Source organism: Xenopus laevis, chromosome 1L (assembly GCF_017654675.1).
Source record: "Xenopus laevis strain J_2021 chromosome 1L, Xenopus_laevis_v10.1, whole genome shotgun sequence".
Taxonomy (NCBI): Eukaryota; Metazoa; Chordata; class Amphibia; order Anura; family Pipidae; genus Xenopus; species Xenopus laevis.
The window spans coordinates 72,554,654-72,757,725 of record NC_054371.1 but is presented as its reverse complement, the minus strand read 5'-3'; the positions used below and the strand labels follow the sequence as shown (position 1 = coordinate 72,757,725).

General features: G+C 38.4%; 6 protein-coding genes across 10 annotated transcripts; 2 read left to right on the top strand and 4 right to left on the bottom strand.

Moving 5' to 3' along the window:
- Positions 1 to 9,547: 9,547 nt before the first annotated feature.
- Positions 9,548 to 12,540, top strand: LOC121403011. The gene is made up of 2 exons (XM_041590159.1): positions 9,548 to 10,165; positions 11,222 to 12,540. Exons 1-2 carry the CDS (start codon positions 9,599 to 9,601, stop codon positions 11,621 to 11,623), a joined length of 969 nt encoding a protein of 322 aa, XP_041446093.1. The 5' UTR covers positions 9,548 to 9,598; the 3' UTR covers positions 11,624 to 12,540.
- Positions 12,541 to 18,435: 5,895 nt separating this feature from the next.
- alpk1.L (alpha kinase 1 L homeolog) lies at positions 18,436 to 99,918 on the bottom strand. 3 transcript variants are annotated; one of them, XM_018251366.2, is made up of 15 exons: positions 99,816 to 99,918; positions 89,519 to 89,581; positions 71,722 to 71,899; positions 59,010 to 59,164; positions 40,785 to 40,983; positions 37,429 to 37,488; positions 34,495 to 34,581; positions 32,525 to 32,601; positions 30,441 to 30,536; positions 29,162 to 29,266; positions 26,351 to 28,205; positions 24,618 to 24,771; positions 23,480 to 23,642; positions 21,924 to 22,110; positions 18,436 to 19,086 (listed from the first exon to the last, which is right to left on the bottom strand). In XM_018251366.2, the coding sequence occupies exons 3-15, from the start codon at positions 71,837 to 71,839 to the stop codon at positions 18,824 to 18,826; spliced, it is 3,519 nt and encodes a 1,172-aa protein (XP_018106855.1). In that variant the 5' UTR covers positions 71,840 to 71,899; positions 89,519 to 89,581; positions 99,816 to 99,918; the 3' UTR covers positions 18,436 to 18,823. The 3 variants fall into 3 exon arrangements, with proteins under 3 accessions (XP_018106855.1, XP_041446088.1, XP_018106861.1); XM_041590154.1 differs by lacking the exon at positions 99,816 to 99,918 and adding an exon at positions 92,058 to 92,111; XM_018251372.2 differs by lacking the exon at positions 89,519 to 89,581 and having other exon boundaries at positions 99,816 to 99,909.
- Positions 99,919 to 99,922: 4 nt separating this feature from the next.
- Positions 99,923 to 112,948, top strand: tifa.L (TRAF-interacting protein with forkhead-associated domain L homeolog). Its single transcript, XM_018251388.2, has 2 exons — positions 99,923 to 100,059; positions 110,800 to 112,948. The coding sequence occupies exon 2, from the start codon at positions 110,802 to 110,804 to the stop codon at positions 111,336 to 111,338; it is 537 nt and encodes a 178-aa protein (XP_018106877.1). The 5' UTR covers positions 99,923 to 100,059; positions 110,800 to 110,801; the 3' UTR covers positions 111,339 to 112,948.
- A 3,623-nt stretch (positions 112,949 to 116,571) lies between these two features.
- Positions 116,572 to 142,927, bottom strand: ap1ar.L (adaptor related protein complex 1 associated regulatory protein L homeolog). 2 transcript variants are annotated; one of them, XM_018251351.2, is made up of 10 exons: positions 142,667 to 142,927; positions 131,252 to 131,300; positions 130,267 to 130,293; positions 127,304 to 127,329; positions 124,963 to 125,059; positions 122,810 to 122,908; positions 120,116 to 120,177; positions 119,618 to 119,688; positions 117,502 to 117,630; positions 116,572 to 117,209 (listed from the first exon to the last, which is right to left on the bottom strand). In XM_018251351.2, exons 1-10 carry the CDS (start codon positions 142,738 to 142,740, stop codon positions 116,968 to 116,970), a joined length of 876 nt encoding a protein of 291 aa, XP_018106840.1. In that variant the 5' UTR covers positions 142,741 to 142,927; the 3' UTR covers positions 116,572 to 116,967. The 2 variants fall into 2 exon arrangements, with proteins under 2 accessions (XP_018106840.1, XP_018106844.1); XM_018251355.2 differs by lacking the exon at positions 122,810 to 122,908.
- Positions 142,928 to 147,752: 4,825 nt separating this feature from the next.
- Positions 147,753 to 161,368, bottom strand: casp6.L (caspase 6 L homeolog). Of its 2 annotated transcripts, XM_018231973.2 has the most exons (8): positions 161,167 to 161,366; positions 156,978 to 157,019; positions 154,724 to 154,766; positions 153,643 to 153,792; positions 152,426 to 152,502; positions 151,472 to 151,647; positions 150,462 to 150,612; positions 147,753 to 149,162 (listed from the first exon to the last, which is right to left on the bottom strand). In XM_018231973.2, exons 1-8 carry the CDS (start codon positions 161,198 to 161,200, stop codon positions 148,924 to 148,926), a joined length of 912 nt encoding a protein of 303 aa, XP_018087462.1. In that variant the 5' UTR covers positions 161,201 to 161,366; the 3' UTR covers positions 147,753 to 148,923. The 2 variants fall into 2 exon arrangements, with proteins under 2 accessions (XP_018087462.1, XP_018087496.1); XM_018232007.2 differs by lacking the exon at positions 156,978 to 157,019 and having other exon boundaries at positions 161,167 to 161,368.
- Positions 161,369 to 176,237: 14,869 nt separating this feature from the next.
- cfi.L (complement factor I L homeolog) lies at positions 176,238 to 196,174 on the bottom strand. Its single transcript, NM_001101789.1, is given in 15 exon segments — positions 176,238 to 176,554; positions 177,785 to 177,886; positions 178,136 to 178,419; positions 179,489 to 179,592; positions 180,802 to 180,917; positions 183,720 to 183,755; positions 184,255 to 184,290; positions 184,658 to 184,693; positions 184,869 to 184,904; positions 187,578 to 187,685; positions 188,313 to 188,423; positions 188,953 to 189,131; positions 191,072 to 191,219; positions 193,591 to 193,858; positions 196,101 to 196,174. Coding segments are annotated over 15 exon segments (1,842 nt in total). The 5' UTR covers positions 196,161 to 196,174; the 3' UTR covers positions 176,238 to 176,336.
- Positions 196,175 to 203,072: the final 6,898 nt, after the last annotated feature.

Sequence of the window (203,072 nt, the reverse complement as noted above, 5' to 3'; positions counted from 1 at the left end):
AACTACAGTCTGCAGCATTTAGATTGTTGAGTGAGGGTAAATGGTGTTACAAACCCTGATGATGTCCTGGCAAATGGTCCAGGAAGAACTACTGCAATGTGCTCTAAGCCCATTTATCCCCCATTTAGTGCATTCAGCTATAGAATACCAATGGGCATAACCACAATACTGTTCCCTTCAGTGTCATGGAACCACTGCAAATATTGTTCACTAATTAGTGTCATTCATGAGCTACCAACCTATCATTTTCAGTGACTTCCTTACATATAAAGCGATTAGAAAGTCACTATATGACCCCAGGCTAAATGAATATGTGTGTAAATGTCTGTCAATCTGCTGCTTGTTCCTTGGGAAACAACAAGAATGCCCATACTGACCTGTTACTGATTTTGATGGCATATACCCTGCACATGGCAGAGACCTCTGCAATATTAGTGTTAGAATCTGCCATAGACAGATCATTACCTTTCAACTGGAAGCAATGCCAGAAAAGGAACATTTTCATTGTTCCAAATTACGGAAAGGATGTCTCCCATAGACTCCATTATAATCAAATAATCCAAATCTTTAAAAATGATTTCCTTTGTAATAATAAAACAGCACCTTGATACAAACTAAGATATAATTAATCCTTACTGAAAGCAAAACCAGCCTATTGGGTTTATTTCGAGGCCGATTCACTAACTTCGAGTGAAGGATTCAAAGTATAAAAACTCTGAATTTCGAAGTGTTTTTTGGGCTACTTCGACCATCGAATGGGCTACTACGACCTTCGACTACGACTACGAATCGAACGATTCGAACTAAAAATCGTTCGACCATTCGACCATTCGATAGTCGAAGTACTGTCTCTTTAACAAAAAACTTCGACCCCCTAGTTCGTCATCTAAAAGCTACCGAACTCAATGTTAGCCTATGGGGAAGGTCCCCATAGGCTTGGCTAACTTTTTTTGATTGAAGGATATTCCTTCGATCGTTGGATTAAAATCCTTCGAATCGTTCGATTCGAAGGATTTTATCATCGATCGAAGGAATAATCCTTTGATCGTTCGATCAAACTATTTGCGCTAAAATCCTTCGACTTCGATATTCGAAGTCGAAGGATTTTAATTCCCAGTCGAATATCGAGGGTTAATTAACCCTCGATATTCGACCCTTTGTGAATCGGCCCCTTCATGTTTACATGATTTTCTAGTAGACTTAAGGTATGAAAATCCAAATTATAGAAAAATCCAATGTGCAAATAGCAAAAGTTAGTATATAATATCTTGTATAGCAAGTCACCTGCAAGACTTTATAATGTGGTAAAAAAAAAAAAAAAAAATTATTACTTCAACATTTCTTTGAGGAGACCAAAACATTAATGTATTAAATAAACTTTAATCCTTTTTTAAACCACATTATGAAGTCCTGCAAGTGCCTTGCTTCATGTGATATCATATACAGGTATGACATCCCTTATTAGGAAACCTGAAACCAGAAAGCTCCAAATTACGGGAAAGCCATCTCCCATAGACTCCATTTTAATTATTTCATTCAGATTTTTAAAAATGATTTCCCTTTTCTCTGTAATAATAAAACAGTACCTTGTACTTGATCCCAACGAAGATGTAATTAATCCTTATTGGAAGCAAAACCAGCCTATTGGGTTTATTTAATGTTTAAATTATAATTTGGTAGACTTTTTACTAATTTAGTAAATAGGGGCCTATTTACTAACATTTGGATTTGGGTTTTTTCACGATTTTTTTAGAAATTTGTGTTTTTTTTCTATATTTTTTCTAAAAGTTTTCTCTAATTGTAAATACCACAAAAGAGCACTAATAGAAAAAACTTTGCTAGGTAAAAGTTGTGGAAGTGCTATAGAAGTCAATGGGAACTGCTTTGATCCTATTGGACTATTTTTAATCAATTGAGACTTTGAGGTTTTCAGATTTTTTTTTCAGTAGTAATTGTCCCAATTTTTTTTTCGATTTTAGAGGTATTCATATAACTTACATCATTCAGAGTTTTTTTCAATTCGTAATTGGACAGTGAAAGTGAGTTTATTTGTGGTTTCAAAAACCACTAACATGAGACTGTTGATAAATAGGCATCTTAGGGGCAGATTTACTAAGGTTCCAATGGTAAATTTGAATTCTAATTAGAATCTGAGATTTATCATCCCCTTACCTTGGAACAAACTTGAATTTGACAGATCGCCACCTAAAACCTGCTAAGTTCATGTAGAAGTCAATGGCAGAAGTTAATTGCTTTCCTGACAGTTTTTTTCAGAAGAAAACTCAGTTCAAATTGAGTTTTCGGGTTGGTAACATTAATTTGAGTTTAAGAAGTTCAAGGTTTTTTACTAAATCATAAATGAGATTCCATTGGAGTTATGAGTATATTTGAGTTTATTAGAGTAAAAAAAACCTCTAAAATTCAACCTTTGATAAGTAACTGCCTGAAAGTATGGAGATTTCAAATTGCAGAAAGACCCCTTATCCAGAAAACCTCAGGTCCCTACCATTCTGGATAACCCTACCTGTATATATTATAATATATAATATATATCTATATATATATATATCTATATCTATATATATATCTATATATATATCTATATCTATATCTATATATCTATATATATATATATATATATATATATATATATATCTATATATATATATATATATCTATATATATATATATACACATAAATATATATACATAATTCCCCAGTATTATTATTTTATATATATATATATATATTTTTTTTTTTTTTTTTTTTATTTATATTTTTTTTCATGAAGGAATTATCTTTATCAAAATGAAGAAGAGCAAGGTGACTGGGGATCTGAGAATGGAATAATGTAGAGTCAGTAAAAATAAATTACAATATTGAAATGCAAAAGTAAATACAGTACTGATTCAAGAAAGAACTTTGGACATTCCATTTAGTCAGGTTATTCCTTACTACGTGGATTTACAACCTTCTTCAGCATTACCATTAGAATGTGTGTTTCTATTAAAGAGGATGTAAAGTAATGTAATGTATTGGGGGCCCTACAGGGGTTTATCAATAGGATCCTTGGGCCATTGTACCTTTAAACAGGATGAATGGTCACATTTCATCTCAGCGAGTGTTTACAGAATCTGCACAAGTCACTTTATTATTAGTAAAAAGCAATGTTAATTGTTTTATCACTCAGCTAATGTTCTGGCACTTTTTGAATTTAGTACATGATTTTTTTAAATCAATGAATTAAGCACACATAGTGCAAGGAGTAATTGATTTTGCAGCAATTTATTTCAATTTTTTTTAAAGTTAGAATAGGCCTTCTTTTCCCCAAATCAAGTATGCTAGAACCTTGGCTTCTTTAAATTCTAGATCCCATAATGGTTGCTCCTCCTTCCCCAGTGCCCTTTATGAGTATTTGAATAATATTTAACAGAGGCAGCTATGGGAATGAAACAGATGAGCAGAACTTAAGAACAGGGCAGCTGATCACAAGATACATAACATAGTTACCTGTGCTTTTATAAACCTATGCATATACTGTATGGGCACATAGCAGAAACATTATACATTAGAGGTTTTCAACAGGCAGATGCCTTTCCCTGACAAACATGGTCACAACTGGGCAGAAAAAAAAACAAATGTGACATTAACCTAACTGTGTAGTGAAGTAATGGGCTTTGAATGCTTCTGCAAGGAACTGCAATTTAAATGCCTAATGTCACATACACCATAATGAGAGGAACTTGGAAAATATTTTATTTAACACGTTAAATAACCATAATTCAATAAAAAAATCAATTTATTAAAATTGACATAAATATTCCATTAGGAACAAATGATTGATTCCAATTAAAATGAAATAAAAAGTTCTCAATCAACATTATGTGATTTTATCAGATCTCCTCCCCAGTTCCTGTAAGGTTGCATACAATGCTAAATGCCATTAATACCATAGGAATAGCTTTTTTGGTCAGGGAAACTAAAGTGAAAACTATTTAACGGCCAATGGAAAAAAAGAGAATCAAAGGTTTGAATTTGCAAAGCCATTGCCATAAAAGCTTAATCCCTTGTCACACAAAGGTCATCTTTCCTTTAAAATGTGTTTATGATCTTTTTGTGTATTGTATGTCCCCACAAAAGCTGCTCTGCAGTCTCAAGGATGAAGGGGCAGTTCTATGGCTCTCATGGGGGTTTATTGCCCTCGCTGGCATAAGAATAGCAAGAAGAAACCAAACTAGTGCCAATGTGACAAAGGCTGAACCCCAAGGGCTTGCATTAGCTGGCTTTCATGTAGGACATAAATCTTGCAGGGAGTAGAAATAATTAAAAAGCCCTCTCCTGGGGGCTCATGATTTGTTTTTACAATTCCTAAATTCTTTTTTTCTACAATATATAGTCCAAGTGTGATGATAATGGTGGGGAGGAGAATACTTAGTAGGGCTACTCTTTCATTTGCATGCCTTTACTACTGCTACTTTACCTTTACACACCTCATGCAGCACTACTTTGTGTAACACACAGGTCCTTAACGTCTTTACCTGCTATTCTGGACATTTTATCTACCCCACAGCCTTTTTTTCATCCTATAAAATTACTGCATTTTTCAGTGCCAAGTTATTATGCTGCTGTGGTCTCTTCCAACTGTCATTTAACTTGAATGTCATTCAAGTTAGGGAGCGTTGGCCTTCAGGGTTCCTGAACCAAGTGCCTGCCTTAGGGTAAAGTCAGATGTGTCTTGCACCCGTCTCCATCGCTCTCTGCAATTAAAAGTCAAGGTTAGGAGGTTCCATAGTAATATTGCATAGCAAAGGTAGGCTCGAATATTAGTCCCTAAAAGGCAAGCACAAAGGCTCAGCTTGAGTATACTGTTAGATTAGCATTTTGCCCTTGGGCTGCAGTTATTTAAGAATGACCAGCCTTGGTGCATCTAGGATACAGGAAACAGTTGCACTGTGTTAACAAATTTGTCTTGATGCAGAGGGGCTGGGCCATGCCATCGAGGGGCGGGGCTATGATGCGGCAATCGCCGTGTAAATCAATGAATCCTGTCCAGTTTTCCTAATTTGGAAAACTGGGCAGGAAGTTTTGACCCAGGCAGCCCTTCAAAATACCGGCCTGTCCGGGTCAAAATCGGACAGGTGGCAACCCTAGGTGCAACGGGACGCTTCTTTCTTGCACGCCAATGCGCATTCTGCACTGAAAGGCTGATGCGTTTGCCGCTTCCATGTTTATGTGCGGCAGCACATGATGTCATCATGTTGCGGCGCGAAATTCAAATATTTAAAGGGGACTTGGGCAAATGTTCATGTTCACTGTTACGATTCTGGGTTAGAGATACCAATCGTAACAGTGTGTTTAGTCTAGTGTGCAACAAGCACATACATTTGCATTGTCACTCTATCCTAGTTAAGATATGCTGTACTAAAAATGTTTGGCACATCTAGTTTCCTTACCAAAGTCCTTTTTGTCCCATGTGTTTATTGTCTTAAGTGCCCCATTTGCAATGGCATAACCAGACACAGAAGACCTTGTGGCTGCTTACGGGGCCAGGATTGTTGTTGGAGATTACATATCCCCAAATTTGCTAGGTGATATTCTGTGGCACCCAGTTTCTAGTTATTCTTTTGTGTCAAAAAATGTTTTACTTAAATCTTGTGCTCATTTTTCAGAGGGACCCAGGGGTGTGTTAGTGTAATAAATGATCCATGGAATGTTCCATAACCCTCAAACATATGCCACAGAATTATAGCTTGGAGTAGTTAATGGTAAATTTGATCTTAATAAATAAGTTTCTTATTGAGCCACCAAAATGTCTAGTGGCTTACCTGTTTTACCAATATTTATGGAAATTGTATATAAATTGGGGCCATGTGGCCTCCTATTTCTCCAGGGCAAATCTGCAGCTGCAGGGTTTGCTTCCCCTGTATTTACGCCCCTGCGTAGGGCTTTCTTGAGCTTTTGTGTTCATGGTTTCCAACTTGCACACTTGAAGATCACCTGATGGACACCCCTAATGTCTCCATAGAACCCCCAAACCTGTAGTGTTGCTCTATTAAAATGTTGGTGTGTAGGCAAAAAGTGCATATTGTACAAAACAGCAGAATTTGACAGATGAAAATATAGTAAATAGATGCATGGAGGTATGCTACAGCAGTCAGGGTGTAATGGAGGAGGCAAGGAAGGTGTTTAGAAAAAGCATGTTTGATTAATGGGGTACAGGTAGGTACATATTTGATTTAAGCATTATGTCCGGATGTAATGGTCCAAGCCATAACTACTGTCATAAAACCAAACATGGCAGTTAACCCCTTTTTACATCAGGGCAATAGTCACTTGGGGGGGAGGGGTAGAAATTAAATACTATAGAAACTAATTTTGGGTTTTTTCAGGGGACCAGAAAATTATGTAAAATCCAGGAAAATGTAAAACCAAGGAAATTGTGTTTTTAATTAGTAGTACAAGAAATGGTGTAAACTGCAGGAAAACAAAATCAGGGGATGTAAAATTGAGGTTTCATTGTATTCTTAATTATCAGTTTCTTAATCATAGGAGTGTTTTCCCACCTAACTTGGGGCACTGCCTCTTTATCTAAACCTCCTAAGGTCCTAATTACCAGTTATAAACTAATACATTATGGTTTTCATTTTATTTATACACAAATAAATTATAATGTTTTCGTTTGTTTATTTAAATGTTTTTGTGGCTCACTATAGAAATACGGATCTCCTTCCACAGAGAGGGCCTGGATGGATCTTGAATGTGTTTGGGAAGACATGTGACAGTAAAAATCAATTTCTAAGTGAATGTGTGAGACACTGACAGAATGTATTTGTGATTCCCTATGGATATGTCAGAATGTGTGTGGAAAGTAACAACATGTTGAAGACAAGGTTCAGTTAAATCTTTCTGCAGCACAGGGTTTCATTGTTTGCGTTGCAGGCTTTCAATTATTCTTTTCCTCTTTAGCGCATCACGTATTGTTGGGGAAGTCTGAATGTAAGTCAGAAAACAAGCGTGCAGCCGTTTATGGCGCTGACTGGACAATTGCCTAATCAACTCCAACGTCCTAGGCAGCAATCAGTTGGTTATTCTGTTCCTGTTTGATTACAATGGCAAGGGGTTGGCCTGATGCCTTCAGCTTATTTGCCTTGGTGAGTTAAAAAATTAATTACTGCTTGGAGCAACCTATAGCTGTCCCAAGTTGGCTTTTATTAGAGAACTCCTTCATTATTTTCCATCAGTGGATTTGCAGTTAATGGTTGCCTGGTCCCAGTCAGCTGAAATGCAGCATCTGTGCCATTGAGTAGGGAAGCCGAGGCCAAGGGAGGGGTGACAATGAGCAGGGGGAGGAGGTTGATGCTGTTTACAAATCAACCCTTATTAACGTGATGGCTTAGTCTCTAGAGGGAATGCATCCTGGAGCCTCTATCAACAGTCGCACTGTTTGGACTTAATCCCGCCATAATAACTGCTCCTCTCAACTCATCAAGCACAGCTTATTATTTAGAAAAATATAAACATACATGCATATATTATTTCCAGGCGTGTTGCAAATTTCAAGTGACGAACTAAGACACTTGTGGATATAAAGTTGTTTCTAAAAATGTCGGATGCAAAATCAGCTTTTTACATTTGCCAATAGCTAGCCTATTACAAAGAGGGACACAAACTAAAACTTCCCAGAATAGTAAGGTCTTCTCAACGGTTAGCCTTCAGAAGGTTATATTCAGAGATCATCTTAACCCTATGAAATTATTTGTATGTCTGATATTTAGCATTTTATATTGCGTATTAGGTGTGGATAATAACTACAAAGTCGCTGATTGTTTTGGTCATATATGAAATTACCTCTATTCTATTGACTAAGCTTATATATCTGTTTCAAGCAATATTAACATAAAAATGTAATGTCAACTCATTAGACTCGCATTATACAGAAAATAACATTTATAACAAAGGGAACTAGATATCATTACACACACACACACACACATATATATATATATATATATATATATATATATATATATATATATATACAGTACAGCTTTATGTGCCCCTGTGATTATTAGTCACTGTTAAACAAAACAAATTTTAGTTTTTTTACCTTCAATGTATGGCAGGTACATGTCATTTTAAATATCAGCAGTTGAATTAGTCTGTCTTTGCAAATTTTTAATAAATTGAACAAATAAGTAATTGTTGCCCTTTCATCAGGCTGGTTATTATATATATATATAAGCTTTTTTAGCCTAATCACTATTTGAGCACGCAGCACTTTAATGCACTAGTGCTTTAGGCACAATGTATTTTATTAAACTGGAAGTTGTTTTAATCATTGTTTTAAGATGATTCACTGCTGCTATTTATAAGGCCATAAAGAGTTAACTTTGCACAAGCCAATGCAGGCACAGTCACGTGATGTGGGTGGAGGGTATTTAAATGGTTTTCTATGTATGTAATATCACCTTGATAAAGGTCCCAAGAGGGACCGAAACGTCGGTTGTACATACTAATGTGACAATACAAGTTTTTTTTCACTGCAAAGACCCCTGGTGCTGGTTTTTTGTTCGTTTTGTATCAATATTCTACTCCGGGCACAGGGGCAGCTACGAGGTAGCTTTAACTGAAGGTGGGAGCTGTCCTGTTCTACATGTATCTTTGGCACACGAATGCTAATTTGACGTGCACCCCCTCACATTTGACCCAATTGAAAAGCAAGTATTTTTGAACCAAATATCTACATCAAGCATGGAGCCTGTGATGACTACTGCAGGTGAATACAGACCACATACCTCTGAGGAAGTGAATCGCATATTGTTTCCTGAGACGTTTCAAGAAACGTTTGGTAACCTGGGCCCACGTGAAACATTTCATGAACTGTTACGTTTAAAGAGGAGAGAGGTAGAGTTGCACTTACACGGAGTTTCACTCTCTGAGTACTATCGGGAGAATAAGATCCCGAGGGGATTCCGTATCAATAATGTCCCCACCTTGGGCCGCTCAAACACAGACTTTTGCAACAAATGGTGTGCAGCCCTAGATCGCTGCTCACTGGAATTAATGCTATTAGTTATAGAAGAGACGGGACGTGAGCTAAAAATCACGAGAGGAGACATACACAAGTTTGAAGCATTGAATTATGCCACCATAGCGAACGATAAAGACACTGACTGGATCAAGCGCCTTCAGGAACAGGTTACACAGTATAAAGCAGATATACTCGCCTTTAAAAGATCCAAGTTGCTGCGCGTTACACAGGATTACAGGGAGAACAACGTGTACCGCTGGAGACACGGAGGAACCTTTGGAGCGCAAAGACGGAAGCCAGCATACAGGAAACTACGGAAGCCTGCGGGGTATCAATCCAGCAGTGGTGACTCGGAGGGAGACGCGGAAGCAACGCCAGCTCCAACACAGCGCACGGATAATTTTTTAGAGCAAGGCCAAGCCGCAGCCATAGAACCTGGAGGGCACAACGACGCGGGGGTAGGAAACATAAGCACAAAAGTGCCGCTGGGCAAGCCACCTCGCCGGGGGGGGGAGAGCAACCCGGAACAAATAATCATTAACATCTCAGGACACCAACTGTCTGACATGGAGGTAAGAGTTTTATCTAAGGGGCTCACATTTGTTCCGACCAACAGGGGACGTATATTTGAGACCATGGTCGACAACTTTAAATTCACACGTAGGCTCAGACTGAAAGAGCATTTTGCAGCATCAGACAATAAGCAGTCACAGATGGAAGGGAATACTGGGCGTAACAAGTTCAAATTGAAAGGCAATTTTGATCCCATCACTAATAATGTTTCTCTCAAAGCCTTTACCAGGGTTATCAATGACCAGACACAAAAAGCAACGCAACAGGTCAAGTTTAGAGATAACTTATCCAAGGATGAGAGAAAAGCACTGAAGGATCTGTGCGATAATAAGGACATTATTATTAAGTCTGCTGATAAAGGCGGAGCAGTAGTTGTGTTGGACTATGCTTATTATCGCCAGGAGATTTTACAGCAATTGTCTGATGCCTCATGTTATCAACCAGTAATGTTTGACCCCACCTCCAAATTTCAATTACAGTTAAAAAAACTTCTGGACATGGCAGTGACGCACGGATGGATCCTGGAGGAAACGAGAGACTATCTTTATGTGGAACACCCGGTAAGGCCAGCATTTTATACCCTACCCAAGGTACATAAGAACCTCACCCATCCACCAGGGAGGCCCATTATTTCGGCTAGAGGTTCCCTAGGAGAGTGCATTGCTAAGTTTGTGGATAGGTGGCTACAACCCGTGGTGCGAGGGTTAAGCACCTTTCTGAGTGACACTAACGACTTCTTACAGCTAATCAATAGCATTCAAAGTGAAAAATTTGACTTTTATTTCGTAACTATGGACGTTAAAAGTTTATATACATGCATTCCCCATGCCCAAGGTCTGGCAGCAGTAAGAGATCTGCTAAGTAATTGTGATGGGTATGAAGGCCCTCCCATTGAATTCTTAATATCATTATTGGAATATATTCTTTTTAACAATTACTTTAAATTTGAAGACCAATTCTATATACAACTATCGGGGACAGCAATGGGATCAAATGTAGCGCCTACGTATGCCAATATATACATGTATCAATACGAAAGTGAGCACTTGTTGTGTCACCCGTTATTTCGTCGTTTTGGGGCATACTATAGGCGCTACATCGACGATTTGTTTTTTATCTGGTACGGCACCCCTGAGGATTTGATTTCCTTCACTAATGATCTCAATTCTTTACCATCTGCAGTCAAATTAACCCTGAGTTATGATAACATATCAATGCACTATTTGGATGTTACGGTTTATAAAGATGTGCCTAATAAGAAACTTCAGACAAAAATTTACCAAAAATTAACAGACAGGAACACGTTGCTTCACTACAGGAGCAGTCATCCAAAGCATTTGGTGAATTCTCTTCCAAGATCACAGATGTTGCGAGTGGTTAAAATCACGAGTGATCCTGGGGAACGAAAGGAAGCCTTGCAGGCTATGTCGGCACGCTTTTTGGAAAGGGGATACCCCTATGAAATTATTGCACAAGCCAGTGAGTGGGCATTGAGTTTGGACAGATCGACCTTATTGCGAGCCAAAAGTTCGACTCAAGATAGGAATCAGGATGACCTGTTCTATATGAACACCTATGGGCCATGTTCTTCCCTAATCAAAAAATCTCTTTTACAGCACTGGCCTTTGGTCAGCACCGACCCTGACATGTCGAAACTCGTGAACAAGAAGCTCCGTTTTGGCTTTAAACGCAATAGAAACTTGAGGGAACTACTGACACCTGCAGACCCGGCTAAGAAGTATGTACAATCAACAGGAGGCATTACGTTAAAACCTGGAGTTTTTAAATGTAATAACTGTGTGATGTGCAACACATTAATACTTGGGGATCAATTTTTTAATCCACACAGTGGGAAAGCGTACCACATAAAACATAGATTAACCTGTCGATCACAAAATGTGATATATATCATAAAATGCCCGTGTGGCCTGCTTTACTGCGGCAAGACCATGAGACAACTAAGGGACAGAATTAGTATGCATAGGTCAACGATACGGGCGGCATTAGATACTAACTAGGTGAAAGGTGAAACAGGACATATCCAAACAACCCATTGCCCAACATTGGTTTAAAGCGAATCACCCCATATCTACATTTAAATGCATGCCCATTGATATGGTAAAAAGCCCACGGAGGGGTGGTGATATTGACCGGATCTTACTACAAAAGGAAGCATTCTGGACATTTGAACTAGGGTGTGTTGCTCCAAAAGGGCTAAATTCTACCCTCCAATTAAATAGTTTTTTGGATAAGAGATAGTCTTGATGTGTATTTGAAAAAAGAAAATAGGAAACAATATAGCAATCACTTTGCTCGTTCTAACCTCTGCTAGGACTTGAAACATTGTCTAGATACGTATTATATGTTGCAAGCTAATAGTTAATATGAATATTGGTTACAGATGTAACATAGCAACAGTTTTTGATTTTTTTACTAACTAGACATGGGTTAGAAGTACACATGGTTTGTAATAACCTGCAAGTGCCGTTACAATATGTTTTTAGAGATTTTAAGCTTTTTTAGCCTAATCACTATTTGAGCACGCAGCACTTTAATGCACTAGTGCTTTAGGCACAATGTATTTTATTAAACTGGAAGTTGTTTTAATCATTGTTTTAAGATGATTCACTGCTGCTATTTATAAGGCCATAAAGAGTTAACTTTGCACAAGCCAATGCAGGCACAGTCACGTGATGTGGGTGGAGGGTATTTAAATGGTTTTCTATGTATGTAATATCACCTTGATAAAGGTCCCAAGAGGGACCGAAACGTCGGTTGTACATACTAATGTGACAATACAAGTTTTTTTTCACTGCAAAGACCCCTGGTGCTGGTTTTTTGTTCGTTTTGTATCAATATTCTACTCCGGGCACAGGGGCAGCTACGAGGTAGCTTTAACTGAAGGTGGGAGCTGTCCTGTTCTACATGTATATATATATATATATATATATATATATATATATATATATATATATATATATCTATATCTATATCTATATCTATATCTATATCTATATCTATATATATATATATATATATATATATATATATTGAATAAAGTACACCCTTTTGTAAATTATAAGGATATTATAAGTTACCAAGGAGTTTCATGACCATGTTTTTATACAGGTCATAGAACACCAAGGTAACCTCTAATATCCTCATATTTTGCAACATGGGGTACTTTATTTATTATAATACACAAGTTTCAGGGAGTCATGTGACAGAAATGACATCACTACTCACTGTTCATAACTGATGACATCACTACTCACCGTTTATAAGGATATAGATATAATATACAAGATATTCATGGCTTTTGTGTATTATATATATATATATATATATATATATATATATATATATATATATATATATATATATATATATATTATATATATATATATATATATATATATATATAAAATCTTCCCTGGCTGAAGTGGTCAGGTGAACGAGTTAACCAGAAGTATCTGACCATTATAAATATGAAAGAGTATGTGGCTTATATCTTCTCCTGGATAAGTTGGTAATCACCAAAGTTCAAATCTATCTCAGATTTTGTTTGCAGCAGTGCAAAACAAAAGGTAAACACTTTTATGCATGGAATTCTAAGTGACTTCTAATATACTTATATCATACAGCAGGGGCACAGACATTATTATTGTTGCAGTCTTGCTGTGCTGTATAAAACTTCTGCTACCTACAACTGACGGTCTCTGGGACCCCACAATGTGCAGGACCCAGGGACCACTATCCCACTTCTGATCCTGGTGGCTCCACAGTTCTATGTCATATTTCCTGCTCTCTACTGTTCTATGGAAGCAGCTATGTTCATTAAACACTTTACAAAATGCAAGTCCTTCCTCTGCTTCATTAAGCATTAGCCACCATCCTCCTTTTTTTAGGCTGAATGCTTATACGGCCTCTGGTTTTCTGTGTCATTACCCATGAAGTGCTTTTATTTATCTCTTTTTGTTTCATTGTGTCCCAGTTTTCTCAATGTCTCCTATCTTGTTTGTATCTTCCTCGGCCCTAACAGGAGAAATATGTTGCCATTATAATGTGCCATCACTGCCTCAGCATAGGAATTTTATTTAACCAATAAAGCGGCTTTTTCAATATAATTAATGTCTGAAAATGCCAGACTGATATATGTTCCTCTTCTTCATAGTTGTAGTTCTGTTGACAATTCCGCTCATTTCAGCCCATCTCTACATTCCATGCTTGCTTTAGATTTAAGAGGGAGCTTAGATGACCATAATACTAATACCTTTATTTATTCTGGACAAGGCTGGTATTTCTATTCAGGGATGGCTTTAGTGCTTGACATCCAATCTCAAATGGACCCCTGCACTCTTGTCCAAAAAAATGTATTTGCTAAAAGTACAAATGGCTTGTTAGTTTGTGTAGAATTCCTTTGCAGTTTACATAAAATTGTACAGCACTTTATAAGTAAAGTTATACATACACACAAACGTTTGTGCAGTCCTACAGCTCTTAATAAACTGCAATGTCCAAAAATCCAAGGTCTGCTGGGGTCGCTGGCAGTTGCTTTATAAAAATAAATGGAGGGTCATACGGTTGGACATTTCTGATTGGCATAATTATGTTTTTCTCCATGACTCCCTACCTTTCTATATTACCTTGGGCAATTTATTGTCTGACTTCTGTTCTGTTTGCATTTCTTCTTCCCCTACCAACATTCAGCCTCCACTATTCATGTTTTGCTTATAACTAAGGTCAACCCTTGCAAAATATTTTGTGGTCCTCACACTCCAAATGACCTCTCCTGCTGGGAAGAAGCTTTTCATAGCCATCATTCTGAAACCAGTAAAGTATATATTGATTGCGTTCTGGATTTAGGCTTTAATACCCCATTGCTCTCTTCTTCTTTAGAATGATGACATTTATGACTTTGGCAATAACGTGAAGGCAAATTCATTTAGGTTGTCTTAAAAACCTGGGTACTGCAGTTCATAGTTAATTTGTCCCCTGCAGACAATAAACCAGACTGGACTTTTTTCATTAATCTAAATAATATTTTTGGTGAATAGTTTACTTTCATTAACCTCTCTCTATCTGCAGCATCACTTTGTAATAGATCTCTGAACTCATTGCTTTAGTATTGTTCATTGTATGTTGTTATTTTTTGGGACAGACTGAAGCATAAACAAATGGATTTGGATTTTTGGATTTTTTTTTTTTTTAGCTTGCCTTTATATATTAAAACACATTTCACAGTTTTTATGTGTTATTATTGTCCTTTTACTGATACATTCAGAAATATACTTCTTTTAGTGTTTATGTTAAAAGGACAAATCCAGTTTTGCACCTTTCATGAGGCAGAGGATTAGTGAAACAGCAAATACATGGGGGAATTTCTGTTAAAGAGGATATCTGTTAAAAGGGGATGTCTACCGAAAACTGATTTTTTTTTCTATCCTTGCATAGTAAAAGAAACCTCTTCTCCACAGCTCTGTTAATTAGAAAGCATTCAAAGCATTGTGGGAACAGGAGTCTTGGAGGGGAGCTGACATGGTTGCAATGGTATGAGTAGCCAAGAACTAACTAACTACTTCTTCAAGCTTATAGATCTACTTGTTGGAACATTAGATTAATAACCAAGTGCAATTTGACTACCCACGTGTGTTGTCAAATAATACCCAGTTCACTTGTACTCCTGCCTCAAACCAGAAGTGTGGCTTTGTTAGGGCAGTGGTCTATGGGGTGATTTGTCGACATCGATTATTTAATGCCGACCACAGGTGACAAATCTCTCATCACCATTGGAAATAACTGAAATCACTTGTGGTAAGCCCAAGATATCACGAAGTCGCCCGAAGTTTCCTCACAAGGCAACTTCGGAAGAATGAAATCATGCGTTGGTTTTACCGCCGGCAATTTTAATCACTTCCAATGCAGATGCTTTTTCTGGAGATTTGTCGTTGGCAGTCGTGCGTTGGCCCTTAAAGGAAAACTATACCCCCCAAACAATGTAGGTCTCTATTAAAAGATACTGAGTAAAACAGCTCATGTGTAAAACCCTGCTTCATGTAAATGAACCATTATCATAATAATATACTTTTTTAGTAGTATGCGCCATTGGGTAATCATAAATAGAAAATTGCCATTTTAAAAAATAAGGGCCGCCCCCTGAGATCGTAAGATTCACTGTGCACACATACAAACCACATGTAAGGTCACATGATCCAATTAACAGACAGAGTTCTGCCTTTTGCTTCCTCACTTCTTCCTGTTACAGTTAGAGTTGTAGTATTTCTGGTCAGGTGATCTCTGAGGCAGCACAGATAGAGTCACGAAATGGTGGTTCAAGGCAAGAGATGTAAAAGGGCAATATTTATGTAAATATATATTCCAGTTTGGTAAGATTCTTTAATATGTCATTCAATTTGATATAAACTATCTGTTGCTTAAGTATTCATTTTGGGGGTATAGTTTTCCTTTAAGGCCAAGGTGCATACAATGCATCACTGGTGTTTTGCGGAAACGCAAAAGTAAAAATTTTCTACAAATCCTGTGTAAGCCCCATCAAGCCAATGCCTTAGCAAACATAGGGCTGAATAAACCAGATTATAGAAAAGCACCATGTGCCCATTTACTAAAGCTGCTAGAAGAGTCCTGCCTTTCCTTATCACTGTGTTTATGTTATTACTTCTCAATGCATTCAAAAATTTGTAAAGCCACAATTGACAATAGATTTTTATTTTTCCCATATTACAAAATAAAAATGTATATCTATAGCTATATATATATCTATATCTATATATATATATATATATATATATATATATATAAATTCCGAAGGTGCTTATCACAACCAAATGAAGTTTTATCACTCAGCTTATAATTTATAACAAAAGTTTCAGTGCATAAAAATAATATTCCATCCTTAAAAAATTAATTAATTAAAATTATCATTATTAGAAGCCCCTATATAAACCCTGACCACAAATATAATTTCCTTCTATTTCTTATTATACTATTAAACCTATAAAAACACAGTTTATAAAAATATATAACATTATGCAACTACAAAAACATTGTTCTTAAAATAGGGACTAATTCCACCAGAAAGCAAACCCTTTAAACCTACTGTATATTATAGTCTTATGTTATGATGTGGCTTTAGGGATATTCATAATGGAACTACTTCATTTCAATATCCTATTAAGGGGCCTATTTATCATGCTGTGTTAATTGATTTACAACATGCAAGTTGTGTAAAAAAAAGGAGTTTCAAATAAACGGCAAATCTATAAATGTAATTTAAAGAATGTATGAATGAATTAATTTTAAAAATAATTTCCTTTTTCTCTGTAATAATAAAACAGTACCTTGTACTTGATGGTAACTAAGCTGAATAAATCCATATTAGTGACAAAACAATCCCATTGTGTTTATTTAATATTTAAATGATTTGTAGCAGACATCCATACAGAAATATACCTTATCCAGAAATCCAAGGTCCCAAGCATTTAGGAAAAAAGACCAATATAAATACAGTATGTTCACATAAAGTAAAATTTTGATGGTATGATATATATATATATATATATATATATATATAAATATAAATTCACACTTTATGGCCAAAGATACCCAAACACTCCTTTTATGGGTGTCTTCTGTTGGAACACTTAGGGGCCCATTTACTAAGGGTCGAAATGAATTTTCTAATTCAAAAACTTCAACCATCAAATAGGCCAAAATTAGATTTGAATTGAAAAAACGTAAAATTCGAATTCGACACTTCGCCACCTTAAACCTGCCGAATTGCTGTTAAGCCTATGGGGGACCTCCTATAACCTTCCTGAGTGTTTGGCTAAGTTTTGAGTAGTAGTGTTTTTTGTAGAATTGTTCGAATCGTTAGATCGAACGATTTTTACTTCAATTGAAAACGGGCGTTTTCCATCAAAAAAATACTTTGACTATCAAAGTATCAAATTCGATGGTCAAATTTCAAAGTTTTTTAACTTCGAAATTCGACCCTTAGTAAATGTGCCCCTTACTGGTAAGTTCCCAAGTGTCCCTGGAAAAAATGTCACAAGAAATATTGGTTGAAGAATGTTTTTTCATGGACCTATGGCCAGACACAAGTTCAGAATTACCATGTGCAATGCTGCCAAGGGCACGTCCCATAGTGTTAATTTAGGGATGTGTTCCGTTTTCTGACTGAGCCCTGCACCTTGTGACATCCTCAGCAACTACCTACATCTGAATGAGGCACAAGTTTGTTAATGAGTCCTGTATTCTCCTAGACACCATGCTATTTTTGGGCGGAACCACAATTGAGATTCATCCCTGGCTCTTATTTATATCTTGCTAAACTGGCAATTTATGCTCATAGCATGAGATTAAGCCACTGATATATTGGGGCAGATTCGGCTAGCGCCCACTTTGCTCACATCGCAACATTTCGCCAGCCGTAGATTCTCCAGGACAACACTAATTCACTAAAATCTGAAGTTGCGTCCAGGGCCCTGAACGCTGGCGAAGTAGCGCTAGCATTACTGCGGCAAGCGAAGTGAAGTTGCGCTAGCGTTGGCAAATTTGGATACGGCGGGAAGTTAAAGTTGAATGGACGTATATGTTGCAGCAAATACATTACATTACACAAGTCTAGGGAACCTTAATAAAATAAAATAGAGTTGTTATAATGCCCTACACATGAGCCCAGTGTATAGTTTATGTGACCTATGTTAAGAAATGTAGGGGGGAAGCCAGGTACCCCAGAAAAAATTTACAATCTTTTGCAGCCAATCACCCTAAAAAATGAAGCGTTTTTTGGGACTTAGAAAAATGTTCAACTATTTTTTGAGGAAATCCTATCTAATCTATTGCACTTTGCCTGGTCTGAGGTGGCGAAGGCAACTCTGGCGCAAGAGTAAAATCTGCATCTTAGTGAATTTGCATAGTTACGTCCCTTCACCAGATTGCAACTTCGCCAAGCGTAAGAGAACGAATTACTGCTAGAGTTTATCTCCTTTGCTAGCGAAGTTACGCCTGCGCACCTTATTAAATCGGCAAAGTAACGAAATGACGCCACACTGGCGAATTTTCGCTAACGTTAGTCACTACGCTCTTTAGTGAATCTGCCCCTTAGTCTGAAGGTATATGCTAGGAATAACACAAAGCAATATAAGTACAAACACCCATCACCTTCCTCATTACATAGTAATGCTTCAATACAAACATCAGTGTCTCTTCTTGAAATGAGATCCTTTCAGTGATTTCTTCAGCTCTGTCAGATCAGGCCTTGTTAGAGAAAGACTGTGGCATATTTCATTGCACTCTGTATGTTGACTACTGAAGAAGTAGGCTATCCCTTTTTTTCCAAAGTTTATGCAGGTGGATACTCCCTTAGAACTGTTATCCAAAGAATTATTTTGAACTGAATGGATCTGAGGATCTGTGAGATAAATCAGCGCTTCTCCTTTCTTACTCTCTGTCACCCAACCTGTAACAGGGAAATAATCATCAATAATCAAGGTTTATTATAGGGACTACACAATTCTGTTTCCCGCTAAACCATTATCAATAAAAATGCACTTTTTATGACTTTTTATGAAAAAATCATTTGTGGCATCAAAGGCATTAAAACTCTGTGGAAGGTACAATAGGAGTAGGGATGTCGCGGACTGTTCGCCCGCGAACTAATTCGCGCGAACATCGACTGTTCGCGTACGCCGAATGTTCGCGAACGTCGCGCGACGTTCGCCAATTTGGGTTCGCCTTAGCTGGCGCTATATATATATTTTTTTTTATTTTACTTATCTTACTGTTCTTTAACATGTCCAGTGCTGTTTGCTGTTCTTCATAGTAGTGCACCAATAGTAGTGCACTTGCAGGCATTGTTTGCCCAGTGTGTTCTTCAAACAACTGCCACCTAGCTGTGTGAGCTTTTTCACATTCTGTCTAAATATCAATAATAATACCGTCTCCAGAAACACCACCTGAGTGACGTTTTCCAAGCAGCAATAATATATTCCGTATCCACTGCTGTAGTGTATACGTTGACCTTGCAGGCATTGTTTGCCCAGTGTGTTCTTCAAACAACTGCCACCTAGCTGTGTGAGCTTTTTCACATTCTGTCTAAATAACAATAATAATTCCGTGTCCGTAAACATCAACTGAGTGATGTTTTTACAGCAGCAATAATATATTCCGTATCCACTACTGTATACGTTGCCCTTGCAGGCATTGTTTGCCCAGTCTTTAACCAAGTGCCACCTAGCTGTGTGAGCTTTTTCACATTCCGTGTCCAGAAACATCACCTGAGTGACGTAGTGTGATTTCTGCCCTTTACAGCACAAAACGCAGCGCTGTGTCAACAATGTATTTTTCAGATACATTTTTGCCCTTGATCCCCCTCTGGCATGCCACTGTCCGGGTCGTTGCACCCTTTAAACAACTTTAAAATCATTTTTCTGGCCAGAAATGTCTTTTCTAGTTTTTAAAATTCGCCTTCCCATTGAAGTCTATGGGGTTCGCGACGTTCGCGAACCGTTCGCATTTTTGGACGCAAGTTCGCGAATATGTTCGCGAACATGTTTTTCCGCCGTTTGCTACATCCCTAAATAGGAGTCAAGAGGGAGTTTATTGTCAGTTCATCCATATACGTTTGTACAGTACACAGTGAAACGAACCAACGTTCCTCTAGGACCATGTTGCTACACAACATAGATGTACCAGACAACAGACAAAAAGTGCAAAATATGCAACTCCTGTAAGACAGGACAGCACAGTGCAGGGACAGGACAAGACACACTCAGCAGATGTAATATGTTAAGTAAATAATGCTAAACGTAAGACATGATGGGTGTATCATTGTGATATGATAGTAGTAAGAACATGATAAAGTGCAGGTGTGCTCATAAAGAACAATTGTATCAAATGGATATTTATTTATACAATAAGGTCAGATGGAGTGTGAGAGAGATCTGTCCGGTCCCTGAGTATTCAGGAGCCTTATGGCTTGGGGGAAGAAACTGTTACACAGTCTGGTAGTGAGGGCCCTAATGCTTCGGTACCTTTTTCCAGATGGCAGGAGTGTGAACAGTGAGTGTGAGGGGTGTGTTGGATCAGCCACAATTCTGGTGGCTTTACAGATGCAGCGAGTGGTGTAAATGTCCATGATGTAAGGAAGAGAGTCACCTATGATCTTCTCTGCTGTCTTCACTATCCTCTGTAGGGTCTTGCGCTCCATGACAGTGCAGTTCCCAGCCCAGACAGTGATACAGCTGCTCAGGATGCTCTCGATAGTCCCTCTGTAGAAGGTTTTGAGTATGGAGTGTGGAAGTTGGGATTTCCTCAGCTTGCGCAGGAAGTAGAGGCACTGTTGGGCTTTCTTGGCTAAGTAGCTGGTGTTTTGGGACCAGGTGAAGTTCTCACCCAGGTGGACACCAAGGAATTTGGTACTTTTGACGATCTCCACATTAGAGAGGTCAATGTACAGTGGCAGGTGGTCACTCCTAGTCTTCCTAAAGTCAACACCCATCTCCTTTGTTTTGTCTACATTGAGAGACAGGTTGTTGGTTCTGCAGAAGTCTGTTAACCGTTGCACCTCCTCTCTGTATGGTGACTCGTCATTATTGCTGATGAGACCCACCACGATTGTGTCATCAGCGAAACAACAGCAGTTGCTCAGAAAGCAATGGAGCAAATACTGTTACTTAAAAAGGAGAACTAAAACCCCCAATAACAAAAGCCCCCACCTACTAACCTAGATATCCCCCTCCCTGCTTCCCCCCACATAGTTCATTACCCCTAAAAGTGTCCAGAATATATTGCTCGTAATTTTTACTTGATTCTGACTGCATTTTCCTAGTGTACAGAATATATCTGATCCCTCTGCTGAAGGTGTGAGACGGGAGCACCTGAGCCCAACATATACTTTCCAGAGACATATATTGTATGTAATGCATAGCCATGTGACCGCAGCATAATTAAACCAAGTCAGTATTGGAACTTTTCAGGGTATAATGTTAAAGTAAAAGCCCCAGCTTTGAATTGTTACTATTAAAAAATGTCACAGTGCAGTGTCAGCATTCTAAAATGTCAGGTTAAAACTGAGCAGGGACACACAATATGGAAGAAATTCTACATAAGCCAGAAATCTCACCAGCATTCCTTTAATCCATTTTCAAAAGAGCAAACCTTTTTTCATATATTTAATTTTGAAACTGGCATAGGGCTAGACATGTTGATAGTTTCCCAGGTGCTATTTTCTTAACAATAGATATTACTGTATTTTTTTACTTTTGGTAAACGACAGCATATTACATTACAATTTACCTTGCAAATCCACGACGATGTCCGAATGATTTGAAAATTCGTATGTGAAATGTCCGAACGCTAAGCCATACTTTGTTGCTTCATACTGCGTTTTAACAGCTTGTGCATTATTAGATAATTTTACAAACTGCCCTAGAATGTACGGCTCCACGCTCACACATCCTTTAATGCACTTGTCTTCTAGTATCTGGAAGACAGCACAATAAGAAAAACAATGTTAACAATAAAAAATGGTTTGATATAGTATATAGATTATAGTATTCCTGGCATATGGATGCCAGCTTGAACAAATACTACCCTATGATACACATTTGGCTGTTTGACCACAGCATATGGAGGATTCACAGGGCCATATTTGCGCTCTAATGATACATTTTGAACAATTCAGACTTTCAGGGGCAGATTTATTAAGGGTCGAATAGTACATTCGAATTCGAATTTTTTTTTTAACTTCTTTATTGATGTCAGTCAAATATGTATACAGCAACACAGAATGTAATATTGTACAGACATTGTACCTTTCACACCATAATCAAGGTCACTATAGTAGCTAAATAAAGCATTCTGTTAAACAGCAGTATCAGGAATAAACACGTGCAATAACACATATCCGAAATACAGCCAAACTGTAAATACAAGAAATAAAAAAAAACAAACAAACATACGGAAGGTTTCCCAAAAAAAAAAAAAGGGGGGGGGGAAGGGAAAAGGATCAACCACACCATGTAGTGGAATCTGCCTCAGCTTGAAGTGAGAGTCTTGTTTTGATGCAAGTCGAGAGATGAAAGAGAGGGCCATAAAAAAGCAAATAGAAAAGCGTCCTGACTGTAGGTCCTCCAAGCCTATGGAGTACTTTGAATTCGAATTTTTGAATGTTTTTTGGTGTCAAAATTCACACATTTGAATTTTAATCCCCCAATTCGAATGTGAGATTTATCACAACTTGACCACAAAACCACGGAAACAGTTCTAATTCGAATATTTACCATCTAAAACCTGCCGAGTTCATTTATAAGTCAATGGCAGAGGTCTGTTGAACCATTTGAATATGTTAATTGCCTTTCTGACATTCAAGTTTTTTTCGGAGGGAAAACTTGATTCAAATTCGATTCGAATATAAGACGTTTCTAATTTTTTTCTTAAATAACCTTCCATTTGAGTATATTCTAATTTATTAGAGTACAAAATTCATATAAATTCTAAATTTAACCTTTGATAAATCTGCCCATCAGCTACATAGAAAAAAATAGAGAAAGTAACATAACAAAGGCAGCAGGTCTCACTAAGCACAGGGCAGGGTAAACAGCAAAAACAACAGACCCAAAGTGTCATGGTCTGCGCCCTAGCCCTTGGTGTGCACCTAAAGGCACATCTTCTTGTGCTTTCAGAAGGTAACCCATGGAACTGCACCTTTCTATAAATTAATTTATCAATTAATTTAACACACCCACCAGGGGGCAAATATGTGGCAAGCTCATGAATGTACAATGACCTTCTGTTGTTCTTGCAAATTATATTCAAATAGTCATAGTAGGTTGGTGTATGGGGGATCTTACCAGGAGTATAAAGGAAGGTATATAAAATATTTGGGTTAGAATGTTTAACTCATACAGCCTTTTGTTAAATTCTGTCACATAGTACTGAGCAGTCATTTGGCGCTCGACATCACTGAAGTGGTAAAGAAGTTCTTTTGGTTCTTTGTACTCTTTGCCAACATATCTACAAGAAAGATGCATGAGATAATCAGAAAGTATCCCTTCATGGTACATCCTTTATCATTATTGTGTCCCAGGAACGGTACTTAATGCATTCTTTAAGCAAAACATATTCAAAGTTAAATTATAAATATATTGCAAAATAAAAAAATATGATTTACATAGTAACATAGTAACATAGTAAGTAAGGTTGAAAAAAGACACATGTCCATCGAGTTCAAACTTTTATTTCTTATTATTATATCTTAATACTGTCAACACATTGACCCTATAAAATGAAATACTCTTTATAATGTCAAGTAATTCTCCAGGAATGCATAGATAAGGAAAAACATTGTTTGTAGAATATTGTCTGTAAGCAAATGGCCACAAGACACTTTCCCAACAGTAACAGGTAGAATTCACCCGAAAGTGACCTCAATAATGCAAGATATATGAAGGGGGGTGGTGTGTGGATGAATATTACCCAAGTGGCTTATTTAGCTTGCAGGCGGAAACCTTAGATCACAAGGGCATAGGCCTTTGCTGTTAGGGTTATGGCACTTATGGAGTTTTGACCATCTCTGTTCTGCAGTGTGTCAAGTATGATCTAGTCCTGTTTTTTTGAGCTCTAAAGCCCTCTTCACACTAAGGGGCATCTTTATCAAAGGTTGCGGTTTCCGGAAAAATTTAAGTTTGTGAGGGTAGTTTTCATGTAGAAGTAAATGGCAGAGGTCCCTTGAACAACTTAAAGATGTTAATAGCCTTCATAAATTTTAAGTATTTTCAGTGGGTTTTACCCAAAAACTCGATGAATTCACGTTTTCAGGGTTCAAATGCACTGATTCGAGTTTTTTCCATTAAAGTTTTTCCTTAAATCGGAAAATATTTAAGTTGTGAATTCATTCAAGGTATAAAAAACCTATATATATATATATATATATATATATATAGTTATATATATATAGTTACTGAGAGTAATAGAGAGTAAAACTATTACCTTGCTAATGTCTCATCTTGGTGCAGAAAGTGTATCCAAAAAGCATTTCTCTGTTTGCCCTGCTTTGTCACTGCCACATTGTCCCCACAGTGCACCACTGTCTCCTGAGCTGTCCACATCCCAGATTTCTTTGAAAATTTAAGAAGCAAGGCATCTATAGTAATAAGAAATTATTCAGCCATTAGCGTTGTGTTTTAAACTGTGAGAAATCTATTCAAACACCATCATATCATATTGAATAATATAGCATAATAATGTAAAGAGATATGCTGGGGAATGCCCATATAACACACATGTACCTGTGTCATGCCGCATTTCATACACAGACTCTGCTCTATTTATGATGTATTTATGATATTTATGATTTAAACTCTGTAGAGAGTGTAAAAAAAATGCTTTTGCCTCTGGTTTTCACACTTTCCCCCTTGCAACCTCAAAGTAAGCAATCCCTTAAAACTGCAAGCTTCACCAGTAAGACCTTCATAGAAACTAAGAAAAAAAGGGGCAAAATTATTATTTATTATTAATAACTAAAATAAATAATTATGAAATTGCTAAATTTTGCAATTAGGATGCAATAAGGCAAGGCCACAATGAAAAATGCAAATATTTTAATTATCTGTTTCTTGGGGTAAAGGAAGACGCGCTAAAATAGTTATTTCAGTATAATGGATTTAGTTAAACCCGGAGAGTGCTTATAATGGTTTTCTACCCAGGGGTTCTAAGAAGTGTGAAATTTGTCTTTTCAGTTTTCCTGAAGAATGAGCCATCAGCAGCTGTTGCCTATTAAAAATTCAGACATAGGAAGTCTTTGGCAAAGCACAGCCGAATTAGAACCTATTTGATGCTACAGCTAACTACTAAAGCAAACATTATGTACCATAAAAAGAACTGGACAATAGACTGATCAATAATAGCAACAGGATTTGGCATACTATATTCTAATTATGGAAATGGGAAAGGCTCTATGATAAACATATCTGCAACATATAATCAAAGTTTTAACTAAAATTTAAACTCTACAGCATGAAAGTAATTTATGTATGTTCCTTTTAAAATGCCTTCCCACCTTTGAATTTACAAGTTTAATTAAGTCTACAACTTAGTTCAAATTGTATTAAAATGGCATACAATTAGCCAATGGAGGTTACCTACTACATAAATGCAGGGCAGGGTTTAAAGAGCTAAAAAAGACACAATCTGCCATATTGTTTACACTTTGTGCTCTGCTCTGCTATGATTTAAACAAATTAAATGATACACATGATGATAAAGATAAGGGTAATTTATTTACTGAAGCATTGCCATTTTGGATGCAAATTGCCTGGTTGTTTTACCAGAATACAGCATTTAACCCATAATTCCCATGTAATGGCAGCCACCAGGTAGGTGTTGTGCTTGGCGCAAAAGCTTGACGCCAACAAGCTGCAGTTTGAGATGGTAGATGGTGTCTGGTGCTCTGCATCTAGATAATGCCTGCACCTAATTCATTAGGGTGCTAACCACAGCTGAAACCTTGAAGATACTGTCACCATAAAAGTAGCAATTATAGATATCTGTCCATCTGAAATGTTGTGTTTGTAGTGACAAAACACACTAGATGAAATTGAATATAATTTAAAAATCTGCTTGAATAAATGTCAAAATGCCAATTAATCTTCTGTTGTATAGATTTTGTCCTGTTGTCTTAAACTAAAGAAAACTGTTCACCTAAATAACCTCTTACTACTCACCATATGCTTGGTTCAAATGAGTAAAGCTGAATACCCCAGTGTCCTCCAGTCTTTCCATGAGCCAGTCATGTTCTACACCTCCAAGGAATTTCTCATACTCTGCATCATCTAATAGGCGAGCTTGTTCTGTAACCTTTGCATGCAGAAATACATAAGAACTTGCACTCGAATTAAGCAAAGACATTGACTCAGACAAACTTCTTGAAACTTGTGATTTTTTCCAAGAGTTGGATCCATGGCTGCTGTTCAGACTGTTATTATCCCCTTCTTCTGTGGACTCACATGCATAGTCAAGGCTTACGGGAGATTCGGTTGACTTTGCACTGCTTCTACTCTTCTGTGGCAGGAGAGATCTATTTGAAGATGAGCTATCTGTAGAAAATTGTTGTTGAAGAACACCTGCTATCTTCCCATCGTTGGTGTCTGTTGCTTGGTCTATATCAAAAGATCTTTCTTCAGAGGATGATCTGGACTGCTTAGACCTGAAGACATTCCCAAGATTAGATGAACGTGGAGATGTCAACTCAGGAATAAAAATATCCCCATCCTCTGTGTAATCTTTGGTTTCACCCTCAGGATCTACTGTAGTATCTAACATTTTTCTAGCTTCTATGTTTTTAAACATCTCCTCTTCTTTAGCAGCAACACCTATATTGTTGACATCATGAGTTGCAGATTCAGTTTCAGCTAAGTAATCAATCATTTCAAAGGGTTCACTGTCTGCAGACTGATCATCTCCGTTAGCCACAGACAGACTAGAGTTTCCATGGCTGTGAGGTGGACATTCTTTGCTAATGGAATTTAAACTGGTTTCTGTAGCAGAACACATTTTATCCATTTGATTATTACTAGAGTTGGAAATCTGAATATTCTGGGGTAAGGCCTCCTGCTCCTCTTTAACAGAGAGATTGTGAAAACTTTTATTCACAAAGTCATTGTTTTCTTGGGATTCCCCTGTCATTGGTGGCTCAGCTGCGGCACAACTGTGGCCCATGTTCTCTTTGCTTGGATCACACTCATTAGGCAGCTTGCTTTCATTGTTAAAACTGACTGATTCCCAGCTGCAAGATGCATTTGACAGGTTGCACCAAGAGTTTGAAGAGCTAGAACTATGGCTCATATGAAATGATTTTCTTGTTCTTCTATTGCCTTCGTCAGAAGAAAAGCTGACTGCATTGGAACGAATAAGGTTCTTCCTCCTTTGTGATGAACTTGGCTGCAACGAGTCATTGTCTACAGAGATGTTTTCAGCTGTACTTATAGTGTCAAGTGTTTTTAAGGCTGTAATGCAAGCTCCTGGTTTTACTTCAGCTTCCATTACCTTGTGGTTTCTGCAGGTGCTCGCCAACACCTGACACACAGAATTATGATGCTGTGAATACATGTCCAGAACATTTTTAAAACCGACTTCTCCATTAACTATTGATTTTGTCACACATTCAAAGTATTTCTGGGGCACATAACAGTTTTCATCAAATTTTGGAAAGGACTGTACATTTAATAACTCCTTAACAGAAAAAACTAAAGACATTATATCACCAGCAAGATTCTCTTTATCTTGTTTCTCAGACAACTGACTGTAATTTGCCAGTTTTTCTACTGCCTCTCTACATAGCTGACTTGCATGTTCATGTTTGACATTCTCATTGTGAAGCCACTTGTGCACATTTGCAAGACAGAACACTGATTTCACAAAGCAATGCAGCTCCTGTTTGCTTGTAACTATGTCCCCTTCTTTCTTGGTGAGGAGACCAATCTCAAACGCCTCTTTTGCCTCCATAAGATATTGTGATTTAAGCTCCATTGGACATTCCTTTGAGAAACTGTAGGATATCAGACACGTGCCCCGAATGTTCTAAAAAGTGCATAAAATAGCAATACTTAGAATATAATGAAATAATAAGTTGCTTGTTTTGAAACTTGCATGACATTAGTTGCCTTATGTCATAACCTCACTGATACAAAAATGGGGAAAAAAATCACATTTAAGGGATGAGAGCAGCTGCCTTTGATAAGTCTCCACAAAGCAGTGAAAAGTGCATTGGCACCATTTTTTTAAACTTTCTACAATGGGGATGGAGGGGGGAAAACATTGCTCTTTTATTTCTTTCTCATTATTAACTACTATGAGAGTGGGCTGGTGTTACCATTTATCTAGCCTGTTTCTATTTATTTCATTCATTTTCATTACAGGGAATCCAGGATACCTTCCCATTGTTCTGTTGTTAGGCTGCTGGGGGGGGGGTGATATCACGCCAACTTGCAGTACTGCAGTAAAGATCAGAGCACATGTCACATGACTGGGGGCAGCTGGGAAACTGAAAATATGTCTAGCCCCATGTCAGAATTCAAAATTAAATATAAAAAAATCTGTTTGCTCTTTTGAGAAATGGATTTCAGTGCAGATTTCTGCTGGAGCAGCACTATTAACTGATTCATTTAAAAAACATTTCTCCCCATGACAGTATCCCTTTAATAATAGTAAACATTTGCAGAACTACAAGTGAGCTTTACATTATGTGGTATGTGTGCTCGGCTGTATATCTCATTTTGGCCAATTATGTTGTTTATACATGCTTTTGCTAGTTTCTTCATCCAGGTAGCAATCTCATTGACATGGATCACAATTATGTGCAATTCCATAATAAGCCAAACAGATGAATCTAAAACTGCAACCAATAGTTTTATTACATTAAGCAGAAGTCCACCAATTGGACTTCTTGATTCACACTAACAGAACTATACAAGGAGGGGCAGAGAATTAAGCTTTCACTTTAAAAACTGTTATTTCAATAGCACAGAAATATTTACCAGATTGACGAGCACAAAGAGAGGTGTGTACGGGCTAAAGACAGCAGCTAGTTTGCATGATTCTGCAGCCGACAGTAATTGGTGATCAAACTCTTCCAGCAAAGTCTGCATAAGAAAATGTTCAAACTATCAGTTCTCCATAAAAACACAATAAGCAGTCAGGAAGAACACAGAACTGTGTTACAATTACAATAAATTGATATTAACCAAAATATGACTTGCTAAGCACACAACCGAGGCTGAAAAGGGCAAAAATCATCAGAATATTTAAGTAAATTGTGAATTGGGATGGTGAAAAAAGATCTGGGGGCAACAAAAATGTCACAAATGACAATATTATATTATCTGTTTTACAGAGAACGTAGAGAACGTTTTTTATTGCATCCCAGTCACATAAAAAAAAATCATCTCCTTAGAGCCGTCATGCACAAGAAACAAAAATAAAAGATTCTACTTCTTATGGGAAAAATCTATTATACAATAGATAGAATCAGTGATCTCCAACCAGTGGCCTAAAAAAAGTTGATTTGACAAGCGTTTCTAAAATGCACATGGCGTATTGCTAATCAGTATGTGATGTACAGTCTTGTTGTACAGATTAATTACTAATTGGTCATGCAACATGAGTAGTTTATAGGTGTCCTGTTTGAAAGACATGATTTGTCAACACAACAACATTTACAGCCAAATGCTAATAAGATTCACATGCTGCAGGTCTCAATATTAAATGATTCAGAATCACAGTGCATGGCACAATAGCATACCTCCCAAATGTCCCGTTTTTCGTGGGACAGTCCCAATTTTGACAGCTCAACCCGCAGTCTCAGGTTTGTTACTGAAATGTCCCAACTTTCTCTTTGATCTCCTGCACTGAACAGCCAGTAAAAGATACAAAGTTTCTAACTTTATTGGCTTTTGGCAGAGAGCCCAGAATAGATACTTTTGTAACAATTGAAGATAAGCAGGTCTCTTTGGAGAACTCCCTTAAGTAAGTTGATTTACAGAGGCAGAGAACATAAGTAAGTACAAAAAATAAGAATAAATAGAGGAGACATTTGGAGCACTGGCAGAACAAGAACTTGGATGAACCGCAGTGCTCACACTCTACATGAACTGACCAGTTCTGACCATAAGTTTCTGTATTTATTTAGGTTATTGAAAGACTAACATTTGATGATATACATACAGGGTACCAAAAGAATAACAGCCTTCAGCAGCAATGTACAGAAAGAAAGAGAAAGGATAATGGGTATAACGGCCAATAAACAACAGTACCTACCAAGCAGACATGACTATTCATTTTGAACTTCTGGTAATCCTCCTTATTCATTGAGATAAAGATGTCTGCTAAAATACCCAACGATGTGGACATTCCCTGAATTAAAAGGAAATTAAAAAAAAGGTTAAAATGTACATTGAGAAACATATGGGGTTTACCTCATTATAAACTTGTTACTAAACACCTGTTTTTGAAAATGTATTTACTTGCACACAATTACTAATAAACCATGGAATGTGCACTGATCAAGCCCCTCTATATATTTAAAGCAAAAACGTAGGCAAATCAGTTGCATTTCCATCATACCTTACATTTACTTTAGTTACCCTTAAAGTTTTGCCACAACCTCCTTTGTATTTTTGTACTTTTTGGAAGGAAGTTTTGATTACTGAGGTTCTCGATGAGCTATCAAAACACACTGGGGACGCTAAGTCGTAACAAAGCAATTGCCAACAGTTTTTTGCTGCAATACAGTCCAGAATAGTACTTGTGTAAGAGCACCCATATACCGGAACCACTGCCCTAAGGCTAACAGATATTAAAGGGGTTATTCACCTTTAAATTAACTTTTAGTTATGTAGAGATGGATATTCTGAGACAAATGGGTTTCATTTTTTTATTTTTTGTGTTTTTTTGAGTTATTTAGCTTTTAATTCAGCAGCTCTCCAGTTTGCAGTTTCAACAATCTGGTTGCTAGGGTCCAAATTACCCTAGCAACCATGCATTCATTTGAATAAGAGACTGCAATATGAATAGGAGATGGCCTAAATAGAAAACGGTGTACTAACAAGTAGCAATAACATTTGTAGCCTTACAGAGCATTTGGTTTTTAGATGGGGTTAGAGCAGTGGCGGAACTACCGGGGGAGCAGGGGGTGCGAGCGGGCCAGTGCCCGCACCCCCTCAGGGACCCCCGGCAGTCCGCGCGCCGCTGTGCGGCGCATATTCCCGGCCAGTTCCGAGTGTACGGAGGGGGGCGGGGGCCCGGCTGCGCGTCCTGCGCCAGGGCCTGCCCCCAGTGTCGGACTGGCCCGGCGGGACACCGGGAAAATACCCGGTGGGCCCCGACCCTCTTGGCCCCCGCCGGGCCAGAACCCCTCTCTAAATATTTATACAGTCCCGGTGGGCCCCGGTCCCCCCAGTCCGACCCTGCCTGCCCCCCTCTAGTTACGCTTCTGGGTTAGAGACCCCCATCAGAAAGCTCGAAAGTGTCAGCAGAAGAAGGCAAATAATTAAAAAACTATAACAAAGAATAAAGACCAATTGAAAAGTTGCGTAGAATTAGGCATTATATAACATAATAAAAGTGGTGAACCACCCCTATAAAGAAAGAAGAATCTTACAAGACTATTAAAGAATACAAACCCAGTCCTCCAGTCAAAAGTCTGGGACACAAACGGAAGTGCAGAGTACAAAATTGCAAGAACTTAATACAATTCAAGTTGCTTCTCTACACATTCCCTGACTAGTGGCAATATGCTGTTTCAGCCTGTTCTGATGATATGTATGCAAGATGCAAAAAATGTATATGTTAGTATGTCCGGTGTTCTACAGAATTAGCATCATATTTATCAGATAATTTCGGGGTTCTTGTGACCCACTACTCCTGATTGCTCAAAGTCTTAAAACACATATACTGACACACATAACAGCTTACAGGGTGTTTAGTCCCTAGTGCAAAGGAAAGGTTTACAATAAAGACTTCCCTTGTGCATCCAAAGCATCCCTTCCAGACTATAATAATTGATCAATTACTTAAAACAGTAATCAGCGCACCTCGTTAAACTTCAAGCTAAAACTTCCTCTTTTTAAGGCTCACTGCATCTCATTATGAGCGGGGTGTTAAGATCCATAAGATTGCCCCAGTGACTGCTCTGTCATTAAATCATTTGCTTTTGTGCCCTACTGTAAAACTATCACAGATTATAGAGGTGGAGAAAACACAGCAAACTTCTCCCACCTTCTGATGTTTATCTCAAGAGCAAGTCTAAACACACTGCCTCTCCATTCATCAACATCAATCACAGCAGATCTCTTTTCAGGGAAAATTAAAAGGGGGAAAAAAAAAAGAAAGTTAAATTATACCTTTTTGTCTGGGATAGGCAGCTCAGAGAAGCCAACAATGGATGCCCAGATCAACTCAGCTGCTTCATACCACATGCCTGAAAATGCAGCAAGTACAAAGGTTTTGTTGAAATCCCAATGAGGCTGCAGCTTTGCACAAGTGTAAGTTTTAGCTTTTAGGGGATTTGGTTAAAGGGATTTCTCCTGGGTTGAAACAGGGCAAATATTGCTTTATTCAGAACAGTTGTTGAAAATTAAATTAGCCACGGCAAAGCCCAGACAGAGAAATTGGTGGAATCATAAAAACACACTTAATAGAGAATAATTAGAATTAAAAGATGCAAAGTAAAGTAAGGTAAAATCAAAAGCACAGACAAGACCCTTTTTGTTTATTATTTCTTTCTTTTCTGCCTCTGAGCTCATAGACTTCATCACAAAATTGCACCAATATCAGCCAAATTACGGGAATAAGGCCAAGTAGCTACTTCGTAATACTACTAAGCTCACCCTGCCTGTCTCCTCACTATCTACTCCGTCCCTGCCACTTGGCCCACAGCATTCCCCCTGACTCTCACACCCCTCTCTTCACAGCCCCTGTCTATTGTGTTGAGGGTAGGGTTGCCACCTTTTCTGGAAAAAAATACCGGCCTTCCTATATAGTTATCGTTTTTCTCTATTAATAACATTGGAATCAGCTATCATTTTTACCTGCTAGGCCGGTACGGCCAGGTGGTTTGCTACAGATTGCAGGTCCACACAGGGCTAACTAAGAGGCAGTCACCCATAGTAATTTTTTTCAAGCTTAGACCATTAAACAACTGTTTTGAAGTCAGATTATGAATGCAATGTACTTAGAATAAGGCCAAAGCCAGACCTGGCGTACAGTCCTCTTCTCTCAACCTGCGTTTTTGTAAGCAGGTGGAGAGAAGCTGATCCATTCTCATCCGCAGCTCCATGTAGCCACACTGACAGGCACAGCTTCAGCCTAGATGCCGCTGCACAGAGCAGAGTGGAGATAGATCCAAGAATTCCCACTTTCACATTTTTTGGGCCAATCTCCACTCTGTGTAGCTGCATCTAGGCCGAAGCTGTGCCTGTCAGTATGGCTACATAGAGCTACGGATGAGAGCAGATAACCTTTCTCTGCCTACCTACAAAAAGCAAGTGAAAAGAAGCAACCATATGCCAGGTCTGAGTTTGGCCTAAAAGCAATAGCCTAAAGGGCGTATTTCCACACCCATAAAACTGTCACACAAGGAAGCTCTGTACTTGACAACTGCCTTTAACTTTAAAGGAAAACTATACCCCCAAAATGAATACTTAAGCAACAGATAGTTTATATCATATTAAGTGGCATATTAAAGAATGTTACCAAACAGGTATATATATTTAAGTAAATATTGCCTTCGTGATGGTCTATGTGCTGCCTCAGAGATCACCTGACCAGAAATACTACAGCCCTAACTGTAACAGGACGAAGTGTGAAAGCAAAACACAATACTCTGTCTGTTAATTGGCTCATGTGACCTAACATGCATGGTTGTTTATGTTCACTGTGAATCATAGGATACCAGGGGGCGACCCTTAATTTTTAAAATGGCAATATTCTATTTATGATTACTCAATAGCACATACTACTAATAAAGTATATTATTATGAAAATGGTTTATTTAGATTAAGCAGGGTTTTACATATGAGCTGTTTTATGCAAAATATTTTTATAGCGACCTTCATTGTTCGGGGGTATAGTTTTTCCTTTAGCTATCAGTGCAGATCTTCTATTTCTTCTCCATATTGGTTGGACCTGACTGCTCCGTGGCAGCATGGTGCACAAAAACACTGCATGTTGCCCATTAAATAAACACAGTTTAAAAAAAATAATTGTTTAAAAAAAAATTATAAGGAGTAATATATTCACTACTCAGCAAATATAAAGCTGCCTATTTGTAAAGATTACAATTATATTGTAACGGAGTACAAAGATGACTTACCTAATTTCTGCAAGATCTGCCCTCGGATCTGAATGCACACAGACTGAACAAGAACTTTATCACTTTCATTTGTGTATTGCCAAGAACCTATAGATAGATAGAAAAAAAATATAGATACGTGTTTGTAAAAATATTTACTGTATGTTTTTTTTTTATTATTCAAGATTTTTATTTATTTTCTGTGAAACTTTTACATACATCTTGCTTATATACGAATGATCATGACAATTACAATTTCTATTACATTAACACAGTTACTGTATGTTTTTGTGTAAATATATGTGTGTTTAAATTAATTTTACTTTCCCCTTGTACAAGCAATTCTCCCTTTTCAAGACATTACAGGCCTTTTTTGTCCTTAAATTAACTTTTACTATGTTGTAGAGAGTGATATTCTAAGACAATTTGCAGTTGGTTTTCATTTTTTATTATTTGTGAATTTTGAATTATTTAGCTTTTTATTCAGCAGCACTCCAATTTGAAATTTCAGCAATCTGGTTATGCTAGGGTCCAAATTACTCTACCAACCATGTATTGGTTTGAATGAGAGACTGGAATATGAATATAAGAGGGTCTGACTAAAATATGAGTAATAAAATGGAACAATAACAATTAATTTATAGCCTTGCAGAACATTTGTGTTTAACGTGGGGTCAGTGACCCCCATTTGAAAACTAGAAAGAGTCAGAAGCAGCCAAATAATGCAAAAAATATAAAAAAAGAAAACAATGAAGACCAATTGAAAAGTTGCTTATAACTGACCATTCTAGTACATATTAAATGTTAACTTAACTGCAAACCACCCTTTTAAGAAAAGATATCAAATAAACACACAGCTTTTTAGATACAACACTATTTTATTTGGCCATTTTCTCAAGGAAGGAATGTGACAAATGTAAGGCCAAAGACATCTAATCAAACTGTAATACAATGGTTTCTCTGCTGAAAACACAAACACAATTCCAACCACAGACAACTAGATGGTAGGCAGACTTACAGAGTTTATACCTAAAATGCTACACTCAAGCCAGAATCACCCACTTCGCACACCCTTTTGTATTGGAGATTGTTCAGCACTCTTGGGGGGTCTGCCCTACGTTTAAGAGATTTAAGCATACCATACACATTATTTGTGGCATTAAAATCCAGGATTTAGGCTAACTTTACATTCTTATTCTGGGGTTGCCAATATGTGCAGTCAAATCCTTAACAACCAACAAACTAGTCACTCATATACTGACTGCTTCAAATTCCCCTAGAGCAGAGGACCTTATTACAGATCCAACTAATTTTAATCACTATAATCTGTGAAATCTATTAAATCGCATTTGCAAGACAATGGTTATGAGCACATACTATCCCTGAAATTGTTTCAGATAGGAATGAAGAGCCACACCAAAAAGTATCAGGGAGACCAGGGATAGTACACATGCCACCATTTCTTCTTCTTCTCACTGCATATATTCATTTCCATGACCCCTTAGCAAACACATATTTTTGCCAAAAAAAAATCTTAAATTTCTAAAAAAGTACTAAAAAGTACTAAAAAAACCTCAACCTGTGTCTGAATTCAAAAATAAGAACCTACGTTGAGGCCACTGGGAGCAACATCCAAGGGGTTGGTTGCTCATGAGCCACTGTTTGTGGATCACTGTGCTAATAGAAAACAACTCAGGGAGGGGCTAGTACTCATACACCCGTGAATGAATGATCTTATATTTACATTATATTTACATTCAGCTGGTCTACTCTATACTGACTTCAGTGCTCAAGTTGCACTGTTGTTGAAACGTGTAAAGAAGACAGTTATTACACTATATTTAAACTAGATGTTAAAATGTGAGCATAATGTAGTTTACTAACATTGGCGGTATATATCAACACAGCAAATTGAACAATCGCCTAAAAGTTATGAAACAAAGTAACAAATCTGATTGCTAGCTATGGGCAAAAGCACCAGTAATATGTATCTTCAATGTTAGTAGACCAACCTGTTAAAGGAGAAGGAAAGGTTAAATCTAAGTAAGCCTTATCAGAAAGGTCCATCTAAATATACCTGTAAACCCCCAAAGTAGTGCTGGTCTGAGTCCTCTGTCAAAAGAAACAGCACATTTCTTTCCTTCTATTGTGTACTCATGGGCTTCTGTATCAGACTTCCTGCCTTCATCTTAAACCTCATTGCCCTGGGCAAGAGCATGCTCAGTTTGCTTCTCTCTCTCCCTCCTCCCCTCTCTGCTGTAATCTGAGCCCAGAGCAGGGAGAGACTCAGGCAGGAAGTGATGTCACACCACATTAATACTGCAGCTCCTATCCTAAACAAACAGAGAGTTTCTAGAGCTTTTTACTCAGGTATGGTAAAACATTCTACAGAATAAATATAGCATTCTAGCTTGCACTATTGCAGCTAATCTATTGGCAATAAAATGCCTCTGTAGTTTTCCTTCTCCTTTAAATAAGCCAAGACTTTGCCCTGCAAAATAAAGCACATGGAACTTGTTATCCAGAAGGCTTGGGACATGGGGTTTTCTAGATAACGGATCTTTTCATAATTTGGCTCTTTATACCTTAAGTCTACTAGAAAATCTTGTAAACATTAAACAAACCCAATAGGCTGGTTTTGCTTTCAATAAGGATTAATTATATCTTAGTTTGGGTCAAGTACAAGGTTCTGTTTTATTATTACAGAGAAAAAGGGAATCGTTTTTTTAAACTTGGATTATTTGGATAAAATTGAGTCTTTGGGAGACCGTTTTTCTGTAATTCACAACTTTATGGATAACGGGGTTTCAATAATGGAACACACACTTGTAGTTATTTAACCGTAAAAGAAAGGCCTCATCCCAAGATCTACAGACATATTTTTAGAATCCCTTTACACCCGTTTATCTGTCACACTGAAAAAATATATTTAAAAAAAATTAAAAAGACAATTACCTGTAGCTCCATCGCTGTTTATGAGACTGCTTAATATATATTCTGCTTTAAGCAATTTCCCTGTTTGAAGACAGTGCACAATTGAATTCTCATTTTATGAAATACAGGATAAAGAAATAAAGCATAGAAATAAAACATTTTTTTTCTCAGACTTAGCAGGCATGTATCCGTTATTTTTAAATTAGTATTAGTATAAGCAGCATTTATAGGTAAGGCTTCTCAAAGCAGATACCATGATCCTGGAATAGGAATATTAAGTCCTGTATGCAAGGGAGAATATTTTTAGGAGCTGTACATGGATGTTCTTCTCTTGGTAACCCCTAAAATTTCTGAAGAACATATTTCTGTTTCTGCTAGTCATTAATTGATACTTAATTATAAACATACATAATACAATGTATGTGACATCTGTGTCCCTGAGTGATAACTTCTTAATGCAAATACAGTATGTCCCATATGGAAACTGTTTCATTTGTACTAGAATAGGAAGTGGTAACTGGTGGAGATGATTATAATACTGACTGTATCAATTTTGGTGTGGACACAGGACACCTTGCAGGAGAATCCACCTACATATACTAAAGGTGAGCTACAGCCTTTTTATAATTGAGGTAACTGGTGGAGATGGGAGTTTTGGCTGCCACATGACATGGAGAACCATTAAAGCAATGGCAGATAGTATATGCTAATTAATATATAGTAGCAAAGTCTGAGCTTTTTATTGCTTGTACTGTAGTAGAAAGATGTTGTGCAAATGTTTACTACAATGAACATTTTTAATTATTTTTATTACAATGCAATCAAATCAAATAAATCAATAAAAATATATATTGTAATAAAAATATATAGTAAATTATTCAACACTACTGTGTATCTTTAAAACATTTATTATTTAATGATGGATACAATCTAGAAATAATAATGAATACTGGAAAGCCTAGGAATTAAAGAAGCTTAACTAAATTAAAGAAGCTTAACTAAAGAAGTAGCTAGAAATGTTGTACATTATGTTTTGGGTTTCTGTACCAGACTAAGACAACCACCCTTTAGCAGGAAAGATATCTGCCTCCAAAGATGCCCCAGTAGCTCCCCATCTTCTTTTCTGCTGATTCACTGCACATGATCTGTGCTACGGTCACTTACTGATCTTAGGGATTGACTCACAATATACAGTACACATAGAATATACGTAAATGGCACAATATAACGCTGATTAGTACTTAATACAGATAATTAGTACATATCAGCACAGAAACCAGTACAACTAGCATCATAATGTAATAATCAACCCTGTAGCATCAGCTTATATTACAGACAAACTTGATTTCTGCTTGTAAATTTCTGAAGACTACCAATTTTAGCTTCTCAACAGCTGCTCAGAGCCCACTGAGCATGTGAGTGTCGCAGACACTTTCCAAGATGGTGACAAGTTTGAAGCCCTGGATCATTGCTGATATTGAGATGCTGAAACTTTAACCTGGTACAATGAGTTCAATATGTACAATATGGCATTTTTAGTGATTTTGTGTATTTACCAATACATAATGTGCCCCGGTGCAAACATTTTTTTCATTGTAGCCAAAAATACTGTAACACTTTGGGGACTTGCTTGAATATCTTCACAAAGGCCCCAGTGGGAGCAGAATTTTGCAAATAAAAGACTTGTTTGAAGCAAGTCCCCAGAGTATCTCTTCAGATATATATCTCTCAGGTCATATGACATGTCATGGAACGTCGAGGTGACTTCTAATAACCTCATATTTTGCAACAAGGGGTACTTTATTTATTATAATTATGGATGCACCGAATCCACTATTTTGGATTCCGTCGAACCCTTGAATCCTTCGCGTACGATTCGGCCAAATACCGAACCGAATCTGAATCCAAATTTGCATATGCAAATTAGGGCTGGGAAGGGGAAAATATTTTTTACTTCCTTGTTTTGTAACAAAAAGTCACGCAATTCCCCTCCCCTAATCTGCATATGCAAATTAGGATTCAGATTCAGTTCGCCCACGCAGAAGCATTCGGCCGAATCAGAATCCCGCTGAAGAAGGCAGAATTCCGAACCAAATCCTGGATTCGGTGCATCTGTTATTATAATACAGCATATTAATAGTTTCAGTGAGCCATGTGACAGAAATGACATCACTAAACTACTATTGCAAAATATGACATCACTAAGCACTGTTTATAAGGATATAAATTACAGGATATTCATAGCTCTTGTGTGTGTGTATGTGTATATATATATATATATATATATATATATATATATATATATATATATATATATATATATATAAATAATAAAGCCAACGTGACGTTTGGTCCACTCTGGAACCTTTTTCAAGGCACCGAAACGTCATGTTGGCTGAATATGCTCACATTAATGTAATCTTTTTGTTTTGCTCAAAAATCCCACAGTTGCTGGTCTTTTTGAATGCTGTATAAAGTTTTACTGTGCATCAGGGTATAGAATAGAATAGAAGCGGTGTGCCATCCTCCTGAGAGTATATATTAAAAAACAGTTGCCTGGGTGCAAGAAAAATGAAAAATAATTAAATAAGTGGGGGGAAAGTCCTGTAGTCCCTGGTCTTGGGCAAATAAAAAATATTTATTTAAATGTTTTGGCCACTACAGTGTGTGACATTTATATATATATATATATATATATATATATATATATATATATATATATATATATATATATATATATATATATATATATATATATATATATATATATATATATATATATATATATGTTTCTCAAGGATACACAAGTCCTTGAAAAAGGTCACATAGTTACAATAGATATTGTTCATATATATATATATATATATATATATATATATATATATATATATATATATATATATATATATATATATATATATGTTTTATATATATACTCAAATATATCAAGTGTCACTACGACTTGGTTAATGTCATTGTTTGCTTAGTCAAGTGGGCCTACTGAAAACAGAAGACAGGGACGGATCTGAGAAAATGCCTGCATTGTGTGCTGAATTTCAGAGGCTCTTGATCAGAAGCAAAGCAATTCAAATACCCCAGTCTGAGACCAGCAGGGAATATTTGTTAGGGAACAAAAGCTCCAATTAGTATTTTCCACGCCCTTTCACAAATCTTTCTACCTCTTTTGGCTCAGAAACCCTTTATCCCAGCTCCTTTGTGAGAGTGAAGTGAGGTTGGGTCTTGCTTTAAAAAGATGCCACTAGGTTCAGAGGAATGTCATCCATATAATAGCAGAAAGTGTTCTCTCTAGAGTCAAGTAGTTTCTAATTGGGACTAAGCTATTAAAACACAGCAAGATTATCTGAAAAAGTTGTCACCTGAATTTGCAGAGATGCGAGCTTGACGTATTACAACCTGCGGTGCTATTGGTGTGATGGGCCAGACCTTGTGCAAAGCCTTGGCAACCTGCAGAAGTCTGATGGAAGCATCTGCCCAATACAGAAATCGGTCGATCAGGAACACAATGGCCGCAGCTGTAGTGCTGTCAGCTACTGCAATGGAAGCCTTCAAAAAAATCTAGAACAACAAACCAATGAAAAGTTTAGACAAAAGCAAACTGGTTACAGATTTGAGTAACATTAATTTAAAAGGTATGGGTTGACTCAAACACATACAAGCACAAGTTTGTCACTGTGGTATCATTTTATTCTGCTTTATTGTTCCATATTATTCAGTTGTTTTGTTACTATAAAAATGTTACGGCAAGGGTTTAAAATACTCTATACCTCTTTTATGTTTCTTGCTATCCCACATTTTTAATCTCCAAGGGTGCGATAAAGAACCATTTGGATAATCCCAAAAGGCAAAGCATAATTGTAACCTTCTCAGGCAAAATAGTGCCAATTTAAATGGCTGAAACCACTGCCTGACACCCATTCCTAGGAAATTGCAAAGCTTAGAGAACAAGGGAAACAGTACAGTAAACGAAGGCTGATTCTTGCTTTCTATAGCAATAATGTTCCAACATATTTCACAATGCTGTACAGGTATAGTATCTGTTATCCAGAAGCCCATTATACAGAAAGCTCCGAATTATGGAACGGCCATCTCTTATAGACAACATTTTATCCAAATAATCCAAATTTTTAAAAATGATTTCCTTTTTCTCTGTAGAAATAAAACAGTAGCTTGTATATGATCCAAACTAAGATATAATGAATCCTTATTGGAAGCAAAACCAGCCTATTGGTTTTATTTACTGTTTACATGATTTTCCAGTAGACTTAATGTATGAAGATCCAAATTACGGAGAGATCCATTATCCAGAAAAAGCCCCAGGTCCCAAGCATTCTGGATCACAGGTCCCATACCTGTACAATAAATTTATTAATAAATTGAACATACAGAATCACATTTAAAGCAACCAATAACTGATAAAGAGGTGAAAAGAGCCTGCCCAAAAGATGTTACAATCTAAAGGTGGCCATACACGATAAGTGCAGATCTTTTCCCGATATGCCCACCAACGGCAAGGTGATATCCGATCGGTAGGCCCTAGGGCTGAACGTTCAGATTACAACGAATAGAATGGGTGCCGACAGGTCGTAGGATAACATCAACTAGCCAATGCAGTCCTCAATCGCAGGAAAAATCAAACCTGCTCGATCTATATCAGGCCGATATCAACAGCTTTAATCTGCCACCTTACGAATCCAGAGATTGCCAATTCAGGTCTACATAATTCAAATCAGTGTCCATCCCAGATGAATTTACAATCTAAGGTTCCTACCACAGGCAAACTATAGTATTTTACAGGAGCCAATGTGGGAAGAGACCAGAGCACCCAAGACCTTATTTAAATATAGGCACGTGGACAGTTGCGGCTAAATCTGGAAGTAGGGGTTACCCCATTTCTTTTGCAATTAGTGCATGCTTGGTATGAAAACTGCACTGTGCATTCACCAATCATCAAAGGGGTTGTGTGGGCAGTACGAGGTCTGGTGCCTAGGACAAAACTAGACAGAAATACAGCCATGGGAGTACCCATAAGACACTCATGCAGCTCCCTCTTTGTTTCCTCACAATTCATTTAGCTGGTCCATTGGCTGGATGATATTTGACCAATCTATGATAATGACAAAATTGATGTCATGTAAGGTAATCAACCTTGAGAAACATCAATAAACATCTATAGCTTCACAGTTACTTTGGAATCATTGAATCTTAGGGGGTATTTATTAAACTCAACTTGTTCTCATTTTTTTTATTGAAATAAAGTCGTCTTAATTCCCATCCACAAAATCAGGCCGGAAAAGTTGGTGCGACAACATTGTGCATCGATTCAAATCGTGCAACTTTTTAAAAGTAATTCTCTGAAAATTCAACTTTATTGAATTGTTGCCACGACAACTCTAATTTATCGAATTATCGGACAAAAACCAATGTGGATCACAATGTCAAGAAACAACTTCAGGGACATCTTCCCTTGACTTCTACATGACCTCACCAGCTTTGAGATGGAGTATTTTTGGATTCAGATTTTTAGCAGCTTTGGGGTATAATAAATCTCTAAAAAAGTTTTCCCCTTTAAAAACCTGACCAGAAAAAAAAAAATCGAGGTTTAATAAATAGGCCCCTTAGAGTGGCTTAGATATGAAATGGTTTATTTAGGAAAGCTTAATAAAAAATGTTATGTGTTTTGTATGAGTATTAGTGACGGTTCTAAAACTCAAAAGTCAAGATTATTCATCTGTTGCACGCTGGCAACTAAACCAAACGAACATCCAAAAATTTGCACTTGAAGCAAATCATGAAATTACATTTCTTATATAAATTATCTGGGAACTATCATCCAGAAAACTTTGGAGCTGGGGTTTTCCAGGTAATGGATCATTGCACATTGGTTTAGAACAAAACCTTAAAGGGGTTGTTCACCTTTGAGATAACTTTTAGTATGATGTAGAGAGTGATATTGTGAGATTATTTGCAATTGGTTTTTGAGTTATTTCAATTTTTATTCAGCAGCTCTAGTTTGGAATTTCCAGCTATTTGGTTGCTAGGGTCCAAATTACCCTAGGAACCATGCATTGAATATAATAAGACATTGGAATATGAATAGCAGATGGCAGGGGCATAACTACAGAGGTAGTAGACCCTGCGTCTGCAGGGGGGGCTAGGAAGTATAGGGGGCCCCATGAGGTCCTAATTCATATACAATTTCAATAAATATTGGTAAAACAGGTCAACCACTAGATATTTTGGGGGCTTGAAAAATAATTTGCTGTGGGGGCCAGTATCATCTGGGAGATGGCCTAAATAGACAGATTAATAGTAAAAAGTAGCAACAACAATTAGGGGTTATTTACTAAAATCCAAATGTATTTAATTTATTTATTCAATAAAGCTCGACCAAACACCCATCCACAATGCCTTATATTATGATTTGCCTTATTTATCATTAAAATAACTAAGATAAATCTGATTGGGGAGAAACTCGATAAATTTGAGTGAAAGCCTGAACCGTTTGATTTTTTCAGACTCGTCTCTCGAATTGCTCTATTTTTTCGGGTTATCGTCCGAATTGTTTATTGGGCTAAACCCAGCGTAAACCACTATATCTTCAAAATGGGATAGGGACATCTACCATTTACTTATACATGACCTTGACAGGTTGGAGATGCCAGATTTTCAGATTTGGGCTTTTTGCAGCATTGGGGTATAATAAATCTATAAAAATTAGAGGGGTTTTTTTTCCATGAAAAATTCGAGTGCCCCAAAAAGCCCAACCAGAAAAATTTGACATTTACTAAATAACCCCCTAAATTTGTAGCCTTACAGAGCATTGGTTTTTAGATGGGGTCACTGACCCCTATTTGAAAACTGGAGAGTAGACAAATAATAAAAAGAGCTATAAAAAAATAATGAAGCTTCTTAGAATTGGCCATTCTATAACAAACTAAAAGCTAACTTGAAGGTGAACCACCCCTTTAAGGCTATTAAACACATTTAAACATGAAAACCCCAATAGGATTGTTTTACCATTAATATGGTTTTATGCAACTTATATAACATCAAGTATAGCACACTGCCTTATAAATACTGATCAAATGCAAATCAGTAAAAAAATAAGAGTTGCTTAAACATGACTCTGTGACCCAAATTCACTAAGCGCCGAAGCGCCTAACGCTAGCGTCAATTCTATAGCGTTGGGCATTTTCGTTACTTCGCAAATTCACTAACGAACGCTGGTGTAAATTCGCTACTGTTACTTCACACCCTTACGCCTGGCGAATTTTCGCTACGGACATAACTACGCAAATTCACTAACGCGCGTGGTGTACTGAATGCTACCTTTTACGCCAGACTTCCTTCGCCACCTCAGACCAGGTGAAGCGCAATAGAGTAGATAGGGATTGCTTAAAAAAAAGGTCAAATTTTTTCTAAGTCCCAAAAAACGCTGGCGTTTTTTCTATATTATGGGTGATAGGCTGAAAAAGATCGAAAATTTATTTTGGGGCTCCCCTCCTTCCCCCCTACATTTCCTAACTCATGGCAACTTAACTATACAGTGGGCACATGTGTAGGGCAAAAAAAAATTTTTATATGATGTTTTGAAGGTTTCCCAGGCATTTGTAGTGATTCTACGTATTCCTCCATTGAAATTTGAATTTGGCGCCGTATGCAAATTAACCATCGCTGGCGTAACTTCGCTTCGCTTAGCGAATCAATGCTAGCGCAACTTCGCAACCTTACGCTACCCCTGAGCGCAACTTCGGATTTTAGTGAATTTTCGGAGCGCTGGCGAAACTACGCCTGGAGAAGTGTGGCGAAGTGCGGCGAAGTTGCGCCTGGCGCAACTACGATTCTTAGTGAAATTGCCCCTATATGATATGGCATTCCGGTAATTCAATGCTTATTCGATAATTCGTTTTTGGCATAACAGATCGCATAACTGTATATTCTTTTGCTACCTGCATATAAAACTTATAAAACAATGGAACCCTAGATTGTTTTTAAAAATGCAACCAATAGCAAAAGTACAAATTACTTGCTGTTGCTGTTTTGCAGACAACAGCCAGACAGTCCCGGCGCAGAAAGGGATTCTTTTACTGAATGGAATATGCATTTTGCAAATGAGCTGGGTTCAACTTGTGATTCAAAACTTCAATGTCAAAGCAAATGAATTCTTTAGGGCAGCAGGCATTTAAAATGCTTCATGCTGGCTGAAGAACAATGTGCATCTGCAGGCTATATTTTTATTCTCATTGCACATACTCTGACAAAAGGGCTTGCACCACTTTGTTCTTTTTTGTTCGCTGAGGAAAAAACACAACTTGGTTCTGTTTACAAAATAAACTTTAAATCTGGGAACTTTTAGTGACTTAGATTTCAGAAGATACCTTGAGAAAAGCTACCAATGTAAATAGCAGTTGAATTAGAACTAAAACATATGATAGAAACAACCAGTTTAACAGGTTACATCTATTTCTCCATAAATGTAACATTTGAACAAAAGGTAGTACATTTTATTCACTGAGGGACACTCAAGCGTTCATTTATAGTTGTTAAGTGCAGTGAGGAAAGTGCAACTTCAGAGGCAAACTTCCATAACTTTTACCCATAATGCGGAGCCTTTTACGATAATTCCAGGTTGGTAGAAAATCAGATGTAAGTTGCAGTCAATATTTGCAGACTCTGTATTGCATCACTTCTGGCACTCAGAATTAAAGTGATGTTTATGCGTGATATTTTGGCACAAGTCTGATGCGCCTATTCATACAACCCTCTGTGGGAACCTTGGAAATACTCAGGCTGGTTGAAGCTTTAGGATTCTACAGCATCATTAGTGTAGTGGCAGTTGGGAATATTTTTAATGTGCAACTGCAGGCAAAAATATTTCCCAAATGTGCCTCTCCGTTGCAAACAATTGAGATTGCGGGCCACAAATCAACCCATGTGCCACTACCCTTATAGGGCACTATTTAGCAGAAAAGGCAGGATGGTGCTTTGCGCAACTATATGGGAATGCAAGGAATAATCAAATTTTAGGGCACTTGTACTTGTCACTGCATTTGTAAAATGACCCCTCCAGTATTTTAGGCTTCCCTTCTCCTTTAATGATGTTTACACAGGCCTACTTGTGCCCAAGGTTTTGTGTCTTAAAAGTCACAATTACACATTAATTAAAAGCCTGATTTCTCGGACATATCTATAATGGACAGTTGAGAACCATATATTTTGATCCTTCCATCAAAGAGGATGTGTATTAAGTGAAAAAAAGACTTCAGCACGGATAACTTGTTATTCGATCTAACCTATTCGGTCTAAATTTAAATACAGGCCACTGCCTGATCTATTTTTACTCCTACTACTCTTCCTAGATTAGAATACAAAGCCTGAAAGAGAGTGACCTGCTGAACAAAAAGGTTTTGAGTTGCTTGGAAAAGCAAACCTACTGGAGGATGGATGGAATCCAAGTGGCCCTATTATTTCCACTTGCACTAATTAGACATTTTTCTGTCACCTATTGAGTGCTGCTGAGAGGCCAAACTCACTGAATTCATTCCTAAAGTGTTTACAGAAGTTTGCATCTGTTTGTGTCCCTTCAGGAGGAAAATAAGCACTTCAATGGCATTGTGAAAAATCTAAATAAAGCATCCTATTCTGTGGGCTGCAGCTGCATCATTCCCAAGAACCCATAGTGTCATCTCCAAAAGGAAAAGGAATGGCATGGTGACAAGCAGCCTACACTCATATCAAGACAAAACTACTAAGTGACACTTAGGTGGCATGCAATTGTATATATGTAATGGTTGCTCTTGTGTATATATAGTTAAATAATGTATTCAATTAATGCTAAAATGGCAAAAAAAAGGTCATTATAAATTGCTCTTTAAAAAAAGGGTTCCCCTAGTGAAGGTAACAGTTTTCAGCAGTAAGAGTGGTGCTAAAATCAGTGCATTCATTTATTTAAAGGGAAATGGGTAACACTATGTTATCACATAAGTTTTTTAATACAATGGCGGTCTGTAGAGTTTTCCCTAAGTTTAAATACTACACACCTGCCTGCTCCTGTCACACTGCTCTGCCATGGCATTGCTTGATACAGAAGTTTCTACACAAGTTATGTAAGCTTGCACTACCCCTGATAAAAGTCCCCCTATGATTGTGGCCCATGGATATCATCTCTGATACGGTGGATGCTTTTCTTTTGACAGCACAGAATAGTTAGGCCATGCCTAGATCACTCCTTTTTGTTAATTTTGTTTTTATACCTAGGGGTGGGATGTGTCACATTTTACTCTTCGACCAGTTTATCCCCATGATGTTGCTGCACTACCATTCATTGTGGTCAATTAAGACATGGAGACACAAGGATTTTCTGAACAAGATTATTGCAAAGTTATGGCCATACATTGCGATCTGAACAAACTACTTAAAAATTGGATTGAGCCCCTGGTAAGTGTCAAGCTGTCCATGCTTTCATTATTCCACAGATCATCCTGGACACTGAGATCTGTTGAAGATGGAGATGCCATAGTACAAATTACACTCTGCAAAGATATGATCATAGAGGGAAAATGCTTAATGGGGTGGTTCACCTTCAAATTAACTTTTAGTATGTTATAGAATGGACAATTCTAAGCAACTTTTCAATTGGTCTTCACTTTATTTATCAGTTTTGAATGATTTTCCTTCTTCTTCTGAATTTTTCCAGCTTTCAAATGGGGGTCACTGACCCCATCTAAAAACAAATGCTATGTAAGGCTACACATTTATTGCTACTTTTTATTACTCATCTTTCTTTTCAGACCCTCTCCTATTCATATTCCAGTCTCTTATGTAAATCAATGCATGGTTACTAGGGTAATTTTCCCCCTAGCAACCAGATGGCTGAAATTGCAAACTGGAGAGTCGCTGAATAAAAAAACTAAATAACTAAAAAAACACAAATAATAAAAAATTAAACCCAATTGCAAATTGTCTCAAAATATCACTCCCTACATCATACTTAAAGATAATTTCAAGGTGAACAACCCCTTTAAACTTCCAATACTGAATTCTGACATAAAGATCATGGACAGAATTGCAAAGCATAGCATTTTGCCAAATCACATGGCTGTCCCTCTAAAAGCAGTAGAAGATGTACACTATAAAGTGCACAAGGCTGTGATTAGGGTCTTCATATTAGAAGCTAACTGAATGCCTAATAGCCTAGGAAGTCAGATCCCTATGTTGTTGTACACTCTTGGATAGAGAAAACAAAATATAGAAACCTAAATCCATTCAGAGATCAATGTCTGTAACACTGTGTAAAAGACTAAGATATGCCCACATACCATAGAGCCTGTATTATAGGAAGCATTCACCTTCATGATCAACAATCCTCATAATGAAATACTACTGATTCAGGTAGAAGACAAACATGATGGGCTCTATAACTGCATCCCTATTTAGCCTGTCCAAGTGCAATCTCTAATTTTGAGTCTTCAAACTCTTCCAGTTCTGCTATAAAGCCAAAGGCAGGTCCCAAAGTACAAGAGAGATAGAATAGAATCTTTCCAGCAGAGAAAGCCTTCTGCAAACAGATTATCTGGACAATTAAGAGTGAAAAGTGAAAAGAGCAGGAGACAGCTAAAACAGAATACTGGCACACCCAGACTTATGACCAGATGTAGGGTCAATAGACTTTGATGTGTCCATTGTTTTATCACATCATAACCACCATAGACGTATTCTCATACTCAAGTCATTCTGTCTAGACTAGAAGAATAGAGGTTGATTGAGGAGATTAACAATATTAGTACTGAGAGTGGGCCCCTGGTCTAAGGTTTTATGGTGGACCCCTGGTCTAAGGTTTTTGGGTGGGCCCCTGGTGTCCCAGTCCAACACTGCTTCAGCTGTCCCCCCAAGGGTTTCTTTAAGCAGGGACAGTGTCGGACTGGCCCACCGGGATACCAGGAAAACTCCCGGTGGCCTCAGGTATCAGTGGCCCCTCATGCTGCTAAACGTTTGGCCTATTTCATGGTCATTCCCTATTTCTATGAGAACAAAGTTGCTTAATAGGTGGAATAATAGATTATAGTATGTACAGAAAAGAGAAAGAGACTAGGAGAATAGAGGAAGGGAATAGTACTGAGAGTGGGCTCCTGGTTTGGTTTTTTGGTGGGCCCCTGGTGTCCCAGTCTGACACTGAGAAGGGATGAGTGGTGGGGGGGGCAGCAAGAATGCCAGTAAGGATAACATTTAGGGAAAAAGCTCTTCTGGATACACATGAAATCCCAACATGAAGGGGTCTGTAATCATGTCCTGAGCTACCCTACTATCTGAAGAAAACCTTACTATGTAAGGTATTGGTGTTAACTATTCCAATGGAGCTGACAGTATAGTTTGAACGAGACTGCAGATACCAATTTAGTCTGTTCTATTGCAATAAAAGTTGACATTTGTTTTTTAACAAGGTGTGTATACTTTATTTATACACTAATGGAAATATTACATCACAATATGTCCCAGCCCAGTCCAAATTATTTCTTAGTAGATTGTCAATGAATTCCTGGCAGCCAGCCAGTGAATGCCATCTAGAGATGAAGGTAGCACTAGCAGTAAGGGTATCAGTAGTGCTACACAGTGTACACATAGGAAACAGTTGTCTCCATACAGTTGTCTCCATTAAAAAAAATCTCTATATTCATCTTTAGTGTGCATATATTAATGTGTAGATTCTACGCTTACTGTAAAGTGCTGCAAAATATGTTGGTACAATACGTCTTTGCCTTACAAAGACTTAATGATACATACATAAATTGAGCATCCTGTTATATAATAACTGGCAAACAAACCAGCATGATGGAAACACTGTTCCCTTAAACACGCATTCTGTGAATAAGCTTTGAAAAATAGCAAGGTCCTAAAATCCTTATCTTTTTCCCACAATCATGTTTCATTTAAACGGATTTCTGCCTTCTGTGTCAAAAGTACATTTATCATTAAGCTGTAGAAGGGTATGCTGGGTCACTCACTTATATCATTTGCAAATACAGCAACCCCCCCAACAAACCAGAATGGCTTCCTTTCAAAGATGTGTTAAAATGTATTGAGATATTCAGCCTTCATTTGCTTACAGCTGCGAGATGGCACTGGTAACATAGGAAAGGTAGTTTTTCAGAGTGTAGGCTATTTGCCAATTCCCGTAATTTAGGGAGGGACATAAACAGTTGGGAATATAATGAGCCATGTTATTGCAAAAAATATTAATGAAATTCCATATATGCACATATAACGCTAAATCATGTATAATAAGGTTGTATTCATGCAATGCATTAAGCTCAGGTACTGGTGATGTGAATCATGAACAATCTCTTTAAAGGGATCTGACCCTCTTTTTTAAAAAAAACAAAACTAACTAATAATGCTGCACCAGCAGAATTCTGCACTAAAACCCATTTTTCAAAAGAGAAAAAATAATATTTAATTATGGGGCTAGACATGTTGTTAGTTTCCCAGGTGCTCTCAGTCATGTGATTTGTGCTTTGATAAACTTCTGTCACTCTTTATTGCTGAAATATGAAAATTGCACCGACCCACCTCATTTGTCACATTATTCTACGTCATTCATTAAAATAATGTGACAAATGAGGTGGGTTGGTGCAATTTTGAATGGGTCGCTCATCTCTGCTCTTTATTCATATTTCATCTATCGGAGCCTGCACACCACCCTTTGCTTCTTTAGATGGTTGGTGCTCCCACATATAATTTTTTTCTACTCTTTGTTGCTGTACTGCAAGTAAGAATGATATCACCCCTCACTTTCCCCCAGCAGCCGATCAACATTAGAATGGGAATTAGTAATATGCGGGCCAGCCCGATACTTGTGGGTTGGCTGGTTTGGGCCAACCTCAGCAAATCCTTTGCAGGTTGAATTCTACTTTCTGCTCTCCCCAAACCTGACCTTACACTGCAGGCTTCATTTTTATACCCTCGCGCTTGCGCCAACCCTTTTGTGATGTCATTAGTGGGTGGGTCATAGCAGCTCTATATACAGTATATATAGAGGGGAGGAGATGGGTGCAGGCGGGTTGGGTTGAGTCGGTGTTACATTCCCACTAATGGGAATGTAACAAAATAAAAGCTCACTTACACCTGCATTGCTATAAAACGCTCCCTTGCCGCACTTAGTAGTAGTAGTGATCGTGGGGGGGGTTAGAGGACTGAACATTAATTTTAAAAGATGCCTCTTGTCAGGGAAACTGAATAGTTTAGTGCAGTTCATCAGGCCTTAATAGGCATATACAGTATTTCAATGTGGGATATGATATTAAAAGCATAATGGTGGGAAGAACCTTTTCTGCAATCAGAATCTACATTTCACCTATGTTTTGCTTTTGGAATGCCTTTCTTAGAACCCATGTGGGTCTAAAAATAATTCAAACTAGGGCTTGAGTATACCTTTTTAAATAGGGGAATGGTGCTGCTTTATATACTGTTAGATCAGTATTCCTGACTATGGGAGTAATCTATGTGAACTTTGATTACAGTGCTGGTAGTGGATAAAAGTTCATCAGCTGGAACGAAGGTCAAGGAATGCTAGAAATTTGATATTCAATGCAGCCAGTAGTGAATTGGAATTTAATCACAGTTGCCAGTGTGTTTGGCACCAGATGGCATACACTTATCTCTTAGCATGCCAAGTATATTTTCCAGCCCCTGTGTGACAAGCAACAAATTTTGTATGGTGCACTTGTTGGGTATGGAAAGAAAGGTGAAATGGACAATTGCCTTTCCAATTGAGAACTTATAATAATTACATATGTATATTAAGCAGTTTATCTATTTTGTAGAAGCTCGAAATTGTTCTCCCCAATGGGAATGGGTAATTTTGAACAAGACAATGTTATGAACTGAACAGCCGCCCCTATAGCCCTGTACATTATAGTCACAAGGCCAGTAAAGAGCTTTTGCAGGTAGCAGAAAGAAACCCATTACAAGTATGGCACCTGCTATCCAGAATGCTTGGGACTTGGGGTTTTCCGGATAAGAGTTCTTTTAATAATTTGGATCTCCATACCTTAATTCTGCTAAAAATAAAAAAAAAATAAACATTAATTAAAGCCAATAGGATTGTTTTGGCTTCAATATGGACTAAATGTCTCTTATTTGAGACCAAGTACAAGGTACTGTTTTATTATTACAGAGAAAAAGGAAATAATTGTAAAAATGTGAAATATTTCTTTAAAATGGAATCTACGGGAGATGGCTTTTCCGTAATTCAGAGCTTTCTGGATAACAGGTTTTCAGATAACAGAATCCATACCTGTAATTGCTTGCAGTAATAAATATTAGGTTCTGAGCCTTGGGAATAAGTTACCAAGCTGTAATGCTACATCTCTGTGCCAATCATCACAGCATATATAATGGAATTATATACATATCCCAAAGTTACATAGCAAGAAATCAGTGGAACACACACACACGCCAGGGCTGGGTTGTGCAAACCCTGAGGACCCCACATTATCAATGATATAAGCAAAATATATAGGGGCAGTTCAATATAATATTAGATTGATTAATATGATGTAGTCAGCAGTATTCTCAATTAACATATGTTTTGAGATTACTTTTTTTGTTGTTATTTAGATTTTTGGTCTACGATACCAAGCTTGGAATTTCAACTGCCATCTAGCTGGAACACACAAGCAACAAGGAAGATGTTAGCAGGGGTTTCAGAGGTCAGTGACCCCACAAGCAGAGAGGATGTTTAAGTTTTCCAGAATAGGAAAACAAAAACCTCAAAAACCCTATAAAAATGATGACCATTGGAAAAGGTATGTAGAATAGGTCCATCTATTAGACAGTAACATTAAAAGGTAAAGTATTTTTCAAAATAATCAGAAATACAAAATTAAACAAATCTGAAATTAATACATTTGGACATATCAGACATGACTCACTGAATATGCCAGAATATAAAAGCTTGAGCGTCCCACGAAAATGTCATTTAATTTAAAAAGAAATATGATAAATGAAGCTAGAGGCTAAACATGGTGTCATTTAATTGAAGGACACAAACATAGAAGGCAGGTGTTTTTTTTTCTCTCACTAGCATCTCCAGAATGAATAAGTACTCTGTGAATGATAAACCAAAGGCAAGCAGTGGAGCTGTCAATTCTTTTAGAACAAAGATGGTCTAAAAATTAAAACAAAAACAAACCCTTTAAGAGCCATATGCAGTAGAATTTGTTGTGCTGACACCAAAGTACTTGTACCAGCATTTCCTTCTTTATCCTCTATGTTTTTGGGTTCTATTCTCTGACCTTTTACATTATGTTCAGGTTAGTGATGTGCGGGTCAAGAAAAACTCAAAACCTTAACACATACCCGACAATAACCCTCAAAACCATAACCCATACCATTCCAATACAGGGAATCTTCATGAGCAGCAGAGGAGTGAACTACCCCAGTCTGACCCGCACCAAACCCCAACCCAAAATGGTTGGCCACATATCAACCCAAACCTACCTAACTGGTGTCAACCCGCGGGTCACTGCGGGTTTTTATCTCTGTGGAATGTAGCTACTGCAGAGCTGTGTAACTAAAGGAAAACTATACCCCCCAAACAATGTAGGTCTCTATAAAAAGATATTGCATAAAACAGCTCATGTGTAAACCCTGCTTCATGTAAATAAACCATTTTCATAATAATATACTTTTTTATTAGTATGTGCCATTGGATAATCCTAAATAGAAACTTGTCATTTTAAAAAATAAGGGCTGCCCCCTGGGATCGTAGTTTTCACGGTGCAAACAAACCATACATGTTAGGTCACATGAGCCAATTAACAGACAGAGTTCCGTCTTTTGCTTCCACACTTCTTCCTGTTACATTTAAAGCTGAGTATTTCTGGTGGTTCAAGGCAAGAGATGAAAAAGGGCAATATTTACTTAAATATATATACCAGTTTGGTAAGATTCTTTAATATACCACTTAATATGAAATATGATATCTGTTGCTTAAATATTCATTTTGGGGGTATAGTTTTCCTTTAAATCACACTTCAGTAGCCTTAACAGAAGCACTTTTGCAACCTTAACAAAGCAATCAACTAATCTTAATGGTGGTGGCAGACGGGGAGATTAGTCGACCAGCGACCAATCTTCTCTACTGTGGGCAACTAATCTCCCCGAAATGCCAGGATGGCATACGTACCGATTTGGAATTCCGAAGTCGCCCGAAGTTTCCTCGTAAGGCATTTGGGGAGATTAGTCACCCGCAGTAGAGATTATTAATCTCCCTGTCTGCCACCACCCTGATTCCTAAAACAAAATTTATGACTCACTGACCAAGTGCATTGAAGTAATTCCATGTTGCTTTGACCAGAATTCAAAGGGGCCTGGTGAAGCATGTTCTAGTTGGATGAGCATTTGTTTTTAAATTTGGGAGGGGGGAGCTGGGTAGGCATTTTTGATATTTTTTTAATCCTAAAAGTAATTTTTTCAGTACTAACATAAACAGCAAAATATAGGCATATTACTACCAGGCTATGTAGACTGCCTCGTGATTAATTGTTGTTAGCAATTTTTGGAACTGGAGCATGGAAGGCACAAGGGATATCATTATAATTTTTTTAATTAAAATTTTGTCAAAACTGCTCTGTCAATCATGTCATGCGATGGCACAGAGTCAGCAAGCAAGAGTATTCAGATCAGAAATGAGAGATGAACAGAAATGCAGAAGGACACCTCATGGTGTGTATGCTCAGAATCACACAACTGTATTTCCAAGCACAGCACATCTATGATGAAGATAGAGACAATGTGTAAAGTTGCCATTTGTAATTCTAAACTTTAGTGTATTGTCCAACTGCAGGAGAGCGACTAATGTTTAACGATGTAGTAAAACAATTAGAGTAATAATGATGAGGGTAAAAGAGTGTTTATTAGTGAGAAAACTAACTGAGAAGAATGAACGTAAAAGGAAAAAATGGTGCCTGAATGCCAGTGCAACTCAAGGCAAGTTTAAGCAACTAAAAATAGTGCTGAAAGTAAGGATGAGCAAACATTTTTACCCAATGCAGTTTTGTTACAGTTACAGTTTTACTGTGAGAGTCAGGGTCTTGTCACTGGCAAAAATTTTACTCCAATGCATTTTGGCAAAATATCGCAGTTCTTCAATATTCGTTTCATAAGATTTTATGCAAAACAAACACCACAACTTTGTGTAAACAAATAATAGTAATAATAACAGATGTAGAATTTCTAATGACACAAGAAGTATGCTCAATGCTAGACTACATAGATTAAATGCTATACTATAGAGATACTATAGAGATACAAAGATAAACATCACAGCCATAAAAGGAAATGGGCTTGTTATTCTGATGCTTGCTTGTATTTCCATTCATTTCATTCCAGAGTGTGATATCGTTTAAAAGATAATTCATAGTATGGAGGCAGCTTGGTGTTGATAAAGTATGGCCCATTCAGGCTTCCCAGGGTTTGGTTATTGAGGGGGAAGGGTGCCAAATGTAGGCAGAAAAAGAGTGAATAGTGCAAACTTAGCGTGAGGCAAAGATTTCAGGTCCCTCTAGTCTATGATGTGCTTTGTTGGACAGGGCAGCTGCAGTTATCAACAGATGTTTCAGCAATAAATAATTGGTATCATCTCAGAAAAGGCTCATCTACCTGTGGAGAGGGCATAATGCAAGAAACACGGCTCTGCTATTATACCCACATTAATCTCTCATCTAGCCAGGTTTCTCAGGATGCTTACTGCAGGTGTTCTTTCTCAAAGAATCGGGACTGTACCCTTTTAACTTAAGAAGCTTTGCAGGGGTCATAGAAGAGGTCCCAATAAGCCATAAATTTCAGTCGGAGGTCACAAAACAGCAGAAATAAAATGACAATACAGAATCAGCCTAATGTTGGGACACCATTGGCCAAATGTAAGGGACCGGCTGACTTCCAAAGGCATTTCCCACTAACACAGAATAAAAGAGTCGCTCTTTATTGAATAAGGGCTCTCAGCTTTAAATCCATAGAACATAGAGCAACAGAACTCCAACATCTTTGATTTCAGCAACGCACCCCGGTTTTATTCATGTAAATCTGATTTTTTTCCACTATATTAATAATAATAAAAAATTATTAAATTTAGCTTTTTATTCAGCAGCTATCCAGCTTGCAATTTCAGAAAGCTGGTTGCTAGGCTCCAACTGACTCCATAACTAATGCTGTATGCTCCACAATTAAAAATGCAACTTGTGCATAAATTACCAAGAAGACTAAAACATTTTTTTGCATAAAGAGCTGAAATGTTGGGTAAAAACATTGCCAATTTCACCAGATTGTTGCACTTTGCACAAACAGCTGGAATATTAAACCAGACCACTGACATCCATCCTTTTGTTCCTTAAGTTTACAGGCATATAATGAAGTGAATAATATATATTTTTTCATATTCAGGCAAAAACTTAGTAAGTGGTGATCAGGGACGGGACAAGCTGACCGGGTGCCCTAGGAAACCTGACCAGCCAAACCCGGGACTAGGGGTAGGCAGAAGTCCATTTAACAGGTACCTGCTCAGCACCCCCCCCATCGTTGTTAACTAGACAGGTGCCTGTTTTGCCTAGCCCTAGTTCCGGTCCTGGTGGTCATGTATAGCTACTAAATAAATTGAGTGAAAACTAGGGCTGCACCAAATCCAGAATTTGGTTCGGGATTGGGCCAAGATTCTGCCTATTTCAGCAGGACTCGGATTCGGACGAATTCTACTGCCTGGCCAAACCGGCGGGGAGGGAAATCATGTGATTTTTTGTCAAAAATCAAGAAACTAAAAAATGTTTTCCCCTTCACACCCCTAATTTGCATATGCAAATTGGGATTCGGATTCGGTTTGGTATTCGGCCGAATCTTTTGTGAAGGATTTGGGAGTTCGGCCAAATCCAAAATAGTGGATTTGGTGCATCCCTAGTGAAAATAAAGTATGTGTACATGCAACTGCACTTGGACACAGGCCTAGATTTTCATAGTAATTATGCCTTTAGGAAAATAACCTGTTTATTGATCAGAAGGACCCTTTCACTAAAAAGTTAAGATCTCTCTCTCCCATTCTCTCTCTCTGGAATTAAATTATAATAAGTTTGGAAACCTCTTTTATTGTAGATTGGCCAAATCACACAAATCCTCACCTTTGGCCAATAGACTGGTTATCTAAATAACCTTATGTCGACTTGATAATACTCTGAAGGCATACCTTAACTTAATCAATGGCAACGTTACCAGATCAACAAGCATTTACTGTCTTCCATTTATGCTATCTTAAATAGTAGTACAAGTATGGAACCTGTTATTCAGAATGCTCAGGACCTGGGGTTTTCCAGATAAGAGATATTTCTGTAATTTGGATCTCGATACCTTACGTCTGCTACAAAATCATTAAAACATGAAATAAATCCAGTGGGATTGTTCTGTCTACAATAAGGATAAATTATATCTTCGTTGGGATCAAGTACAAGTTTTATTATTAGAGAGAAATAGATAATCCAACATTTTTAAAAATGATTTCTTGATTAAGGTGGAGTCTATGGGAGACAGCCTTTGAGCTTTCTGCATAACAGGTTTCCAGATAACAGATCCCTTAAATGTAGTAGGGTCCATGACATTTCTTATTATATTTAAGTGAATACTGCCAGAATGGTTGCCTGTCAGAGTAAAATATCAATATCCTAAAATACATGATGATGCTTTCTATACAGTTAAGCAATAAGGTAGCTCCCTTTCACACACACACACACACACATATATATGTCTCAAATGGTTATAATATTAGTGGATCATCATTTTTTATTAATCCTACTTCTGCATCCAACGTTTCGGCCCTAATGGAACATTGGACGCTCAAGTATGATTAATAAAAAATAATAATTTACTAATATTTCCTAATATTGGAGTGCGGGTTTATTTGGGCTATACATCTCAAGATTTGACCCAGCACCCGCAAAAATAGGAGACTGGTTGCATACATATACATATATATATATATATATATATATATATATATATATATATATATATATATATAAAGTCCATATAGGTGAACGCACTCTTAACGGATTTGATGAAAATGGGTGCGTTGGTCAAAAGATTAATACATCAGGTCAAATGGACCGGCACTCCAAGATATTTTGTGAAAATAGTGTTTTGTTTTATTCACAGATGCATATCTGCAACTGTGAATAAAACAAAACACTATTTTCACAAAATATCTTGGAATGCGGGTCCATTTGTCCTGATATATATATATATATATATACTGTATATATCTTGCATATCTGTAGAAAACGTTCGAAAATCAAACTGTCTTTAAAACCAGGCAATTCTGCTTAAAAATAGGGTACATTTACAATTAAATTATTTGTTACAGCAAATACAATAAACACTCATACTGAAGTGGGTAAAGATGATGATGATTTCTTACATAATAAAGTGTAAGATAAAAGAAGAAAAGTTAAAGGAGGCACAAAAGAAAATGTCTGTGCCAAAGCTCATGTATACTGCTCATGTTAGAATTAACAGCCACAAGGGACAGGTGATTTGAGTCATACCAGTAAGTCATGTAGCCTTGCATTGATCATATCTTGCAGGTTTGTTTTGTCTTCTGGCCTTACAGCCTGTTTGTATTGCCATCTCTCTGGCACAAAGGGCCACTTCATTTCCTTTGCCTCCTGAATCAAGGTCTTAAGATCGTCCGGGAATGAAGCTGTAAAAAGGTCAGAGTGCATGTAAGGAAATCTGCAGTGCATAAAGGGGCAGTTCATCTGCTAATGTTGTGTTGTGCACCTCACTTGTGAAGAGCAATTTTCCCACACACCTTTCAGCAGTCGCTGCACATTTCTGGCTTTCACTAAAACATTCATAATAAGAAATGTCTGTCAGTTAAAGAACTATTCTGTTCTGCCCTCAAGCAAAGCTAGTTCAATCAGCCATTAAAAAGGGTCTTTTGGGAGGAAGCTAAACATTTTGCTAACTGTCAATGAGAGAACACACAATGAAAATGCATTTACTTTCATCAGGAAATGAGCACATCAGGTCTGTAATCAATAGCTACAAAACAATTTAGTTTCACCTGCTGCTAACAATGTTTCTGGCCTAGGTACTTAAGGACATAGCTGCAAACATAATATATTAATTTATCAACATTTATCTGTTTTGTTTGTCTTAGACATTTGCAGCAGAATAAAGTTTACATCAATGGTCAAAAGGCTTTAATGTATCCCTTCATATGAACATGTTACAAAGGTACTTTTACATAATACAGATGATTTTCATGGTTGATATCAGAGCTCCACCTCAGTAGACCCTGAAGAAGACCAAAGTATGTCAGTATGGGGATGTCCCTTGTTCTAGGAATTAGCTTCAGCATACTGAAATAAGAAACTTTCTTAATACAATCAAATACAAATTCTGTACAATTTCTGAAATAATCAAGTTTATCTTCACTATTCCTCACTCAGCATCTGTTTCTTTCATTCTCTCTTTATGCAGAAGTTGGGTGTCTGATAATCATTGCCAGTTAGATCAAATATATCTTATAGGGGTGCTCCTTTTGCCTAGAAGATGCATTAGAGCTCACTGTATTAAAATCAACAGAAATCCTGTCTCTCTAAATGCAGGATTTGTGCAAAATGCAGTTATTTAGTTAGATTGTGTGGAATCAGTTGAGTGAGCTCTAATACATCTGCTAGGAAAGGGAGCCCCCTATAAGATATATTGGATCATTCATCTGACACCCAACTGCTGCATGAAGACAGAATGAAGAGAAACAGATGCTGAGAGAGGGATAGTGAACATAAACTTGATTATTTCAGAAAAAATGCAGAATATTTAATTGACTGTATTTAGAAAGTTTATTATTTCACTACGATGAAGCTTATATTATTTTTTCATTTTCACAATAATCTGAAGTTGCACTTTACTCGATGCTGCAGATCGAAAATGATTGGAGAGCTATTGGGGTAGATTCATTAAGGACTAAGTGGCTAACGCTAGCGACAATTTGCCAGCGTTACCATCTGCAGGGACATCTCCTATTCACTAACAGGTGCAGGTATCAATTCGCTATTGAAAGAGATATTCGCTAGTGTTCATTCGAACTCTATCGCCAGGCGACTTTTAGCTCTGGCTAAAGGTTGTTACTCCGCAAATTCAGTAAAGTGTGGATTTTACTGAACGTTATCTCTTTTGCCAGATTTGACTTCACCACCTCAGACCAGGCGAAGTGCTTAAGAGAAGCTAGATCTTCCTCAATCTTATGTCACTTACATCATATCCTGTGTGCCAAAAATGCATCAAAGTTAAAAAAACGCTGGCGACTTTTCCTTTTTTTAAGCGAGATTACCTGCAAAAGTCCCAACAAACTTTTTTTGGGTCACCGGTTTTCTCCAGACATTTCATAAAATATAGAACATTAATTTTACAATGGGCTCATGTGTAGGGCATTACATAAATTCTCTTGTCTTTATTAAGGTTCCCTGGACATTTTTAATAAAAAGCAGTAACTTCAAACATTTGCACCAACATTTATAATAAAGACCTCCATACAACTTTAAATTACCCACCCTAGGCAAATTGACCTAAGCGCAAGATCACTAGCTAATTTTCGCTAGGCATCTTTGCTGTGAAATGCTCGCCCTGCCGAAGTAACGCTAGCAAAAAGTCGCCAGCGTTCGTCGCCCAGGATGAAACTTCGCAAATAAGTGAATTGGCATAGTCGTAGCGCATTTGCACCTGGCAAAGTGGTGCGAAGTGTTTGAAGCTGACGCTGTCTAAAATTCGCTCGATAGTGAATCTACCCCATTGTCTTTTGGTGTGTGTCTTTCAAAATAGTTGGACATTATCATCATCACCACTTATTTATATAGTGCCTGGAAGTTGCACAGTGCTTATAATCCTTTAGAACAAATGGCCATGCAATGATTTAAAAAAACAAGGGCTGCAGGATAAAAATAGGATCTGAGGACAAGGAACCAAAGGCTTCAGATTCAATGGCTTCACCATAAAAAAGTTAAAAGGACTAGTATGTCTATCAAGGCAGACCCTTTCATGCTATGTACTGTATAATGCCAGAAGACATCTTCAAAAGGTACAATTTGTACTCCCACTGCAAGATATAATACAGCTCTCAAAAGATATTTATGGCATAACCTGACCGGTCACAACTAAGTAATTAAATGGGAATAACTATGGCATTTTTATATAACCCAACAAACAGACCACCCAAAATGTACAGTGCTGGGAGGACTGAATGTGAGATCAAGGCTCTAAAGAAAGATTTTCACTCAGCAAAGGAATCCCAGTGAAATTGCCCACAGCTATAGAACAACTTTCAGTTTGGTAGAGGGCTTTCACATATATAAACATCTCGAAGGAAGTGACCACTGAAGCATGTTGTATGTATATATCGACCAATAAGAACTCATCATCGTAGCATAAACCTAGCAGGCTTAAACCCAATCGATTCAAATTAATCCCACAACTCAAATTTACTGTAAAATAATTAATTTATATCAACATATTAAAAGCACACATATCCCAAAAATGATTGCCTTTTAGGATTTAATAATGAAGCCTAGTACTTGCACCTAGGAAACCTAGATATTAGCAGCATCTATATATTATTTTTAGGCACCATAAGAGACTTTTAATGCCTGAGAACAACTGATACTACTATGTATCAAACAATGCGAGTGTAAAAATTCCCCAGTGCCATTCAACGGAGAACATGGTGTAGGTTTGTTATATGTAATATCACATAATTAAATATCTGGGGCAATGAAAATGTAAAGCTCCGAAACAACCTGTTTGCCTTAAAATACCTTCTAGTGTCACACATTGCTCCTCATTTGGATAGGTCTATTTACAAACTATATTACAGTATATGTGTATACACATGCAATACACAAGTGCCACATTAGCTGTAAAATACGTTTTTATAAACAGCTCTTAGTGATGTCATATGTTATTATTACCATTAGCGATGTCACACGTGTGTCATAAACATCTGCATATTAAAATTTACCATGAATGTTCATAAAATCACTCGGTTTGCAGCTTTGTGCCTTTACATGATTGTGGAAGACTTCAGTGACTTCCAGCTGTCACAGTTCTCATTTATCCGGCTCCTTTAATATCTATAGAATTAAGTCAAATCAACTGGACTTGTATTTTTTTTAAGTCCAGTTGATTTGACTTAGATATATTCAGTGACTTCTATGAAACTTATGAATATTTATTAGAGAAGTTGTACATTATTCCCTACATAATACACTTTTGTGTGAATTTTAAACAACAATACAATGGAAAAAATATGAAAGAAGGAAATACGGAAAGAATATGTAAGTGAGGCAAAGAAGGAATTAGAACAAATATTTGATGAACAAAAAAAAAGAAAAGACACTGCAATGAACAGTAGGTCCAAAAATATAATGGGAATGTAGAGATCTAAATTAGATCCTAGATGATTGTATTTGTATTTATATGTATGTTTATAATTTTAGGGTTATATTGCATATTGTATATACTATATACAAACATTAATTTATATTTAAGATAAAAATGCATGTAAAATGTATATATTTCTATTTTTGGTGTTAAATTTCCATATACAGGTATAAAATCTATAATCTAGAAGGTTCAGGTCTTGGGGTTTTCCGGTTTAGGGATCTTTCTGTAATCTGGCTCACCAGACCTTTAAATCTGATAACTAATTTAATAGGATTGTTTTGCCACTAGTATGGATTCATGCAGCTTAGTTACCATCAAGTACAAGGTCCTGTATTATTATTACAGATAAAAAGGAATCATTTTTAAAAATATGAATGATAAAAAAGGACTATGTGGGAGCTTTCTAGATAACGGGTTTCTGGATCCTATACCTATAATTTATTGGAATTAAATTATCAAATTAACAAATAATAGCACAGTTCTGATGTGGATATTTACTGCAGGTATAGGATTATCTGGAATTCTTATTAGTATTCTCTCCAGTATTCTTTCACATATAAAGCTTTCTTCTTATAGCATAAACTGCCTGGTGAGTTAAAGGGAGGGAAAGAAAACTCAGCAGGCAGGTGCTAATCTAATTCTTCCAAAAAACGAGCCTGTCCCTAATTATGCAGAGACTTTGGTGCGGTGTATTACATATTACTGTTGTTGGCTTAATGTTAAAACTATTCATGGCTATAGCAATGAAGTCACAACAGATTTCTTTCAGCGATTTGAAAGAGAAGTTGGTTTTGACAATGCTAGTCAGTGTTTAATTAGTGATAGAAAATTCAGTGGGGGTGATAGGATTGGAAAACAAAAGGCTTCCCGAAAGCCCCTCCATGGCACACTAAAGGAAACTGTGTTATGAGCAGTTCATCCGTTAGCATCATCTTTCCGTTATGACTGCTTAGGAAAAAAACACCTGCCAGTGAGAGCGGGATTGTCTGTACTGCCTTAAATCAGAGCCCTGAAGCGGAATGCCCAAGCCATTAGTATCCAAATCAGCTGGCCAAGAAAAAGCATTTAGGTTTTATATCTAAATCAGCTGGCAAAGTAAAGATTAACTTTTAAAGGAGGTAACTGGATTATAATCACCCCCATTCACTTTATTATAAAGAATAATATACCAAATGCAGATATGCTAATATATATAGATAGTAATATACCCCCTTTTGCAAAAAAATATTAGAAGCAGTTGCCAGTTGAGGAGTTCCTTTAACATATAAAGGCATGAGGCTGACTGCCAATTGCTTTGAAACATGTCATTCAACACTGAAGATTATTTTTTATATAATACACAAAAGCCATGAATATCTTGTAAATGATATCCTTATAAACGGTGAGTTCTGATGTCATTAGTTATAAACGATGAGTAGTGATGTCATTTCTGGCACATGACTCACTGAAACTTGTGTAGTATAATAAATAAAGTACCCTCAGTTGCAAAATATGAGGATTTCATGTCATGAAACTCCTCGGTAACTTATAATATCCTTATATTTTACAAGAGGGGGTACTTTATTCACTATATAAAACACATGATCTAGGAAGTCATGTCATGACATCACTAAACACTGGTGTTTTACCAAGAACATTTATGCGTTTTTATCAGCATATACATCTTTCTAATAAAGATGACAATTATTATTCATTTGACTTCACATACTAATTTATTTCACTTGTGTACATACAACAGGTATGGGACCTGTTATCCAGATTGGGACCTGGAGTTTTCCAAATAATGGATATTTCTGTAATTTGGATCTTGGATCTAGTCTACTTCATTAAATAAACCCAGTGGGCTTGTTTTACCTTCAAAAATGATTAATTATATCTTTGTAAGGGTAGGACTTCACGGACGTTTTCGGCGCATTCCGACACGCTGCAACAAAATGCAGAGGTCAAATCACATGCGACGGAAATAAGGTAAGTTAAAGAAATGTTGGATGAAGTCGCAGCGTTGATCCGACATGACTATCGGATGAAGATACAGTGTGCAACTGTTGTGTCGCGTCGGATGAACAATACTACACTATCCGACAATCAATTCACTTACCTTATTTCCGTTGCATGCGATTTGATGCCGGTGTTTTGTTGCATCACTTCCATACCATATAGTCCTACCCTTAGGATCAAGTACAAGGTACTGTTTTATTATACAGTAAAAAATTTAAAAAATTAAAAATCTGGATAATTTGGATAAAATGGAGTCTATGGTAGATGGACTTCCCTTAATTCCGAGCTTTCTGGATAATGGATTTACAGATAACAGATGCCATACCTGTACATACAGGTGCTTTATTTAAGGCACACGACTGTCTGACTCCTTGTTCCCCGATAAATTGTATTTTTTTTGAATGTGTGAAAGTATCATCTTTTCTGCTGTCAAAATTGTTGTTGGCACAGTACAACGGACTAAAAATGAAGCAGTAATGAGCATCTGCAGGGCCATAATTCCTAAACAGGCGCCTAAGGGCCCATGCATAGAACAGCAGCTTATGGTGGGGCTGCACTTAGGTACATATATAGGGGAAAAAAAAATTCTGAAAATTTTCTAAAGTCACTGGCAGATACTTTCTGTAAAATAAGGAGGCGGACAGGGGGTGCTGTCTCTGGTTGGATTGGCTAATTCTCAGTAGTCCACATGCTATTAGGGATGCACCAAATCCAGGATTCGGTTCCAGGAAACCTTTTGCCCAGCCAAACCGAATTCAAATCCTAATTTGCATATGCAAATTAAGGATGGAAACCGTGTAACTTTTTGTCACAAAACAAGGAAGTAAAAAAGTTTCCCCCTCCCATCTTTAATTTACATATGCAAATTAGGATTCAGATTCGGTTCGGTATTCGGCTGAATCCAAAATAGTGGATTCGGTGCATCCTTACATGCTATGCATTGCTAAATTAGGTGGGAGAGGGGAAGAGTGAGGGGAGGAGTGCCTTAGAGCATTGCCAGCTATAAATCTGGCAAGCATGTGCCAATAAGTATAAAGTAATGAAACATGCATTTATAGGGAACTGCTGCCAGCAAACACAGCGACAGCAGGAAAGACTGCATTGCTGTGCTTCTAAAGAAAACTACCAGGACCAGTAAGGTTTTAAAGGAGAATTCAACTGTAAAGTAAAAAAAACCCTACCCTACATAGACATGGGGGGTCTATATAGGGTAGAGGGGTAGGATTTTTATTTTATGGTTGAATTCTCCTTTAAAATCCATTAAAATCTCAATTTGTTTTTCATGCTCATGATACCCTTTGGTCATGCAGAGACATTGGATTCATTTTGCAATTGACCCTTGCTTAGAGCTTTACGTCGTTTGGAAACTAAGACAATACACTCATAGCATAAAAGAAACATTCAAGAATATTGGAAACATTCAAGAAAACTCAAATCAGGCAGTCTAAATAACTATTTACTTTATGACCTTACCGAGTGCTTGCTATATTAATGTTTGCTGTTTTTTACTTCAAAGACTGATCATAGAGGAAATATGAACTTACTGCTAAACTAAATGAGCTATAGACTACACATGAAATAACAATTGTATATGCACTTATACACAAATATACCATTGATGAATTTGTAACTGATGCAGGCCAGGGACAAGGATTTGCCTTGAATTCAATGTATATGTTACAGGCATGGGACCGGTTATCAAGAATGCTTGAGACCTGAGGTTTTCCGGATAATGGATCTTTCCATAATTTGGATCTTCACACCTTAAGTCTACTAGAAAATCAGGTAAACATTAAATAAACCCAATAGGCTGGTTTTGCTTCCAATAAGGATTAATTATATCTTTGTTTGGATCAAGTACAAGGTACTGTTTTATTATTACAGAGAAATCTTTTTTTAAAATAAGATTTATTTGGATAAAATGGAATTTATGGAAGGCAGCCTTTCTATAATTCAGAGCTTTCTGGATAACGGGATTCTGAATAACGGATCCCATACCTGTACTGACTCCAGGCATAGTTATGATATGGTATCATGTGCAAGTGTGGTTATAGCACAGTTTATCCTCACAGTCAGGTGTAATAATGTAAGATGATGGTGCCTCGTTGATTTGTGGATGATGTCTGAATAACCTGTCTGCCAATATTTGTGCACTCTGTAAGATCTTGTTGTTTGAGTTTCTTGTGGATTTGGCACATCTTACAATTGTGATGTCAGATGTATGTCACACAAGTACTTTTGTGGTGATTTGTTGTGACTATAATAATGGTTGTTGTTGAAATGTCAGTCTCCAAAATAAATGATGTTTTATGAAGTCCGTTTCCATTTGGCATGAACTTTATATACATGTGTGTGTGCATATAATGTTTAAAAGCATTTGCAGGTAGATTATGTACCAGATGAACAATAAATTTGCCTAATGCTATTACTGAAACAATTAATACAGTTATTTCTACTTGAAAGAACTGCGTTTCCTCTCAGCTAGCCTGAGGGCTGTAGTTCACAAAGAATGAACAAATCCTTTATGTGTCTTGACTGTCTATTGCTTCCTCAAGCACTCTACCTTATGTCCAGCTTCTAATCAAGTGATTGTGGAACTCAGCTGTTGTGTCCAATGATGTTCAGTAGCACTACAGAAAATACATAATAAGCAATAAGAATAAGCAATAGTGGAACCTACTGAAGTGCTTTGGAAGGATATTTATGTGAAAGATAAAATGGGCTTTTGTAACTGAAAAAGCAAATGGCTCTTTAGGGGTCAGTTATGAACACAAGTGCAAGAGCAAACCTGTAAATAGGGTAAGGTCACACTGGTAAATTCAGAAAGATTTAGTCGCCCGGCAACTAATCGCCTCTTCTTTGGGGCGACTAATTTCCCCGAACTGCTTCCCCCTGTCTTCCGCCTGCTAGAATGAAAAGTCGCCTACGGCATGGCACTCGCGGTGCTTCATTTTCCGAAGTCGATCAAAGTTGCCTCACGAGGAAACTTTGTTTTTTCGATTTTTCATTCTAGCAGGCGAAAGACAGAAGGAAGCAGTTTGGGGAGATTAGTCACCCCAAAGAAGAAGCGATTAGTCTCTTTAAAAGCTCTCACATGTGCCTTATACTTTGTTCTGTTTAACAATGCACTAGTTCATCACAAAGTGATAAATACGGGGCCCATGAAAATAATGTCCTATAATTAAAACATGCCCCACAGAGTGTTTCCCCCACAAATGCAACTGACTAGTGGATTATGCCATTATTGATTCTGAAATTGATGCCATTTATGCACAAACTGTGCTGGAAATTGCTCACAATGTACCAATGATGAGGCTAATTTGTGGCTGCATTGGTAAATCAAAGGCTGGTGGTGGCATAAACTATTTTGCTGGTGAATGCAAATTACAATGAAACCATGGAAAGAACAACAGGCCTCAGCTTGTTTATGTCTACTATTTGCCTAAAATAAAGTCTGCAGTTCTTTTACAAGACCTGTCTGTGGGGTCTGTGAGTGCTTGCTTTTCTATCCATGCTGTTTTATACCTCCACCTTGAACTGCATGTCTGGGGCATGTGCACCCAAACCCCACTTGTAAACTGGTGAGGTCCTCTACTTGTATGGCTATACACCAAGATTTTTTTCTAGTACATTTCTTAATCTTATTTACCATGATTCAAGTGCTGTAACAGCACTAAAACACAATACCATCAGTGGTAATTGCCCTTGCACTCACGGTCTTGCAACACGTGCAAATTCATGCAGAGCGCAGGCAGCAATGTACTCATAGGGCAAGAGTAGCCCCTTACATTATATTCTGCACCTGTCAGTGCTATTAGTGGGTCAGGGTACAAAGTGTGAAAACATGGCTGCTTTTTGCACTCTACTCCACCAATGTTAAATGTTAAATGGCTCCTATGGTGATCTACACTACTTTTGTGCATTGCATTTGCATTTGAAAATCAGCCTATGAAATACACTAAAGCTGGGCATATAAGAGGTTGCCAAATTAAATGATCTTAGCTTGATTTGACCATCCGCATAGAAGGCCAAAACAGGCTGATCCAATTGTTTGGCCCCAGACAATCAATTGGATCAAAATAGGGCTGACTGAGAGTCTTTGCCATCAGTATTTTTAAACATGCTTTGACAGATAACTGGCCAACTCCCCTGGATTTGCAGTGCTTTATGTTGGGAGTTAAAAGGATTCAAGTCTATCAATGCAACTGGAAACAAACTAAAGTCAGCTTGGGGATGATAATACATAATTCTAATCTACAATGTTCTTGCTGGTGGTCGAGGACTGAACTTCTGTTTTTGGCTACATAATTGTTAGACACATCACATAAGGCAGGCACCAATCCGGAACATCCAACGAAAGTAGATTCCAAGAGCCGAAAAATGATATATAAAATATAATACTTTATTTTACATCACATCTATAAAAGAAGAGTAACGCCTGACGCGTTTCGATTAAGTGTCTCTGTAACACGAAACGCGTCAGGCGTTACTCTTCTTTTATAGATGTGATGTAAAATAAAGTATTATATTTTATATATCATTTTTCGGCTCTTGGAATCTACTTTCGTTGGATGTTCCGGATTGGTGCCTGCCTAATGTGATGTGTCTGAGTACTCCCCTATGCTGAAAGTCTGGGGCATGTGCACCCGGACCCAACTGGGAAAGCGGTAAGCTTATCCTAATGATACATTAAGGCCTATGCCTCTCGTGAAAAAATTTTTTTGGGATTTTCTACATAATTGTTACATATTGTTCTCTGCCAGGCTCACCCCCTCATCCTTTTCTATGTGTAAATTGTTTTTAAAGCTGTACTTGAAACCCCTATTGCAGACTCCATTGTGGGAATTGGGCCCCTTTGGGTCAAACAGCACCATTGGACCTATTGCTGATTCTGCCTATACAGTAATCAGAATCAGTTTATCACCTATGGGGTGTATTGAGACTCCTAGCATTTAACAGCCTAATGTGTTGTCCTTTTTTCAGGTACAAAAAGATCATGTTCATGTATTAATATACATCTTTTAATCCCACAGACCGTAACCTACCCTTTGCACTGTAATCCTTAATTGTTGGGTTGTGCCATTGCAATGAATGGGTAAAACACTTAAAAATAAATACTGCTAACATACTGAGTGAATACAAAGGCAAGCTGAGAAATGAGAATAAATAATAACAAAGGGGTAAACCTTCTATGCAAAGAAACACTTGTATTTTAAGGGCATTGTTAAACATTTCTCTATGGTTTGTGAAGAAGTCATGATCTTTGTCAGTCTGAAAGAAAGTCCGGTGACATCTCTTTCACAGAGATGCGCCCTGCTATGGTAACAAACTACTGACTAACCACATGAACTCGCCCTGATTCTGTACAAGCATTTATCCAACATTCTACACACGTTCTAAAATGAAGGTCAGTATGTCTTAAAGTTCCAAAACATGTTAAAATTATTTTGTTGTGTGTATTTGCAAGGCTAACTGGCATCAAAGCAAGTGTCTGACAGTTAATCAGCAGATATATTTCCAGTTTGCAGTTAGAGCATTCGTGTGCAGTCCGCAGGCAACAAAATGAAATATAAATCCAAATATAAACCCAAACATAAAAATTTGCAATTTAAAGTGAAGTCAGCTCTCCACCAACCTAAGCTATAGTTCCTGCAATAACTTGCATACATCTGTGATTCTCTTTCTTCCTTTTTACCTATCTTTCTCTGCTAATCAAAGAAAAAAGTTATTGTGGCAAATGGGGACCTGTGCATTAGGCAATGCTGTATTCATGAGGGGCAAAGCCTGACGGGCGAAGCCTAAGTGCCTCCCACCCCTCATGAATACCGCACTGCTGAATGCATGACATGGAGCAAAGTGCCACTTTACTTCCTGCCCTGCAACTTATCTGACATTGCAACAAAAAGGGCACTGAAAAAAGATCTGAGCTCATTAGATTTCCATATCTAACAAAGTCAATTACAACATCCTACTTACCAATAACCAAAACCCCTGATCTGCAGAAATGTAATTTAATATACTCTCATTTTTGTTGTAGAGGTAACTTAAGATCTCGGCTTTACTTGAAAAGTTTAACAATCTTCTAATCACAAAAACAGTTTTGAAGACCTACTACTGATCCTCTTGAAACAGAACACCATGTAATCAGGTCTTATAAAGAAGGAGCTAACTTTCCTTTACACTGGCATAAAAAAAGAATTAAGGGACCCCTCAGCCTATTAAGATGATATTAAGTTAATTGAAAATGATACCAGTAGTTTAAGATCCTAATTGGGAATTTATAGAAAGCCATACGTTGTCGCAAATTTCATTGGAACCATTTTTCTATTCATCGCTTGGTTCAATGATCAGAATAAAACAAAAGCAAACTGTTTTATCTATCCTCTTAGGAACAAATTGTGTAGAATTCATTAGCAAGCAAACACACTTTTATTTGTGCTAATATTTAACCACCTGAGTGCTAAAGCAATTTACATTTCATACAAGGCTTATTCTCCATGACTCCAAATATTCAAAAAAAAAATAGATGTCACCTGCCATCAAACTTTTGCCTATTGTATTGCTTCCACAAATAAATGCTACTCTGCCTGTGTTTACTGAAGCTGAAAATTAAAAGTGACAGCGATTCATTTCAACAAAGTACATTTCCATCTTTGCCTGCAGTCTTGATCCCATTCATGTCCCACAAACCCAACAGTCTCCCCAGTCTTGCCTGCCAAAAGAAGAAAAATAGAGCAGAATAAAATGCATGGAGCAGATTCGCAGAGGCGGAGAGCAACCTGCTGGCAGTACTGTGCTCTCACATAAGGTCCTCACCTTCACACCGTTGGTAGTCATTCTTCTCCTCTTCAGATGGCTCTGACACCTCTGAAGCAAAAGCATGAAGCATTTGCTTGCACTCCTGTAGCACAGTAACAATCTCTTGATTATTCATAACGGCTGCTTCCCACTTGACTGTGAATCGAATATCCCTGGGTGTGCTGTGATCAATGACCTAGGAGAAGACACATATTCTGAATAAAAAGGATCTTTCAAGGTTGATACCTGCTGAACAAAAGGGGTAAAGAGATGATTAACTAAAACATCATCAATTATGAGTGAAGCTCAACCCGTGGAGAGATAATAGGGGGAAACTACATGGAAAAACACAACAGCTTCTGAGGGCTTTATTAGAAAAACGTGCAAAATTACAGCAGGGTGCCTGGCACATATGGATTGGTAACACATAACAGAGGAGAAAAAAGTTTATACAGAAATCTTGTTCAAAGTAAATACTTATAGACAAATGCAAGAGGTCCTCTGCACTCAACCCATTATCAATATATTTAAGACAGAGACATTGTGTGCATACTGCTACTGAAAAATGCCTTACCCTTTAAACAAAACAGGGATTGTTTGTCCATATATTGCAATATATTTAAGCTGGCCAACTACGTCAAAGTCATCCCATATCTGGCCAGTCCTATGCTCAATTTTCAACTGATTCATTAAGAATTCTATTGCTTTATTATACATTTTACAAAGGGACCCAGTTTTACCTGCAACTTACTAGCTGCTTTCAAAGTAAAACTCCCAAACTTGGCTGCCCTTTTATTAGACACCAGAGGGATCACCTGACTATAGCTGGGAAGGGTGGGAGCTACAACAAGGAGCTGGTCACTGCTCCTGTTTAACTATAACAAACAAGGGAAAGTTGTGCTCACCACTCATTTTTAAAAACATTAGGTGGGGGTGCAATGAGGCTGTGACCACAAAATACATATAGACAAATGCAAGAGTCCTCTGCACTCAACCCATTATCAATATATTTAAGACATTTTGTGCATACTGCTACTGAAAAATGCCTTACCCTTTAAACAAAACAGGGATTGTTTGTCCATATATTGCAATATATTTAAGCTGGCCAACTGCGTCAAAGTCATCCCATATCTGGCCAGTCCTATGCTCAATTTTCATCTGATTCATTAAGCATTCAATTGCTTAATTATACATTGTACAATCTGAGGCGAATTGGAGAGGCTTCAGATGGGTATTTTTGCCTTCCTCTGGATCAACTAGCAGTTAGACAGGTTATATATAGACTTAAAAGGTTGAACTTGATAGATGTCTTTTTTCAACCTAACTTACTATGTTACAATGAAAGAGCACCCAGTGGGCCCAGCTTCTAGTGATCCCCATATTAGTTAAATGTGCCACCATCCCTTTCATCAATGATCTGTATAACATCCACATAATTTAGCACTTACTATTTCTGTTTGTGAGCGTACACCCTAAATGTAAATTTTATTGGGTAGGCTTCTGGCACTGAAGCTCAGCATTTACGTGATAAAACAGCAGGCTTTCTCAGAGAGTCTGCATGGCAGTTTCTCTCTCACTGGATCCACATTGGGACATCTTTAGCTGCACTACCTCCACTGTTAACAGTTTAGTTTTTCCCTCTACTGTGTTTTAAATGTCTGATACACCTCCCCAACCCTTACCCATCCATCCACTCTATGTAAGAACTTCTACCCAAGAGTTATCAATCCAGATTGATTTTTGCTAATTGTACTTCTCTTCTTACTATTTGTCTTTCCTTTCAGTTGAAGATAGTTCCAGCAATCAGTGGTTCAGGGGTCGGAGGGTGTTTGTAGGTGTTCAAAAATGTAATTCAAATTAATTTACTCTGTCTCTGATCTGAAGCTCCATGAATGGAATAATCTAGAAGAAATCTTTGCTAAAATAGTTTATCAGAACTTTACATCTTTTGCCTGAGCAATAATATTCAAAATTCCCTGAATTGATTTTGCTGAATAGATAAAAATCACTGTCAAGAAACCCCCCAAAACTAAATCTCCACATGATCTGCCAGGAATGGGAATATCCTTTGGCCTTGGAAATCTCCAAATAACTCATAAGGGTAGGGGCACACGGGGAGATTTGTTGCCCGCAATTTTTAAAAAGTGAGTCTCCGCGGCAAGACAATCGTCTTTGTGCAAGCGAAGATTTTGAGCGACTTTTGTTCCGGAACAATTTGTATCCCATAGTGTGCTACTTTCTCCTCCCATGCAGGAAATGGAAAACAACTACTGTGTACTATGTTTTGTACATGTTTTGTACATACACATATGTATAAATTATATATTCTCACACACACGAAGGAGAGTGTTTTCTCAGCGTCTTGCCTCGAGCGTTTGGTAAAAGAATGGTGTTCCCGCGGCATGACCTTTGCTAGCGTATTTACGTTTGCATACTAATCTCTATGTGTGTGTGCTTGTAGGAGATTTCAGTACTTCTCTATGTACATGCTATTAATGACAAATCGCTCCAAAAAGGGTATCAGTGCGTTTTGGAACTACAGGCGATTTCAAATTGCACTATGTGCATAATGATTGGAGAGTTTCATGTAGAGACAAAACGAACGACTTGTCGCAAGAACTCGCTTTTAAAAATCATGCGCGACAAATCTCCCCATGTGCCCCTACCCTAATTCTGTTAACAATGTGTTTGGAAAGTTTGGATATTTTCTTCATCATATATTTAAAAAAAAGTGTTCTCTAATTCACAGAGCTCACAAAAATAACCTCTTCTTCTGTTTATGAATCCATCATCTTTATGGTAAACTTGAAAAATGTGACCTACAGAAAGAGTAACTTGGGCTCTTGGGGATCATCATTTCTCCTAAAGGAATTGAAATAGACTTAAAGAAAATCCCATCAATAATTGACAGGCCTGTACCTATATTCAAAATGTCTGTACGGCAGTTATCTATTTTGATAAAAATGTATCAAAGCAGAAAGAGTGTTGAAATCACTAAGGGAGTGACAAGCCAAACTTAAAGGAAAACTATACCCCCAAAATGAACACTTAAGCAACAGATATTTCATATCATATTAAGTGGCATATTAAAGAATCTTACCAAACTGGAATATATATTTAATTAAATATTGCCCTTTTACAGGGGCGTAACTATAGAGGAAGCAGACCCTGTGGCTGCAGGGGGGCCCAGGAGGTATAGGGGCCCCATGGGCCCTAATTCATATTAAATTTCAATAAATATTCTAGAAACAGGTCAACCCCAAAACATTTTGGGGGCCTGAAAAATAATTTGCTGTGGGGCCCAGTAATATCTAGTTACGCCACTGCCCTTTTACATCTCTTACCTTGAACCACCATTTCGTGATGGTCTGTGTGCTGCCTCAGAGATCACCTGACCAGAAATACTACAACTCTAACTGCAACAGGAAGAAGTGTTGAAGCAAAAGACAGAACTCTGTCTGTTAATTGGCTCATGTGACCTAACATGTATGGTTTGTTGGTATGTTTGTGAGTACAGTGAATCCTAGGATCCCAGGGGGCGGCCCTTATTTTTTAAAATGGCAATTTTCTATTTATGATTACCCAATGGCACATACTACTATAAAAGTATATTATTATGAAAATGGTTTATTTACATGAAGCAGGGTTTTACATATGAGCTGTTTTATGAAATATCTTTCTATAGAGACCTACATTGTTTGGGGGGTATAGTTTTCCTTTAAGAAAAAACAGGGGTCATTGAAAAATAAAGAAACAAAAGAAGAGGATTGCTCTGTAGTGCTCCTACAGAAATACCCCAGGAAGCTTTTAATGATCAGGAGCACCGATCAGGTAAAGCATTAAAATTACTGGGGGGGGGGGTGCATAGGATTTGGCACCCCTAGTGATTTCACAGATCTTTCTCCTTTAAAGGCATTTATCATATTATACCACCTATTACCAAATTGACCTGTTTGAATAAAAAATTCTTTAGGACTCCCTCTTTTTAGAAAATCACCACCTCTGCTCCAATACTTTGTAACCCTGGTGGGACCTAGACCACATTGTAGCATAATTTCCATCAACCCTTTCTTTTTTACCCAATAGGACTACAGAACAACTATAACATTTGGCTGTGTCTACATTAAACATTTTTTGAAAGTATGTCCTGAATGTAATCTGGTGGGGCCTAGCACAAACACCTGAAACCACACATTTGGCACAGACAAAAACCCATTTAAATAAAAAAAAGGTACAACAATATAAAGATATCAAGACTTCATATAGTTCTCCCTGAGGACCGCTTTAGTCCCATGAGCTAACTGAATATGCAGCAACTTCTCCAATGAAAAGCTACTGTGCATATCCAGCATTCTTCCTGCTGGAGTATTGTAGCTGTACTCTGTGTGGTAATGCATAGAAAGAAGAGGTTTACCACTAAAAAACAGACTCAAACTACAGATTTTTAAAAACATAGGCAATGTTTCAAGAGTCTGTGTGCTAAAGCAGATATAAACTGAAGGGAAGGAGAGATTATAGGCCATGACCCCCTAGTGTAGCCCATGAAGTATAACAAAATGTTGCAAATAAGAATAGTATAAATCAAGAAGCAGACAAAAATTCTATAAGGAAGTTTTCAAACCAAAAAGGAATTCTACCAGGAGCAGGAAGCTACAGTAAAGGCATTAACGTCAGATTTGGAATCAAATAATGTAAGCATCATACATAATTTGTTTCTTTTAAGAGGTCGCAGTTTATGTCCTGCAGTAACACCCCTTACAAAATAGCTTCAACAACCGAGAAATCCTCTATGTTGTCCATCCCAGTAGTACACAGTACATGTTATCTAGTTGTTTGGATAGAGGGGCTTGAATTTAAATGACATGGTTTTGGGTAGATATAGGGAAAAGGCAATAGAATAAGCAGGGAAGCTGCAATGAGGTGAGTTTTGGCTACAGCACCGAGCTAATCCTGGTACTTTTAAAAGTACTTTTAATTCTGTTTTTCTAGTGCGATAGAGCACAACTGCGTTCTCTGGACTAGCGATGTACCTTAGGCGGCTCTTGTATCAGAACCACAGCGGAAAATAAGTGGTTCAGATTGCAATGGTTCCTCCAAGTATCCTTCTTCATCGAGAGCCCTTCCCTTTTGGAAATGGAACAATGCTGTTTAACTACCAGTAGACTTGTATCACACACTAAAGCTGCCACAGACGCAAAGATACGATCATACGAATCAACGTACGATCGGACTTCCCCATCTCCCGACCTGCCACTAACCATTCAGATCAAATAAAGTAGAAAAGAACAGATCAGCTGATGTTCTGCTCCTGACAGCAATCGTACGAAAGTTATGTCCGACAAAGCTGGTGACAGTCTCCCACTGAAAATCGTACGATCAGCAATATAGCCGACAGAAATCTTTTAACCTGTCCGATCGACCAAACGACCGATCTCCGCCGGATTAAAATTACGGGACTCTCCACAACGGTCTGAAAATCGTACGAATCCTCGATTCGTACGATCAGATCTTTGCGTCTATGGCCAGCTTTAGGGGCATAGTTATTATGCTGTGTAAAATGAAATTCGACACAAAAACTGTGTAAAAAGCTGTGTAAAACGAATAGCGAATTTATCAAGGTATATTTTATTTTCCGTCATGCGAATGCCAGATTTGCCGCTGGTATTTTTACTTCAGATCTTTGTAAGTAAGTTTACTCTTAAAAAATCATGAAAAAATGTATGCTTTTTTTTTAAATTGTTTTTTACACTGTGAAGCCTGGTGAGGTGTGGTGAATTATCCTGCCATTTTTACACCACATAATAAATCTGCCCCAAAGCTATTCCCTGTATATGGCACATGATCCATGCACCATAGGACTTGCTCTAATACAATTAATTGAATAAAAGTAATTAACATCCACATACCATTATACACAGAAAGGCAAAGCCAATAAAAGAGGTAACTGTATTTCCACAGTTAAATTGTGTTTGCACACAGACACATAAGTGTAGTAAACATGCAAATATGTATACTAATTATAAATATGTATTCTTATCTATATACTAAAACAGGGTAATAACAATAAAATGTAACTTCATAAAGGATGCTCGGGGGAAACAAAGCTGGAGTTGGAAACCTGGTGTGGCGTGCTTTTCTATACTTGTAATAGAAAAAACTTCAGATGTTTAATAAGTGAATATAGAATAACGGCATCTTTTCTAAATACTGCAACTTGGAATGTAAGTTTGTTATTCCAATAACATTCACAATTTAGCCTGTGAGGACAGAGAATTGGCTGATGTCATTGACCCATTGCTACCCCATATTTTGTTTCACTACAGATGTAGCAGTGCAGGCTGCAGTAAAATAATGAGAGATCTCAATCAAAAAGAGTCTTTTAAGGATGGCTTCTCTTGTTAATATGCACGGACATGAAAGGCTCGCCTTTTCTTCCTTTACAACTTTAGTGTGTGCAATTTGCAGGGGGGCTCATTGGCATAAATCTCTGCAGCGACTTCTAGGGGTCAACTGGATTTACATTACTTTCTGACAAGAATTAAATGAAGGCCTTGTGGATATACGAACAGTTTTCTAGACTGCAACAGATGGGCATGAATGTGCTCCCTAGGCAAACTATCAGTGACATCTGTGTCCTCTGAATTCTGGTGGTCTCAGCCAATTAAACAACAAAAAAGGGGGATGAATAAGCAGGGAGGCTGGCCAGCCCGAGCAAGAAACTCCTGTATTAAGTGCACCACTGTGAGCATCCTAAAGCTGAGAACTTGTTATAATGATAATAGAACATTTGTGGTTTGGAAGGCAGCCACTTCATGTTTTCTAAAATCTATTTTCAAATGAGAGCTGCCTAATAAAGAGCTGCGAAGACCCGAAATAAGTATTTTAAGTATCTTTGTTCATTGTCAACTCTACAGCTAAGTTGACAAATGATATGTTCTTCCAAACAAATGTATAAACAGATATAGTTTCAGAATGAATGAATTACATATAAGAGAAAATGAGAAAAACAAATAAAATGCATTAATATAGGGAGCACAGAACAAAAATCAAACTCATCCACTCGTTGGTGCTAGTTTTTAGTATGAAAGGTGATCAAACATGTAGGGGAAGATTTATTAAGGGTCGAATAGAAAATTCAAATTTTTTAATTTTTTTATGGTCAAAACTGTCAAATTCTACTAGGGAATTATCCAAAACTTTCGAGTTTTTTAAAAAAATTTGAATTTGATTTTTGATATTTATTATACTCTTAGAACTCGACTATTTGCCACCTAAAATCTGCCGTATTGACGTACAAGTCAATGGGAGCAGTCCAGTGACCAATTTGGAGATGTTTGTAGCCTTACTGACATTCGAGTCTTTTTTGGAGAAAAAACACGAATCGAGTTTGGTCGAATTTGAATCGAATTTGATGTGAGTTTTCGGTTCAGTAAAATTAGTCCGAGTTTTGTATATTCGATTTATTTAATAAATAACCCCCTAATCGAATTTCGAGTAAAATCAAATTCATGTGAGTTAAACAAAAACTCACATGAATTCGAAATTTGAACCTTGATAAATGCGCCTCATAATGTGTAATGAGAATAAGGGAGCAAATATACCTAAGTTATAAACAAGCTTCACCCAATGAGATTTTATTTAATATATTCTATTGTTTAAAAAAATAAATTATGATTTTGTTAATTAGAAGCATTTATTAACACCCTCTACCTTCCCTTTAGGAGAGATAATGAGCTATGAATAATAAGCCCCTCCCCTCCTTAGCACAACTGTGCAACAGGCAGATTTGAGGATAAAATTGGTACAACTCTTCAGTTCCATGGGGATGATGTTCTGAGGTATTTAAAAAAAAACAAAAGAATACATGGTTTAAAAAAATAATAAGCAGAACATATTATTTGTTGGACATGGGCATATATTGTCCCTATAGCATCTAAGCCTTATTGCTCAGTCTAATAATTTAAAGGGAGATTGGGGCAAGGCTTCAGACTTTTTTAAACAGTGCATAGTAAGCATGAACCCCTTCTAAACTAGAATATGTCCACAGTTTATGAATAGTCATTTTTGGAAAAAGAGACTGCTGTGGTATCACCAGAAGTGACATATATTAACCAGGCAGAGTGTGACCTGTAGTATTATACCTTCTTAATAGCATAACTTTTTCTCCTTTACAGTACATAATGGAGTAATCAGTAAGGCTTCAATTAATTTAACATGTATGCATGTGTATCTGTGTCTGTATTTAGGGATGGGGATCATTGAAGATTGCAGTTGAAGAGCACAAGAGTGACTACAGTTCTACCCTCTCAGACCAAGGGTCCCAACCTAAAGTGCCTATTTTGTTTAATTTCATGTTAAAATTTTGAAGGAAAAAATAATGCATTATCTGTGAACAAAAAGTATAAAGGCCACCTTTGGGTAAAGACATGGCGGGAGGAATGTAATAAAATTCACAAAGAGAACAAATTTGCAAAGAAAAATTTGCATGTCGCAATGTAATATTCTTCATTAGGTTTTATTGCATTGTGAATCTTAATTGCGCATTGCGAACCTTTAAGGTGTGGCCGAGCTTTTTATATTTAAATTATGAGATAAATTCGAATTTTAGTAAACAACCGCCTGATTTGTATAGTATGTCTAGTTGTAGCCTTCTGTTTTAAATGCATAATTCTATGTTAGATATAGTTATTTTATGTCATTTTATATACAACATAGTATTTGAGTCTTTTACATTCAATACATTCGCCTGGCATTGTAATTCGTCTTCTATAACAGAAATAGAAAAGGGGATAGCCTTACTTATTGGCTTTTGCTAGACTGGAAAATGGGTTGGTTAAAGGGACACTAAACCCAACCATAAAAGTGTCTCACTGAGCCCTATATAGAAGTTGAGAAATAAGCTTAATTACGCATGCAAATCAATTCACCAATGAGAATTCTGCTGACTCTAAACTTAATTACAGATGCAAGAGAATTGACCAGTGAGAATGCTGATTCCCAGCACTATGTCAGCCATATTGTTCGTATCATACATACAGAGATTATTGAGCCATTTTTGGATTTTTATAGTACACTGGAATCAGACATGGTGAGGAAGGACAGACTTGCTCAGTGCTGGAAAACTGCACTTAATGTTTCCACCTCTAAATGCAGGAACAAAAAACATGGTGCCAGATTTACACAGGTCAGCTGAGATTCTCATTGGAGGATTATTTTGCATCTTTATGCAGCTGCAAACCCTGAAGAGCTGGGGGAAAGTTCTAATGAGCAATATTGCTTTAAGAATACAACCTAGATGTTGCTGGATTACAGCTCCCAGTATGCCTTAACTTTGCTCCCAGGAAAGGACCCTTCAACATCAGGGTCACATAATAGGCAACGCAACAACTAAGAACTGTATTTTACAAGTTTTATATTACTGAAGCCTAAAGGGATTAAAAGACCCTTTTTTGTATGAAATTGATGTTTATTTGTGGATTTTGAGGGTTTCCAAAGAGTACCCTACCTTCACCTGGCAATCTTCTAGATAAGTATAATATAATTTCACACTGGAAGGTCAGATAACATTTATGCATTATTCTATAAAAAAAAAACAACAGAATGAACTACAGGGGGTATATATTCTCTATAAACATTATAAAGGAATTATATAACAATATATATTTAATTATATATCAAACGTTACTATATATGGCGAATAAAATATATAAATAAAACCATACGTGTCCAAATTTAATTTATAATTACAAATGTTGAACCTATAAACAATTAAACATAGTTTTGCATTCCTATAGAAGTCTTCTGAATCTTAGTCTTGTGCGGGTCATAGATAAAGTCAATAAACCTCATCAGGCACTATATATGTTCATCTGTCTACAGAATGCACTGCCATTCGTACTTATTGTCATCAAGGTTATCCAACCCCACATAAAAACCTGTGCGCATTTGGTATGAAATTAAAGTCAATATTAGATATTGGCCATTTCTCTCCAGATCAATGTTGTGGGATACATAAACTGGTCACACATGGGCTTCATTTGTTTTATATTTGTATGAGATATACAATCAGGAGCTGACATATATAATAGATCAAAGGTACATCTGATGTGACAATAGACCTTAATCTATAACATGTTAAAGCACTTCTTCTGTACCCACAACAGCTTGTTTTCAAATAAAATGCAAGTTAAGGAAATTATCTTTATCTCAAAATAAGTAAAAGAAGCCATCAGCTAATGACAGACTTGTCACCAATGACAATTGGAGCAAATTGTTAGGAAGGCGAGGCCTAACAATTTAAGGAATTATCTAGCTGTGTGTGTGTGTACTAATCTGGTCATGCAGCTCTGCACTCTATACCAATCAGATGGTGGAGTGGAACAGCTAGGTCTTTGTCAATGTTAATAGAGCCAAGGGCTTCATTCTTCATGAATATGCATTGTCTTACCCTCATCTCTGAATACAGACACTTGTGGGGTATGATATCCAAACACAGACAGCTCGTCTTAAACCCACGGACAAAATACTAGAAAAAAAAGAACCCTGTGTGGGCAACACATCATAGACGAGAGATTTTGAGACGTCTTAACTTTGCTCTTTCTAAAACCACGGAGAAAATGAAAACGATCCCCACACAGTTATTGTCTGCATTTACTGGCAACACCAGGCATGCATAGATCCAAAAGCACTGGTTCTTAAAGGGTTAATAGGGATGCACTGAAACAAAATCAAGTTTTTTGAATCTGAGCCCTAATTTGCATGTGCAAAATATGGCAAAGAATGACTAAAGAATACCGTGTGCTGTGGTTAAAATGTTTTTAACTTCTTTGTTTGTGTGACGAAAAGCCACATGATTTTACCAATTTGGATTTGGTTTCACCTGACACTTGAACTGGGCCGTATCCTGCTGACAAAGGCTGAATCCTGTCCAAATCCCAAAACGAATCCTGGATATACAACAATTATAGTTGGTACTGTTAACATAGCAGTGAAAGAGTATTTTTAACACATTTATTAGAAAATGGTATTTACATTAAGGGGCAGATTTATCAAGGGTCGAAATGAATTTGAGGGAATTTTCGAATCGTTCGATTCGATCGAATTTGACCCATTCGATGGTCGAAGTACCCAAAAAATACTTCAAAATTCGAATTTTTTATCATTCGAATTCTTCACTCGAGCTTAGTAAATCTGCCCCTACGACTTCAAATTTACTTCGAAGTACTGTCTCTTTAAAAAATACTTCCACTTCAATACTTTGCCAAATTAAGCAAAACAAAATGTGATAAAAATATAAATGGAGCAAAAACACTGAACTGTATAAACAGAAAAAGCTTATGGGGGTCGAATGTTAGAGTTTTTTTATACCTCGAATAAACTTGAATGAACTCACATCTAAAAATTGTTTCTTACTTAAGAAAATACGTGAATGGAAATAACTCGATTCTGCGAGTTCGATTTGCGAAACCCAAAAACTCTAATTAATCGAGTTTTTGGTGAAGAAAAAACTTCAATCGTTCGCATTGATCGAGTTTTCGGGCAAAACCCTCTGAACATTGTGCATTAATATCTTCAAATGGTTCAAAAGACCTCTGCCATTGAATCCTACATAACCTCGACAGGTTTTAGATGGTGTATTTTCGGATTCAAGCTATTTCCAGGGTCAGTGTATAATAAATCTCAAAAAAATTTAGTTTTATTCCAAAGAAATGTGAAACATTCGAGTTTTATTTTTAACCCTGAAAATTTTTTCATGAGAAACACAACTCGAACCTCAATGAATAGCCCCTAAATGTTTTTTATTCTAACTTTGCTATATTATAAAAATGATACACATATATAATAAATCCTGTTTGCTGGGCTGCGCCAATTGCTTTTAAATTAATGATCATTTTTTGTGAGCAGTTTATAGCTCCACTTTTACTTCTCATTATAAAAAGGACCAGTTGAAAGCCGGGTTTGAAAAAAATCAATGCATGCTTTATCCATTTTTTCATACTTTGATGCTTTGAAATTAAATGATGTAAGTTTGATGTTCTTTAAAAAAAAAAAAAAAGCCCAAATGAAAACTACAATCATGTTTAATTTAACGACACGGTGTTATTAGAAGTTCCTTCTTGTCATCTGCCTTCAATAACAGCAAACTTACTGGGAACATTTTAAGCCGTCCATGCATTTGAGTTTATAGGTCCAACACTGCCACCTTCTGGATAGAAGTGATTCCTTTTTTTCTTTATCAGGTTAAATCTTAGCATGTTGTTTATCTACTGCTTTGTTCAAAATCATTATTATTATTTATTTATATAGTGCAAGCAAGATATCCAGCACTTTACATTCATTTAAAATGAACAGGGGTCTTAATAATTTAACACACAAGGGTAACAGAGTAAAAAATAAGAGGGCTCTACTCACAAGAGCTTACAGTCTAGGTAAGGGTACATTTGAAATATAGGGAATATGAAAACAATTGGTGATTTATGATCAGTTAATGTCTGCCAAATGAAAGGGGTTGTTCGCCTTTAAATTAACTTTTAGTATAATGTAGCGAGTGATATTCTGAGCCAATTTGCTATTTGTTTTCATTTTTTATCATTTGTGGTTTTTGAGTTATTTAGCTTTTTATTCAGCAGCTCTGCAATTTGCATTTTAACCAATTTGGTAACTAGGGTCCAAATTACCCTAGCAACCATGCATTAATTTGAATTAGATACAGGAATATGAATAGGAGAGGCCTGAATAGAAGGATCAGAAATAAAAAGTAACCATAACAATACATTTGTAGCCTTACAGAGCATTTGTTTTTTAGAAGGAAGTCAGCAACGCCCATTTGAAAGCTGCAAAGATTCAGAAGAAAAAGTCAAATAACTATAAAACTATATAAAAAAAAAAATAATGAAAACCAATTGAAAATTTGCCCTGAATTGGCTGTTCTATAACATAATAAAAGTTACCTAAAAGGTAGGGTTGCCACCTTTTAAAAAAAAAAACTACCGGCCACTGGTAGGGGCCGAAAATAAAGGGGCGGGATGTGATGCAAAAAGGGGCGGAGCGGAGGAGGGCGCCGCAAAAGGGGCAGAGCCACAGGGGAGTAGCATCACAAAAGGGGCGGGGCCAAAGCCAGAAGCCAACGAAAATGTAAGTTTTCATCGGCGGGCAGGGGATTTTGTAAATGGTATTACAAATTACCGGCAGCTACATTGCCTGTAAATTTGTAATACCGGCCCCGGCCCTGGCAGGTGTTTTACCGGCTAGGCCGGTAAAATACCGGCCGGGTGGCAACCTTACTAAAAGGTGAACCACCCCTTTAAAATTGATTGAATATGCTTTCCTAAACAGGAATGTCTTTAAAGAGCTGTATATTCAAAATGGTTCAAAATGTTCTTAAAGGTTTATTTTGCTTTCGTTATAAGCATATACACAATGACACAATTATGAGTTTCATAAATGTTCAGTTTTTCACAGAGTTGTGTATATATGAAACCCTTTCACTCTGTTTGACCCAGCGGATGCTTCCGCTTCTTAGTAGCAAACAAAATTTCATAAAAATAACTAGTCAATACAATGGGCCAAGTTCACTTATATTTGTTGCAGCATCGGTCAATACAAGTAAGGTTACACTTGATAAATAAAACCTTTTTAATTCCATTTATGCTGATGTAAGTAAAAGACACAGGCAATACTGAACAGCTTTCTGGGTAGAATTCTGGCCTCTCATGTCACTGGAAATCCACAATCAAAATGCTTAAATGGATACTGTCACTGGAAAAAAAAATGTTCAAAATGCATCAGTTAATAGTGCCGCTCCAGCAGTATTCTGCACTGAAATCCATTTCTCAAAAGAGGAAACAGATTTTATTTTATATTTAATTTTGAAATCTGACATGGGGCTAGACATATTGCCAGTTTCCCAGCTGCCCCAAGTCATGTGACTTGTACTCTGATAAACTTCAGTCACTCTTTACTGCTGCACTGCAAGTTGGAGTGATATAACCCCCTCACTCTCCCCCAGTAACCAAATAGCAGCTCCCTAACACAAGATAACAGCTGCCTGGTAGATATAAGAACAGCACTCCATAGAAAGAGCCAGGCCAGTTACATTTAGTAGGAGAAACAACAGTCTGCCAGAAAGCAGTTCCATCCTAAAGTGCTGGTTCTTTCTGAAAGCACATGACCAGGTAAAATGACCTGAGATGGCTGCCTACACACCAATATTACACTTGCTGGTTCAGGAATTAAATTTCATATTGTAGAGTGAATTATTTGCAGTGTAAACAGTGTAATTTAGAAAAAAAGACATTACAAAAATCATGACAGAATCCCTTTAAGTGCCAGCTAACTTGCAGATGTAAATAAGCAGTCACACTGAGGTCTTTAGATCCTTGCATGATGTTTGTTTACATTTGCACTTAATTTACAAAACAAAAAACATAAAAAAAACAACACACATCCCATGTATTCATGGGCTTGGGAGTAATTACGAACCTACATCCCACCCACCCATGTATAGGTGGGAAGGTTGAATGAATATGTAAAGCTGGCAATAGACATAAAGATACCGTTGCATGAAACTAATTAAAGTGAGTAGCCTTTCCTTATTGGGTTCCACTACACCTTTCCTGCCTGCTCAGGTAATTGTGCTCAGCTTATACTGACATATACTTTGACATGCTGCTGCCTAGTGGCCAAATTATAGAATTCTAGGGGTAATGCTTCAACCCAGGAAGAGGAACCTAGATCCTGTATTGCTAAGGTGACCTTCCGTGGCCAAACTTTTAATCCCCTAACTAAAAAAATCTTCTATAGCTTTTGCCCATTAAACTAGCCAGCTCAGCTCTATAAGTCTTGAGGCCTAGCAACCCCATGATTCATTTGTAGATCTCTGCGTATGTTCCCTTCCTCTCTCCATACACACTTTCAATACATGTGTATATATATATATAAAATATATGGTTCACTTTGTACCTGTGTTTTTACACTTGAGAAAGGGCACCACTTGCCCGAAACATGTGGTGTAAAGCAGCATGAATAATAAATAATCACAAGCAGTTAATCTGCGTTTGAGTGCTCTCCTCTCTTTCAGTGGAAAAAGTGACTTTCAATACAGCATTTATGTGAGCTCAGATTAGGAGACAATGGTATGTGGTGACCATTGTCAGCCATTAAAGTTATTAGTTAGTAGTGATTTTGCAATAAGATGTGTGGTATAAAATTAATCAGGAATTATTTACCAAATATTTCCAGAGAACCGATATACTGTATTATGTACAGAACTTTTTCACGTGCAACCAGATTAATGCAGGGAATGCCGGAAACACACTATGAACAAAATCCCCAAAGGCCAGTGATTTTATTTTTCCTTTCAGATTATATTAAATCATTACTCAGTTTATTCCCCAGGGTTCCCCATCCTTTTTTGCTCCTGAGCAACATTCAAATGTAAAAAGAGTTGGAGAATAAAACAAGCATGAAAAATGTTCCTGGGGATGGCAAATAAGCGCTCTGATTGGCTAATTGATAGGCCCTCTGTGTACTGGTAGGTGGTAGCAAACAGGATGCACTGTACAGTACAGTACATCTGATTTTTATGCAACTAAAACTTGCCTGGACCTGGAATTCAAAAATACGCACATGCTTTGAGGCCACTGGAGCAACATCCATGGGGTTGGTGAGCAGCTTGTTGCACATGAGCCACTGGTTGAGGATCGCTGCCTTTGAGCAATTACTAATGATGCATTTTGCTACAAGTTAAATCTCAGATGAAAACAATCTAAAATACCCGCAATATAAATCATTGAGGGTAAATTACTCAAATTTTGTAATCCTACAAAATTACCTTGCAAGGTATTTTTGTTCAGTTATGACAGCTGAGTAATTTACTCATAGCAATTTACTTTGTAGGCAATCACAAGGAATTGTAGATGTTTTGTTGTCTATAGCTTGGTGTCGTTGCCCTGACCAAACTTTGTGACAGATGCATCTTTAAGGAACTATAAAAACTAGGAAAAGTGTTGCAAAACAATAAACAAGAAGGCAAAAATTAGAGAATGGGGAACTGATTGCTTCACTTGGAAACAATATTTCCTTTCTGCCATGTGAGCAAAAGCTATCTTATTTGTGCAGTTTAAAGAACTAAGTCTTCAGGACAGTGTGGGTTCTGTGTGTTGTCATACAAAATTCTCTGTGTTCACCAAAATGTATGTGTGCGTGTGTCTGTGGCTTAAAATTTAGTATGTACACAAAAGGCACAGCACAGAGGGAATGTGGGTTGAGAGACTTTTATGTTTACTTTTAGTATGTTATGCAATGAGCAATTCTTAGCAATGTTTCTATTGGTTTTCATTTCTGCCTTTTTCTTCTGACTCTATCCAGCTTTCAAATCAGGGCACTGAACGCAGATGCCAAAAAACTATTGCTCTGTGAGACTACAATTGTATTGTTAGCACTACATTCTCTTACTTACTGTATGCTCCCTGTGTGTACCATACTTTGCCTGCCCTATGCTCCCTGTGTGTGCAATACTTTGTCTGTCCCATGCTACATGTGTGTGCCATACTCTGCCTGCCCCATGCTCCCTGTGTGTGCCATACTCTGCCTGCCCTATTCTCCTTGGGTGTCCCTTACTCTGCCTGCCCTATGGTGCTTGGGTGTCCTTTACTCTGCCTGCCCTAAGGTGCTTCAGTGTCCCATACTCTGCCTTCCCTATGGTCCTTGGGTGTGCCATACTCTGCCTCTGTGTGTGCGCCATACTCTGCCTTCTCTATGCTTCAGGTGCGTCTCTTGTTCTGTCTGTGGAACCTGCCTGGTATTTATTCTGGGGGTTTGTTAGCATTTGAAAATTATTATTAAGGGCCCCGAAGGTGTTTAATCATGTGCTGGAGGTGTGTTATCCACAGGGGAAGAGGAGGTATATGGATTTAAGGGTGCGTCTTAATATGACAACTTTTTTCACATGTGAGTGATGAGTGATATTCCTGCAGTGAGCACCAATCATTTGGTTTGGACATGGTCTTGTGGTAACATGGGTGTGGTTGAACATGGGTGTGGTTTAAAAACAGGGAGTGGTCAACACTGGCTTCCATTATGTAGGCCAGAAAAATTCCGGCCCTTGGTACCACAGGAGTTGGACAGCATTGTTCGAGAGAATCGTGTTCTAAACAGTAATCAACATAGCTTTATCAAAGGGGTGGAATAGAACAAGAAGTAATTTTTTTTGATATGGTGTAATAAGAAGGAAGTTGGACAGTTAAGCTGCAATAGACAATTACACATACTTTGCCAAAGCTTTTAAAACAGTGCAGCATAATGTTTACCTTCTTAACTAAGGCCTATTGTTTTGTTGATACGGTTTGTAAACGGATAGAAAACTAGTTACAAACCTGTGTACAGAAAGTAGTTGCCAAATGCCAGGGGAACATTATCTAATGGATCTAGGGTTTTAAGTAGTGTTTGGAAGGTTCTGGTGAGGTCCATTTATATTTAACCTGTTCTCTAATAATTTGGGGGAGCGTACTGAAAGCATCTGTGTTTGCTAATGACACAATTAGGACAATATAAGACAATTTAATCAATCCAGGGAAGGTCATACATATTTAAACTGCAGTCTGGGCAGTATGCTGGCAGATTAAATCAATTTTGACAAATGTAAAGTTTTGCACTTGGGAGTTTACACAACAGAACACATTCCAGAGCATCCATGCCACTCCCCAATGATGTGCCAGCTCCAAACCCCACAAAGAGAGACAGAGAGTGAGACAACAGCAACCAGCCCGGAACAAAGTAATAATTTTACATTCAAAATGTAAAGGAATATGCTTACAAGTGTTTGCTCCACTGCACCACATTAATCAACTTGTTTCAGCCATTCCTATGGGTCTGTACCCTGGAAAATAGAAAGCACTTTAGAATGCAGAAAGAAAATGCTTACTGGTATATATATATGCTATAGAAGCTTTGCACCAGTGACAGAAATGAAAAAGCAAATGCAGATTTTCAGCTGGTGTATTTGCACATTTGGAACATAATTTGATAAAGGAAAGATCTGCACGAGTAAGAGATCTGCTTGATGACTTGACAATTAATACTAGAGGAAGACAGAGGCCTAGAGTAGTGTCAGCACTTTATTATGCTAAAACCAGACAGTTGTGAACCCAAAACACTAAGGGGCCGATTCACTAACTTCGAGTGAAGGATTCAAAGTAAAAAAACTTCGAATTTCGAAGTGTTTTTTGGGCTACTTCGACCATCGAATGGGCTACTTCGACCTTCGACTACGACTTCGAATCGAAGGATTCGAACTTAAAATCGTTCGACTATTCGACCATTCGATAATCGAAGTACTGTCTCTTTAAAAAAAACTTCGACCCCCTAGTTCGCCATCTAAAACCTACCGAACTCAATGTTAGCCTATGGGGAAGGTCCCCATAGGCTTTCCTAAGTTTTTTTGATCGAAGGATATTCCTTCGATCGGTGGATTAAAATCCTTAGAATCGAACAATTCAAAGGATTTAATCGTTCGATCGAAGGAATAATCCTTCGATCGTACTATCTGCGCTAAATCCTTCGACTTCGATATTCGAAGTCGAAGGATTTTAATTAACCCTCGATATTCAACCCTTGGTGAATCGGCCCCTTTAGCTTTGGGAAAATGTATAAGCACATCTGGTGAATGTTTTTTTTTGCACTGTGAATATGATGTCAAAAGAAAATCAACCAAAAATGTGTTATATTACTAAGGAATCAATGCTTAACACCAGGCATGAGGGCTCCTTCAACATACAACTTTTTTTCTGGTGCCTCATAACATCCCAATATCCCATTACCTCAAAACCGTTCTTCACTGAATCTAAATCATTGCACTGATTCTATTGTATCACCCATACTGTGCCCTTAAAATTCACACAAAGTTCACACAAATACAGTCAATATACACACAAACATAAAACTATACAAATATATTTAATTTGCTACACCGATTCCTTCTTTTGACACCTCAACCTGCAGTCCCTGTTCTGGAAAGTCCCGTTTTTCTTTGCACTGAACAGCCAGAAAAAGAAAAAAGTTTCTAACTTAATTGGCTATTGGCAGCGAGCACAGAACAACCACAGCAGCAGATAAGATACATTTGTAACAATTTCGAGATAAGCAAATAAGTAACTAACAATTCAAGATAACAGATCCCTTATGAAAAGTTAAGACTCACAGCTTAAAGGGCAATTCACCTTCATTGGCAAAAGTGTAATAACTGAAAAAAACACAGAAATATGTTCAAACATAAACTGCCAAATTTGTAAAATTAACATGGTAATTAGGAGGTGTGGCCACAAAAATGGGCGTGGTCAAAACATTTTTAACTCTTGTCACTGAGTGCAGGCACCTTCTTAGACTCCTAATAGCTTAGATGCTGCAGATTTTGCCCTGAGAGTTTAAGTCTCTGTATCACTTGAATTGGATTGGCTAGAGGTTAAACTTAGACCCTCTCCGCAGCCAATCCCTGCATGTCCGTACCAGGGCTTAAACCAGCAGCAGGGTTGCTAGTAGGGTTGCCACCCGGTTGGTGTTTTACTGGCCTAGCCGGTAAAACACCTGCCAAGGCCAGTATTACAATTGTAAATTTGTAATACCCTAAACCAAAGCCCTCTGCTCTCCGCTGGAAACGTACCTTTTCTCTGTCTTCTTGCCATCGCGCGATGTGGCTCCGCCCATTTCCGTCACGACCTGCCCCCCTTTACGTCACTGCCTGCCCCCACCACTGCCCGGTAAAAATTTTCTGAAAAGATGGCAACCCTAGTTGCCATATTGGCGGGTTTATAGCCAAATTGGGCTGTTTTTAAAATAATGGTGGGTTTTAAAAGTCCAAACACGCCAACGTATGGATTTGGCCTATTTTTGGAAGTTGTAGCGGGTTTGGACTTTCAAGACCTGCCCAATTAGTTTTTAATGCAAACTGAAGCACTTGAGTGACTTGGGGGAAAAGGCGATTTGGAGTTGGGTCAGAGTTTGTGTGACAGCTATGTAGAGAGAGACTGAGATCACCTTGAAAACTTCATGGAAAACACAACTTGACCTTTAATAATTCGGCCCATATATATATATATATATAGTCAAATACAAGAGTCCTCTGCACTCAACCCATTATCAATATATTTAAGACAGCGACATTTTGTGCATACTGCTACTAAAAAATGCCTTACCCTTTAAACAAAACAGGGATTGTTTGTCCATATATTGCAATATATTTAAGCTGGCCAACTACGTCAAAGTCATCCCATATCTGGCCAGTCCTATGCTCAATTTTATCTGATTCATTAAGAATTCTATTGCTTCATTATACATTTTACAAAGGGACTAGGTATTACCTGCAACTTAACTTGCTGCTTTCAAAGTAAACCTCCATACTTGGCTGCCCTTTTATTAGACACCAGTGGGATCACCTGACTATAGCTGGGAAGGGTTGTAGCTCCCACCCTTCCCAGCTATAGTCAGGTGATCCCACTGGTGTCTAATAAAAGGGCAGCCAAGTATGGAGGTTTACTTTGAAAGCAGCAAGTTAAGTTGCAGGTAATACCTAGTCCCTTTGTAAAATGTATAATGAAGCAATAGAATTCTTAATGAATCAGATAAAATTGAGCATAGGACTGGCCAGATATGGGATGACTTTGACGTAGTTGGCCAGCTTAAATATATTGCAATATATGGACAAACAATCCCTGTTTTGTTTAAAGGGTAAGGCATTTTTTAGTAGCAGTATGCACAAAATGTCGCTGTCTTAAATATATTGATAATGGGTTGAGTGCAGAGGACTCTTGTATTTGACTATATGTATTTTGTGGTCACAGCCTCATTGCACCCCCGCCTAATGGTTTTAAAAAATAGTGGTGAGCACAACTTTCCCTTGTTTGTTATATATATATATATATATCACCCTGTGTATGGTCAACTTATAGCCTCTCCAAACAAAAATAATCACCCTATGTCTATGTCAGGGACCTATATTGTGTGTGAAGGGGGAAACAAGATATGGTTCTAATGTAAAACTACAGCTTCTGGCATTCCTTAAGATGCTATCCCTTTGTGTGTGGGAAAAGTAAGGGAAGAAATCTAGAAAATAGACATCTAAAGCTGTCCATACATTATACAGTAAGATCTGCTCATTTGGTGAGGTTGCTAAAGAAACAGATCTTTCACCAATATGTCAACCTTGTCAACTGTGCTGATCTGATCATTTGTCCCTTGGGCCAATGATCGCATCATAATTGCAGCTATGCCGGCATCAGGTCTGGGCTGGCATTTAAAATAGTCCCTACAATATCAGGCACGATAACTAGTGACAGTCTATGGGATCTAACAGCAGCCCATCTGGCATTTGTCAGAATCCATAGATTGCCAGTCTGGGCCAATCTCAAAGTCATCACCCCTGCAACTTCATTGCCCCATCCCGTGATGGCACAGCCACTCCCCTATGATGTCAGCTCCAGGGGCGCGCCGCCAATGAGGCGAGCTGAGCCGCTCGCCTCAGGCGGCAGCGCCTGAAAGGATTCCAGGCAAAAAGCCGCTCCTGCACCTTTAAGAGCCGAATTTCCGGTTTTTGAACCGGAAATTCGGCTGTACTATTGCGAGAGAGCGCAATTGCGCTCTCCGCAATTGTGTGTCTGCCTCCCCTCCCGACAAGTAAACTGGTGAGGGCGGCTCCTTAGTCAGAATCGGCGCTGGTCAGCTCCTGCCCCTGTGAAAGGGAAAAGTGAAAGGTGCCAACCCTACCCACACCACTGAACTCTGCAAAAACCTAGACTGTATAAACATACCGTACATGTACCTTCGAGAATTGTTAGCCAATAAGTGTGCCCCAGATCAAAGAGTAACTTGTAACGTAAATTCTACAATGAAGCCATTCTGGTCCCTGACAGACAGCACCTTATCATTTAAAATCTATGGCAGGGAACCAGTTATTTTAACTTAAAAATCAAAGATCAGCTTATTTATAGTGAGAAAGGGGTGCTCATAACAAATGCCTTACAATACAATCTTAATGAGCTTCACAACAGAAAAGGAAACTCGTAATGCTAAAAATTCCCCCTAAATGTGAGAAACATGGTCTTTTCCTCTGGCAAGTTTTATTTTACTTTATGAAATATAAATATGTCCCATTGTTAGGACATGTAAAGGTTTGCGTATGCATGTTTAAGGGCCTTATTTATCAAAATCTGAAGTTTTTGGAGTAAAGAAAGTCCAACCAAAACTAGAATCCGATTGGACCTTATTTATTATTAAAAAAACACGATTTATCAACAAACTTGATAAAATCATGCGAAAACCAGAATCTTAATTTTAGTGCAGGCAACAGAAACTTTCAAATAGGATAGGGACCTCTCCTATTGACTTATATAAAACCTCGGCAGGTCTGAGATGCCGGATTTTCGGATTCTGACTTTTTCCATCCTCGGGGTATCTCGAAAAATGTTAGGTTTTTTCTACTAAACAACCCCCTAAGTATAGGTATATTAACATAAATACAGGTATGGGACCTGTTATCCAGAATGCTTGGGACCTGGGGTTTTCCAGATAACGGATCTTTCCGTAATTTGGATCTTCATACCTTAAGTCTACCAGAAAATCTTGTAATCATGAAATAAACCGAACAGGCTGGTTTAACTATATCTTAGTTTGGATCAAATACAAGGTACTGTTTTATTATTGCAGAGAAAATAATTTGGATTATTTGGATAAAATAGAGTCTATGGGAGATGGGCATTCCGTAATTCGGAGCTTTCTGGATAACGGGTTTCCGGATAATAGATCCCATAACTGTACATGCCACATGAAAACATTATTTATAGATGCATATAAAGGGATTCAGATGGCAACATAAAAATGAAAGAAAAAATAGAGCTCTATTCATTACTTCTAATAGTTTTGGCTATCAATATGCAGACCCCTGTTGCTTGTAGAAATGTTCTAATGATAATTTATTTTCTCAAATAGAGAACACACTTTTTTGTAAACATGATGGGTATCTATAATTTATGTGAGAGTAGGGATGGGTGTTTGTATGGATGCTGGGTTTTCATTTGGAGGGGTTGAACTTGATGGACTTTGTCTATTTTCAACCCGATTTAACTATGTAACTATGTAGCTATGACAATTACATATTTGTCTTAAACCGCATGTTGACTTGAATACATGTCGAGTAATACATTAGCATCATATTGCTCCACCTTTGCTTTCATGCCAGGCCACTTGGGAAAATCCAGTAATGCCCTGGAGTCTTTTCCTGCTATCCGTAGCCAGATGAGAAATTGTCAGCTATTACCATAAAGATTAAAAAAAAACAACAGCAGCAAAATCTACCTGCAAAGGTTGGCCCTGAAACTTGTGGCACATATGTGCCAGGTGAGTTCTAGTTACAGTACACGTGGAAGTTTAAGGTGGGGTAGGAGTCCAGGTAGGTTTTGGACTTGGGTGGAAATGGGTTTTAAAGTGCATTTTTGGAACCATAATTGATACTACCCAGTTACATATAAAATCTCGTTGTTTATTTTACAAAACAAACTAGAATTGAATGAATACGGGTTATCGCTGAATCTTAACTGCTTTACTTGTTTATTTAAAACCGAAACTATACATGTAATAAAAAAAAAATAGAATGCCAAAAAAGTAATAAACTTCTAGATAATCATTAAAACTGTAAACACAATTGTGTAAGTTTCCTCTTTAATCAACTGTTTTCTGGGAACTGTGCTCTGAAACACAGACAAAATTGTTTGTTTGATTATTTTCCTTATTTGAATTGGACGCATATGCACAATTAAAAACAAAGGTCATGGCACAGTTTGAATACCTATTTAACTATTTAAGTGCCAGACAAATGTCAATTTAGCATTCAGCACCAGTTTATTTATAATAAAGATAGAAATATTGGAAACATATTTAAAGGGGTGGTTCACCTTTAAGTTAATATTTATTATGTTATTGAATGGCCAATTCACTGTATATATATTTTTTAATTACAGTGAAACCTCAATTTTACATCCCCTGGTTTTAAGATTTCCCTCATTTTACATTGTGGTTTTGTGGTCCCACCTATATATTATACATACATTTCCCTGATTTTTCATTTTCCTGGATTTTACACCATTTTTTCTGGTCCCCTAAAAAATGTAAATTGGGGGTTCTACTGTACTTGCCTTCTTCTTCTGACTCTTTCCCGCCTTCAAATGGGGGTCACTAACCCCATCTAAAAAAAACAAATGCTCTGTAGGCTACAAATGTATTGTTATTGTGACTTTTTATTACTCATATTTCTATTCAGATCCTCCTCAAATTATATTCTAGTCTCTTATTCAAATCATCAAAGTATCATACTAAAAGTTAGCTTAAAGGTGAACAACCCATTTAATTTTAGGCAAAAAATACACAGGATTTGGAAAGTCTTAAGTGTTCCAATACTAAATATGTATATGAAGATTCCTGACTTGTACAGATCTAACAAAATCTCCCCCCCCCCCTTTGTAATGCACAACCTAATTTTGAAAGTTTCACTCTAGAAATCATCATACTTTAGATTGGAAAGAGAAAAATGCTACTAACAAAAGGGGGCATTTACAACTGCACGTGGAGTGAGCAAAGTGCAATTTTCAACACATTTTCCCCATAATTTAGAATACAGGGTGTGTTGCACCTGACGCATTTCCAGCTGATGTGCCCAAATGAATGAAATAGTGCTTGCACTAAATTGCGTTAGAGTGATGGTTGCTCCTTATCCTTTGAATGCAAGTGCTGTGTGCCTATTGGGCTGAGGTTCCCGGGATCACATGGTCTGGAGGTGGCAGTAGCTCCAGGGTTCCTTTGAGTCAATTGGTGCAGCAGCACTCAATTCAGAACAGGAGGCAGGAAAAGGCAGCTGTTGTGAGCCCAACTATACAGGAGTGGAAATAGTGCATTTTGACTTAAAGGAACAGTCAAATCAAAAAATTAAAGTGTTTTAAAGTTATAAAAATATAATGCAGTGTTGCCCTGCACTGGTAAAACTGCTGTGTTTGTTTCAGAAACACTACTATTGTTTATATAAATAAGCTGCAATGGTGTAGCAATGGGGGCAGCCATTCAAAGGAGAAAAGGCTCAGGTTACACAGCAGATGGCAGATAAGCTCTGTAGAACATAATGGTGTTATCTGTTCTCCACTACTTATTCTGTGCCATATAGCCTTTTTTCAATTTCCTCCATTGCTACACAGCAGTTTGTTTATATGAACTATAGTAGTGTTTCTGAAGTAAACACATCCGTTTTACCAGTGCAGAGCAACATTACATGATATTTTCATTACTTTAAAACACTTTCATTTTTTGGTGTTACTGTTAGGGTGTTAGCTTTGACTGCAAATATCATAGAAGGGTTGTATAAACCTGAACAGATCTGTGTTACATTTGAAGCCCCACTTAGCTTTCCTTGCTAGTGGGTTTGTGACAGCTTCTCGAGCCTCTGTGTTTTGTTGTTGTCTAATAAATAACTCGGTTATTCTGAAGAACCTTGCCTCAGAGTCTTGCTTAGTAATAAGGTTTTGGTCAGCAAATTATCAACACAGAATCCCTTTAACAACATGAAACTCAAACTGTCTTAACTAGCCTTGTATGCCATTACCTATAAAATGCCACATAATAAGCTTTTCATATTCCCTTTGCTTTGTATTGTGTAAACCAAATATTACAATATCTCTTCAAACCTTCCTTCTTGCCTATTAAAATCCTCCTATCAGAACCATAAATCTTGTTAGGAAGGCCCTGAAAATCAAATGGAATGGCCCAGTGTTAGCTTTTGACAAAACAATGAGGGGTGAGGTAAAATCCGAATATTAGAAAAATTTGAGTTTTTTTCATTAAAAGTTTTGAGATTTACTATACCCCGATGCTGCAAAAAGTCCAAATGCGAAAATTCGCCATCTCAGACCTGTTTAGGTTCTGTATATATAAGTTTTCGTGGTCGGCGCCGGGTTTAGATAAAAAAAATCGGACTTTTTTTTTAGAAAAAAAACTTGAAAAAAAACAGAGTGATTCAGGAAAAAAGCCAAAAAATTCGAGCAATTTGGGTTTTCGCTCGATTATATTAAGTTTTTACCGCAATGCTTAGCATTAGCCATTCTATTACATATTAAAAGTGAACTACCCCTTTATTTGGCAATAGGTTTACAGTATTTGGGGAATTTTTTTATCCTAATCAATATTTATACAAACTGACAAAACAGGCCCTTTAAAGGGCACCTGTTGGGTAAAAATGTTATCCCCAATCAAAGGTGCGGGCTGATAGAGCCCGCATTCCGTTTGGGGATAACAGTAGTTTCTAAAAGAAAAAATGCCCCCCGCCAGCGCAATGATTAAGGAGCTCCCGGTGCAAGCAGCCATGTCCAGTCACACACATGTGCATAACAAGCAATCCGGGGCAGCTTTTAATTATGCGTATGCGAGTAACCGGACATGGCTGCCCGCGCTGTAGCGCTGGTGGGGGGCATTTATTTATTTTTTTTTTAAAAAAAACGATTGTTATCCCCAACCGGAATGCGGGCTCTATTAGCCCTCACCTTTGGTTGAGGATAAAATTTTTACCCAACAGTTGCCCTTTAATGCATAACATATTGAAATAAAAATTGAAAGACATAACAACATGTATAGTGGAAGTCACTGGAATTAAAGGGGAACTCCGGCTTCCAAACCCAAAATTTGATAAAGAGGTCCACATAACACAGAAACCCCTAATATACCCATCACAGTTACCTGTTTCTTCAAAGTATCAATAAATGCCATTTTCTATGCTGAAATCCAGTTGTTTAACAGTTCTTCTCTTTCTGCATCATTTGAAATCCTGGCAGGGAAGGGGGGACTAAACACTGATGTTACAAATTGTAACAACTTCTCCACAGTTTACAGACAGCATGGAGGAACTGCATAACCCACAATGCATTGCACTGTAATGTTCCTTTCCTTATTAAAATCACGTGTGCAGGAAATTGTGGGGTTTGGAGGAAGCAGGCCGAGGACAGCTGTACGGAACGCATTTTAGGACATCGTCAGGGGAAATCATTGTCCTGCATGTGTGGTCCTAAGCAAGAGGAATGCGACATGGCATGCTTTTTTACTCACCCATCCTCTGAGGCTGTCACACCTCGCTCCTCCCTCCTCAGCCATCAGCTCTTGCTCCTCCCTCCTCAGCCATCCGTCCTGGGTCCCTGATCCGCACTCCTCCCTCCTTAGCCATCCGTCCTGGGTCCTAGCTTCTCCCTCCTCAATTGTCATCTCTTGCTCCTCACTCCTCAGGGTGCGCATATTCAACCCTGCGCCCTGATTATAGTTACTTGTTCTTGCCATTCCTTTTAGCCAATAGGCATTTTGGGTTTTTTAATTGCAGCAATCAAATCTGAGCTACAGCTGATGGCTGAGGAGGGAGAAGCAAGGTCCCAGGACGGATGGCTGAGGAGGGAGGAGCGATGATCCAGGACGGATGGCTGAGGAGGGAGGAGTGAGGAGCAGGACCTGACAGCTGAGAAGGGAGGAACGAGGTGTGACATAGGAGATCGTATACAGGAGATGGATTTCCCCTGATGATGTCCTAATATGCTTTCTGTACAGATGGCTGTTGATACAAAGTAACAGAAGTCAGTCAGCTCAGCAAAGTAGAAATATCAACAGGAGAGCAGGGGGCTGCTAGGATTAGGGAATTGTCAGAAACCATTAAAAATCATGAAAAGTAAGCATGTTTTTTAATTGATGTATACTGCAAAGATACGTGAAATTATGTTTACTTTTCAAAAAGATTATGTTTTTGTGGAGTTCCCCTTTAATATGTTGTTCAGTGGGGCCCCAATCCAAGTTCCAGTCAGCTGTCCCTACTGTAGATTTGTGATAAATCCCCCACTAAAAAAAAGTTCAGACAATCCCCCTCCACCCATCTACATGACGTAACACACACACAGGCTCAGGCTGGGAAATTCCTGCTGACACACACACACACAACATAGTGCTCTTAGCTTTCGGTTTGTACACATGCGCGCTAGCTCTGTATAAGCAAAACAAGCAATATAAAGAACACAAACAGGCATTGACAAGAGGGTTGAAATATTAAAATATACCTGTTTAATAAGACGAAGCAATTGGTTTCCGGGTATCCATAGAGTGCTGAGAAACGAGAGAAGGAAACGAGCAGGAGAAGTGCAGGGTGTAGGCGATGGTGGGCGGAGCGAGTGAGTGAAGAGGCAGTCCTACATTCCATATTTAGGAGCAGTGTCTCGCTGCTGATTGATAACGTTGTGTCTGGCTTCGTGTGAGCAAATAACCCCGAGCGATCAGCTGTCTGCGAGAAGCAACAAATACAAGGTACGGTTGTTATCGAGCGCGTTCTATTGCGGCATTCCCATACTGATTAGTATCTGCTGCCTTTGCAACAATGCAGGAGCAATAACGTGAGGGAACATAAGGGCAGCTGAACTACAACTTTAGCAGGTTCCACACTGACTGCTGGGAGCTCAGCCTGCCTGCCACGTGTTAGTTCTGTTATTTGACTCTTAGTTTATTATCCGCTTCCATATGCTTGAAAAATCTGCCATTTCACCTGTATATTTGTTCTGCAGGCCAAGTGACTGAGCGTTCTCATGCTGCATACCCCCACCCAAAAAATACCACCATTACAACTTGATTTTAGCAAATTCTTCTCTATAGAGTGAGCCACAGTGAAATATTTTAAAGCCCTGGGAAGATGAGCTCTTTTGCAGGCATGGATTGCTTATGTAGCTTCACTGGGCTACACAGCAGCCACTGGGTCTGATCCCTCTTTTATTATGACACCCCTGATTAAGAGATTCTGAGAGACTATGGGGCATATTTATCAAAGAGTGAAGTTAGAGATCACCACTGTCCACTGGAGTGAAATTCTGCCACTCTCTATTCATTTCTAGAGAATTTTTAAAGGCATTTTATCAAAGGGTGAACTTTCACTTTCACATTTTACATTGTAAAAATACAAATCCAATAAACCTGAATGGAGTGAGGCGGAATTTCACTCTAGTGGACTGCAGTGATCCCTAACTTCACTCTTTGATAAATATGCCCCTATGGGTTTTGCCCCTGAGTTAGATTTAGTGCATCCAATAGCTTGCTATGTTGTGTTGACCCAGAATTATAGCAGGACGACTCTATGATCAAAGCTCTGTAAGTTGTCACCTTGTTTTACTTTTTTTAGTAATCAGTGTGGGTTTATTGAGATAAATTGGCATAGTACTTAACAGCAGCATTCCCTTACAACGGAATTGCGCAGTGGTACATTCAGGATAGTGTGGGGCACCTTGTTTTACTTAAAACCTAAAAATGAATATGGCTAAAAATGCCATATTCATACGAACCCAAAAACCAATACACAAGGGACTTACTAGGCTAGAGTGGTACTTTTTTTTTTGTTCATTAATAGAGACGGTTACTGTGCTGTTGAGCTCATGGGGAAAGTCACACTGATGCAACATAGCCATTTAAAAAGAGTGTGTGTTCTATTACCATTGGATCTCTTCTGGTACAAGAAAAAACCATGAAATTATCCAGTCAGATGATTACTTGACTCAGAGGTTGGATGGAAGCATGAAGTTGTTATTGAACGCCCTATTGACTCTACAGCATCAAAGGGGCAATTTTTAAAGTTATGTTGCAAAACAGCCCTGGGTCCTGATTTCAGTTTCAGCCTGAGCACCATATACATGGAGTTTCATATTCCCCCTTCCATACAGGCTCCTTGCTAAAATCTTAGTATGTTACAGAAACTGACCTTGATCTATGAGGCTGCAATTCTATTATTTTTATATTTCTATATTTTGCTCCCTCAGCATTCATATTCCAAAAAAGGCATGTCACTTTAGCATTCCATCTCTGTATTTTGTTCTATATAACGCATGCTTTACTGTCATGGGATATTGGGACAAATGCCTAGTTGCTAGAGTCGGTGAGCCTAGCAACCACACAGGAGTTGGAATTTTAACCTGAAGAGCTGCAGAAAAGAAAAATGTCAAAAATGAAGATCAGATTTAGATTAGATACAAATTTTCTTAGTGTCGTTGTGTAAAACTTTTCTAAGGGGACACACATTAAAGGGGTTGTTCACCTTCCAATCACTTTTTTCAGTTTAGTTGTTCCTCCGAAATAAATACTTTTTTTTTTTTTTTTTTTCAATTACTTATTTTTTACTGTTTTTCCTAAGTTTAATGTTCGTGTCTGTGGTGTTTGAGTCTGGCAGCTCAGTAATTCAGGGGCAACATTTAGCTGATACATTTCTCAGCAGCATCTCTGCAGTATTAGCAACTATTGTATCAATTTCAACAACTCCCTGAAATGAAACCTAGAGATTTTGCTCAGCAGGGACAAAGATAAGAAATGTATCAATTTAGCTTCCAGAGCTGCTTTAGAAGGAGAGAAATGACACTTTACACTTCTATATTAGAAAAACGGTGACACAAAATAGAAAGTAATTGGAAAAAGTCGTTATTTGTGGTGATCTATCGGAAAACTACTAGTTGATTGAAGGTGAACAACCCCTTTAAGGGGCAGATTAAAGGTTGAATTGTTTTTTTTAACTCAAAATATTTAGGTTTTCAAGGGCAATTTTCAGTTAAACAAATTTTTGGGTTATAAATAAAAACCTCAAATTTTTCAGGGTTTCAAAAAAAAAAAAAAACTTGAGATTTATTATACCTCAAAGCTGGAAATAGCTTGAATCCTAAAATACACCAGCTAAAACATCTCCAGGTCATGTAGTAGTCAATGGCAGAGGTCCCTTCAATCACTAGATCCATTTGAGTTTTCGGGTTGTTCACCTCGAAAATTCACTGAATAGTAAGTTTTTTCTTAAATCGGAAAAAATTCGAGTTGTGTGTTAATGCGAGGTATAAAAAAAAAAAAAACCTCACAAAGCTCTAACATTCAACCTTTGATAAATAACCCTCTAAGTCAAAGCATTAGCTTTGTGACCCAGAAATTTGTTTTGAACCAGACGTGTTATTAGAAATATCATTCTGTACTGTAGGAAGAGACTTCACATAATAATAATTATAAATAGGGAGCCACGCTGTTTATGGGGTCTTACACATATGCTAAGTATCCTTGGTATAAGGGCTCTTCCTGTTTTCCCCATGTGGCGGATCTTTCATGGGTTCAGTGGCGTAACTAGATGTTACTGGGCCCCACAGCAAAATAATTTTAGGGCTCCCAAAATATCCAGTGGTTGCCCTGTATTAACAATATTTATTAAAATTCCTAATTAATTAGAGCCTTATGGGGCCCCCTATGCCTCTTGGGCCCCCTGCAGCCGCAGGGTCTGCTTCCTCTGTAGTTACGCCCCTGCATGGGTTCCAGTGCAGGGAAAAGCAGAAAGAAACCTAGCCTTGTATTTCCTATTGGTAGGTACTCACTGAGGTGCAGGCAAGCACTAAAGACGAGTGGAATGCCTCAGGTAAGAAATACAGAGCTGCATTACTCTGGCATGTGAAAAGATATATGAAAGATACAGTGCAAGGGAATGCAGGACCAAATACTTGTGTGCATCAGCCCTTTATCGTATTAAAGGTTTGTTCACCTTTGAGTTAATGTTTATTAAGATGTAGAGCTTGATATTCTGAGACAATTTGCAAATGGTTTTAATTTTTTATTATTTGTGGTTTTTGAGTTGTTGTGCTTATTTATTCAGAAGCTCTCCAATTTACAATTTCAAAAAGCTAGTTGCTAGGGTCCAAATTACCCTAGCAACCATGAAAAATATTTGAAAAAGAGACTGGAATATGAATAGGAGAGGGCCCAGATGGGAAGACAAGTAATAAAAAGTAGCAATAACAATACATTTGTAGCCTTACAGAGCATTTGTTTTTAGATGGGGTCGGTAACTTCCATTTCAAAGCTGGAAAGAGTCAGAAGAAGAAGGCAAATAATTCAAACACTCTTTTATAAAGAAAAAATGAGGGTTAAAGTTGCTTACAATTAGCCATTCTGTAACATATTAAACGTTAGCTGAAAGGTGAACCACCCCTTTAAAAGTATTTTATTGTGTCATTATGTAACGTACAGTTCCAGTTGATCCATAATAATAGCCGCAATTATTCTGTCACAAATTAGTTTGATTTGTTATTGTTCAGCCAAATCTATGTAAATATTGATCTTCCTGAAAACCCACAAAAAAGGCGAGTTTGATCAATAGTGATATTTTTTAACAAGCATTGATTAAATCCACTGGGAAAAAACGATTTACATTGCCTATAACCTACTATGGGACTTCATACCACAAACCAAGCAATAGTTTTTTTTTTTTGGGGGGGGGGGTTGATTGGGGGATGAATCTGATAAATATTAAGTCCCTGAAAGGCTCAGACAAAATGGGGCCTTCAGTCTTAACTGGTAAAGTAATTTCTACAAAGAATGAATGCGTAGGGATCTTGCAGGTATAAGGACTTTTTGAGCAGGACAGATAACTATTTTTACCAGAAAAGGGAGTGGTGCAGAAAAATATTCTGTTTCCCATTGTGTTTACATGGGGTGGGTCCTGCTAAAGATGATTCTGCTTGGGGGGGGGGGGGGTAATTCCAGTGTTATGTGAACTGCACTGAAAACTTTTGTTCTACCTCAACAATTATGACACAGAGTGAGTATGACATTGCTTGGTGTTTTGCGTGTGTGTGTTTAAGGGTGCATGTGACCACAGCTGTTATACTTTATAGTTACATTTGGAAGTGAGTGCCTTCTCATAGTTTTGCTTAATTGATTATTAAAGGGGAACTTTGGCTTCCAAACCAAAATCAGATAAAGAGGCCCGCATAACACACAAACCCCTAATAAACCCATCATAGTTACCTGTTTCTTCAAAATCTATGAATGAATGCCATTTTCTATGCAGAAATCCAGCTGTTTAACCGTTCTCTTTCTACATCATTTGATATCCGGGCAGGGAAGGAGGGACTAAATACTGATGTTACAAATTGTAATAACTTCTCCACAGCTTACAAATAGCATGCAGGAACTACATAACCCACAATGCATTGCACTGTGATGTTCTGTTCCTTATTGAATGTGTGCAGGGAATTGTGGGGGTTTAGAGGATGCAGACTAAGGACAGTTGGCTGTTGATACAAAGTAACAGTAGTCAGCCAGCTCAGCAAAGTAGTCAGACAGATCAGAAGGAGAGCAGGGGGCAGTGCCGTAACTAGAGGGGGGCGGGCCCTGGTGCGTGACGCGCAGCCAGGCCCCCGCCCCCTCCATACATGGCGGATTCCTGTGGCCCTGGTCCACTCGCACCCCCTGCTTCCCCGGTAGTTCCGCCACTGGCAGGGGGCTAGACTTGGTGAACTGTTCCAAACCATTAAAAATCATAAAGTCTGCATATTTTCTAATTGATGTATATTGCAAAGTTGCTTGAAATTATGTTTACTTTTCAAAAAGCTCAAGTAATGTTTTTGTGGAGTTCCCCCCTTAAGCAAATGTCACACCAGGCTGTGTCTCCATCAGCAGATCCAAGAGAATCCCCGTCCGTCCGCACCTTGCGTAACGTTTTCATCCAGGGCTATATTTCTGCCTGTTAGCTAGCTCCTCCACCCAACTTAGTAGTTACAGCTACTGTGATATTTATATAAATAAATACTGGAAACCAGAATACCCACAGAGACTGGAATCAAACCTAGACTCCAAAGTGCTACTGCACCCCCCTTTCTGTTTTAGATTATAAGATCTAATAGCCCTCTTCATCGCCTGTTGTATCATGTTTTGCTCCATTTATTATATTTGCCAGACTTAGAAAGTGCAATATTCCAAAGTTTGCTACATGTCCAATTACCTATAGTAACCAGCAGGAAGCATTTACCGGTCACCTTATTTAAAACAAACATCTTATTATCCTATAGTTTACTGCTCCTGGGCAAACTTGGTGCTTTTTATTATATAAAGTTATAATAAGTGCTGTATGTGCATACCCGAGAGGTGCCAAATGTTTAAGCAGCACATTCAAAAGGGCACTTGTCTGGTTTCCTGAATGAAAGGGGGGGGGGGATTTCCAGAATTCTTCACTGATGTCACAGCAGTTAACAGTTTCTCATCTCCTTCCTAAATTTATTCTTGATGCAGAACAAAATGACACTGATATTGCCCTCCCTTTGAATTTATAATAGAGGATAATACCACTAGACTTCAGTCAGGAAAGAGAAACTTGATAGGTATGGCACCTGAATCCAGTGGCGTAACTACCGGGGGAGCAGGGGGTGCAATTGGGCCAGGGCCCGCACCCCCGCAGGGCCCCCCGCAGTCACGCTGGCTGCAGTCGGCTCCAGCGCCGCACGGACTAGGGTGGGGGGCGGGGCCCGGCTGCACGGCCCGCACCAGGGCCCGCCCCCCACCTAGTTCTGTCACTGCCTGAATCTGCCATCCTGCTTGTTACATAAGTATTTGTGTTATTTTTTTGCTGAGGGTTTAGGCAAACATTAATAGTTCACCTTTAACATTAACTTGTAGAGCGTGAAATTCAGAAACTATTTGAAATTGGTTTTAATTTTTTATCATTTGTGGGTTTTGAGTTATTTAGCTTTTTATTCAGCAGCTCTCCAGTTTGCAATTTCAGCAATCCAGTTGCTCGGGTCCAATTACCTTAGCAACCATGCATTGATTTGAATAAAAAAACTAGAATAGGAGAGGGCCTGAATAGAACGAAAAGTACTTACAATATGTTTTAGATGGGGTCAGCGACCCCCCGTTTGAAAGCTGGAAAGAGTCCAAAGAAGAAGGCAAATCATTCAAATACCATAAAAATTAAAAAATGAAGTTAAGACTGAAAATTTTTAATTATACCAGCCTGAAATGTGATTGGATTTTTAATGAACTCAAGAACAGAGTAAATAATTTTGTTAATCCCATTATTTCTTTTCTGTAGTATATCTGGCTCGTTTTTGGCCCTCGCTACGTATTTACCCATCATTTGTCAGTTTGACCCTATCCCGAATTAGCATTATTCCAACCCCAAAACTGTGCGCTGACAGAGGTGCACTCTGAATGAGGGGAGCAATACTACTTCTCACAAGAGATGCCCCTCTCCACATATGCAGGTGAAAATTCCAATTTGGGGAGCACAAGCATATTGAGAGTGCCCGGAGCCATGACACGAAGTGCATATGCTCCTGTGCCTCTTGCAAGAATTAGTTTGTTCTTTCCAGAGTTGCTGTGTCTGTCAGCCTGCAGCTTCAGTGGGGGGAAATAGTATTTTAAGTAACAGTAACACCTAAAAATGAAAGTGTTTTAAAGCGATGAATATATAATGTACTGTTGCGCTGCACTGGTAAAACTGGCGTGTATGCTTTAGAAAGACTACTATAGTTTATATAAACAAGCTGCTGTGTAGCTATTTGGGCTGTCATTCAAAACTAAAAAAGAGGAAAATGCACAAGATACACAACAGATAAGATCTGTAGTATACAATGAGATTCTTTTTTGCACATGTACATTCCATAATGATAAACTGTAGGAAGATTATAAACTTGTTCTGGTAATATGACATGGGTATAGAACCCCCTCCCTAGACTTTGCTTCTGATCCAAGGTTTTTAATGTTTCCCTTCAGAAGAAACATGGCCCATATTATACACAACTGCTTGAGAAATGTATTCTATGTACTTCAGTTGCTCCTCAACCTGAGAAACGGTCATGCAGGGAGGATATAAATGTGCTGCCTGTGGGCACCTACATTGTGGCCAGCTATGCTTCCAATGATGTATATACTTAGAGGTATTCTGTTGTCTGAATACAAACTATTTTCCTTTAACTGAAAGCAATGAAATATATTGTGGGAAGTAGTGTAGTTTTGGAAACAAATGTTTTACATTACAGCTTTAAAAGTTATTGGCACCCTTTGTACTTGAATTGGGTAATATGTCCTAGTACTCACCCAATTATTACAATTTTTTTTGGCAAACATCAGAAGCCTGTCTTTATGGCAGGGATTTGAGGTCAGGGCCAGAAGCAATGCACCAAAAGGCAAAGCAGGATGAAATATCCTTTATCTTTATGGCTCATAAACATTTACTGCACTGTTGCTTGAATGTCCCTGGCTGATTCACAATGGAGTGATAGAGAGAGATAGTGATAGAGATAAGGAGGTTTAGTCCGATGCAGTGTGAATAGATGCGTTGTAGTTATGGCCCATAAAAATACATAATGCCAGAACTTTGTGAGGCATCTCTTGGATACTAGAGGAAGCATATGTAATAAATGAATGGAACTTTGGGCGTATTGTCTTCCACGCTGGAGGTGTCCAAAGTTTCAGATGACAAAACATCCCTTGGTTCTTTAGGATCAATATTCGGGATGCACCAAATCCACTATTTTGGAATTCGGTTGAATCCTTTGTGAAAGATTTGGCTGAATCCTAATATTAATGTGCAAATTAGGCTACAGAAGAGTGAAAGAGAACTGTGCTCACAGAGTGCAGTTAATTTTCTTTCAACTTCCTGTGTGTGATGAAAAGTTGTGTGATTTTAAGGATTTGGTTTGGTCAGTAACGAGGATTAAGCTGAATCTGAGCCCTGGTGAAAAAAGACAAATGCTGGCTGAATACAGAACCGGATCCTGGATTCTGTGCATCCATAATCAAGGATCAGTCATTTATTAGTGGAAGGAAGGAGACATACGTTGATTACAGCAAACCCTGCAAGTGCAGAGAGCCTGGTTAGAACTCTCCTGCCTGCACCCATACTGACCCATGCATCTGCACATCCATGCTGGGAGTCCAGAAGAGCATTGGAAATTTAATTTTTTTGCAGGGTGGCCATAAAGTTACATTTTGCAGGGGACACTATTAAATCTGTTGGTACACAAATTGGCTAAAGCAAGTGCTATACAGAGCACAGAGCAGAAAGAGGAATGTGGGTATTTACAGTAAAGGGGCTCTAGTGTATTTTCTCTAACACACTGCAACAGGTTTTTCCAGTTCTCCAGTGCGGACTTATCGTGTGCTCTTTCTGCTTTGGCTTCCAAAAATAATGAATTCACACAGACCGATCTGGCAAGTGTGCAGATGCACAGCACAGGCATATCCGCTTGTATTGCTTGTGTCTTGCTTTTATTATATATGCTGTGTGTAGTGTGTATATATAGCTTCCCAAAAAGTACATTCTGTGTAACACATAGAATCTGCCCCCTTCCATTTGACAAAGGATAATAATAAATCCAGTTCTGTTGTTTCCCAAGTTGTATGTATCACCTTCAGATGTTTTCAGGCTTATGACAAAGGGCGGGTGCTTTGACAAGGTTTTCTTAGGTATTTCTGACTAATGATTTCAGGTCTTCCTATAACTTCAAAACAGCCTATATTAGGCAGTTAGCTGCCACATTACGGGAAGGATCTCTAAGTGAGTGAAGGGGTTGGCAGTTGAAGGTGAACTGCATGGGTGTTTTTACAATTTACTACTAGGACATACTGAGTATGCAATACAGTAATTTTGACTAGCGGATTGTTAATCTGACTATAGAAAAACCGTATATCCAACCAACCAATTGCCTCTTGTCGATCCACTCTCCTGCTACTAACCTATATTTTACCCAATTAAAAATGGCCCCTTTATTGGAGCTTCTTATAGATCTACTACAGATCCTGTTCCTGTTTCAAATGAGGGGTGGGCGTGTCCTAACGATCCTGGCAAAAAGCACATTAGCATCCTGTCACAGTCCTGCAGTCACAGAAGCAAAGATAGATGTCAGTTCCCTATCAGGTCAGCCAAGCTGCTGATTGCTTCCTATCCTTAAGTTCAGCGTGCTGAGTGTTGCAGGCTTCCCTGCACAGCCTGGAAAAGGAGGCAGCAGGAAGTGGAACAGATGGGAGGGACTAGTGTGGTTTGGGAAAATTTTCAATAAATCAGACTCAAACACTACTTTTTAAGCACAGTCCTTCTATATTTAATGCCATGACGCATTCTTGTTTTTCACACAATACATCTCCTTTAAAGGAGTTAATCACACCCATGAGCTACACTGGAAGATTCCCTTTGAGTTTGAAGGAAACTCTCTTCAGCGATTCTCATGAATGATATAAGTTTCAGTTCAATATCATAAGCGATTATAATCATATCTGTAGATATTTGAGATGTATTTGATCATGTCTAAGCATGTTTTTATTTACAATATTTCATGGACCAAATACTGATGTTCTTTTAACTCATGATCAGTCCATGCACAGGAGCATGTGCATCCGGCTAAAATAAGAAGAGACAGAGGAAGTTCTGCTATCTTCCATCAAAGGCCCATGACTGGTCCCAGCTTACTGGGAAGCTACTCAAAGCATGTTTTGGAAATTGCCATTGTTTTGAAGGAAATTAAAGGAGGAGTTCAACTTTAAATTAACTTAGTATGATGTAGAGCAGTGATCCCCAACCAGTAGCTCGTGAGCAACATGTTGCTCTCCAACCCCTTGGATGTTGCTCCCAGTGGCCTCAAAGCAGGTGATTATTAATGAATTCCAGGCTTGGAGACACGTTTAGGTTGCATAAAAACCAGTTGTACTGCCAAACAGACCCTCAATGTAGGTTGACAATCCACATAGGGGCTACTAAATGGCCAATCACAGCACTTATTTGGCACCCCAGTAACATTTTTCATGCTAGTGTTGCTCCCCAACTCCTTTTACTTCTGAATGTTGCTCATGGGTTGTAAAGGTTGGGGATCCCTGATGTAGAGATTGATATTTTGAGACAATATTCAGTTGGTTTAGCTTTTTATTCAGCAGATCTCGTTTCAGCAATCTGGTTGCTAGGATCCAAATTTCCCTAGCAACCATCCATTGATTTGAATAAGAGACTGGGATATAAATAAGAGAGCCTGAATAGAAAGATGATTAATAAAAAAAATAATACGATTTAAGCCTTACAGAGCATTTGTTTTTTTAGATGGGGTCAGCGACCCCAATTTGATAATGATCAGTTGAAAAGTTTCATAGAATTAGCCATTCTATAACATACTAAAAGTTAACTGTTAAAGGTGACCCCCCCCTTTAAATCCACTGCCCACATGATTCTATTGCAGCAATTCTTTCATTGATTGTGTTTGCTTTTTTTTCCCCATTTAGAAATGGATAAAGAATTAATTGACGTGGACACAGAGCAGACTCTCTTTTGTTTAACCCTTACTATGTATCATCCAAATCACCAAGATCAAAAAGTCTTCAAAGGCATCAGTTTTAGCCGAAAAGAAGTAATAAAGGCCGATGCAGTTGTGGCCTTCGGGCGTGATTACAATATTTGCCGCTATCCTTTGCTTAGTAACAGAGTCTCCCGGATCCAGTTCAGCTTGCAACTCTTCAAGCAATTTAACTGCTCCACTAGCACCTTTGAGATAAAAAACTTAAGCAAAAAGAACAAACTGTATGTGGACAACTTGGAATTGGATTATCTCAACAAGGTCGAGCTGCCTGCAAAGTGTATGATCCGCTTTGGGGATTTCCAGATATTGGCAGAAATTGAAGCAGGGGACTCCGATGAGAAGTTTGAAATTTGCTGTGAAAAATCAAACGTCTCCCTTGTTCAGGACAGCTTTATACCAACTATGCAGCCGGTTCCAGAATGTGGAACCCTAAATGCTGTTGAAATAGATGAAAACGAATCTTAAATTTCTAACTTAATTTTATATATAACAGACGATGGTGAAACTAGAAAGACTCTTAGGCATATTTATTGTAGGCAGCTACCCCTAATACTAGGGATGCATGAATCCGGGATTCGGCCAGGATTCAGCCTTTTTCAGCAGCATTCGCCCGAAACTTTTTGCCCGGCAATCCGAATTCTAGTTTGCATATGCAAATGAGGGAAGGGAAATCGCGTGACTTTTTGTCACAAAACAAGGAAGTAAAAAATTTTTTCCCCTTGCCACCCCTAATTTGCATATACAAATTAGGATTCGGTTTGGTATTCGGGCAGATCTTTCAAGAAGGATTGGGGGGTTTGTCCGAATCCAAAATAGTGGATCCAGTGCATCCCTACCTAATACATTTTTCCATAAACATAATATTTATCAGTTGGAATCACATGGGACACCCCAGTAGTTGCAGGGACTTCTGGTAATAGAATTTGGGATTATTAAATGTAACTCTGAAAGGACGGAGTTGGAACCTCTGCCTAAAATAGGGTGTGGTATTTGTGTATTGGCTCCAAATGTATTTTTTTTTTTTTTTTTTTTTTTTTTTTTATGTAGAGGACATTGTGTCAGATTGCTCCTGGGAAACCTTACAGTATTTCATATACAGGTATGGGACCAGTTATCCAGAATGCTCGGGACCTAGGGTTTTCTGGACAACGGATCTTTCCGTAATTTGCAACTTCATACCTTAAGTCTACTAGAAAATAATATAAACATTTAAGTAAACCCAATGGGCTGGTTTTGTCTCCAGTAAGTATTAATTATATCTTAGTTTAGATTTAGTTTAGATCAAGTACATGGTACTGTTTTATTATTAGAGAAAAAGGAAATACATTTGAACTTTATTATTTTTTTGGATAAAACGGAGTCTATGGGAGCATTATTTGGGCATTGTGGATAATGGGTATATATTTGACCCTGCACCCACTGTCAAGTTAAGACCGGTAGGAGGGTGGATACTGAGAGAAAAAAAAAAAAAAAAAAAAAATATATATACTTTTTACATTAATATATCAATCAATTTTCCATGCAGCATACATTATCAACAATAAGATAATCAATACTCTAGGTTAGCATTGTACAGAATTACTGTATCCTGAATGAATGACTTATACAGGTATGGGACCTGTTATCCAGAATGCTCGGGACCTTGGGTTTCCCAGATAAGGGGTCTTTCTGTAATTTGGAACAACAGACCTTAAGTCTGCTAAAAATCATTTATACATTAATTAAACCCAATAGATTTCTTTTTTGCCTCCAATAAGGAATAATAATATCCTAGTTGGGATCGTGTACAAAGTACTGTTTTATTATTAAAGATAAAAAGGAAATAATGTATGTGAATTATTTGATTAAAATGGAGTCTATAGGAGATGGCCTTCCCATAATTCAGAAGAATTCTCGACATTGGCTTTGGATAACAGATCACATACCTCTACCAAGTAAGGGAATTTTGTTCGCAAAACATTTTTTTTCTTCTGAACTTTCCTCTGAAAAACTCTGTATGTATGTATATAGATTAGCTGTAAGATATTTGTATTAAACTTCAAGTTGGTAAACATATAAAGATCACTGCACATTAACATGTTTGTTTCAATATATGATGTATTTGGGGTTTACAGTTCTCTTATTGCTCTAGTTTGCTTGACAACACGTGGCTTAACAAGCACTTTTCCCATATCTTTATTGTGGCCACAAGTCGTTTTTTTTTTTTTGTATCCTAGTTTCCGGTTACCCCTTCAGCTGCACTACATTTCTACATATACTCCATTCACCCCCATTCTGTGGCTGGGCCCTCAGTCTGGTGTTTGTTCAACGTGTTGCTGGTCTATACTGCCAAGCAAATGGTACTGGAGTGGGATAAAACAGAGAGAACACGGGTTGGGAGGACGAATAGTAGTTACTAAGGACTTTGATTCTCTTGCCAATTTTCTCTTTGTGGTTACTACAAATAAAATGGAAGAGTTTCCAATTTCTGCATACACTGAACATCACATAAGGGTTTCTTAAATAGTCGAAAGGTGGCCATAGTTCTGCTCTTTGGCAAGGCTGTCTCTGGAAGTGCCCATTCACAGGCTGATAAGCTGCCAATTTGGTCTGTGAAGGGGTGAAACTGGCAGCTTAAATCTGGCAGTTTATGGCCATCCTTACCCTAAGTACTGCTATGCATGCATACCAATTCAACAGGTATTTGACAACACACTAATGTAAGGGAGGAGCTAATATTGAGGCAAGATGCCCTTAGAAGAAGAAAGCTCATTATGGACTAATACATTGCTTTACTATACAGGTATGGGACCTGTTACCCAGAATGCTCAGGACCTGGGTTTTTTTTTTCCGGATAAGGATCTTTCTGTAATTATGATCCCATTATCAAAAGTAGTGTTGTTTACTTAAAAAAAAAAAAAGTTTCGAGATTTATTATACCCTGAAGCTGGATATAGCTTGAACCCGAAACATACTCCAGCCAAAACCTGTTGAGCTCATGTAGAAGTCAATCCCTTGAACCATTTGAAGATGTTTGTAGTCTTCATGATGTTTGGGTGGGTTTTGGTGGTTTGCGCTTGTTTTTTTTCTGGGGAAAATTTGATAAATTTCAAGTATTTGGGTTAGGGATGCACCGAATCCATTATTTTGGATTTGGCCGAACCCCCCCCCCCATCCTTCGTGAAAGATTTGGCCGAATACCGAACCGAATCCTAATTTGCGTATGCAAATTAGGGGTTGGAAGGGCAAAAGATTTTACTTCCTTGTTTTGTGACAAAGTCACGTGATTTCCCTCCTGACCCTAATTTGCATATGTAAATAAGGATTCGGTTTGGCAGAAGGATTCAGTGCATCCCTAATTTGGGATTGTCACCCTGAATTCACTAATTTGAGGGGTTTTTTTTACATTCAAATTTTTTTCATAAATTAGAAAATATTAGAGTTCTGTGTTTATTCAAGGTATAAAAAAACCTCACAAACTCGACCTTTCATAAATAACCCCCTACTTTCTACTAAAATATAATTTAAACATTAAATAAACCCAATAAGGCTGTTTGCGTCCAATAAGGATTAATTATACCCGAGTTGCGATGATGTAAAAGGTTCTGTTTAATTGCAGAAAAAAGGAAATCATTTTTAAAAAGTTCAATTATGTGGTGAAAAAGGAGTCATGGGGAGACCTTCCCATAATTCGGAGCTTTCTCAATAATAGATCCTATAGCTGTACTAATAAAACATATAAGTAACTTGTGTCCAATCAATATGTGCAGGCTCGAGTATATTCCAAGATTTTCTGAGGATATTGTGGTTAGAATGCAGTGCATAAAACAATGTGATCATTTTCCGTTGGAAGCTACTTGTACCTGGATTCCCCCCACCCATAAAGGAAAACTAAAGCTTAACTAAAGAAGTAGCTAGAAATATTGTACATCTTTTTTGCTGATTTCTGCTTGATTGGGTAGTGTCTGATCGGAATACCCTGACAACAGCCCCATTATAGATGAATAGAGGCAAAGATTTTCTCTGCCCTTATAAATTATTGTAAAGCCAATACCCAGAATGGGGCAGTATTATCCCTCTCATGCTACTTTGCAGAATTGGGGTCATGAATTTGCTTATAGTTAAATGGCTCCTGATGATATTGAACCTAGTTCACATCGAATAGGTAAATTACACTGTAAGCTTCTGGCAGGGATTGAAATGAATGATGAATAATTTCTGTAAAGTGCTAGAACACCTTGGTGCTATAGAAAGCTTTATAATTATTAGGGATGCACCGAATCCAGGATTCGGTTCAGAATTCGGCCTTTTTTCAGAATCCTTCTGCAAGGCCGAACCAAATCCTATTTTGCATATGCAAATTAGGGACGGGGAGGGAAATCGTGACTTTTCGTCACAAAACAAGAAAGTAAAAGATGTTTTCCCTTTCCCACCCCCTAATTTGCAAACGCAAATTCGGGTTCGGATTCAGTATTCGGCCAAATCGCAAAGGATTCGGGGGTTCGGCCGAATCCAAAATAGTGGATTTGGTGCATCCCTAATAATTATTTCCTGGTAAAACCCCAAAACTTGAAGGGAATTCACAAAGCAGATGTAGGATTTAACACCACAGCAGTACCCACAAAACAATCATTTAAACTTATCTTACTGCAGTTGATCCAAGAGAGAGAATTGCTGATTGGTAGCTTTAAGTTCATTTCATCAGTGAAATAAAATGACATCAGATTTGTGAATTCCTCCTTTCTCTATTTAAGGAAAAATACATACAGGTATGGAGGACCTGTTATGCAGAATGCTCGGGACCTAGGGTTTTCCGGATAGCAGACCTTTCTGTAATTTGGATCTCCATACCTTAAGTTTACTAGAAAATCCTATAAACATTAAATAAACCCAATAGTCTGGTTTTGCTTCCAATAAGGATTAATTATGTTTTAGTTTGGTTTAAGTACAAGGTACTGTTTTATTATTACAGAGAAAAAGGAAATCATTTATAAAATCTTGGATTATTTGGGAAAAAATGGAGTCTATGGGAGACTGCCTTTCCATGTTTAAGAACTTTCTGAATAATGGGTTTCTGGATAATGGATCCCATACGTATTAACTAGGGATTGGTTTACATTAAGGCTACTAGGCTGATTCTCAGCCTGCGTTTTATCAGCTCCTATGCTCCTGCTCTGACTCGGGGTACAGGCACACAGACGAAATGCGACTATGCATTTCTGGCACCGAAATCTGCTCCGTTTTGCTGGGTGCAGACATAAAAGAATGCGGATTAATGCAGGCCAAAAATCAGTCCATTGTGGCTGCAGCCTAAACACCCCAACAAGCATCACTGTCTCTATTAAATGCCTGTCTGCTGGTCATTGTACCAGATCTGTAGGTACATAAGATTAGCATATATCACATTGGCAGATGATTGTTTGCTTATGATATAAAGGACAATCATTTTGCATTTCTCCTATCAACTATACATGGCATAGCAATGCACAGACCCAAGAACAGGAAGAACTAAACCACGTGAGCTAATGTCAATTGGCTAATACAGGTTTTATACCACATAATTTTCTATGTTATTGGAGGAGAAGGGATCTCCAAGAGGGCGGCGCTTTATTATTTAGTCCCAATTCCATGACCCCCCCCGGCTGAGTTACTTTTGGAATTCCTTGCCCACTGCAGGTAGATTTAATGGTCATTTCAACATTTAACCGTGAAGCAGGTGGTTATTTTACACCCATTATAGGTTTTATTCTAAATGAGCAGCAACAACAATGCATTAGAGCCAGTACAACCCAATTCCACACAATGCAATCCCTTGAGAGAAGAAATAAAAGTGCAAACCGTTTAGCGAAATATCAAGTTTTCACTTAGTGCCGATCATTTATTAGTGATCCTGGAGAAATGCAGCAAATACTAACTACATGGACCCGTCACAATAAAAGGAAATTAAAAAGTGAAAATTGCACTTATTCTTTTTAAAAACTTCCAGTTAACCCTTTCCTGCTGCTCCCCTTTTGAATGAAGACTCCAAGAATAAAGCGTACATTCATTGTAATCCATAGGGAAGGAGAAGAATCTTCATCCATTTGGTCATCAATATATCTATGAGAGAGTGTCTTTACCTATTCTGATGCTGAGCAGACAGTTCTGTGACTGGATTTACAAACCCGGCATACTCAGGGTTCCCATTGTCATCCATTTCCGCACTCACAAAGTCATTTTCCCACTCTAGCCCATTTGAGTCATCAGAAGCAGAGGCTCCGTGACTTCCAGGCTTCTTGCCACTGTATTTTAAGGCTGCTCGTAAGATGTCCTCCTCTGTCTTTGAGCGCTCTCTCATAGGGATCATCCTGTTCATTCCTTAATCAATATGAAAAAAATTAATATGTATAAAGAAAGCTCTGAATCCCATATAGCAATAGGGAGGGAAGCCCTTTAAAATAAAATGATACTCGGCCTTTGTATTTCAGCCCACCAATTTTCAGCCCCATCTGGCATTAGCCTAAAGGACCCAGGGATAATTGGCTTTTGCTACATTGTTTTAAGAGTCAGAACCAGAGAACAGAGAGATAAACAGATATGTGTAGTGTACACTTTATAGGAGGAGGAGCAATCTATTATATGATAAGTGATAAGCTGTAGCACCACCTACCTTCTTCATCCTCCCACTCAAGGTCAAGTGAAGTGTTATCATCATTCCCACTTGTTGACTTTGTTTTTGTCGTTAAATCACAGCTACTTTCTGTGTTCGGTGTCAATACGTTTGCTTCAGAAGACAATCCTGAATGCAATAAAACATATACTTAGTGGATGTAAATATAATTTAGCCCAGACTGTTGGATTTGAGAACTAATATTTCCACTTAAATATATTTGTGGAGATTGTGATGTTCTTTTGAAGTAAAGAGGATTAACATGACCGACTTGTGGGTGCATGGCAGAAGTCTGTTGTGTTTATACAAACATACACTTAACAGTGGCTTTTTTTAGCAGTACAGAAGTAAATCATTGTTGCTACAACCTTGCACTGGATCACAAAGCCATCTGTTTAGGACCCAATATTGTTATTCTAGTATTTGTTGACAGCACACGGGGAGGCCCATTTTTCAAAGGTCAAATTTCAAATTCATATGACTTTTTTTTTTTTTTACTCTATTAAATTTTAATATGCTCGAAATTCAATTGGGAGGTGATTTAAGAAAATCTTAAACTCAAACGAATATTACCGACTCGAAAGCTCGAAATCAAATTCAACTAAACTCGAAGTAAGTTTTTTCTCAGAAAAAAACTTGAATGTCAGGAAGGCTATTAACAGCTATAAGACCTCTCCCATTGACTTATACAGGAACTCGGCAGGTTTTAGGTGGCGAATAGTCAAATTATTGAGTTTGGATTATTCCCAATTCGAATTAGTGAGTTTTGACCAAAAAAAAATTTGAATTTCCTATTCAACCCTTGATAAATCTGCCCCTGCAAGAGACTAATAGTTGCTCACACCCACTATTGCAGCTGTATGGTGAATCTAACTAAATCACTTGGATCTAAAGCAGGCATGTCCAAAGTCAGGCCCAGGGGCCAATTGCGGCCCATTTTCAAATTTACACCGGCCCTCAGCCTCCATTGCACAGTGCAATCAGGAATCAAGTAGCCGTAATATTTGGTCAAACGATTAGTGAAATGATCTGCCACTTGGTCTATACTGCTGCCTGTGTGCTGAAGGTGTTGGCAATAGCCACGTACTGGAACGTAGTGACGCGCTGTTCTCATATACTTCTTTAGGGCTGAAGGTTCAATAGACGTACTGACGTGCCAGTACAGTAAACTAAAGACGTATGCGAGAGCGGAGCATCACTATGTGCCAGTACGTGTCTATTGTTAACACCTTCAGCACACAGGCAGCAATATAGACGATCGTTTCACTAATCATGTGCCCAAATATTACTGCTACGGCTACGCGATTTCTTGTTTAAATGAGAATAAGTCCAAACAGTCCACTTCTTAAATGGCGTGTACGCATCCATCTGGAGTCTATCCTTGCTCGTCACCTATCACAAAGGTACTAGTTAGAGGGGACAGAAGTATAATTACACTATTAGCCTATACAAACTCCCTGTAGTACTGGCAAGAAATTCAAACACAAAAGAACATTTTTTGGGATGAGAACAGTCAGTACCGGCGCTTTCAGTGGATTTCGGGCACGCCAACCTAAGCACTTTTAATAAATGTTATGCTAACTGTAATGACATCTAGTGGTAAAATCAGAGTACGTTTATGGTCGGATATACTTGTGGATGAATTACAGTAATTACTAAAATCCGCAACAATACAATATCATTCTGATATCAATTTTCTTTGCATTTGTGGTTTAAAAAGGTAATTTTGGACACCCATTGAAATGACATTGGTTAATATCTATTTTGTTTATAAATGCTTAATTCTTGTATGGGTATGGTTAGCTTGTCCTGTCGCTAAACGTGTCTAAAAACTGACTGATGTACAAAAGATCCTTCGGACAATTTCTACAATATTTAGAACTTTTACAAATACAGAATAGTATAAATGCATCCATGATACATTAATAAATCTTTTTATGCAAATGTACAGCCTGTTTAGTGCATATTTTAAATGATATGGCAGAATACAAAACAATAAATAAGAATTCTGTAAGGTTTCTTTCTTGATACTTTGGTATATAAAAGGCATGGAAAAGTATGAAATTCCACCATGGTAGCTGTAGACTATACACAAATGCAACTACGGTGGACTTACTGCTGCTCCTAACAGCTCCATATTGTGACTTCAAATTTTGCAAGTAGGTTTCAAAATCTTCTGATACAGAACTGTAAGAGAGGAAAATGTGCCATTAGCTGAGATAGATAAGCTGATCCTGCGTCATTAGTTTAATAATGATCTAGTTCTGGATTTCTTCTTTAAAGGAGAAGGAATTGCATTTTACACTTGGGGTGTCAGGTAAGTAAAAAGTCACTTGGGGGGGGCTAACTTTTGGCACCCCAATTGTAAAATGCTATTCCTTCTCCTTTAAACCTTTTTAACACAAACTGGTAACGTGAAATATAGTCTCGCAAATGTCCCAGATTGGATAATTATTATTCTAATGGAATAGGATTAGTGGGTTAGTTCTGCATTAAGCATACAGGTGCACTATGCACTGCATCACAAAAACAGAACTGACAATACATGTGTTTAAGAGGGAGATTGAAAAGGCTGAGATTAAGCTAAATGAATTGCCCAGCCACATACCCATACCTTGCATCTTCTCCATTCTTAGCTGCTAGTGCTCTTTGCTTTATCCACTGCAACCTGTGTTGCTAAAGACAAAAAAGTAATGAAAATGTACAGAGCATGAACGGGTAACTGAAATCAATTAAATGTTGATTCTTGACTATCCAACAAATGTTAACAGGTAAATCATTGCATTCATACAGAACAATAATAGCAGGGCTGCAGAATTCTGCTGGAGCAGCACTATTAACTGATGCGTTTTGAAAAAGACATGTTTTCCCATGACAGTATCCCTTTAACATCTTGTTTCAAACACACAAGCTGACATCCCATAACTTCAAACACAAATCCATAATGCTACCAACAGCTACAGCACATTCTCATTTCAATTAACCTTAATTTAATTATAAATCTTCTCCTGCAAAATAAGGCATCAGCATGTTGCCAAGCATCATACATTTCAAAAGCTCCCTAAAAATCCCACTTTCAACAAGATTTCTTTCATTAATTACTCTAGCAACTAACCCTGCGTAGCCTTTGCACACACATCATATACTATGAAAGGTTTTGTTGCTTTCACTTAGATGGCACACACTTTGGGGCGTTGACTTGACTCCCTAGCTATCCCCAAGCTTGAAGTAGGGGTTTTTTTCTGAAAAGCTTATGCTGCATAATACATGTTTTAAGGACAATAGATTGTGTGTTTCTTCCCTTTCTATGAAAGGGAATCCGCCATGGAACTGAGTGCACTTCTGGATGTAAACAAAAAATAATGTAGGTTTTTGGTTTGGTGCTGCCCAAATCTCGTGCACCAAAGGTGAACTTTATCCAAAACAACCTTGAAAACCTTTGTGTTACCATAAATGTTTAACACTATCATCATGTTACCTTAAGTTGTCTTCTATTCTGATAATTTAAAACAAAAGCAAAACATACTTTATAGTCGCAAAGCATCATGGTGGTTTTATTGCAAATGCGACTGCTTTTGTGCTGCAGAGAAGAGCTTTTCTTGGTCAGTGATACTTTTAAACCAGTAGCTTTGCCTATTAACATTCTCTGTTGCTTACTGAAACCTTGTTCCCTTATTCATTTTTTTATTTATTTTTAATTAACTTGCACATAACATTTGAATTTCAGTGATGCACTCATGGGTTTTTAAAAGGGGTCCAAGTGCAATTACTACAATGAGGTAAGCGTAACAAAGTCCGTAAATGATAGCCAAACATGTGGATGAAAGAAACACTTCATGTTACTCTTCACTGGTCCTCTAATTGCGGGTCTATTTGTTCTACAATATGATTTGGCATGGCCAAAATTTTGAATTAGGGGAGAAATACACCACCACACAAAAAAAAAAAAAAATAGCTGTTACACCCTATATTATTAATAATTATTCATGTCTCTCATCTTCCAAAACGAAAGGATTCAAAGTACTACAGTAAGTTAGCTTTAAACCTGCAACAGGTTGATGGATAAAACATTTCATATACTGTAAATATTCATATGAGTGCATAAGGGATGGCCCAAATTGAATGATGTCCACCAGTGACTCCTTTCTGTAATTATGTATTAGAGGACAACTAAACTACCTCAAGATAACTTTATAAAATAGATTCAGCTCCAAACTAGATTTTGGAAAATAGTTTGATGATGTTTCTCCTAATATTAATACTGTAAACAAAAAAAACACATTTAGCTGTAAGACATATGTGACAACAAAAGAGGCATAATTGGAGCAGTGACTGCTTTATACTTATCATAAATGAATGTCCTACAATATGAGATTCTTTATAAACATGGAGCATTTCTTGTTCAGCTGCTCCAGAAGTTATAGATTACGCAGCCTATACAAAATGATCACAGTTGCTGTTTCAAAGTAAGCAATAGCAAGAACTTTAATGTATGCAGTCTTCTCGATTACCAAAGTGTATTTGTAAACGGTTTTCAGCCCATGAAAACAATTTCAGAAGTATTTCTTACTTTTAATTAGGGATGCTCCAAATCCACTTTTTCTGCAAAGGAGAATAATTCAGGGGGGAAATTGGTATGCAGAAAGCATGCACCACTGTGCTTTTAAGGGTTCGGATTCAATCCTACCTGGAACTTGGATTTGCCTGAATCGGAATCCTCACTCAAAAAAAGGCTAGGATTCTGCCAATTCCCGTCCAAAAAAAGGAGGCTGGGATTCTGCCGAATCCCGCCCCAAAAAAAGACTAGGATTCTCCCGAATCCAATAAAAAAAAAAAAAGACTAGGATCCTGTCGAATCCAATAGAAATAAAAAAGGCTAGGATTCTGCAGAATACCGTCCCAAAAAAAGTCTAGGATTTGCCCAGATTCCCCCCCCCAAAAAAAGGCTAGGATTCTGCTGAATCCAATCCAAAAAAAGGCAAGGATTTGCCCAAATCCTTTCAAAAATGGCTAGGGTTCGGCAGAATCCCTCCCAAAAAAGCTAGGGTTCGCCAGAATCCCTCCCAAAAAAGGCTAGGATTCGGTCAAATCCCTCCAAAAAAAGCTAGGTAGGATTCTGCCAAATCCCTCCAAAGAAGGTTAGGATTCGGCAGAACCGAAACTGGGATTCTATGCATCCCTACTTTTAATACAGGAGTGTCCAAATTGAGAACCAGGAGCTAAATATCCCCAAACGCTAGATCAGCCTATAATATTTATATTCCTATTACTGCAATAAGGTATTTCAGTTGGGTCCTCATTCCCTCACCTCCAAAATCTTTCTTTGCTTGGCTGCCCTCGCTGCTTCCCGCTGTGCAGCATATAAAGCCTCCTCTTCTAGTTTTAACTTCTCCTCTTGTAAGGCTAACTGCATATAAACAAAACAATAATGGTTAACAAAATCAGAACCTCTCTAGCTGATCTTGGAATAAGAAATAAAAAGAATGAAAAATCAACACAAATATGAAATGAAAACATAGTAAGGTTAAAAAAAAAGACACACGTCCATCAAGTTCAACCTTTTTTTTTTTTATCCGCCTGCCTGCCAGTTGATCCAGAGGAAGACAAAAAACGCATCTGAAGCCTCTCCAATTGGTCTCAGAGAGGGAAAAAATTCCTTCCTGACTCCAAAATGGCCCAAAATAGTCCCTAGATCAACTTGTACTATGAGCTATCTCCCATAACCCTGTATTCCCTTCTTAAAGCTATCTAATGTATCAGCCAGTACAACTGATTCAGGGAGAGAATTCCACATCTTCACAGCTCTAACTGTTAATAAACTCCTTCCGAATATTTAGGCGGAACCTCTTTTCTTCTAATCGGAATGGGTGACCTTGTGTCAGCTGGAAAGACCTACTGGTAAATAAAGCATTAGAGAGATTATTATATGATCCCCTTATATATTTATACATACCGTAGTTATCATATCTCCCCTTAAGCGCCTCTTCCAGCGTGAACATCCCCAATTTGGCCAGTCTTTCCTCATAGCTAAGATTTTCCATACCTTTCACCAGCTTAGTTGCCCTTCTCTGTACCCTCTCTAATACAATAATGTCCTGTTTGAGTGATGGAGACCAAAACTGAAAGGCATATAGTAGATGGGGCCTAAGCAGTGCTCTATACAGTGGAAGAATGACCCCCTCCTCCCGTGACTCTATGCCCCTTTTAATACAGCTCAAGACCTTATTTGCCCTTGATGCTGCTGACTGGCATTGCTACAGCCAAGTTTATCATCTACAAGGACTCCAAGGTCCTTTTCCATAATGGATTTGCCTAGTGCAGTCCCATTAAGGGTATAAGTGGCTTGGATATTTTTACATCCCAGGTGCATGACTTTACATTTATCAACATTGAATCTCATTTGCCACTTAGCTGCCCAGATTGCCAGTTTGTCAAGATCGTGTTGCAAGGTGCCACATCCTGGATGGAATTAATTGGCACACAACACATAAAAATTGCTTTAACAGCCAGCATTTTCATTGGAATGCAGGTCTGGTTTATGGTCCAGAATAACTTGATATTACTGGGAAAAGAAGACTAGACTGATACAGCTCTACTTTTGTAGAACTTACACAGACATATATTAATTGCAGTCAGATGCAAAGTGAGAAAATCAATTAAAGAAGGAAATTTTCCCCCTTCTGATACAAATTGGAGAAGCTTCAAAAGGTTTTTTTTTCACCATGCTGTGGATCCACTTGCAATTAAGCAGGTTCTATGTAGACAAAAAGTCTGATCTTGACAGAAATGTCTCTATTCTGAATAGCTTTAGAGATATGACTCATTCTCCAATATAGGGATCCTACAACCAAAAAGTATTTTTCGTATAAGGAAAGAAAATGTAATTATAAGCAACTTAAAAGCACAATACATTAATGTTCGTTGGTTTTAAAGTAATTTGCAAATGTAATTGATATCGAAAGCTGTATCTTTCCGGCTGTTTACAGTTTCTGCAAGTCTGGCTTTGACACACTGCAGAATGCATTGCTTGCTGTTGAACTCAATAGTAGGTAACATTTAAAGATTCCTCTAATGCCACAGCTTGCATTTTTAGAAGGATTTTTTTATTGCAGTTCCCCTTCACTTCCACTCTTTGCATGAACAATCAGAAAAATAGTAAGGTGGCATACTATGTGGGGCCCTTACAATACTCTGCTGTCCGCCTTTATGGTAACAAGTCTCCAGGCAGGACCTAGTCCTATGGCAATATAAATAAGGCCATATTTTCTCATAATGAATGATCTGTGTGCTGCATGTGAGTTACCAGAGCAGTATTTGGTGGCAAAATGGTTATACCCTGTATAGCTGAAGGGAAAGAAGTTTAATCTCAGTAGAAATAAAAGTTGTAGAATTGGTTATTAAATTATGAAGGAAATCTTGAAACGTTGGCATGTAGCCCACTAGAATAAAAACGCTCATTACCTCATTTTGTATCTTGATATCATTCTCTCTCTGTCGTGCCGTAATAGAATCATAATGCCTTTCCTTTAGATCACATACTTCTTCCTCACTCAAGGGTCTGATAATATAAAAGAGTAGAAAGGTGCAAAAAAACTGATTATTCTTACTCATTCCAAAGATGCTGCAGGTTAAAGCATGGAACTCTGCTATATGACTAAATAAATACTATATAGAAACAGGCCTGTTTCTGAATTTACGTGTATCATAGAACAAACGAACTAAGAAGCTGCTCTATAGCCATGACATAGATACTGGTCCTCAATCTAAGATTTTTTGGCATTTGAATTTTATCATGTAGTGCAAGAATGATTCCAATTGGCTGCACACATTATTAACAAAGCTTGCATTTTGCTTAGCAAATATATACAAAGCAAAAACTATTTACATCCAGTAGTCAGGAAAAAAAAAGCTGTTCTGCTGTTGCTCTCTTTAGTGAAGACATGAGAATCATCAGATAACTATTCTCATGTCTTTCCTAAACAGAGCAACATCAGAACAATTTTCTTTCTGATAAGTTCTGCCGACTGTATCTCAATCAGAAAAATGACCAGCAGGGTGCTACTATAGCCGTTACTGTAAATTAGTAGTTCACATGATATCTTGAAATCTTCAAAAAACGAAATAATTAATGTAAATTGCAAAGTATTTAGAATAACCTTCTGATCCATTTACAATCTACAGTTGCACAAGATATATTTCAAGCCAACACTGTTTGAATTACTACAATTATTCGAAATCAGTGCCAAAAATTTAGAAACATCTTTGAAAGAACATCTGTGTGTCCTTTGGGCTAAATTCCATGCTTATCTTGCACATGACCCTGTGCTTGATAACAATACTGAAATGACTCATTTGATAACTTATTAAAGAGATACTGACACCAGAAATTAAACCTTTTATACATACATCATAACTTTGGCTTTGCATGCTATTTATAATTTTGCCATAAAAGTATTTGCCCAATGCTTTTACATTACCTATCTGATCCCCAGTCCTCCTGTATGAGGGGGCTGCCATATTTGTGCAGCAGTAGTCCGTTACCATTAGAACATCTAACTGACATGTTGAGAAGGGACAGTTTCACCAGTCATCCGACTGGCTTTCTCAATTCAGAATGACTAAAAAAGATCTTTCTGGAATATATGATCTGGAATGTTGCTCCAGATCAGCATTACTGTTTATCATAATTTGCAAGAATGTCATGAAGTTAGGTGTTGATTGTATTAGCAAGATTGGAGCTTTGAGATGTTATTAAACCTTCCAGGGAGAGGTGCCAAAACAGCATTGTATGTGGCAGACAATTGATGTCGCACCCCCCCCCGCCCCTTTCCCCCCCCACACTTTTTAAAATTGTTTTTTATTTTTCATTTTTACATATATGGCTTCTTTAACACCTCTTTTGAACCAGTCGCTCTCCCGCTCTAGAATCTGGACTTGGCAGTCTTCAAACGTGTGTCCTTTTTCTTTTGGATGTAGGTACACGAGTCCTGACCAGAGGAGCTGGCTCTTCTGTGCTGCGCCATACGCTGGTGTAACGGTTGTTTGGTTTCTCCCACATACAAAATAGAACACTCCTCACTGCTCTGAACTGCATACACAATGTTACTCTTCTTGGGTTTTGGGGTAGGGTCTTTTGGGTGAACCAGCTGCTGCCTCAGTGTGTTGCTGGGTTTAAAGCAGACAGGGATATGCAGGGTTTATTAAAAATCCTTCTAAATTTTTCCAACCCCCCCTGCTACATATGGGACCAAGTTCTTTCGCTTGTCCTGTTTTCCACCTTCACCGGTAGTCTTAGTGTTAATGCTTCTCTTTCTACCGGTTTTAACAAAGGCAACATCAATGGCCTGACATGCTGATTCTACCATACTAGGCACATATCAGAAAAAAAAACATACATGCATAGGCATGTGTGAGGATATACAAATTTGTTTGTTTCCATACCATTACTCCTTTTTACCTGATACAGTACTAAATACACATCATAATGACCATTTACACTTTCATCATTTTACACCAGTAGCCCCCCTATAGGTTACTTAGGGTGGGATTTACAGAGAACGGCTCTTTGCTCTTCCAATAGAAGCCCACCTTTAAGATCACGTTGGTAAAAGTAGGTGAACAATTACAATGCCATTATATGTTTGTAATTGTTACTCACAGGCAGTATGGCACAGTAGAGCATATGTCACTGCATAAGAATTATAGCTAAAATAATACAAAATACACACTATCCAAAACAAAAATGATGAGAACAGGGGAGAAAGAAAAGATAACCACAACATAGTCTGCAATGGTGACTTACCTTATACTACTGCCAGGACTTTCTCCCTGTTAACATAAACAATGTATTAAGGGTCACATGAAATTAAACAAGTGCAGCCAAAACAAAAAAACCTGAATGTGAACTAACTTCCCCCTTTTTAACAGTTAGACTCCCTGCACTGTCCCCTTTGCTGCATCCCCCAACTTCTAGTTCCAGGTTCCACCACAGTGGTTGCCAAACAGGGGCACGTGATTGCCAAACAGAGGCATGTGCACTGACCTGGTCCTTGTTTCCAGTAAGCATGCTCTTAGTTGGCAATCAACTAGGAACAGAAGCAACATGGTCAAATATAAAGGGCACCAACCGGGCTTTTATGACTTTTCAGAATTACCTAGCATGCAGTTAATATTTGATCATCTAGCTGCAGAATCATTGCAATTACAGCTGAACACAGCGCATAAGAGCGGCCCAAAGTTACAAATTTTCACACATTGTTGTCAGTCACCATTGCCATGGTAGTTTGCTTATATTTGACAAGAAAATGGAATACAGATATTGTAAACATAAGGGCCACCGATATTCCCTTAAACACAGTTTAATGTTCTCCTATTATATGCAGTAATAACGAAAAGAAGATTATAAATGATTTATTTTGTCACAATGCTTACACCAGGGAGAAGGGAGGGGATGTCTGTACAGAGCTCATTATCTTTGGTAAAACGAATGCAATGTGAACGCAAAATATTGCTGTTACTGCGTTAAAATAAATATATATATAAAACAAGGGAAAGTTGTGCTCACCACTATTTTTTAAAACCATTAGGCGGGGGTGCAATGAGGCTGTGACCACAAAATACATATAGACAAATACAAGATTCCTCTGCACTCAACCCATTATCAATATACTTAAGACAGCGACATTTTGTGCATACTGCTACTAAAAAATGCCTTACCCTTTAAACAAAACAGGGATTGTTTGTCCATATATTGCAATATATTTAAGCTGGCCAACTACGTCAAAGTCATCCCATATCTGGCCAGTCCTACGCTTAATTTTCATCTGATTCATTAAGAATTCTATTGCTTCTACTTGCAGCCAAGTATGGAGGTTTACTTTGAAAGCAGCTAGTAAGTTGCAGGTAAAACCTAGTCCCTTTGTAAAATGTATAATGAAGCAATAGAATTCTTAATGAATCAGATGAAAATTAAGCGTAGGACTGGCCAGATATGGGATGACTTTGACGTAGTTGGCCAGCTTAAATATATTGCAATATATGGACAAACAATCCCTGTTTTGTTTAAAGGGTAAGGCATTTTTCAGTAGCAGTATGCACAAAATGTCTTAAATATATTGATAATGGGTTGAGTGCAGAGGACTCTTGTGTTTGACTATATATATATATATATATATATATATATATATATATATATATATATATATATATATATATATATATATATATATATATATATATATATATATATATATATATATATATATATAGAATAATAGAGAAGCTCGCACTCACAGGACTTGAAAGGTCAAAAAGGTGTTTATTTAGAACAAAAATCGACTGACGTTTCGGCTTGCACGCAAGCCGAAACGTCAGTCGATTTTTGTTCTAAATAAACACCTTTTTGACCTTTCAAGTCCTGTGAGTGCGAGCTTCTCTATTATTCTATTTTACTTTTGGGCTTTTTTGCACCCAGGCAACTTTGACCTTCTTCACGTGCAGTGCCGGCTTCCAGATTATTATTATTATTATATATATATATATATATATATATATATATATATATATATATATATATATATATAGTTTAAGGGGGAAAGGGGGAAAGAAAACCACGTGTGCAGGGCGTGGTTAAGAAATTTCTTGTTTGTGTGATGAAAAGTCATGTGATTCGGATCGAACAGATTTATATAGATTCATACGGCCCCTTTAGGGCAGAGAGGCACGCTGCTATTTCGGGAGATTAGTCGCCCAGCGTCAAATCGCTACTTCTTCGGGTGACTAATCTCCCCAAACTGGCTTCCCCCGGCTAGACTGTAAATCGCCGGCGGGATGGCACTCGGAACGCTTAGTTTTCCAAAGTCGCCTGAAGTAAACTCACGAAGAAACTTCGGAAAGCCGAAGCGATCAGAGTGCCATCTACTGTGATTTACATTCTAGCCGGCTTGAAGGCAGTTTGGGGAGATTAGTTGCCTGAAGAAGCAGTTTGTTTATCGCTGGGCGACTAATCTCTCGAAATAGCAGTGTGTGTCTCTCCCCTTAACATGTATGATATCTGAAACATTGAAATCTTTGGTAAAACAAATGATTTAATATGTGAAAACGAGCAGATGTGAACATGATGGCAGTCTATTCCCAAAAATGTGCATCAAGAAATAGTAGTAGCAGCTGACAAAGATCTTGAAAAAGTACACACAAATCAATGTTTCAGCTACATGTTTTTGCAAAAATGATCTGTTGTTCACACTTTTCAGAAATGTATGCAGGCTTTTTAAAGTGAGTGGCTCAGAATCAATAGAAAATGATGTGCCTTAACACAAAATTCTTAGTGCACGCAACAATGTGTTATGTGTGCTGGACTCAAATGTGTGCCCTGCACAGATAACGGGAACACTGCCACAAGCATTTAATAAAATGAAAACAAAAAGCTCAGCCTATAACAAAAGTGAATCTACACTTTTAGGACAAATTCTCAATAAAAGCTGATGGTCCTGCAAGCATCACATTGTGAGATTTTGAAAGTCAACCCAAAAACCAACAAATAAAAACCATGACAATTGTAAACACACAAACTCTTGAAAGTATTTTTGTTGTATAATAAATTGTGTAGGGGTTTAGAGTGTCATCACAGAAAGGCTGTGGCAGAGAGACTGTGTAATAAAGGCAAATACATTTTCTACCTTATTAAGAACCACAGTCTCATTGAAAAACAATATTGTGCACAGCATAGAAAAATATGTATTCTACCAATAAACTCAAAACACTCACCTCATCACTTTCAACAAGGTTTTCAAACTGCAAGGGAGAAAAAACATTGAATTAGCAGATAACATTTTCAATCACTCATTAAATTGCATTTGAAGATTCAAATGAACATAATGGTATAAAAAGACGTTACCAATAAATGCTGCCTGATTAATGACTGCTATGGATTACTCAAACTGGTACAAACGTTTATTAGCTTGAACCAATAATCTAAATGCCACTGACACTTTAATTTACATTAGATAATATATTTAAAAATATTAAAATACATTTATGAAAGGTTGAATTTGGAATTCATGTGAGTTTTTTTTTACTCTATTAAATTCAAATATACTTTAAATTTGACTGGGGAGTTATTTATAAAAAAAATAGAATATCTCAAACTCGAATATTTACGACCTGAAAACTTTAATCAAATAGTCTAATTCAAATTTTAAAAAGGGCCAGAGTTTGATAAATCATTAATTTCATTTGATAGTTTTGACGATAAAATAATTTGAAAATTCTAATTTTCAATCCGACCCTTAATAAATCTGCCCCTTAGTCCAAAGCTAAACAGGTCATTCATTCATTTCACTGACCAAGTGGCTTACCATTTAGGAGTCCTAATATTCATACCAACTGAGCCAGGCAAGGTTGGTATAGGTAACCTGGCAAAAAGTCATGTTTGGATTGGAAAACCCACTAAATATTGCTTTTGAACTGCATCAATGGGGCTCCCAGTATCTTACCCTTTCAACCATACCTCTTTGGAAGCTAAATGGGTCCTGGCCTCCTGGATGGAGATCACCAAGGTACCTGGGCACAGAATGTGATGCACCCAAACATGGCGGCCTCAAACCCCGCTGTTCTGCATTTGCTAAAGAGATATGGGGAAGAGGGAATATATCAGAAGCTCCCCATTGATGCATTTCAGGATGGGCAGTGGTTATAAATGGGTAGGGAGTTTTGTTTCCCTTTAATAATACATCAGTAGAGAGATACCAACCTCAATTGTAAAGTGCTCGTCTCTGGATGTAGTTTTAAAATACTTTGATCTGTAAGAAGTAAAATGTGGTTTACAATGTTTTGGATGCAACAGACCAATTAAAATTATACACATCAACACTTTCCTTAACAATAACAATCCAGTTCTGCTTATAGCTAAAATATTGGTTGTTAAATGCAGATCAGTTTCACCAGTGCAGCACAACTGTACATTACATTTTCATTATTTGAAAACACTTTCATTTGTTGGTGTTACTGTTTATTTAATAACTGATCCATACAGTTGGTAAGATCCCAACACATAAAATCTGCCAATTTCTTTGAAAATGATAGCAGTTACCTTCCATACAAATAACAGCAATGTGATCTTGGATGGAATTGGGAGTGAACTTTCAGAAGATGAGAACTTTTTTTCTGGAATCATTACTGTACATTGTAACTGAATATGGAACTGTACTCTTTTCTTGCTCTTTCTTTATAGTTTATATGCAGAACACAGACATTGTATATACAGGGTAACTGATGTACATGCAAACGTGTACCCCACACATGCTAATGCACCAAAAACGACTATTGTTGCTGGTGAATTGAAATCTAATCATTGCAACCATTGTATACAACCCAGCTAATCAGAATTTGCATTCTTTTTAATGGAATCATATAAAGAACCTGTATATCTTTAGAGCTTCAGTCAATATATCTGGGCAGATGTGTAATTTGATTAAGCTGTTCCTCAATTTAAAAAGTGTCAATATCCAGTGCAGTATGTCATTGAAATGCAGAGAATAGATCTCCAGAAAATAAATTGGTCTTAAAACCTTCTTTTGGATGTTGCATGGAAACTGGTGGTTTTTAGAGCTAACATTTATAATAATAATACATGATTCTACAGCTACAATGCTTTACAAAGTTCTAATGTTTGCTCTAGTCATTTCCTTCTCAACAAAGCAGCCAGAAAAGATTTATGGACCCTTAACATTGTCCACAGCTCCAGTAATTTATGGTTGGTTCATTAGTGGGCAGTGCAAGCATAAATAAATTGTTTAGCAGCCAATGGCCATTTCAAGATCTTAAACAGGACAGGGTTTAAGAATCAGGCATGGAAATTATAACCGCTAAAGTGTGTTGAGGAATGCAGGATGGATTTACTGCCTTTGTACCAAGCAACACAGTATACGAAAGCTAATAGACAAATATAAGCCCATTAAAGGGTCTTGCAGAGAAACCATTATTGAAGATACTGTGATGTTATTAGGAGAGTCCCCTAGAGAATTCCTAGAATCGACCATGGGTACACTCTTACAATGTAAATCATTCCCCCAAAGGCATTTCTTTTCTAATGAAAGCAAAACGTAATTTGGAAAGATCTTCTTCATAACTTTATCCTTCCTGGTCTGCAGTCAATTCTATTTAAAGAGAGACTTGGAAAAGGCTTTAAAGCCATTTTAAAACCGCTTGTTCACAGTAATGAAGCAAGTAATGTTTAACTGTAACAAAGTGAGAAATAAAATATGTAGTCTCTTTTGTAACTTGTTATTGTAATATAAACCATGGGATTCTTTGTCCAGAAACCCGATCTAGAACACTCTGAATTTCTAAAAGGCCATCTCCCATAGGGGCAAATTCACTAAGCTGCGAAGCGCCGAACGCTAGCATTAATTCGCTAGCGTTTGGCATTTTCGCTACTGCGCAAATTCACTAACGAACGCTGGCGAAGCGTAATAGAGTAGATAGGGATTGTTTAAAAAAAAGTCAATTATAAAAAAAGTCAATTTTTTTTCTAAGTCCCAAACGCTGGCGTGTTTTCTACATGATGGCTGATAGGCTGAAAAAGATCGAAAAATTTTTGGGGCTCCCCTTCCCCCCCCCTACATTTCCTGACTCATGGCAACTTACCTAGACAGTGGGCACATGTGTAGGGCAAAATAAAAATTTTATTTGCTGATTTGAAGGTTTTCTAGGCATTTGTAGTGCAGATACGTGTTCCTCCATTGAAATTTGAATTTTGTGCCGTATGCAAATTAGCCTTCGCTAGCGTAACTTCGCTTTATATAGCGAACCAACGCTAGCGCAACTTCGCAACCTTACGCTACCCCTGTGCGCAACTTCGGATTTTAGTGAATTTGCGGAGCCCTGGCGAAACTACGCCTGGCGAAGTGCGGCGAAGTTGCGCCTTGCGCAACTTCGCATCTTAGTGAATTTGCCCCATAGAGTCCATTTTAAACAGATAATTCTGTATGTATAAAACAGCTCCTGTTTTTTATGTCACCCTGATTTTTCTCCCCACACCACAGTTGTGGGATAGTAGAGGCCACACTCCAGTTGGGGGGATACAATAGTTTATTATTTCAAAAAAATAGCCCCCTGCCAACACTAGGCCACCTACACTGGGAGGGAGCTCCTGGTGTGGGCTGCCATGTTGTATAGGGTGCATGCACTTAATGAATTAGTCTCTCAAGCTGAGGTCACATGTATGTGTATAATGAGCTAGTTGTGGCACTGGTTCGTTGTGCACATGCGTGTGCCTCAACATTTCCACCCACGCTGGGACCTCCCTCCTGGTGTGGGTGGCCTAGCGCTGGCAGCAATGTTTTAGTTTCCCCAACTGGAGTGCCAGCTCTATTAGCCAACACCTGTGGTGTAATATAACTCCCTTGTTTGCTAACCCTTAGGGGGAACCCATGCAATTGGGGGCTACACGCTTGTCTCCCGAGGAAAGCGCCCATAGGCAATCCCTGGGTCTATGCAAATATTGTGGGGATAAGGGGCATTTCCTTAAAAATTGTCCCAAGAGGCCTGGAAATTCTCAAAACCTAAGTGGAGAAGGGAAGCTCCATTTGGGTAGAGAGATTTCCTCTCCCCAATTCACCTCAAAAAGTTTCATCTCTTAAGCGGGGGCCCAGATTTATAAGTCCCTTGTGGAAATTGTGAACCCAACCTCTGTCCGTCTTGAGTTACCTGATATGTTTATGTTTTTTAACCTGTTTCATGTTTCTATGTTAAAACCAGCCATACAGGTTCACCAGCAATCCTGTCCTCCTCCAGTATTGGTGGAAAGTCTGGTCCAATCTGACACCAGGGTTGACCACCTTAGGAGACAGTTCCATTCCAGGTCTCCTGGTAAGCTTGAGGGTCCAGTGGCCCCTCCTAGAGGGGGGGTAATGTAAGGACTGTAGCTGCTTACCCTGGTGGTCCATGGTATGCCCCCTGGCATGCGGGGGCTTCCGCCGTGCCTTCGTTGGGGACAACCGCCGCATGCGTCCTGTCGATTACGTATCCGGTTCCCCTATTACGTGCGCGCCTCCTGGTTTATGCACCGCCGTAATGACGTCACACGAAATGGCGAGAAATTCAAAAGTATAAAAGGGGATTTCAGTGTGTAAATGGTTGCCCGTTGTTAGGTTCAATTAGCTTGTTCCTGGGTGTTATATTCCTTGTGAATTCTATAGCTCTTTGGGGTTTTGACCCTTGCCTGCCTGGGAAGAGAATATCAAGTGGGCAAGATGGTTTCTGCCAACTCTGCTGCAGAACTCTGCTTCTTTTTCACAGATAAGGCAAAAGCTACAATATCATGTGGCTTGGGAAAGAGGAGGGATGCCTCTCCAAGGGTACTAACTAATGCTTTTTGTTCTGGCTGTATACTTACACAGATAATACATTTTGGTTTTATTTTATCTTAATTTATGTTTGAACATAAAATGCAAGTTTTCCATTTTAATGCTTTGAAATGTCAGAGAACAAAATAAAAATAAAGTATAGGTTTTTGTTGTAAATGATTAACATATTGTAAATAATTTAGATTAGCTCATGGGGCATATTGGCTATTTCCTGTGTTAACAGTTTGGGCCAGAATCAAATTTTGGTGCAGTATTGAAATTCAATATGTTCTGTTTAAGCAGCCCATGGTTATTATAGCTCAGATATATAACAGTGTTAATATACAACTTTATTGAATTTATGCTGTAATGTTCAGCAGACATGAGAATGCCATTCCAATGTAATTGTTACAAGGGAGTGTAGCGAGGTGAATTACATATTAAAGCATAACTTGAACCTTCCAGATAGGCATTGTTAACCTAAGTAAACAAATGTCAGATTTAAAATAGGAATACAGAAAATAATGAGGGCAGACTGATATGACGTGCTGCTCTGCCATTTCTGGTCAGATGCAGGGGAAATGTACAATTTTGGAGGGGATCTGGTCAGTGATGTTGTGGAGGGGGACCTGTGCAGGGGCCATAGGCTTACTTCTTTTAAAATGAGAAAACAGGATATAGCATTTTAAACTAAAGTTAATATGTGTTACTTCACATATTGAATAACATCTAATAACTAAAATGCTTATCAGTTCCTTTTAATACTTTTTAAACCGACTGAAGCAAACAACAATATCAAGTGTATTCTTATGTCAAAAGTCTTTTAGACAGGACAGCTAGTATTACAGAGACACGGGCTGGATCAGTTTCATGACAAGCTGTTATACAAACGGGTTCTACAAAATGAAAGAACTGGAAATATAGAAATGAGGCGGCCCAGCTCCACTAGATATCTGCCATTGTAGCTGTTGTTTTGGCCAACTTCAGCCATATAGCAGAGTTTAAGATAAATATAATAAATGAGGTTCCGGGTAGATAGATTTTTAAACCTGCCTGACATCTGGCCTGACGGGGGGGGGGCCCCTTACACTGGCCAAAAACTACAGACTTTGTCGGTTGGCAGCTTTAATGGGCCTATGTATGGCCATCTTTACAATAACTAGAGTTGTTGCTCTGCACACAGAATAATGACACGAAAGAGTTAAAGTCAATATACTTAAGTGATCAACTTAAGTAAAGGTATGGGACCTGTTATCCAGAACGTTCAGCCCTGGGGGTTTCTGGATAACGGATATTCGTACTTTTTAAGCCTACCAGAAAAACATGTAAACATTAAATAAACTCTAGAAGCTGGTTTTGCTTCCAATAAGGATTAAATCTTAGTTTGGATTAAGTACAGGCTACTGTTTTATTATTACAGAGAAGGAAATCTTTTTTAAAAATTTGTATTATTTGATTATAATGGAATCTATAGGAGACAGTCTTTCCATAATTCTGAGCTTTCTGGTTTCGGGTTTTTGGATCCGTAAATGCATAGCTTTACATGTTTTGGGCCAGTAGGCTCTTAATAACAGCCTACGATTAAGTTCCTACTGGCACAAAATGCGTAAGGCTCTGTATTTATCTACTTTGTGGCTTTAAAAAAGTTCTCAGTTCTTTTACAAGCCTATTTGTGGGATCTGTGAGTGCCCGCTGTTTTTTTCTTTGGTTGGATACCTCCACCTCGAGCTGAAGGTCTGGGGCATGAGCACCCATGCCCCACATATTACGGTGAGACAATTACCTTTTTAGGTTTTTACATTGGGACTTTTTCTTTAAGCTTATATAAGCCTCTGTATATGGGGGTCCTTAAAATAAATTTGCTGTGGGGCCCAGTAACATCTAGTTACGCCACTGCACAATGAGGTCTGAACAAGGCACAGATAACTGTGGGCAAATTATGAGCACAGCTGCAAGACTGACATTACTAGTGGCCTTGGTGTCTGTGGAAGTAATAAGGTATCAGAGAAGAGATGGGCAGCACTCCAGGATAGGATAAAAAAGCCTTTATTCACATACAGCAGGGCAGCATAGCAACGTTTCGAGCCTCGCACGGCTCTTTGTCAAGCTAGCATATCATTATACAAAGTCTCCTTTATATACACCAACATCATAGCACCCTCTAGGGGCTGCATCTAAGTATCAAAATTGTAGCACAATGTTTCACTTATCTGACAATACGTCAATTAGTAGTCCCATTTCAGTCAAAGACACACAATGTATCCTCAGATAAACTGTAGAAAAAGGAGAACATTAAAACCAGATTAAAAGAATTAATATAAATTATCTAAAAACAGGAGATAGATCATATTCCAGATTCAGTCCATTCGGTGCTAGGGTATCTAATTTCCTGATCCACCATGCCTCTTTATATAGCAATTTTTTGACCCTGTCACCTCCCCTTCTCAACTTCGGGACAGCATCCAAGATCTGAAATTTTAATTGTGATATCGTATGTCCCAATTCTATAAAGTGTTTGGCGACCGGCTGATCCACTCTTTTACATTTTATAGTTGATTTGTGTTCTCTAATCCTATCTCTGGCCATGCGTGAGGTTTGACCCACATAAGCTAAGCCACAAGGGCACTTTATTGCATAAACCACAAATGTGGTAGTACAGGAATAATGGCCAGAGATAGGAATAGGGATACCACTTCTAGGGTGGTGAATCACCTCTCCCTTTTGTATATTGCTACAGCAATTGCATGAGCAACAGGCAAATGTGCCCTTCTTAACCGGACGTAGTACCGTCTGTCTACTCTCTTTCCCTGAGCCCAAATCTGACTTCACCAACATGGAGCCTATAGTACGGGCCCTTTTATAAGACATAACAGGTGGATTCTGGAAAGCAGGGACGCCCCCCAGATTAGTTTTTAAAATACCCCAATGTTTTCTAATAATTTTCCCTATATTATCACTCAACGTGTTATAAGTTGAAATAAATGGTATTCTGGCATGATTTTCTCTCTCTCTTTTTCTTAAGAGCTGTTCCCTATCAACATTCTCGACTTCCCCTCTTTGTCCATCCACCACCATCCTAGGATAATGTCTAGAAAGAAATTTCTCAGACATTTCATCCATCCTTACTTTTGACAGTTTCTCATCCGAGACTATCCGTTTCACTCGTGTGAACTGTGACTTAGGAAGTGATTTTTTGATCTGTGGTGGATGGAAAGAAGAGAAATGAAGCAGAGTATTCTTATCTGTTTCTTTGGTGAATAAATCAGTATGGAGTATGTTATCACACATGTATACTCTGGTATCAAGGAAAGCAATCTCCTGTGAATTTACATGGACAGTAAACTTGATATGTGAGCATGCTGAGTTAATTTCCCTATGAAATTGTTCTAGGGACAAACGTGGCCCCTCCCATATTATGAATACATCATCTATGGGACTACTAATTGACGTATTGTCAGATAAGTGAAACATTGTGCTACAATTTTGATACTTAGATGCAGCCCCTAGAGGGTGCTATGATGTTGGTGTATATAAAGGAGACTTTGTATAATGATATGCTAGCTTGACAAAGAGCCGTGCGAGGCTCGAAACGTTGCTATGCTGCCCTGCTGTATGTGAATAAAGGCTTTTTTATCCTATCCTGGAGTGCTGCCCATCTCTTCTCTGGCTTTGGCAATCTGGTGTGGAAGGACACCACGGGAGGTGCACCCAATCAAACGAAGTAATTAACCAGGTGTGTGCCCCTCAAATCTTTTTCTGGAATTGTTTTCCTTCTGGAGGTGAGCACCACGGTGGAAATATGAGCTTTGCATATACTACTGAAGAAGTTTTACGTATAACCACTGCAGTCAAAGGCAATAGTGAGTTTCTTTCCCAACATGATGTGTTATGTGATTTTCGAGAGATTGAGAAATTATACAGAAAAAGTATTGCTTGGGACTTACATTTAAGAACCATGGCTGAATATGTACGATTGCAACGGATCCCACGTGGTCTGCGCTCTCATCTGAGACCCACGCTGTTTGCGGATGATGAAGAGTTTACTAAAAAGTGGGAATCCATTTTAAACAAGTGTTCGCTTGACTTAATGGTGGCCCTGATGGAAAAGATCCAGAAGGAATCGCCAGCGCTGACACTGCATATCACCAAGAAGGAAGCAGAGATGCGGAACCATTGTGCTGAGAAAGAAGTTTCCGAGGGACAGCTTACAATGCAGGACTCGCTCAACAAGTTCCGTGTGGCCCTGGAGGTGCGGAAGCGGGACAAGTTCCGACGCGACGCTGAAGATTACAGCACAGGCCTGGTGTATAGATGGCGGAGTATGAAAGACCAGAGGCAACACGTGGGCTGGAACCGCGGCCGCATTATTAATAGAAATGGCGGAGGTGAGCGTATGGAGGCTGATGGCGCAAGGCCCAAGAGATCCTCTGCGAACGCACCAACGACGGCTTTTTTATCCAGCTCCCAGACATCGCTCACTACAAGCGAAACAAGCGGCGAGGAGGCAAGCGGGCACAACACAAAAGACAGCAAACTGCGGAAGAAACATCGCCCACGACGGTGGTAAATACAACCGAAGTCACGCTGGAGGGAGAGGAACTTAAGGTACTCAGTAAAGGTTTCTCTTTTGCGTTAGTTACTGGCCCGGACTTTTTTGAACTGGACTTGGCGTTATTTAGATTCTTTAGGAACCTAAGGTTAAAAGCACAATTTGCTAATGTTGATGTTTATGAGGAAAAACTGGCCATGGGGACCTTTTGTGCCAAAACATTGGGCCTATCCAAACTTAGTAATTTTATGCCTGACAACAAAAATGCTCCAATTGAAACGTATGTACACATGGTAACCACTGAAATGAAATCATTAGAAAATGCCTATAGGCGTGGGGAAATACATACAATGACCCCTAACCTGACAAAAGATGAATTTGATGCACTAAACAAACTTACAAATCGTAAGGATTTAGTTTTTAAAAGTGCTGATAAGGGGGGTGCAGTGGTTATCATGTCTACTGAGTACTATATTGGAGAAATTACACGATTACTATCTGATGATACCACGTATATTAAACTGAGTGGGGACCCACTGTCTGACATACAAAAAAAGATTGGGACACTTTTACAAAATGCTAAAGATGTACATGTCATTGATGAGGGATTGGCGGCATATTTGACACAGGGGAACCCTGTGACCCCTGTGTTCTATATGCTGCCGAAAATCCATAAAAATGTAAAAAAACCACCTGGAAGACCAATAGTGGCTGGGATCGACTCAGTTTTTACCCCTTTAGCAAGATTTGTGGACACCATTATCAGACCACATGTTATCTCCCAGTGTTCCTATATCCAGGATACAGGTGACTTTTTAAATAAAGTGGCATCTATTTCTTTACCTGAAAGGGAAGTGTGGCTAGCCACAATGGATGTGGAAAGCCTCTACACCTCCATCCCACATGATGGGGGTGTGGAGGCGGTTCACATCTGTTTGGAACAAGATGAGACCCTTGATGGAGCCCAAAAGAGATTCACCTTAAGTTGCCTGGAAATGGTATTAAGATGGAATTACTTTTTGTTCAGAGACGAATTCTTTTTGCAATTGAAAGGGACGGCCATGGGATCAAACGTGGCTCCTTCATATGCGAATATATTTATGGGTAAATTTGAAGAAAAATTCATCTACACGAATCAACTTTTCAAAAAACATTGTATAAAATGGCTACGCTATATAGATGATGTATTCATAATATGGGAGGGGCCACGTTTGTCCCTAGAACAATTTCATAGGGAAATTAACTCAGCATGCTCACATATCAAGTTTACTGTCCATGTAAATTCACAGGAGATTGCTTTCCTTGATACCAGAGTATACATGTGTGATAACATACTCCATACTGATTTATTCACCAAAGAAACAGATAAGAATACTCTGCTTCATTTCTCTTCTTTCCATCCACCACAGATCAAAAAATCACTTCCTAAGTCACAGTTCACACGAGTGAAACGGATAGTCTCGGATGAGAAACTGTCAAAAGTAAGGATGGATGAAATGTCTGAGAAATTTCTTTCTAGACATTATCCTAGGATGGTGGTGGATGGACAAAGAGGGGAAGTCGAGAATGTTGATAGGGAACAGCTCTTAAGAAAAAGAGAGAGAGAAAATCATGCCAGAATACCATTTATTTCAACTTATAACACGTTGAGTGATAATATAGGGAAAATTATTAGAAAACATTGGGGTATTTTAAAAACTAATCTGGGGGGCGTCCCTGCTTTCCAGAATCCACCTGTTATGTCTTATAAAAGGGCCCGTACTATAGGCTCCATGTTGGTGAAGTCAGATTTGGGCTCAGGGAAAGAGAGTAGACAGACGGTACTACGTCCGGTTAAGAAGGGCACATTTGCCTGTTGCTCATGCAATTGCTGTAGCAATATACAAAAGGGAGAGGTGATTCACCACCCTAGAAGTGGTATCCCTATTCCTATCTCTGGCCATTATTCCTGTACTACCACATTTGTGGTTTATGCAATAAAGTGCCCTTGTGGCTTAGCTTATGTGGGTCAAACCTCACGCATGGCCAGAGATAGGATTAGAGAACACAAATCAACTATAAAATGTAAAAGAGTGGATCAGCCGGTCGCCAAACACTTTATAGAATTGGGACATACGATATCACAATTAAAATTTCAGATCTTGGATGCTGTCCCGAAGTTGAGAAGGGGAGGTGACAGGGTCAAAAAATTGCTATATAAAGAGGCATGGTGGATCAGGAAATTAGATACCCTAGCACCGAATGGACTGAATCTGGAATATGATCTATCTCCTGTTTTTAGATAATTTATATTAATTCTTTTAATCTGGTTTTAATGTTCTCCTTTTTCTACAGTTTATCTGAGGATACATTGTGTGTCTTTGACTGAAATGGGACTACTAATTGACGTATTGTCAGATAAGTGAAACATTGTGCTACAATTTTGATACTTAGATGCAGCCCCTAGAGGGTGCTATGATGTTGGTGTATATAAAGGAGACTTTGTATAATGATATGCTAGCTTGACAAAGAGCCGTGCGAGGCTCGAAACGTTGCTATGCTGCCCTGCTGTATGTGAATAAAGGCTTTTTTATCCTATCCTGGAGTGCTGCCCATCTCTTCTCTGGCTTTGGCAATCTGGTGTGGAAGGACACCACGGGAGGTGCACCCAATCAAACGAAGTAATTAACCAGGTGTGTGCCCCTCAAATCTTTTTCAGTAATAAGGTATCATACAATGCAGCGTATACCAAACACATTGAGAAAATATGATCATCAAATATGATCATTTTCCCACTAAATTAATAATATGTATGTGCCTATTAACATTGGCATGCCATAGATAATCACCCTCCCCTCAATCAGGCCTGACTGCAGTGTTCCTCCCAGTCTTGGTAAAACACATGGAGTCAGACTGTAGAACTACAATCCGTGACTAGTCTATGAGGGGATGATGCTGTGAGTTGAAATTGAATGATAACTGGAGGTCAGAGTAACGAAACAAAAGCAAATGCTCCTGGCATTACACGAGCCGCCTCTCTGAATGACAAACTGGTAAAGGATGTCCAAGCATATACCACCTGTATTGGCACAGGGGTTTCCCGGCATTCCAGGAACAAAGGAACACACGACAGTCTGACAGCGGGCAGTCCAACTAAATGCACCCCTTATCACATCACTGACCGGACATTCAACTATATTAAATATATAGCTTCCCTGCGCATACAACGTTTCTACTACCGCACAGTCCTCCGCCCACGTTGGTGCAATGTCCCATTGTCCTTCTCTCTTACCCGCCGCCAGCTCTCTGTATCCGGCTACTCTCTCTTCTGAAGATGCTGCAGCACCGAGTCCAGCAGATCCCCATCGCATACTGAACCGAGGCGCGCAAAATGCACCAGCCCACAAGACATAGGGAGTGCGCGCCTTTGCTCAGTCCCCACAGAACGCGCTTACACCTCTGGCCTTCATTTCTGTAAGCCCCTATCAGGTGACAGCAAGAATGGCAGTAGAATGTTCCTCATTGCCATCATCAGACATGGAAGACTACGCGCATTGATGTAATCACAGCTCGCCCGCCAGTAGCTTTTTATTCCCATTCACGCGAATTTCTTCTCTGGGCGCCTAGTGATGAAACAGAGAAACGAAAGCAGCGTTCCAATTGGAGCATATCACCTAGGGCTGGGGCATGGGACAGGTTTCCATAGGCGCTGATGAGCAATGTGGTTATCAGGTTGTCAGGTTAGTGGTTTTCCAGCCAAATTGGGCTACTAATTTAAAGCCCAGGCGGGTTTTGAAAGTACAAACTAGCCAAGTTACAATTTCTTGCACTAATGTGCCAAGCCTGTGTCTCCCAATGCATGTAGGGTAATGTAGTTCTTGTTTAACAATTGCATACCTCCCAACTGTCCCTTTTTCGGAGGGACAGTCCCTCTTTTGACAGCTCAACCCGCAGCCCTTCATTTCTACTGGAATGTCCCTATTTTCTCTGCACTGAACAGCTTTTAGCAAAGAGCACAGAACAGCTAACAGGTGCAATTAAGGTACTTTGTAACAATTTTGAGACACAAAATAACAGTTTAGATAAGGAGAAATATTTTCAAACTTTCACAACCTGCCAAATTTTATTTGATTTACTTAATAAAAAAAAACCCTTCCCTACATAGACTCCCTCCTCCCCCAGCCTAGCTGCCACCCCCCCTCCCCGGGCAAATGCCCCTAACTCTTTACTTACCCCTCTGTGCAGATTCTGTCCAGCGGAGTTCATGGGCGCCATCTTCAGCCGCTTCGGTACTGTTTGGAATGAGACGACGATTCTGCAATTTTCATGAGTTTTGGCGCATGTGCAGAAACAGAAAATTGCTCCACCTGCACATGCGCCGATTCGCGGGTCTCATTCCGAAGATTAGTGAAGAGAAGAAGATGGCGCCCCTAAACTCCGCTGGACAGAATCTGCACGGAGGGGTAAGTAAAGAGTTAGGGGCATTTGCCCAGGGTATCAGCTAGGCTGGGGGGGAGGGGGGTCTATGTAGGGTAGGGGGGTAGGGTTTTTTCTCCTTTAATATAAGACTACAATACCCAGCATGCAATGGGACTTGTTGAGTTAGCCGATTTTGGGCTCTGTACTAGGGATGCACCTAATCCTCTATTTTGGATTCGGCCAAACCCCTGAATCCTTTGTGAAAGATTTGGCCAAATACCGAACCTATATTTGCATATGCAAATTAGGGGTGGGAAGGGGAAAACATTTTTTACTTCCTGGTTTTGTTACAAAAAGTCAAGCAATTTCCCTCCATGACCGTAATTTGCACATGCAAATTAGGATTTGGATTCGGCCGAATCCGAATCCTGCTGTAAAGGCCGAATCCTGGATTCGGTGCATCCCTACTCTGTACCCCAGTCTCCCGTTTCTTTTAAGCATTCTCGCATTTTCCGGTGACTTTCCTCAATTTCAGACAATTTTGGGGCAAAAATCTGCTGGCCACCAAAATGTCTAGAGGTTGAGCAGTTTTACCAATATTTATTGAAATTGTATTTGGGCCTTATGTGGCCCCTATACCTCCTGGGCCCCACCCCCTCTGTAGTTACACCCCTGGTGACGGGCGAATCTGTCCCATTTTGCTTCATGGAAAAATTTGTTAAACAGTAAAAAATTCGAAAAAAGATGTATTTTCACATATATTTGTTTTTTTACTTTTTTTCACAGCACATATTGTGCTATTTTTGGGCTACGTTTGAAGTGCCTCTTGGCTAGTTTTGGGCTGGTTTTGTAGCTGACTTTGGCTAGTTTTGAAAATTAGACCTGGCAACCCTGGTGGTTATATCAATCTAGATTCTACAGCCAAGACTTTCAACATTTTATTTTGGGGTGAAAACGACAATTTACTGCAATATACCTAATGATAGTTTTATTGTGCGTTCATAAGGGTTTGGAGTGTGTTTTGTCTTTTTCTAATTATCATTGACGTTTCCAGTGAATGGGATTTTCTCATATGTTCTACAACAATGCAGGTCTCAAAGCAGTCCCCTGTGTAGTTGCACTCCCAACTCCCTTGATAGTTACACCACTGCTCTTCAATGATTTTGGGTGCATCTTGGTGCTCAGTGGACCTATCTTTGTATATTGGGGGCAGTAGAGGTACTGGTAGTGTCAGTGTTTCATCTTAGTCAGTATGTCCCACATTTATTTTAATCTCTGCCCTTTCAATCAGTAAGGGTTTATCAACAAGTATTCCTTTTAAATAAGAACTAAAGCCTAAATAAAGAAGTAGACTGGAAATGTTGTACATTATGTTTGGGCTTCTGTACCAGCCCAAGGCAACCACAGCCCTTTAGCAGTAAACATCTGTGCCTCCAAAGATGCCCCAGTAGCTCCAAAACTTATTTTCCAAGATGATAAAATCACCATATTAAGTCTCAAACAACTAAAGCCTGTTACTATTATTTTATGCCATGTTATAGAACTGCTTTGGAGATAAAACAGGAGAGTTACTGTACATCTTGCCTACTACCAACATAACGGCCAGATGTTAAAGAAGAACTAACTATACCCCAAACAATGTAGGTGTCTATAAAAAGATATTGCATAAAACTGTTCATATGTAAAACCCTACTTCATGTAAATAAACAATTTTCATAATAATATACTTTTCTAGTAGTATGTGCCATTGGGTAATCATAAATAGAAAATTGCCATTTTAAAAAATAAGGGCCACCCCCTGGGATCGTAGGATTCACTGTGCACACAAACATACCAATAAACTATACATGTTAGGTCACATGAGCCAATTAACAGACAGAGTTCTGTCTTTTGCTTCAACACTTCTTCCTGTTACAGTTAGAGTTGTAGTATTTCTGGTCAGGTGATCTCTGAGACAGCACAGAGACCATCACGAAATGGTGTTTCAAGGCAAGAGATGTAAATGGGCAAGATTTACTTAAATATATAGATCAGTTTGGTAAGATTCTTTAATATGCCACTTAATATGATGTAAACTATCTGTTGCTTAAGTGTTCATTTTGGGGGTATAGTTAACAAAGAAGTAGAAATGTTGCACATTATGTTTTGGGCTGTGAACCAGCCTAAGGCAACCACAGCCCTTTAGCAGTAAAGATCTGTGTCTCCAATAATGCCCAGTAGCTCCCCATCTTCTTTTCTGCTGATTCACTGCACATGCTCTGTGCTGCTGTCACTTACAGAGCTTAGGGACCAACTCGAAATATACAGTACACAAACTATAAATGTCACAATATAAGGCTGATTAGTAATTAATACGGATAAAGACTACATGGCAGCACAGAAACCAGTGCAATTAGCATCATAATTTAACAATCACCCTGTAGCATCAGCTTATATTACAGGCCAACCTCTTTTTTTTTTTTTGCTTGATAATTTGTGATGACCCCTAAGCTTAGCTTCTCAACAGCTGCTTAGAGCCCACTGAGCATGTGAGTGTTGCAGACACTTTCCAAGATGTTGACCTCCCTTGACAAGTTTGAAGTCTTGGATCATTGCTACTATTGAGAAGCTGAAATTTTAGGCTTGATAATAAGTTCCGTATATAAAATATGTCATTTTTAACCATATTAATGTTTAGGGTTTAGTTCTCCTTTAAGCTAGGTTGGACAAGTGGAATATTTGTCTGATCTGTAGTTTTATTAATTTAGTAGGAATGAGTACAAGCTCAAAAAAGGAACAGTCACTTGTACAAGTTATTATAGAAACTCATGCACTTATAGAAATTATTTTATGATATGCTTGTTGTCATTGCAGTGCATAAGGGTTAACAAGTATTCAGAGGTGTGCTGTGCTACTAGTCAGGAGCAAAAATATAAATGTAAAGGTATACATATATGTATCATACAATATCATTATTTACTTCATGTTACTGTATAAAAACAAAAAATTAAAAGACACACTGATCATGCAGGGTTATCAGTACTGCTGGTAACTAAGTGCCCTAAAGGTTTGAGAAACTTTACCATATCATAATGAGGCTGTACGTAAAGCAAAGCCAACTGGAGGGAAAGTAATGGCACTTGTCTAAATGTGTTATTTATGTGACATTGAAGCATGGACAAGAGAAAAATGGTGCCCCAGAATAGTTGGTAGATAACTCACCAAATAGTAAATGTGGTCTGGGTGCTCCAGCCCCAGCCCCCCAGCTTTAGGGAACAGTACAACGAAGGATAAGTAGAAGCAGTCTTCTTTTTTTGGTTCTGATGCGTTGTTTTTCTAACAATTCCAAAAATTTGCGTGATCTGATTATTTTGTTTGAAAACCAGATCCCAAAAATAACAGAACCCTCATTTGGGGATATATAGTAAAATATACGAATATTAGAAGTTACCAATGCGATCCATGACCATATAAAAGTACGAGGCCAAAAGCTGAGTGTTTTTATACAGATCATGGAACTCCGAGGTGACTTCTCATATCCTCATATTTTGCAACAGGGGATACTTTATTTATTATAATACACAAGTTTCTGTAAATCATGTGACAGAAATGACATCATTAAGTGCCGATTATATCCAATGACATGACTAAGCACAGATTATAAGGATTTAATTTACAGGACATTCATAACTCTTGTATATTATACAAGAATCCCAACATATCATCATAATATTTTAACCAATCTAATTTCTAAGCAGATATAAGCACACAGATACTTTTGCAGTGGAAATATTAAGATACAACTCTTTAAGGATACTTATGTTATAGGTCTTTTTTCTTAGCTTTTGTAAAAATATTACAAAAAGTGAAGATTGTGTCTCACCTTATATGCACGGATACATGGTTTATTTATTTACCATTGAAACAACAGTCATTAGTGTTGATAACCCAAAGCTTATAAAAATACCACACAAAACTGGTAAAGATTTTTCTGTTTTATTATATTTTCATTTTTCACAAAAAAAAGACAGGTTTTGGTACACAGATGCAGGCCTGCTAGCCTTTGAAAAAGCTCCTGGACAAAAGTGAAATGTAAGTCGGGCAGCCTTTCTGTTTTCAATTTTAGTTGTGGGAAATAATTGCATAATGTGAGGAATGTATTTTGGAGAAAAATGCAGCACCAAATTATGTTGGTGGTTTAATGTGACCTACTGTAGGTTTCTGATAGGAATCATTGATTGATAAAAAATTCCCACTATTTTTAATGGGCTAGGTTGTATTTTTTATGGAGTAATTAAAAGTTATGTTTTAATTATCACTGATTCCGCTTGCAAGTATAGTGATGCAAGTATTATAGGGGTACTTCATTAAAGAAACATGATTCCCTTTTCTTTATGCTTAGGTTTTAATACATGAGCTGTAAAAATACAAAACTACCTCACCCCGAGCACTTCCCAAAAAAATTACATATTTTAAAAAAGTCAGAAAAAATGCTTTATAAAGAAGTATTTCCTGAGTGTTTGAGAATTCCATCTCCATAGAAGTGAGGCTAACAGTCATTCCAAAATGAGTTATTAAATAGATTGCTTCATGTACAGGTATGGGACCTGTTATCCAGAATCCTCGGGACCTGGGGTTTTCCGGATAACGGATCTTTCCATAATTTGGGTCTTCATGCTTTAAGTCTACTAGAAACTAATTTAAACATTAAATAAACCCAATAGGCTGATTTTGCTTCCAATAAGATTAATTATATCTTAGTTGGGATCAAGTATAAGCTACTGTTTTATTATTCCAGAGAAAAAGGAAATCATTTTAAAAAATTTGGATTATTTGGATAAAGTGGAGTCTATGGGAGACCGCCATTCCGTAATTCGGAGCTTTCTGGATATCGGGTTTCCGGATAAGGGATCCCATACCTGTATTTAATTACATGAAGCAAACTACACATAACAGAAATCATGTCAACGCTGTATTTAAAAGGCACAGGATGACAATTTCTAACACATTAGAAAGTGTAGCAAAAGAATCACCTGAGAAGATTACACTGAAAGAAAGTGACCTTCTTCTTTCCATCTAACAGAACATGCATAATTGTGTTTCCCTTTCTCAGTTTAAAGAAAATAGTGTAGAGGTAAACAATAATTCATATCAATTTGACTTTGGCTTTAAGAAGAGCTTTTTAGTTAACATGGAAGCAAAACATGGGATTTGTTTTTTCCCTATTGCCTTAGGATCATTACAATATTCAACAGATCGCTGTGAGACTTTCCTGTTCACAAGTGTGAGAATTTCTGTAAATTCCAATGAAGCAGCATATGCTTTAACCACTGCACAGAGATCCTGTATGTACCAAGAGCCGTTCACAGTTTCACGGTGAGAATAGTAGCCTAAGAAGGAAAAACAAAAAAAGGTCAGGCAATATAACCATTTAGAACAGCTACAGACAATTTCAGACAGATTATCCACCATGGTTCAAGGGCATAGTCACCTTTGAATAAACATCTGAAAGTGAACAGCCCATGCGATTACAAACATTTTTCTAATGGAAGTTGTCCCTGACGCAATCCTGCCCTCCTCCGTCATTTCCCTGCCACCGCCCTCCCTCCCCAATCCAGACCCAATCCTGCCTCCCCACGATTGAAGCAAAAGTAAGTATAAGAGCTGACCCCCTGATTGTGACAGTGGACCTTGTCTACAGGATAAAGAAGTAGTAAGTTCAGCTATCCAGTGCTAGTTCGCATGCCCCTTTTAATGGGGAACAATTTGCGAAAATTAAAATTTAATATTAGCTTCAGTATACTAAAGTAAGAAACTTTTTAAATACAATCAATTAAATGTTCTGTACCGTTTCTGAAATAGTTTATCTTCACTATTCCTCTCTCAGCATCTGTTTCTCCTCATTCTGTCTTCATTCAGCAGTTGGGTGTCAGAGGAATGATCCAATATATCTTATAGAGGGGCTCCTTTTGCCTAGAAGATGTATTAGAGCTTACTCTAGTAAAATCACCAGAAATCTTGTCTTTCTACAAGCAGGATTTGTGCAAAAGGAGGTTATTTTGTTTGTACAGGAATCAGTTGTTTGAGTGAGATTTAAAAAATCTGCTAGGAAAGGGAGCCCCCCCTATAAGATATATTGGATCATTCATCTGACACCCAACTGCTGCACGAAGACAGACTGAAGAAAAACAGATGCTGAGAGAGGAATAGTGAATATAAACTTGATTATTTCAGAAACAATGCTGAATTTTTAATTGACTGTTTTTAAAAAAGTTTCTTACTTCAGTATGAGGAAGCTTATATTAAATTTTAATTTTCGCGATAGTTGCCCTTTAATTTGCATGTCATTAATCCATTGGGCTGAAATGTGCCAATCGGATCACTGACATGCAAACAAACCAAAAGCAGCGTGCATATGCAATAGCGCTTTGGGTTTTCTGGCACTTGGAAGGGGGAAGACAAGCTGGATGGGTAATCAGAGGTTTGTTGAAGACTGGCAAAGAGGAACTGCAGAGCTAAGTATCTGGGTAACAGATCATTCTAAAAATCCTTAACAATCAGTTAAAAAAATGTTTGTAATTTCATTTTACAAAAAAAAATCTTTCTTTCTGGTGAACTCTCTGAAAAAATGTATAACATCCACAAATCAGAGGATCACACCTATAAAGTTATGGTAGTTTCAGCTATACCTTCTGCAACAGAATAGCACATAATAAAATCAGCTCCAGCAGGCAGAGTACATAATGAAGCAGCATCCACTTCAGTTACATTGGTGAGGGGCACACTGTCAACTTCATCCTTAGGTAAGACTGGCTCATCATGCTTCTCTCCTCGACATGCCTACAAGACAGAATTTTGTGATTTAAAGAGATAATCATCAGGGGGCTGGACAGAATAGAGAGGAAAGTTTGTGACTACTTTAATTAGTCTTGTTGAAACTTACACTGGGTACATACTAAGAGCTGACAGACAGGTGATGTGGGGGCCTGGGGTGGTAATAATGTAGGGAACTTAAAGGGTTACTGTCATGGGAAAAATGTGTTGTTTTTTTAAACGCATCAGTTAATAACGCTGCTTTAGCAGAATTCTGCATTGAAATCAGTTTCTCAAAAGAGCAAACAGATTTTTTTATATTTAATTTTGAACATGGGGCTAGACATATTGTCAGTTTCCCAGCTGCCCCAGTCATGTGACTTGTGCGCTGATAAACTTCAAATTGTGCGCTGTACTGCAAATTGGAGTGAAATCACCTGGCTCCCTTTCCCCTCAGCAGCAGAACAATGGAAAGGTAACCAGATAACAGCTCCCTAACACAAGATACGGCAGCCTGGTAGATCTAAGAACAGCACTCAATAGTAAAAATCCAGGTCCCACTGCGACACATTCAGTTACATTGAGTAGTTGAAACAACAGCCTGCCAGAGAGCAGTTCTGTAGTGCATCACTGGCTCTTTGTGAAAGCATATGACCAAGCAAAATGACCTGAGATGGCATTTTTTGAGTTTCCCTGCACTGCCATGAAATATACATCTCTTTTACTTATCACTTCAAACTTACATTTATGACTCATTTAGTAGGCTTTCTTTATAATGACTACATATCTGAAAGCCAATAAAATATTTGCAAGAAACATACTTGAAATCAAATACTTTTCTAGTGCATTTTGGCTACCTGTGATACGTTTGTAAGGAAGTGATTACCTGTAATATGAAAATCTTTGGCTTTCCTACTAAGCTTTTGCACTTGTCTCCTTTAAAGGGATTGGTCAGTTCCTGGATATCAATCAGGGAATCATAAGAGTAAATATGCTTATCTTCTCCATGACTCAGGAAAACACAGAGAAAGCAGTCAGCATTGCTATGGTCTGTTGTAGATGCTGTAAAACAATACACCAGTTGTCAACTACCCATCACTAACATGATTTAATTTAACTCAGAAAGGCAAATGCCATGAAACATGTACCCACTTTATAAGCATGACTTTCTCCTACTCTTAAAGGAGTGGATCATCTTTAAGTTAACTTTTACTACATTATAGAATGGCTAATTTTAAACAACTTTTCAATTGGCCTTCATTTTTTTTTTATTATAATTTTTTAATTAAATTTTAATCTTTCCAGCTTTCAAATAGGGGTCACTGGACCTAAAAAAAAAAATATCTATAAGGCTATAAATGCATTGTTATTGCCACTTTTTATAGCTCATCTTTCTATTAAGGCCTATCCTACTAATATTCAAGTCTCTTATTCAAATCAATGGATGGTTGCTAGGGTAATTTGGACCCTAGCAACCAGACAGCTGAAATTACAAACTGGAGAGCTGCTGAATAAAAAGCTTAATAACTCAAAAATCACAAAAAAATTAAAACCAATTGCAAATTGTCTCCGAATATCACTCTCTACATATTAAAAGTTTGATATTCTTAGACTGTTCACTAGCCAATGCCAATAGTTATGCCATTCTGTGCTTCTTTGTAACCTTATTTATTTTATGAAAATACAATGTAATCATTTATGCGTCACATGCAATAAGGTTCTCAATGCAAAATATGGCTCCAAAATGTAAAATTCTTATGGAAAAAAACCACAAATTATTACATTTAACAAATTCCAAATGTAACTTCCTAATCAGCAACATATCTAGAAAGTTTCCTACCTTCCTGGATCTTTTCAAGAACATCCATTGTTCTTAGGTTGTAATAGTTCTGAACATCAAACCCCAGGTCTGTAAGGCTGAATAAAAGAAAATGAGTGATGCACTAAAATGCATATAAGGGCTGATTTTCTTTTGATATACATGTGAACAGAAGTCCCTCAGATATATCACTGCTTTATGACAGAGTGGCCAACATACTGGATTTCCAGCATTTAGTTAGTGTAAGTTACAGTGAAAGTAAAAGTAATGATGAGCAACTGATATAGTGGTAGATAGGTACCGAGTCCCAGTGATTAATGTGGTAGAGAAAGATTGATAACAAGCAAATACCGTAAAAAAATATGGCCTATCAACAACTATATATTCTAGCACAAGACACAAATGCTGGCGATGACAATTTACATAGTAACACCAAAAAATTTAAAAAGTGTTTTAAAGTAATGAAAATGTCATGTAGTGTTGCCCTACACCGATAAAACGTATGTGTTTGCTTCAGAAACACTACTATAGTTCATTTAAAAAAGCTGCTGTGTAGCAATGGTGGAAATTGAAAAAAGCTATATGGCACAGGTTAAATAGTAGATAACAGATAACACCATTGTGTTTAGAGAGCTTATCTCCTATCTGCTGTGTAACCTGAGCCTTTTCTCCTTTGAATGGCTGCCCCCATTGCTACACAGCAGCTTATTTATATAAACAATAGTAGTGTTTCTGAAGCAAACACAGCAGTTTTACCAGTGCAGGGCAACACTACATTTTTATTACTTTAAAACAATTTTATTTTTTGAGTTTACTGTTCCTGTGGATACAGTTATCTGTACTATGAGAGGCAGTTATGAGTTATCTGTACTAAGAGAGGTTCCTAAAAATCAAAGGAACATGTCAAGTGTCCTTAAACAAATGATCTTTGTCGTCTTCTAACTATGTACAAATACTCATCCCAGGCAATTGTTTCTAGGAAAAACACAGCATCTCATGGGGCAACCTGCTTTTACTTTTTCCTCTTGAGAATGGAACACATTTGTGATTCAGTGTTTAATGATAACCATGTAAAACCACACACCTGAGCTAGGTAAGACAAAAACAAAGCAAGAAACACCACATACACAGGTACATATGCAGAAACCGAGGCTTTAACCATTAACAATTTTCAAAGCCAAAGTAGCCAGTTCACTGGCTTCTGCTATTTTGCTTGACATGACAAAAAATGTTCTTACATTCTGTTAAGGTTCATGCTGTCAGTATTAGTCCCACGACGGGAACCAAGTCTTAATTGCCAGTAGAAGTCCTCATGGTTAAAAATTAATGCCAAGCCTCTTCTCTTATGGGTCATTATATATTCTGCACTTGGATCCAGTTCCACAGTCCTTTATCACACACACACACACACACAAATAGGATTGAAAAACATAATATATTTGATACCACAACAATTCCATATGCAGAGGAAACATGTATATGAAAAATGTTCTAACATTTTTTTTTCAGATAAGGGGTCTTTATTATTATATAACACGCAAACATTAAAAATAAATTGCAATTGTCTTATTATTTATTATTTTAGGACACATGAAGGCTACAAAGGCCTGGGGATAGGGCAGAGCAAGTTAAAAGGGGGAATGCAACAGCATCTGTATTTATTTCAGAGTACTGGAGACTGGGTGCAAAGGAGATCTGAACGTTGTCTCACTCCTTCCAGTGCTCTGAGAACAGAGGTGAGGGCACCCGTAAGAGTAGGAAAGGGAGTTGGCAACTGAGGGTTCGCTAGCCTTGGAATGCCCACATTATAAATTTGGACCTGACTGATTTGCTACCAACATTTATTTATGCTGTTTAGTGACCATCAGGGTACTAATACACAAAAAATGTAAATTAGTCAAAAAATAAGGATCGTTTACTCAGAACTATGGACAACGGCATTTCCCTTTTTAGACCTTTCTGGATAATAGATGCCAAAGTTATAAGATATAAATTCAGAGGGACTCTCTCTATTAGTTTCCCATTAGATTAATGCTTGTATGGTGGACTTTATTCTATGATTATATTCTGCATGTAATGTAAAGGACAATTTTGTACTGGCAATCAGAATATTTTGGCAAATGCCAGAGGAGATGCTGTAAACTGCCATAAGCTGTCACTTTTTGTTGGGTCTATGGGAGGATATTTTGGCCATAATATACTTGAAACACCAGCTTAGTTTGAATGTCAGTACACTCAAAGTAAAATATCTATTCCCCCTCACAGCTTTATAAAGAGATGCTAATAAATGTAATTAACGCTAAGGAAAGGTTTACTGACCTTGATGTCCATCCATCAGTTTCTGTGACGTTTGCTTTTTGTTCTATAAAAATATATGATTTAGCAGCATGAGGACAATGCTCAACAACATATTGCACAAAAGAAGAATATAGCCAAAAAAGTAACCCATTATAAATGTCCCTATGTCATCTTAGTGGTACAAAGAGTTAGCAACTATGCCACAAATTAAGTGGTTGTCTTAACACTTTAACTGCTGGCTTTGTTCTTGATGCACTTCTCTTTGCATGGTCTTGTTGTGATCAATATTGTTTCTTACATTGTAACTGGTGGGGTGCCAATTCCCCACAGTGAGCCCCAAGTAGGAGCCAGGGTATGAAGTGGCAAACAACTGTATTACAATATATGGCACTATGATAACTATTCATAAAGAAAATAAAGGAGACGCAAAGGTAACTTTTGTATGCACATTTATCCTATATTGCAAGGTGGAGATTTTAATGTAGAGATTGTAATTATATGTCCCCTTTTAATTAATTAATTAATTAATGTATTAATTACATAGAATTAAACACAGTATGACTGTTCCTTTTTGCACATAATTAAGACTTAATTTCCCACAATATCTTGCATGCATCTTACAGGCCTGTAAATCATGTATCATCTATCTGCCCCTTGAACAGATTAGCAAGCATTAGACAGATTCTATTATGAATAGCAACTAACATTTTTCAAATAACTAAATGATTGCATGCCACAGACTGCTAAAACCTATAGGTAAAGAGAAGCAGGTTCCCACACAAAAATGCTGAATTTCTGGTTTCTCCCACCACAAGCAACAAGTGGCCCCTGGGCTGCATTGGTCCTAGTGGCCAAGGATAAAAGCAGACATGTGAAAAACATTTTGGTACCAAACAAACTGTCAGCTCTCCAACTCTAGACAACACACTGTTAGAACTGCAGGGGTTGTGCCTGGGAGTTGTCCTGTGACAGAATATGGTAAATATAAAAGTACACTTAGGGGCCGATTCACTAACGTCGAGTGAAGGATTCGAAGTAAAAAAACGTCGAATTTCGAAGTTTTTTTTGGGCTACTTCGACCATCGAATGGGCTACTTCGACCTTCGACTACAACTTCGAATCGAAGGATTCGAAATAGAAATCGTTCGACCATTCGATAGTCGAAGTACTGTCTCTTTAAAAAAAACTTCGACCCCCTAGTTCGCCATCTAAAAGCTACCGAAGTCAATGTTAGCCTATGGGGAAGGTCCCCATAGGCTTGCCTAACTTTTTTTGATCGAAGGATATTCCTTCGATCGTTGGATTTAAATCCTTCGAATCGTTCGATTCGAAGGATTTAATCGTTCGATCGAAGGAATAATCGTACTATCTGCGCTAAATCCTTCGACTTCGATATTCGAAGGATTTTAATTCCCAGTCGAATATCGAGGGTTAATTAACCCTCGATATTCGACCCTTAGTGAATCAGCCCCTAAAAAGTACTATTTCCAGCCTAACAGCCCGTAGGTTGAATAAAAGGATTCCATGGAGAGGCTATATGCAGCATGGGTGCTTTTTACAGAAGAAAGTGAACAGGGCCTACACTAGCAGACATAGTGCATCAACTAATTGATAGTCAGGATTGTGGTGTCACCATACATGCATTGAAAATTGGTGTGTATTCTTTTATCGATACATGCATAAGCTTTACTCCAGTCTGTTTTCCATCGTATCCAAATACATTATGAGGTACCACCAATCTCTTGCAATTAAATTGGCAGTTTACAAGGATCTTTGAGCATATGGGTAAGCAGCATATCCCCTGAAGGTAGGATATTTTAACCTGGTTCAGCAGTTATATAGCTAAAGGGAATCACTCACAGTGCTACTTGATGCCCTGTGATTTGTTGCGGCTACAAGAAAATACCCTGCCATTGACAATACTGAGAATTGTCTCTACTGAAACATTCAAATCACACAATCGCTTAAATATGCCTTGGTGTGAATTTTTGAGTGATTACATTATTTCAGTGGCAGGGTATTTTCTGGTGTTCTGTAGCTGCAACAAATTTGCGGTTGAAATCAGGGTGTGGCAGCATATCAATAATTACATTATGAGGGCTTACATGCCAGGTAACTGTAATGTGTTGTTGTTGTTTTCCTCAGTATAATAGCTTATTCTCATGGTGAGTACACCATCATATTTGAGCCCTGATACTTTTTCATTCAGTGTTTTTAACAGTTATAATATCTGCAATAAAGTATTCATTAGCAAGAAAACTAAAATAGGTCAAACCTTTGTTCTCTGATGCACTGGTGCTATCTTTTTCAAGTTGACCTGCAAAGTGAAATCAAAATGTGCATAAAAATGATCACGCTGTAAAATATATTGTGCCTATAAACATTTGCACAAAATAACCGGTTGGGATTATGGCACACGGGTAGGGCTCTGCACTCAATATCCCATTTGTCCTTGACTATTCTGATTTTTATTTTTACTTGAAACCCAGAATTATATAGACCACCTAAAATGCACAATTAATTATTATTTTTTTAAAAAAATATGATTATTTTAATTAGAAATCAAAATAGCAGAGGGCCTGAATAGAAACATAAGCAAGTTAAGGTGGCCATACACAGGGAGATCTGCTCTTTTGGCAATGTCACCAAACTAGCGGTTCTCTCCCCGATATGTCCACATTGAAGTGTGCGATATCGGGCTGATCCTATAGTTGGGCCCTAGGGATCAGAATGGAGGCCAAACGGGGGGTGGGACCGCATCAACAAAAAGATGTGGCTGCGATCCAATGGAATTTTTTAACTTGCCCGAACGGCATCTGGCCGACTTTCGGCCAGATATTGATCGGGGACACCCGTCGGATGGCCCCACACATGGACCAATAAGCTGCCGACAGACCGAGTCTGTCCATGTATTTTATCGGCCCATGTATGGGGGCCTTAAAAGGCACAGAGTTAGGTTTAAACTACATGGGAGCTTCTGTTGGATGGTGTTAAGATTAACAAGACATCCTACAAGTTGGATGTTGTTGCAAGGTTAAAATATAATTGGACTGATCCAAAAATCAGATGTGTAGAGTACATGAAAGATTTGCCATCCCACACAACATACTGTCAGAAAGGAACGCAGCATGTTGCGTCTTCATCCAAACAAACTTTCTTCTCATTGAAATACATGTTGGATGTAGATGCATAAACAAAACACACTCAAATAGTGCCTGCCCCTCCTCTATGCCTTAGGCATAGTGGCGGAGCCGGCACTTACTTTCAATTTCCATTAAGCACTTACTAGATGTCACTGTGATCCCCACATTCCCCCCTCTCTCGTCACCATTTAATTGTGTAGCCAGTGCACGGACATAGACATCAGATCCCCCATTCTGGTGCACAAACAAGATTTTGAGATGATGCAAAGCTTGTCTTGATAACAGTGTCCACAAAATGGCTCCTGCCTGCTTGCTAGGCAGGAGCCTAGCAAGACCAAAGGAAACACGATTCAAATAATTTATATAGATTAAGTAAAGTTTGTTTTGCTTGATTAACGTGTTAAAATAGCATTTGGAATATTTTTTTTTTGTGACAGGTCCCCTTTAAATTGCAAGCAGGAAAAGGCAGAAGAGGAAGGCAAATCATTAAAGTATAAAAAATGGAGACCAATTGAAAAGTTGCTTACTTAAAATTAACATAAAAGAGTAGTAGACCTCCATTTTCAACATTAATACAAAGGGTTTTTCCTGAACATACTTATTGCCTATTGATGTATAAGTTGTATTATTTCTTCAACTGAACTGTGCAAAATCTGAAATTGAAAGTAGTCACTTTAACCCTTGGGGTTAATGGGGTTTTGCAGCTTGCAAAAGTGAATGTAGGTCTCTGTGTAGCACATGTTTGAATACTACTATTATTTTGTATTGATGGCTTCTCAATGGACTGGTTAATTTGGTTTGGCCATGCTCATTGAAACCAAAACAGAAAGTATCTTTACATAAATAGTTCTAATTAAAATAATCAAAATATTAGGCAAAAAGTATCTTCAGCATTGGCCTTGTTCATTAAACTAATGTAGAAAAAGGGGGTATAAGGCTTCTCTTAGGGCTCTTACATGTAAAAAAAAAGCATATATTTTTTTGTATGCATCTTTATTTTAAACGCAGTTAAGCGTGTTTTGGTGAGTTCCAAATGCAACCTTTTATTCTACTGTATTTGGAACCCAGGTGCAAAACCAAGTGCAAAAAAATGCAGCAAACTCGGTCTAAAAAAAAGTGCCTAAACACATATATGTTGTAACAGGTAAATGCACATACATGCATTTTTGTCAATTCCTCTATTCTATTGGCTTTTGAACATGCGTCAAGCACAAGAAATGCAGCATGCTGGGTCTAAAAAAACACAATAAAACTCAAGTGGAACGCAACTCTGACCACTTATGAGTACAACCAGGTAGAATATACTAGAATTGAATAGTTTATGCATTTAGGTGTGTCTCAAACAAACGGAAAATGCTTAAAAAATATTTTCTGAGGAGTCAGACTACATATTATAATTAAGCCTAGTTTGCTATGTTTGCTGTAACTGACACTGTATAAATGGATTAACACACCCTCAGCTGGCCATCTACAAAAAGAACTTTTAGATATGATCCATTTAACACTGCCCAGTTCACAGAGAGGGGAAAACAAATCCTATACAATGTTAAATGGATAGTTCATCTTTAAATAAACTTTTATGATGTATATAATTTGTTATTGGTCTTAATTTTGTTTTGCGGATATTGAATTATAAATTATTTATATACTTAAGGCACCAGGCTTCCCAGGTTTCGTAACACCTGGTTCTGGCACTCTATACAGATTATACTATATTGTGGGCACAAAACTTTTATGTATGTATGAAGGGAACATTAGGCATTCTACACAAACAACTGAACTTTTACAAAAATTACCTGTTACTGTACGTTTTGCCATTTGTAAGCAACTAAGTAACTTCAGTAAACTAAAGATTTATATAGAAACAAATATTATAACATCCTCCACTGTATGTCCGAACAATATGTATCTCTTTGGCACAAAGTGGCTAAACTAAAAGTTAAAGAGGCAAAGGGAAAGTACACCCTGTTTCTACATAGGTTTCATCTTCCTGTAAATATAAAGAATCTTGTTTCTCTGTTGGGAATGCTAAATCTAACTCAGGGACTCCATGAGTCAAATTCAATTGTAAAAAAAAGTTGGGGAGCAACACAAGCATTTAGAAAGTTCTGGGGGGTGCCAAATAAGGACTGTGATTCGCTATTTGGTATCCTCTCTATGTGGACTGGTGGCCTACAGAAGGCTCTGGTTTTTATGCAGCCAAAACTTGCCTTAAAGCCTGGAATTCAGAAATAAGCATCTGCTTTGAGGCCACTGGGCACAACCTCCACGGGGTTGGTGAGCAACATGTTGCTAGCAAGCCACTGGTTGGGGATCACTGCTCTACTAAAAGGCAATAGCAGTACTGATATTTCAAGTCAGTCTGCCATGTAAAACCTGCCCACTAAAAGCAGGGGCATAACTATCAGGGGTGCACCCCCATGGGACCCTCTGGATGCTTGCGCCGATTCAGAAAACTGCATCCGGAGGGGGGCCCTGCTGCACCCAGGCCCGACCCTCCTTAGTTGCATTACTGACTAAAATATACAGAGAATTGACAATTTCCCTTTTAAAGGGATATGACGAGTATTTTTGCAATGCCATCCCCAGACCTTATATCTTATTAGACAGTAGACCAAGTACAGGGTAACATTCATAACTCTCCAGGTTATAAAGGAACAGGTGGTTGATAGTTTTCCCAGGTGGTTGATAGATGTAAAATAGATTGCAATGTCGCCTACAAATACGTGTGTATTCAGGTGCACACACAGAGAAAGCAACCTAATACAAACGTGCTGTTATACCACCAAGGAGGGCTATTTAGTAAGTTTGATGAAAGAGATTTTGATTCTATCCGGCGGGAAGGCAATTCAGGGAGATTAGTCACCCTGAAAAAGAGGAGATTTGTCATCAGGCGAATAATCTCCCCGAATCTGACTGTGTGTCTCTGCCCTTGAGCTGCTGAACTGTAACTCCCACTGCCATATGATATCAAAGCTCAAGTGAGAACAGGATTTGGTAGAACCAGGAAGCTGGAGTTTCTATATTTCGAGGGAAGTCGATCATACAACCCTTTCGGTGCTGGTGGGCTGCAGTTCCGAATGTATTTACTAAAAATCTACAACAACAACGTGTGTGATCTGCAGGGAAATGCCCCCGTGCCCAGCCCTTTACTACAACCACAGACAGGTGCTGCTTTTGTTCTGTGCCTGTTCGGAACGTCCTACTGCCTGAGCCCCGGGGGTGGGCGGATACGTTACACTACCTGTCCCCTGTATACTTGCACAGAAAGGCTCATTTAACGTGGTTTCTAATCGGGACACTGCCCCCATCTGTACCCACCTGCTGGGCTGGGCTGTTGCTGCGGGGTTGCCATGGCCAAGGATTAGCAATGAGATTCCCAGCACTGTCCTGCTGCTCGTCTCTCAGCTTCCTACTGACTTTGCTCTCGTTAACCCTACTAAGGTATTGTTCCTACTTCCTGCAGTGAGTCTCCGCCCAAACCAAACAATCTCCTTGGAGAGAAAACCACCCACTCACTGCCTCCTTCCTGCCTGGGCACTGCTTCAATACATACACACTGACTGTTAGAGAGCCTATTTTAGTCCAGCATGGAAAGAGTTAAGAGTGTGCTCTTCGCATACCGTACTCTGACAAGCCCAGCCCCATCCCCCGTTGCTAAGAGACAGCGGGTTGTAAAGTTGTGTTATCTATTGTAAATGTCAGTGAGACAGGACTGGACCTGCACTGTAAATAATTTCACTTTTGGTTTTCTAGTCTTCCAGTGCGAGACCCTGGCCTGTATTTGTTTATCTAAACCCTCCAAAATAATCTCTGGCCAACACCATCATCCCCTGAGTTCTAGAAGCCAAATGCACCGCTTGTTTGTGCCTTTCCCCTTGGCTTCTGTCACTCTGTCACTTTCCTTCATGCAGTCTCAAAGGCAAACGTCTTCTTTAACTCAATCTGGGGGTGTTTGCTAAGAATTGTCCTCAGAAAGACCCTAAAACTACAGATTTACCAGTAAAGTCACCACCCTAAAGGGACCTGTATCTTTAGAGATTAAGTCGGGACCAGGAAACCCCATGAACGAGGTTAACAATCACAGGGTAGTTCATTTATAGACTCTCTAGGAGAGTAAGATAGACAGCTTATATAGAAAGAGCAGTTGTGTGCTTCATCAAGGATAATAGCAGGGAGTAGCTTAACACAAGGCCTCCTTGTATGCCTTTAGTGAAGGGACCACAGCAGATTGGGTGTTAGGCTATACTTCTTCTCCCTAACCACTCCACTGGATGGGATCCTGACCACTTAAAGGTGTATCTGCCTGAGGGAATTGATGTCGCTTGACTATTTGAATTATGGGAGTAGTGTCGGACTGGGCTGGCGGGACAGCGGGAAAAAACCTGGTGGGCCCCAGCCCTCATGGGCCCCCGCCGGCCAACCATGTTTCCCTGATTGGGCTCCCCCTTAAAAAAAGTCTCTGCTGCACTTCAGCACAGCGCAGGCACTAGTGCGACCGCGTTCTTATGGGCGCGCACTGCGCAGACGTTCATGCAGCTGCATGCAGCACTAGCATTCGCGCAGGGGCACACAGAGGGAGACTTAGAGGCCCGAGAGGGAGGCGCACAGAGGTAAGCCAGGAGGAGGCCCCGGTGACTGTCTGGAGGGGTCTTCATGTGGCAGGCCCCCATTACTCCAGTCCGACCCTGTATGGGAGTCTGAGAATCTGTAAATGCTGTATCATCCTCCTCTATCTCCCCTCCTCTGTGATATGTTACACCATCCTCATGCGTGAGTAAACCTCTGGTCAATTGCTTGTGCTAATAAACCATCAGTTACTGTTTTTCACCATATTTTTTATACATTTATACATATTTTACTATACAGTAGCCTGTGTGTTGTAGTTCAACCACATCCTTAAGGGAGACTTCCACTTAAGCTGGCCATAGATGTTGAGATTTTTAAAAGATCAGATCCTGATCGTGAGACCACGATCTTCTCAGAACGATCGTACGATCGTACGAATTGACCATCAACTAAAAAGACCAATTTGCCAGGAAAACAAAGGGGAGCTGCCTGCTTGGCCCTGCAAACATAGATAGATTGCACTGGGACCAACAAAGATTTTTTGACCTGGCCGATCAATTTCCTGACAGATGTTGGCCGAAAAATCGTAAGATGTAGGATCGTTCGAATCCCACTAACCGCACGATCATTTCGAAGGATCGGTTGGGCTTCCCTAAAATCGGTCGTTCGGCAAGAAGAATCGTTGCGTCTATGGGGAGCTTTAGTGAAGGCCCTGATACTGATGTGTGAGTCCAATGTAACCCATGCTCATTACCATTAGCTGTACACTTAACTATCTGTGGTCTGGATAGCCCAGATTAGTGTTACACAACCATACATTGGTTTGAATAAGAGACTGGAATATGAATAGGAGAGGGCCTGAATAGAAAGGGGAGTAACAAAAAGTAGCAATAACCATTCATCTGTAGCCTTACAGAGCATTCGTTTTTAGATGGAGACAGGCATAGTTTCGCCAGGCGTAGTTTCGCCAGGGCTGCGCTAATTCACGAAGATCGGAAGTTGCACACAGGTTACCAAATGGTTGCGAAGTTGCGCTTGCAATAATACGATAAGCAGTTTGAAATTATGCTAGCGATGCCTAATTAGCATACGCCGTGCAGTTAAAGTACAATGGACGTGTATGCTGCAGCAACTACATTACACTACACAAGGCCATGGAAACCTAATAAAATTAAATAGAGGTCTTATATTGCCCTACACATGTGCCCACTGTATAGATTAGGTGCCAAATGTAAGGTGGAAGGAGGGTACCCCAAAAAAATTTTTGATCTTTTTCAGCCTATCACCCAGTAAAAAGTAAAAAATGCCAGCGTTTTTTGGGACTTATAAAAATTTTCAACTATTTTTGAAGAAACTCCTATCTACTCTATTGCACTTTGCCTGGTCTGAGCTGGCGAAGTCAAGTCTGGCGCAAGAGCTAACGTTCAGTAAAATCCACAAGTTAGTGAATTAGTGTAGTTACATCCCTTCGCCAGAGCACAACTTCGCCAGAGCACAACTTCGCCTGGCGTTAGGGTGTGTAGTAGCGCTAGAGTATGTCTACTTCGCTAGCGAATTTACGCCAGCACCTGTTAGTAAATCAGCGAAGTGGCAAAATGACGTCACGCTGGAGAATTTTCGCTAGCGTTAGGCACTTTAGTAAAATTGTGAGTGAGAACTGAGGCTGCCTCACTAGTGATATGTGAATTATATATATATATATATATATATATATATATATATATATATATATATATATATATAAGTCTTTCTGGTATATAAAGAACATGTTGGGACATATTCAGTTTTTAGAAGTAGTGAGTGTCAAAAATACCTTTAGTACATATTAGTTAGTTACATTGTGCAACAGAGGCATACAAATCAAGGGCATGCTAACTTGGAAATATGCAAGACTTTCAACTAGAAAAAAGTAGGTATTGGTTTGTTTTCATTATTATGTGCTATTTGGTCTATCCAATTGGCTTTGGGTTTGCTGCCTTTAATCCCAAATATTGGGATATGTGTCCTTGTTGTTATCTTTAATTTCTGCTATTTTTCCCACTAGTCTTGCTATTTGGGGGGGGGGGTAACTTACCCTTATAACAGCTTTTTGGGTGTTTCCTTATGGTTGGTAGCTTTTGTTGCATATACTATTGGCGTGAGGGCTTCTTGCAACTGTTCAGTGGTGTTTTGTGTGCAAGTATATTTGCGCATTTGGCATGGGAAAAATGTTGCCATTATTAGTAATTTAAAGTATTTCAATCCCCCACCCCTTTAGCGTGTCTTCACCAAGGTAACATGCAGTTATGTATTTCAGCAGACATTTTGAAATGCTGAATACACAAACTGGCCCTTTAAAAACATCTTTACTCTTCTTAACCAACATATTTATTTAGAGGAAAGTGAATATCTTACTGCCAAGCTAATTGTGTGTTTAAGGGTTGTATCCTTTATTTAACACAAACCTTTATTAAAAGTCATCTTATTTCTCTCGTTTGAAAAAAGATGCCCTGATACTGATAGCATCAAGTCTATAGAGACAGCTACTCAGGGGTGGATTAATGCCTAGGCTATCCTAGACTATAGCCTAGGGGCCCATAGTGGTCAGGGGCCTATGGGGTTTTTTGCAATTTAAAAAAAAAATGTCACTGTCCACTGCCTGCACCGTCTGGCTGTAGCTCAGGGGAGCCCAGGACATCGATTGCGGACGTGGTCTAACAGTAGATGCCGGTAATATTCCTGGTAGACCGCGACCTGCCAGAAGTTTAAATGGCGCTTTGTGGTCGTGACTTCACAAGTCCACTGAATACTGACTTTCTATGGCACCTCATAGCAGCCTCTCTGGCATTTGCCAGAACCCACAGATTGCCAGTCCAGGCCTGCTTGCGAGATGAGACTTTGCACTGTTACGGGCCTGGTCTGTGATCCTCCCGGACTCTCTAGCAGACAGCGCTCAGGCTTTTGATTGGCAGCCGGACCCTGGGCCTGACAGCAGGAGCTCAGGATGTGTGTGGACCAGGATCGGTGGAGAGGTGAGAGCTCGGAACAGCTATGCAGGAGGAAGATGAGTAGAACATGCGGCAGGATCCCAACCACTGACCCGAGCTGCCAGATCCCCCGACTGCTTCCTCTAGGTACGTAACCTGCACTAAGCAATGTGACAGCAGCCTGGGGAAAGCCCTGCTCGGTCTGAGGGGCGGCAGCAGTTTCGTGAGTAGCGACCGACTACCAGCACCCTGACTTCTCACATGGGTCTCCCCGGCCTACAACCCTCTCCCCCCCCCCTGCTATAACTGAACCCTGAGCCTGGGGTAGGGAGGGGGGGAGAGAGAGAGACTTCACTGAGACCATAGGACAGGGGGACACACACAAAAGAGAGAGATAGTTAAACCGGGGAGATAGAGACCCAGGCATAGAGAATAGAGATTTAGGAGTAGAGAGAGAGAGACACACACACAGGCGTAGAGAAGAAAGAAAGAGAGACACCCAGGGTTAGAGAGAAGAGAGAGAGTTGGTCATTCTGTGCCTTTTCAATATGGCGGTCGTGGGTATGTGGGGGTATACTGGGGTGGGGCCCTGTGGAAAATGTAGCCTAGGGGCCTCACTTAGTGTTAATCCGCCACTGCAGCTACTTTAGATAGTATGGACCAAAAATAACTTAGGAAATCACCAGTACACGCCAACTGGGGTAAGGGGGGTGAAGTGGGGTTGCAGATAGGTTGGAGAGCCATGGAGATGGGGCCCAGGGGCATGTGGGTCTGACACTGTATATCAGTTTAGTTATTAGCTACAGAAAGCAGAGTGGAGAACCACTGGTGGAACTGAGGTGAGCAGAGCGGAGAATCACTGGTACAACAGCAGCAGGCAGAGAGCAGTCATCCAATAAATAGATCCCAGTATAAATAGTTGTTACTCCATAACATGGGTCCTCAGCCATTTGTCAAATGTTTGGGTGAGCCACACAAAAGTGAAGAAAGTTCCTGGGGTTGCCATATAAGGGCTGTGATTGGCTAATTACTAGTTCCAGTTTTGTTTGGTGTTGAACTGTGCCTCCAACTTGTTTCCGAACCTGAAATCTAAAAATAAGCATTTAGTTTGATGCCTCTGGCAGCAAAATAAAAAGGGGGTAAAGAGCAACATCCTTTTAAATAAGTAGCCCCATTAATGAATTTGCTGATAGGTCAGTTTATTGGGAGTTATAATGGGCCCAATGACTTTGCTATGTTGCCCAATAACTAGGAAGCAGTAATTCATATAAATAGGAAATATAATTAATACATCTGCTAATAAAGTAAGTTTTGTTTGTAGAGGGTAAGTGTAACTTGCCGTTTAATTCCACAAAATAAAACCTGCTTTAGATCCAAAGTTACAGATCAACTTTTTTCACTTAGACTAAAGATCACATGCAATGAGGGTGATATATGTTCTCGAAATGTGCATGTGGATTACAATATGTTGGACAAACTAGAGAAAACTTAAAGATAGGTTTAAAGAACATAGGTTGAAAGTCTTGAAGGGGACAAATCATATGGCTTTTCTAGGCACCTGCAGGAGATACATAATGGAGATTTAGCAGGTGTTCAACTGATGGGTATTGAATGTCTTAACCAGGTGCGCTCCACCAATGAGGCGAGCTGAGGCTCTCGCCTCAGGCAGCAGCGGCAGATAATTTTCCAGGGGTGGCAAAAAGCAGCTCCTGTCACTTTAAAGAGCCGAATTTCCCGTTTTGAAACCAGAAATTCGGCTTTACTAGTGCGAGAGAGTGCAGTTGCGCTCTCCGCACTAGTGTTCCTGCGAGGGGCGGCATTTAAGGAGATATTTTGGTATCTCTGCCTATGGATATTTATGTCTTATACTCCAAACCATGATTTTTTTGTATTTATATTTTCATTTTTTTTTTCCTTCTATGACCAATAAATGGCAATAATGTAGTTACATTTTTTTAGTAGATCCAACATAACATGGTAATGGTTCTGTTGTAATCTATGGCACAACCAACAGATGGTGATCTTTATAGCTATACCCCACACTATAGCCAACAGATTGTGCTTTTTCTAACTATAATCTTTACTACAACCAAAAGATGGTGATTACTCTAATTACAATCTATTTTATAACCAACAGGTGGGGTTTTACCCTCCACTCGCTCCCAGCCCCCGCCCGAGCCCAACTTTCAGGCTCCTTTAATAGACCCGCGCCTCCCCGCCGATGATGTCACAAAGGGGACGGGGTGAGCTGCTATTAAACTGGAAGTTGGAAGCCAGCAGTGCAAGGGAGTGAGAGGTCGGCCCCAACCTATATTTTAATTCTTGATTTAACCAATAGATAATAGTTCTAATCAGACTGTTGTTACATGTATATATAGTTACTGAATAACTTTTTTATATCTATGGCGATTTTAAATTTGAATTTTATTTGCAATTTACTTTTAGGGGCAAATTCCCTAAGCGGCGCAAATTCGCTAGCGACCACCGCTAGCGGTGTAAATTCGCCAGGAAAATGCTTATTCCCTAAAATGCAAAGTTGTGTCCAGGGCGCCGAACGTTGGCGAAGTTGCGCTAGCGTTACTTCGCCAAGCAAAGCGAAGTTGTAAAAGCGTTGGCTAATTTGCATATGGCGGGAAGTGAAAGTTGAATGGACATATATATTGCAGCAAATACATTACATTACACAAGGCCAGGGAACCTTAATAAAATAAAATAAAGTTGTTGCCCTACACATGAGCCCAGTGTATAGTTTATGTTCCATATGTTAGGAAATGTAGGGGGGAACCCGGGTACCCAAAAAAATGTTATGGTCTTTTGCAGGCTATAACCCTGAAAAAAGGAAAAGACGCCTGCGTTTTTGGGACTTTTTCAACAAAAAATTGAGGAAGTCCTATCCATTCCATTGCACTTCGTCTGGTCTGAAGTGGCGAAGGCAAGTCTGGCGCAAGAGGTAAGGTTCAGAAAAATCCGCATCTTACTGAATTTGCGGAGTTACGTCTGTTCTCTAAATTCGCCTGTCGTTAGAGAGTGAAGCAATGCTAGTGTCTATCTACTTCGCTAACGAAGTGACACCTGTGCCCGTTCGGGAATTGGCATAGTTACAAAATGACGTCACGCTGGCGAATTTTTGCTAGCGTTAGTCCTTCGCCCATAAGTTTCATTTAGGTCTGCTAATAGCATGTTGTTTGTGACTGGGAGGCTCGTTTTCAAAACTTCAATTTTTTACTGAAGTAATTTCCTTTGGTTCCCACTTGACTGATGTTACATTCCAATGGGAATGACTTCTGTCTTAATTGTTTTCCTTCCGCTGCCCATTTGAACTGATATAAAGAGCACATCCAAGAGCTTACTCTATTCACCACACCATCACCCTTGAGAAAGTTGGGATATGACGAAACATGTTGGGAAACAGATTTAACAGACTTTATTGATGAACAATCATTTTCTGCTTAAAGTGCAATATATCTTTCTTTGATTAAAGGTGCTAATACAAAAACGATAGGAGCGCACCCCTTCTTTTATGGTTATTTGTGGAACTGAGTTGGATGAAGAGGAGGAACTGGAGAAGCCAGTAGAAAAAAATAACTATTAGAACTGTGGGTGCCTGATGATGCATTTAGATGCTGGTGAGGCATTAGATGATGCCGCTGACCTCCTTTAAGGCCTTTATTTTCTTCTTCTCCTTTTTCCATTCAGCTGCATTTTTCCTGGTCAGGTCTAAAGACAGCACAACTTTAGTGAATCAAAGGTCGGTCTCAGCACTTTGGATCACTTCTTTGATCTTCTCTCTGATGCGCACAGGTAGGGGTCACATGATGGTCTAAGTGAGACCATAGAGAGAAATAGCAAAGCAGCAGGTATTTATTATCATTAGGGGTGCTGTTGTATTGATCGCTATAAACAAGGCAAATGATGCGGCAACTCATGTAAGTAAGTACAGGAAAACTAATGCTCAGGGCACACACTCAGATCCATTATATTTCTTTTTAATTAAGTTTAATGGAAGATAAATGCCCAAAAAGTACATCTCAAAAGTTACTATTGAGAGGGCAGAATATAAAATGAGTTTTTATGAGCAGCCTTACCTGGTGCTTGGGTCGCATGGGGCTGATCCTGTTGCCCATGTTGGATCGTCTTGTAATATAAATTAGAGATTTGAGAAGGTTACAGTTAATGTGGATACTCCAAATAAACTAGATAAAGACTGTAAGGGGCAAATTCACTATGCGCCGAAGCAGCTAACGCTAGCGTCAATTCGCTAGTGTTGGGCATTTTCATGACTTCGCAAATCCACTAACAGACGCTGGCGTAACTTCGCTAGCGTAACTTCGCACCCTTACGCCTGGCGAATTTGCGCAACGGACGTAACTACACAAATTCACTAACGAGCGCATTGTTCTGAACGCTACCTTTTACGCTAGACTTCCTTTGCCACCTCAGACCAGGCGAAGCGCAATAGAGTAGATAGGGATTTCTTCAAAAAAAGGTCAAATTTTTTCTAAGTCCCAAAAAACGCTGGCGTTTTTTCTATATTATGGGTGATAGGCTGAAAAAGATCGAAATTTTTTTTGGGGCTCCCCTCCTTCCCCCCTACATTTCCTAACTCATGGCAACTTAACTATACAGTGGGCACATGTGTAGGGCAAAATAAAAAGTTTATTTGATGTTTTGAAGGTTTCCCAGGCATTTGTAGTGCTGCTACATATTCCTCCATTGAAATTTGAATTTGGCGCCGTATGCAAATTAACCATCGCTAGCGTAACTTCGATTCGCGAATCAACGCTAGCGCAACTTCGCAACCTTACGCTACCCCTGAGTGCAACTTTGGATTTTAGTGAATTTGCGAAGCACTGGCGAAACTACACCTGGCGAAGTGCGGTGAAGTTACGCCGGTCGCAACTACGAATTTTAGCGAATTTGCCCCTAAGGGTCTGTGATATAAGCAGCACCATTTACAGCAGATTTAGTAGTAACCCATTGTGGGACCTGCAAGTTGCCATTTTAATTGGGAACATTCTAAGACTCTGATTGGCTTCAAGCTGGCTCTTGCCCTGCCCACATATGGGCCATGTTGTTATATTTACATGAAAACAAACTTAAGTCACAAAATGTACCCATTTTGCTCCCATGGGAATTTAATTTATGTTATAGAGTGGCTAATTCTAAGCAACTTTTCTATTAATCTTCATTGTTTATTTTTTTATTTATTGTTATTGCTACTTTTTATTACTCGTCTTTCTATTCAAGCCCTCTCCTACTCATAATGTAATCTCTTATTTAAATCAATGCTAGGTCATTTTGACCCTAGCAACTAGACTGCTGAAACTCCAACCCGGAGAGCTGCTTAATAAAAGGCTAAATAACACAAAAACCCTAAGTAATAAAAATGAAAACCAACTGCAAATTGTCTCAGAATATCAGGCTCTACATTATACTAAAAGAGGTGTCAGAGGGGTATTTCCCTTGCTCAGGATCAGGTAGCAGCGAGGCAGCTAACAAAGAGCTTGAACATGATGATATGTATTTCATGAACCTACTATGTAATACATGTTATTGAGGGAGAAATGCAGGATCATTACCCTAATGCAGAAGATCCAAATGGAGCAAGGTGTTTTCTGCTCTAGGAAAATAGATAATTTACTCCTGTGTCACTTTCTTTATCATGTTCTGTGTTGCTATCAGTCGCACAAAGTCACACTCTTTCACATTATTTCACTATAAGGGGAGAAATAGATATATACAATTATAAGCTGGACCCTTTTTGCCATTTATACCAATACATACTGGGGTTCTCCTAGGCAAAAGAAGCCCCCTATAATATGTATTGGGTCATTTATCTGACACCCAACTCCTGAATGAAGACAGAATGAGGAGAAACAAATGCTGAGAGGGGAATAGTGAAGATAAACTTGATTATTTCAGAAATGGTACAGAATTTTTCATTGATTGTATTTAGAAAGTTTCATATTTCAGTTTGCTGAAGATAATATTAAATTTTCACATTTTTGCGATAGTTCCCCTTTAAGTTACCTTGCCTGTAAGCTCTCGGCCAATCAGAGCTGCCCTGTGAGCGATGTCAGAGAAGTAAGGCATGGTATCCCAGTTGAATCAGTCAGGCTTGCAGCTTATCATAATAAGCAAGAAATGATGGGATGCCTCTTGTCCCAAGTATAGTTGGTTTATAATATATACATTCTGTATGCAAAAACATCCCAAATACAAGGTGTAGGCCTTTTGAGCGGTCTTAGGGTTTAGTTAGCTGTAGTTCAACTGCTTCACCAAAATCTGCTGGACTTCAACTTTTAGCATACACATTATTATTTACACACACTTACATTCCTATGTGTGTAACCCATCTACCACTACAGTTTTTCACAGCCCAGTTTGTCAAAAAAGTACTTGCCATGTATCACTGGTCCCCAGACTACGTGTTGGAATATATGCAACAGCATTCATGTGTAAAGGGGTTGTTCACCTTCCAAACACTTTTTTCAATTCAGTTGTTTGTAGATTGTTCCCTAGAAATAATGACTTTTTTCAGTTACTTTCCATTGTTTAATTTTTACTGTTTTTCCAAAATATAGTTAAAGTTGAATGTAAAGTTGGTGTTTGAGTCTGGCAGCTCAGTAATTCAGGTGCAGACTCTAAACTGTTTCAATTTTACATCATTTAGTTGATACATTTCTCAGCTGCATCTCTGGGGTATTAGCAACTATTGTATCAAGTCTAACAGCTGCATGTAATGAAACCCAGAAATTCTGCTCAGCAGGGACAAAGATAAGAAATGTATCAACTAAATGTATCGATTTAGAACAGTTTACAGGGTCGGCGACCCCCTCCCAGAGCTGCTTCAGAAGGTGAAAAATCACAATTTACACTTCAATATTAGAAAAACGGTCACACATAGAGAATAGAAAGTCATTGGAAAAAGTCGTTATTTCTGTATCGGAAAACAACTAGTTGTTTGAAGATGAACCACCCCTTCAAACACTGGAGTATTAAAATGATCACAAGGTGGTGCTGTGAATATTGTTAATGTATGCTTGCAATGATCTATGCTGTTACATTCCTTCACTCTGTTGTTTCTGTTTCCTTTTTGTTTCTCCACCGTATTGTCCTTGATCTTCCACACTGTTAAATGTGCTCTGTATTATCCCCGAGTGATTCACAAGTAAATTCTTTCCCAAGTTGCTGTGCTGAGTGTTCCCTGTGTGATCATCATAAAGACCACCTCTGCCAACACTATGGATCTGGGAGCTTTGCTGTCCTGGATATTCCTGAAAGCCCATTTAGAAGATCTGTTAAGGAGAACATTTATTTGCTCTCCATGATTTACAGGGTGACACAATGGTTTCCGTATCTGTACCTTTACTGATGAGTCAGGAGACTGTAAGCTGACAAAAGGATACTCCGTGAAAGTTTGTGTAGTTTTCCGGGCACTCAGCTACATGGATATAGTGAGCAGCAGTGCTTTGTGGTGACTGTCCATTTGTTCTCGTGAGAGGTTACACCACTGATTGGCATTTATTAAAGGGATTCTGTCATAATTTTTATGTATGGTGTTTTTATTTCTAAATTACACAGTTTACAGTGTAAATAATTCACTCTACCATATAAAACATCATTCTTGAACCAGCAAGTGTATATTTTTTTTATAATATTGGTGTGTAGGCAGCCATCTCAGGTCATTTTGTCTGGTCATGTGCTTTCAGAAAGAGCCAGTGCTGCACTATGGAACTGCTTTCTGACAGGCTGTTATTTCTCCTACTCAATGTAACTGAATGTGTCGCAGTGGGACCTGGATTTTTACATTTAAGTGCTGTTCTTAGATCTACCAGGGAGCTGTTATCTTGTGTCAGGGAGCGGCTATCTGGTTACCTTCCCATTGTTCTAATGATGGGTTGCTGGGGGGGGGGAAAGGGAGGGGGTGATATCACTCCAACTTGCAGTGCAGCATTACAGAGAGACTGTAGATTATCAGAGCACAAGTCACATGACTGGGGACACATGGGAAACTGACAATATGTCTAGCCCCATGTGAGATTTCAAATTTAAATATAAAAATAAATCAGTTTGCCCTTTTGAAGTTATCCCTTTAAGTTAAAAATACAAAAATCTCAAAATAGTTCTCTGTTTTAACGCAATCAATCGTTTCTTGTTTGGCAATTAAACAGTTAAGCTCATTTAGATTGCTACTGTTATCTTGAGTGCAACGGCAGTGCAATGTTTTAGCAATCAAGTCTGTATGTACCCAGCAAAACCGTGACATTTTATTGAACAGCATGTACTGGGTTTGAATAAATTTAACATACTAGAAGCAGAGATTTAAGCAGCAAGCTGTTGTTATTAATACACTCTGACCCAATTTGCCCTTGCTCACACTAGGGAATAATTCACAAGTTTTAAGGATGAAGGAACCTCACAAATCCCCCTGGAGTTACACTGTAAGACTGTAAGACAGAACAAACTGCAGGTTTCATGCTCCAGACACTGAAGGAAAACTCTCCAACTTTCCCCTTCCTTTGAGAAGTCTGCTGGATTTAAATGTACTCTCTGGTGAATTCAGATACGTGCTTGCATGTGTCCGTTTTTGATAAATTCGAAGCCGGGGAAGTAATATTCATAGAGAGATTATATACAAAAAGAATGTAAAAAATTAAAAAAATTAAAAAATACAATGCAGGCAGTTTTGTCCTTACATCCCCATGGCAGGCAATCCCTTCCGAGTGCAGGCAATATAGAATGCTTTCATAGTGGCTGATTCTAGGCTGATTTTCAGACCAGTGTGGCATTAAGTAGCTCTCAACATTTTGGAGAATTCAAAAATGTGTTACACACATATTTGGTATTTGCGCACTCAGAGATATCAGAGATATGGGCCATGTCATTTCAAACATTAAATAAAATGTATTTCTCAATACATAATCGTTTTTTTTAGGAGTAGAAGTAAAATGACACAAACATTCAAGCAGATTTAGCTTAGGATGTCTCGAGAAAACAACACAGGTATGGGATTTCTTATTTGGAAAACCAGTCAGCAAAGAGATTTAACTAGTAAAAAATAGCTTTTCAGCTCTCTTGTAGGGTCTTGATAAAATAAAATGATTTGGCAAATATGCTAAGGAGGCACACACATCTTGAGCGAACACTTTTATCAAGGGTGGAATTTCGAATTCATTTTAAAAATTCCCATAAGCTCATATGAATTCAAAATTCGAAATGTATTAATAAAATCAAATTTTCTCAACTTGGAAAAATTGAATTGACCTGAAAATTCGAATCAAATTTCGATTCTAATTAGTAAAAATTTGATTTGAATTAAAAAAACTCATGTCGTGAAGGCTGCAAACATCACCAAATTGATCCCTGGATCCCATTGACTTATACGGTAATTTGGCAGGTTTAAGGTAGCGAATAGTCGCATTATGGGACAGACTTCGACCCTTTATAAATCTGCCCCATAATGTAATTGTTGCTTGAAAATACATGACATGTCTGTTGCTTTAAAATAAAGCCACAACGTCATCTTCACATGGTCACAACCAGACAAATGTTTTATAGTAAGCTCTATTTACATGGGTAACAAGCAATCTAAAATCACTAGAAAATAATTTGTGAAAGGGGATACTGAAAATCGCCTTTACTAAAATGCTCAAACCATGAAAATCATGAAACGGGGGCAACAAAATGCACTGCGTGTCTTTGCCCTAACCCTTATGTAACAGATCTATTTGTGAAAAATATTCATGGGGTGCAGGTACTACAGACCACGGGATATTTCATATCTGTTATGCCTTTTATCACTGGGTGGAAGACCTACCCTGCACCTTTAGCTAATGGAGTGGATCCAAACTGTAATGTAGTTGAGCAGACACTCAAAGAACCATTGCTCCACGCATAAGTAATAAAATTCAGGTCGATTTATTTGGTTCTATTTAGGCATCGCCTTACGTGTTTTGTATCTCAGCAGATACAGAATCATTAAAGGGGTGGTTCAATTTTAAGTTGACTTTTAGTATGTTATAATATGGTATATATGTATTGCTGAAGTTGCAAACTGGAGAGCTGCGGAAAAAGCTAAATAACTCGAAAACCATAAATAATAATCCATGAAAACCAATTGCAGAATTTCTCAGAATATCACACTCTACCAGGTCCGGACTGAGAATTAAAATAGGCCCTGGCATTTCAGGTACACAGAGGCCCAATCAGCCCACACAGAAGCCCATACAGCCAACTAAATACTGACTTTCTATGGCACCTTATAGCAGCCCCTCTGGCATTTGCCAGAACCCACAGATTGCCAGTCCGGACCTGCACTCTACATCATACTAAAAGTTACTCAAAGGTGAACAACTAACAAATAAATCTACCTGAAGTTATTCACGTCTGTGTGGAGGAATGGTTCTTTGAGTGTCTGCTCAACTACATTACGATCTTATGGCATACAGGCATGGTTATTTAAATTGAATTTACTGTACATCTCATTAAATTTAAAGGGTGTTGATTGGCTATTACTCATGGAATTGTGTGTACCATAAAAGTTATGGCAACCAGACCATACAGCAAGAGATACTGTAGCTTTTATCTGGATCTCTGATACCGTACCAGCAAGATAGGATTCTTATGAGGTCATTGACTTTTTTTTCTATATGTCTATTTTTCCCCATGTTTTTCTCATTGTGGTTTTATCATGCTTTTTCCCCCCTTAACGATATACCTGATACCTTGTTACAATGGTTAAACCATTGACACCACTAGAGAATTTATCACTATTCATCACAAATCTGCCCCAAATTAATGTCAGGTGAACAGACAACTGATCACTCAGTAACAGCTTACGAGATGCAAAGGGTCAGATCAGAGTATCTGTATTTATTGTACTTGCACAAAAATACTACATGGTAATGCTGAAATAGATTCTTCCAGTGAATAGTAGCAAATGATGATAATATCTTAGACATTATACTTTGAGATAAGGGATCTTCCAACCTTATGTGCTATCCATTCAAAGTAATTAGCAACTTTAGTGTATACACCAGGGTAACCAGGAACTCCACAGTTTTCTCCCCAGCTTACAATGCCCCAAACATACGCAACCTTGTTAACATCATAGCACACCAAAGGGCCCCCAGAGTCCCCCTTGCAGGCATCGATGGAGCCATCATAAGTCCCTTAAAAAAGGAGAGTAAAGATTAGGATTTAAATGTTTACATTGCACTTTTTAAAACAATAACATTTTTTTTCCCTGGGTGAAGATTATTGAGTGGGGCTTGTGCTGAATATACCTTTTATTTATTGTTTTATTTAGGAAATATGTATGGTATTGTAATTTCTTGCAATAAACAGGGCAAAATCTGAAAATGTCACCATTGAAACAAAGCAACCCGCAATGAGGAAGACTCGGACCATGGAGTGTGATAGGTTCCTTAGACTGCAAGCTCCACTTGGACAGAGAGGGAAGTGCATGATATTATTTATCTCAGAATATATTAGCACTATATAAATATAGGGAATGTCATTCCTTCTGAATAGCAGCTTTTGGTTTTAGAGTCACAATTTATGAGTTGCCTGTGAGTGCACCCGGAAGTCTAAATGATTCCTATTGAAATAAATGGGGTGCAATCTCTGCCCAACAATCTGGAGATTACTTGGGCAACATTTCCCTAAGGGTGCTAATAGAGGAGGTGTTAAAGGGTATGCAAGTTTTTTTTATACATATTGTAAACACAAACATAAATACCAGAAAATGCATAAAACCATAATGCAAGCATGATATACAAGAAACAGCAGATCAGCTGATAGATATTAGTTTATATAGAAAAAAATGTTTTAAGTCATAATTGTCCTATGGCTAAAAAGCTGACCGCCGATGAATTATCAGTGTTTCACTTGGGGAACCCATTTTCAAGATAACTACTCTGGTTTACAGGCCCGGACTGGCAATCTGTGGGATCTGGCAAATGCCAGAGGGGCTGCTATAAGGTGCCATAGAAAGTCAGTATTTAGTGGGCTGGTGGGGGCTGTTTGGGCCTCTGAGTGGGCTGATTGGGCCTCAGTGTACCTGAAATGCCAGGGCCTATTTTAATTCTCAATCCGGACCTGCTGGTTTACCATCTTATATCAATCATTTATGAGCCCCAAGAACAGCTGTGGTCTCACAAGTTTGCCATAGCCATTCTTTAAAGGTGTCCAACCCCATTCCTTGTACAGCTGAAATAGCATAGATCAAAGAAGCTACTTTGCAAGCTTTTAAGTTACAGATGCTAGCACTGTATATTTTACATTTACAGGTATGTATTTAATGAAGGAGGAGGAGTCAAAAGTTACATGGCAACTCAAAAGGGTTAATCGGCAAATTACGGTATGTATATATTTAAATGAGCCTAAACCACGAAGTTTACCTGCACACTCCATTTTGTCAAGGAAACGCTCCTTATAAACTCTTGTACAATTATCCATTAGGTTAATATGTCCCCATTTTAGGTGAAACACTCTGGACATTCCTAAAATTAAAACATAGGTAAATATCAATGCTGCATAATTTTTTACATTGAAAACTTTTTCAAATGATTTGCTATTTTATTATTCTTTTTAGTCTCTCTCTTAACCCACAAACAAATTTAAATAAAGATGGTATTAGCTGGTCAGGGTCAATGATGAAATGGTTCCTTTGCCACTGTCTAGCTAAGTATATTTCAGAAACAACTGCCATGGTTTTTACATTCATGAACATAATAGTGAAATAATATTACCTTTTTCCCGTCCCCATCCAGAGACTGTGCATGTGTCACCAGACTTAAACTGAAATGGGGACCAGGGGACACAGGCAGGTACCATGTTGTTTTCAGTCTGCATGCACTTGGGATTATTGTATATGTTCTTTACTTCCAACAAGGCAATGTCATTTTCATATGTGTTGGGGTTGTACAACTCATGAACTATGACACTTTTAACTGGGAAACTGTCTAAGTCTTTGTCATAAGACAGTCGATCTAGCAGTTCAAGCATAATGAGATATCTTTGGGGTTGGTTAGACCTGCAAAAAATATAGAAGGATATTTATTTTTTACATATGTTTACCTTATAGATTCAATTCAAAAGTTATTAAAAGGAAGAAAAAATTTGATCCTTTACGTGAAACACGTGGGTGCCTTTGCAAACGCACCCACATGTGCAGGTACTCTAAAAATGACGCAATGGAGAGTGCATAGATACACAATTCGTTAAGGTACTGGTGCCAAACACTCTCTTGCACTTCCACATGGTTCCAATGCGTCAATGCTGTCTCTTCTGATGAATGTTGGATTGCATTGGGTGCGGTTATTTCTGTTTTGATGCTTTGGGTGCAACTGTGGTGGACATTTGGACTTGGGTTCGAAAAATGACTCTTAGCTGATAGAAAAGAACTGCTACAGGTTTAGAAGAGCCATGGACACCTATTCCATGTTGCACAAAACAATGTGGTTTGGATATAGCAGTATGTATTGATTAGCCTTATTTAAAGGCAGTTTTGCCGAATAGAAAAGTCCAGTTATATATCATTTTGTAAATACAAGGGTTTATCATTTGCGGATTTTTGAGCACTGCAAAAGAGTAAACTCAATTTCTAATAATCGTTTACTGTCTTTTTAAACACAAATAAGAGCTAGCAACTAGTAGTCAAGGGAGTCAGCATCACACACTGGACTACAACCCTAACCTTAAGTAGTTTGTGGGTTACAGAATCATTTTTAAAATGTATTTTAGAACTACCAAGCACAGAGTGAAGATAAGGAAGAGATCAAAAGCATGGTGACTTCAAGATCAACAGATCGCCTGGAAGGAATTCTGGGCCTGGTGTCAGGTACACTGATACCTCAAAAAAGGCAGTTTAGTTAAAAATATGAACATAGCCAGGTGCATATAGTAGACTCCCTAAGATGTATAGGAAAAAGGAAGAAGAAAGAGGATTGCTCTGTGGTACTCGGACAGAAGTATCACTGGCCCAAGTTATCATGTAAGTGACTGGAGGACCTGAAGGGGTTATATTCTAACAACATTAATCAACTAGAAATAATCTACTGGTTAATCCTTTATAGCTGTAAACGTAATATAATTAAGCATACCTGACACAGTGAGCCGCTGTCAGTACCCAGCAGCCTCCAATATAAATCCCACCACAATTTACAGCTGTGCCATCTTTGATTGCTACTTGCCATGGAAACTGATTCTAGAGAAATAAAGTTGACAAAAGAATAAATATAAATATTTGCTGCTTTATAAGCAAAAAAGAAAAATTGTAGACATTACCAATCACATCCATGCAGTCAAAACACCCTTTCGTACTCTGAGCCACTTTCCATTCAAACTATAGATGTTACTGTACAGTGTCGGACTGGGACACCAAGGGCTCATCAAAGAACCATAGACCAGGGGCCCACTCTCAGTACTATTATTATTATTCTCCTCACTCAACCTTTATTCTCCTAGTCTCTATTCTTTACATACTATAATCTATTATCCAATCTATTTAGCCTCTTTGTTCTCAAAGAAATAGGAAATGGCCACGAAATAGGCCAAATCTTTAGCAGCACAGGGGCCCCCTGACACCTGGTCCCACCGGGAGTTTTCCTGGTATCCCTGTGGGCCAGTCCGACACTGCTAATGTAGTTTAGTGAGGATCTACACTACAGCAATATGGAAGTGAGCATTCTTAAAGGAATTGTTCAGTATAAAAATAAAAACTGGGTAAATAGATAGGCCGTGCAAAATAAAAAATGTTTCAAATAAATAACATGCTGCACTGATTACAGAATTTCCCTAATCACATATAAGGTGTAATAATTAACACTTAGGGGCCCATTCATTAAGTTCGAGCGAAGGAATAGAAGAAAAAAAACTTCGAAGTGTTTTTTTGGCTACTTCGACGATCGTATGGGCTAATAAAAATCGTTTGACTATTCGACCACTCGATAGTCGAAGTACTGTCTCTTTAAGAAAAAACTTCGACCCCCTAGTTCGCCACCTAAAAGCTACCGAGCTCAATGTTAGCCTATGGGGAAGGTCCCCATAGGCTTGCCTAACTTTTTTTGGTAGAAGGATAATCCTTCGATCGTTGGATTAAAATCCTTCGAATCGTTCGATTCGAAGGATTTAATCGTTCGATCGAACGATTATTCCTTCGATCGAAGTATTTGCGCAAAATCCTTCAACTACGATATTCGAAGTCGAAGGATTTTCATTCTCCAGTCGAATATCGAGGGTTAATTAACCCTCGATATTCGACCCTTGATGAATTTGCCCCTTATATTTTGTTTAAATAAAGGGTGGTACAGAAATATAAATACATGCATATTATTGTCAGTTTACAATCTGTAAATAACCAACCTTTTCTATTTAACACCTTTTTATTATGATACTGATGCAGTGGTGATATTACCTTTATAGCATTTGTTCCTCCTATAACCCTTTTCTTGCGAGTTAATGTCGGAGCAGCTGTTTGTGGTGGAACCCCGCAGCTTAATTCTGGAAGACTTTTCATCAAGAGTCTCCTTTCTTTATTTAAACGACAAATAAGTATTATTAGTGGTACAAACAGAAACATTTTATCTACATTATATTTTTTTAACTTTTTTCAACTAGTCCCGGAAATATTATCTTATATTATCTTGGCACATTGAAACAAACTGTTCTATTGGTAACATAAAAACAATCGGTAGCTATATTCAATAATCGGACATGCCTCATTTTTATTCATATAGAACCCGTTATCCAAAAAAGTTCTGAATCATGGCACGGCCATCTTCCGTAGACTCCATTTTAAGCAAATAACTCGAATTTTTAAACATGATTTAATTTTCCCTGTAAATGAAACAGTAACTTGTCCTTGATCCGAACTAAGCTGCATTAATTCATATTGATAGCGAAGCAATCCCTTTGGGTTTATGTAATGATTAAATTATTTCTAGCCGGCCTAATGTATGGAGACCCAAGTTTTGCAGAGATCCCTTATCCAGAATACCCTAAGTCCCGAGCATTCAGATCCTATACCTATTTTGTAATTAAATGGTGCTGATCCCATGTCATTAAAAATTATATTAAATCATTACTGTTCTCAATTTATTCCCTTAAGGAGTAAATGTAGAAGCTCTAAGAATCATCCCATGTGGCTTAATACAGAAGTAAAGAAGTTAATAGGAAAGAAGAGCAAGACATATTAAAACTACAAATCTGTTGGGACAGAAGCTGCATTTAATGAATATAAACTCTGTAATAAATGTTGTAAATCAGCAATGCGGAAGGCAAAGAAAGGAAATGAAGAGTTAATTGCGGTGGAGGTCAAAACTAACCCTAAAAAGTTTTTTAAATATATTAATAGTAAGAAGATGCAGGTTGAGAGTGTGGCTCCATTAAAGTATGGTTGAAACAGATACAGAAAAAACAAATGTGCTAAATCAGTTATTTTCTGTGTATACAATAGGAGTCTGAGTTCCCAGGCTCACTTTATAGCTGCACTAATGGCTCAGCTCAATCTAGTCAGTGGCTGACTCAGGATATGATTCATAAAGCTTTAATAAAAATGAATGTAAACAAGGCTCCAGGGCCTGATGGCATACACTCCCAGGTTCTAAGAGAGCTTAGTTCAGTTTTAGACCAGCCTCTATTTCTGATTTTCTCAGATTCACTTTCATCTGGTATATGGATTGGAGAAAAGATGATGTTATTCCAATACTTAAAAAGGGATTACGATCTCAGCCTGGCAATTATAGGCCAATAAATTTGACATCTGTGGTGGGCAAATTATTTGAAGGCTTGTTAAGGGATCACATTCAAAATTGTGTCCTAGTGAATGGCATTATGAGCAGCAATCAGCATGGCTTTATGAAGGATAGGTCATGTCAGACAAATTTGATTGCTTTTTATGATGAGGTAAGTAAGATGCTGGACAGTGGGGGGGGGGGTAATAGATGTGATCTATTTGGATTTTTCCAAAGTGTTTGAAACTGTGCCCCACAAACGACTGCTTTCTAAACTAAGGTCAGTTGGGCTTAATGAAGTCGTTTGCACATGGATAGGAAACTGGCTACAGGATCGGGTACAGAGGGTGGTTGTTAATGGGACATTCTCTACTTGGAGTAAGGTTCTTAGTGGGGTCCCTCAGGGCTCAGTATTGGGTCCACTTTTATTTAACTTGTTCATTAATGACTTAGGGGAGGGTGTTGTAAGTAATGTATCAGTGTTTGCAGATGACACAAAACTATCCCAATTAATTCCATCCAGGATGTGGCATCCTTGCAACACGATCTTGACAAACTGGCAATCTGGGCAGCTAAGTGGCAAATGAGATTCGATGTTGATAAATGTAAAGTCATGCACCTGGGATGTAAAAATATCCAAGCCACTTATACCCTTAATGGGACTGCACTAGGCAAATCCATTATGGAAAAGGAACTTGGAGTCCTTGTAGATGATAAACTTGGCTGTAGCAAGCAATGCCAGTCAGCAGCATCAAGGGCAAATAAGGTCTTGAGCTGTATTAAAAGGGGCATAGAGTCACGGGAGGAGGGGTCATTCTTCCACTGTATAGAGCACTTGGAAGGCCCCATCTAGAATATGCTGTACGGTTTTGGTCTCCATCACTCAAACAGGACATTATTGTATTAGAGAGGGTACAGAGAAGGGCAACTAAGCTAGTAAAAGGTATGGAAAATCTTAGCTATGAGGAAAGACTGGCCAAATTGGGAATGTTCACGCTTAAGAAGCTTAAGGGGAGATATGATGACTATGTATAAATATATAAGGGAATCATATAATAATCTCTCTAATGCTTTATTTACCAGTAGGTCTTTCCAGCTGACACAAGGTCACCCATTCCGATTAGAAGAAAAGAGGTTCCGCCTAAATATTCGGAAGGGGTTTATAAACAGTGAGAGCTGTGAAGATGTGGAATTCAGTGAATCAGTTGTACAGGCTGATACATTAGATAGCTTTAAGAAGGGGTTGGAATACAAGTGAGGGAATACAGGGTTATGGAAGATAGCTCATAGTACAACATAATCCAGGGACTAGTCTGATTGCCATTTTGGAGTCAGGAAGGATTTTTTCCCCCTCTGAGGCAAATTGGAGAGGCTTCAGATGTTTTTTGTTTTTTTTTGCCTTCCTCTGGATCAACTGGCAGTTAGGCAGATAAAAAAAAACAAAAAAACTAAAAGGTTGAACTTGATGACCTTTGTCTTTTTTCAACCTTACTTACTATGTTACTATGTTTATACATGGAAGGAAAATAAATGGAATCCAAAATCTTACTTATGCTGTACAGTGTTTTTCAGTACGGATGTAGTTGATGAAGATAATTACCTGCATCTATGTCATAGTTGACAATTTTCGCTTTCTCTGTAAGAGATAAATAAGGAAACCCAGTAAAAAACTTTCCATTAGAAAAAATGTGAATCACAGTTTGCATAAAAGTTTTAGCATAAAAACTATGACAATTTGGGTGAGAATGAAATGTAAAAAAAAAATTTATTTCCATGCCTCATGCAAAGCTATTTGTGCCACTTTAAAGCCAAAACTGAGAGGCTTTAACCCACACGCAAAGGGATTATGTCATCATTTTTATGGTGTACTATTTATTTCTAATTTACACTGCTTACATTACAAATGATTCACTCTACCATTTAAAATTGTATTTCTGCACCAACAAATGTATTATTTGTTTAAGCTGTAATATTGGCTCACAAATGTAAGACACAAGCCCTTTACATATATTGATCTGTAAATACCCACTTTAGGGATTAAAGTTTCCATATTATATATACAGTATATACGAAAAACACAGCTTAAAAGAGAAAATTTCTTATTTACCAAATGTATTCTTAAAAAACAATATTACCTTCCACTTGCGTTGCCTTGGATTCTTGTACTAAGTCTGAAATATTAAAACAAAAAAGGGCAAACTTATAAACCACATTTTTGACATTTCTTTTAATCGTTTTTTAGAATATCCTTTATTTTAATCAGCAGGGTTATTCTCTAGAGATGTCATTATGTGAAGTCATCCAAGCACCAGTTGTAGAGAGGTGCAGTTTGGCAATGCTATTATTAATTCATTTTGTTAGTTACATTGCATATTTTGAAAAAGAAAAACGAAACTGAAAGTGACAGGAGAGGAAAATGACGCAGACTCATATAATACCCAATCTACTTACTAAATCCAGACTGGTTTTCACAGCCTAGCAGACATCAAGGAGAACTATTTAATACACTGTAATATGAATAATGAATCATGCACTTACCTTCCTCTTGTTTTTCTGATGTTTGCTTTTGTTCAACTGAAAAATAGACAAATAAAAACAATTGCAATGCCATCTCATGTCATTTATGAACATGGAACAAACCATGCCGTATTAATCTACTTACTAAATCCAGACTGTTTTTTACAGCCTAGCAGACATCTAGGAGACTTATTTAATACATTGTAATATGAATGAAGAATCATGCACTTACCTTCCTCTTGTTTTTCTGATTTTTGTTCTTGTTCAACTGAAAGAATAGACGAATAAAAACAATTGCAATGCCATCTCGTGTTATTAATGAACATGGAACAAACCATGCCATATTAAATTATGTACAGCATCAAATTAAGTAAACAGGAAAGTAAGAATAAACAGGTTTGTGATCACTGCTTGTTCACAAGCGAAGTTTCATGCCCACCAAGTGAATTTTCGTTCAGGCGAACGATCGTTACTCCGCAAATTCACTGAAGTGCAAAAATTTGCTGAAGCCTCATAAAAATTATAAAAAAAAAACATTGTGTTTTTTTCATATTTTAAAGCGGGATTCTCTTTAAAAGTTGTAACTATGAAAATTTTTTGTTTAAACTTTTTTTAACCATTTGAGGGGCATGCTGCATTTGTTTTAAGGTGGTTTCATGTCTAGGACATTAGAGGATCTCTTTTGTCTTTATTTTGCTTCCTTGGACATTTGTAATAAAAAGTGGCCACTTCAAGCATTTCCACCAATATCTCTAATAAAGAGGTCTATACGACTTATATGTACCTGCCCTATTCAAATTGACTCAAGCGCAAGTGTGCTAATGAAGTTTCGCTAGGCAGAAATTAATGTTACAAAGGTTTGCTATGAAACTTCACCAGCATTCGGCTGCTGAGTCACAACTTCGGATTTTAGTGAATTTGTGTATTACAAATACCTATGAGTTTATAGTAAGGGGTTTACCAAGGAAGGGTCATTTGATTATAGGCCTTTTACTCTTCTAATGATAGCACTGAAGAAGGAATACATATAAATGTATTTTATACTACACAAACATACCTGATTCCAGATTGAAAGGAACCTGTGATAGTCTGTCTCTATTCACAGGCATCAGTTCCCTTCCCCTCAAGCTTACACAGTAATGAAGTGGCAGAACTACCGGGGGTGCAGGAAGTGTGACTACACCAGAGCCTGCTCCCCCTCAGGGTCCACTGTCGGTATGCGTTTAAGTGAAACTGCAGCAAAAATAGTCTCGTGGGGGGGGGCATGACTGTGCTGCACATGGGCCCCGCAGCATATAGTTACGTTACTACAGTAATGCAATGCCTCACTTATTTTGTTCCATTGTGAAGTGATGCTATTTGGGACTAGGGTTGCCACCTGGCCGGTATTTTACCGGCCTGGCTGGTAAAAATGATGGTTAATCCCAATGTTATTAATTGGGAAAAAAGATAAATATAAAGGAAGTCCGGTATTTTTTTCCAGAAAAGGTGGCAACCCTATTTGGGACTTGAAGTCCTGCTGCTTTCCATGGTGGGAGGTGCACTGATTATCTGGAAAGTAAAGAGATTTTAATTGCCAAAATCCTTCACTTCCCAATGGGACAAGATAAGGGTGGGGTTGCATTGTGTGTCTAAAGTTTCTAAAGCTGGCCCTATTTGGCGAGGTCACCAAAAAAGTTGATTCATCCCTGATATACCTGCTTTGAGGTGGTGGCTGGGGTAAGGACCACATCAACAAGCCAAAGCAGTACTCGCCCTGATAGGACTTTTTAATCTGCCTAATCAATATCTGCCCAATATTTGTAAGAACGGAAACAGAAGCTTCCATTGGTCTGAATATGGCCACCTTAAGGGATGTTGGGATGTTGCTCATGTGAGTTATGGTTTTCTTTCAATCGTGTTCATGTACCTTTTCTCAGGGTGGGACTGAGCCAGTGGGGCATCGGGAAAAAAATCCGGTGGGCCCCAGCTCTTGTGGGTCCAGACCGCTCCTGTTCGTGCACGCGTGGCAAATAAAAAAAGACGCGCACACATGACAAATAAAATGAGACGAGCCGCAAATAAAAATACACACGAGCATAAAAAACAGCGTGCACACTTGGCGGAGGCAGGGCCAAGGGGCCTGGGATAGCAGCATCGGTGGGCCCCGGGCCCCCCAGTCCGAATCTGCCTTTACTACATAAGCCAAACTGCACAAGCTCATATCAAAAAGGAGGAGGAGGTAAAAAAACAAACTAACAAACATCTCCTGTAAATAGCAGAACATTTTGTTTAAGCACCAAAAAAGCAAAAACACCCCTGCTGTAATGGTTGTCAAGGTTATTCCCAGGAGTGCTGAATAGTGTCACTGTGTTCACTCTCCTGCTAATCGTCCCATTAACTAGTATGCTGTGAAAAAAGCTATAAGAAAGTTTCATTATACTAAAAGTCAACTCAAAGATGAACAACACCTTTAATATTTTGCACTTAGGGGCAGATTTACTATGGGTCGAATATCGAGGGTTAATTAACCCTCGATATTCGACCAGGAACTAAAATCGTTCGACTTCGAATATCGAAGTCGAACGATTTAGCGCTAATCCTTCGATCGAACGATTAAATCCTTCGAATCGAACGATTCGAAGGATTTTAATACGAACGAATATCCTTCGATCAAAAAAACATAGGCAAGCCTATGGGGACCTTCCCCATAGGCTAACATTGAGTTCGGTAGCTTTTAGCTGCCGAACTAGGGGGTCGAAGTTTTTCTTAAAGAGACAGTACTTCGATTATCGAACGATCGAATAGTCGAACGATTTTTAGTTCGAATCGTTCGATTCGTAGTCGAAGTTCGAACTAGCCCATTCGATGGTCGAAGTAGCCAAAAAAACACTTCGAAATTCGAAGTTTTTTTTATTCGAATCCTTCACTCGAGCTTTGTAAATGTGCCCCTTAAACTCACCTGTACAATTTGATTCATCTTCTCCACCAATACAATCAAGTTCTCCATTGCACCTATACTGCTCTGGGATGCAGGTATCCGATCTACAATGGAAGCCAGCATTGCAACCTGAAAAAGTTGGACAAAATTGTAGTTTTACTAGTAAACTCATTGCTTCCAATCAGCTGTATAATTTTTTTTTTTTACATGCAACTGACAAGCTAAAGCTGAATAAAGATTTGTTGCCTAAGGTTAGCAGAAAGAACTGGGGAAAAGTTTACCAGTTAAATAAAAATAGATTTACAAAAAAAATTGCATTTTGGTGAGTTTCACACATAGTATGTTCACTGTACATGTGTGTGTTCTCTGCCAGTGAACACACCATGTATGAATGTAAATTCAATTACTGGTATCCTATCAGTGGAAAGTACCATCTTAGGCCTGTGTAACACATGGTGTTTTTTTCCACTGGCATAAAAAATGTGATCGTGAGCTAACTATAGTTGATATGTATCATGCCTAGCTACAATTGGCTAATGACACCCCCAAGGTGTAAGATCACACCCCATGGTTATTACTTCATGCATCATATAAATAATCTGTGTGCTACTCCATAGGCACCTATGTTTCCTTGTAGGTTTATAAGACTAAGATACACAGTATGATCCATTTGATGATTCAGCTGTGTCTAAAACCCTCGTGAAGCCTTATACGTGTTTATTCTAAGACAGAGAAAATATGGATTTTCAGGCTTACTTTTGCAGCAAAGTTCATCACTGAGATCTCCACAATCATTTTTACTATCACAGGCCAGTTCTGAGGGGATGCACTTGCCATTTGAACATGTAAACTCACCGGAGCCACAATCTGTAATAAAAGTCAGTTCTCTGATTTCACATTTTTTAGGGTTATACATTGATTATAATTAACCCTTTAAGTATCATAGATGGTAGAATCTTGACAAAAGTACCAAAATAGCAGCACCTTACATTTTACATATTCAGGTTCTTGTTTAATCTATAGGAAAAGCATGTTGCTGGGTAATGTACTATCCTACTAGCTGCCGGCACTTAAAAAGGGTTAAAATGCATGGCAGTTACGGTAAGTGTAAAATAAAAGCAGATATAAATAAAAAGAGATACCGGTATATAAAAAATATAAATAAAAAGAAATAGAAAAAAATCTGAGATTATTTATAATTTTGCATGAGGTTTCACTTCAGTTTTGTGCATTAGCGACAAGCAGAGAAGGTAGAGAAGTGGTGAGGGATAATCATGACAACAATTCTATCATAGAATGTTAAGTTGTTAGAACAGGATATTTGTGTGAATTAAATTTGCAGGTAAATGAATGTTTAATAAATGAATAAAAGGAATTGGTAGTAGAGAATGTTAACCTTTGTTTTCTGTATAACACGTTACTTTAGCAACCTGGTTATCTTGCATTGGTAACTTCCTTAGAGCACATTCGGCCAAGCTGTTCTCCAGTCCTCGACAAGTTGCTTGAATGCAATGTTCTGGGGGCTTCTCAGTTACTAAAGAGAAAACTTTGTCTGATGCTGATGCATCTGCGCCTCTAGCAGGAAACAAGGATAATTTACACATTACATTTTTTTCTTCACTTAAGGGAAGATGATGGAAATGCAAATGGGTCAGAGCCCCACTGGTCCATTTTATGTCATAATCAGCTGCAGGGTCTACTTCCACTACAGTAACAACCCTGCTTGATTATTAACCATAGTTATAATACAGCTACCCTGCACCCTTTATTGGCAACTCCCATTCCTTTTGGGACTCAAAAAAAAAGATCAATTAAGGGGGTTTGGTAATACAATAAAATAATTTTACATTTTAATTGATGGACAGTGGTATGCTGCTCTTTATGTTTTGGGTTTTGCTCACTTTCAGCTAAAGTTCTAAATGGTTTCCCATGACTCATAAGCTTAGAACACCCAGATGGCTTATCAAGAGCTGCTGTGAAATTTGAAGGCACGATCTATTACTGTTACATTGGGCCATTGCAGTACCTTTAATACAATACAGCTTAATTTTCCATATTAAGGGCCTGATTTTGTTACAAAAACTTCTTTAGGTAAAATTAAGCAAATAGCTCTGCTTTTTCAGCCTGAAACCCAGTGTAAGTTACTCATGCAGGGCTTCCTTAAAGCTGAAAGGCTCACGCAGTCATGAATCAGGCCCTAAGGCTTCAGTTCTCCTTTAAAATAAAAATCCACTAAATGGTAGTGAAATATTAATACACTTGTTTCATAACGAGTCTTATTTTGTTCTTATGATTATGATGTATCTCCCTCAAATGAACATATTTTTTTGCTGAGGGAGGCATGATGTGACTTATTTTCCTGTTTATTGCTCTGACAGTAATATTGAATGGCCCTCTGCAAGACATCATGATTGCATTTGTAGCAGGTTGTGGAAGTGCACTAATTAATTAAAACTTTATACATGATTAAACGAAAGAATAATAAAACCTATTTAAAAAAATTGTATTAAATATTCCTTACAGTGCACAATCACAATATATATTTTAATATTACTTTATTTTGGGTTAGGCTTAGTACTTCACATTTTTTTTGACCTCTCAGCCACTTCATAAATATACAAGTATCTATGATCAGAAGGCATGTAAAATCTATTTCGCTGGGGCATGCAAAATGTTAGGCACCCCAGTGAAATAGATCAAGGGATGTTTCTCATTTGGCCGGTGCTCCTGTTAAAGGAAAACTATACCCCCAAAATGAATACTTAAGCAACAGATAGTTTATATCAAATTGAATGACATATTAAAGAATCTTACCAAACTGGAATATATATTTACATAAATATTGCCCTTTTACATCTCTTGCCTTGAACCACCATTTCGTGACTCTATCTGTGCTGCCTCAGAGATCACCTGACCAGAAATACTACAACACTAACTTTAACAGGAAGAAGTGAGGAAGCAAAAGGCAGAACTCTGTCTGTTAATTGGCTCATGTGACCTAACATGTGCTTTGTATGTGTACACAGTGAATCTTACGATCTCTGGGGGTGGCCCTTATTTTTTAAAATGGCAATTTTCTATTTATGATTACCCAATGGCACATACTACTAAAAAATTATATTATTATGATAATGGTTCATTTACATGAAGCAGGGTTTTACACATGAGCTGTTTTACTCAGTATCTTTTAATAGAGACCTACATTGTTTGGGGGGTATAGTTTTCCTTTAAGAGAAAACTGCACCAGCTCATGTAAAAATTTCCTAAGTGCTGCACCGGCTTCTCCTTTCCTTATACAGTATCTTCTTTTCTTCAATACCCTACCCTGGTTCTTGTAAGCCATGCTACAACAGAAAAATGGAGGGGTTTGTTCACTTTCCATTAAATGCAGAGTAAAGAAGCACAACCCACAAGCATCTCTGAATATCCATTTGAACACCAGCTTCATTTTATGGTGTAAATAAAATAAACCTATTGAAAAGGATAGTAGCACACAAATAGATTATGTCACCTACTTGGTAGATCCAAGCTGTCTGCAGACTACATTGGCTTCCCTGTTACTCCATTGTTTTCCACATAGAAACAATTCCTGTTCAAATGTTGGCAGTTTCACTTTTATGATCCCTTTGCCTGGTTCTCCATTCTGCGTTAGTGTAAATGTTTCTAGAGAGAGGATATTTTAGATTGAAATGGTCAAGCCAAACAGGGTGAGAACTTATAGTGGAATTTTTTACAGCATAGTTATACTGAAGAAAGAGGTATCCATATGTTACCACAGGCAAAATATGTGTTTAAAAACAGCGCCTAATATTAAAGATAACATTCAAGCCAACCTTTATTTCAAAACAGCTGAGATGCAGTCCACCCAGCAAAAGACTCTGCAGTCAAGAGTCTGCAAGGCCCTCTTTTATACAGCAGTTTTTAAGCACATGTTAATATCCCTAAGATCTTACTGTAACATGTAGCGTGGTTAATACATCTGAGATAAGTCCCGGGTAAGTCCTTGACATTACCTGTAAAACCATTATTAAGTAATACTCGTTGAAGATGGAGAGAGAGAAAGCTTGGACTCTGTGACTTGGTTCTGTATGGCTAATTTGCAACCTGTAGCAAACTCCAATGTTCCTCTTAAAGGACCAGTAACATCAAAACATTTTTTAAAAACATTCGTTAGTATACATTAAAAATAAATAAATACCAAGACAAATTAAACTTTAAAATCGCAAAGTCTTTAAGAAATAAAGAAAAGTATTAAATAATAACTTACCAAAACGCCGCTTGCACTCTTCAGAAAGCGATCAGGAGATCCATTGTGCAGCTCTCAATTTCTTTTCCCTGCTTTCCTTATATGAGATAGCCAGGGAGGAGAAATGGAGCGCCGCACGATGGATCGTCACCGTGTCGCCTTTCCTGAAGAGGAGCGGAATTGGAGTTTTGGTAAGTTATTTCTTAATAAAGGCTTTTCAATTTTTCTTGGTGTTTTTTTTCCTTCAAGCTATACTAATTTTTTTTTAAAAAAAATTTTGATGTTACTGGTCCTTTAAGCCTGTTGAGATGAATTATGTGTAAGTGCACATACAGAGATGCAAGTAGGGTTGCCATCTTTTGCTTTCTTTTTTTTACTGGCCGGTGAGGGGGCAGGAAAAAAAAGGGGTGGAGCGTGATGTCAAATGGGCGGGACTATGGCATAAAAGGGGGCGGGCCACAACACAGAGATTTCCAAACGGAGGACAATTTAATTTTTCTTGGTGTTTTTTTTTCTTCAAGCTATACTAATTTTTTTTTTAAATTTTTTTGATGTTACTGGTCCTTTAAGCCTGTTGAGATGAATTATGTGTAAGTGCACACACAGAGATGCAAATAGGGTTGCCATTTTTTGCTTTCTTTTTTTTACTGGCTGGTGGGGGGGGCGGGAACAAAAAGGGGTGGAGTGTGATGTCAAATGGGCGGGACTATGGCATAAAAGGGGGTGGGGCCACAACACAGTGATTTCCAAACGGAGGACAAAAGCTAAGTTTACAGGGGATTGGGCCAAACGTTTGGGAACCATTGCCTTGGGTCAGTAGCCAAAACTGACTTAAACCTTAAACTCATGCTATTAAAGGGGTGGTTCACCATCAAGTTAACTTTTAGTATATTATAGAATGGCTAATTCTAAGCAACTTTTCAATTGGCCTTCATTTTTTTCCCACTGACCTCATCTAAAAAACAAATTCTCAATAAGGTCACCCATTTATTGTTATTGCTACTTTGTATTACTCGTATTTCTAATCACGTCATCTCCTATTAATATTCCAGTCTTATTCAAATCAATGCATGGTTGCTCGGGTAATTTGGACTCTAGCAACCAGATTGCTGAAATTGCAAACTAGAGGGCTGCTGAATTAAAATCTGAATACCTCACAAACAGAACTCAAAAATAATAAAAATGAAAAACAATTACAATTTAAAGGTGAACAACCTGTTTAACGCCACGTGCTAGTAATAACACCATTCAAACACAAATTGAGGGGGAATAATCTGCCACAATTTCAGGGCAAGTTATCAAAACATATAATGTTTTGCTGATATAGGTTTGGAAATTTCTGGTATAAAAAAAGTTGACCAAGTTGGGTTTCTTTACATTGGAGAAGAGCCACTTAATTGGGGATATGGTTCTCAGCTTTTTTTATTCATCAGTAGATTTTTAGAAACAAATGCATCCCCTTGAGATTAGAAGGAAGAAGGTTTCAGGTGCAAAAATGTATTTTACAGTGAGAGCGATATAAGGTCCTGAATTCCATCCCTGAAACAGTTGTACTCACACGTATATTAAATCGTTTCAGAAAAGGGCTGGATGCCTTCTAATTGGTGAGAAAATACAGGTTTTTGAATTTAATACTATTTATAAATATCTGATCAAGGGACCAGTCCAATTGCTGTTTAAAGTCAGGAGGGATTTGGTTTGCCCCTGTACAAGTATTAACTTAATGGCCGTTTGCCTTTTTTAAGCTTAGTTGCTCTCAGCTCAAACCAACAATAATAAAAATCTTACCAGTGCAAGGAGCTTCTGAAGAAAATCTGTATTTGGAATTTAAAGGATTTGAACATTCAACACTTTTTAGCTGGCAGTAGCTTTGCAGTTTCCTTTTCCCGTCTGTGCAGACCTCAGTGGTTGCATTTTTTGGGCACTGGTATGGTAGTTTACAGCGACATACCCCTGCCACACACCTCTGCCATGGAGCACAGAAGACTTTGTGGCAGGAAAGGGCATTGAATTCACATGTATTTGGTCTTGCATCTCCTGCGCCAGAAACTGCACTCTGTAAATGAAATTGCAGAAATGTAGTAAAGAAATGTAGTAAAGGCGCGTGTAGGCGCCGAACGCAGGTTGAGACGCAACATGCTGCATTTTTCCTGCGTTCGGCGCCTAGACGCGCCTGTGTGATTACAGCCCCATTGGAAAAAATGTAATGCGTCTATTCCTGCGCTCCCCTGCGGCTGAACGCAGAAAAACGGAGCGCAGCTACAACCGCTCATGAGTAAGAGCCCTAAACATACTAAAATTTAATTTAAAGGTGAACAACCCCTTTAAAGGCAGCTGTTTTAATTGATACGGTAGTAACTAACATTGCACAGATGCTGATGAGAAATCTTCCAACTAATTAAGCAAATTGTAACAGTTCAGAGACTGCACCTAGATTACTGAGCTGCCAGACGCTGAAAAACAACTTAAATTTTTTAGAACAAAATGGCAAAAACTATTTTAAAAAATTTATATTTATGGTGTACTGTCTGAAACAATGTGAACTAAGAAAAGTATTTGGAGGGTGAACAAGCCCTTTAAATATGTGTAGTTATGAAAACAAATGATGCAACAAGCGTTATCTAATTACAGTTTAGTATAAGGGGGCATTGGGTAATATTTCCAGCTAACAGCAAGTTTTTCAGTCCCATCTCAAAATGCTAACCACTCAAACAGATAAGGTCTTTGTTTTACATTCACTTCCACTTATAATGTAAACAGTTATCAAATGTTCAGGAAAACATATTGCCAAAGCTTAACATAATACAAGTTATATGCAGAGGCAGATCCTTTTATTTCTAATTGTTCTTTGGGCACCAGGCTGTGCCCCATCCTTCCCACCTCAACCCCAGTCCTGCTCTACTCACACCCATCCCCATTTCACCAGGTCCCCCAGGAATGATGAACCAGGGCAGTCATCTAACTAGGTCTTATGGGGATCTGCTATTGATCAGAAGAAACATTAGCTGATATAAATCTTAAAATTCAAATATTAAGAGAAAATGCTCCCTATTTATAGTAAAGCCCATGCTCTTTTTTGTAATTCAATCAAACCTGCAGGACCATAAGCAGTTGAAGCCTATTCTTGACTAGCCCCCAACTGCGCATGCTCCTGAAAGTTCTGTGTCAGTGATCAAACCTGAAGAGGATGCAAATGGCGCCGGGGAACTCCATTGCGCTGCTCTGTGTTTTAAGCTCAGGCTTCCAAATAGGAGCGCCTTTCTATGTAATACACTGTGCGGGGAGGGTAAGGCGAGGGGCTGATGAAGGGCAGTTAAAGGGATACTGTCATGGGAAAAATTTTTTTTTTCAAAATGAATCAGTTAATAGTGCTACTCCAGCAGAATTCTGCACTGAAATCCATTTCTCAAAAGAGCAAACAGATTTTTTTATATTCAATTTTGAAATCTGACACGGGGCTAGACATTTTGTCAATTTCCCAGCTGCCCCATGTCATGTGACTTGTGCCTGCACTTCAGGAGAGTAATGCTTTTTGGCAGGCTGCTGTTTCTCCTTCTCAATGTAACTGAAGGAGTCTCAGTGGGACATGGGTTTTTACGATTGAGTGTTGTTCTTAGATCTACCAGGCAGCTGTTATCTTGTGTTAGGGAGCTGTTATCTGGTTACCTTCCCATTGTTCTTTTGTTTGGCTGCTGGGGGGGAAAAGGGAGGGGGTGATATCACTCCAACTTGCAGTACAGCAGTAAAGAGTGATTGAAGTTTATCAGAGCACAAGTCACGTGACATGGGGCAGCTGGGAAATTGACAAAATGTCTAGCCCCATGTCAGATTTCAAAATTGAATATAAAAAAATCTGTTTGCTCTTTTGAGAAATGGATTTCAGTGCAGAATTCTGCTGGAGCAGCACTATTAACTGATTCATTTTGAAAATTTTTTTTTTCCCATGACAGTATCCCTTTAAGGAGGGCTATTGTATTTCAAGAGGGTTTAAGTTCAGCTCACACTGAAGCAGTTGTTTTAATAGGCATTGCACAATTCCTTTAAGATCTCAAATTGGTGGAAAGTATAGAACTATGCACATCAATATCAAGCAGAAACAAAATGTCTATATCTTTGCAAAACACAAATACATTAGGCATGACAAAATTCCTTCAAGATTTCAAATTCTGGAAAACAGAAAAAACAGGAAATACCTCTGTTTTGTTGTTCTATTAAAACAACACAAAAATCTCAGGCTTCTAACATTTAATACAAAAATATACTGAAGTAAATAACAAGATAAAATATATTTAACTTACCGAGAATGTGTTAACATAGAAATGGCAGAAGAGGATAAGGACACAGCAGAGTTTGTTCATGGTGAGGATTCTGGTTTCTCACTGCCCAGAGACATCAGATTTACTGAAATATTTGGGAGCTGATTAACTTAAGCTTAATTGTTAACCAGAGTTTTGTTTGTAAATCCAGCATGAAAGAGCTCAAAAGTCTGTTAGCAATGTAAACCCTTTGAGCTGAACTGCAAACCTTGATTTACCGTAATTCATGAATACAGAGATAAGAGAAAGGTAACAGCTATCAAATTTCACCCAAAACAGTCTTCACGCCCCTCGAGCAAGCATCTGCTGCTTCCACTAAATGTTTCGCAAGCATGGGAAATATTTCTGTGTTTTCATAAGTGGAAGGTTTTAGAATAGAAGTTGCTGAAACGGGTTTTCACAAACTATGATATTGTGTCTCAGTGCTCCCCCGCCGAAGGCTCACAGTGTAATGCAACCCATCTCTCACTTTGTTCCACTATGAAGCATTCTGGACTTCAAAATTAGGGATGGGCGAATTTGACCCGTTTAGTTTTGCCCCAAATTTGCCGCCGGCGATATGACGCTGACGCCCATTAAAGTCAATGGGCGTCAAAAAAATGTTTTCACGCGTCTTTTTTTTTTTTGACGCACGACGCCATACAAGTCTATGGGCCTCATTTTGTGGCAAGACAAGGCCCATCCCTACTTAAAATCCCTCTGTTTTCATTAATGGATGGTATACATTTTCTGAAACAACTGGAGGGACTTCAGATCCCAGAATCAATAATTTCACAATGGAAGAGGAGGTTGCATTACACTGTTAGACTAAGGGGGTGGGGAACTGATTCCAAAGAACTTTAGTTCAACCCCAGGACTATTTCCTGGGAATAACAATAACACTAAGGTCACCAAACGAGCGGATCCTCCTCCCCCCCAAAAAGGTGAGCCCTACGGCCAAATGATCAGATTACAGTGACTGCATAATAGCCGACTGGACACGGGCTGCATCAACTAGCTAATGCGGTCATTGATTGGGCAGGAATATCAAACCTACTTGAGATCTGGCAGATGTTTGGCCAGATATTGGTCTGAGAGGCCTGTCAGAGGGCCCTCATACATTTGCAGATGTCTACAGGACCCAAACCGGCAGCTTACATCTGCCAATGTATGGCTACTTTAACTCGATAAGGTTCATCTTTTAGGTTTTCTAATGAATAATGAATGATTTTCTACTGTAGAGATGATCAGGGAAAGAACCATAACCTGAATCGCACTTCAGTATGGGATTCCTTCACTTAGTCAAGCAGAACATAGGATTTTATAATGATTTTTATTTAGGGAGAGCTACTCCCTTTTACCCTTCTCCTGGTTAAAGCACAAGCTGCTCTTTCTAACCAATTCCTAGAACAATAGGAACTATCCTGTCAAAACCGGTTTAAGACCAAATGGGGACCTGCCCCAACCTTCAAAACTGCTTTGGGGGGGCAGTTGTCATTTCACTTGCTATCAGTCTAAGGTTAGCAGATTTTTAGAGTGAAACCTAGGGAAAGAGGTAAGAATGGTGGTGCGCTATGTGTGCCGCTGCAAATTTTGGAAGCTATTTTAGCTCATCATAAAGCACAAATCTTATCATTCTCATAAAAAAAACATTGATTTCCTTTATAATACCCATAAAACACTGAATGAACAAGTGTCAATCCCCAGTAAAATATCCCCAGAACTCATACCACTATGAATGCAGTGGCAATTGCATGTATATTACCAGATTAGGACATGAGTGTTTTAGCACTCATGTCTTTGTGGCCTTTTTAATGTGGGGCAGGGGTAGTTGGGGCCCAGGGGCCCCCCAATAGCAGTAGTTTGTTTTTTAAATGAACTTAAGCATAATGTACTGATTGCACTTTTTTGTTGTACTGATTGTACATCGAACGATTCGATGGATTTTAATCCATCGATCGAACAAAATTCCTTTCGAAAAATTTGCTAGAAAGCCTTCCCCATAGGCTAACATTGATGCTCGGTAGGTTTTAGATGGCGAAGTAGGAGGTCGAAGTTTTTTTTAAAGAGACAGTACTTCGACTATCGAATGGTCAATTTTCATTCGAATCCTTCACTCGAGCTAAGTAAATGTGCCCCTCAGTACTCCAAACAGGCGTGTTTCGCTAGTGAAGCAAGCTTCAGTTCCCTATCAGGTCCTGCTAGCTGCTGATTGGTTCCTGTCCTACAGTGCAGTGAGCTGAGAGCCACCGGCTCCCCTGCACACCCTGGGAATTCAGGGAGCAGGAAGTGGAAGAGAAGGGAGGGATTATTAGGGTTTTTGCAGAAATATTCAATAAATCAGCATGAAACACTAATTTTTTTTTATACACAATTCTTCTATATCTAAATGAGTATAATTAACTGGTACATTCTTATTTTTTACACAATATGTCTCCTTTAAAGTTGCCAGAGGCAGCTTTTTGCTGCCCCTAGTAACTGGCTGCTCCGTGCTGCCTGAGGCAAGATTCTAACCTTGCCTCATGACAGGAGCAGTACTGACTCGAAATCTACAGAAGCATGCATATTCTCTCATACCTCCAAATGTAATAAAAAAAGGCACACATTTTTCCCAGATTCAGTAACCTATAAGGACAAGCGTACACAAAGGGGAGCACACGTTGGAGGGTCTGTGCAAAGTAGAGCGTGTGGGAGCAGAGTGCATGCATAAAGGTGCACAAAGAGGGGCGCACATGTGTAAGGGAGGACAAGCGTGTGCCATACCTCCCACCTGTCCCGTTTTTAGAGAGACAGTCCCTATTTTGACAGCTCAACCCGCAGTCCCTAATTTATACTGGAAAGTCCTGTTTTTCTCTGCACTGAACAGCCAGAAAAAGAAACAAAGTTTCTAATTTAATTGGCTTTTGGCAGAGAGCCCAGAACAGCCACAGCTGCAGCTGAGATACTTTCGTAACAATTTCGAGATAAGCAAATAAGTAATTGTAAGACTTTAAGATAACAGGTACTTTGGGAAAAGTTAAGACTCACATCTTAAAAGGCAATTTAACTTCATTAGCAAAACAAACAAAAAAACAGAAATATGTTCAAACTTTCATAAACAGCCACATTTTGTAAAATGAGCATGGTAATTAGGGGGTGTGACTACAAAAATGTTAGTGGTCTAAAAATTCCTCCGCACTACACCACATGCGCCCTCCTGTGCCCGCATGCTCTCCTTTACGCATGAGCACACGCTTTTGCCCACATGCACGACTTCCTTTGCGTACACGCGCTCTCATTTGCACACGGCGGGGATGGCATGGAGCAGATGTGGCTGGGTTGCTTGGGGTGTCTGGCCATCTGGCTTTCCACTGCACCCATTGTTACTAGGGTTGCCACCTTTAATGAAAAAAATAACCGGCCAGTGGGGGGCGGGTACAAAAAGGAGGTGGGGCCATGATGCAAAAAGGGGCGGGGTTATGCAGCACGCCGCAAAAAAGGGGCAGAGCAACATCGCGGCGATGTGAAGAAGACTACAAAAAAGGTAAGTTCTGTAAGTTCTGGGGGCAGGCCGAGGGCTTTTTTTAAAGGATATTACAAATTACCGGCAACTGCATTGCCGGTAAATTTGTAATACCGGCCCCGGCCTTGGCAGGTGTTTTACCGGCTAGGCCGGTAAAATACCGGCCGGGTGGCAACCCTAACTGTTACCCGTGCTCCCTAACTGCTACCCCTTTATGCATGCCTTTTTTTAGACACATCCGCGAATGCACACCCCCTTTGCGCACCATTCCTCCCAACATTTTGGAAATATAAAGAGGGGCAAAAAAGTTTCCCTGTGTACTGGGCTGGCGTGCAGAAAAAAGGGCGCACGGGCATGTGAAAAGGAGGGTGCGCGTGTGTCAACGTGGGCGAGCGAGCAAAGAAGGGGGTCCGTGCACAGGCGTGCATAACGGAGGCGTAACGAGGGCATGCGTAAAGCAGGTCGCACATGCGTAAATGAGGGCGCGTGCGCGCTGGCGTGCGTAAAGCATGACGCACATGTGTAAATGAGGGCGCAAAGGAGGGCTTGCATGTGCAAAGGGAGGGTTGCGTCTAGATCCAAGTTGCTAATGGTACAGAGGATCTTTACAGATTAGGAAATAGATCTTTCAGTGTGGTTGGGCTAAATCCTAGTGGGAAAAGGTACAGTAATAGAAACTAGACAATTCAGTCAGACATAGCTAGTTCCAAGTTGCTAATGGAACAATTTTCTAGTTGGAAAATGAATAGAAACTAGACAATATAGTGCAAGTAAAATTTGCATATGTTACAGCAAATACATAAAACTACAAAAGCACAGGGAACCTTAATAACTGCAAATAGAGATGTTTTATTGCCCTATGCATGTGCCCAGTGTGCCATATATTATGAAAACATAATTTATCTGGCTGATAAATTATGATAATTATGTTTTATCAGCTAATTTATCCCGTGATCAGCAATTGACATGAAATACTAAAGTGAAACAGACTTTATTTTCTTGGTAGTGCCACAATTAAGAGACACCATACATATACAATTTGTTCAGCACCTGCCCTATTTAATGAGCACATGTTGAAAATACTGTCTCAATAATGGGTTAATGTAAAAAAAATTTTTTTTTTTAGATTGACCTATACTAGATGTAAAATGGGACCAAAAACATTGTAAGAAAAGGTAGGAAAAATAATAACTGCCTAAAAACTAAGGTGGAGGAAAAGAAGAAGTTAATGAATGCTCTCAGCACCTTCCCAAAATAGTAGGGGAAAATGTGGCATTCATTTACTACCAAAAAAGAGTAGAAAGGAAAATACATTTAATGTGATGTTTTAAAGGGACTGATAACTGGATCCCTGAATTCAACCTGGTGCACCAGAATTAAAAAAAACCCCTGCAAGGCACTGAATATCTGGATAAAAGAATCATTGATGCAAATCAGCCCTTGCTAAAAATGCAGTGGGAGACAGAGGGGTTTCAAACTTGCATCCATAGATTTATTCCTGAACCATCTGTATATATTAATTAGGGCATCATAGGGCAGCCAATTTAACCGGGGTTCTATACCAACTGCTTAACAATTTATAATTGAGCTCCTGAATTTTGCAACAGACCGAGGTTGAATGCACCAAAAGGACAATTTTTTCCCAATCTTCTTCCTCTATTGTAAGTCCTAATTCTTCCTCCCATTTAAGTTTGAATGCATCGCTTGGCGAGATTTTGATAGTTTAGAATACACTTGTATAGATAAGAGATAGTTCTCTGTGGAGGGTCCTTCGATTCCCAAAGAATTTCTACCTGCGTAGGTGTCTCTTTGGTCGTAAGATGTAGGTGACGTGACATTATAAAATGTCTCACCTGTTTAATAACATACGGTAATAACATTTCCCAAGAGGGGACAGTGGTGTTAGAAAGCAGAGAGTAAATCCCTTAATGTCTCCTTAATGGCCAATTGATATAAGGGCAAGGGTCCAATCCTGGAGGAAAATTAAGATTACCAAATATGGTGCAGAAGCTTTTTTATGCAGGACCGGTGGCGGTGGGTCCTGCATATCAGGGTCTCAGGTGGACCAAAAAAATTGCATTATAATTAGGAATGCACTGAATCTACTATTTTGGTTGAATCCCAATCATTTATGAAGGATTTGGCAGGATCATGAACCAAATGCGAGGAAGACCAGGCAAAGGGGGTTGAAAAAAAACATACATGCAGCAAAAGAAAACATTCACATAATTTTGTCGAATTCAATTCAGTATAAACAGGCATTTGGATTCAACCCAGTCTGAATTCTGCTGAAATAGGCAAAATCCCTAATTGAATCGTGGATTCAGTGCATCCCTAGATAGCACATCTGTAAATTTCACCTTAGACATGAACTAGGCAATTCCCCCAAATATACATACTCCACACCAGAGGTTTTCAGAGTGTTTTTGGTTGTAACCTCCCTTTAAAGTTCAACATTTTCTTTCAACCCCCTTTCATAATAAGACAGATAAAAAGATCCTAGCATCAATAATTCAGCTATTGTTCCATATCTAGAACATGTTTCAGTCCTTAAAGGACAAGGAAAGTTAAACTAAAGAAGTAGCTAGAAATGTTGTACATTATGTTTTGGGCATCTGTACCAGCCAAAGGCAACCACAGCCCTTACGCAGTAAAGATCTGTGTCTCCAAAGATGCCCCAGTAGCTTCCCATCTTCTTTTGTGCTGATTCACTGCACATGCTCTGTGCTGCTGTCACTTACTGAGCTTAGGGACCAACTCACAATATACAGCACACATAGAATAGAAATGCCCCAATATAAGGCTGATTAGTAATTAATACATATAATTACTACATTGCAGCACAGAAACCAGTGCAATTGTATCATATTTTAATAATTAGCCCTGTAGCATCTGCTTATATAACAGACCAACCTCATTTTCTGCTTGATAATTTGCGACGACCCCTAAGATTAGCTTCTCAACAGCTGCTCAGAGCCCACTGAGCATGTGAGTGTCACAGACACTTTCCAAGATGGTGACCCACCTGTGACAAATTTGAAGTCCTGGATCATTGCTGTTATTGACAAGCTGAAACTTTAGGCTGGTGCAATAAGTTCAGAATATAAAATATAGCATTTTTAGTAATATTCATATTTACAGTTTAGTTCTCCTAAAGGGACACAATATTTCTGGCTCTGTTCACTCAGTGTTAGAAATACATTTTCCCAGTTCAAGCCCTCTTTGAAACTTTAGGCTGGGGCAATAAATTATATAGATAAAACATGGCAGTTTTAGCCATATTCATTTTTATGGTTTAGTTCTCCTTTAAACTGACCTTCAGCCTCAAATCCAGGAGCCTTTTCGAATACAAGTATGGGATCCATTATCCAGAAAGCTCCAAATTATGGAAAGGCCATCTCCCATAGACTTCATTTTATCCAAAATATTTAAAATGATTTCCTTTTCCAAAAGGTCCACTGACAGAAAAATAC

Excerpts from the sequence above, each read along its gene's own strand:
- LOC121403011 (XM_041590159.1), top strand. The coding sequence starts at position 9,599 with ATGGAGGTAAGAGTTTTATCTAAGGGGCTCACATTTGTTCCGACCAAC. Across the intron at positions 10,166-11,221 it reads ATCTTTATGTGGAACACCCG|CACTGGCCTTTGGTCAGCAC; the intron begins GTAAGGCCAGCA and ends TCTCTTTTACAG.
- alpk1.L (XM_018251366.2), bottom strand. The coding sequence starts at position 71,839 with ATGAATAATCAAGAGATTGTTACTGTGCTACAGGAGTGCAAGCAAATG. Across the intron at positions 40,984-59,009 it reads CAAGGCTACATGACTTACTG|ATTTTTTTGAAGGCTTCCAT; the intron begins GTATGACTCAAA and ends TTGTTGTTCTAG. Across the intron at positions 29,267-30,440 it reads TGAATAGTCATGTCTGCTTG|ACTTTGCTGGAAGAGTTTGA; the intron begins GTAGGTACTGTT and ends TTTCTTATGCAG.
- tifa.L (XM_018251388.2), top strand. The coding sequence starts at position 110,802 with ATGGATAAAGAATTAATTGACGTGGACACAGAGCAGACTCTCTTTTGT.
- ap1ar.L (XM_018251351.2), bottom strand. The coding sequence starts at position 142,740 with ATGGGGATCTGCTGGACTCGGTGCTGCAGCATCTTCAGAAGAGAGAGT. Across the intron at positions 130,294-131,251 it reads ACGAGCACTTTACAATTGAG|TTTGAAAACCTTGTTGAAAG; the intron begins GTTGGTATCTCT and ends TCTCCCTTGCAG. Across the intron at positions 120,178-122,809 it reads AGCAAAGAAAGATTTTGGAG|CAACACAGGTTGCAGTGGAT; the intron begins GTGAGGGAATGA and ends TTTTGTCTTTAG.
- casp6.L (XM_018231973.2), bottom strand. The coding sequence starts at position 161,200 with ATGGCAACCCCGCAGCAACAGCCCAGCCCAGCAG. Across the intron at positions 153,793-154,723 it reads ACTGATGGATGGACATCAAG|GACTGTGGAACTGGATCCAA; the intron begins GTCAGTAAACCT and ends TGTGTGATAAAG. Across the intron at positions 151,648-152,425 it reads TCTTGAAAAGATCCAGGAAG|CATCTACAACAGACCATAGC; the intron begins GTAGGAAACTTT and ends ATTGTTTTACAG.